Genomic DNA, 288,358 nt, shown 5'->3' with positions numbered 1-288,358 from the left:
TACATTAAGGAATCTACTCCTGAAATCATTGTTGCACTATATGCTGACTAATTTGGATGTAAATTTAAAAAATAAAAAACAAAAAGTTACAGTAGTAATGTCATTCTTTAAAGAAAAAAACTATTTGGCAATAAGTTTGACAAATCATAAAGAAATTATATGATCAATTAACCCCTTCTGGAACTCTATCCAAAGGAATCCACAACCTTCAACTTGATTAACTGTTAAAGTTAAAATCATGCTATACCTTAAGTGTGCCATAAATTTTAAATGGCTTGATGATGACTGGCCTCAGGCTATTTCTTAAGCATCATCTCTGACCATACCTTCCCTGCCTCCTGCTTTCTGCCCTGACAATAATGAATTGGTTACTTGGGTTTTTTCAATGCATTGTGCTGTTTCTTTACACTTACTGTGTTTGTTCAAGCTGTACCTTTTGACTGAATTCTACCCACTTCCCCCAGAAAACCTTCCTTGTAGGCCCTCTGCATATTTTTGGCACAATCACAATAACTCTTAAGTATTATCCAATTAAGTTGAAGTATTAAACTCTTAAGTATTATCCAATTTCTGTCCCTATTCTCCCCACATAAAACACAAACAATAACTGAAGCAAATACCACTGAGATAGTATCTCAAAGCTGTCTGCTGTCTCATTCTCTCACTTGGACATTGTTGATGGTCTCTCATCAAAGCTCTCTACTTGGCTTCTGACAATGCTGATCTTCTCCCACCTCCTCTCTTGGCTCCTCCTCCAATTCTCTAACTGGGTGCATTTCTTAAGGCTCAGTCCAATTGGTTATTTCTGTAGTGAATTAATATTACAGGTGAATCACCAAGAATAATTTGTAAGCTAGGATCCCAAATCCCCCAGGAGGTAAGATTGGTAGGAAAGGGGTCCTACAAAAGAAATGTAAAACTCGTCTAATCTTTATTTATTTTTGAGAGAGAGAGAAAGAGCGTGAACAGGGGAGGAACAGAGAGAGGAGACACAGAATCCAAAGCAGGCTCCAGGCTCTGAGCTGTCAGCACAGAGCCTGACGTGGGGCTCGAACCCACGAGCTGAGAGATCATGACCTGAGCCGAAGTTGAACGCTTAACCGACCGAGCCACCCAGGAGCCCCATGTTAGACAGTATTTTTAAAAGATTTTCTTTTCTCATTATCAAAGTAACATGCTCAGCATAAATTAGAAATATACATGTATAGGAGCATTCAAAAGAAAAACCTTCCATCATACCACCCAGAGAAAATCCCAGTTAAAATGGATTACTTTTGGGGCACCCGGGTGGCGCAGTCGGTTAAGCATCCGACTTCAGCCAGGTCACGATCTCGCGGTCCGTGAGTTCGAGCCCCGCGTCAGGCTCTGGGCTGATGGCTCAGAGCCTGGAGCCTGTTTCCGATTCTGTGTCTCCCTCTCTCTCTGCCCCTCCCCCGTTCATGCTCTGTCTCTCTCTGTCCCAAAAATAAATAAACGTTGAAAAAAAAATTTTTTTTAATAAATAAATAAATAAATAAAATGGATTACTTTTCCTTCAGGATTTCTTACATACCTCCTATGTCAGTTTTATCATCCATGCTGATTAAGAAGTAGTTAAGAACACAGACTCTGGAGCCAGACTGCCTGAGTTTGTGTCCTAACTCCATCACTTCCTAACTATGTGGCCTTGGGCAAACTCTTTAACCTCTGTTTCAGTTTCTTCATCTGTAAAATGGGGATAATAATAACTATATTCTTGTTTATAAAGAATTGAAAGTATTTATAACATACTTAAGAGAGTGCCTGGCACAAAATCAATATTATATAATTACTGGTATTATTTTGAAAGCTAACCATTTTTATATATTACTAATAAAATTACAGGTGAGTTACCTAAAAGCAATAAAATAATAGTTATGAATAATGCTCATGTATATTAAGAAAAAAAAAACTCCCTCTGATTTTGAAATTTAGGTGAGAGATTAGTAATCTAGAAACAGGAACATACAGACAGACCTTCTCACCCTCTAGAGGCTACTACCTAGAAATCAGTGTTCAATCTGAAGTTTTTTAAAAGTATGTTTTCACTTTTATTTTTTTAATATTTATTTTTGAGAAAGAGAGAGCACTAGTGGGGGAGACACAGAGAGAGGGGGAGAGAGAACCCCAAGCAGGCTCTGTGCTGTCAGCCCAGAGCCCCATAAAGGGCTCGATCCCACAAACCAGGAGATCATGACATGAGTTGGTTGAGTCAGACACTCAACCAACTAAGCCACCCAGGGGCTCCTAAAAGTATGTTTTTAAACTGGTTAAGGGCAGAAAGATCTAGAAAGACACATTCCACCTTTAATTAAACTAAGGAGACAATTACTTGAGCTACTTACCAAGAGTGTTAAGTAAACAGATTTTAGTTGATCTTTCCTGGAGTTTATAATGAATATATACTTTACATTGTATATTCTTAGTTCATCTTTTATGATGAATATTTGTTCTTTAATGGTAGTTACGTCATGGTTTTCACCATATGAGCTACAGGACATTTGGTGAAGCAGATTTAGAAACCAGAAATAAGTACATTCTAAGACATTCTTCCAGAAGGATACCAACTCCGTTGATTCTCGTTATGCATTCACATTGGGAACCAGTTTGTCGATTTTGTCATCCTGTTGTTCCTGTATGCTGTGCACCACATGAAGCAGGTCCCTGTCTGTTTCTGACAGGATAATATTAATCTTATTTTCCTAAGGGAGCACCCAGCGTATCTTGAAGATCAGAAAGAAAGCTTCACTCGATGTTGCTGTGTTGACACAGGAAGACATTTATTCCTTGGGGTGCAGCATACAGAGCATCACGACGGGACATCTCACTTGTGAGGGAAAGGTCGGCCACTGCCAACCTGCAGCACAGTGCTCCTAGAACCAGTGCACAGGGTCACAGCTTTGACTGGAGACACCAAGGTCCTTCTTACCTCAAGAGCAAGACCATGAGATAGTTTAAAGTGACTTTTGATTCACACAATCATGGCTGCCAAGGCAACAGACACATCCACCGTGCACAACTGTCCCATTCCAGCATGTGGGAGCCGAGGCTTCCCCAGTGACAAAATTTCAGTCTTCTGATAAAATGTCTGCTCTTAGAAAGAACAGCCACCACCTGCATCAAATCCCCCTGACTACAATTCAGACTAATCCACGTTTGTTCTTCATCACCAGTCCTAGTAGAAGAGGTGACAGAAACACGCACAATTCCTTTCACTGCAGAAATGACTTTGGCCGGTCCGTGGGTGCAGTTAACACTGAATTCTACCCTGTACATTCCCCTCGTGGGGTAGTTGGGAGCTTTGGAAGGATGTATGGGCCTGGAGGTGCAAACTCCAAGCCCTTAAGCCAACTGGCTGCTGACTTCTTGAGGCGCAGCATCCTGGGCTGTGTGAGAAGAATAAATATGGACGGTTTCCCAGAGCCAGGAGCACCAGGCACTCCCTCCAGGTTTTCCAGGTTATGTGCTTCAAGGGTCAGAAAATAGGCGGATGGTAGGAGAGAGTGAGACCTGCCTTCTTCTGCAGCGCCTCCTGCATCACTTCCGCAGTCAAGTTATTGGTAAGGAAGAGTGTGTTCACAGTGTGTTGTGGGATTCGTTCCACCATAATCCAACATTGTCCCAACTTTCAGCAAGTGAGAGGGATGCAAAGTTATTCAAGGAGGAAAGCAGAGCCTTCAAATCCATGAAGGAATGGGGATTTGCAGATCAGGGAACGGACAAGCCGGACTATTGTGGGAATGAGGTGTACACGAGATGATAACATACAGAGATCAGGGAACACGGAGTCCCTCTCATTTCAGCCCCACGTCAGACCTTTTCCAGGACAATGAAGAGACCAGGCATGGCCAGAAGCTCCTGAGTCAGGACCCCTGCCCTACTCATGCCCTATGCTCTTGTGGGACAAACCAGTTTTCTGCCCCATCTCCTCGTCTGCCTCCTTTCGCAGCAGCACCTCCCACAGCCACCACGACGTGAGTCCTAGTCCATTTACATTTAAAGTAATTATTAGGTAGGTACTTACTGCCATTCGGTTCATTGCTTCTTGGCTGCTTTCTAGTTCTTTGTTCCTTCTTCTCTTGCTCTCTTCCCTTATGGTTTGATGAGTTTGTTTTTTTGGTTTTTTTTTTAGATAAGGATTTTTTTTGGAAATAAGGTCTTTTATTTGTTTTTTTAAAAATCTTTTATTCAAGTTATTTAAACGAATACAGACAAAAACCAATATTTACCCATTTCTTCCACCTCCCCCTAGACTCTGCCTCTTGCAAACACCAATCTGTTCTCTGTGTCCATGAGTTTGGTGTTTTGTTTTGCTTTTGTTTGTTTTTAAGATTCCACCTATAAGAGGGATCATGTGGTATTTGTCTTTCTTTGACTTTTCCCTTGGCATAATGCCTTTGAGGTCCATATATGTTGTCACAAATGGTAAAAATTCCTTTTTTTATGGTTCTTTTTTAATGGTTCAGTAATATTCCATTGCGTGTATACACATACACACACACACACAAACATACACACACACACACAAACATACACACACACACACATATGTATATACCATTCATCCATTGATGGACACTTTGGTTGTTTCCATATCTTGACTATTATAAACAATGCTGCAATGAATGTGGGAATGCATATATAATTTTGAATTAGTGTTTCCCTTTTCTTCAGATAAATTCCCAGAACTGGAATTAGTAGACCACATGGTAGTTCTACTTTTAATTTTTTGAGGAAAGTCCATTCTGTTTTCCATAGTGGTTGAGGCACCAATTCCACTTCTACCCACAGTGTACAAGGTTCTCTTTTTGCCACCTCCTCACCAACAGTTGTTGTCTTTCTTTTTTATTTCTTGTCTTCTTGATAATAGCCATTCTAACAGAGGTGGGGTGGTATCTCATTGTGCTTTTGATTTGCATTTCCCTGATTGTCAGTGATGTTGAGCATCGTTTCAGTTACCTTTTGGCCATCTGCATGTCTTTGGAAAAATGTCTATTCAGATCTCCTATCCATTTTAATTAATTATTTAATTATTATTTTAATTCCAGTATAGTTTACATGCGGTTAATTATTTTATATGTATTAATTATTTATATTAATTAATTATATTACTTTCAGATATAATATAATGATTCAACAATTCTGTACATTACTCAGTGCTCATCATGATTGCCTATTTCACCCATCCTCCCACCAGCCTCCTCTCTGGCAACCACCAATTTAGTCCCCATATTTCAGAGTCTGGTTTTTTGTTTCTTCTTTTCTTTGTTCATTTGTTTTGTTTCTTAATTTCCACATATAAATGAACGCATATGGTATCTGTCTTTGTCTGACTTATTTCACTTAGCATTATACTCTGTAGATCCATCCATGTTGTTGCAAACGGCAAGATTTCATTCTTTATTATGGCTGAGTAATATTCAATTGTGTATGTATATGCTTCATCTTTTGTATCCATTCATCTGCTGATGGACACTTCGGTTGCTTCCATATCTTGGTTTTTACAACTAATGCTGCAGTAAACATAAGGGTGCATATATCTAGCCTGCCAAGAACCGTCTCTCCAATAGTTACAATCCTGTGGTGCCCAGAAATACCCCCCCCCCCCCCCCCCCCCCGCCACCAGAGCCAGGTGATTAAGGAGCATCCCCTATGCAGACTATGTGCTGGCTTTAGCAACGCAGTGGGAAAGTGCAGGACGGGATCGTGCCCACTTCCTTTCACGGGACTAAGAGCTTTGGGCTGGGGCATACCACTGGCTTTCATGATGTCTGACTTTTTTAATCAGAAAAGAAAAAAGCTAAGTTTTTCACGAGTTTTCAATTCAGAGTAACAGTAAATAAACGCAACCCTTGAAAACTTCGGTCTCTCTTTGTCTCTGTCCCTCCACAAAAGATAGTGTGATCATTCGTGTGGTCAGTTGCCTGCTTGCTGTCACTGCTCCCAGAACGGTATATTCCTTGATGAGATGAGCTTTGTTGACTAAAGAGAACTAGGAAATAACAGAATATTTTAACTCAGAATTAGAAATACAGAAAAGTATCTCTTAAGAGAGTGGCTGGCACTCAGAAGGTTCTTAGTTAATATATGATGAGAAAAAGTCACTTCAATCTCAATGAAGCACAGTATATTACCAAAAAAAGCAAAGAAAAAAATGCAATTACTTAATTATTTTCCAATGGTATCAAGGAAATCAGAATTTTGATTTGCTGAACATTAATTACCAGTTGATTGATTTAAGTTTCTTATGATGTTACTTCACGTGTAATCGTCAAAAGATCAGCAACAAATGTCTGGTTTTCCTTTACATGCTACCATTTCAGTATCAATACAAATTACATCTATGGACCTCAACTACTAAAATATGAAACATGTTTATATTTTGAATAGTCTTAGAGGACTCAGCACGGGACTGCGTTCCTATACCTACAAACACAGACTTCTAAAAGGTACACAGGAAACCAGATATAAAAGGAGAACCCAAAACACTAAGATTTTACTGGCCGGTCTATACAATATCCTCTCTCTAGGGTTAAGAGAACATTTTCAAGGCATAAGTGTTTATCCTATTGTTGGGATTGTTTCTGTGTTATATTAGAGACTGCAGAAATTCCATCTGTCTGCATTTCAGCAGCTGCAATGTTTCAGAAGAATTATTGCATTCTCCACCTTAGGGCTCCGATGATTCCTCCAGAAATGTAGCTGAAAGTTCACCCGTAAATAGCTCCTAACATCTAGATTTCATCGTTAAGACCCTAAATATTTTACTCCAGTAAAGCCATCTCTTGTGTATGGTTATATCAAATCTGGATCAAATTTAAAACATAGCATTGCTTGCATTGTTTTGATTATTGATATCCCCCTGTCTTGACTGATTCAGCAGACACTGACTTCTTTTGTGTGGTTCCACAGTGGGAGGTGTGATTGCCCTTGGTTTTACATTGTAAGTTGTTTGTTTATTCTTATTCTTTCTTTAGAAGTTCATAGTTTCATTAATCAATACTATTTTTGTAAACTCAGAATAACTTTTGTTTATTTTCTGTTTGATTTCTCCTTAACTTGTATTCAGCACTTCCACTTCTGGTGTGTAAAACTCTTCAACTAGCAAAGTACTTCAAACACATCTTCTTTGGAATTTCCAAGCAGCCGCATAAAGTAGACAGGCAGGCATTCTATTCACCTTCCTTAGGGGAAACGGTGATTTACAAATACAGAAATTGGAGTGTCATGTGGTTAAGACAACAATTGCCCAAAGTCATATAGCCAGGTAGACACAGAATCATGAGGTCTGAGCTTCAGGCTCAGTCCTCCATACCACACACGCGCCTGGTTTCTTGTCCAGAGCAGTTGTGTGGTCACCTTATTTGTGGTCAGTTCAAAGACATCAGTTCCAAGTAAAAGTTCAAGTTTGTCTTTATTTTTCTATCTAAACAAAAGATAAATGTCTGCCCTTCAGGTGATTGGGACCAGGTGAGATGACATTCCATCTCAGCTCTGGGTTTTTTAGAGAACACCCTGAGAGAGCTCGTAACAAATCTGTGTCGAAATTTTTCAACCATAAATTTCACTTTCTTATACCAATTATCTTCATTCAAATAACCTTTTGACTTAGCCCTTAAGGTGAAAAAGAAAGATCCCATGAGGAGAAGTCATGCTATACAATCTTGACATGCTATACAATCATCTGTGATTCTAAGAGGTGCATGTTGGACTTTAAATCAATGGCAAATTGATCAACAGAAGATTCGTTTGTTAATCAGTTACTGGATGTTTACTATGTGCTAGGCATTATTCTAGCATCTAGGGACACAGCAGTGAAGAAAACAAAAATAATCCCCTACCTTTGGTAGCATATATTCTACTGATGGTCACCTGATAAAGATAATTTTACCAAGTAAAGGTACTTCACCACCAAAGTTGATTTCCATTTAGACACGTGGCAACTGATTAATATTAATGCAATAATAGCAGCATACAAAGGAATATTGCCTAAGACACTAGTTTACATGTCCAGATGATGGGGATAATTATGAACCACCTGATTTCAGTATTCTCTGGATTCTGAAGAGTATATACCCATGAAGATGATCAACTTTTCAGTATTTTGGTCTCTGATAACAGCCTGCTGAAATAACATCCATATCCTGAAATGACCTTTATTTGGATTTTCTAGAGCCACTTCCAGGTCTCTCGGTTTGCTCTGCTAGTATATTATGGGAGGCATTTATATTGGCAAATGCTCTCAATACTTTGATTGTTAATTTTTGGAGTCCTTTTCGGAAACTACCTACCAATCACTGACTGTATAATGTCCTCATTCACTCAGTCTTTGAGCCTTTGTATAAAGTCTGAAGCTCAGGTTCAACTCAAGGTCTGAAAAGAAAGCTGACCTGGCAGAGACTCTTATCACCTGAGCCTGTACTGAGAGCCTGTTAGCCCTTCATACTACATGCTTCTTGAAATTAAGTTACTGTCAACCTCTATCGCTCTTACCTTTTACGAGAGTATTTGACTAGACGAAAAAGAACATGTCTAATCTTTTAGTAGCTGATACAAGAATTCCTCTTGTGGAGAGCACTGTATCTTTGGGTAGATAAAAGGATTGAGGTGAAAGATATAAGATGAGAAAGGAGAAAGAAAATCTAACGATATGCTCAAGTGAGTCAACTCGTTCTTACCCAGCTTTCCACGCCATACTCACTAGCACACCCTTCTTTTTGTTGAACATTAACATGGGTAGGTATGCATGGGTATCAGAGAGCTCTGTGTATGAACGAGTAAAGCATCCCCATGGGGAAAGAGAGGAGCCAGTGCTATGCCTCACTAAAAGTTGACATTTACGTAACAATTTCAAAGAGGTGAAGGAATTAACCAACTTTCAAGGGCAGATTTCAGCAGAAGGAGGTCTCAGTGCAAAGACTCTCAGGCAGGAGCATGTCTGGCGGGGGTGTGGGGTATGGGGAAAGCAAAGAAACCCGTGTGGCCACAGTAGAGCAAGTGGTGGAGAATGTAGCAAGACAGGAAGGAGAGTAGAGGGGAGGGGTCAAACACCTAGGGCTTTGCAAAGACTTAAAAGTAAAGGCATTACAAGGTTTCAGTAAAATGTGGTATGATCTGACCTATGTTTACAAGGATCTCTGCCTGTGGTGTTGCCCTACTCTAGAGGGGCAAAGAAACCAGTGGGAACTAGTGTTAGGAGCCTATCAGAGCTGTCCAGAAAGAGTGATGGCGGCCTCGTGGGGGCAGCAGTGAGGGTGCCGAGACCTGACTGGATGCTGGGTGTGTTTTCAAAGTAGAGCCAGGAGGGTTTTCTGGCCCACACAATGAGAATTGTGAGGGAAAGACAAGAGCCAATGAGGACTTCAAGTTTCCCGCCAGCCAGAAGACTGGAATTGCCATCTCCTGAGGTGGAGAAGCCTACTGGAGGAGCAAGACTGTGGGAAAAAAGATCAAGAGTTGCATTTTGGACTCGTTGCATCTGACATATACAGTGGGCACCCAAGTAGAGATATTAAGTAGACAACTGGATATGTAAGTTCAACGTCTGGGAAAGAGGATAGTAGTAAAATCCAAATAGAAACAATAGTAATATTAATGTGTGAGTTGTCAGCATACCGATTTGACACCATGTGCCCAGATGAGATTTTGGCAATGTGAGGTCAGTGGGGACTCTAATAAGAGCAGTTTCAATGGAGTTCGAAGGACAAATGTCTGTGTTTAAGAGAGAATAAAAGGAGAGGAAGTAGCTCAGAAAGGCAGGACAACTTTGCTGCTGCAGAAGCGAATAAATGGGTGGTAGATATCAAAGGAAGTGGGGTGTTTTTTTAAGGCATTTTTAAGTGATTTTGTATGAGTATGTTCTTTGTGGGGAGCAGAGTGGTACTCAGTTTTGCCTACCGGTTGGCATGAATCAAATAAACAATGATCACTCTTGAAGATAGAGGGGGCTGGGGATGAAGAGTCACCAACATCAGGGATATATTTACCATCCAAACATGAAGCCAGTCTTATTCTGTCTCTCTCTCTAATCCTATCACTAAAATGCAGCTTCCTCAGGAAAAGTATCTGTCTTCCAAGGTGAGAAATGGTCTCATTCTCTTCTTTACCTTCTGGCACATCTACTAGGCCTCTATTAAACATGGTGCACCATGCTAATCATTTCTAGCAGTGCTGATGCTCAAAACCATCAGAACTACAGCCTGCTTTAAAAAAGACTGTTTTATGATTCCCATAATTTATATTAGCAGAAGGTATTTGTTTGTTTATTGTCTCCCTCTCTCTCCCTTCTAGAATGTAAGCTCCGTGAGAGAAAGCACTGTATCAGTTTCTCTCACTCCTGAGTCTAGGATGGAATTAAATCGTTGTTAAATAATGAAGTAAAGACAGAGCGTAAGGTGCCTAGCAGAACTAAACGATCATTCCTTTGGGGCGGGGGGGGGGGGGGGGGGGGGGGGAGATGTTCAAAGGCAATACATATGTTACAACTTTCTTCTTTTAATTGGCAGGGAAATAAGGTGCTGATGAAATGTTAAAAATCCCTCTGTGTTAGTGTGGGATACTCACTCAGACCTGCTGGCAAGCCGGCCTTCTGAGGAGCATTTGCTTGTGTGGTACGACAGTGGGTATAAAGGACACTTTTACCTAAAATAATCTTCCCCACTGGCCTGTGGAGGTGTGTCTACCGCTCCCCCCAAACCTGCACCCACACTACTCATTCCTTAGGTTAAAATGAATGGTGGTTTTCCGATGAACTCTAGGAGACCAAGGGAAGGGGCCCTGGGGCCACATCGTGGGTTGCAGGGGTGTCTCCAGTCCCCTCTCCACTTTAGCCAGGGAGTGCCACAAATTTCGCTTTACAAATTGTCCGCTTTGCAAATTTCGGTCCATGGAAAATTTCCTTTGAAAATGGGGTTTTGCTGCCCAAACAAGTTTGACGACCCTTCACCCTGAAGATTTTTTTTTTTTTAATATTTTTTTTTTCAACGTTTTTTATTTATTTTTGGGACAGAGAGAGACAGAGCATGAACGGGGGAGGGGCAGAGAGAGAGGGAGACACAGAATCGGAAACAGGCTCCAGGCTCCGAGCCATCAGCCCAGAGCCCGACGCGGGGCTCGAACTCACGGACCGCGAGATCGTGACCTGGCTGAAGTCGGACGCTTAACCGACTGCGCCACCCAGGCGCCCCCACCCTGAAGATTTTAAGTGTTTACTTAAAGTCTCAGAGAGATTACACTTTAATTACACTTTTTTTTTTGGGCTATGAATACTTAGTTCTGAATTTAATTACAAGCTGCTGTGCTTCTCCTTATATCTAGACTTGGAAGAATGAGCTATTGGACGAGTAGCTTTCGAGGTGGGAGTAGGAGAGTCCAGGGAAGTTTCATGACTTGAGAAGTGACGATGAGAAGTAGACACGGAAGGAAGCGAATGAGCTCAGAAGTGGGTGTGGACCTAACTCTGGCACACTACAGTATGAGAAATGCCACACCGCTTTATTTTTCTAAATGAAATGAACGCATTCTTCCCCACTCAAAAAGGTGATAAGAAATCTTATTCAGACATGTGTTTCAGGGATTTCAGCCTTCCTAGGGCTCTGTGAGGATCCAAGGGGCTTACATGGTACCTGGAAGAACCGAGGAAGGGACTCTGGTTTTCAATTCCTCAGAGAATTGCTGAGGGACTTGTGGTTCTACGCCCTTAGGGTTTGTACTGAATAGACCACTCCACTATGTCTGACCCATCCCAAGGTGCAGTGTCATGGTCCCCAGAGTCAAGCTTTCTAGGCTGCCCCACACAGCCACTCTGTGGGATCCTGAGGATGTCTGAGATCCTGCCTCTTTCCCTGCTCCGTGAGGGACATGGCAAAACTCAGCCCCCTTCTGAGCCTTGGGTAATGTCTCCTACATCCCCTGCTCCACTTTTACACCTCCAAACATTCCCCCCGCCCTGTGCCACCCCACTCTGGGTGATGCCACACGATCTCTGCTCAGTCCTTCCCTCCCGAGAGCTGGTCTCTCTCTTCTGAAAATGCAGAGATGGTAACACGGATCCTGTTTGTTTTCTTTTTTTTTTTTTTTAATTTTTTTAATGTTTATTTTTGAGAGAGAGAGAGACAGAGCATGAGTTGGGGAGGGGCAGAGAGAGAGGAGGACACAGAATCTGAAACAGGCTCCAGGCTCTTGAGCACAGAGCCCGACGCGGGGCTCGAACCCACGGACCGTGGGATCATGACCTGAGCCAGAGCCAGACGCTCAACTGACTGAGCCACCCAGGCGCCCCCTGTTTGTTTTCTTAGTAGATTGCTCTATTACACAGATATTTTGTTCATGACCAAGGGAGCAAAGGACTCTGTTACCACCTTTTAACATACAGATCTTTGTTCCAAAGCAGAATATGGTAAGTGGTCAGTAAATGCCATTGAATAAATGCACTTGGGGACTTCTTAACTTAGATAGTCTAACAGCAGAAGTACCATGGTGACTTTCTCTTTTATTTTCTGTGGTGCTCCTACACCTGCTGCCCAGACCAGGTCCAACGAGTTCCCTTACACAGTGCAACTCGTTAGTTGCAAGTCCCTCAGTGACTGGTATATAACATGTTTCAATTAGTGAGAAACTATCATTGTCAAATACATGGCCAAAGAAAATCCAAAACAACTCCCAATTAAATGTCCTCAAGATTAAGTTACTTCTTGACTCATTTCTCTCTCTCTCTCTCTCTCTCTCTCTCTCTCTCTCTCTCTCTCTCTGAAATAAAGCTATGCTTTGATTCGATGGAAACTTTGCCATCTGGCCTTCAGCTTAAAATCCTGAAAATAAGAACTAAGTATATGTATCGCCTGACAGCATGATGGAGGGAGGATCTATCATTCTATAGAAAAATCAGTCATTGTGAAATTATCTAAAAATCATAAGCAGGAAGCAAAAATAGTTCTGTGACTGGTGGCACTCTGATAGAAGAGAGAATATAGAGTTTGGAGAGCAGTTCCATGTCAGCATTCAATGTCTCAAGTAAAATCGCAGTATAAAATAGAGCTAGACAAAATCCTGCTCAGATTTTAAATCTAATTAGACAGAGGAGAAAGTAGAGACAGAGCAGGAGAAAACGGAGGATGTTAGCTTTACGATCAGAGACTGACAGAAATAGACTGCCAAGCAGAAGTCTAAACAAAACTTAAAAAAAAAAAAAATGTATTCATTCAACATTGCAGAAGGAAGGAAGGGAGGGAGGAAAGAAGGGAAAACTTCCAAACAGGAATTGTCCAGTTAAAAGGATGTACTAATCTACTACCCCAAGCTTTAGTGTCTAAAAGTCCCAAATAGAACCCTAAAACAATTTTATCAAAAACCACTGGAAAATAAGATGCCTACAATGATTGTGTTATTTATCATTCCCTGCATGTAAGTGCAATAACGTAACTTCAGCTTTCTAGAGAACGCGGACAATTTAGAAACTATATGCCTAAACCAATCTACCCTCTTGACAAGGCAGGTAGAGATTCCTACTCAAACATTTAGGTTTTACGGAGGGGGGAGGGGTGCTACTTTCTGCGTTTGCTTTAAGAAATAAACAGTTTATTTTCCAAACAAGAATGATCATTTCATGGTGCTTTAGAACATTTTTGAGATTTTCTCCAAACTTAAGTCTGTCTCATAGGACATTTTGCAATAATTGATTATGAATCATGAAATGAAAATGATGGAACAATATATACATTACATTGACAAATTTCAAACAAATGTAGGGTGTTTTTTAGAAAAGAATTAGATGTCTGCATATAAATCTAGGAGAACTAAAAGAGATACATATTATTTGGAAAGAAAGTAACAGTCTCTTGCATTCACAGGGTAGTATCTGAAAAATTATACATACTAGCATTTTTCCTGACCTTTATTACATGTGAGAGTCGGTCACAACACCTATGGAAAGACTTATGAGAAAGATAAACAGACAAAAAAATAATAATAAGCTTGAAGAGCTATTCCATGTTATTTTTCTTACTTGTTAAGCTATACAAATTGGACTGATTTCATTTTATAAGTTAATAGTTCATGGGTTTAATTTTCAACTCACCCAGACTTATTTTTAATCCTGGTTTCTTTTACTTCAGCTCATTTTATGTGTTTTATATAATGACAATCTAAAAGCTGGAATAAATTGCTTATGATGCAATACTATTGTGGCCTGAGACCCAGACATAGAATAGACATATATATTTAGAATTTACTCTAAGAACTTAGAGGAAACGTCTTTCAAGAAGAGATAACAGTTCTGTCTTATTGTCTAAAAATTCACCTCAAATCCCATGAAGATGGCTTTGAATCATTTTCCCACCTACTCCCTATTGTTAATTATTATAATTTACAGTACCCCAAAGTACTCTCATCTTTAAAAAGTCCCTAATCTTCAGGAATACTGTAGGATCTCACTTATCTTCCTCATCAGATAGCCAGTACTGGGTGCTGAGATACTCAAGCCCTCAATTAGAGCTCTGCCCCAGACCTTCTCCAATCTCCTTCCTCTTAACAGATGGCAACAAACCCCACTCACTTGCCCTCTTGCCCTCGCACAGTAGCCCGTGGAGACAGCACACATTCCATTGCTTGGGTCAGGGCAGGGGTGGGAAAGCCTAGACACTTCCAGTTACCCGACCCTTCAAGCTTAAACCACCCCACAATGATCAGGAAACTTCAATCCTAAATGGTATCGTGATTAGAAGAAAATAAATTAATGGTTAGTTTAAAACACTCACTCTAATAACCATACTGATAGTGACTGGATCTAGAGGCCAGAAAGGTAACTATTCACGATAATGAACCTGATATGAAAATAAAAGTAATCGTGGAGAAAAAGTATGAACTTGGATTTAAATTAAGCGATTCATGCTAGTTTGGGTGACTTATGTAACCTTTCTGAGCTTCAGTTTCCTTATCTGAATCCTACCTGCTTTGGTATGGCCTTTAAGAATATAGATCAGTAATGGATAGAAAGCACCTGGAATGACCAGCATGCTCTGTTTACTAAGGTTGCGAAATGCGTAACTCACTTCCGAAAGATGGTCATCACCGAGTGTCGAAAAATGCCTTGCGCTTCAAGGGTTAACCTGTGAGTAACTAGAGGGTCCCCTTTCCCAACTTTAAAGGGATATAGCACTGCCTCCTTGGAGCTGGGAGGTGGAGGCACTGGATTCTTTGTAACAACCAAGATAACTGGAAAAGAGCCTGCTTCTGAAGAGATCGACACACACAGGAACCAATATAACAGCATCTAGGGATAGAATTCCTAACTTTTCTTTGGCTCAGAGACAGAAAAGGAAGTCAATTGCTCCAGGAAAGTTGACTTTGACAGTTAAAGCATTTGTGTTCTGCTAGATGATTTACATACTGGTGGAACACAGAGGTCCCTGAGTTCTCTCTCCCACTGCATGCCTTTCACAGCACAGCCACATAAAATTTCTCCTAGTATCCCTAGTTACCAGGATTGTATATCGCAAAGCCACACAGACTAAACCTAACACAGAAAAAAAAAAATCAACCTTGCCTAAAACTAAATATAAGCACCATTTAATTAACTTGCATTCCAGAGTCGTAGCTGCTAGTGCGCTGAGACTAGAAGATTGGGTACACAGCACCCAAGGGCTCAGAGGGATGGGGGGAAAATAAAACCTGCTAACTTTTTTTTTTCAACATTTTCATAGGAGTCACATGTTTCTTTGTACAGGTAAACAGGAAGAATGTCTCTGTGAACAAGATATAGTGATCCAATCGGAATGAGCCAAGGAAAGGAAGAGGTGAGAGGTTGGAATGAGGCCGCAGTTTCAGGAAAGCCATACAGGGACTAGAAATGGGTGGCAAATAATTTGTCATTAAGATCGGCCCTGAGTCAAATAGGAAGAGCTCTATGTTATCCCTGAGAGGAGGAAAGACCTTGGAGCAGATAGTGGAAAGTCACAAACTACGTGTCTATCACTATAGACTCTCGACACCGCAGTCTGAGCAGTAATGTAGTCTCATCTGGAAATATTCAACTGATCAATCTAATGTGCTTAAATTAATCCTGGGAAACTTTATGCCACAGGGATCAGCCAACGGTAGATGGGTTGGGGGACCGAGCTGAGCAAGGGGGTGAATACCGTTGGGAAAAGGTCCATTTGCTGCCACTTGCCAAAAGGGTAGGGAACGTGCGGTTTCCAAGCAGGCATACTCAGCACACAGGCTCTGGGCAGTGCTACAGGGAAGTCTGCCTGAGACCCCCACTATGCGAGAGGTTGTAAAGATGCACAGGGAATTCTAGCTGGGAGATGGCTCTTTTCCAATGGGCACCCTTGCTTGTGTCTTTAACCAGGTAAATGTGATATCATGAAATCCCACTTCTGCCAATTATTTTTTCTGTTGGTTTTCTTCCTTGTTGACTTATTGGAGCCCTTTTTGTTCCATTTTTTCTTTGTTTTTAAAAAGCTTTTAAATGTTCATTTATTTTGAGAGAGAGAGCGTGAGCAGGGGAGGGGCAGAAAAAGAGAGGGAGAGAAAAAGAATCCTAAGTAGGCTCCAGAGCCTGACGTGGGGCTCGAACTCCCAACTGTAAGATCATGACCTGAGCCGAAATCAAGAAGTGGACACTTAACTGACTGAACCACCCAGGAGCCCCTATTTGCCTTTTAAATTCATAGTCCCTTGAGCTGTACAAAAGTTTCACAGGTGAAGCCAAAAATCTTTATGAAATGTATATATTTGTAAACCATATCTATATGCATCACAGAACGGAAACTCTAGGAGGGCAGTAATTTCTGTCTGATTCCTGCTATGCCATGGGTCATGGAAAAGTGATGGACACACAGGTGGGCTGAATAAATGTGGTATTCAACTCAGAGCCTTTTCTAAAGCAAATGGAAAACATCCCGGCCAAATCAAGAGACGTTTTGGGGTCAAAATATGCCAAAAATAGGCCATAGAGATAGAAAATCCAGGTTAGCTTTCCTAATAGTCAAAACTGATTTTGACACGGTCATAGGGGGTAGGCTACAGGCTGACTAACTTCTGTTCAAATAAGAAAGCTTCCCATATTGTTGAAATGGTCAAAATACAAAATATGTAGCCTGGTCTGTATTTAACAGAATAGGAGAAAGGAACTCTTGAGTCGCTTTCCAGATTTAAGTGTCAGCCAAACGCCAAGGGGAATAAATGCGGTCACTGCTTTCAAGCCGGTACCTTCCTTAACACCAACCACCAGAGGGAGACCCCACCACCAAGCAAACTACAGAGCCTGCCCTATACTTGCGGAAAGTGGCCAGGTGTGTGAAAGTATTTGAAAACAACAGTCTTTTATGGGTTCTCAGCATTTCTATTAAACATCAAATCACAGTGTAATTTTGCATTTTAACTACAGATGCCAAAAATACGGAAGCCTCATAGACTTGTGCATATGGAACACTAACACGTACTTTGTGCATTTGTTTTGGAATTGACATTTTCCATTCTCATAACAACCAAGAACTTTAGAGATCCAGTTTTGACTCCGACGGTTTTCTTTCAAATGGCTTTGTATACATTTTTAGGATTGTAATCTATCCATAATACGATTTTTATGGAACTGAAACGGATTTTTTAGCAGGCGATCTCATTACAAGATAATCAATCTCATTACAAATGCCTGTTAGAACGTCTCACCGCGGCATCCAGATCGAAATGAAACTTCGCAGCTGTAGCAAAGTTCTTCTGAAATGTTAGCATCATCAGCTCCAACCCCTCTGCTCTAAGAACTCTGAAGAAAAACTGCCAATTTTACTCAGCAAATACCCTCCTAAGAAACTTTTGTGACAGCCATTCCAGAGCTGTTTACAAGTAGACAGAAAACGAGGCCAAATGTTTATGAAAGTTGGCTTGATTCGAAGGGCTCCTGGGAGGTCTCTCTCCCTAAAATATTTCCCAACTGAAATTCTTCAGTTTGGATTTCACTCATTTAACGTAAGCCAAAAGTCCTCAATTAAAAGGCAGTTCCTTGGGACTCCTCATTTATTCAACCACCAAGAATTCCACGAGGCTGTCGGCAGAAGGCATAGTGCAGGACATGGCAGAAATCATAAAGCCTTGCAGAGACCATAAAAGATGAAGGCAATATCAGTGACTAGTACCTCTGGAGATAGTAATTTATATATTTATCTTGTGTATTTATTTTTCTTTAAGAGATATTGGAAACTTAGCATGAAATATAGGAAACGGTGGAATCTAAAGATTGTGACTCCATCAAGGACATACCTGGGTAAGAGCCCTAGAGGACCAAGAGTCAAATGGGATCTTCAGGAGCCAAAGATGTCAGGGAGGGGAGTAGCAGTGAATGACACGGAATAGATGAGGAAGAAAGTCTTTTGCCTTACTGAAAACTCCGTCCAGGATCAGACCTCCATGACTTTGTTTAAACTAACACTTACCAAGAACTTTCTATTTACCAGGCAAGGTCTTAAAGGATTTACCTTCATTTTTCCTTAGAACACAGCCATGATGGTGATAACCTCATTTATCAGAGGATGAAACCAAGGCTTGGAAAAGTTAGGAAATTTCCCCCATAACACAGCTAATAAGTAGCACAGCTCCTCACCAAAACCCATGTAGTCTGACTCAGGAGCCTGTACCCTTAATATAAACACTCAAGGGTGCTGTGTTAGTTTCCTATTACAGTCATCAACAATGATCACAAACTGGGTGGCTTAAAACAATGGAAATGTATTCTCCCACTGGTCTGCAGGTCGAAGTCTGACATAGGTCTCATTGGGCTAGGATCAAAGTGCCAGCAGGCTGTCTTTCTTTTGGGAGGTTCTTAGGGGAGAATGATGCCTTCCTTTTCCATCTTCTGGTGGCTGCCCCCATTCCTTGGCTTGTGGCCCCTTCTTCCATAAGGAAAGCCAGCCACATAGCATCTCTTTGCTCTTGTGTGTGCTTCACATCTCTTGGTCTGACTCTTCTCTTCTGCCTCTCTCTTCAACTGTTAAGGACTCCTGTGATTACAATGGGGCCGCCCACATAATCCAGAAGAATCTCCCTGTTTTAAGGTCAGATGGGTAGAACCCTTACTTCCATTCTTCAACTTTAATTCCCCGTCGCCACGTAACCTAACATATTCACAGGTTCCAGGGATTAGGATATGGACCTCTTTGGAGAGCCATTATTCGGCCTACCACAGATGCCTTAACATCTTACTCTATTTGTGTGCCCCGTACGTACAAACAGCCACCTGCAAATGACTGGCTCAAACAGATGTGCCTTCTGTCCCACCTGCTGACTGCCCTCCTCTTCCTCCTTCCCGTTCCCTGTGTCAGAGATGCCATGGTCTGGAATCTCTAGTCTCAGTCCTTGACTCCAGCCTGATTCAGTCAATTCTAGTGTAAGAGGAGCCCAGGGTAGCAGGCATCTTGGCTGCACAAAATCACTAGGTGGATAATTGCTGTTTGATTCTATTCCTGTAATAAGAATGTTCAAAAGACTCAGGGATGATACTCTAAAATGTAAATGAATCTTCGATCGGGCTTTGGTGCAACCAAGAGCTATATCTGTGCTTTTGTAGCCATCAGTTACATGTGTTTCTTACTTTCTGAGTAGCCAAGCGCCAAGCAAAGAGACAGAAAAGGCCTGAGGAGGAGCTTGGCCTTGACTCACTGTCTCATTCATCATTAGTAACCAAAATCCTTTAAAACCTGCAAAAGAACTATATGTAGCAGGCATAGAAAAGGCAGAAAAGAAAGCTGAGTAGATAAACTCGTCCCCCAACCTGTACAAACTACATAATGTGCAGGGCCCAATGGAAACTGAAGACACAGAGGCCCTTGCAGGGGAAAAAAAGTGCTTCAAGGACACTAAAATACATATTTTCCTTTAAAAATACTTTATTACTTATAAAACATAATATCAATAATAGTGATATATGAGGAACAACATAAACTTACAAATAGCACAAAACATATTTTTGTGTCATAATTTAATATGATACAATAAATAACAAAACACTATTGGGGTGCCTGGGTGGCTCAGTCGGTTAAGCATCCGACTTCAGCTCAGGTCATGATCTCATGGTTTGTGGGTTCGAGCCCTGCATCGGACTCTGTACTGACAACTCAGAGCCTGGAGCCTGCTTTGGATTCTGGGTCTCCCTTGCTCTCTGCCCCTCCCCCCCCGCACTCTATCTCTCTCTCTCAAAAAAAATAAACAAACATTAAAAAAAATTTTTTTTAAATAGCAATACCCTATTAATGTGATTTTTCTGGCTCACTTTTCTGCAAATTCATGTATTAATTTAATGTTGAGCAATATTATTTTTAGTCTACATAAATGAAAATAGATTCAGTAAGTAGCTCAACAAAAAAGCAAGATTGCAAATGATTTTTGTTCGTTCTTAATTTTGACAAGAATCTTTGGTGCAAATTTTACTCTTTCTGTTTGCAGTATTTATAGGCTGTGACAACATTAGGATAGATGTCTGATAAACCGTTCGGAAATACAAATTTTAGCATATCTAGAGCTGGTGATTCTCTAGGAGCAATTTTAATAAAAAGATTTAACTCTTCATATGAATCAGTTTCATGGAAGTCTGAATTTTATTTTAAATGTAAATTTATACAATGATATTTTGATGATTCTTCTGATATTCCCTGTAAATTGTGGAGATCATAAAAGAAATCAAAAAGGGCTTTAAAATGTATATACAATTCAAAATGCCTGTTTATACATTCTATAGCCGTATTGCCAATTTTATGTAAAATTCTCATTTTCAGTTATCTTCCTTGTTAACAAATGGTTCATCCAAAGTTCGTATGAAAATAGTGTTCTTTTCCAATGACAATAGTTAAATGTGATTTCTATTTCTAAGCCTGTGGATATGCATTTTGCAATGTTTCCGCATTCAAAACCAAGGATTTTTAAATCCTTGAAGAATCCTAATAACTCTGATTAATGCCTTATTGCAATGTTCATGTGTACGCTTTTACTGTGTGATAATTTACTTACAAAGCCGGCTGCCCAAGCACCAGAAGTTTCCGTCTCAAGGTTCAGGCTGTAGAGTTAATACTTGTGCAGATGCCCCAGGGACAGGCTCCAGGGACAGTCAGCCAGGCTGACCTCCCACAGGTTCTTGGGGGGAGCCCCTCTTCTAGCCCAGGGCCAAGGCTACCACTACACCCTCAAAACCTGCTTTGTTGTGTTTCTGTTGTGGCTGCATCATGGCCACCAGTGGGGACCCAGGTCCTGACCCGGCCACCTCCAGATGATCCTCAGGCATATGCATGTGCTTTGAGGCACCAGGCCAATTGCTCAGCACCCACACCGTTCACTTCGCCATGCCTGTTGGCATAGGCCCACATGTGCACACACTACTACCTAGCATATCTCTGCCACTCACACACCTGCTCCATTGTCCCATCCAACCTCATCACAAAGCACAAGTATAAATATAAAGTTATTAGCAATTTCAAGACGGTGACAGCATAGCCTAAAACCAAGCCTGGAACCCTTCTGACCTTAGGGTCCTGTGCCACTCACTGCACAGATCACCAGCCATGAAACCAGCCCTGCCTTCAGCCTTCCAGAGGAAAAAGAAAGGCAGGAGGTGAAATGGAAATGCAAATCTGCAACAAGTTCTTCCAAGAAGTTACAATGGCAAGGGACCCAGCGTCCCACTCACCCCAAAACCTACCCTGTGTTACTTGCTGTATCCAACCTCTACCCACATCTCTTCTGCCACAGGCACCAAATTCAATCCCGCCAGAGTTCCTGTCTAGACGTGGGTACCACCACCGGGATATGGCAAAGACTGCTGGTTGTTCATCCTAAAACACCTCCACCTTTGTTGTAGTAATGGAGTTTGAGGTGCCCCTATGGCTGACCAGCTTAAGACTACATATCTTAGCTCATTTGTGGCTCAGTGTGGTCATGTTACTAAGTTCTCAGCAATATATTATAAGCAGATGATTCTTCTATTTTGCAGGCTTAAACGTGACTGGCTGCCATGTGCTTCCTCTCTTTGCCTTCCCATAAGATGGAGCACAGCTACATGGCTCAGCCAGCTTCAATCACTCAGATAAGGACCATAATCTAGGAACTGGAGAAGCAAAAAAAAAAAAAAGAAAAAAGGAAAAAAAAAAAAGAAAAATAATTGGATGGAACTCAAGTCTTTGGATGAGTTCATAGAGGAAGTTTGAGCTTACAAACTGGAAAATTCATCTTGGTTCTACTGCTTAACAGAGAAACAAAGTGTTGTTTCCTTTAAGCCACTGTATTTCAAGATCTCTTTTGTTACAGCAGGTTAGTTTTTCGATAACTGATATGAACGGTTTGAATCTGGGGGTGTTTCATTCCCACTGTCCATAAGGAAGATCTGAGAATAAAGCCAAGTCACTTGTAATAAATATAGGACCCAAGGAAGAAGGTGGGCCCACTGCATCCCAATGAGGACTCAGGGCGTACCTTCCCACACAGACATTCATTTACACATGTTGGCTATGAGTCCAATAGACTTCGTAATCCAGTTCAAGCCAGAGATGTACCCACAACAGAGCTTCTATGAGAAAATATCTTTCATGTTTGAAACAACTAATCTGTAAGTATATCTTTGAAATATAGCCCATTTATTGGCTGAAGACTGCCAGTAATTCTGTATCTGCCTTATAGTGAAGATTAATGGACATATTACATGCAAACCATTATGCATAGTATCTGCCTTCAAATGAGCTTTTAACATATTTAGTGGACTATTACTGACATTATTAAATCAATATCATAATATAGGCAGCAAGGAAAGGAGGAATTTACTCTAAGGAAGTATAGTGCCTCAGGCTTTTGGTATGACCCTCACTGTCAGAGGTATGAGGGATGAATGATTTAAATATTTCCAGATCTCTTAACTTCCACAATTCTAGCGCATTTTCCCCAAACTAAATAGCATAAAATATTACCTCAAAAAATGTTTGAGGTTTTAAAACATTTCCCAAAGTAGACAATTAGAAATGATGGGTTAGAAAATCAACATGGCTGGAAATGCCTACACGTCAGGAAGAAGAAACCAAGAACTGAATACAAGAGAGAAACATAAAAGGAAGGGCCACCATCCACTCCCCCCAACTCTGCAAGAGCCTGCCAGTGGAAGAAATGTTTACCTTCTGCAAATTCACTTTACAATCAATAATACTCAATGGATCAAAGCAAGATGGTTTTTAGAAACCAAAGTCTCTACTTTGGAAAAAATGAAAACAATAAAAGGAAAACAATAAGACCTTCTTTAGAGCCATAGGGAATAAAAAGAGGTAGTGGGAACATGTAAGACTGAATGAGGCGTGGAGAAAATCTGGTAATACACGAAACTGAAAAGTCAGACTTTTAATTACTTCTCTCTAGAGCCCTGTTTTCAGAGTGTGAACACTGACTAAGGCAATAACAAAGAGCAGAAAAGTGAGATGAAATCGGTGAAAATCTGGAGAAAGATTTCTCAAATACTCGGGACTCGGCAGTATTTTGTTTGCTGAGCACTTTGAAGGAAGGAAATATTCCACATAGTGAGAAATTCAAATAACTGAAGCGTTATCTATTTGAGATTCCTAATATCCTTCAACATTGTATTAAAGTTTCATGAAATAGAGCACTCTTTCTCCACCTTAAATCGAGTGTGCTAATTTTAAACATTTCCCTGCTGCTCCAGGGTCTTTGCGATGAGAAGCAAAAATTTTTCAGTGCCCCTGGGAGTTTCCTGCGGTAAATTTGTCCCTAGACTAAGCTGCCAAGGATTGCCACCTGCTTTAGGCTCTTGCCATTTAGGATTAATCCTTCTTGCATTATCCATAGTCTCCACCATCACCATCTCTACTAAAGATAACCCGCACCTGTGGTTTTACCCATCTCTGATTCCAATTGGTTTGCCATTAATTATAGAGGTTTGGGAAACAAACAAACAAAAAGCAAGTTTTTATATTTGTTCAAAAGTAAAAGTGAATAAGGGCGCCTGGGTGGCTCAGTTAAGCGTCCGACTTCGGCTCAGGTCATGATCCCATGGTTCATGACTTCAAGCCCTACATTGGGCTCTTTGCTGACAGCTCAGAGCCTGGAGCCTGCTTTGGATTCTCTGTCTCCCTCTCACTCTTGCCCCTCCCCCACTCACGCTGTCTCTCTCTCTCTCTCTCTCCCTCAAAATAAACATTATTATTATTTTTTTTTTTTAACATTTATTTATTTTTGAGACAGAGAGAGACAGAGCATGAACAGGGGAGGGGCAGAGAGAGAGGGAGACACAGAATCTGAAACAGGCTCCAGGCTCTGAGCTGTCAGCACAGAGCCCGACGCGGGGCTCGAACTCACGGACCGTGAGATCATGACCTGAGCCGAAGTCGGACGCTTAACCGACCGAGCCACCCAGGCGCCCCAACATTATTTTTTTTTAAAGTAAAAGTGAACAGGCTATAAAAGAGGACCTTGGGAAATACTTTTAGTGGTTAAAAGAGACCATCTTTTTGGTTAATCTAATCTTTTTGTTTTTTTACTTTTTAATTATTGATTGTGTTCTGAATAATTTAAGTGGCAACCCCTGGATAAATGAGATACTACCATTTATGCAAATGACAATAACAATAGAGGAGGCATATGAAAAGAGACCGTGGAAAGGGCAGGGAGCTTCACCATGAAAACTGAGTTCAAGTCCTGGCTCTGCCTCTGACAGCTGTGGGAACATTCACATCCACTCTAGACAGGCGTTTTAAAGATTAAAAGAGATAAAGTAAAATGCCCGCCTCCATACTTGGCACATATAGAGCTCATATAGGCAAGCTATATTATTATTTTGAAATCATTGAATATGTGTGGAAATTTGGATGTGTGTCTAATATGCTCAAGAGGGATTGTAACAAACCCAAAAATCTGTAAGAAAAAAATCAACTTCAAGTTACTTTAAGTAAAATAGTGTTAATCAGATTTCTGAAAATTTCAAGCTGAAAGACACTGGCGATCATACAGTTCTGCCTGTCCAATCTATGAATGAGGAAACATAGGCCGGGGAATCAACATCAGTGGACTAATGAGAATGTAGAGACAGGACTGGAATCCAGGTTTTTTCATGTCCTTTCCAACGCTCTTAAGCACATATGAATTAATCTAGAATAGAGGTTGGCAAACTTTTTCTACAAAGGGGCAGATAGCAAATTTTAAAAAAATTTTTTTAATGTTTATTTACTTTTGAGAGACAGAGGGAGGGAGGGAGGTGCGAGTTGGGGAGGGTCAGAGAGAGGGAGACACAGAATCTGAAACAGGATCCAGGTTCTGAGCTATCAGCACAGAGCCCCATGCGGGGCTCGAACTTACAGACTGTGAGATCATGACCTGAGCTGAAGCCAGACACTTAACCAACCGAGCTACCCAGGCGCCCCCAGATAGTAAATTTTTTACACTTTGCAGTGATATAGTCTCTGTTGTAAACTATATTCAACTATGCCATTGTGCAGCAAAAGCAGTCATAGGGAATGCATAAATGAATGGGCATGGCTGTGTTTCAGTAAAAGTTTATTTACAAAACAGGCTACAGGCTCTAGTTGGCTTCATGGGCTGTCGTTTGCTGACCCTGATCTTGAACAAGATGGCAGACTCTAGCTAAATGAAAATGATCAGTATAATTTCAAATCAACAAACCTATTGTCAATACAGTAAAAAACTGAATAACAGTAACAGAACTCAGGAGAGTGATTATATATATTTTAAATGTTGCCAGTGTGACATTTTTAAATGATGTTGGGTAAGGATTAATCCTGGCCTCAAGGCCATTATATTCTTTGGTAATATTGAGAAAATGCAAGAAAACAACTCTGAGAAAGCAGAGGATTCTTAAGAGAATTGGAATTCTAAATTATCTTGGCTAAATAAGAATGGCGAAGAGAACTAAAATATTAGTGTGCATTAAATGATACAACTTACTTAATTAAAATAACTAAAATGCAAGGCATCAGGGGTTTTGTGTAAGCAAAGTATTCTAACCTAAAGAAATAAGTAAAGAGTGCCATCAAAATCTACTAGTTACCGCAAACTGAAAACACATCACCCTCTCACCAAGGGAGCATCCTTCATATCAGAATCAATGAGTCTGATCACGGAACCATGAATAATCTCCCCGCAACAAAAACATGCCCAAAGTGCATTTGGCCTGTGGCAGGAGCCCTTGATGATACTGGTGCAATGATCATAATCTTCATGATATTCTCCAGACACACAAAGAGAGATTTCATGGAAGAAAGTGCCCAAATGCCTTTTCTTCTCCATGAAGGATTAATGCAGAAAAAAGGAGGAAGAGGAGGAGGAGGAGGAGGAAGAGGAGGAGGGGGAGGAAGAGGAGGAGAGGGAGGAAGAGGAGGAAAAGGAGGGGAAGGGGGAGGGGAAGGAGGAGGAAAAGAGGAAAAAGCCTCTTTTTCCTGCAATCTGAGGCAGGGACAAATTTCCTCTTCCTAACAAATATGACAGATTGGGATGAGTTTGCCAAGGAACACTTCAAATTTCCTCTAGGGAGCTTTTGAGAGAATTCGAAACTTTGCATCTGTTTGGCATGAGGTACCCTCCCTGAAGAGAAAGGAAAGAAGTACGAGACTTTTCAACATCTGAATTTTAAGAGAACTATACAAATTGTCATTTGACATACTCAATTGAACTAAATGTAGTACTCTATTTTCCCTAATGTTTATGTTGCTCCCTAGTAGTAAATTGGTTGTTTAAAAAGCACATCTACCCTTGGAGGCACTAAAAAGTAACCCAATGATATATGATGAGAATGAGGTTCATTACTTTGTGCCAACTTGCTCCCAACATCTGTTCAGTTTATACAATGACTCATTCAGCGTATTCAGGGCTTAGTGCAAACAACCATCATCTTCCAATATTTGATTTACCCTTGGGCTTTCACACACCTCAACTTTGGTTTCACTGCATGGCTTTGGAAGCAGAAAGGCACAAAATGAAGCTCTATCAATGAACGAGAGATCGGGTTATAAATGATTATAACTATGAAAGTTTTATGGATACAACTTCTGCAACTCAAAGGGCTATGAGTCAACATGATGATGTTATAGCCAAAAAGCATTTAGACACCTTTGCTCTCTGTCCGAAACACGATCAGAGCTGTTACTTGAGTACTGTAGTTCACTGTCATTTCCTATACCTTTTTCTTTAGATAGCAAAGAAAAATGTTAACTTAATAGATGAAGGATCACACTCCATCACAATGTGAAATCACACAGAACAAATAGTAGTTTTCATATATATACATAAAATACATAAAATACTCTCTACTCATATGTGTTCACTTGCAATGCAATTATAATTTATAGCCAAAAACCTCAGTTTTTCAATATAGATGATAGGCATTTTATTTTTGTGCATCAACTAAAAAAATTAAGACGGCTTCAACTAACACAAATGTTGACACTTTACAAATATTACTAAAAAGCGAATGAAAATTAAGCCCCTTTCACACTTGTTAAAAAAATACATGCGAACTGAAAGAATACTGTGTTGGAAAAAATGCAGAAGGAATATATTCATTATGGTGTAACGTATGGAGATGCTCATTAGTTGTAGCTGACATTATAAACAAAATTCCTACAGAAATAATACTCTGAAAATCGGAACTAAAGGGTATTTTTAAGAATTAAACTGTCAAGACCAAAAAGATGCCTGCCCCCTGGAACAAGAAAAGTTGCGTTTGATTTGCTTAACGGAAAAGTAATGTTTTGTGTAGCAACTCGGACATCTCAGAACTGTGGATTCTCCCCATTTATTTTCCATCGTAATGTCCTTCAGAGTTTTTCACAACAACAATGGATCTAACAGACGACTCAGGCATGCAAAACCAGTATATACTCAATTTTACCAGTTGGTAAAAAATGTTTTTTCTCACCCACAGCTTTGACCAGGTCACCCCTCCCAGCCAGTGGCCTCGCTATTGTTCTCCTTATCAAATGCAGACTCCTCATTCTTAGCTTCAAAGGCCCCCTCCAGTTTTCCCAGCCTTCATTTCCTCTCTAACCAGCCTGTATTCTTCCAGCCAAGAAATCCTTCATTCAGCTCTTTCATTCACTGACCCCAATCCTTCCCCCGTCCTCTCACACGTCCACGCTCTGCACCCTCAACTCACACCACTTTCAACAACCTGCCTCTCCCCCAAAATGTGATTAAGCCTAAACTTGATAGGTTAAATGACCTAAGCTTTTGTTTGCTTGTTTTTCTTTTTAAAATCTAACGACATTGGCCCTGTACACAAGAGATTCTTAAGTGGGACCGGGACACCAGTAACAAATTTCTGGTGTTTTAGTTATTCACGTTCAATCTGTTAGAGGCATGACACAGAATAAAAAATAAAGCAGCTGCATTACATTTAAATATAGGGAAAAAAGAGACACTCTATTACATGACTGCTGGATATAGGAACTTCAGCTGATACAGCTTCGGGGACCCTGCCAGGCCTGGAAGAAACTGGGAAGGTTAGCCACTAGCTGAGAGAGGAACAAAGGCATGGATAGCCTCATATCGCACCATGAAAGTGACAAGCTGAGAAGGAGGGACAGAGACAGGATACTGAAGGGGGAACTAGGCAGCACAAGAGCACAGCATCCCAAGTAGGAATGAAAATAGACCGCAATCCAGCCTGCCAGGCAGAACTGCCTTTGGGCATCTGATCGGGCCAAATGCCAACAGGGACACACATTAGTGACCTGAATCACTATCTCCTTAGCCTTAGTTTCTGAAAGTTCTTCCCTTTTCTGCAATAAACATGACTACGAGCTTGCTTCTTTTGTTGCTCCTAATACTCACCCCAATGAGATTCTCTAGTTGCAATGCAAACGGTTGGATTAATTTAGTACCCCTTAAATTAGTATTCTTTTTTTCATTGCTGAAAGCCCCTTCATTCGCTCTCTCATTCAAAAATGCACTGAGTATCAAGGTTATTCTGTCAGGAAATATCCTAAAATGATAAGCTTCCGTTTCCTCACTTGTAAAATAAGGATGATATTATGTACCCAGTACACTGTATAGAAAATTAAATGAAACAGAATGTAAAAAGCACTTAACACAAGTGGCACCCAGCACGCATGCAATCAAAGTAACTTATCATTACCGTTGTTGCTGTTATTGTTATTATTGCTCTGAGGACCTTGTTTTTAGCTGTCGCCTAACTTGAGCTAAAAACCAATAAAAACTCATTTTTAAGCAAAACAATGTTTATTTATATACATTTTTTATCTTCTCACAGAATACAATGAGTCACATCTTTTTCCAATTTTCCCGAGTTCCAGTGCCTCCATCCCAATCCTCCTGGGTCCAGCAGGGCACCAGCCTGTTTCATAATCAACTGGGGGAAACACACGAGAGAGGAAGGAGAAATACCGGAATAGAAGATTTAGTATTCCTTAGTCTGTGATACAGTCAAGAGATGAGTCGGTGAGCCATTTCCCACAACTCCGGTGGGTCTCAGAGGGAGACAGATATCAAAACTGCTTTTGCAAGCTGCCCTTTACATGTCCTGAACTTTCAAGCTCATTCCTCTTTGTCTCCTTTGCACTTCACCTTCACCCTCTATGAGCTCATCCACTTTGCTCTCAGCCCGGTATCTATACAAACAACTCCCAAGCTCTTGTTGCCCTGTTGAAACCTGTCTCCTGAGCTTCAGGTGCCTACACCCAACTGATATGATCTGGAAAGTCACAGCCCAAATGGTTCTTCCTCTTAATGTGTTCTCTTCCCTGTGGTTTCTACTGTGGCCAGTGGTACAACCACCACCCTCCATCTTCTCCCAACCAAACACCTTCTGTCTTTTCCTCTCCCACGAGAATCATCAAATTCTCCAATGTGTGAGTCCTTCAGAACAGGGACTTTGTTTTGTATGCTCCTGAATCCCCAGTGGCCAAAACAACCCCAGTGACAATAGGCACTCCATACACATTTGCTGTATGCATGAATGGCCCGTAGCTGCTTTTCCATACCTGCTGAAGGAAGGGGTGAATGCGTTTCTTTAAGCTGGGTTCTCAAAAAACAAGAACATAAAAATAATTCCCTTTTACTTAAATCTTTCTAATAATTTGTTCATTTAAACACGGCTGTTAAATCATATGAAACAATTTTGTTTTCTATCAGAACAAGATACTATTTGTTTTGTTATAATGTTCAAATGTTAATCCTCTGGCTGTTGAGTTTCCCAGATGAGCAAGACATTTTCTACTCTTCAGATTTTGTCTTATAAAAATCTGTAAAAATCCTCTATTCAAAAGTTATACTTAGCAGGGAGTCTTCTGAAATCCAAACAGAAAATTGGAAACAGCTTAACAACCCCAAGGAATAATATTTCATAAAATCCTATGGAGTAAAAAGCCAGATCCTGTGGGGCCACTGGCTGTGTGTATTGGGCAATCTCAGAAAGCATTAACTCTTTCGAGCCCTCTAGATGCTACTTAGTGGACAGAAGTAACTTGTCAAGTGTTCCCCAAGATTTTTGAGTGAAGATCTTTTCATATTTCATCTAAAACGTCATATCCATTTGAACTGATTTTAGTAGGACAAGGTTCTGAACGATACATGTTGCTTTATTGCTAGAAATATGTGGCCTTGCATTTTACTTTCTGTCAAGTGTCCAGTCAGATCAATTTGCATTGCCTGCTTCATAAAAATAGCAAAAATGTGCTACAAATAACAGAAATAAATAAAAGGTCAGTACATTCATGTCTGCATCTGCATTTGACTTGCAAAATAAGGAGACTTCATGAGATAAAAATATGTCAAGACTCTTATTTTTATCACTACTATTCTATACCGGGCAGATCTGAACATTACATGTTTTCTTCAATTATAAGACTGCCAGCAGGCAGACTTATTTTCAGTGCAAAGCCTTAGCCTAAATTAAGCCACGCATTTCTGACTTCTTGTCCGAAGAGATTGAAAGCAAAACTCCAAACTTCTTACCCAGTCAACATCAACAGTTCTAAGCTAAATGGCCACTTTTTTTGTCCCGTGTTGAGATTTATTTGAACTACAAACCATGAAAAAAAAAAAATAGGAACATTCTCATGAAGAAGAAAAGAAGCCAACTGGAGTATGTGCAGGTGACCACTGCTTGCTTATCGAATCACAAAATATAAGGCGAATGAACAGTACTTGCTGTTTATATATAAAATCATGTGCTACATACATATACATAGAAATTTCCTTATGCAACATGAACTTTTTGTATGGAATAAACCCCTCCCTTCCTTTGTGGGCCTAATGCCATAGTTCTAATCTTTAATCCATTCTAATTAAGTGCTTCCAATGAATGATTTTTAAATAAGTAGTCTTTGCACACAGAAATCACCATTTGGAGCTAATTTTGAAGGTCATTAAGTTAAATATACACAGAAATCTTCTTTCCTCCTTTTAAAATGTGTGTGTTTCGTTTACAACAGTGATATACTAAATCTGTGAGCTCTACCCGGCCCGGGTTCAAATGGGTTCAAATAACAGCTTGCGTCGTCCCAGCTCGATAACCTTGAGCAAGTGATAGAATGTAAGTATCTGTCCTCTCATCTACAAAAGGAGAAGTGTCTCAGTCAGTTTTGGCTGTAGCAACAATACCATAGACTGGGTGGTAACACAAAACATTCATTTCTCACAGTTCTGGAGGCTGGAAGTCTAAAGTCGGGGTGCTAGCATGGTCTAGTTCTTGGTGAGGGCTCTCTTCCTGGTTATGTCCTCACATGGCCTTCCTTGATATATACCACAGAGAGCAAGCTCCAGTCTCTTTTCTTATCCCATCATGGGACTCTACCATCATGGAAACCTAATTACCTCCCAAAGGCTCTATATCCTAATACCATTCCTTTGGGAGTTCAGGTTCCAACATATGAATTTTTGGGGAGACACAATATATAGCCCCAAATGGGAAGAATTGCTATGATACTCACAGTGCATCTGTGAGCAGTAAATAAGATAGTATCTCTAAACGCCTGGCATGGCATTTAGTATATAACAAATGTTCAGCAAGTGTTATTTATTATTATTATTATTATACTATTGTTGAAACTATTATTTGGATTAAAAAGTTCCTCTACTGTTTCTTCTGCATTTTTTTTTTCCAGTTCTGTAATTGCCTTACCCACATTCACCAGAGAAGAACTTAAACTAAAAGTCATTGATCTTCCCTTCTGCAAATCTCTAGCCAAAGTAACGCTCGCACGGACTAGCGCCACCAGCCTCTAACATGTAGCTATCCATCCTCACAGTTAGTCAGCATTTTTCTGTTCTTAATATTTATCCCATGTATTAATGTAATCACTTGTGTACGTGCCTATGAGTTTCTGTCACGTGTGATTCATTTTGACACCGTATGTGCCCGTTTTCAACTTTATCACTAAAGAAATAGAACTGGGATCAAAGCCAAGTCTGAAGGATTCCACAGTAGCCCTGGGCATAAGCAAAGATTTTCCAAGGCTACACACAGGTAGAAATAGTTTTAAAGGAATCAGTGTCCACATTCTTCAATGCCCTCTTTTTTATAACTGCCCTACTTAATTGTCCTACCTGTCCAAGGCTGGAGTTGTCAGTTTTCCCTTCCCCATCTCATGATGTCTCTTTTTTTTTAATTGACAAAATAAAGACATGTCTCTTATCCATTCCAAACCTGTTCCAGTGCCTCATCGTGAGGTGCAAAATATCTGAAATTCCAAACATGTAGACATTTCAAAATACCTTCAGTTTAGCTATCTTGCATCCTCATTCCCCAAATGTCAGATAATATATTGTTCCCAGGGAAACCCCTTGAAGGGCAAAGTCAAAAGAGCACTGACAAGAAACACAGAAGGACAGGGAACTCATTTCATTACAGCAACAAACTTGAGTCCAGCCATTGGGTTTTGTCTGACGGACTGTCCTCCTAAATATATGCACTAAAATTAAAAGTGCAAATGAGGTTAGAAGCTACCAGTTCCAGTTAAGATGGCATAAGAATATTCCATCTTATCTCCTCCTTTGGTTATAACTAAAAATCACAAACAAAACGCATAAAGCAACTATCTATGGGATCTGAAAAGTTAAGAATAGCAGGCAGCTTGGGAAGGGATATCAAGACATAAAAAAGAGTAATACAAATATCAAATCATTATATTGTACACCTGAAACTAACACAATGTTATGTCAATTGTACCTCATTCATTTAAAAAAAGAAAAAGACTAATTAGGAAGTGAGTTTTCTGGCATTTTCCTTTTTCACCCATATTTCCCAACATAGAGTCTGGGCAGCAAAATCATAGAACTGAGCTACAGGCATGGCCAGGAGAAACTCTCTCCCTGGTCAGAGGGATGGGAGGGAGGAATCCTGCAAAACAAAGAGTGGGGAGGCAATCCTCCAAGCTGTTTTCTCTCTTGACCCTCCTCTAGAGGGAGGTCTTAGTTCTGGAGCTGTACTCACACAACAATGGGAGCAGCTATGGGCTGGGTTGCCTGTTTGCCCTGGAGGAGGATATGACAGTGAAAGATGCTGAAACTACAGCTTTGTGGACACAAAGGACCAGGAAGAAGAGTCCCTGGGAGCCAGAGAGTTTGGAGAGATCACAGAGAGAAGAGAGATTGAGGAGAAAATCCCATAGAATTGTGTATTGAGTCCTGGATTTAGCCCCCGGAGATACATGCATGAAAATCACTTGAAACAGAATACCAAGTCTTTGAGAACTGAACTACAATGTATTCCATGGCCCAACAGTCACTGGGAGGCGAATATGTGTGGAGGATCCAAGTAACACCACAAAATGTTTGAAAAGTAAGCTGACACATTGGAACTAAAGACCACAGAAAGTATATTGGGACTTGTGACCTAAACCCAACTGGCTCAGTTGACTATAAAGAAAAACATACACAAAGATTAACATTATCCAGAGATTTTTAACAGGACCCAGAATTTCATAATATATTCAAAACACCCAGGATGTAATCCAAAATTAGTTGACACAAGAAGCAGGACACTTTCAGCAACCCCCAGGTGAAAAGATAATCAGTAGACACAATTCGTGAGAAGACCTAGATACTGGAATTATTTGACAGGCCTTTGCAGCAGCTATTACACCCATGCTCCATGAAGTAAGGGTCAACAAATTTGAAATGAATGGAAGGGTAGAAGTTCTCAGTAGAGAAACAGCAGTTATAAGAATCAAATGGAAATTTTAGAATTAAAAAATATAATTTTTTTAAAAGGCTACTGAATGGAAGAATGACGATGACAATGAAAAGAATCAATGAGCTTGAATATAGATTAATAGGCATTGCCCAACTTGAACAATAGAGAGAAAAAAGATTGAAAAGAATGAACATAACTTCAGGGACCTATTAGATACTTTAAAGGGTCTAATGCTGATGTCATTAAAATCCAAGAAAGAAAGAAGAATGAGATTTGTACAAAAAATTATTTAAAAATTAATGACTCAACTTCTGAAATCCAGAGAACACTATGAATTTAGACTTGAGCTCAGCACAACCCAAACAGGACTAACTCAAGGAAAATCATATATGTACACAAAATACTCAAACAAATAGGGCTTATTCTGGGAATGCAAGACTAGTTCTACATTGAAAAAGTAATAAATGTAAACTCCACATTGACAAACTAAAAAAAACCCCACATAATCTGCCAACATATGTGGGAAAACATTTGATAGAATTCTACATCTTTCATGACAACTCTTCAGGAAACCAGGAGGAGAGATTCAGTTTAAGGAATTATCTGATTATGTCAGCCCTGCCAAAAATATCCTACCTTTCTTGAAGTCAACTGTGGCATATAACATAACTAATCACAGGAGTGACCATCTCATTATACTCAGATTTCATACCACATTCAAAAATAGGGAGATTATTGGGGCGCCTGGGTGGCGCAGTCGGTTAAGCGTCCGACTTCAGCCAGGTCACCATCTCGCGGTCTGTGAGTTCGAGCCCCGCGTCAGGCTCTGGGCTGATGGCTCAGAGCCTGGAGCCTGTTTCCGATTCTGTGTCTCCCTCTCTCTGTGCCCCTCCCCCGTTCATGCTCTGTCTCTCTCTGTCCCAAAAATAAATAAACGTTGAAAAAAAAAAAAATAGGGAGATTATATACCAGAAGACTAGAATCTTGGAGACCATCTCAGAATTCTGTTTACCATAATAAGCAATGAACAGTATGAAGCCAATATTCTGAAAACAGTACCTTGCACAATAGCTCTAAAAACATCTAACAAAATATGTGCAAGATATATAAATGAAAATTATAAAATGCTGATAAAAGAACCATGGCAGACCTAATAAATGGAGAGATAAACAGAGTTCATTGTTTGAAAGATTCATTATGTTTAAGATATCATACTGGTATCTCCCTAAATTGATCCAGAGCTTTAACGTAACTCTAGTCAAAATCTTTGAAGGAGTTTTGACAAGCTGATTTTAAAACTTATATAGAAAGGCAAAGTACTAGAACAGAAAAATAAATTTGGAGCAAGAACACAGTTGAAAAACTCATACTACCATATGTTAAGACAACATAAAGATATCATAATCAAGACAGAGTGTTTTTGGGGGCGCCTGGGTGGCGCAGTCGGTTAAGCGTCCGACTTCAGCCAGGTCACGATCTCACGGTCTGTGAGTTCGAGCCCCGCGTCAGGCTCTGGGCTGATGGCTCGGAGCCTGGAGCCTGTTTCCGATTCTGTGTCTCCCTCTCTCTCTGCCCCTCCCCTGTTCATGCTCTGTCTCTCTCTGTCCCAAAAATAAATAAACGTTGAAAAAAAAAAAATTTATAAAAAAAAAATAAAAAAAAAAAAAAAGACAGAGTGTTTTTGGTTTGGGGATAGACACAAAGATCAATGGAACAAAATAGAGTCCAGAAATAGACTTACATGAATATGGTCAATTACTTTTTTAACAAGGTTGCAAAAGCAATTCAATCTTTTCAGCAAATGGTCCTAGAAAATAGGACATCCATGTGCAAAAAGAAAAAAATACTACTTGACCTATACTTCACACATTATGCAAAAATTAACTCACTATAAATCATAATAAAATGAAAACTAAAAAAGTCTTGGGAGACATTATAGAGAAAATCTGTGTGTGTGAATAAGGCAAAGAGTTCTTATAGGACACCAAAGTATGTTCCATGCAAGGCAAAATTAATAAATTAGATGTCATCAAAATTAAAACCATTTGCTCTGTGAAAGCCAATGTGAAGAAAATAATAAGACAAGTTACGGACTGGGAGAAACTATTTCCAAATCACATATTTCACAAAGGACTTGCACCAGAATACATAAAGGAGTCTCAAATAAGAAATCACACAGTGTAAGGGAAAAAATGGGCAAAAGATATGAACAGACACTTCACCAAAGTAGATATACTGACAGCAAACATGTTAAAAGATGCTTATCATTAGTCATTAGGCAAATGCAAATTAAAACTGCAATGAGATACCGCTACACCCTTATTGGAATGACTAACACAAAACAACAGCACAATTCACCCTGGCAATACCAAATACTGATGAGCTTGTGAAGCAACTTGAACTCATATATATTGTTGAAGGAGAAGCCAAATAACATAGCCATTCTGGAAAACAGTTTGGCAGTTTCTGAAAAAGCAACACATACATTTACCAATCTAGGTATTTATTCTAGAGAAATTTGCTTACAAATCCTATAATCAAATGTTTAGCAATAATTTTCATAACTACCAAAAACTGGAAACAAAAAATGACTTTCAACAAATGAATGAATAAGCAGATTGGGGTACATCCATAAAATGAAATACTATTAAAAAGTAAAATGAAAAAAATTGATCCATGTAACAACATGGATGACTCTTAAAGGTACTATGCTAAGTGAAAGAAGTCAGTCTCAAAAGATAATGAAGCATAGTATTCTATTGTGGGAAAAGCATGACTGTAGGTTTGGAGAGCAGATCATTGGTTTCCAGAGGTTTGAGGTGGGAATGTAGATTTGACTACAAAGAATAATATGAGGATATATTTGGGGGGATGGAACTGTTTTATCCTGATTGCGTTGGTGGTTATACAAATCTATGCCTGTGTTAAAACTCATAGAACTATACACAAGGGGGAAAAAGTGAATATTGTATAACTTAATAAGTAAAAGAAATAAATAACAGAAAGATTCTTATTATGGGAACACATATCGACACTAATATAAGCTGAAAAATAAAGTCAGCCTCTTTCTGTCAAAAAGTAACTCTAATTTGGCCAATTAACTTAACATTGGAAAGTGACTTTACCAGTAAGGTAAATTCTCTATAAGCTGAAGGAATCAAATCAATGGCTCCAAGGTTTTAAAACATATATTTAAAGCACACAATAATATGATAAGTTATTGATTGATTGATTGATTGATTTAAATTCAATTTAGTTAACATACAGTGTAGTACTGGTTTCAGGGGTACAATCCATTGATTCATTACTTACACATAACACCCAGTGCTCATCCCAACAAGTGCCCCCCTTAATGCCCATCACCATTTAGCCCATCCCCCACCCACCTCCCATCATATCAAAAATATTGTGTCATTGGGATGCCTAGGTGGCTTAGTGGGTTAAGCGTCCGACTTCAGCTCAGGTCATGATCTCGTGGTTTCTGAGTTGAAGCCCCACATGGGGCTTTGCACTGACAGTGTGAAGCCTGCCTGGGATTCTCTCTTTCCCACCCCCTCTCTCTGCCCCTCCCCTCCCCCCAAATAAATAAACTTAAAAAAATAATAATTAATTGAAATTAACAATACATCTGTTTTCCAAATTCTTTCTGAGTATACAGGATTAAATAAAGTGCCTCTAAGTGAAAAAGCCATACGTTGACCTTTGATAAAACCTGGTAAAGGTCTAAGAAATTAAGATCATGAAGACTCTACTGATGGAATAACAAATTCAGATGCAAGTACAGTTCTTTCCAACTCTGTGCTTTCAAAAATGGAAGGAGAATCTAATAAAGTTGTCATCTAATCATTAGAAATAATTTTTAATGATAGGTTATTATAATGTGGATTTTGACATTAAACTGGGAAGTTGTTCAAATAACTGAATGCCATTACTCTAATAAAATTCTTTCTATTCCCTGTACTTAATTATGTGAATAAGTTCTAAAGCACAATCATCTAGAAGAAAAAATACAGGAACGGAATATATCACAAACTCTGTTACACTGTACACAAACCAGTTTTAAAAATTTTTTTTTTCAACGTTTTTTTTAAATTTATTTTTGGGACAGAGAGAGACAGAGCATGAACGGGGGAGGGGCAGAGAGAGAGGGAGACACAGAATCGGAAACAGGCTCCAGGCTCTGAGCCATCAGCCCAGAGCCCGACGTGGGGCTCGAACTCCCGGACCGCGAGATCGTGACCTGGCTGAAGTCGGACGCTTAACCGACTGCGCCACCCAGGCGCCCCCACAAACCGGTTTTAAAAGAAAGCCAACCATTCCTCTAACACATCAAGAGAGGAATCTCCAGGGGCACCTGTGTGGCTCAGTCAGTTGAGCATCAGACTCTTGATTTTGGTCATGGTCATGGGATCCAGTCATGGGATCTCACAGTCATGGGATCAAGTCCCATGTCAGACTCCACACTAAGTGTGGAGACTGCTGAAGATTCTCTCTCTCTCCCTCTCTCTCTCTGCCTCTACCCCACTCGTGCTTTCTCTCTCTCAAAATACATAAATAAATAAACATTTTTTTAAAAAGAGATGAACCTCCAGCAAATGTCACATTTAGTAATTACAAAAGCTTGTAATAGATTTAAATCATAATTTTTATGATAAATTAATCAAAAAAGAAGTTGACACTCGGAATCCCATGACTGAGGGAAAATGTTTCAAAGTAATACAGGGTTTAGTTCTAGAGATGTATGGTAGTGTGACAGAAAATAATTCACAGCATCCAAAGAGATTACACTAGAATGAAATTCTGTAGAAGGAAAATAGAAATAAGAGTTCAGGGAGAAAGAGAATCAATGTAATGTCCATTGACTGTGAAAAGAAGAGCTTGTAATTTTTGAATGGTTGGTAAAACCCCCCTCACTATGGTATTTAAATTCCTTTGGACACATTTAAAAAAGTAATACAATGGTTTCATTGTAAAATGTCAATTATTGTGATATCTTTTAAATTATACTCTTTGCCAACTACATTCATGATTTAAAATTTTTAGACAGTAACTTCAAATTGTGCAAGGGGTGTATCGTTTTTCAAAATCCTTTCAGGGTTCCACAGGCAAAAATATTTAGAAGACCACAGCTTTAAAACACTGTCTTACACTGCCTCCTCAATTAAAATTTAGCTCATGGGGTGCCTGGTTGGCTCAGTCGGTTTAAACGTCCAACTTCGGCTCAGGTCAGATATCAGGGTTTGTGGGTTCGAGCCCCATGTCGGGCTCTGTGCTGACAGCTCAGAGCCTGGAGCCTGCTTGGGATTCTGTGTCTCCCTCTCTCTCTGCCCCTCCCCCATTCACACTTTGTCTCTGTCTCTCCCTCAAAAATAAATAAACATTAAGCATAAAAGAATTCAGCTCATTTTGTTTCAATGGGTGCAGGGCTTCAGACACAAAATAAACATACAGATTGAACAGATGAAAAGGGAGACTGCAATTACTTCCCAACTGCTGAGCTCAATGGAATTGAGGTTATGAAGATGGCAGTGCTATTTGGCATAATGAAATTGCAATTTCAAAAGAGATTCACAGATTTTGATGTGCCGATCCCGAATCACACATTAGTTTCAGCGGGTGGCCTAGAGTTCAGACACTTGGATGGCTGAGTTACTAGGCAATTACTACATCATTCTAGTTCAATTTCAAGGAGAACTGATTGAGCTTAAGAAACTATATCCACCAAAAAGACATTAACAGGTATCCCTTCTTGGGAATTTTTGAAGACAAATACAAAACTTAGAACTAAGCTAACATTTCAATCATGCGAAGGGAAAAAAAAAAATCCCAGCAATTTCTTTCAGCTACCTGGTTCTGTTATGATTAAATTGACCACCCTTGGGGGATATAAAGCTTAATTTAGAATTAAAATAAATGATGTTTTGAATGGTTCAGGGTGTGACAGAGGGGCATTCTTGTTGCAGTGATCAAAGTGATTACTGACCAGAAACGCTCAGAGGTATGTACTTATATATGTTGGAAACATCAGACCTTTCCTTTGTAGCTAAACATTTCTGTATTTGATCATAATCTGCAAGTCCACAGGTGGGGATTTCTGATTGTGAGGCACGATACTGAACAAAATGTGGATGCCCTTGGTCTTGAGCCACTGAACAAAATAATACAGGGCTCAGTCTGTGCTCTTGGGCTTCTGAGTCATCAACCTCTAAGCCGTGAGACCAACTTGTAGAGAGAGTAAGAAGAACGAAATGCAAGTGAGGGCAGGCACCTCCTTATTTCTGTTTGAGGAACCACTGTGCTGCCTCAAGCAAAGCAGTGTTTGGCAGAGAATAGAAACCTGATCTCAAATGATCTATAAACAAAAATTACTGAGCCCAAAGAGAACAGGTAGTATTTAGGCTTAATGAGAAATCTATTTTGTTTGGCACTGCTTCTTCTGGCTGGGTATGTGGCATAGAGAAATCAAAACAAGACTGTGGTTCTCACAGAAAAACAGTGGGAACCCACCAGATGAGCATTTCCTACAGTTCAATAGATAGAAAGAAGTTGTTAGGGACTTTAAATAATTTAAAACAAAAACAAAAACCTTCAAGGTTCAATTCATAGCAGAATGAAATTCAAGTTGATCATGAATTTTATTAAGAATTCTTCCATGTCCTTGAGTCTCTCACTACCCCAATAACAAGGATAATAATAGCTGTTACTGGTATAGCTTCTCTTTCGTACCTTGCCTTTGGCTACTCACCCTAACGGTCTTACAGACAAGTGCTTAAAAGAACGGAGAGGAGATATCTGGGGGAACAGCATGGCAGGCAGATAGAACAGAATAGCTAGAACCTAAGAAGCAAAAAAGGAAAGTATTAAGAGAGGCGTCAGGGGGGTAAGACAGCCAGATAATGTAGGGCCGGATGTATGTTGCTCTGAGAAGCACTAGTTATGTTGAATTCTGTGTGACTGGTGCTCCCCTGGAGTTGTGCAATGCAATACTGACGGGTGGCCCTGAAGGTTGTAAGGATGGTGGCTCTCAAAGTGAATGAGATGGGAAACCTTTAGAAACCTTGTAGAGTAGAGAGGTGAACGTTTAAGTAGCAAAAAAGAACATTTTGTTTCTGTGTGGAAAATAGCAAACAGGAGCAAAGGAAGGAAGCAAAGAACTAATAAGGAGTTGGAAGGATAGTCCAGGAACAAGTTGAAGTGGCTTGGGTCAAGTGGTGGTTATGGAGGTGGTGAGCACTGGCTGGATTATGTATATATTTTGACAACACAGCCAATGGAATTTGCTGATAGATCAGCTATGGTATGAGCGAGCGAGAGAGAATAGGGTCAAGGATGACCTAAAATTTTTGGCTGGAGCAACTGGAATAGAGAAATTGTTATTTATTAAGATGGGGGAAGCTGGGAGAGGAGCTGGTGTGGGGGCAACATCAGATCAGTTTTGTATGTGTTATGTTTAACATAACTTTCAGACACTCAAGTGGAAATAAATAGAAGGCAGTGTGTGTGTGTGTGTGTGTGTGTGTGTGTGTGTGTGTGTGTGTATGTGTATGAGAGAGAGAGAGAGAATGAGAGAGAGTCCTAAATATGCATGCAGTCCCAAAGTTCAGAGAAGATTCAGGCTTGAGACTCACATTGGTAGTTTGTGCATGAAGCCACAGCCTGAATCAGATCACTAAAACAGGAAAGATCCAAAGACTAAGCTGTAGGGCACTCCAATGTTTAGAGGTGATAGAAATGAGGAGACACATCAAAGGAGGCTGAAAATGAGTGGCTTCTCCCTGGAATCCAAGGGAAGAGAGATTATCAGGGAGGAGGGAGTAATTAAATGTGGCAAATGCTGCAGGAGGTCAAGTCAGAAGAGAACTGAGAACTTTCCATGGGATTTAGCAACATGGATGAAAATCCCTGGAGACCTGGAGAAAAGTAGCTTTGTTTGAGAAATGGAAGCGAGGACATTGGAATATGAGTATGAAGCTTGGGGACGTAGAATAAAATTTGGGGTGAAATATAGATTTAAGAGTCATCAGTACTTACATGGCCACAAGCAAGAGATTTCCTAGAGGAAACATACAGAATGTTAAGGAAAGAAGGTTGAGAGGAGAATCTGTTAAATGCCAAAACGTAAGGAGTCTGTAGAAGAAAAGGAAAGAGTTCAGAGAGTGGCCTGTGTGGTGGGAAGCAGATCAAACAGAGCATTGGTCTAGAAATCAAAGGCAAAGAGAGTGCTACAAATGGAGAAGTCAATGGGACAAAAGCCTTGCCAGGCTTTTTGCAGGGCACAGGCAAATTGTATACATCCTCCCCCACTATCCCTTGTCTCTGCCATTACAAGACATAATACTTATAGTAGATACTATCAGTTTCCAAAGCTAAAGCAAGTAAGTGCACACTCCAGCCACCTCACTCCTCTAGTGGGATAATTCTGAGCCATATGTTGTACACTATTGCCCAGATTTTCCCAAGAGATTAAGCTCTCCAGTTGCCCACTATGGTAGCTGGTTTAATAATTTACTTTTGTTGGCCATCTTCCCTTCCCTAAATCACATCTACCCTCCCTCACTGTCCCATGCCTCTCTCAAATACACCATTTATGCTCCAACTCTTGTCTCAGGCTCTGCTTCTGTGCTTAGATTCTTTCTCCACTGGTCTATAAGCTTTTTTAAAAATGTGCAGGTAATCTTTCCTTTTCCAGTTCCTGGCAAACTGCCTGGCATACAGAATATACTTCTATTTTAGTATATGTGCTGCCGAAGCGAGCACCAGAATATACTTCTAAATATCTGTTTAATTGAAGCATTCATATTTGCATAGGGTGTTATGGTTGGCAGAATTCTTTCAGATACATTCTTTCCTTTTGCCCATAAAACAGTTATACCACCCAGATGTATAATAATAAGTATTCCTATTAAAAAGGGAGGAGGGGCACCTGGGTGGCTCAGTCAGTTGAGCATCCAACTCCTGGTTTCAGCTCAGGTCATGATCTCAACATTTGTGAGTTCAAGCCCCATGTCGGGCTCTGTGCTGACAGTGCAGAGCCTGCTTGGGATTCTCTCTCTCTCTCTCTCTCTCTCTCTCTCTGCTCTTCCTATGCTCTTTCTCTCTCTCAAAATAAGTAAATAAACTTAAAAATCAATGGTGAGAAAAGAGGGGATAGATGAGTTTAAGAAACTTTCTCAAGCCCACACAATTCGTAAGTAGAATAGTCAGGGCTTGAACACCATTCTTCAGACCTAAGTTTGGTGCCTTTAAAAGAAACATCTACATATGAAAGAAAGAAAATGTTTCCTTAGTTTAAATTTGAATAATTTAAAACCGTAAATGTAGGAAAATTTGAAGTTCTAAGAAAACCCCATTTTATTTGACTATTCATTGTAACGAAAAGTTCCTGGCTAGCTCTTAGTAACTTCATGACGCTACCTATAATCAAACTTTTGCCAGTGTCTCTGGCAAAACACTGACACTGGGTACCTCAGAGAAACAGTATTGCATTATTTATCCCAGATGAATCCACATGGCAACAGGAGAAATCCAGAGTGTGAGTTTTACCAAGATCCCAAAACTACCCTTTTGCTGCTACTGGGCTGAAATGGTTGCTCTCAGGGACCAGAGCTAAAAAAAGGCAAATAAGAGAGGAGGAAAAGGAAAAGGACAAGGAAAAAAATAAATAGCTGAAGTTCTTTCATGGCCAGGGAGATTTCTCTAGACCTACAGAAATACCATTTAAAAAAGCCTTTTCATATGTGATCACAGAGAAGGTAAAGGATTAGTCAGAAAGCTCAGAATGATTGATGGGCCTTGACCTTTAGCCCCTGAGTTCTCACAACTCAACTACTGAAACGCACACAAGTGTTTATTTTGAAACCTCTGAAGAACACTTCCCACGGCGTTGTCATTTAGCACATGACTTACTTTACAGGATGTAGCATCGCTAAAAGACAGAAAGGACGAGACAACCGTGTATCCTTCTATATGACAACAAAGTATCTTCAGAGTGTTGACTGAAGGATGCTAAAATAAGAATGAAATTCACAGAGCTGTGCCTTGGGAAAAGCAGCTGTTACAAGTCATGGGTTTAGGTTCAATTCAGTCTGAAAAGACATTCAGAAAGCTCCTGTGAGTAGGGGGCTGTAACAGAGGGTAGTGCTCAAGGATTAATAATTGAATCTCGGGATAGTCCCATGATGGTGGACTACTGGGAAGATGATAGGGCCGGGACGGGGGGGGGGGGGGGGGGGGGGGGGGGGTTGGTTTAAAATAACCTTGAAACGATATCCCTGACCCTTTGTTTCCTAATTAATTAAATGAAGGTGATAATACCTCAGAGATCTACTCTGGAAGCAAGTGAGCTAACAGCTATGAAGGCATTCTGGAAAGGAGAATGGGGTCCATAACATAAGGGGGGGAAATTACTATTTTCTTGGGGCAAATTATTCACAAGTGGGAAAGAGAAGACTAAAATGGTAATTCACTTTTAATGACCCTTCATTTCATGGGTTGAATAGGAGCCTGATGCCCAACACATCCAGCCCTTTTGATATTTTGGGCCACATAGTTCTTTTGTTGTGATGAGCTGTTTGTGCATCGTAGGAGGTTACGTAGCATACCTGGTCGCTACTCACTAGATGCTGGTACCAACTTCTTTCTGTATGTAGAGTTGTAACAACCAAAATGTCTACAGAAATTGCCAAATGTTCCTCAGTGGGGCTACAAAGTGACTCTTGGTTGAGAACTCCTGCACTAAATGGATATAAACTAATATTATGATTATTGTGATTACTTTTATTTTTTCAGATTCCCTGGATGATGCTCAAAACAGAGCAGGTACTCAACTGGTATTTGTCAAATAAATGAAAAAATGAGAAAAGGACTTCATGAGTTGTATTTATAAGTGGCCTTATAGCATAAACCCTTATATGATTAAGACTATATTATATAACAAAGACTTTTCTAGTTGGCATTCATATTCTTAGTACGTGAACACATATTTAGTAACCGTGTGTGTATGCTAGAAATTATGTTCTTAAGCACACACAAAGATCATAGTTAGCAGTAGCTCTCTCCCTAGGACATGTATCATGAACATATCTAGAATTGCTACATCCTATTTATCCATTAAGCATGAGACAGAACAATTATTTTAAATTCTAGGAAAATATTGCATCAAACACTTTTTTATCAGGTTTATTTTCAGAGAATCAATTCTACGCAGAGAAAATATTACAACAAGAATTCTAAAAAGACTATGACAAGCAGAGGATCTCAGATCCTCGTAGGAAATTTCTGTCTCTTTAAGCATATGTTTTTGGATGTAAATGCTTCATCAAACTTCTAAGGTACATTTTGAGATTAGAAAATTTATATTTTCTGATATCTGGAGAACCTATCTATATTCAGTTGGCATTTCAGTCTGAGCTATTAATACTGATAATCTTACTTTGATTTTCAAGAAACGCTTTAACCATCAACGTTAAGGAACACTGATGATGTTTTGATTCTTAAATTTTCTCTATGGATTCTTAAATCCTGTACCAATGGGCTACATTTTCCAAATGACTTCTAATAAAGACAACTAATAAAGTGTTCTTATCAAAACAGGGGCAAATGTAGCTAAACAAGATAAGATGTGAGGGACTTCTCTTTCAGATACACTCACTTATCGTTCTTATGGTTTATTGCTATATACCGTCTTTTGGATGGAAACCCAGCTTAACATCAGACCTCTACTAAACATTGTGTTAAAAAAAAGTAAAATAAAACAAACTTCTACTCCTGGCTTCAGTGTAGTAACTTCCAGCAGGTCTATGCCCTCATCAAGTAAAGCTAGAAAAGCCAGATAAAACAGAAGAAACAGGGGCGCCTGGGTGGCGCAGTCGGTTAAGCGTCCGACTTCAGCCAGGTCACGATCTTGCGGTCCGTGAGTTCGAGCCCCGCGTCAGGCTCTGGGATGATGGCTCAGAGCCTGGAGCCTGTTTCCGATTCTGTGTCTCCCTCTCTCTCTGCCCCTCCCCCGTTCATGCTCTGTCTCTCTCTGTCCCAAAAATAAATAAATGTTGAAAAAAAAATTTAAAAAAAAAAAAAAAAAAAAAAACAGAAGAAACATCTGTATCAAGGCATCTTATAGCTCTCGAGACTGTTAGGACGTGAGTGGCCAAGATCCTGGAGAGAAAATAACTGTAGAACAAAGAGTGTGCATTCTGTGGATATGTTTTCCCCTTATGGAACTTTCCAGTTATTGGCATGGTGCTATAAACTGAGAATCTGGACATAGTACCTCTGCAAAGAGGCAGAGAAACCAGTAGAGATCTTGGCATTCCCACAGGTATAGAGAGACAAAAGTTAGAGTTTGGATACTGCCAAAGGGATGAGATATTAAGGGGCCATGTATGTAGTGAGAAAGGAGACAGAGGCAAGTAGGCCTATCACTTGGAAGGATTTTCCCCTTTCATTTTCCACAAAGAGCAAGAGGCTAAAGACGTCTGCAACATAAAATGGAAATTCCAGCAATCTTATTGTTCTGAGAAGGGAAAAATAGAATTTGGGATTGCCCAAGGAAGAACAGAACACAGTAAAAACCCAGTTTCTCATTTGGGACCACAGGCGAAGTGCACCCTCAGACTTAGGACAAACCAGAGGTAGGTAGATGGAGCCTTATTAAAACAGCAAAGTCAGTCAGTCTCTGTTGGATGCAGGTGATCTGTTCCACTATGTGTCTAGCCCTCAAGAAAGGTCTTGTTGCCCCAACTGTCAGCCAACAGTCTTTATCTCCTTCAGATTTTGCTCCAACCGCAGAGAGCTGCCTCACCCAAAGGTACACCCTACCCAGAAAGGACCACATCAATGACTGAGATGGGGATGTAAAGAACCAGCTATTTGGGCCTAATATGGAACACCTTTCTCCGATCACATATACTCCAGAGCTTCGCATGGATTTAGCAAGAGACTTTGAAGGGCCTGGATCAAATTTCAATTTCTTCTTCTGCTCAATCCTGTTTACTTTCCCTCCTTTACACAAGTGCTGATGCCTAATGAATATCCTGTACAACAAACTCCATCTCAATGACTGCTTCTGAAAAACTCGACTTGTTTGTGACAGTCTCAGGAGTGATCCAAGAGAGCATGTTGTAACATAGGGTTATTGATCTGGATTACTCACTGCTGTGAAAGTGTTGTCATTCCTGGTAGTTAGGGCAGACATTCCCCGACACAATCAGGGAGTCCAATTGTTAAAACCCTCATCAGAGGTGAATAGGAATAATGTACCTATGCAAAGGAATGCACTGAATGGGGTTTGAGAAGTGAAAAAAAAAAGTAACTATAAGGACAGTGAACTAGATGCCTTACTGCTAAGCATCAATGACCTAGAAAACAATAACTCAAAGCTACAGATAATTGTAACTCATGTGTGAAAGCCAAAAAGCCTCTGCAGTAGCTTAGAAAGAGGCTCTTACAACACCGTAGCTGGAGAGTCTAGAAAACTGAGGACCAAGCCCAAGAATTAATAGAGTGTTCAAGCTCTACTGAAGGATAAGCAGCTAATGAAAGCAGATCTTTTTGGCAATGTAAAGCCTGAATTAGGGAGTTTAGAAAGAAAGAAAGAAAGAAAGAAAGAAAGAAAGAAAGAAAGAAAGAAAGAAAACGAATGCTGACACTTGGAATAAGAACAGCTGGGAATATCCTTCTGATGTCTTACCTCTAGCTGACATTGAGGCTCTACATAAGTAGGAATTGAAGGCTAAGGCAGAGTTGTAAATTGCCAGAGTGTTTAAGTCCTACCACAGTATACACACAGAACCCATTGGAAAAAGGTGGGCGACTTATTGGTTCAAGGCATTTTAAAAAATATCTCTCCAATCAACAGCTCATCACTGAGCTGCTATCTGGGTAAAACTTTCAATGGCCAGACATGACAAAGAATACAAATGTTACAATACAAAGTTAGTTTAGGGAAATCACTAAACAAGTAACTAGTAACAACACCAACTAGTAACAACAACAAATCCTGGGGAGAGGGAAATTTTGATTTGAAGAGTTGTACATTATATTATTTAAAATATCCAATTTTCAACAACAGCAACAAAATATGACAAAGAGACAGGAAAGTGTGACTGATATGTAAGGAAAAAAAACAGTCAATAGAAACTGTCACCAAGGAGGCTCAGATATTGGACTTACAGACAAATAATTTATATCAGCTATGTTAAATATATTCAAAGAATTAGAGAAACCCATTTCAAAAGAACTAAAGTATAATAACAATGTTTCAACAAATAGAGCATTAACAAAGAGATATAAATTAGTTTTTTTCTTAAAAAAAATGAACCAAGTAGAAATTCAGTAGTTGAAAAGTACAACAATAAAATGAAAATTTCACCAGAGATGCTGAACAAGCAGGGTTGTAGGATCGAGCCCATGTTGGGCTTTGCACTGGACATGAAACCTGCTTAAGATTCTTTCTCTCTACCCTTCTCTCCAGCTCACTCTCTCTCTCTCTCTAAAAAAAAATAAATAAATAAAAGAAAAGAAAAAAGAAAAAAAGAAAACAAATAGCACAACAGAAGATGTAGATCCTCTCTTATTAGTAATTACATTAAATGTAAATGAATTGAACACTATAGTCAAAAGGCAAGGATTTGCCTAGTGCATAAAAAACACTATTCAACTCATATTCAGAGACACAAATAGGTTGAAAGTTAAAAAATTAAAAATTTGAGGGGAGACTAGATAGCTCAGTCAGTTAAGCCTCTGACTCTTGATTTGGCTCAGGTCATGATCTCACGGTTCATAAGTTTGAGTCCTGCATTGGGCTCTGCACTGATAGTGCAGAGTCTGCCAGCCTGCCTGGGATTCTCTCTCTCTCTCTCTCTCTCTCTCTCTCTCTCTCTCTGACCCTCTCCCACTCAGGCTCAGTCTTTCTCTCAAAAATTAATAAATAAAAACATTAAAAAAAAGAAAAATTTGAGATGCATACATGCTTACATATATTTTGCTGTTGTTAGATGTAATGTTCTACAGATGGCTAGTACATCAAGTTGGCTTATAATGTTTTTCAATTCTTCTTCCTTATAGATCTTCCACCTAGTTTTTCTATCCACTATTGAAAGGGGAGTATTAACTGTTATCTATTTTTCCCTTTAATTCTATAAGTTTTTGCTTCATATATTTCTGATCTCTGACATTAGGTTATGGCTTCTTGATGCATTGATTCTTGTATCATTTTTAAATGTCTTTCTTTGCTTCCAGTAATAATCTTACTGCAAAGCTATAATAATCAATACAGTGGATACTCACATAAGAATAGACATATCAATAAATGGAATAGAATTGAGATTTCATACATAAACCCATACATCTGTGGCCAATTGATTTTTGACAAGGATACCAAGTCCATTCAATGGGGAAAGAATTGTCTCTTCAATAGTTGGTCCTGAGATAACTGGATGAGGTTAGACCCCTACCTCATACCATATACGAAAATTAATTCAAAATGAATTGATGACCTACATATGAGAGCTAAAATCTTAAAACTCTTAGAAGGAAACAGGAGTAAATATTAGCACCCTTGGGTTAGACTACAACTTTCTAGACATGACATTAAAACCAGAAGTGACAAAAGATAGATAAGTTGAACTTCCTTCAAAGTTAAAAAAAAAACAACTTATGTGCTTCAAAGGACACAACCAAGAAAAGTCACTTGAGGGGTGCCTGGGTGGCTCAGTTAAGCATCCAACTCCTGACTTTGACTCAGGTCATGATCTCATGGTTGTGAAATCCAGCCCTGCATCAGGCTCCATGTTGACAGCGTGGAGCCTGCTTAGGATTCTCTCTCTCCCTCTCTCTCTGCCCCTCTCATGCTTGTGCTCTCTCTAGCTCTTTCTCAAAATAAATAAATAAACATTAAAAAAAAAAAAAGAAAAGTCACTTGAAAATCACTTGGAGAAAAAAAAGAAACAGGAAAATCATTTGAAAAGACACTCCACAGAACATACGAAAATATTTGCAAATAATATATCTGATAATGGGCTTGTATCCAGAGTGGATGAAGAATTCTTACAATTCAACAATTTATTTTATTTTTGTATTATTTTTTTAATGTTTATTCATTTTTGAGAGACAGAGAGAGAGACAGAGCATGAGTGGGGAAGGGGCAGAGAGAGAAGGAGACAGAGAATCCGAAGCAGGCTCCAGGCTCCGAGCTGTCAGCACAGAGCCTGACACAGGGCTCGAACTCACAAACCGGGAGATCATGACCTGAGCCGAAGTCAGGTGCTCAACCGACTGAGCCACCCAGGCACCCCTAATTCAACAATTTAAAGACAAATTACCTAGTTTTAAAATGGACCTCATATTTGAAAATATATTTCTAAAAAGACATACAAATGGCTAACAAGCTCATGAAATGTTGAATTAAGTCCATAATTAGTCATTAGCAACATGTAAAACAAAACCACAATGAAATATCACTTCCTACCCACCAGGATGGTTACAATCAAAAAGGATAAAAAGTGTTGGTGAGGATGCAGAGAAACTGGAACCCTTCTACACTGCTGGAGAGACTGGCATTTCCTCAAAATGTTAAACAGTCATTACTAGTCACAGCAATTCTACTCCAAGATACATACCCAAGGGAATTGAAAACATATACTCACATAAAACTTGCACATGAAAGTCCACTGTAGCATCATCATTCATAATAAACAAAAAGTAGAAACAACCTAAATGTTCCTCAATTAATGTTTGGGTTAAAAAAAAATAGTATAATCGGGTGCCTGGGTGGCTCAGACGGTTAAGCGCCGGACTTCGGTTCAGGTCATGATCTCACAGATTGTGGGTTCAAGCCCCGCGTCAGGCTCTGTGCTGACAGCTCAGAGCCTGGAACCTGCTTCGGTTTCTGTGTCTCCCTCTCTCTGCCCCTCGCCCACTTGCCCTCTGTCTCTCTCTGTCTCTCAAAAATAAATAAAAGCTAAAAAAAAAACGTTTAAATAGTATGTTCATAAAAAGTAATAGTAATTGACAATGAAAATGCATGAAGTACTGATACATACTGCAACATGGATAAACCTTGAAGACTGCCAAATGAAGGCAGCAAATCACCAGAGGTCCCATATCGTCTGACTCCATTTATGCAAAATGGCCAAAATAGGCAAATCCATAGAATCAGAAAGTAGATTAGTGGTTTCCAGGGAGTAGGAGAGGAGAAAATGGCACTACTGATAATGGGTATGGGGTTTCTTTTTTGGGTGATAAAAATATTTTGGAATTAGATGGCTGTGAGGGTTGCACAACTCTCCAAGTATACGAAAAAACAGTTAATTATACATGTTAGAGAGTGAATGTTATGGCATATGCATTATATAATCACTAAATATTATGTTTTTAACATAATATAGAGAAAGTCGTATCATCTCACAAGTGTAGAAAATGCATTTGATAAAATTCAAAAACTACTCATGATTTTCTTTTTTAAGTTTATTCATTTTTTTTTTTAATTTTTTTTTTCAACGTTTATTTATTTTTGGGACAGAGAGAGACAGAGCATGAACAGGGGAGGGGCAGAGAGAGAGGGAGACACAGAATCAGAAACAGGCTCCAGGCTCTGAGCCATCAGCCCAGAGCCCGGCGCGGGGCTCGAACTCCCAGACCGCGAGATCGTGACCTGGCTGAAGTCGGACGCTTAACCGACTGCGCCACCCAGGCGCCCCAAGTTTATTCATTTTTGACAGAGACAGAGTGCGAGCATGAGCTGGGGAGGGGCAGAGAGAGAGGGAGACACAGAATCCGAAGCAGGCTCCAGGCTCTAAGCTGTCAGCACAGAGCCCGACGCGGGGCTCGAATCCATGAACTGTGAGATCATGACCTGGGCCGAAGTTGGATGTTTAACCGACTGAGCTACCCAGGCTCCCCAACTATTCATGATTTAAAAAAAAAAAAAAACCTTAGCAAACCAGAAATAGAAAGGACTTACTTCCTTAATCTGACACAGATATCCATAAAGTCTTTCTGCAAACATTATAATTAAAGGTGAAATATTGAAACCTTTCTCTGACAGAGGAAAAACAGAAAGCACAATGATTAGAAAGGAGAAAATAAACTGCCATTTGTAGATGACATAATGTGTACTTAGAAAATCCAAATGAGAGTTATAAAAATCAATATGTGATTTATTTCTACACAAACAGAAAAAAAATTTTTTTGAGTTTCTATTTACAATGACATCAAAAATATCAAATACCCATGAATAAATCTAAGGGAAGATGTGTAATATCTTTCTGGTTGAAATTACCAAACATTTTTGACAAAATTTAAGGAGTAAGTCATTAAAATACTTAATTAAAGATTATCATAGTATATCATTTTGATGGTTTGGAGGCCTCAATGTTGTAAAGCAATTCTCCCCAGTTTGATTTATGGATTTAATACAATCCCAATTCAAAACAAAACAAAAGAAAACAAAAGGCATTTGTGGCAACTGCAAGGTGATTTGAAAATTTACATAAAATGGAAGGGCCAAGAATAGGCAAACCATCTTTAAGAAGAAAAAGGCTGAAAGACTTACACTATTAAATTTAAAGACTTATTATAAAATTACAGTGGTCCAGACAGAGTGGTATTGGCTTAATTCTATGTCAAATGGAGGGTCTAGATATATATGTACATATAATCAATCACTTGACTGATAACAAAGGTAACATTACAGTGCAGAGGGGAAAGACAGTACTCCAAATAAATAAAGGGCAGTGGGGTCAATTAAATATATGTGCAGGAAAAAAAAAAGTTAATCCATAGCTCACACCATACACAAAAATTAGTTCCAGAATATTTTAGGTATAAACGTTAATACTGAAACAATAAAGCTCCAAGAAGAAAACATGGGGGGTGGGGTGGGGGAAAGCTTCTATGTTTTGATGTAGGCAAAGATGTCTTATATAAGATATCAAAAATGAATCACAAAATAAAGGGTTGATAATATGGACCCATTAAAATTACAACCTTCTATTCCACAATAGACACTAATAAGAAAAGCAAGCCAACCAAGTGGGAGATAGTCACAATACATATTCCCAAGAGTTGACATATCCAGAATGCATAACGAAATGCAAATCAAGAACAAAAAGGGAGACTTCCCAATCAAAGATTGGACAAAATACTTGGACAGACACTTCACAAAAAGGAACATTCACACAACTAAAAGTTTCAGAAAAATCAATCTAACTCATCAGGAAAATGCAACTTAAAACCACAAAAGATCACAGCACCATGAGAATTGCTAAAATGAAAAAGACAGCAACAAGTGCTGGGGAGGATTTGGGGCAACTGCAACTTTTAAACATAGCTGGTAGGAGGATGAATGGGTACAACCACTTTAAAAAACTCTGCTGAATAAACATATGAGCATGTTCAAAGACATGTACAAGAATAGTCACGGCGTCACTATTCATAATAGTTAGAAACAACTCAAACATTTATCAACAACTGAATAGAAAAAATATATTGGGATATAACCATATATTAGAATACTATACAACAATGAGAATGAAGGAACCACAAAGGTGAAAACATAACGAATCTGTCAAACATAATGTTGAGCAAATGAAGCTAGATACAAAAGGAGTCCATCCTGCTCAATTCCAATGACATGAATCTCAAAAGTAGGCAAGCCTATCTAAGATGGCAGAAGTCACCTTAGATTGCTTCTCTTAGAAGAGAGGTTACTTTTGGGTTTCTTTCAGACGACTGAAAGGGGGCTTGAGAGATTTTCTGGGATGCTGGACCTTTTGTGATTTGCTTCTTCCACTTACCTAATATTTTCAAGGTTAATCCGTGTTGTAGCATGTATCAGTACTTCGTGCATTTTTACTGTCAATTACTATTCCACTGTATGAATATACTATTTTTTTAAAAATCCATACATTAGTTGAAAAACATTTGGGTTGTTTCCACTTTTTGGTTACCATAAACAATGCCACTTATGAACATTTATGTATAAGTTTGGTGTGATCTATTTCTTAATCTGGGTGCTGCTTATAAGGATCTGATCACTTTCATAAAATATATTGAAGTATATATTATTTGTATACGTGCTTGTATGAATAGTATTTTTCAATAAAATTTTGTTTAATGAAATGAAACACAGACACCTACATTGCTTTCCTTTCTCCTGTTGTGGTGAGAAGCAAATCCTGCTGACGTTGCTGCTTTCGTTTTGGACTCTAAACTGGGAGCATGTGAGGAAATCCGGCCAGGAGGCATTCACCATCCCTAGGACTGATTCACAGCCCTCTTTTGCAGCCTCACAGAAGGACCTACAGGGCAGGAGTCCATGACTAGAAGGAAAGAAAAGATGAAAATTAATGTTTTTATAGACTACTTCCTGAAATAACAATGAAATTAAAGAAAAGCTGGCCGCCAGTGCTGAGATATCATCTTAATCTATATTTAGTGTAGTCAACAATTTAAATTTCCACATTAAGTCCTAAAACAAGGATTTCAGCCACCCTATTATCATGATTCTAGGGACAAGAAGCTAGTTCCATAACATATCAGCTCACTATCTCTTGTAGAAGTATTTATCCCAAATGATTTTTTCCCCTCAATTTCGTGTGCTGAAGTAAAACTGTCAAAAAAAAAAAAAAAAAAGGAGCTCTAGTTAATCTCAAATGGAGTAAGTTAACATAGAAATGAAGGCCCCAAATTGGAAAAGCAGAAGTAGGTCACAAAATAGGTTAATCTCATTTCTTCATCTTCCCTTTGAGAAATTAAAAGTATCTTTGAGAGGCAGACAGAAAGCTGTGCCTTAACCTCCACAGCCTCCCCAGAAAAAAAGCAGAGACAAGTGAAAACTCAGTTATTTGTCTACAGTAAGAAACTATTTATCTTCGGTTTTGAAAGTTATTTATCTTCTCAGATTTCTCTTTTATCTTTGGCAAAACAGAAAAATGCAAACAACTGTCTGCTGTTGGTAAGGGTAATGATGCTCTGGGAGCCTGTCTCTACTCAACCGCCAGGCAATCGAACACTTCTGGATCAGAATGCTACAACACGAAGGCCAGGGACTTGTTCCCTTCCAGACACAGGTGGCATTTCCTACTTTGCAGCAATAAAATGTATCTATCTCTCACCCTGGCTGGTGATCAGGCTAAGCCATTTCAAGTGGTTTCAAGGAAACTGGGGAAAAAAATATACACGTCAGTCAAGGCAAAGCACACACTGTGACAACCTTAAACAATATCTGGTTCAAACCCTTATTGGAGATGGGCCTAAGAAGATTCTGGGACACGCTCAAGAGCACAATCTTCTTAATGGCAGAAGCGGGAAGAGAATCCAGGTGTTTGAAATTTCAGTTCATGCTCTATCTACTCTTCCATATTGTCTATTCTCACATAAGGATGGAATAATTCAGCTTTAAAAATCCTTTGATGAAACAAGAACATTAAAATTCCCCATTGATACTTCTATGGATTGCAGAAACATAATGGGATGTACCAGCCACTGACAGAGTGATAGAGTCTGATAGAATCTATAAAAGAATCTCGGGAGAGAGATCTTATTATATATAAAAATATGGGGGCACCTGGGTGGCTCAGTCAGTTGAGTGTCCAACTCTTGATTTTTGGCTCAGGTCATGATATCACGGTTGGTTCGTGAGTTCAAGACCCATTTTGGATTCTGTGCTAACAGCACGGAGCCTACTTGGAATTCTCCCTCACTCTCTGACCCTCCCTTGCTCAAACTCTGTCTCCCCCCAAATAAATAAACTTTAAAAAGAACAATAAAAGTATGGAAACAGGGTCCTCAACAATCACACTCAGATGCAAATGCTTTTGGCCTTCCTCTCAGGAATTTGTCTTAAAACTGAGTATCTTTTAGGGGCGCCTGGGTGGCTCAGTCAGTTAAGCCTCCGACTTCAGCTCAGGTCACGATCTCACGGTCCGTGAGTTCGAGCCCCGCGTCGGGCTCTGGGCTGATGGCTCAGAGCCTGGAGCCTGCTTCTGATTCTGTGTCTCCCTCTCTCTCTGCCCCTCCCCCATTCATGCTCTGTCTCTCTCTGTCTCAAAAATAAACGTTAAAAAAAAAAATAAAAAATAAAAAACTGAGTATCTTTTAGAATCCTGATCTCCATATAATTATCTACCTACATTAAAATGTAACTAAATTTATTAATGAAGATGCAGAAAGAGAGGTTTTGCATTTGAAAGATTAGGTTTCGGACATAAAATTATGAATCAGTTCAGGCAAGTTTCTTGGTATAAAGAAGACACTTGACTGCCATTGTGAAATACATTAGATGTTTATAGGACTTGAGAAAGCATCACTTAAATAGCATTTTAAAATCATATTCCAGAGAAGTTAGAGACTGTATTTTCTCAAATAAAACCAAAGGACATGGTTGAGGAAATCTGGAAAACACAGAATTCTTACGCGATTCCTTTGCGACACTTTGCTAGGTTCTAAGTGCTTCATGTGCATTAACTCATTCATTTCTCATTATGGCCCTAAATATACAAATAAAAAAGTTGAAGCACAGGAAAAATAAGAAGAGACTTGCCCAAGATCACTGAGGTAGTGAGTGTCAGAGCCAAGATTCAGACCCAGGCAGACTGATCCCAGGACACGCTCAGTTAAACTCTATTTATGTGAGTCTATACTTCAAGAACGCATGTTCCAAAAGCACCACTCAAGGTTAGTTCAAAACTTGATACAGGCTCCAGACCACCACAATAAAGTGAAGTCACAACAAAGCAAATCAAATGCATTTTTTGGTTTCCCATTGCATTTATAAAAGTTATGTTAACACTACACTATAGTCTATTCGGTGTGCAACAGCATCATGTCTAAAAAAGTGGTGTCCATACCTTAATTAAAAAAATACTTTATTGCTAAAAAATGCTATTCATCATCTGAGCTTTCAGCGAGTTATAATCTTTCTGCTGGGGTGCAGGGTCTTGCTGCTGACTCATCAGGACCCTGGGGTACAGGGTCCTGCTGCTGGGGTGCAGGTGGTGGTTGCTGAAGGTCGGGGTGGCTGTAGCAATTTCTTAATATAAGACAACAATGCAGTTTGCCTCATCCACGGATTCTTCCTTTCATGAACAATTCCTCTGTAGCACATGATGCTGTGTGATAGCACCTTACCCACAGTAGAACTTTCAAAATTGGAATCAATCTTCTCAAACCTTGCTGCTGCTTTATAAACTAAGCTTATGTAGTATTCTAAATTCTTGTTGTCATTTCAATAATTTTCGCAGCATCTTCCCAGGAGTAGATTCCAACTCCAGATACCACTTTCTTTGCTCATCCATAAGAAGCAGCCCGTCATCTGTTCATGTTTTGTCCTGAGATTGCAGCAATTCGGTCACATCGTCAAGCCCCACTTGTCGTTCTAGTTCTCTTACTATTTCCACCACATTTGCAGTGACTTCCTCCACTGAAGTCCTGAACCCCTCCCAGTTATCCATGAGGCTCGGAATCAACTTCTTCCAAGCTCCTCTTAATGTTAATATTTTGGCCACTTCCCACGAATCACAAATGTCTTTAAGGCATTTGAATGGTTAATCCGATCCAGAAGGTTTTGATTTACTCTTCCCAGATCCATCAAAGGAATCACTATCTATGGCAGCTATAGCCTTACAAAACACATTTCTTAAATAGTAAAGACTTCAAAATTAAAATTACTCCTTGACCCATGGGCTACAGAATGGATGCTGTGTTAACAGGCATGAAAACAACATTAACCTCATTGTTCATCTCCATCAGAGCTCTTGGGTGACTAGGTGCATTGTCAATGAGCAGCAATATTTTGAAAGATTTTTTTTTTTTCTGAGCAGTAGATCTAGTTTAAAATATTCAGTAAATCATAGTTGTAAACAGATGTGCTATTATCCAGGCTTTGCGTTCCATCTATAGAGCACAAGTAGAGTAGATTTGGCATAATTCATAAGGGCTCTAGAGATTTTGGAAGAGTGTAGAAACACTGGCTTCCATTCCAAGTCAACCACTGCCTTAGCCCCTAACAGAGTCAGCCTGTCCTTTAAAGTTTTGAAGCCAGGCCTTGACTTTTCCTCTCTAACTATGAAAGTCCTAGGTGGCATTTTCTTCCAATAGAACGCTGTTTCATTTATGCTGAAAATCTGTTGTTTAGTGCAGCCACCTTCATTAAGTACCTGACCTAGATCTCTGGGTAACTTGCTGCAGCTTCTACGTCAGCACTTGCTGCCTCCCCTTGCACCTTTATGTTCTAGAGATGGCTTCTTTTCTTAAACCTCATGAACCAACTTCTGCTAACCTCGCCCTTTTCTTTTGCAGCTTTTCCACTTCTCTCAGCCTTCACAGAATTGAAGAGAGTTAGGGCCTTGCTCTGGGTGAGGCTTTGGCTCACGGGAATGTTGTGGCTGGTTTGATCTTCTATCCAGACCTCTCAAACTTTCTCCCTATCAGCAACAAGGCTGTTTAGCTTTCTTATCATTCATGTGTTCACTGGAGTGGCACTTTTAATTTCCTTAGCACTTTTCCTTTGCATTCACAATTTGGGTGTTTCGCACAAGAGGCCTAGCTTTCGGCCTCTCTTAGCTTTTGCTACACCTTCCTCACTGAGCTTAATCATTTCTAGCTTTTGATTTCACGTGAGACACATGGCTCTTCCTTTCACTTGAACACTTACAGGTCATTGTAGGGTTATTCATGGGCCTGATTTTAATATTGTTGCATCTCATGGAAAAGGGAGAACTGAGGAGAGGGAGAGAGACAGGGGAATGGCCAGCTTGTGGAGCAGTCAGAACCCACACAACACTTACTAAGTCCGTTCTCTTATATGGGTGTGGCTCATGACCCTCGAAAACAAATACAATAGTACATCAAAGATCACTGATCACAGATCATCATAACAAATATAGTAACAATAAAAAAATGTGAAATACTTCAAGAATTACCAAATGTGACATAGAGACATGAAGTGAGCAAATGCTGTTGGAAAAATGGCGCTGATAGACTTGCTCAACACAGAGTTGCCACAAATCTCCAATTTGCAAAACATGAAACATCTGTGAAGCACAATAATGGAAAGTGCAATTAAACAAGGTATGCTTGTATACACTTTGAGTGGACCAGCCGTATACACGGGGTTGGGCTCTCCCTTCACTCCACAAACTCCTAGTTAACTTGCAATGAATCGGTATTTGCCCAAGGGGCTAAGGAACACAAAGGAAGGGTAAAGTGATTTCTCTTTCTTTTCCAGGTGTGAGACAGCCCACAGTCATGGTAGAAGCAAGCCAGGCTTGTCTTCAGCATTCTTTCTTTGCCTTCTAGTTCCTGACCTTCCCAGTTTCTGACATGATCCTGGCCACCCTCACTCCAGCGTCCCACTTAGATAACCGCCCCCCCCAGACCATTACTCACTCTTAAACATTTCCTTCCCTTCCTACAATCAAAACTACATTCCTCAAATGATCAGATCCCAATTAGGCTGCCAAAGAAGAAAAGAGATGAAAATAGCACAGAGTAATTCATAATAACCGAGGGACACTTAACCTTCCCAAGGTTTTTGCATCATTAGAAGATGGTTGGAGCAAAGGAATCGCTAGTTGATGGAATGCCAGGTGCCATTTACCAGGGAAACATTCATCCAATAGAGTGGGGTGGGGGAGATCCATGCAAAGCTGTCGAACACGCAGAGCCCAATTCTCTCGAGAGGTTCACGGACTTTTCCTCACTTCTGAGCCCACGTATTTTTGGATGACTCAACATCTATTCTCAGAATCTTGTAGAAGAGCATTAAAATTTCACGCAAGCACCTAGCAGATTGTTTTCATGTTCTAAAGCCGAGTCTTACCTCAGATAAGACCGTTACGGACTCTGATCAAGATCGTTTTCTGTAGGAAAGCATACGTCTACCACTCTAAAACTTCCACACAGCCACTCCTCACTGTCTGATCCTGGGCCAACAATTCACTCACACGAAGGTTCACACTTTCCTCATTCGAAAAGTGAGGGGTTTGGAAGGGCTGGTTTCTCATGGTCCTTTTCCTACTAACATTCTATAAATCAAAATTCATTCTTTAACACAATACTTCTCAGAGGAGCAGTGCTAAACCTACCAGCTTTGCTAAATTTCGAAAGGTAACAGACATTTTTTTTTTTTTCCTTAAGATTTGTTCTGGGAATATATAGAGACATTAAAATACCATTAGGCCTTCCGTTCTAAAAATAGGACTTAAGAAAAATGTCTAGAGTGTTTCCAAATAGCTCTCTTAAGAGGGGTAACCGACAGAGACCTGTTAGAGCAGGACATGTGAAATGGTGATGAGTATTTATAACAAGCAGCCCTTTTAAACCGGGAGCAAAACGAGGAGCCATTTGTTCTTGTTTTGCACGAAATCCAACTGCCTATGAGGGCTTGAAGTATTTGGCTTTTCATCACATGGAACAGTGTGGTGAGACAGGCCACACTATTTTGGATTAGGAGTGTCTATACCCAAGCAGTAAGCAGACTGACATCTGAAAACAGTGCACCGCACAGGCGAAGAGTCAGATTTGGCTATGAGAATACTATTTTAGCACGGGCGATTATTTTAAATTGATGTGGGAAGCACTTGTGTTGTGCCCAAGTCCCTAACACATTTCAACTAAAGTTCAAGCAGAAAACCTGTTGCATCACCTCTGTAACTATTTGTTGAAACACAGACATATAAAGAAATACATAAATAATTCCACTATATAATGATAGTGAAGCTTTTATTTTCACGAGCAGGGACATTCTAAAATAATTTACCTAAAAAATGGGAGATTTTACCAGTATAATTTTTAGTGAATTTATCTACCAAAATTGTTAGCTTTATTTACAGTTTTTTTAATTTTTTTTTACTGTGCCCTTTAACCAACATCTCATGTCTCCCCAAATCTATACAAGTTATTTGCAAAAAAAAAAAAAAAAGTTCTGATAAAGAGATAAATTTTAAAGTTCCTAAACTAGGTCACAAAGTAAGCTTATATAGCTATGGGTTTTAAATTTGACAAATCATTTATTTTTTCAATTTCTTTACTTTGGCCTACTTTTTGACTTACAGACAAGTTATAGGAATATTACAAAAAGTTTCCATATATCCTTCATCCAGGCTCCCCCAAGGCAAACATCTTATATAACTACAGTATAATCATCAGAACCAGAAAATTAATATTGGTACAATACCTTTAACGAAGAACTCTATTCCAATCTTCCCAAGACCTCCATTCGGGATCTCACATTGCATTTTGTTGCCACTTTTTATTTTTGGCAAAGAAACCAACCTTTCAATATATTAGAAGAGCTTAGGATTTAAAACTCTTTTACCATTAAAAAAAAAAAAAAGTCTCCGTGACAGGCAGACTCTGAGATGGTCCCTAATGATCCTCACCTCCTGTTATTCATGCCTGTGTAAGCCCCTCCCTCCCCTTGAGACTCTTCTTGCAACCAATACAAGGTATTGGGATGTCATCCCATCATTACGGTACATAAGATTATGACTTCTCTATTGCTAGCACACTCTTCCTTATTGGATTTGGTGAAGCAAGTTGCCATATTGGGGGGCTCACATGACAAGAACTTAAGAGTGACCTCTGGGGGTGCCTGGGTGGCTCAGCCGGTTGAGCATCCGACTTCAGCTCAGGTTGTGATCTCATGGTTCGTGGGTTCGAGCCCCACGTTGGACCCTGTGCTGACAGTTCAGGACCTGGAGCCTGCTTCTGATTCTGTCTCCCTCTCTCTCTGCTCCTCCCCCACTCATGCTCTGTCTCTCTCTCTCAAAAATAAATAAACATTAAAAAAAAAAATTTAAGAGTGACCTCTGGTCAACAGCCAGCTAGAAATAGGTCATCAGTCCAATAACTCTTGAGGAACTGAAATTCTTCCAATTGTATGATTCAAATAAGACCCCAGCCCTGGCCAATACCTTGATTGTACCCATATGACAGACCCTAAAGCAGAGGATCCAGGTAAGTCATTCCCAGGTTACAGACACCAGAAACTGTGAGATAATAGATGTGTAATGTTTTCTTTCTCTTTCTTTTTTCTTTCTTTCTTTCTTTCTTTCTTTCTTTCTTTCTTTCTGCTGTATTATTAATAAAGTATAAAGATTTCTTTTTTCCAGTAGATTTTATTTTATTTTTTAAATTTATATCCAAATTAGTTAGCATATAGTGCAACAATGATTTCAGGAGTAGATTCCTTAATGCCCCTTACCCATTTAGCCCATTCCCCCTCCCACAACCCCTTCAGTAACCCTCTGTTTGTTCTCCATATTTAAGAGTCTCTTATGTTTGTCCCCTTCCTTGTTTTTATATTATATTTGCTTCCCTTCCCTTCCCTTATGTTCATCAGTTCTGTCTTAGAGTCTTCATATGGTTGAAGTCCTATGATATTTGTCTTTCTCTGACTAATTTCACTTAGCATAATACCCTCCAGTTCCATCCACGTAGTCGCAAATGGCAAGATTTCATTCTTTTTGATTGCTGAGTAATACTCCATTGTGTATATATATATATATACATACATATATACACGTATATATGTGTATCTATACACGTGTATATATATGCATATATATACACGTGTATGTATACGCATATATACATACACGTGTATATATACGCATGTATATATACACGTGTATATATACACGTGTATATACACGTATATATATATGTGTGTATATATATATACACACACACACACATATACACACACACACACACACACATATATATATATATATATATATATATATATATATACACACATACCACATCTTCTTTATCCATTCATCTATCAATGGACATTTGGGCTCTTTCCATTCTTTGGTTATTGTCGATAGTGCTGCTATAAACATGGGGGTGCATGTGTCCTTCAAAACAGCACACCTGTATCCCTTGGATAAATACCTAGTAGTGCAATTGCTGGGTCATAGGGTAGTTCTATTTTTAATTTTTTGAGGAACATCCATACTGTTTTCCAGAGTGGTTGCACCAGCTTGCATTCCCACCAGCAGTGCAAAAGAGATCCTCTTTCTCTGCATCCTTGCCAACATCTGTTTTTGCCTGAGTTGTTAATGTGAGCCATTCTGACAGGTGTAAGGTGGTATCTCATTGTGGTTTTGATTTGTATTTCCCTGATGATGAGTGATGTTGAGCACTTTTTCATGTGTCGGTTGGCCATCTGGATGTCTTCTCTGGAGAAGTGTCTATTCATGTCTTTTGTCCATTTCTTCACTGGATTATTTGTTTTTGGGTGTTGAGTTTGATAAGTTCTTTATAGATTTTGGATACTAACCCTTCATCTGATATGTCATTTGCAAATATCTTCTCCAATTCTGTCAGTTGCCTTTTAGTTTTACTGATTGTTTCCTTTGCCGTGCAGAAGCTTTGTATTATGATGAGGTCCTAATAGTTCATTTTTTGCTTTTGCTTCCCTTGCCTCCGGAGACGTGTTGAGTAAGAAGTTGCTGTGGCCAAGATCAAAGAGGTTTGTGCCTGCTGTATCCTCGAGGATTTTGATGGCTTCCTGTCTTACATTGAGGTCTTTCAACCATTTTGAGTTTGTTATTGTGTATGGTGTAAGAAAGTGGTCCGGGTTCATTCTTCTGCATGTCGCTGTCCAGTTTTCCCAGCACCACTTGCTGAAGAGACTGTTTTTATTCCATTGGCTATTCTTTCCTGCTTGTCAAACATTAGTTGGACATAGGTTTGTGGGTCCATTTCTGGGTTCTCTATTCTGTTCCATTGATCCGAGTGTCTATTTTTGTGCCATAAAGTATAAATATTTCTAATTACATCACCTAGAGACAATTTTATCCAGTACTCTGTTTGGCTGCCAGTCTCTTGTCTCTCTCTTCAACAATGATGAGGTGGATGTACTCTCCACAGGGAAGAGAAATCCATGGTTTATTGTCTTTGCTAATAACAAAAATGTCGGACACAGCCGTGTGGCAAAGCTGTTGCCATTGGCAAATCAGGGTGTTTCTCTCTGTTGGTGATCACACCAACTCTTCCCAGGTTAGCACCCTCTGGTCACCATACATAGATTACCAGTGTCAAACTTTCCAGTCTTTCCAGTCTCCAGTTTCTGAATGGTCATTCACCTTGAGGAGGGGATTAGGATAGCAGATCATGCAAGCATCATGGGTCATCGGATGAGGGATTCCTTTTGTCCCCACAAAACATGCTTCTCACTTTGCATAACCTACATGTGGCTTCCTCAGGTATAATCCAATGAACAGCAAAGCGACTCTTGGTGGCACCCTTGTCTCACATCAGAAGAGAAATAATGGGGAATGTCAGGGTATTTTTTGGTCACATTGGTCTGAAGGTCTTTAAAACCAAGGAAAATTTAGACAGAAATTCTCCCCAGCCTTGTCAATGCTGATGACATCCATAAAAACATCAGGGGAGGTTATATCAGTTCAGACCTTGCCATCAATCTTCATAAAACACTACGTACAGATCTTCTTTTTTTTTTTTTTTTTTTTTTTAATTTTTTTTTTTTCAACATTTATTTATTTTTGGGACAGAGAGAGACAGAGCATGAATGGGGGAGGGGCAGAGAGAGAGGGAGACACAGAATCGGAAACAGGCTCCAGGCTCCGAGCCATCTGGGGCTCGAACTCACGGACCGCGAGATCGTGACCTGGCTGAAGTTGGACGCTTAACCGACTGCACCACCCAGGCGCCCCATCGTACAGATCTTCTTTACTCATCTCCTGTTAGGGCATACTTAAGTCTGTTCCTTAGGAAAATAATAAGAGGGAGACATTCTCTCATTTTATGGGGACCAGTAGATGGGCGAGGGGCAAACATACCGGTCAGTTTATCCAGCATCCAAAGCTTTGGAGCTGCTACACGCTTTCAATGCTTCTTGGGACCATGAGCCATGGCTGTGCTAGGCATGAAAAGAGTTCGGTGTGCGTTGTTTTAAGCTGCTAGATTTGTGGTAATTTGTTATGCAGTAGTATGTAAATAATACACTTTTCTTTGATATATCGCTTGGTCAGAAACTGCTACTGAGTTAGATGTGCCACTCATTGATGAGACTCATACAGTCATTTTTGAAAACCATATTCCTAAATTTTCTGTTAGGGTGAGCTATTCCGTCAACAATGCTCACAGAGTCCTCGTCACAGGCAGCTCCCAGAGCTGCAGACCTTAGCATGAAAAGAATGTTAATGCTGGAAATGTCTTACAAGATAATTGGCTCCTATTTCCCCCTTTTACATTGTGAGGAACATGAAAACTAAAAAAAAAAGAGTTCTCATAGTCAGATAGTATGACTCCAGCCAGGGCTCCAAAATGCATCACCTAGCTGGTCTCTTCTCACAGACGTGAGCCACAGGTAAGTAACATAGGAGTAAACCTACAAATGACACAGGAGCATGATTTCATCACCACTGCTGGAAAACACAAAAACAACAGATGGCTTGTTCTCTCTTTGATGAACCAACCACATCAGCTTCCTATGCCAGCACATTCTGTTGGCCTCAAGAGACCTCATAAGAGGTATGGCTTAGATGGGGTATGACAGAGGTAGGAAAGAGGTTTCCTTGGTTCCCAGCTCCACTAGCTATGGAGATGGAAAAGTGCACAAGAGAATGTTTTATGTCATTGTCCCACATCAGAGGAGAAATAATGGGAAATGTCAGGATGTTTTTTGGTCACATTGGTCTGAAGCTCTTTAAAAACAAAGACCATGTCTGTCTTATTTTTCCTTTGAAATAGCCACGGTTCCAGAGGGAAAGCAAGTAGGATCACTGCAGAGCGTTTAGTGAAAGAGCCACTTAACAAAGGCGCTGGCAGGGTTTAGAAAAATCAACAAGGGTAGTACAGTATGCTGGGACAGGTTACTGTTAGCATCCCAGTCTTAAGGAACAAGGGAAGGAGCAGTCATTGGAACTTAGGGAAAGCCATATGGAGAAGGCTTCCTGTACCAGCCACAGATTCTTGTGGTGGAATGCAAGCCAACCATGCAATCTGGCAAAGAAAGAAGTACGGGATTACTACACACCCTGACTCTTCCCATATGCTGATGTCCTGTTGGTGGCTCCCGCTGGCTAAGCCCCACAGCAAGGGAGAAAGTAGCATGATTGAAAGCCCCCTGGGGACAAGAGTGAAGTGGAGGATGGTGGCAAGTGGACATCGAGAAGCAAATGAGAGGGGAGCGCCAGGGTGGCTCAGTCTGTTAAGTGTCCAACTCTTGATTTTGGCTCAGGTCATAATCTCAAGGTTCATGAGATTGAGTCCTGCTTCAGGCTCTGTGCTGACAGCACGGAGCCTGCTTGGGACTTTCTCTCCTACACGTGCTCTCTCTGCAAATAAATAAGTAAACTTAAAAAAAAAAAAAAAGAAGTGGTAAATGAGAAATAGCCAGCATGCTGCTGTGTGCCCTGTATCTAGTGGGAGCTCAGCAAACACTTGTCAAGGGATAAAACACAATGTGGGGTGTGATTAGATTGTTAAACTATTATTAGCTTGAAATCTGGGAGCATTTATACCACAGAAATCAGCCAGTGCCACGAATGATTGTTTTGTTTCGTTTTTTGGTTCAGGGAGCCAGTTTACTAGCAAACCACTAGATGAAAATATCAATCATGTCATCTCTTACAGAAGAGAAAATGCTCTTATCTCCTCTGAAAGGAAAAGTACTATCATGCACTTCTCGAACCAGGTAAAGACATTACGCCAATATTAACTCACTATCCACTAACCGCCCCCCCCCCCACCACCACCACAGCCACGACTTCTCCCTTGATATACATGGTTTTCTTGGTGGTAATACCGTCCACCTAAGTCTGCAAGCCCAAAAGCCTTTGCCTCACCCTCAACCTCACCATTCATATGCAACTAATCACTACGTGCTATTAATTCTACTTCTTAAAATTCCCTAAAATATGTTTGTTCTCTCCCCACTTTATATCCTAGCAAAATTGAACTAGTTGTAGTTCCCCTAATATATCCTAGATCTAGACAGTTGCTCTACCTGAAACGTCTTCTTTTTCTACCTTGTCCACATGGCGAACTTCTATTTATCCTGCAAAACCAATTCAGCCGTTGCTTCCTCCCTGGGAGAAGCCTTCTCTAACAATGCAGGATGGAAAGAGGGCTTCCTTTGTCTGTCTGTAACCCCCACACTTTGTGAACTGATCGCATTGTACAATTTGATTGTTTTCATGTCTGGTCCCCTATTATGCTGAGTTCCTTGAAGGCAGAACTGTATTTTATTCATTTCCACATCCCCAACATCAAACTATGCACCTGGCACATTGTAGGTGCCAACAAATGCTTGCTAAAGGCATAAATAAATTGGAAACACCAACAGATGTCCAGGTCTCCCTCATCTCCTAGATTCTCATATCCTCACAGATCTCAGTGAAGTTCTCCTAAACAAGGCTCTGCTTAAAATTACACATCTTGCCACCAAAGCCCATTCTCCCAAAGCTCTCCAATTCCTTGCTGGATTTTTTTTCCATCGCACTTTTCACTATGTGATATACTACTATCTATTTATTTATTTATTTTAAATTTTTTTATTATCTATTTATTTGCTTATTGCTTATTTCCCTTCACTGTAATAAAAGTCCTGCGAGGTCAAGGATCTATTTTGTTTGCGGCTATATACCCAGTATGTACAGTCAGCAAATATTTTTTGAAAAAACAAATGAGTCACATGCAGGGGATAATTTAGTGTCCTGCTTGGAATAAAGCTGTCAGTACCAAAGTTGGGAGCAAACCATAACTACCTAACTCCCAAGTACAGATTATACAAGAACTCATGCCGGTCTTGCTCATATGATTTCCTCCCCATTAGGTCAGCAAATTTTACACGTGCTGTTCAATCTCGAAATAATTCTCGTGTAAGAGGAAAACGCTCTTAAAATGTTAATAAAATTGCTAAGGATGAAAACTCTACAGATTAAGTGTCTTGTTAATATGCCAGCAGTAGGGGGTCGCCCTTAAAATAGAAGAACAAGGAAATACTAACAGATAAACACAGCTTGAATTAAGATAAGTGTGAATAATGTAAAACCACACAACCACCCCTGAAAGGGAATATAAAATTCCACTCAACTTCTAACTGACAGGATCCTGATTCTCATTAATACTTGGCATATTTACCAGGGCCCATGGAATAGAGGATTAACGAATCACACAAGAAACTTGCAATTGTTAAATTATTTTTGCAGCTGTTTTGATTTTTGTACATCATGAAATGACGCTTTACATATGGATCTTCAAATGAATTGAATCAAAAAGATTAAATCTAAATTCTAGTCACAGCCACGTAATACCAATGAGCTTTTGAGGAGAAAAGTAAACAAATGATTCCACTGAGCTTCATAAAATATGTGTGCTTGAGACACCATCAGTGATGTGACAGGACAGAATCACAAAGAGCTGAGCTATCATGGCCGGATTGTCTAGCTTTATGTCTTTGTAAAATAAAAATAATATGAGTTATTCGACTACATCTCACCCACATTTGGGGCCATTTTGGATCATAAAATGGAAGCTTACTTACCATTTAATCTTTTATGTCTAATGCTGAAAAGCAGACAACATCAACTGTGTTGCCTGAAGTTGAAAAGCAAACAGACACAATTGACCATCTGAACAGCCATGTAGTCAACACTGGTATGGCTGAAAAGACTGCTGCTTCCAAGTTAGTTGGTACAATCAGGGAAGCAAGTGGCAAATGGCTTTCAGGATATTTACTTGGTAATAGCAACAAAGTTTATTTATTTGACTACTGACCTATATAAAATTTTAAAATTATAATTATTAAAAAATGTTAATCTGTAATATTTCCATTTATTCCCAAATGTGACATAATAGAGTTCTTGGGACATAGAAAAAATCTTTAATAAAATAAATTAGCAGTATGTAATTACTTTCCACTTAGAAAAAATTAATACAATAAGCTTATGCTAACTTATATAATTTACAAATACTTCAAAAAAAATGTTAAGTCTATTTATTTGTTTTGAGAGACAGAGAGAGAGAGTGGGGAAGTGGCAGAGAGAGGAGGGGGGAGAGATAATCCCAAGCAGGCTCCGCACTGTCAGCACAGAACCTGATCTGGAGCTTGATCTCACAACCCTAGGTCTATGACCTGAGCCAAAACCAAGAGTCAGATGCTCAACTGACTGAACCACCCAGGAGCCCCCCAAAAATGGTTTTAAAACAAATTATATTTTCTAATAGCTTTCAAGATGACTTCAGGGTTGCATTTACACAGGAGATTGGCCCATGCTGTCTTATAAAATAACACATTTAAGAATACAGTAAGCTCCCCAAAATTACATTAGAAGCAGACAAATTTTAATTTCTTATTAAAACATTATCAGTAAAATCTAACTCAGAAATGGTGTAGCAATATAATGATGTGCAGTAGTAGGAATTGTGAGTATAAATTTGGTGATGAGGGAGAGGCTTTATAATTCTAGTATAGCAAATAGTTTTTTAATCATTCCAGTAATCAACATACTTCAACATAATAAAGGGCATATATAAAAAACCCACAGCCAACAACCTATTCAATGATTAAAAAAAAACTGAGAGTTTTTCCTACAAGATCAGGAACAAGACAAAGATATCCACCCTCACTACTATTATTGAACGTAATACTGGAAATCCTAGCCACAGCAATCAGAAAAGAAAAAGAAATAAGAAGCATCCATATTGGCAAGGTAGAAGTTAAACTGTTGCTATCTGCAGATGACCTGGTACTATATACAGAAAATCCTAAAGAGTCCACCAAAAAACTATTACAAGTAATAAGTCAAGTCAGAAAAGTTGAAGGATACAAAATTAGCCCTCATAAATCAGCCGTATTGCTATACATTAATAACAAAATAGCAGAAAGAGAAATTAAGAAAACAATTCCATTTATAATTGCACCGAAAACAATAAAATACCTAGGAATAAATTTAACCAAGGAGGTGAAAGACTTGTACTCTGAAAACTATAAAACATTGATGAAAGAACTGAAGACAACACCAGCAAATGGAACAATGTTTCACACCGATAGGTGGAAGAATTAATATTGTTAAAATGTCCATACCCCTCAAAGCGATCTATAGATTCAATACAGTCTCTATCAAAATACCAAGATATTTTTCACAGAGCCAGAACAAATGATACTAAAATTTACATGGACCCACAGAAGACCTCAAATAGCCAAAGAAATCTTGAGAAATGAGAACAAAGCAGAGGTACCACAATCCCAGACCTCACGATATATTACAAAGCTTCAGTAACCAAAACAGTACAGCAGCAGCACAAAGAATAGACACAGAGAGTCTAGAAATAAACCCACAATTTTATGGTCAATTAATTTACGACAAAGGAGGCAAGAATATATAATGGAGAAAAGTCTCTTCAACAAATACTGTTGGGAATACAGGACAGATAAATGCAAAAGAATGAAACTAGACCACTTTCTTACACTATACACAAAAATAAACCCAAAATGGATTAAAGACCTAAATGTGAGACCTGAAACCGTAAAATTCCTAGAAGCAAACATAGTAATTTCTCCAATATCAGCCATATAAACATTTTCCTTGATATGTCTCCTGAGGCAAGGGAAATGAATGCAAAATTAAACTATTGGGACCACACCAAAATAAAAAGCTTTTGCACAGTGACAGAAACCATCAACAAAACAAAAAGGAAACTTACTGAATGGGAGAAGGTATTTGCGAATAATACATCAGATAAGGGGTCAATATCCAAAATACATAAAGAACTTACACAACTGAACACCAAAAAAAAAAAAAAAAAATCCAATTAAAAAATGGGCAGAGGACCTGATGGATATTTTCCCAAAGAAGACATATAGATGTCCAACAGACACATTAAATGATGCTCAATATCACTAATCAGGTTTAGAAGGTGAGAAGAATGAGAAAAAAAAAAATTGCAACTCTTGCATCTCTAAAGGAGGTGATGAAGTTTATATACTCCCAGAAAGTCACATATCATCTTGGACTACCATATCAATAATACTAAGTTATTATATATGGAGAAGTTACTGCGCACCAGGTAGGGGAAACCATGTATGGGCACTTTGCATAAATCATTCTGTCGAATACACACAAACACAGCCTATAAAGGGGGTATAATCACCCTCATCATAGAAATGAGTAAACCATGGGCTCACAAGACTAACTAATATGTCCAAGGCCCTTTAACTGGCAATTGACAGAGCTACAGATTGAGTCAGTGTTCATCTGCCCCCAAACTATAAGTGCTTTCTCTGTAGTTACCAGATTAAATTTTCTAACTTCCAGCAAACATAGTTATTTGGGAAAAAGCACAATAGTTCTTTTCAGGAAGCTCATTCAAGGAAATTCATTTGATCCTTACCACAATCCTACAGGGACTGAGTACACTACAGAAAACTGTCCTGTAGTCCTAGGTCTGAGATATAATCTTTAATCTCAACTAATCCAGCTAGATAAAGATTATTTCATCTCCACAGATATTAAGAATTTCTGCAAAGGACCTAGTGACAAATTAATACTCCAGAGGGGGAAAAGAATCAATAGCAAGCATGTCCAGTTTTTAATGTTAAGGACTCATTCCATGAGCACAGAGTTTCTCTACAAAGTATTAGAAGATGTGAGTGGAGTGACCATCACCCCACATCAGCAGGTCTCCTGGGTGTCTTCTACAAGCAAAACTGGACCTTCCAAGGCAAACTGACTTCCCTACAGCTTTGATAATGTTATAGGCCGATTATTTAAACAAGGTTGGAATGAGAGATAGTTACACATAGAAAGCATGTGGATGGTTTCTTTTCCAGACACCTTAATTGTATCTTGTGTATCAAAAAGCCATCCAGAAGCAACTGTTATTCTCCTGGCCCAGAAATTGTGAATTCCTCTCTAGTTACTTGCTGATATTTTTAAGCTAGTCCTTCTAACTCATATTTTTATGACTACCCAAATGACTTATCAGCAAAATCTCTATAGTTTGAGATATATGTCACTGAATCCATAGAAATTATACACAACTTCAATTAGCCTGTGTTATAGTATATGATACACATATTTATTCATAGCAATCCTAGTGTAAATAGAAATTATTAAAGTTCATTGTTATATATGTAGTTAATGAGCATCTGAGGGGGCAGGTTAAAAACTATACTATTTATATATCCCACTAGATCTTTTTAAACTAAATTTTAAATATTACCAAACAGCTATTTTGTCCATAATAGAATATAAGCAATGCTCCATTATTTGAACAGTAGAAAAAATTAGTATAATGGATGATGTTATGTGAAAAAGAAGAAAAATGTTTGAACTATTTTCTAAAATACATTTTACCTTTATTAACTTGTTTTGCTTATTAAATCTAGCTAGTTGGGTCTATGCACACACTAAATGACAGCAGGAAGCACTGGTCTGAAAGTGTAATTATAAAGTTAAGTATAATAATAAATGTAATAATAAAAAATAGGATAAGTCTCCAAAGTATACCTGAAAAGTGACTATAAATTATTATCCATTATAACAGAAAATGGAAAACACTTATATTAGAGCATTTCTCAGGATGAACCGGGTCAGAAGAGAAACAAATTTTACCTAAAAGTGCCCGGAAGGCTATGAGTAGCATCACTAAAATTTTACAGTTGATTGAAGTGAGAGTGGAGGTTGAGTTACAATAAGGATGACCAAAGGGAATTCAGAGTCTCCAGGAAGCTGAATGCACTCTCTTTCATTGTTTTATCTACGTACAAGATAAGGCTGAGACGTGTGGCTTTGTGCCCTGCTTCCTCACTGGCTGCAGTGTGTTGAATGGATGGTCCCAAAATGATGTGTCCACGTCCTAACTTCTGGAACCTGTGAACGTTGCCTTATTTGGATAAAAGGTCTTTGTGGGTGTAATTAGAACCTTGAGATGATGAGACCCTCTTGGGCTACCTAAACCAATGGCAAGTGTCCTCATAAGAGAAGAGAGACACACAGAGAAGGCTATGTGAAAATGGAGGCAGAGAGTAGAGTGATGTGGCCACAGGTCAAGGAAAGCCTGAAACTACCAGAAGCTGACAAAGGGAGACAATGTCCCCTGCCCCCCTCAGAATCTCCAGAGGGAGCATGGCCCTGTCAGATTTTAGACTTCTCGTTTCTAGAACTGTGAGAGAATAAATGTGTAAGCCACTCAGCTTGTAGTAATTTATTATGGCAGCTCTAGAAAACTAATCCAACCATCATGTCACGCTCCCACTGCTTCACTCTTATCACCATGAAAGCCTGCTCTGCATAGGGTTCTTTCGAGTGAAATGTTTTCCTGAACACAGTATCTGATCATAGCTCTTTACTTATTTCTACAATAATCTACTGTTTCTGTTTTACCCAGATTTTATTCTGTGGCCATTCAGGCATTTTCCAGTTAAAACAATAAACGCCTGTGTCCTGTTCCAAACACATTTTATACACTAATTAAATTAGTACATATAGGGGTGCCTGGGTGGCTCAGTGTTAAGCATCTGACGTCAGTTCAGGTCATGATCTCGCAGTCTGTGAGCTCAAGCCCTGCATGGGGCTCTGTGCTGACAGCCCAGAGCCTGCAGCCTGCCTCAGATTCTGTGTCTCCCTCTCTCTCTGCCCCTCCCCCACTCACACTCTGTCTCCCTCCCTCTCTCTCTCTCCCTCTCTCTCTCTCTCTCTCAAAAATAAACATTAAAAAAAAATACTGCAAATAATATGGAATCTATTTACACTTGAAAATGCATCTCATTCTAACATTACTATTCCAAAGATACCTTAACATTTTAATTCAGAAAACAACTGATGTTCCATGTAATTTTGTATTTAGTACATGCTTTGAAAAATTTTTAAAGATGTATACTTAATAAATTTAAAATATTCCATAACACACTTTTAATTGATTTACTCTTATTGAAAATTATTTCAATATAATAATGTAATATTGAAGTTATGCTATTTCAGTAAGGTGAAGGTGGTCAAATTAATGTACAAATTTCCAGTTATAAACTAAATAATTTATGGAGATGTAATGTACAGCATAGTGACTATAGTTAATAATACTCTATTGTACATTTAAAAGTTGCTAAGAGAGTTGATTTTAAAATTTCTCATTCTAGGGGCACCTGGGTAGCTCCGTCAGTTAAACGTCCAACTTCAGCTCAGGTCATGATCTTGTGGTCTGTAAGTTCGAGCCCCACATCGGGGTCTGTGCTGACAGCTCAGATCCTGGAACTTGCTTCAGATTCTGTCTCCCTCTCTCTCTGCCCCTCCCCTATTCACGCTTTGTCTCTCTGTCTCTCTATCTCCGAAAAATGAATAAACCTTAAAAAAATAAGCAAAATAAACTTCTCATTCTAAGAAAAAGAAAATTTGCCATTGTGTGGTGGTGAGTGCTAACTAGACTTACTGAGGTGGTCATTTGGCAATATATGCAAATGTTGAACCATTATGTGGTATGCCTGAAACCAATATAATGTTTGTATCAATTTTATATCTCAAAAAAAAAAAAAGAAATGAGCTTACAAGACACGTACACAAGCATGCTCACTCACAAATGCTTCCTCACACCTAAAATAAGAAAATTCTTTCCAATCTTATTTGATAGAGCACTAGACAGTCTCTGTTTGCCCTTCTGCATCTACCCCACACCCTCCTCACCTGCTGTGGGTTCCAGTGTTGACCATAAGAACCACCTAGTGTCTCACCTTTACCTGATTTAGAGGATGAGATTTGGCACTTAGGACCTGATGATATTTAGACGAGATTTGGGATCTCATCCATTGTGCTCACATCAATAACACACCCTTGCCCAATAGCTGTGGGTGAGTTGATCTGGTGGGAGGTCCTGGCAGGGGAGAGGGCAGGAGAGTGAGGTTGGGGTATTTATTTCTTCTTCTCTGTCCTGCAGGGCTGGCAGTGGCTGTGCTCCTCTGTCTCGGGTCACAGCACTTGGCTTGTTGGAAGACCTCTTACCCGCAGCTATAATTCTCTCCAGGTGCTATCCGCCCTTCTCCCCTTCCAAGTCCTGGGTGGTGGAACTGCATCCCCCTATCATGAGACCCTGGTGCCTCTCATAATTTATTTGTTCTCTTAACCTGTCCACACCTCCATAAATCTTCTCTTCAATAAACTCTTTCAGTCACCCCTTTGAGTGTGCTGTCTTCTGCCAGACCCTCACTGAAACACCTACTCAGTATCCCAGCTGATCGCCTCAACCTAACATCCTGACTAATTTCTTCCCAGAAATAAAACTACTCTAGGTTTTCAAAAAAAAATCTAGTTTAAAAGAATTACAACTGGCTATGACTGGCATGAGATATTTTCTCCTTTAACAAAAATATACGGTGGTAGCTTGGGATGATCTCATTCCCCCTCAGTCACTTCTGCTACAACTGACTCATCATTGAATGATTTTGGTTCCAAAATACCTGTCATCGCCATCACCGACGCACTCAGGGAAGGCGAGGCTACAGCCAAAAAGCATGATATGTTGATAGCAACTGAGGCGATGGAGGTACATGAAGAACTTGAGGAACTTCTCCATTTCCATGTTTTTGACAAATGAGAAGACAGGTGTTAGCGTGGTGTAGTAGGGCAGCATCTGACACTGGCTGTGGGTGATGTTCATACAGGCACCTGGGAAGTCAAGATATTTATATTTAGGAGCAGGCACGACAGAATCATATGTTTGCAAACTCATTTGACACGATAGACTGACAATGTTCATAATATAAAATACATTCTGCAAATAAGAATGACTCTAGATTCTAGATTCTAGACACCCACATACATACAGAAAATTGTGTGTGTGTGTGTGTGTGTGTGTGCACGCTTGTGCACGCGCCTGCATGCATATGATAATGAAATCAAGCTACTAATATTCACAAAGGGGTAGCATCTGTGTCCTGGGCAAATGCATAGAAAAATACACTCTCACAGCCAGCTGATTGCCATATAAGTTGGCAAATACTGTTTTGGATTACAGCTAGGCAGGACAATATGTATCCAAAAAAAAAAAAGTTTTAAATGCATACCCTTTGACACTGTGATATTTCTAATACTTTTATCCTAAGGAAATAATCATGGTTGTGAACATGGATTTATCTACATGGATCTTCATCTCTGCATAGTTTATAATTTTTTTTTAACATTTTTAAAGTTTATTTATTTACTTTGTGAGAGAGAGGAAAAGCTGGATAGAGGCAGAGAGAGAGAGGAAAGAGAGGATCCCAAGCAGGCTCTCCACCGTCAGCACATCGGGCTCAAACCCATGAACTGCGAGATCATGACCTGAGCCAGAGGCAGACGCTTAATTGACTGAGCCCCACTGGTGCCCCCTATAATAAAAAGATAGCAATCACCTAAACATTCACCAATGGGAGTTGCTTAAAAATACTATGAAACAAACAACAGAATACTTAACTATATGAAAGATGCTTTAGAAGACTATTTAATCACATAGAATGGTGCTTGTAGTAAATAAAAATAGCAAGTCACAAAACAATTTGCATACCATGATCCTATTTTTAAAAATACATGGTTACTCAAAGGTTTCCAATCTTGTCCATGCTAACAGTTCAGGGTCAGCTCAGAGCCTCCGATTTCATTTTCCTCCAAAATTGGCTCACTACCACCTCCATAGCCTCTCTTTCTCCTTCATTCCCTAAATTTGCATGGTTGGTGTCATATAAATAAAAATATTAATATGAATCCAGGTGATGGGATATTAGGAGACTATTCTATTTTGCTCTTTGAATTCTGTATTCTCTTATTGGTTTATATAAAGATTTATTACTTTTCATTTAAGAAGGTGATAATTAAAATTTTGGTTATTATTTAAGCAAGCTGCTACTTGAACCCAGAGTCTTCAGGTTTCGGAAACACAGTGGAAGAATTAATTCTAATTATGTTGAGGAGGATAAAGGCAAGGGAACAGAGCTCAACAAGAAAGGAAACATCTCTTCTGATATATAACTCCCAGTCAAAGAAATAAAGGGAAAAACCTCTCCAAACCTAAGGCCAATTTCATTTTAATAAAAACAATGTTTAACAATAATTCTGCATCTCTGACAAAATGGCCGAACAAACCCTTTGATCTGTAATACAGAGCAAATACAGCCTATCACAGAAGGATTCCAGACCTCCTCTTCTGCTTGTTTCCTTCACATAGGTCACCTCAGAGACTTCACTTCTTATCGTCTCACTGCCCTTCCTAGTCTCCTAAGTACTAGGACTCTAATGTCACGTCTCTTTCAAACCTCTCTGAAAACTGCCCAAACCGTGTAAGAAGTCTTTCCCCCAAATGACCAGATTGTAGCCATTAGCTCAGAGTCTCATTCTTCATGAAAACACACACTTAACCACTGTTTTTATTATCTAACCCAAAATGCGCTGAGCTTAGTGGGGCAGGATCAAAACATGATTTTCCTTTTCAAAGCCAATCAATGACATGTGGAATTTCTCTCATCCTAGAACATAGAGGAGACACGGCCAAAAACTTAAGGGCACAACACTTTTTTCGACCTCCTCAAACTCAAAATACAAAATGGGAAAGACAGGAGTCAGAGAAGAAGAAAATCCAAGTCAAAATAATACTCAGACAAAACACAAACAGACACATAAACACATAAATTCAGCCTCACGTGAGTGCTAAGGTCAGGGGTTCCGGGCACGTTGCATGAATATGACCGTCATGTCATTTGGTGCGGGAGGTTAAAACACATTTCAGTGTAGGAGATAAGCACAGGCAGAGTGATCATACAGACAGTAAACTTCAAAATGACACAACTGTATGTATTGTGCTACAAGCAGAGATGCTTACTTAAAAGAGCTGAGAGTAAGAGTTTGACTCCACCAAAAAAGGTGAAAAAAATCGGTGGAAAATTCAGTCTCAGGAAGACATGTATTGAAAACCAGCAGGTGCCAAGCACCAAACCAGGTACTCAGAGGCCCTCGTTCACAATGATCTCATTTTCACAACCTGCTAAAGTGGTATCACATCTATAGTATACATGAGAAAACTCAATTGCAGAAAGGCTAAGACATCTGCCTGGCTATGCAGAGCCATTCTGTGAAAATTCCAGATCTTCAAACTTAGGTCTTCTGAATAACTTCTGTTTGGAACCACCCCAGGCTAACACCAAAGGGGTTATTATGTTAAAAACATATCTTAAAGAATATAATTCCTAATGGCCCATGAAAGGAAAAGACTAAAAAGCATGTAATGGCATGTCATCGATCTGAATTTATATTCATAGATAATGCACCCATGTACACTGACCAGTATCATTCATTTTATATTACATTATTTTCTGTAGGGCTCACAGCTTTGGGGTTTATACACTTGATGATAAACTAAATTTGAAGTGAGGAGATGATCAAAAGGCTAATTCATCCTCACCTTGCCAAAGAATATTGAGAATCAATATTGAGAATACTGAGAAATGAATTTTAAGAAATCATTTGAAAAGTACAAAATAGTAAGGTAACTCACATTTGGTGTGCTACTATGTTATGACATTGTGAGCTGCACACACACACATGCACAAAAGGTATTTCCTTCTCAGAGGACAGCAAGAGCTCCCATAAGCATATCATCCAAAGTGCTCCTATATCCCTCAATAACATCATCCTATTTTATTTTCATTATAGTATTAGGACTACCTCATACAATCTTGTCTGTCTATCTATCTATTTACTCCCAGCGTTCTTCCACAATGATCGAAACCACTGGGATACCAAAGAGTAGACAATAGTTATTCACTGCATGAATGCAAAGATTCAATGGAACAGATTGTCCCCACTAAAAGATTTCTTCCTGAAAAAGATAGTAGATGTGAATGAGCCAGTATATCTCAGACCCAAAGGCACCAATGTTGATGGCTAATACTGCAACTATTGTTTTTAATTATCTGTTCCCTAGAACTTACCATGACCCAGGGAGTCATCCCATCCTGTTTCTTTCACTAGATTAATTTTTATCTTGGACTCCCCTCTGGACTATATAGTGCAGCAGTTGGAAGTAAGAGAAAGGGCTGCCCTCCCTTTCCAGTAAAAGGTATACCTTCTGTTACCCTTAAGCATGCTCAATTGCTTGTAGCATGAGACCTCACCATAGCAGAGAAAACAGAAATCATCATACTGCTGATGTTCAACTATCATTTCAACAGTGTTGGTACCTTCAGCAAGAAAAACATACAATTCAGAGAGGATAGGCTGAGATAGGTTTACAGTAAAAGCCTAAATAAATTATTAGTATCTATTCAAGTTGTCTCTTGTTATTAAATATACTTAAAATTTCCCTTCCACTTATTGTTTTGTATTAAGTAAAACAACTTAAAGGTAAGAAAATAGACAAAAGATCCTTGAGTACATTCTAGGCTGGATTTATGATTCTAGGTACGTTATATACATTATATACGTTATATACAATATATACGTTATATATATTCTAGGTACGTTACAATCTTATGAGAAAGATTTTTTATTCCTATTTTATATATGATGAGATAGATTCAGTGAGGGTAAGAAAGTGCTCAAAAGTACACAGATGTTAACTTGTAGAATCGAAACCAGGTTTTTCTGATCCCATAACCTATTCTTTTCCTCCGTACAATTCTGCCAAAGATACTATTCCATTTTAAACATGGTAAATTCACTTCATTCATTGTAGAATATTTTGATGACTCTCCTTGGATTTAGCAACAGAGCTGCTTCTCTACGATTGGCAAAAATTAAACGTTCTCAAAGGAAACAGTGAATTTGCTATTAAAAGTAGTTCACCTGGGGGCGCCTGGGTGGCGCAGTCGGTTAAGCGTCCGACTTCAGCCAGGTCACGATCTCGCGGTCCGTGAGTTCGAGCCCCGCGTCAGGCTCTGGGCTGATGGCTCAGAGCCTGGAGCCTGTTTCCGATTCTGTGTCTCCCTCTCTCTCTGACCCTCCCCCGTTCATGCTCTGTCTCTCTCTGTCCGAAAAATAAATAAACGTTGAAAAAAAAAAAAAAAAAGTAGTTCACCTGTCCTTACTGAGAGTCCATTTGGATTGGGAACGCTTAGTATCTATTCCTGGCTGTACTACAAAGTCAACACAGGTCAGGACTACATCACCAGAATGGAATAATGAAAGCCATTCTCTATTCTAGATAACTGATGGGGACAGTTACATCTTGTCAGAATAATTGCTGGCACAAGCCAATATGAAAGGACTTCGTGTACTTAGGAAGATCCGTAAAAGGGTTACAGTAAGATAAGAAGGAACAGAGAGTTAAAGACAGGTCCTTCTGTGAAGATCCTGGCCTCCTAAGCAACTCTGTAAACATCTTTGAATCCAAATATGGTAACTATTTTATTTCTCATAAAAGAAAATCAATGAGACAAAGTAAAACACATGAGTCAACTGTGGCATTTGTAAAAAGTCTTTACAGACATAGTCAAGGGCATTGGTAACTCAATGTCTTGCCAATTTTTGCACATGCAAAAAATGTAAGTGCCTGGCTGGTACAACACTAATTATCAGAGTTACGTATGAGCTACCAAATTTTGCCAGGAGAAGCATGAGGATTGGGATTTAACATTTTCTATATAATTATATCTATTGGTCTGCTTCAAATCCTGCTTTTATTATTCCATATTTATGTGGCTTTTCACAAGTTACTGAACTTTTCTATTTATGTTTCTTCATCTGCAAATTACTATATTTGGGGTTATTATAAGGATTAAGTGATGTTACATAATGCCTTTCATTAGCACATATGGTAAGTTATAAAACTTTTCACTATTATGATTAACTCATTTGTGACTCACAAAAACTCTGTAGACTAGAAAGAAGAAATACTTGTATCCATGGTGTATGGGTAGAAAAACCGAGGCTGAAACATTAAGCTTTCATCAGCCATTTTCTTCTAAATTCTGTGATTATATTCCATTACACACACACACACACACACACACACACACACACACACACACATATGGTCAAAATTCAAAGTTTCATTAATTAGTTTGCTTACTTGAAAAAGAAACAAATGTTGGGTGTTATATTTTAAAAAACATTAGTTATTCATTGAGAAAATATGTATTCTCTATTAAATATAGGCATTAGTCTTGGTGCTAGAGAATTTAAAAATAAGAATTTGAAATTAGACCACATTTTATTTATTTACCCAAAATGTACTTTAACACACATGAAAACTGTTTCGTTTTTAATGCCACTAATGGCAAAAATAAGTTCTAAAATGACGAGAGTATAAGAAACTACTGGGGCGCCTGCGTGGCGCAGTCGGTTAAGCGTCCGACTTCAGCCAGGTCACGATCTCGCCGTCCGTGAGTTCGAGCCCCGCGTCGGGCTCTGGGCTGATGGCTCAGAGCCTGGAGCCTGTTTCCGATTCTGTGTCTCCCTCTCTCTCTGCTCCTCCCCCGTTCATGCTCTGTCTCTCTCTGTCCCAAAAATAAAAAAAATAAACGTTGAAAAAAAAAAAAAAAACTACTTAGTGACACATCATGTTCATAGAGGGTAGGGTTTATTATAAAATCAGTGCCTCACTTGAGGTTAGTTTTAAACTTCACTGTTCACGAAGGCAATGAGATCTAAGCGGACTTTCCAGCATGTGTAGTTTTATTGGGAACCCCATTTCACAGTCAACATTGAAATACTGGAAGAATATGTGAGAGGGCAGATCTGTAATACCAAGGTCTGCATTATACCAGCTAAGTACTGTGGTTCTTAATGTATTTGTACAACACCCATTCAGATAACCATCTCTCACTCAGAATTCTCTAACTTTAAATTTTTTTTTAACCTTTATTTTTGAGACAGAGAGAGACAGAGCATGAATGGGGGAGGGGCAGAGAGAGGGAGACACAGAATCTGAAACAGGCTCCAGGCTCTGAGCTGTCAGCACAGAGCCCGACGCGGGGCTCAAACTCAAGGACCGTGAGATCACGACCTGAGCTGAAGTCGGAGGCTTAACTGACTGAGCTTAACCGACTGAGGCACCCCCAGAATTCTCTAACTTTAAAATCAGTAACAAGTCAGTCTCAAGCTGAGCTGATATTTACCTTTTCACTCTCTGAATTTACAAAGGAAGACTTTACAGAGAATACAATTGTAAAGGAAGTAAGATTGTAAAGGGAATCTCAAAAGGGAATATTGAAAATTTTAGTTTTGGGGATGCATATGATATACTTTTTCTTTTTAACAAATATACCTTTTATCTTATTACAAGGCGGTGTAAGATTAGAAAGTAAAAGTAAAACATAAGCAACCACTCAACAACAAGGAGGAAGAATGGACTAGTTCTTATTGGTTGTATCCTCAGTATCAACTTCCTCATCTCTAATTGGAATATCAGCCATGAAGTTTAGAAGACCTCTCCCTATCCCTGGCTCCAGGCAGCGGTCCTGACTGGCCAATGACTGTTAACTCATGACATTGCTTGGCACTGTCCTTAATTCAAGGGCAAATAAGAGACTGAAGTTGGTCCAATCACAGTAAAACCCAGGGACAGAATGGGCTACCTAACTTAGGGCACTCAGGGTAAATCGCGAATATAGGGCCCCTTGTTCAAAAATTATTTTATATTATTTATATTATATTATTTGTAATATTTATATTATCGTTAATAATTTCAACAAAGCGACAGCAGAGCATTAAACAATGGGTGGAGCCCTGTGCTCAGAGTTCTGTGCAACCATACAGGTCAGCGTGTTTATGAAGCTGGTCAATGATTAGAAAAGGAGTCCTCCCTCCACAAAACTCCGTCACTCTCCACGTAGGGATATTTGAGCAGCAGTCCCAGGATTTCTCTATGACATTAGGTAAGAACTAAAGGTGACAGTTTAAGAGCTGTAGGGGCCTCCAACTTAGTCAGAGGACTTCTATCTTTTTCTAAGATTTTAAGGTGTCAGAGGCAGAGATATCCAAACACACAGCATCCCTGGCTTTGTCCACCCATTCAAACATCGCATGAAAGTAGTGTCTCCTCTTGGGAAACTGGATGTATGTGCAAACTACATTTCAACTCCAGCTTGAGAGAGTCATACATCTCTCCAGGGAAGCTGCCTACACAGGACTGGTAAGGAGCCCATTCCCTGCCATTGTTAAGTGGCCTCTTTTCTCTCACGTTTAGCCAGGAGAGAAAAGGTGGTCTAATTCTGCTGATCCAATGTTCCAAACGTTGTGCTGAAATATTTGCGGCTTTATACCTGCTTCTAAATTATAGTGCACATAGTAAAGCCCACCCATCACGAGTCAGTCATTTTGAGCCCTTGACTCACAGGGAATTTCTCAAGAAAATATTAATGGCTATACTGTATCCCTACTATGGACACATTAGATGAATTTGGCCAAACTGTAACTGAAGAGATTTGTAGAACATTAAGAAGTGTTTCTTCTTTATCAAGAAGATATTAACAGGAAACTGGGAGTACTTTTCTCCTACTTGTCACCAACAATAGTAGGTAATGTCAATTCACTTGTCAGATGACAAAAAACAGGACTCTGTAAAATGTGACCTTAGAAAAAATGTAAATTCTGAAACTTCTCTACTCTCTGCCTTTTCACATTAGGGTGAAGATGGAAGTAACTGGAGTAGAGGGCCCTGGGATAATAAAGCCAAAAAAGAGAAACACAGGAAGGTTAAACATGTACACGAATGAATGAAGTTGAAATAGCAAAGAAACGGAGTCAAAAATCAGTGAGATTGGGGGCACCTGGGTGGCTCAGTCGGTTGAGCGTCTGACTTCGGCTCAGGTCATGATCTCACAGTTTGCGAGTTTGAGCCCCATGTCGGGCTCCATGCTGACAGCTCAGAGCCTGGAGCCTGTTTTGGATTCTGTCTCCTTCTCTCTCTGACCCTCCCCACTTGTGCTCTCTCTGTCTCTCAAAAATAAATAAATGAAAAAAAATTTTTTTTTTAAATTAGTGAGATTGGCCCAAATTCAAATGGGGTAGAATACAAACAAAGAGAGGCAGAGATCTGAATGGTGCAGTGAAAGCCCTGGAGTACCCAACACAAAAACTCCAAGGGGGAATATCAATTCAATTTTGTGTCTGTGTAGGGACATTGTAATTTTCCTATAATTGGAAAATGTTGGAATGTGAATTTTAATAACGATGAATTAAGTATTTAATATTAGGTTTAACATACTGCTATATAAAGCCTTTGCTTTCTCTAGGTGATTTCTTAAAACTATGAAACATAGTATTATAATTAAAAACTAGTTAATGCCAAAATTCCTCTGTGTAATTACAGGAGAAAGTTTAACTCTGCTACAAAAGTCACTAGGAAAAAATGCTTTAAGAAAGATCCTGACAAGGGCGCCTGGGTGGCTCAGTCAGTTGAGATTCTGACTTCAGCTCAGGTCGTGATCTCACGGTCTGTGGGTTCGAGCCCCGCGTCGGGCTCTGTGCTGACATCTCAGAGCCTGGAGCCTGTTTCGGATTCTATGTCTCCCTCTCTCTCTGACCCTCCCCTGTTCATGCTCTGTCTCTCTCTGTCTCAAAAATAAATAAACATTAAAAAAATTTAAAAAAAAAGAAAGATCCTGACAAAACTGATACAATATTGGTAAGCTGGGAGACAGCATATTGAGATTCATTGTACTATTCTCTCTATTTTTGTGTGTGACTAAAAATTTTTGCGTAAATTGATTTTTTTAAAGAATGAATTCTGAAATATTAGAAAATAATCTAAAAGCCCACCCATGATAAACATTGAGAAATATTTTGTAAACTAAAACAAATTTCTTTCATGTGAACAGTTGAACTCTCCATCAAGAAAAGGAAATCTCAGGATTCCAGAAAGACAGTAGGAAACTGACAACAAAAGCAGTGTGAGTACATGAGATGACATCACATGAATGAATATCACATGAGCCAATATTACAATGGCCTTGTCTTGAAGGAAGCTATCATTTTCAATAAAGAAATGAAACCTTGCAGGGGTGCCTGGGTGGTTCAGTTGGTTAAGCATCCGACTCTTCGTTTCAGCTCAGGTCATGATCTCACAGTTTCACGAGTTTGAGTCCCACGTTGGGCTCTGCACTGATGGTACGGAGCCTGCTTGGGATTCTCTCTCTTCCTCTTTCTCTGCCCCTGCTCTGTTCACACTGTCTCTGTCTCTCTCAAAATAAATAAATAAACTTAATTTAAAAAGTTAAAAAAAAAAAAAATGAAATGAAGTCTTGTATCCATAAGAAGCACAAAGAAGAACAAAAATCCCCCCAACAAAAAACAAGGACTCAGTTAGCTCAGGCATATTATGAGGATGCCATTCTGACTCTGCCTAGATTCTGGCTGGAAACAAAGCATTTATTTGTGCACTTTTTACCACAGTTCTAGCCTTCCCAAGGGTTTGAAATTACAACTATGCATGTGATCTAAGAACCACAAAAATGAAATATTAACATAAAAATTGGCCCCAGGACAGTATTACCTTGGGATGCCTGGTCAAACTGAACACAAAATTGTCCTAGAGTGACATGACCTGAATCCAAGGAAGTTTATAACCTAAAGTCATAAACCCATAAACCCATAAACCCAATCCATTAAGAGAAAGAATAATGAATCATTAACCATAACCAGCAGCAGTATTAAAAGTCTGAGAACTTCAGACAATTGAACAATCAATGGAGGCTATTGAACAAGTGTGAATGGGGGCACCTGGGTGGCTCAGTCAGTTAAGCATCTGACTGCAGCTCAGGTCATGATCTCACAGTTCATGAGTTCGAGCCCCAAGTCAGGCTCAGTGCTGACAGCATGGAGCCTGGAGCCTACTTCAGATTCTGTGTCTCCCTCTTTCTATGCCCCTCCCCCACTCAGGCTGTGTCTCTCTCTCTCTCAAAAATAAATAAACATTAAAAATTAAAAAAAAACAAGTATGAATGAAACAACTAAAGACAAAAATGTAGTCATTTGAATGACACACTATAAATTTAAAAAAACTGGACAATCTGAAAAGAAACCAAACAGAACCTCTAGAAATGAAAAATACATATAAACAATAAAATTTAAAAGTCAGTGAATAGAGTAAAATAGAAGATTAGATACTGCTGAAGAGAGAACTAAAGAACTAGAAGACAAACCTGAGAAATATACCAGAATTTAGCACAAAGATTAATAAAGGATGGATGAGAATGTCCAACCTAAGTGTAATTAGAGTTCCAGAAAGACAGAATAGAAACATCAGGAGGGAGGTTATATTCATAGCATTAAAAGCTGAGAACTCTCCCAAACTGAAAAAATATCTGAATATTTTTTCCCAAATTCAAGAAGTGCATCTTCCAGACAAGATATATAAAAAGAAATACAGGGGCACCTGGGTGGCTCAGATGATTGAGCATATCGCTCTTGATTTCAGCTCAAGTCATGATCCTAGGGTCATGGGATCAAGCCCCGCATCAGGCTCCGTGCTAAGTGTGGAGCCTGCTTAAGATTCTCTCTCTCTCTCTCTCTCTCTCTCTCTCTCTCTCTCTCTCTCTCTTTCCTTCTGCCCCCTCCCCTGTGCACATTCTCTCTCTCTAAAATAGATAGATAGATGATAGATAGATAGATAGATAGATGATAAATAGAAAGAAAGATACCCACATTCTATCCATTGTAATATAACCAGTTTATTTTTTTTTTTCAACATTTATTTATTTTTGGGACAGAGAGAGACAGAGCATGAACGGGGGAGGGGCAGAGAGAGGGAGACACAGAATCGGAAACAGGCTCCAGGCTCCGAGCCATCAGGCCAGAGCCTGACGCGGGGCTTGAACTCACGGACCGTGAGATCATGACCTGGCTGAAGTCGGACACTTAACTGACTGCGCCACCCAGGCGCCCCTAACCAGTTTATTTTAAAAACACACACACAAAACTTCAAACATCCAAAGACAATATTCCAATTGCCTACAAGGAAACAAAATTTAAGTTGGCACTAAAGTTTCTGATAGCATTGAAGAATCCAGATAAATGTGAAATAAAATTCTTAGATTGATGAGAGGAAAAAAATTGCCAACCTAGCTAAACAGTCATGCCATTTTGAGGGGGAAATAAAGACATTTGAAGATAAACCAAAACTGAAATAGTTCCCACTGGTCAAACCTCCAAGGAGTATTTTCAATTAAGAAGAGAATTTAACACAGAAGGAAGAAGCAGGAAGCAAGAAGCAATGGTGATTATTAAATTATGTATACTTGAAATCCCTCATCACATTGAAAAAGAGTGCAAGAGGCTTCTTTGTAAAGACTTCTTTAAATTGCCTAAAAATTTGCGAGGTTGAGTAGCACTGGCTATGGTACTTATTTATTACCATAAAAATCAGAAACCTGGGGCTTATTGCTTTGCTTGCTCACAACATAGAGGAAAATAAGAGTATTTCTCATATTTTAAAGTTTGAAAAAAAAATGAAAGTCTGTACCTTGGATGCAGAAAGGAACTAAGAAAGAAAATGATGTATTTTAAGTTAAATCAGATTATTGAATTATTTTGATTTTGGAACGTTACACTATATATCTGTTGCCTGTATTTCCATATCCTATGTAAACTTTAATTCAATCCCTACTATTAGAAGATGTGGAAAACAACCTATGTAACTAGCAATGAAATGAGGCAAGCATAAGTAGAAATCTATTTTAAATTATTATTGTATTTGCTGATATAGTCAATAAATATTAATAGTGCCTACGTAATAGAGCTTTCATGTAATCAAGTATATAGCATAATACTGAGCACACAATAAATTTGACATTATTTTGCTAGTCTTTTTTTCTTTCAAAAGATATATTGTATATTACTTAACATAATATGAATATATATAATGTTGCAATGCATCACAATGCTCTGTATATATGCAAAGTATATTATTTAGTCTACTTATTCGCTCACTAACCTATCTTGAACATTTCCACATATCAGTATGTATTCTTCCACAACATTGTTTTTAATGGTTGTACATTTATTCATACACCGAATCAAAAGGAAGGGATGGGGAGAAGAACAAAAGACTGATTAAAAACCCATTAAAAAATATAACCCAGAAACAAACAAACAAACCCAAAATCTTTATAAATGCTATGTATTATAAGAAAACACTAAGGAAAGAGTTTAATAAAACAACAGCTCAAATGATCCAATTAAAAAATGGGCAGAAGATGTGAACAGACATTTCTCCCCCCCCCCAAAAAAAAGACATGCAGATGACCAACAGATACATGAAAAGATGCTCATCATCACTTACCATCAGGGAAATGCTAATCAAAACTACAGTGAGATATCACCTCACACGTGCAGAATGGCTAAAATCAACAACACAAGACACAACAGGTGCTGATGAAGATGTGGATAAAAAGGAACCCTTGTTCACTGTTGTTGGGGAAGACAAACTGGTGTGGCCACTATGGAAAACAGTATGGAGCCTCCTCAAAAAGTTAAAAATAGAACCACCCTATGATCCAGCAATAATGCTACTGGGTATTTACCCAAAGAATACAAAAACACTAATTCAAAAGCACACATACGCCGTTGTGTTTTATAGCAGCATTATTTATAGTAGCCAACATATGGAACTAGCCCAAGTGTCTATCAACTGATGAATGGATAAATAAAATGAGTTACACACACACACACATACACACACACACACACACACACACACACACACACACTTGAATACTACTCATGCATTAAAAAGAATAAAATCTCGCCATTTGCAAGGACATGGATGGAGCTACTGAGTATAAGGCTAAACAAAAAACATCAGTGAGAGAAAGACAAATACCATATGATTTCACTTATGTGTGGAATTTAAGAAACAAAACAAATGAGCAAAGGGAAAAAAGAGAGAGATAGAGAGACAAACCAAAACCAAAACAAAACAAACAAAAAAAGGCTCTTAATTATGAGTACAAACTGATGGTTACCAGAGGGGTGTGCTAGGTTAATTAGGTGATGGGGATTAAGGAGGGCACTTGTCATGATGATCACAGAGTGATGTATGGAATTGTTGCATTACTATATTGTATGCTGGAAACTAACATAACACAATATGTAAACTAACTGGAATTAAAATAAATATATATATATATTTATTTTAAAATATATATATACATATATATATATACATGCATAAAATATATGTTTACAAAAAAAAAAAATACAGCTCAAAGACAAAAGAAAAAATTGTAATAAAAGAAAACTAAGAAAATTGCGGCTATAAGACTAATAATAGTAATTTAACACTGAAAATGTTTACAAGTAATAAATCAAAATTGACGAGTCTTAGGATAATCACTATAAGCACATTTAAGAAGATGCACATATAAGGAAAATAGCAACTCAACAAAAAATATCCTTCTAAATCCAAGAACCCAGAAGTGGAAGAGAAAAGTCCTGAAAATTTTAGTAAGAAAAATTTTTCCTGAGGCCCCTGGATGGCCCAGTCAAGCATCTGACCTTGGCTCAGGTCATGATCTCACAGTTTGTGAGTCCGGCCCCGTGTCAGGCTCCGTGCTGACAGATCAGAGTCTGGAGCCTGCTTTGGATTCTCTGTCTCCTTCTCTCTCTGCCCTGCCCCTTCTTGTGCTCTGTATCTCTTTCTCTCAAAAATAAACATCTTTAAAAAATATAACAAATAAAAGAAAAAATTTTCCTGAAATGAAGGAATAAATGAATCTGCATATGAGAAAGGCAACCATATTTCATTATGACATCAGAATGATGGACATCAAGATACAAACAGTTTAAGTTAATAAACTTAATAGAAGAATTCTTCAAGAACTTTGTCAGGAAGTAAGGACCAAATTTGTTCATTGTCCTTGAGTTGTCACTTCTTTCGCTTTATGTTGAACAGAGACAACTATTACGTATTTAAAAAAAAATTTTTTTTTACATTTACTTATTTTCGAAAGACAGAGAGAGACAGAGCACTAGTCGGGGAGGGATAGAGAGAGAGGGAGACACAGAATCTGAAGCAGGCTCCAGTCTCTGAGCTGTCAGCACAGACCCCGACGCAGAGCTTGAACTCACAAATCGTGAGATTATGACCTGAGCCGAAGTCATAGGCTCAACTGACTGAGCCACCCAGGTGCCCCAACTATTATGTATTTTCAAAGAAGGAAAAAATATTTTCCTTTTCAATTCAAAATTAAGATTACAGTGTTTTACTTATTTTTGTATCCGTATCTCTTTTCTCTTATGTTGAAAATGTTGGTTCCTGACAACATGAATGTAAATACTTACTCGCTTTCTCCTGTAATGTGCAAACAACACTTTCAAAATAACAACCCCAATATAACAATAAGACTGCCTAATGGAAACTTGAAATGAATTAAAGATTTAAATATAACACCTAAAACCATAAAATTCCTAAAAGAAAACAGGAGAGGGGGGAGCTTCCTAACATTGATCTTAGCAATGGTTTTTTTGATAAGATACCAAAAGTACAGGCAACAAAAGCTAAGTAAATAAGTGGAACCACATAAAACTAAAAAACTTGAAAACACAACCTCTGAAATGAAAAAACATTTGTAAATCATATATCCAATCAGTGGTTAATAGTCAAAATATATAAGGAACTCACACAACTCGGTAGCAAAAAAACAAATAATCCTAATTTTAAAATGGGCAAAGGACCTGAATAGATAGTTTCCCAAAAAAGACATACAAACTGCCAAAAATAATATGAAAAGATGCTCAACATCTCTAATCATCAAGAAATGCCAATCAAAACCACAATGAAATATCACTTCACACCTGTTAGGATAGCTATTATCAAAAAGACAAGAGATAACAAGTGTTGATGAGGATGTAGAGAAAGGAGAACCCTTGAACAGTGTTGATGGGAATGTAAATTGGTGCAGCCACTATGAAAAACAGTGTGGAGATTCCACACAAAAATAAAAATAGAACTACCATATGACCCAGCCATGCCACTGCTGGGAAAGCACAATTTTTTTTATCTGCAAAAAAAATGAGAACACCAATTCACAAAGATACATGCACCCCGTATTCACTGCAGCATGATTTACAACAGCCAAGACATGAACAACATCAACGCCCATTGATGGATGAATGGATAAAGAAAATGTAATGGAATATCATTTGGTCATAAGAAGAAATCCTGTCAATTGCAACAACATGGATAAACCCAGAGAAAGACAAATACTGCATGGTATCATTTATATGTGGAATCTTAAAAAAAAAAAAAAAAAAAAAAGGGATTTCACTGAAACAGAGAACAGACTTGTGATTGCTAGGGGCTAAGGGGAAATAGACAGATGTAGATCAAATGGTACAAATTTTCAGTCATAAGATCAATAAGCTCTGAGGATCTAATGTACAACAGGGTGACTATAGTTAATGACACTGTGTGATAGACTTGAATTTGCTGAGAGTAGAAGTGTTCTCAGCACACACACACAAAGAGTTAACTACATGAAATCATGGATGCATCAATTACCTTGATCTCGGCAAACATGTCAAAATGTATATGTATATCAAATCATCACATTTGACACTGAAAATATATGCAATTATATTGGTCAATTTTTCCTCAGTAAAGTTGGGAGGAAAACAATACTACTTGTTGAAGTTTAAGCTTTCTTTGCAATTCTTTAGGTGCTTAGAGTACATCCACTAGGGATGAACAATCAAAATATTCTAAGTTCAGTGGAGATAATTCGTTTATTTTAGATGGTCAAGTCACTAACTTGATATACAGTTAGATAACTTGTTGCTTTGTTTTCAATTTTTAATGAATTTCTTCTTTTGGTATAATTGTTCATTAAGTAAGTCGTTTACCTGATTCTAAATCAAAGCTACATGAATGGTACATATGAACATGTCTTATTTGCATCTCTGTCACTTCCTTCCTGCCTCTCTTCACCAGTAAGAAACATTTTTATTAGTTTCTGGTGTATCCTCTGTTTATTTTTTAATGTAAATAAATAATTTCCCCTTTCCATTTATCACACAAAAGGTGACATTTTATACACTGTTTTGCACCTTGATTTACTGATTCACTATTTAGTCCAGAAATCATTATGTATATAATATATTATACATTATATATACATTATATATATATATATATATATATATATATATATATATATATGTGTGTGTGTGTGTGTGTAGCAATCTACCTCATTATCTTCCCAGATGTATCTTACACTATTACTTGGCTAAACCATGTTTTGTTTTGTTTTTAACAGTTCCCTCCTAATGGACATTTAGAGTATTTCCATTCTTTTGTAATTGCAAATAATGTCAAAGCATCCAGGTTTTTGAGGGATATTCTTTTTAGAATTAAAGAAATTTTCTTTCTTTTTTACTGTCAAATTTTAACAAATGTGTTTGCTTCAGCAATTGAGATGATCAATAAAAGAAATCTACTGTATTAATTAAATGAGGAGACATACAAATAAAGTGTCTAATATTAAGCCATCCTTGCATTTTTATATTTGGTTGCTGATATTCTATTTAATAGCTTCGCATTTTATAAGTGAGATTTGCATTAGTCTACCCAGGCTGTTATAACAGAATACCATAGACTGGGTGGCTTAAAGAACAGAAATTTATTTTTCTCACAGTTCTGGAACTGGAATTCTAAGATCAAGGTGACAGCATGGTGTGTTTCCAATGAAACCTCTCCCCTTGGGTTACAGAGGATGTCTTCTGGCTGTGTGTGGTCACATGACCTCTTTTTGGGGTGAAAACGGAGAGAGGGAGAGCAAGTTTTCCTCTGTCTCTTCTTATAAGGGCACTAATCCCATCATGATGGTCCCCCCTCATGACCTGCTTTAGCCCTAATTACCTCCCAAAGTCCCCATCTCCAAGTGCCATCACACTGGGTGTCAGAGCTTCAACATACGAATTTTAGAGGGATACAAACATTCAGTCCATAACATTCCACCTTTGCCCCTCCCAAATTCATGTCCTTCTTAACGCAAAATATATTTATTCTATCCCCAAAGCCCTAAAAGTCTTAAGTCAATCCAGCATCAACTCCAAAGTCTAAAGTCCAAAGTCTTATCTAAATACTATCCACATCAGATATGGGTGGGACTCAAGGTACAGTTCATCCTGAGGCAAAATTCCTCTCCAGCTGTGAAACTGAAAACGGACTTGTTATGTGCTTCCAAAATGCAATGGTGGGACAGGCATAAGATAGACATCTCCATTCCCAAAGGGAGAAACAGGAAATAAGGAAGGGGTGGCCGGTCCTCACCTGAACACTGACAGAACTTGATGTGTCCCCACACATTACTTGCTTCACTGCATCTCATGATTGGCTATCACATGGCCACGTGGCCAATCCCTGAACTCTAAAACTAGCAGAGACTTTTGATTTAAAGTGTCCATTTCTTTTTCATGGCAGCACTCTTGTATTATGTTTAAACTTTTCTGTTGACTTTAAAGGATACATAATATGGTAACATACTGTGGCTTAATAGCCATTGAGTTAACATAAATCAGTTTCTTAATGTATATCCATTGTCAGAACACATTTCTAAACATACAACCAAAGCAGAAACAAACTCTCTGAGCTGATTACTTAATAAACAATGAAATTTGAAAAGAAATTTCAAGAAGGGAATTGTATAATTATAGACCTCCCACTTCCTGAGGTGATCAAATTCTCAGTAGTACCTATAAAAGCAAGGTTGGCCTTCCCATAAAATTGAAAACTATTGTTCAATTTATCTAAGATAATTATATGATAAATAAGTTTTTAAATTTAAGAATGAAACAGTATAATCTCACCAAAAATTAAAATTCCAGGTCAAACCTTTAAACTAAAATTTACCTTTATAATTAGAAATAAAACTTTATTGTTTGGGGAAATGTTGTATTTCTTACAGCATATAAATGGTATGAATTAAAAACCTTATCTTTTAAAGAAATAAGAAGAATTGAAATAGACCATGTTTTCCTCTGTCATTGAAACTCCTATAGAATTTCTCAGGTTGTAAATATGTTCATTATCTTAAGGCAGTGACCAGACAGCAGCTACGACTTGGGGACAGGATTTCTATCTGACTCACCCTTATAGTCTGCACAGCCAAACCCCAGAGCATGGCACCCAATAAACAGTTGCTGATGAATAAATGGTGCTTCCCAGAATATCCTAAACTCTCAGAAATTGAGACACCTCATAAAGCCTGGAAGAGTACGTACACATCAGAGTGAATTCACACCAACTAACATAATTATAAACAAGTACAAGTTTTATCAATTCAAACACCACATACAAATATTAGATTAATGATGCAGTGGAGAAAAATATAAGCATAAAATATGTTAACAATAAAAGACAAGGAGTGGTTTATATCAAATGTAAATTGGTACAAAGCTTTTGGCTTACAAAACTCATTATCATATTCATTTCAACTACAAGTAAGTGAAAAGACATATTCTCCAAAGGCATAAATAACAGCAAACAGATTCCCACTGACGGTTTTTTTTTTTTTTTGCTTTCAACACAGAATTGTACAAAGACCAAAAACCTAAGACAGTCAGCAAATTGAATGATTCAGTCAAAAGAATATACACAATGCCAATTTTCTTTCAGAACCAGAGAGTAGAATAATTTACACAGTTGTTTTTGTTTGTTTGTTTGTTTGTTTAGTTTTATCTGAGAATTTGTCTTTTAAAAGATGATTTGTAAAAAAAAAAAAAGATGATTTGTAACCTTGAATTGTTATTGGGACTGTGATTGTAATGCAGTATTACCTTGTTATTATTATTATTTTTTTTCTTTATACAGATCAAAGATATTGGGCTGTTCTTTCAGAAAAGGAAATTGATAATAAATCTGGAGAGGAAAATTTTGAGCCATAGGCCTTTGACATAACTACCTAAACTCTGACTCGCTTGCTTTAGTAATGTGTTACAGGAACATGCTTTTGGGGGAATATGTCACCTGTGGAATGTGGCAGGATTCATTTTGGAAAGAAGGTCAGAAAGTCTCACCCAGAGATCTTTGAGAAGGGAAGACTAGGACTGTAGTCAAAGGAGAGTGAGCCAGTCACCAATCCATTACCCCTTTCAAAAGCCTACCTCTACAAGTTTGCTCTCTCTGGGAGAGACCCAATACTTCCCAGTCATCCAAAGGAGGATGAAATGAGGAGAAAAAAGAAAGAGTGGGGGGAAAAAAAGAGAGTCCAGTGTTACATTCAAATTTCCTTTCTCTCTCTTCCAAGAAGTGTGCCGGTCTTCACTAGAATGCTACCATGCGAACTGGAAGAACATGAAGCAATTATTCAAATGCTTTGCTGGCTCTTGCTTAGATGTTGATGCTAGCCAGAAGCCCATGTCTGAATCTCATAAGTATTCTTTAAGCCTGAAGAATATGATTAATATACAGTGGAGGGCAACCAACTGGACGTGAACATTGGTGTGGAACACTGGGGGTTAGCAGAGTACATAAGCGATGGTGTCCAGGATCAGGACTGTGTTACGGAAACTGGTCTGGATCACCCAGTAGAAGAACCAAGTGGCACTCAGAGATCTTGGAAGGCAGGAGGTTTATTTTACACCGGGGGGCTCAGAGGAGATCATTCTCCAGAGGACTGAGCCCAGGGCAGAGATCGTTCTCCAGAGGTCTGAGTGCAGGGCATCAACAGAGTGGACAATTTATAGTCTGTTACTTCCGCATTCTTCATTAGTAGTAATTTGGTGCTCACGGCAAGCAGGGTGGGAAGAAGAACCCGGAAACGGAAGTCTTTAGGCAGGGACTGAAATTCCCCTATCAGTCCTGTCGGCCATTTTATAACAAATTTTTCCCTATCAACTACAGTAAATTTTGTAGTAGCAAATTCCTAATGAAGCAGCTTAAACAGGCCTTCAACTCTCTTAGCTACCAAAAAATACTTTTTTCATCTGGAATATGTGTCCTTACTCATAATTCAAAGACCCCAAAAGTGCCTATACATAGAATTTTTACTGTCTATGAAGAATCTGATTTGGAGAAAAATAGCATTTCTATTTCCATTAATCTCCTACTGAAATTGAGCATACTTAAATTATCAATGCAGGTAACAAATGTAGGAGAACAAATTAAAAGTTATATCTGGTATTTTCATATCAACCTGGAATTATTATAGCCATTTCAAATTATTATTTATGCTCATCCCTGTTATAAAATTATAGTTATTGGCCTATAGCTAGATACCATTGTTTAATGCATTAATAGACACGTGAATTACTGTACCATGAATTTGTATTTCTAATATTTTGGTAACTGAATTGTAATAAAATTGCCTTCCTTTGTGATTCTGTGTAATTTTTTTTTTATTTTTAAATTTTTTTTTTTTTTCAACGTTTATTTATTTTTGGGACAGAGAGAGACAGAGCATGAACGGGGGAGGGGCAGAGAGAGAGGGAGACACAGAATCGGAAACAGGCTCCAGGCTCTGAGCCATCAGCCCAGAGCCCGACGCGGGGCTCGAACTCACGGGCCGCAAGATCGTGACCTGGCTGAAGTCGGACGCTTAACCGACTGCGCCACCCAGGCGCCCCTGTGTAATTTTTTTTAAGCACCAAAACAATACTCTGAGAAGGTACCCAGAGGCCTCATCAGATTTCAGAAGGAGCCCTGGGCACAAAAAATTTAAGAAGCTCTGCCATAGGGTTAGGGTGGGGGTGCGGTCAAAAAAGAAGAAGAAGAAGAAGCAGCTTTGCCCTAGAGCATCGCTGCTTTTCCTGGGGATGTGACACAAACAGCTAGCATTCTGTCACCCTAAAGCAGTATTTTGCAAGCTGAAAATTGTATAGGCATTTTTACGGGAAGAAAGTTATGCAAGTATATATACAATTAGATATAAAACACTTTATGCCTATAGATCTAACACAACTACAAAATTAGTATGTATAAATTAAATTGAAACAAAACTACAAAACTAATGAAATTTAAGTTAATTACATTAATGAATAATATTAACATTATTCTCTGAAAAGCATTGTGCTGAGGCACAAGTTTCTTCTGTCTTTACGACACTTATACTACAATGTATTCCAGCTGAGTAAGTGGGTCACCATTTTTCTCCATCTGAGTTGCCCTGAAGGTGCCCTTTGCACAAGAAGCTGGTATGTACTTTAGTTCTGCAATTGAGAAGAATATCAAGTCTGCCTCTGTTCCTTTCTTGATGCGTGGCAAATGTCTAAGCAATGCAGCTTAGCAGCAACATAAATCATAAATAGAAGCTCAAATACAGGCATCAAAAGTCCATGTAACTACTTGTTATAAGATGGTTATCCAGGTTATCGAGATCAGGCTTACATTAGCTATTTTATATTGTCATTGAAATGAAAGCATATACTTAAGAAATTGTTACAGAGAATTCTTGGATCCCCAGAATACATCTGAGGTCTCTCAGACCCCAGATGGAGAAGTACTATCCAACAACAACAGAGGAATGCTAAGGATACAATTCTCAGATGCATTTAATCCATTCACTCATCTACATTTACACATGTAAGAACAGATAAGCACAGATTCCTACTCCAAACGGCACAATAATCCACAGTCAGCAATTTACAGAGGTGTGTATCTTACTCTGAGGACAGCAGAACTGAGTTTTGAAAAATATAATAAAGACATCTAGGGTTCTATTGTTAATAGTATTAGAAAACGTCAGGATAAAAGAAAGATTTCTGATGTCTAATTAGACTCCCTCTCCCAAGTACTCCCTTGGATAGTTGCCTGATGAATAGTACTCGTGGCAAAACTTCAAAAGATGCTCTCTGATCCTCTCAGCCTCATATTCTTGCAGAACTCATTTTCAAGCTAATAGAAATACTATGTAACAAACAGAAAACCAGGAAGAAAGAATAACCTTAGGGTTTTTGATTGGTATATAAGCTTTCTACATTCAGCAAACTTTGAGCATGTGGTTAGGGCACTTTTGGTACAAAGTTATCAGTGCTAATAAATCTCTGCTTTTTAGACAGCTTCACTGTTCTGATCCAAGTCATTTTATATTCAGAAGAAAGACTCTATATAGTTCCTTGAAGAAAAAAAAAAAAAGTAAACATAAGGTGAATGTCCACTGTTAGGAGAATCGTTGAAATAAAGTATGGCCTAATGACAATATGGACTGCTATTCAGTCATTGTAATAATGAATTAAAGCTAAATTGTTGTCTTGGAGACATTTACTCAAAGTATTCTTGAATGAAGAAAACATTTTATGTAATAAATGTGATCCCATTTTTTGAAAAACAATGACAAGAAAACCTGTACGTATGTTCTTCTATTACAGGTATGTGCATATATGTTTGTGTATGATTATATGAGCATGGGGAAAACTATAAAATCATATACACTAAGTAGTCAACATGGGTTAACCATGGGCAGACTGGGGGTAATATAATGCAAAAGGAAGGAGAGGGAATGAAGAGATTTATGCAAAAAAAAAAAAAAAAAGAAAAAGAAAAAAAGAAAAATACTTCCATTTAAGCATAATATGTATAACATGAACATAGTTGTGCATTATAAAAAAGAAGAAAATAATCTCCCAATGTAGGAGGATATGAAAAACAAGCACTAGAGTAGATAAGGAAGATAAAAATGATTGAGGGGTAGGAAGCAATTCCCGAACAGCACAGTAAGATCCTCCAGAAATATGCTCCTATGTAAAAGCAGTGAAAACACTGGGGAAAAAAAATTATCAAAATCAAATTTCTCAAAACTTTGGAATTTAACCAAAGGCTTGCATCAATTAGAGGAACATTTATTCAAGAAAAATGACTGAACCATAGTGAGAGCTCTGAGCTTCGTAGCATTTCATCTTGCCCTATTTCCATCACCATCTCCTCAGTTCTGCGGTAACCTTGAAAACCAATGGCTTTGCATTTATTGCAAAAACCTGCAACTGAGGGGGAAGGCAATGGAGAAGAAAGAATGGGTTTGAAGCTATCCAAAAAGCCGTCCCCAGAAAACTGTTATTATTCAACCTGTCTGGAAGATCCCTGGAAAGAATCCATTCTCAGAGCTTCTCCTTACTTGACCTGACTCAGAACTTTTTGTTGTTGTTGTTTCTGACTCAGAACTGTCTATATGCAAACAGCCCTATCCCCAGGGCACTTGTCAAAAACAATGTGTGGCGATTGCTAAACTTCACAGCTACCTAAGGCAAAGATGCCCTTGGAAATAAGAGGCTGACCCAAAACACTTAAAAAGGAAAAACTGGAGAATAAGATAGCCAAAGCGGCCTTAGAATGGCTCTGATATATTCTCCGGGACCTAGAAGGCCAGACTGTGCACATATTCAAGAAAGCTATGAGGAGCCAGTCCCAAAGCCACATAATTATTATATAATGCTGTTTATATGAAGTGTTCAGAATAGGCAAATCCATAAAGACAGAAAGTGTAGGAGTTTTGGACACAGGATGGGTGAATGGGGAAATGAGGAACAGTGGATACAACATTTCTTTTTTCTTTTCTTTTTTTTTTTTAAATGTTCATCCATTTTTGAGAGAGAGAGAGTGCGCACATGCACATGAGTGGGGGAGGGGCAGAAAGAGAGACACACAATCTGAAGCAGGCTCCAGGCTCTGAACTGTCAGCACAGAGCCTGAGGCAGGGCTCGAACTCACAGACTGTGAGATCTGAGCCGAAGTCAGATGGCCAAGAGAGCCACCCAGGTGCCCCCAACACTTTTTGCAGGGAGGAAAATGTTCTAAAATTAGATAGTTGTGGTGGTTGCACAACTCTGTGAATGCATTCTTAAAATCTTGTATTTTACGTATTAGAGGGTGAATTTTATAGTAGGTGGATAATAACTCAAAAAGTGTTCTTTTGATTAAAGTGAATGATAGATATGATGCATTCTCATCTGATGCAGAGATTTCGGATCTGGTTATCAAACAACATGATGAGAAAAAGGATCATCTTAAGCTTTTAGCACATTACCCCACTCTTTTGTCACTTCAATTCCTGATCAGTTTCCAGGTTATTCCATTGGCCACCATATTATTTTTAACCCAAATGTTTTTGGTTGGTCAAAGAGTTTTTTTTTTCTTTCCTTAAAATTCAGTTTATGCTTCAATACATATACAAGGAGAAAAGGTGAAAATACAAAAGGCAAATGCCTTGCTAAAATATAACATGCGAGCTATCAACCTTTTCCCTTTCCGTATCACAGCTGGGTTTCAAAATGTAGCTCATGGAAGTCCAGCAGTAACAGATGTCACATAAAACCTACTTTATACATTTACAAAGCTCTGTCACACAGTGTCATACAGGGAGGATTCTGATTAAGACTTTACAAACTAAGGTATTCTATGCTTTGGCTTGATATTAAGGATGCCCAGGGGCAAATGTGTTAAGGAGAGGCTACTTCCTGGTACCTTTTGCCAGAAGGTTAGTCCTCGGTTTCCTACCCAGGATATTTGGATGGAACAGAATGTCTGGCCACTGTATTTTTGGACTGAAGTGGACTTAAATAGCTTTTACATATGCCAGGAATTTAAAATGACATTTTAATTAGAGAGCAATTTTTTCAGAGGGACAAAAGCAAATTCTCTCCTAGGTGTTAGTAGTGATACAAGGCACTACATGATGCTTTAAATAAAACTGGTTAAGTAACTACTAAGTGCAGAAGTGTGATCAGACATTATTAATGAGAAGTGATGAAGCAGATATTAAAAATTGGAAATGTCTGCAGTTTGTTTACTTATTCATTCAATAAATATTTTCTTGTGCACTGGCTATACAGCGGCAAACAAAACAGACAACTCTCCTGGAGCTTAAAATTTGCTCGGCTCCTGCAATGAAAGCAATAAAACTAAATGAAGAAACATGCAAAACTTGAAAGAGCACTGGTCCACAAGTCCCAGGATCTGAATTCCAATTTCATGCCTATCACGTACTAGACAAGCAATTTGGGATATGTCAGCTAAGCCTCAGTTCCATAACTTGAAATGGTATGTGTCGCCTGTCCTGCATACGTCATCAGTTAATTATATATAAGGAGAAAAGAATTTAAATATGCCCTAAAAATGACCAAAAGCTCTACAATCACAGGCTAGCAATATTACTGAAATGTATGAAAAACTATCGAATCCCTTGCAAAGAACAATTTTAGTTAAGATAGTGTATCGAAGGTCTATGTGGTTAGCAGTAAAGCTCAATGCTGTCAAGTACATGAACAACACGGAATGACATATATTCAAAGGTGTTGACCTTTCTCCATTTAACCGTGCTAATTTCACCTGGATTTCCTTTACATGTCAAATTACATTCCTAGTCTCACGCAATGTTCCAGTCATAGGAAGAGAAAACAAGTCGAACAGACCTCCATCAAGCTTCCAAACTGAGTAACAAATACCATATGTTTCTTTACTCTTCACAGTACGTGTTTGCCACTTCTACTTGAATCTTAACAAATGACAAAACTTTCAAAAGAGAGAAAAATCCACTTAGCAAAAGAAAATAACAACCGCTATAATTGCAAACACATTAATGGGACTGAGCTTTTGCTTAAATTACCTCTGCACTTCTGATGAAAAACACTGTCCTTAAGAAAAATGAAGGGCTTAAAACATGACGAAAACATTAAAAACTTCAAAGTAAAACTCATGAGGAAAGCAAATTTTACTTGTCATACTTTGGGTTTGCAGTTATTACTGTCAGGTAATAAACACAAATCCGTATTAATCACTGGTAAACACCAAGCATCAGAAACAGTTAATATGTAGGTGCTGTGTGAAACAATGGAATCCAAACAGTCTGTCTCTTTGGGTCTAGAGCAATAGAATAACCCTGCTTTTCTTCAGACACTGTCAAATATATACCATGATCGCTAAAATTTAGCTTCCTCCTTCCCTTCCTGACTCAGAATGAAAATCAATACTCTGTCCTACACCTAGGATGTGATTCCCTTTGTGGGTTTTCATGAAAGAGGGAGGAACAAACAAGGAAATGACCCCAGATGGATGAGTTTTGTATAATTTTCAATCACATGACCTTGTTTGGGGAAGCAGAAAATAAGAATAAAGACAACTACAGAGAAAGTTCTTACAGTGACTGCGCTCTGATTATGTTTGCCAGAGCTGACTGGATCAGAGCTGAGGCTCTCAGGCGCTTGCCCCCAACTCTAATCCCACCAGCAATCTGGAAGCTTAGTGACCTTACTAAAAACTTGAGGGATGTTGAGGAATAAAATCATGTTCCACAGCATACCGTCTGCCACTATCTACCTGGTCGCATCTCCACAATTTCTGTCCTCTCTCTCTCCCAGCTCTTGTTCTGGAATAGCTGGCATTGGTCCTCAAGCAGGGTTTCATACACACCACTTTCCTTAAGGTGTGAGTGTCAGTCATCAACACATAAAATAAATTGCACAGCCAATAAAGGGGGAGAAGAGGGAAGTAAGGAAAGAAGAATGCGTGAGCACCTCAAAAGTAAATGGGAGGGGGGATAGTTCCCATTAAATCATTGACATTCTATTATAGAACCGAGATCCTTCCCACAAGGCACCAATAACAAAATAAGTAACTTCACTTACATATTCATTTATCTATCTCAAAACAAGTAACTTCAAAACTTCAAAACAGAAGCACAAACTTTCAGAGATGAACCACCATAAAAATCACTACCATTCTATCGGGGCAAGCAGTGTGCCTCAGAAATGTTGAATGACATTCATACGTTTTCCTTTCCCACCCTTATCCCTCCCTATCTGGATGGCCGAGCTGATGGCATTTCATGCTTAGGAACAGAACCCTCAGTTAGGGTTGCTGGGTGAGTGCAACGTGGCCTCTGTGGCCAGTTCGTGGTCACACTTGGTTGCCACACTTAAAATCCACCTGTAGGTTCTACAAACATTAAAGGGCATGGGTATTCAGTACCTTCAGACTTACTTGTGTTCCTGTGATTCTGGTTCCCTGGGAGAGAAGCATCCGTGGTCCAGGCTGGAACGTGCTGGTTGGGATGCGTGGCAGACGTCACAGTGCTCTTGTTACAAATCGTATTTGTAAGAACAACATCAGACACTGGGACTTCACCATCGGTGACCAAAGGTTCAGTTCCATTTGATTTAAAATAGGCTTTTTTTAATGTTCCTGAAAGACAAAAAAAAAAAAAAAAATTCTGATACATAACTAGAAGTGTTTATTTTTAAAAACATATTGAGAAAATTCTCGAACTACTTTCCCAAGTCTCATTCTATCCTGGCTAATCCAAAGAGAAAGATGATGGCTCACAAAACTACCCACTTCATTGGAACAACCAAGAGAGTTTCTTTTCTACCACAAATAACCTAATCCTGTGAAGAAACCACTGCTTTCTCAAAAGCTTCAGGCATAGAAACTGAGCCTCCCATCTAGGGTTCCCGGTGCCCAAAGAATGCAGGGCAATTCCATTTCGCCTGAGACTCACAACAAATAAATGAAATGTGGTGAATCTTGGTGTTTCCTTCTGGCTTTCTCAGTTTCTCAATTTCATCCACCATTTTATGCTACTTAGTACCCAGGACACACGCTCTTCATATCTCTATATCTGCCACCAAAGGACAACAGTGCCTGCTTAGGTTCAGCCTTTATTTCTCCGCATTTTCCACTAAGTTCAGTGACCTGCACATAACAAATAAATAAAAATAATAGGGCTCATATATTTACCAAGCCTAGATCGGAAAACCCGCCAAAAAGCAAACTCTAATTCTAGAAAAACTAAGAGAAGGAACTAAATTACCTTCATCTTTGACCAGAACTATAAATATGACTATAAGATACAGGCATTAAAACTAGGATTATCAACTGGTCACTTTCTCAAGGTATTCATTCAACGACAAAATAGTCAAACCTAAGATTACTGGAAATCACCTCACTTTGGCTTTAGGCCGAAACTCCTGAAAACCTTGAAAGAGATCATGTATTTTTAACTTAGTAAAAATAGACAACAGATTGTTTCCAGAATATAGCACTGCAATTGAGTATGTCACTAAAATAAACAAATGTGATATTGATTCATTATAGAAATACCCAGGGGAGATTTTTTTTCTAGAAGAATTTACAGCAAATGCTCTAATTGGCTCTCACTTTTCCAAACAGTCCACGGACCATTAAAAATAAAAGAAATATAAATAAAATGTTTAATATCAGTCTATGGAAAAAATTTCCCTACATGTGCTTGACACTTGGAAAACATTAACTACAAATCAAAATAGAAAAGCAGCTGTTTTCTAGCTAACTAAGGTCAACAGTTTCATCTGCTAAAGGATTCTAAATAAAACGTCGGAGCATAAAAACTCAATCGTGACCATGTGGTGCAGGTAACATACTCTCCAAACTGTCTGTATGATTATGAGTAAGTATTAAATGCAGTAAGTAAAATGAAAGACTTTATGTAATTGTTTTTTTATTTTCAAAATGATTGAGATCAAAATAAATGTATTTGATAGGCTTGATGACTATGTAATACAGATTTCATTCATACAGGAAAATTTACCAATCAATTAGATATAATTTTATTTTCATCCATTTATTAGTTGCTCTCACCATTCCTTACTTTGGCATAAATAGACTTTTCACAATAACATGTTAATTCCATTAACGTGGCCATGATGAACTTTTAAAGTCCATAAAGTTGACTTACTTAGCAGGCTAACCCTCTGAGTCAGCATCCAGCTCTGTCAACACACATTTAGCAAATGCAAACTCCTCACAGTTACATCCCTGAGTAATCCATTCAAAAGGAGTTGCTTTCCATATGAAATATTTCAACAGTTGTTCTCAACATTTTGCTTGTAATAATTAACCATATTACTAATCTTTCCTTTATCTTTTTCATCAAACCACAGGGGTGAAAGTGTTAATAACCTCTGCTTAGGGAGGCAAACGGGAAGAGACGCTTAAATACAGAGAACAAACTGAGGGTTGATGGTGGGACAGGGGGAGGGGAAAATGGGTGAGGGGCACTGAGGAGGACACTTGTTGGGATGAGCGCTGGGTGTTTTATGTAAGCGATGAACCACAGGAATCTACCCCCAAAACCAAAAGCATACTTTACATACTGCATGTTAGCCAGTTTGACGATAAATTATATTAAAAAAATTAGCTAAATGAATTACCAGAAGAAGAAGAAGAAGAAGAGGAAGAAGAAGGGGGTCATCTTCTGAAACACTGACTGGAAACACTGAGATAATAACTTTCTAAACAATTCGGCTTCCTTGCTCTTAAATTCTACATATGAAGACAAGCTGGCAGAATAGATAGAAAGGGACAGGTAATATATGATACATGGTAGTTGCTGTAGTTAATGTCCCTAAAGTATATTTTTAAGAGACAGACAGATGGACCAACCGACAAAGAAGGAGAGAGAATAAACCTAAGGACCTGTCTTTAAAAGCCTGAACTCACTAGACAATCTCTTTTCAAGCAGCTCTGGAAACCGACCAACTCTCACCTCATAGTTGGTCATTTTTTAAAACGTACAAACATTAGAACTCGATAAGACTAAATACCCTCAAGCTACACCACGGTGAGCTATAAAAATGCTGAGAATGATTAGCCCACAATCGAGGGTTCACTCTTCCAATTTCGCCCCAGAATTTTCTACACTCTTATTTTCACAGTGCTGTGGTTAAAAGTACAGGTTCTATAGCCTGACCACGTGGGTTTAAATCCCATCTCTGGTGCTCACTAGCCCCGAAACTGGGCAAAGTCTCAACTGCCATTAAATAAGGAAAATAAAAGTCCCTCTCCTCATGGGACTGGCTGTTAAGATCAAATTAGTTAATATATATATAAACATTTGGAACAGTTCCTGGCACATAGTAAGTTCTCAATAACTGTTAGTCATTAGTACATAATGATAGTAATGAAAGTAAAACTGTCTTCCTTAGGGCTATTTAGGTACTTTTAAATAACTATCAATTTCCATTTACTCTAAGTGCATCCCACATAACAAAATGGCTAAGGAAAATTTCCAAAGTGAATCACCTAACCTATACTTTTGGAATAAAAGAAGTGTGGCTCTTTCATGCCCAGTTAATAATACAAGGCCCCACCAATCAAGGTTGTTTGGCTCAAAAGTGTATCAGCTCTGGAACACAGCTCTGTTTAATTAACAATGTTTAAGGAGGGGCACTTGGGTGGCTCAGTTGGTTAAGCGTCCGACTTCGGCTCAGGTCATGATCTCATGGTTCGTGGGTTCGAGCCCCACGTCAGGCTCTGTGCTGATAGCTCAGAGCCTGGAGCCTGCTTCGGATTCTGTGTCACCCTCTCTCTCTCTCTGCCCCTTCCCACCCACCCCCCCGCCTCTGTCTCTCAAAAATAAATAAAACATTAAAAATAAAAAAAAAATGTTTAAGGAAAAGTCTATAATTCCAATGATAATATCTGAACTTCACTGGTCACTTATAATGAACGTATCGAGCACTGTGGTAGGCAAAATTAACGTTCCTCCAGAGACATCCACCTCCTAAGTCCCAGAACCTGTGAATATGCTACCCTACATACCTTAAATGGCAAAAGAGATGTTGCCAATGTGAATTAGTTAAGGAATTTGAGATGGGGAAATTACCCTGGATTATTCACGTGAGCCCAAGATGGTCACAGGGTTTTTACAAACAGAAGAGGGAGGTGAGAGGTTTTGTGTATCAGAGCCACACAGTGTGAGAAGGTCTTAATGGACCATTGCTCATTTTAAAGATGGAAAGAGGCCACAAGCCAAGGAACACATGAAGCCTCCAAAAGCTGGGAAAGACAGGAAACAGACCATCCCCTAGAGTCTCCAGAAGGAATACAGCACTGCCAACACCTTAATTTAGCTCATTGAGACCTATTTCGACTTCTGCCCTCTACAACTCCACGGTAAGGTATTTGCATTGTACCGAGTAATCAATTTGTTACAGCAGCAATAGGAAACAAACACAAGCACCTTGCTAAGGATCTTCACTATAAGCATCTACTGAGTTAGTCTTCCAACAATCTTTTGAAACAGATGCTATAATTAACTCTCATTTACAGAGTTTCAGGGAGGAGGAAACTGAAGCTTTCAAGAGTTATTTAATGCACCCAGGAATGGAGTCAGGACATGACACACACACACACACACATATACACCCATATACACTTCTCACTTTGGACAAAGTCTGCAGGTTTTAAAAAATCAACCATCATACGCATGTAAAAAAATTATCTTCCTATGATGGGAGCTTAAAAGTAATTCCTCATCTTTACATCTCTAGCCATGAGGTAATACATTCACTGGGCATTTTCTATGTGCCAGGAATGCTGTATTTACTCTCTGCTGAAAACACGACATTTTGTAAAAGCTCCTTATCATCAAGACGTTTACAGATTAGCTGAGGGAAATAGGCATGCAGTCTAAAAATACAAACCATGATACAAGTGCTTTGAGAATGGTAAGCATAAGACAATCTGATGACAGAAAGCAGAGAGGTAGCTGTCATTCCATTTGAGAAAGCCAGGAAAGGTTTCCTAGGAGGAGATCATACTCAATATAAATCTTAAAGGATAATTAAGGATTGTCGAAGTTTGAGCAAAGCATCTGTGGGGAAGAAGAAGGAGGTATAGTAATAGGGAATGGAGAACTTTCTAGTTGGAGCAAAGGGAGAAAGATACTGAAAACCTAGTGGCAAGTAACTAAACATGGCTAGCTCATGGGGGCCTGGCAAGAGGAAAGGCTAAAGAGAGAGAAGAAGCCAGACTATGACGAGGAGTTCCTGTTAAAGGCTTGGAGTTGTTCTTGTGATGAAGAACTTTTGAAGGATCTTAAAAAGGGTGGCACATTAGAATGATCACTGTGGCAGCAACATGGTGATGGAAAGGGGTCAAGTCCAAGTGAGAAAAGAGGAAGGTCTGATCCAACACAAAAGCAGTGAGGACTCAGGTAACATTTGGAAGAGGCAAAAATTATGGGCTCATCAGGAAAAGAGTCAGAGGTCACTTCAAGGTTTCTGGTTTGAATTACTGTGTGTATGAAGGGACCTTCCACTGAGATAAGGGTGATAGTCATTAAGGCTGTTCATCAAATATTTTCAAGTCTCTCGCATTCACTAAGACATATGCTTGGGTCACATTCTCTGTCTCTGGACATTTCTGATGTGCTCAAAGGGCACAAGCTTCCAGTTATAAGTTGAATAAGCTCTGGGGATCTAATGTACAGCATGGCGATTATAGTTAATAATACTGTATCATACCCCTTTGAGGAAAAGAAAAGAATCTCCAGTGCTCTTTTTCTTTCTCGTTGGCACAATAACTACACAGGTGCAAGATGATGGCTGGGTGATCAGTTTAGTCCCTGAATGAGCATAGCCCCCATGTCATTCGCAAAGGACATGCAGCATGAGTGAGAAATTGACCTTTGCTGTTTTTAAGCCACTATTATTTTAGGGTTATTTTTGTTACACAGTATTGCATAGCCTATCCTGACTAATACAGAGAATGAAAAATAGAATTTGTAGGAGCTGGCTTTCATTATTGTTATAATTCACTGAGTATAAAATCTAGAGCAATCTAAGCATTTCCTCCAGAATGCCTTGTCAGACCCCCACAAATCTGATCTTTGTGGTCCCAGCGCACACACTGTTTGTATCACACATATACTCAAGAGCAATTGTCTGTTTTCTTGTCTGCCTTCTTGAAGGTAGGAAGGTGTTCTATGCATGTCTGCATCTCAAGTGCCCAGCAGAATGCTTGGCACCAGTGTAGGCCTTAAAGAATATTTGTTGCATGTGTGAATGATGAAGCAACTCATGGATGGGCATGGATGACACTTCCAAGAGAGTCATGGGTGTAAGGTGAGAAGAGAGAGAGCCTAGGACAGAAACCCCAACCATTTAATGGCTAGGTAAAGAAAGATAAGCTCCAGGAGACGGAGAAAGAATAGTCAGAAATAGAAGAAAAATCAGAAATGATAATATGCAGGCCAAACAGAAGAGCATTTTGGGAAGAGAGTCAAAACTGGGCAAGATTATATCTGGTCACGTGACCCTACTTGAATGAAAGACAGTATTGCTGGCACCAACTAACAATGAACATGCTCTTTGTGAGCTGGTGTAAACAAACACAGAGAGAAAGCATGCGTTCTTCATTTCAGAGTCTTGTTCAAACACACATCAGTTTCAAATGCTGCGCATTGGATAAAAAGTCACCACCTCAGAGAGGCCACCATACAATGCACTCAGTGCCTCAGTAAGAATATTTAGTAGTAGGACAAGAAGAGAAAGAGGGAAAGACCAGATTGCAGTGGGTTGAGGACTGGATCAAGCACAGAAATCACCTGGGGATCTTGCTGGAAGGCAAAGGCAGGAGGTGGGCGTGGAATCTGCATTTCACACAAACTCTCAAGTGATGTTGATGTTTCCAGCCCATGGACCACACTTCGAGTGTAAGGCTTTAGACTCCCATTTCAAAAAGCTTTAGACGTTACATATAACCTCAGACCTGAGCGGTTAAAGAAAACTATTCTCAAGTTTGGAAGCTTTATGTCCCTGAATCTGTACCAGAAGGCCAGGGTTATTAAAGGAATTTGGGGGCTCAACTAAGTAAAATGCGGAGTCAGGTCATAAAGGATCGTAGAGGATCTTAAATTTTTTGGTGTAAGGAAATAAGGATCTGGGAGGTTTTTCCAGGTTAAAGTGATAGTCAAAATGCAACATTATAAATTAGGAAGTTAAAATTCTTATAATTCCAAATTCTCGTAAAAGCCACAAGCTGCAAAGATATTTGCTAAGAGAAAAACTCTAAGTTTAATCAATGATCTTTAGCTGATCTAGCATTTTTGTAAGGAATATTTCTCTTGAGTTCAAGAAAAATGGCCTATTTACCATACTTGCGACAATCTTCACCACTATCATTTTTCTTTCTTCTTCATCGCATGACAAAAAACAAACAAACAAACAAACAAACAAACAAACCACATAGTCCTTTCATAGTATTAGGAAAATTAGGAATGTTACCTTATACCACTCATAATAAGCTTATGCCTAAAACAAAATGTATTTTTGATGTGGATGTATGGAACAGCCTTTGAAACCAAGGCTTCAACAGCCTGGGAAAGAAGATAGGGAGCATCCTAATGAGATTTTTTTGGACCATAACTTTGATGAAATTAAATTAAGATGAACAATGGTTTGCAAAACTCAGCGCAAACCAAAACCCAAAGCACCACACTTGTAGGAATGTTGCAATACCCCCCCTCATTTTTTCTCCCTGACACATACTCTACCCACTTCAACCTTCTCTCCCTATACCTGCCAAAGGCACCTTTGAAAAGCCTCTACCAGATCAAACATGTCACTCCCTTACTCCAACACCCTTATTGTCCCCATTGTGGAGTTCAAGATTAAAGTGCCACTCCATCAGAAAAGTCTGCTCTCAACTCAAACTAGCTTTGGGCCCCTGTCATAAGCTCTCCTAGCAACTGTTTCTTCCCACATCAGTTACCTCTGTTGGCATTAATTAATTGAGTGATCATTTTTTTTTTAATTTTTTTTTTCAACGTTTATTTATTTTTGGGACAGAGAGAGACAGAGCATGAACGGGGGAGGGGCAGAGAGAGAAGGAGACACAGAATCGGAAACAGGCTCCAGGCTCTGAGCCATCAGCCCAGAGCCTGACGCGGGGCTCGAACTCACGGACCGCGAGATCGTGACCTGGCTGAAGTCGGACGCTTAACCGACTGCGCCACCCAGGCGCCCTGAGTGATCATTTTTTAATGCCTTCCTCTCTCATTGAACTGTGGGGTCCAGTACCCAGGAGGGTATGTTTATTCAATGCCAAGTTTATTCAATGCCAAGTTTATTCAAGGAAGATTGCCTTGCACTCAATAAATGTTTGTTAAAGGACTGAATAATTCAGTATCAAATATAACCACAATTCTATCTCTTTCAAATGCTTCCCAACATAGCAAAATAAATATTGCATATATATGTTTAGATATTATTTATACATTTACATATAATTTCAAGCAGATATCAGCTCAATCTCTAATAAAGTACTCCAGGGCATAAACTCACTCTTCTAAGGATGTGATGGCAATATAACCTGCCCCCAGTTTAGTTCTGATAAGAAATGAATAACCTCTGAAATTAACACTCGGGTCTAAGCATAAAGGTTTCATGTGAAACCTGCCATCACATTGCAAATCCAACAACAAGTCAATTTTATTCCTTCCTAGCAACTATACTCGTAACTGAAATACACTGTGGCAATGGCTGGGTAATAGGGTTATGGGGTTATGGATTATGGGATTACTATGACACTGGATCATTGCACAAAGATTCTAGGTCTTATGGATAGAGTTTAAAAAAGATAAGCCCTCGAGGCGCCTGGGTGGCGCAGTCGGTTAAGCGTCCGACTTCAGCCAGGTCACGATCTCGCGGTCCGTGAGTTCGAGCCCCGCGTCAGGCTCTGGGCTGATGGCTCAGAGCCTGGAGCCTGTTTCCGATTCTGTGTCTCCCTCTCTCTCTGCCCCTCCCCCGTTCATGCTCTGTCTCTCTCTGTCACAAAAATAAATAAACGTTGAAAAAAAAAATTAAAAAAAAAAAAAGATAAACCCATTTTTAGTCAATTTTTGAGTATAGTAAAAACTAATTCTTAACTTTAATAATGAATTTTGTCATTTATAAAAACACTTTCACAAATTTTTTCATTTGACTTTTGTAACAATGCTGCGAAATGAATAAAAATTATATTCCTCCGCTGACAGAGAAGTTAAAGCATCTGACCAAAACTCACACGTCTAGTAAATGGAAGAGGAAGACATTAAACCCCAGCTTCCCAGTGACATTATAAATTACATTTCTATGTCACATGGCCCTTCATTATTAGGTTATAACTAAAGAAATAAAAATCTAGGGAGAATATTGTAACTTTCCGACTCTTCAATTTTCCTTTCAATGTCTTTCAAAAACCTAAATCTTTAAAAAAAAATGTTTAGTGTAATTGACATACAGTGTCACATTAGTTTCAGCTGTGCAACGTAGTGCAACTTCTCTCTGTTATGCTGTGCTCACCACAAATGTAGCTACCATCTGTCACCATACAATGCTACTACAGTATCATTGACTATATTCCCTATGCTGTGCCTTTTATTCCTGTGACTTAGTAACAGGAAGCCTCCCAATCCCATTCACCCATTTTGCCCATCCTCCCACCCACTTCCCTCTGGCAACCATCAGTCTGTCCTCTGTATTTAGAGTCTCATTCCACTTTCAGTTTGCTTGTTTGTTGATTCACTTTTTTGTGTGTTTTAGATTCCACTTACAAGTAAAATCATATGGTATTTATCTTTCCTAGTCTGACTTATCTCACTTAGCATAACAGACTCTAGGTCTATCCATGCCATCACAAATGGCAAGATCTCATCCTTTTTTATGGCTGCATAATATCCCGTTGTGTACATATATCACACCATCTTATCCAATTGTCTATTGATGGACAATTGGGTTGTTTCCATATCTGGACTATTGCAAATAATGCTGCAATAAACATAGGGGTACATACACCTTTTTAAATTAGTGTTTTCATTTTCTTTGAGTAAATACCCATAGTGAAACTGCTGGATGATATGGTAATTCTATTTTTTTTTCATTTTTTGAGGAATATCCACATTGCTTTCCACAGGGGCTGCACTAGTTTGCATTCCCACCAACAGTGTATGAACGTTCCTTTTTCTCCACATCTTCACCAACACTTACTGTTTCTTGTGTTCTTGATTTTAGCCATTCTGACAGCTGTAAAGTGATGTATCATTGGGTTATAATTTGCATTTCCTTGATGATTGGTGATGTTGAGCATCTTTTCATGTGTCTGTATGTCTTCTTTGGAAAAATATAATTCAGGTCCTCTGCCCTTTTTTGTTTGTTTGTTTGTTTTGTTTTTTTTTGCTTACAGTTTTTTTTTAAATTGTTTTATTTATTTTTTTTTAATTTACATCCAAATTAGTTAGTATACAGTGCAACAATGATTTCAGGAGTAGATTCCTTAATGCCCCTTACCCATTTAGCCCATCCCCCCTCCCACAACCCCTCCAGTAACCCTCTGTTCTCCATATTTAAGAGTCTTTTATGTTTTGTCCCCCTCCCTGTTTTTATATTATTTTTGCTTCCCTTCCCCAATGTTCATCTGTTTTGTCTTTTAGAGTCCTCATATGAGTGAAGCCATATGATATTTGTCTTTCTCTGACTGACTAATTTCACTTAGCATAATACCCTCCAGTTCCATTCATGTAGTTGCAAATGGCAAGATTTCATTCTTTTTGATTGCCGAGCAATACTCCATTGAATATATATGCCACATCTTCTTTATCCATTCCATCGATGGACATTGGGGTCCTTTTCATACTCTGGCTATTGTTGTTAGTGCTGCTATATACATAGGGGTGCATGTGTCCCTTCGAAACAGCACACCTGTATCCCTTGGATAAATGCCTAGTAGTGCAATTGCTGGGTCGTAGGGTAGTTCTATTTTTAGTTTTTTGAGGAAACTCCATACTGTTTTCCAGAGTGGCTGTACCAGCTTGCTTTCCCATTCTGCCCATTTTTTAATTGGATTTCTGTGGGGTTTTGGTGTTAAGTTGTATAAATTCTTTATGTATTTTGGATATTAACCCCTTATCAGGTATATCATTTGTGTATATCCCCTCCCATTCAGTAAGTTATCTTTTTGTTTTGTTAATGGTTTCCTTCACTGTGCAGAAGCTTTTTATTTTGGTGTAGCCCAACAGTTTAATTTTGTTTGTGTTTCCCTTGCTTCAGGAGACACACAAGGAAAATATGTCTATGGCTGATCTCAAAGAAATCACTACCTATGTTTTCTTCTAGGAATTTTATGGTATCAGTGCCACATTTAGATCTTTAATCCATTTCGAGTTTATTTTTGCATATCCTGTAAGTAAGTGGTCCACTTTCACGCTTTTGCATGCAGCTGTCATTTTCCCAGCACCAGTTGTGGAAGAGACTTTTTCCCATTATATATTCTGGACTTCTTTGTCATAGATAAATTGACTATATAAGTATGGGTTTATTTCTGAACTCCATTCTGTTTCATTGATCTATGTGTCAATTTTTGTGCTAGCACTATACTGTTTTTATTACTATAGCTTTGTTGTATATCTTGAAATCTGGGATTGTGGTACCTCCAGCTTTGTTCTGATTTCTCAAGTTGGCTATGGCTACTTGGGGTCTTATGGGTTCTATACAAATTTTAGTATTATTTCTTCTAGTTCTAGGTGAAATGCTCTTAGTATTCTCATAGTAATTGCATTGAATCTGTAGATTGCTTTGGATAATATGGACATTTTAACAATATTAATTCTTCCCATTCATGAGTATGGAATATCTTTCCATTTGTTTGTGTCATCTTCAATTCTTTCATCAATGTTTTCCAGTTTTCAGAGTAAAGGTCTTCCACTGCCTTGGTTAAGTTTATTCCTAGGTATTTTATTCTTTTCGGTGCAATTCTAAATGGATTGTTTTGTTAATTTCTCTATTGATGCTACTTCATTAGTGTATAGAAATACTATTGATTTCTGGGGGTTAATTTTGTATCCTGCAGATTTACCAGTTATTTATTTCCTCTAATAGCTTTTTGGTGGAGGATTTAAGATTTTCTATGTATAGTATCATGCCATCAGCAAATAGTGACAGCTTAACTTCTTCCTTACCAATATGGGTTCCTTTTATTTCTTTTCTTTTCTGATTACCATGAATAGGACTTCCAGTACAATGCTGAATAAAGGTTGTGAGAGTTCCTAATCTTATAGGAAACACTCTCAGTTTTTCACCATTGAGTATGATGTCAGCTGTGACTTTTTTACATGTGGCATTTATTATGCCGAGGTATGTTCCCTCTAAACCCACTTTGTTGGGAGTGTTTATCATGAACAGATGTCGAATTTTGTCAAATGGTTTTTTGCATCTATTAAGATGATCACATGATTTTTATTCTTCATTTTGTTGATGTGGTTGATCATATTGATTGATTTGCAAATATTGAACCATCCTTGCAACCTCAGAATAAATTCCACTTGATTCTGGTGAATGATCCTTTTAATGTATTATTGAATAGTTTGCTATTCTGTTAAGAGTTTTTGCATCTGTGTTCATCAGGGATACTGGCTTATCATTTTCTTTTTTTGTGTGGTGTCTTTGTCTGGTTTTGGTATCAGAGTAATGCTGGCCTCATAGAAAGTCTTTGTAAGCTCTTCTTCCTCTTCTGTTGTTTGGAATAGTTTGAAGAGAATACATATTAACTCTTCTTTATTTTTTTTTATTATTTTTTAATGTTTATTTATTATTAGAGACAGAGAGAGAGAGAGAGAGCAGGGAAGGGGCAGAGAGAGAGGGAGACACAGAATCTGAAACAGGCTCCAGGCTCTGAGCTGTCAGCACAGAGGCCAACGCGGGGCTCAAACTCACGGACTGTGAGATCATGACCTGAGCCAAAGTCGGAAGCTTAACTGACTGAGCCATCCAAGTGCCCCAGTTCTTCTTTAAATGTTTGGTAAAATCCACCTTGAAATCCATCTGATCCTGGACTTTCACCTTTAAAAACCTAAATCTTTATTTTAGAGTCCAAATTTTTGGAACCATATGGACAGCTCAGACTATCCAATAATTTTAGAAATACTCAACTGGGGCACCTGGTTGGCTTAGTCAGTTAAGAATCCGACTCTTGATTTCAGCTCATGATCTCACAGTTTCATGAGTTCAAGCCCTGCTTTAGGCTCTGTGTACTGATCACACACAGCCCAACTGGGATTCTCCCTCTCTCCATCTTTCTTCCCCTTCTCAACTCATATTCTCTCTCTGTCTCTCTCAAAATAAACAAACTTCCAAAAAAAAAAAAAAAAGAAGAAGAAGAAGAAAGAAAGAAAAAAAGAAATACTAAACTAAACTAAACCTTTGTAGCTCCAGCTTCAGGTTTGTGGGCTGAGGAGAGAAATAATTTGCTACTGCTCTCCTCTATATCCTGCTCCTGAAATAATTATTTAGAAAGTCCAACTCCCTTATCTTCCAGAATCTCTTTACTAACTTGACTTTTTGCATGAGAGAAGCCCAAAGGGACAAAACACTACTACACAGAGTGCATCTGTATTAGCATAAGGCTTTTATTATCTTTTCCTAATTCATAATCCTATTACAAAGCTATTATTGTTGTCTTTTGAAGCTACAACTCCTGTTATTTATACAAAATTGGCATCCCAGCATCCCACAGCAACACTTATGGACCCATAAATAAATAAATAACTTTGAAAGAGCATGCAGTTAAAAACTCAAACCAAACAGAACATTTTTTAAAGTAAGAATAATTTAATAAGGTTATTTTTTTAAAATTTTTTTTTCAACGTTTATTTATTTTTGGGACAGAGAGAGACAGAGCATGAACGGGGGAGGGTCAGAGAGAGAGGGAGACACAGAATCGGAAACAGGCTCCAGGCTCTGAGCCATCAGCCCAGAGCCCGATGCGGGGCTCGAACTCACGGACCGCGAGATCGTGACCTGGCTGAAGTCGGACGCTTAACCGACTGCGCCACCCAGGCGCCCCAATAAGGTTATTTTTAAAAACAAAAATATAAAACTGTTTTATTGCTTATTACAAAAACAAACATGTCAGTTATAAAATAGAAAATATTTATTTGAGCAGATACTACTTAACATATCCATATCAAATCATCTGGGGCAGAATCTATGAAAAGAATGTTTTTGAAGAAACTGTCCAAGAAACTCTCACTTTCTAAAGGTTACTTAAATATAAGCCAAAATCGTACTCAAAAGTGGTTATAAATGGTACATTTCCTAATCCCATATATAGTGATAAAAAAAATTGTACTCGTAGGTATAACCCAAGAGTAATGGAAACAGGTTCACACAAAAACTTGTACATGAATATTCAGAGAAACATTATTCATAATAACCAAAAGACGGAAACAACTAAAATGTCCATCAACTGGCAAATGGATTTTAAAAATGTGGTAAATCAATACAATAGAACATTATTTGGCCATAAGAAAGAGTGGGGTACTGATACATACTACAACATGGATGAATCTTGAAAATATTATCCCAAGTAAAAAATGCCAGTTACAAAACCACATATGCTCATACAAAATGTCCAGACTAGGGACATCTATAGAGACAGAACATAGATTAGTGGCTGCAAGAGGAGGATGGAAATATAGAGGACTAACAGTAAAAAGTATAGAGTGCCTTCTTAAAGTGATAAAAATGTTCCACAATTGATTGTAGGGATGGTGACACTTACCTGTGACTATACTAAAAATTGTCCAATATCCACTTTAAATAGGTATGTGAATTATATTCCAATAAAGCTGTACAAAAATTAGAATCTAATAAATAAAGAAGCAAACAAACAAATTTAACCCGATTAAAGCACTGCTTTAATAGCATCTCACCTCCGTGCAGAGGCCTCTAAGCCCTGAGGTACTTATTTTTTTTTTCAATATATGAAGTTTATTGTCAAATTGGTTTCCATACAACACCCAGTGCTCATCCCAAAAGGTGCCCTCCTCAATACCCATCACCCACCCTCCCCCCCCTCCCACCCCCCCATCAACCCCTGAGGTACTTAAAAATGTGTTTAAAACTTACATTTAGCATTCTACCCTGAGAATGAAAGGAAATACTCTTCAGTGTGTGTGAGCCTCTGAACCTCTTAGAATTAGACCTTTAAAAATGACAGTGGTCTGACTGAGGGAGCTCCTATCAGACAGACCCTCGCAAAGATAACAACTATAAATCTGGACAAAGCACACCAAAAAAGTACCCGAAAGCCCAGGAAAGGAAACAGAAGCTGGCCAATTCTGGAGAAGAGTTGAGTCTTGGAAGAAAAGAGTGGCAGAGAAGAGTTTCAGAGTTTTGTCCTGTCTCTGGCCTGAGAGCAGACCACAGTTGGTACCATGTGGGGGCAGGGTGACTAAAACTCCAGTAGATAACCTGAAGTCTTCCTGGGCTGAGCCACTTCCTGTTTCCTCTTCTAACTTGTCACTTTGTAACCTCTGCAGTGTCTCTCCTCTCTTGGGTATGAAACCCAGCACTTCGGGTTCTTTTCCTTCTTCTCTGACCATTCTTCCTGTATCTCTTGATTCCTTGTTTTTCTTTATCTTCCCCTTAAATACTCCAGGGCTTTTGCCCTCAGCTTTTGATCAGTACACTTCCTGTTTATGGTTCATCTATTTCTATTGCTTCAACTGCCAGTGAGACTCACACCTTCATAACTGGTCAGACTCGGCTTCCCTTCTGGATCCTTCTAGCTTCAAACCAGTAACAGTGGGGTGAGAGTTAAGTTCTTTTTTTGTTTGTTTATTTACTTATTGGGGGGGGGGGCACGGTGCTGAGAGAGAGGGAGAGAGAGAATCCCAAGCAGCCTCCAAGCCTAGCACAGGCCCAACTTGGGGCTTGATCTCATGACCATGGGATCATGAGTTGAACTGAAATTAAGAGTCAGCACTCAACCGAGACACTCAGGCACCCTAAGTTCTAAAGTGAACACGAAAGCCAAAAATCATGTGTAGTCACAATTTCCTTTGAAATTTCCTTAGGAAAGCAACATGTTCTTCTATACCTACATTCATTTCTTTTTTTTTTTTTTAATTTTTTTTAATGTTTATTTATTTTTGAGAGAAACAGAGAGAAACAAAGAGAGAGAGACACAGCATGAGCAGGGGAGGCGTTAGAGAGAGAGGGAGACACAGAATCTGAAGCAGGCTCCAGGCTCTGAGCTGTCAGCACAGAGCCCGACGCGGGGCTTGAACTCACAAACTGTGAGATCATGACCTGAGCGGAAGTCAGTAGCCTAGCCGACTGAGCCACCCAGGCACCCCTACACCTACATTCATTTCTTAGTCTTGCCTACACTGTTGAATTTGATCAAGATAAATGCACTTAAACTATGATGCCAATATATTTTGTTTTCCCACAAGTATCTCTAAGTTAACATGTCCAAACTAAACTTCCAACCTGCCTTCCATCTACCTACATCACACTCTTCCACTTTTATTTCCTCCTTGAACAAATGGTACCAAAATCACCCTGGTTGCCTAAGCCAAAAATTCAGAGGTCAACATTGATACCTCTTTTCCTTCGCAGCAAAATCCAATCAGTCCTGATTTCTGATTTTAATCCACCAAATGCCTTAATTCAAGCCCTTATCATTTTTTTACTTAGACCACAGCCAGAGCCTCAAAAAGGCCTCCTGACTTTCTGCCTCCAATCCTCTGTGGTTTATCTAGACCTACTGTCTTTTGCAGATGCAAATATGATCACATTTATCCCTGCTTGGAAAGATCCTCTAATGGTAAACTACCACTCATAGCAGCGGCTCTCAAGCATTTTTCTAGAAAATAAATACTATTTTCAAATTAATACTATATAAGTTCCTAATATCTACAAACAGAAGCTGTATTTTATTAGGATTAATTTACTGTATAAGTTATAAGTGTATAACTTATTAAAAACCAATTAAAAAATAATAGGTAGTTTTGATGAAATATAAAAATCCAAAATTGTTGGTAAGCAATTTGATCAAAATCACCTTGCTATTTATTTCTCTATTTCATTTGAATGCACATGATCAAAAAAATCCTGATTCATAGCAATAGGTAACTACCAAAAGTAGTATTTTGGGGTTTCTCCCCACTAACAGTTCACCTTTTAAGTTTAGCATTTGATTCATTTACAGAGATAGCAAGATCCAAATACAAATGAATTAATCTGTCAGCACAAATTACTTGGTTGTTGGTCTCCACTCGGTTAAAAATTGGTGTGTAATATTTAGTTTGAGTATGTGTTTAAGATTTCTTTTATAAATTGAAAGCCAAAACAAACATTTGCAGGGAGGCTGGGTGGCTCAGTTGGTTGAGGTTCTGACTCTTGATTTCAGCTCAGGGCATGATCCCAGGCTAGTGGGATTGAGCCCCATGTCAAGCTCCACACTGAGTGTAGAGCCAACTTAAGATTCTCTCTCTCTCTCTCTCTCTCTCTCTCTCTCTCTCTCTCTTTCTCCTGGGGCATCTGGGTGGCTCAGGGGTTAAGCATCCGACTTCATCTCATGTCATGATCTCGTGGTTCATGAGTTCGAGCCCCAAATTGGGCTTTGAGCCTGCTTCAGATCCTCTGTCCCCTTCTCTCTGCCTCTCTCCCTCTCTCTGGCCCTTCCCCCCGCCTCAAAAATAAATAAACATTTTTAAAAAATTCTCTCTTTATCCCTTTGCCCCTCTTTCCAGCTCTCCCCCCTCTCTCTCTAAAATTAAAAAAAAAGGGGGCACCTGGGTGACATAGTTGGTTAAGCACATTCCTCTTGAGCTTGGCTCAGGTTATGATCTCAAGGTTTGTGAGTCTGGGCCCACACTGGGTTCTGCGCTAACCGCATGGAGCCTGCATGGGATTCTGTCTCTCCTCTCTGCCCCTCCCCTGCTTGTGTGTGCTCTCTCTCTCTCTCACACACAAAAATAAATAATAAACTTAAAACATTTTTTTTAAAAAGAAAGAAAAAAGAAAACATTTGTGTAATCCTTGGAATTCTTCCTCAGAACCTTGGTTTCATGGAATAGAGTTTGAAAACCAATTACCTAGGAGCTTAAGCCCAATTCCCTTAGGACAACATGCAAGGGCCTGTGTCATTTGGACTTTTATCTATCAATCTAACTGCATTTACGCCCACTGCCAAAATTCTACCCAATCTCCTAAGTCTACCTCCATCTAGCACAAGGTTATACTTTTGCACTTGCTACTATCTCTGCCAAACCCTGTACTTGTACTATGGCCTTCTTACCTGAATTGCTATGAACTCTCCCAAAGTTAAAATGTTAATGCCTCATGAACCCTTCTTCGATTTCCCCCAAAGTACCTAGGGTAAACCTCCATCAACTTGTGTTGCCTTGTGTAGTAATCATCTCTTCCTCTCCCCCATGAGTTCCTAAGAAAGGACTTTAAGTTAACCATCCCTAGGTTCTCAGGGACTTTCAAAGTGCCTGGTACCTGGTAATCACACCTTAAGTGCTTTTAATTAATTACTTCATTAATTTATATTGATAATAATCACTAGCAGAGTGATTACACTGGCAGAAACTTCAGATTTGCATTAGATAGTCAACAGGTAACGCTTTCATCAAGTTGACACTTCAGGTTAAATAAGTACTAAGTAGAAATGACGGTTATGCTTATTTTCATTTTGACCGCATTTTTCTTTAATAGTGGCATCACTCACCAACAAAGGAGAGCAGGATCACGAGCAGGACAATGAGGGCACAGATACATGGAATCAAGACCAGCAACAGGAAGCGGAGAATATTCGCAGTTGCCAGCTTCTGAGAGCAGCCATCACCCATGTTATTGTCAACAGCTCCCAAGACCTAATGTAAAAGAGGAATATGAAACATGGTTTTAATATTACAAGGCAATGCAATACACGGTATGAAATTATAGAGTACAGCTGTCCATTCAGAGAAGCAGCATTCCTGAGAGATTCTAGTGCGTGTGCTTTAGGGCATGAAAATGAACTTAGGCATTAAATCACACTATTAAGTGAACAAATAACTATACAACCACATTCAAGGCAGATAAAATCATCTGTTTCTGAAGTGTTTTTCAGGAGTACATGAACTTTTAATGATATCCCATCTTGAATTTTTTAACATATTTGCCAATTTGGTATTATTTCAAAGGGCTCTGAGTTTCCATGGCAAGGACTTATCTTGGTCCAGAGCTACAAGCAAAGACTACCTAGTACAGTGATAAAATATTGGTGAGTAGGTGTAGACAGGACATTATCTAGATTTCACTGTTGTTCGTCCCCTCAGTCCTAAGCCCAATCTGCATGAATCTGGATAAAATTAATTTTCAGCCATTTATAATTCAGCAAGATTAAACAAGCTGAACAATGAAAAAGAGAGCCTGTCCTGTTGACCAGTTAAACACTGACAACCCCTGAGGATACCTTCCACTGTCCAGGCTGCCCCTGCAGTCTATCTATTTGTGAAAGCATTATGAGATGGTTCCGACAACATTCTTATCTTAAAGTACTTGAAATTTTGCTAATTTAAACTAAAATTAAATACCTTAATTTTTAGTTTGGTCCCTTGCCAGAAATGATGTCTGGAAGTTCATTTCTTGCAAATGGCTAGTTTAGGGCACTGACATTTTCAACAGGAGTCTGAGATGAAATTAAAAGTGATTTGAGTCCCTCACTATGAGCGATTCTTCCAATCCCATGTGAAGGTGTTTCTCACGGCTTCCTCTTAGACTTTTGACTCTCCTAGCATTTTCTTCTGTGACAGTTTCAGAGCTTGAATGATAACCTCTGCATGAGTGACTCCTGAACCTTTCTCGAGTCTCCAACTTCCTTCCAAGTTGTATCATATATTTCCAATGCCCGGTGCTCAGCGGCATCTCTTCTCAACAAGTCCAAAACCAAATTAATCTCTTTCTCTGTCTCTACCTTAAAGCTAGTTCTTCTCTTGATTTCCATATTTTTGCTAACAGACATTCCACTACTCCAGTACCCCAAGACTCCTCACTTCTCCATCATCCCCCCATGCCATGCATTATCAGGTTTTGTTGGTTCTTCCCTTATAACAATGTCTAATTTTGAAAAATGAATGGCCTTTGAGATAGACCTTTATCCTAATCAAGAAGTTCCTAATAGAATGGTCCTGTACTTGATCGTTTACAGTATATAACAAGTACTTGAAAATTTCTCATGGATAAAAAAGCAACTTGGATACGTTCTTCTGGATTGCAAGGCATATGTGATATTCCATTTCTGCTTTATTCCCCCTAAATCAGAATCAATTCTTATTCGCTAACACATATTGCAGGCAGTGTTCACTACATGTACTGTGATGTAATGACACCCTCTGTAATTTTAAGCATACCCCATGAGACATATTATTTGAAAGAACCTATGATGTTAGTTTGAGAATGGCTTGATCTGCTAGGTTAATGTCTTTACTGACCCATTCCCTCTGCACCTGGTTTAATCCATCAGCCAAAGTGAGATCAGAGTGAATTTACAATTTGATCTGCACGAAGACATGGCACTGTGTTAGAGGAGACCATAAAAAGAATGTGACCACCCATCGACCCGTGAGCGGGACCCAGGCAATCAGAGGCTCCTCACCCCCTCCCCCGTCCTTGAAATGTACCACTGTTTCCACAGCCAGAGCCATTTTCAAGAATGCAGCCTTGAGAGAGCAATGTGTTGTTGAGACCATCTGGACAATACACATGACTAAACCTAGTTAAGGCCTCTATATAAACTTTTATGATTCAGGCAGGCAGGTGTGGAAATTCACTCATCTTGTCTGCCTAAGGCAAGCCTCATAGTAAGTTACCTTGCTTCTACCATCTACCAATCTGAAGTGGTCCGTCTTTTCTTCAGTATCTCCTTGCACTCTGTGTGTAAAAGCCAGTTTCGAATTTTACCCAGGAAGCTCCTAAGTTTGCAAACCAACACACTGACACAATTTAATATAAGATCTGCAATAGCACAATAATTACAACACCAGCATTGGACAGGTGGTGTCCTTTCAGGCATGGAAATAAGCAAGTGTGGGACTACAGCCCAACAGAGACAGTAGGAGAATCTACTGACTTACTTCATTTACTCAGCAATTAGTTATTGAAAACCTAAGATTATCATCAGCATGGTGATGGATGTAACTATGATTTCAGACTAACTGTCCCTCAAAAGCTCACAGTCTTATAGGAAAGATAAGTCCATAAACGATATATCTACATGTCAAGGTAGCAAATGTTAAGCACCATGACACTTACAGCTAAAGTGCCGTAAGAAATCAAAAGATAGGAATACAATTTCTTGCTGCAGGATCAGGTAAAGCATTACAGAGAACCAGCACTTGAGGCAAACGTAATTCCGAGAAAAGTACCCCTGAAAAGTCCTACTATAGTTTTAAAGAGTGGTAAGATACAATCAGAGAGGTAAGGAAGTTATGAACTTTCTTTGGCTTCTGTAACAGTAGAAAAGGTTTCTTTGTTAAGATGGTCACGGGAGGTTACAGAGATCATCTTCTTAGGTAGCAAATTCACAATGGCCTCAGCACTGTCTGGAATCTTGTAGACAAGCACATCCTATTTAGTATTGATCCATGAAGAGTCAGTGGAGAAAGTACTAGAAGCTCATTCTGATATCTCCCATGGATATAGGAGTCAACAAGTCAACAAGTACTTGACCTCCAGAAACCATATTCATGATTTGTGCAAATATGTTCTCCAGTGTCTAGGAAATTGTTTGCTCTTATCAAGGGGAGAAGAGAAAGAAATACTTAGAAGAAAGCCAGCACTATTGTCAATTTCATAACTGTCCTCCTGTACTCATGACCACTTAGGACTATAGCTATAAGTGCTGCATTACTCAGAGGCCAGAGGAGTTTCCTCTGGGCATAACATAACTCTTAGACTCTCTTGTTGAGTTAATAACACCAGATGAGATAACCTGCTGGGGAAATTCCTAAGCTTTGTTTCAGTGGACTACAACCCTCTCTCCAGAGGGCACCCTCTTCCAGAAACTACCTCCACGGGCTTGAAACTGTAAGACAAGCACAAGCACAGCATTCCATGGGACAGGCGGGCAAGACTGCATCTGATTGACCTGCACATACTTCAAATATGTCCTTCTTGTGTTTTGTTAATCCTGCTGGTAAAAACTCATTTCTTATATCTTAAGAGCTACATTTCTTTTAAAAGCTGCCATGTTGGTTTATACCACATGTACGGATACAATCTATCTAACTAGGATATTTTCTTGAGTCAACTTGATTCCATGTGGGAGACCTTCTCATCCCTCTCCTTTCATATTTTTAACTCTCTCATGCTCACCCCTGAACTTGCTGACTCAACCATTTCCAGGACAGCCATCCTCTGACTCTTTGGAGACCGGCTGTCCATGGATGCCTCTATCTTGTTCCAGTCTATCAGCTCTCTCCTTTTTTCATTTCCCTACATATCTTCTTTAAAATCTTTGTGCCATTAATGCAACAATACTCTTGCTAATGCCCTGAACCTGCTCACCCCTCTAAATTTTCTTCTCATCCATCATGTAAAAGTCAATACCAGATGAATCCAACAATCTTATCTCTCTGTATCTACACCTGGACAGTTGAGTGTAGCTGTAAAAAGTCACTCAACAGGACTACTCAATTGCTGACTTAAAGCCTTCTCCATTCTCCTCAAACTACCTTCTCCCATTCCGCCCTCACCCTAAAAAATGACCCATCTCAATTCCCATCTTACACAGAGAACAAAAACTGTCAAATGAGAATTGCCTCACTTACTTAAATCTAAACCTACACATCTGATCATTTATAGACCCTTCCTTCCTGTTCAAACAGAGAAGCTATTTAAGGCTCCTCATATTTAAGACTAATCCTGGGGTGCCTGGGTGTTTCAATCAGTTAAACATCTGACTCTTGATTTTGGCTCAGGTCATGATCTCACAATTCATGAGTTCAAACCCCCTTTCAGGCTCTGCACTGTGTCAGCACAGAGCCTGCTTGGAAGTCTCTCTTGCTCTCTCTCTCTGTCCCGACCCCACGTGCTCGCTCTCGCTCTCTCTCTCTCTCTCTCTCAAAATAAATAAACCTTAAAAAAAAATTTTTTTTTAAAGGCTAATCCTCCCACACTCCATCTCCTTTTCCCTGCTCAGGAATCTTACATCTTAATTCTCCATTAAATCATACATCCAAATCCAAATTCTTTCTCTCTCTCTTATTCTCTCTCTCTCCTTCTCTCCCTCATTCCCCACCCCTCTCTCACTGCCATCAGCTTTTTATCATGTTTAGATTTCTCCAGTTATTTTTTTAACTGTCCTCAAGCCTAATTGCAACAGCCACTGTCCTATTTCTCTCCTTCTTTTGCATCCCAAACACCCTAAGAGTTGTTAATATTTATTGTCCAAATTTCTTCACTTACTGTTTACTCTTGTGGCCACTACAATTTGGGACCCACTTCTGTCACCACACCAAAAGACTTTTTGGTATGGTCACCAACAATGTCCATATTGCCATATCCAAATGACATTTTTCAGTCATCATTGTAATGACATCTCAATATCATTTGAATGATCAAATTCTCAGCCACTCCCATCTGCTTCAAGCACTTTCTTCCCTTGACTTCTCTTTCTCCTGTCTCTATGGTCATTCCTTCTCTTTCTGTAGGCTCTTTTCTCACATTCTCACTCTCCAGGCAATGTCACCTACACAAATAGCATCAATTGCCAACCCTGTACATGTGACTTACATCTTTAAATACTGAGCATAATTCTTTCCCCTGAGCTCCAGACTTTTGTATCCAACAGGCCATTTGACATCTTCTCAATGGATGTTACAAAAAATACCTCAAACTTGACATGTCTGAAACAAAACAAATAATCTTTATCCTCCTATCTGGTATTTTTCTAGAGTTTCCTATCTCAGGAAAAAGTAATTGAGCACCTGTTGTGTGTCAGGTGATGTTTGGGCACTTGGGATATATCATTGTGCAGGCAAAAATCTCCAGCTTCATAGATCTTATATTCTAGTAAAAATTTACCATCATGTTTACCTATATCCATTATTTCTCTCCCTAATTTGTTCTCTACATTCTAGCCAGAATGATGAAGAGGATGTATATCACTGGATACGAGAAAAGGCAACATGAAAAATGATTCCCAAACTTAACTAATTCAGAAAATTCAGAGCCTAGAACCAAGATACGATCATGAGAAGCATGTACCCAGTGTATTGGTAGAGATTTGGAGAGGGCTTTGGACTTCCAAAGGGGTGTGTGGGATTTCAAGTCCATTTTGTTAAGATTTCAAAGGTCAGGGACATCTGGGTGGCCCAGTTAAGCATCCGACTCTTGATTTTGGCTCAGGTCATGATCTCATGGTTCTTGAGTTCAAGCCCGCGTCAGGCTCTATGCTGACATCATGGAACCTGCTTGGGATTCTCTCTCTCCTTCTCTCTGTGCCCCTCTCCTGCTCACACATGCTCTCTCACTCGTGTTCTCTCTCTCTCTCTCTCTCTCTCTCTCAAAATAAATAATAAACTTAAAAAAGATTTCAAAGGTCAAAGAGACCATAGTTGACATTTCAGGTACATTAGCCTATCTTGTTCTGCCTTCCTAGAACATCTGACTTTATTAGCACATAGTGCAGTCTTGGGAATACTTCCACAGCTGCAAATGGCAGAAGCTGCTTTAGAACAAGGAGATACCTGCTTCTGTAATCATAGCATAAATAGTACTAACTCAGTTGTGACTCTCTCTTTATATGCAAATCGTTCCCTTTTCTCATCAGTGTACCAGCATCTACAGTAGCACCTGAGCACAATCAGGAGTGGACCAATACCAATTGAATAAATAAATGAATTAAATCACCTAAACAGAAATTGCTCTGTGCATCATTAATGGAAATTAGTACTTCTTTTTTTAAATTATATACGCCTTACAAAGTCTATTCCAAAATCATGGAGTAGAAAATGTGTTTGGTAAAAAAAGTAAAAATATTTCCCGTTCAGGGAAAATATACTGAAATTAATAAAATTGGCTTTTACTAGGAGTATTGGTACAATTCCATACTCACATTTCCTATTATGAGCTTTGAAGTCAGTTAGAAACTTTTGTGATTCAAGGAGTAAATTTTAGTGGGTTTTTTTATAGGCAAAATTTTTTAAATACTATCTTTGTTAAGAACATGAAAAGAAGTGGTTTTGTAACACCATTAACCCTCTAAATCAGAGATTCCCAGACATTCTTGGCTCAGGGAATTATTGGCTTCCAGGTAATTTTTTTTCAGTGGCCTAAACCAAAAGAAATGCCTAACAATTCCATTTTTTTTTTAATTTTTTTTTCAACGTTTTTTATTTATTTTTGGGACAGAGAGAGACAGAGCATGAACGGGGGAGGGGCAGAGAGAGAGGGAGACACAGAATTGGAAACAGGCTCCAAGCTCCGAGCTGTCAGCCCAGAGCCTGATGCGGGGCTCGAACTCACGGACCGAGAGATCGTGACCTGGCTGAAGTCGGACGCTCAACCGACTGCGCCACCCAGGCGCCCCACAATTCCATTTTTTTTAAGTCTCTTGGTACCACTATTTTATACGTTTTTGCATCCTAAGCACTTAGTAGCCATTTGAAAAAATACAACACATAAATTGAAATAAGCAAAATTTTCATGTGATTCTTAAGTAATGACAAATACTTACACACAACACCTCAAACCTTGGAATCAGATTGGAAATCACCACCATTCATCGCGTGTGATTTTTTCCGTGCTACAACTTTTTACACAGTAACCATCAAGAACCCAGCCTTATGAAGACAGGATGATATCAAGAGGAATACAGTACAATGTGGAAACTGTAAACTATCTCAAGCTAGTATTTCTTTTGATAACCAACAAATGTTGAGTATCACTGGATTCCTTTCAAAAACTGAAAATAACTAGCAGAGCCTCTGTGAGTCACTGCAGTGTTTGGGGGACCTCAGCCCACAGTTTGGAAATCATGGTTCCACACTATTTCTCCAACATCTACCTGCCTAAGTCCGAATCCTCGGAGAAGTCATTCATATTTAACCTCATTCAGAAAGTTTCCCTTGATACCCTAGCTATAAATAATCTCCGTCTGCCTTATCTGAATTTCTGGTAGGTGGCAGAGACTAACTGACTGCTAGCATCTATTCTTTCCTTTAATCTTAGAAACAGAATCTTAAATTTTGTTTGGGTCAATATTTAATGGCCACTAAGAATAGAGACAACATTTCCCAGCCTCGCTTGCAGCTATGTAAGGCCATGTGGCTGAGTTCTTGCTCATGAAATGAAACTAGAAGTAGTAAATGTGACTTACAGGAAGGGTCCTCAAAGAGAGGGGTATTGTCTTTCCTCTTTCCTGCTGGTGGGAATATGAATGTAATAGCTGGAGCTCAAGCAACCATTTTAGACTCTGAAGTAAAAACTATATGCAGAAGGCAGCCGAGTAGCAAGAAAGAAGGAAATTGAATCCCTGATGGATTTGTGAAGCTGATCTATCAGTCCGGAACTGCTTATTTTCCAGACTACATTCACATGAGAAAAGAATAAATTCTTGATAAATCACTGTCAGTCTGAATATTCCATCACTTGCAGTTGAAGCAATTTTAACTGACCTATGCACTTATCACTTTCTACTTTGGATCATGGTCATGTATGTACAAACTAAAATTATCAATCTACAATCTCAGTACTAGGTAGGAGTACTAGTACATAGTACATAGTAGGATCAATTAAATATATGTTTTCTCAATTGAATAAATGACTCACAATTAAAGCTCAAAACATGTCCCAAGAAATGTTTGGGGTTTTTAATTTACTTACTGTGTATGGGAGGGAGATAAAAACCATAAGAGACTTTTTGATAAATAATATAACTGTCAGGTGTGTTTGCCTTTGACCAGAATCACAGAAACTCAGTGTGACCACAGTAGATTATCTCCTGCTACTCAGGAGCTAGGCGCCTTTTATATGTCTTCAACAAGGATAAATTCAGAAGAAAAAATTTACAACATAGTAAAATATAGCTTATCAATTTTCAATTAAAAATTTCTGGGGCACCTGGGTAGTTCAGTCAGTTACGCGTCCAACTCTTGATTTTGGCTCAGGTCGTGATCTCATAATTCCTGAGATCAAGCCCCAAGTAGGGCTGTGTGCTGACAGTGAGAAGCCTGCTTGGGATTCCCTCTTCCTCTCTCTCTGCACTCCCCTGTTTGCACTCTCTTTCTCTCTCTCAAAATAAATAAACTTCTAAAAAATTTCTAAAGGGGCACCTGGGTGGCTCAGACAGTTGAGCGTCCAACTTCAGCTCGGGTCATGATCTCAAGGTCCATGAGTTTGAGCCCCACATCAGGCTCGCTGCTGTCATCCTATCAGTACAGAGCCCACTTCAGATCCCCTGTCCCCCTCTCTCCACCTCTCCCCCACTTACACTCTCCCAAAAATAAATATACATTTTTTTTTAATTTCTAAATACAGTGTAGTAACGAAAATGTTTCATCAGGAGTTAATAGGGAGCAAGCAATAAAACGTGAGGTTGGTTAAAATGCAGGCAATTAGTGGACTAGGTCATCTCGCAATCCCATTGGAAACCCCACATTCTCTCCCAACTTCAGCAATCTCCTACCTGGTTTCCCCCTATCCTCACCTGTCCCCTTCCAACCTCACATTGTAGCCCTGCTTAAAACCCTCCAGAAACAAAGGCAAACTTCTTTCACATGGCGTAGAGGACAGTGTTTGTCAGACTTCGATGTACATGTGAAACATGTGGGAGGAGTCTGAGCCAGCAGGTCTGGGGTGGAGCCTGAGACTGTGCATTCCTCCCCAGCTCCCAGGTAAAGCTGATGCTAGTGGTCTGAGAACCACACTTTGCAGTAGCAGGATCTAGGGACCCTTCTGGGTCTGCACCACCAATGCTAGCCTCTTTGGACACCTCTCATGGCCTCCTTCTCTACCTTCTGCCACCTGGCTCTTCCGGATGCTCAGAAGAACTCTCTGCCTAGAACGGCCTCCCTCCATCTCCCAACCAGCCTGTGTCCCTCAAGACTCACCCTTCCTACATCCACTCATGAGCATGATTAGTTCTCATCTTTCTGCTCTTTATCCCAGTTGCAATTTACATATATGTTTGTGCTCATTAGATTCTGTTGGTTATTCCTGCCACACTGTAGGCGCCATAAAGTCAGGGACCATGTTGGCTTTTGCTCGCCAGTGTAGCCCTATACGTGAAAAGGGCCTTGACTGTAGTAGGCACTTCATAAAAGTATTAAAATGATGAATCAATAAATTCATCTAAATCTGCCCTTCCACTGTCAGAAGAGTCCTGGAAACACAAGGAGTAAAATGCTGTTCCATGTTGGAATAATTACTACCGTCATAATAATAACAACAATACAGCAAAAAATCAATTGGGCATTTCCTGTGAGCCAGGCACTGCTCTCAGTGTTTTGCATATAAAAATGCTCTTAATCCTCAAAAAACTCTACTAGGTGGTTGCTATTACCATACCCATTTATAGATGAGTGTGAGGCTCTTTGTGAATAACTTATAAAAATAATTCAAAGCAACTGACAAAAAGGCAGAATCCAAAGCAATATTCAGTCATTCAGTTCCTTTTTCTAAAGCTCAGTAGAAAGACCAGAGATCTCATGATTTTTTAATTTGATCGAATTCTATGGTTTTCGGAACTTTTTAGAACACACTGTCCACACTCCAGCTCTGTCCCTGCGAAGATAGACTAAGCTTTTACCCTGAGTCATGCAGAGCTGGATCCAGATGTCCTATGAAGGACAAGATCTCATGGCCCTCATCCTAAAAGACTCAGACTCAAAACCACCCATTCCTGAGTACAGCTCGTCCTTTGGAGGTAGGAAATAGACCTTTTCCTGAGTCTCCATGTTTCTGCCCCTCCTCCCAGGTCAGATATGGCATAATGGAGGTTACCACAGCCAGCCATTAAGAGATACATTTTAGAAGTGGCCTGTCTGTGGTATTTTTCAATTTCTTTCTAGAGCTCACATTTCAAAATTACCTTTATAACCTTGATCTAATTATCTAGTAAAACCTTAATTACCTGGAATCTTGAAGTGCATAAGTTTTCTATTCTCTATCTTTTAGATATGAGAGATGGAAAAATCATAAGAAAATAAGTAAACTGTCAAGAATTAAATTTATAAAATATTGCCAGAGAATGACTTGAAATTCTGGAATCTTCTACAGTTTCTTTCTTTCTTTTTTTTTTTTTAACGTTTATTTATTTTTGGGACTGAGAGAGACAGAGCATGAACGGGGGAGGGGCAGAGAGAGAGGGAGATACAGAATCAGAAACAGGCTCCAGGCTCCGAGCCATCAGCCCAGAGCCTGACGCGGGGCTCGAACTCACGGACCGCGAGATCGTGACCTGGCTGAAGTCGGACGCTTAACCGACTGCACCACCCAGGCGCCCCTGGAATCTTCTACAGTTTCTATAGTGTAGAATATTTTGCCCTGAGAATGCAGGGCATTGGCCCTAATGATCAGTTTTCAAAGATAGGGATATTGTTCTGCCTAGCACAGTGTAAGTAACATCATTTCAACAGTAAAAAGTCAGAATAGAAAGGAGGTTCAGGTTCATATGTAATACGTGAAAAACCTAATTAACAATAACAAAAACCCTATTTCCTGACCATTCCAAGGTTTTGCCAAACATATGCTCTCCTTGGCCTACAATAGCTCCAAAAGTGGCATGCACACCCAAAGACACTGTTTATAAAAGACTAGTATCAACTTTCTACTTCTTAAGGTACAATATCATATGTAGAGATATGTTGATTATTTTTATTTCAAATAGGATTTGCTTAAATTACAACCAAAGATTAGACAAATTTGAGGTAGTATATAAACTGTTCCAGTTTAACAGAGTATTTTGAAATGTGGAGGTTAATTCTACCTTTATAACATGATACTATACTATGGATTTTCTTAAAAATCAAAATGACTATTTTTTAATGTGTATTTTTTATTTTTGAGAGAGAGACAGAGAGACAGAGAGACAGAGCATGAGCAGGGGAAGGGCAGAGACAGAGACACAGAATCGGAAGCAGGCTCCAGGCTCTGAACTGTCAGCACAGAGCTGGACATGGGGCTCGAACCCACAAACCATGAGATCACAACCTGAGCCGAAGTCAAGTGCTTAACCAACTGAGCCACCCAGGTGCCCCAAAATGATTATATTCTTAAATACAATTATGAAATTATGTAGACTTAGTTAAGATGGGCTGGTTAGTCAATAGCCTGTTAATTTTAGCCACGTACAAATATTCCTACCTACTACCCACAAGTTATCTTAACTCATAGATCTAGTAAAATTCTATGTATCGCTTTGCGGTTTATGATACGAGCAAGTCAAATATCAAAAACATCCCTAAGCCAAAATGACAGCACACATTTTGGTGGATGGGATTTTATGCAAAACTATGGCAGAATTCAATACCCATCTGTCCTACCAAACAAGATTTGCTTACAATGTTAGAAAAAATTCACAAGAACAATTTCATCCCACCGCCAAACTATGTGTTGGCTCCAGACCAACCTAGCACCTTAGTCTGCTGGGCACAAAGCTGATAAACTGTCAATATATTCTGTACTCTGCTGCTTCCGTGATGCAGGGAGCAGCCTGCAAGAAGGACAAGGTCACTCTGCCTGCTGTGGCCTGAACAGGACATAGAAGCTCCCTTAAACGCTGTGCGAATATTATGCTATCACGTGTTAATGTAATTACAGTCCCGAAAACATGCAGACACCCAAGACTCCACTTGCTGCTCGATATTCAGCTTGGAACATGGTCCTGTACGACCATCACTCCAAAATGTGATTTGAAACGTGCTTTCAGTACCCAAGAAAGAGCTTCTCCAATCCCCTTCCACTGTCTATCCACTGACAAAAAACAAGCCAACTGTTACCCCATATTTGAGAAGAAAACCTGCCAGCGCTAGATGCTTTCTCCGCTCTGGTCTCAATGAGCTGTGGAAGCGTTCCCTATATGAATTAAAAGTAGATTTACTGAATAAGAGATTAGTGATTTAGATACACTCAGACCAGACATCTGTTAATTCTTCAAATATTAGCTCCCACTCTACCACTAAGCAAAATGCCTCCAAAATCATCCATCAGTGAATTATGCCAAACCCAAATGTCTTTTGTTGTGATGTTTGTTTTTAATATTCCAAGAGGCATGAAAAACAAGCATCTGGTTTTCAGTAAGTCTTTTCATCCCATTTTCTGGTATTTAATTGAAGCATAAAAAGTTCAAAGAACTCATGAGCTCTCTCAAAATGAAATTACTCAGTTCACACCAGAACACATGGTTCTGCAAGGCAACCAGGCTCACATTTTGTCCTTTGAAAATTAACTTAACAGCAGCACCAGATAGTACCCCCAACGCAAGTTCCATATCCCCACATCCCAGAAGGGATGCTCAATACAGACACTAAATACCGACAAATATTTTTCCTGCCGAGGAGACTAATAATAATAATCCAGTACCCAGGCAGCATATCACTTCATTGTTTCTGTTTTGAGGGTAGCATTGTTTAGCCGAAGTCTGAAATATGAGAGGGAAGATTGGAATGTTTCAGAGACAACTTGTACAATATTGTCTCCACCACTGACAATCTAGGTGACCTTATAAAGCCATCACCGTGTCCTAACCATATTTCCATATGTGTAAGTAAGGGTTGAAAAATAAATGTCTGGTGCCAACCACAAATATTCCAAAAATAAAATGAAATTGGTAAAGCAAAAGAAAAGAAGAATAACAATGTCTCTTTCAAGTTCAAAAAGCTCTAAGAGCCTTGATTTCTCTCCAACACATTGTGTTGAGTTTGTTCAATTCAGTCTCTGGGGGAAAGTTATAATAATCTTTATTCAAGTGAGGCAATGTCTTCAGGGGCAACAGGAAAATCTTTTAAGGTAAACCTCATTTTCTTCAGAGCAAGGTGGGAGGGTCATATTTCTGTTACGGTTACAGAAGATGATCTCAGAACGAAACAGCAGGCAACTCCCCATCTAGACAAGATAGATAAATGGGGCCCTGCGTCCTTGTTGTGAGATGACTTTGCCCCCAATCTCAAACATGTTGATGTTACCATTTTATGACAGCCACAAATCGTAAAGTAATAAAAGATTCCTTTTAAAGTAGATACAATATCAGAAGTCTTTCTGCATGTATTACAGAGTCTTAAAGCCTTTTCAGTATGTTTCTTTGGAAACAATGGAGGCTGGGGAGGGGGGGAGCGGGAAAGGGGGAAGAGGGTTGGGTTATCTGTCTCTCAGGAAATTAAATATTTGACATCCATTCATTAAAATGTTTTAAATTTCACATCCTGACTATAAGTTACTATATTTCTAAGGATGCTACAGCAAAATCCAGAGGAGCCTAACATATTGTCAAATGAAGCCAAACCTATTTTTCATGGAGCACTAAGGAAGCTGTTGACTTCGTGCAAATTTGAGACCTAATTGACTCGCTGATCCTATAACAATGGAAATGTTGTGACTTTAAAAAATTCAAACAGATTGGGAAAGTGAGTACAGAACTAAAATATTGACTCCCTACAGCTGAAAATAATCAGGGAATGCATACAAGACAAAATGGATTTTATGCTCTACAACAATCCATTTCAGGCATTTCAATGCAAAGTAAAACATAAACAGATGTCGAAAACAGTTAACCTACTGAACCTACCTGAAAGGGATCTTGCAGCAAAAAAAGAAAAAAAAAAAGTACAAGTTAGGATTTTATGTGTTAGATGAAGCAGCAATTTCTTTCTGAATACCTGTAGCAAAGGGGTGTATTCCAAACTTAACAGTCATCATTTGTTTTGCTATATTTCATGAGTATTCTAGTTGGAAAATTCAGAGAAGTCCTGTCTTGTGTTCCAATACAAAACATGTCTATGCTACATGCTAAAACATTAATTTGGCTTGTTCCACTCATGCTTATTTAGCACCTATTCTCCGTGCAGCTGAGCTCTAAGGATACAAAGGTGAGAAAGACATAGCCCCTGCCCTCCGGGAGTTGACAGTCTACCTCCCAGGAGATGCACACCTTAATGAGTAACTTCAATAGCCCATGATCCGGCAGTAAAACTATGCAGAAAGGACAGTAAGTCAACCATAAAGGCGAAGTGAACTAGGGCACAGTCAGTCCACACTGCTATGTTTTTAAAAATATGTAAGTTTTCACTTTTGCCCCAAGATTAAACAACAGTATTTCTCCAGCCTTCATTTTGATGGGGCTAGGAGCATGTGTGTGTTGCTTGAGGGAGGAGGGAAGCCAAGGGAAATCAACATAATTGATATTTTTGCAGGGCAATTTTTCACTGATGGGACTCTCACACATATTTCAGGACATTTGGCATCCCTGGCCACCACCTAATAAATGCCAGCAGTAATTCTCCTCACCCTGCCCAGGCATTGTGACCAACAGCACATCCTCCATTGTTTCTAAGTGTCCTCCAGGGTACTATGTTTTCTGGTTAAGAAACATTTGGGCTGTTCAGCCGGCATCTATTGAACACATATTGCACGGTAAGCTCTATGCTCTGGATGCAAGGCAAAGTCCTAGGTTAGCAAATTTCTCCCACATCCTATAGGCATTAACTAGCACTGAGAGCTAATGCCTTCAGGTAAATGATGAGCGTTTATACCTTTTTGTCCACAGAGAGATAGTACACTTTTCGAGATCAAACATTTTATCATTTCATTGTGACCATCACCGTACTTGGCATATAAAACACACACACACACACACACACACACACACACACACACACACACAGACTCTTAATGTGAACATTAATTAATTAAAGAAGAGAGACATAATTTATTAGGTCCTTCGAAACCTAACATCTACTACATTAAACTAGGAATACTGAGTAAGAGTGAGTTGTACTGGGGGGGAAATATACATGGAGTGATTATTTCTTGGGTAGACAGGGCATGAGGTTTTAAGCTCTGGTGGATCCATACCAAGTATGAGCCATGAAGGATTTTAGACTTTGGACCATCTTTGCAGGCTCTGCCCCCAGGCTACCCAGGTGTAGCTTGGTCCAGTGTTTCAAATGAGGAAGAGGTAGGACCAAGCCTTTGTAGTCCTAGAGGTGAGCAGATCCAAATGTGCTTCTGAGAAACTACGAAGCAACTGAGATCATTTGGCTTTCCAGGAGTAGATGTGAACTTTTAGTTTTGACTATTTGTGTCAGTCTTAGAACAGATATGGAAGGAAGGCTTCCCCAGATTCCATTTCTCATGATGTTGTTTTAAATTATAGTCAGACCCATGGAAATAAACCAACAAGTGGAGGTACCCAAATGCATGGGGCTTGTTCGCAAGTTTTAGCCATCCCCCATCACATGGTCCTAATTCACTCTGGATTTGTTAATTAAATAACCTCTAGCCCTGGCTTTAGATTTTAGAGACTAATTCATGGATTCTGTCAGGGAAAGGTGGCAGATTTTGTTTCGAAATGAAGAGGAATAGACAGCTTTATCATTTTGTATTTCATCTTCCTGAGGTGAACTAGGAGCACAACTCAATAAAATTTTTGTAAATGCAATCCTAAAAAGACATTTTTTTTTTTTTATTTTTTTTTTTCAACGTTTATTTATTTTTGGACAGAGAGAGACAGAGCATGAACGGGGGAGGGGCAGAGAGAGAGGGAGACACAGAATCGGAAACAGGCTCCAGGCTCCGAGCCATCAGCCCAGAGCCTGACGCGGGGCTCGAACTCCCGGACCGCGAGATCGTGACCTGGCTGAAGTCGGACGCTGAACCGACTGCGCCACCCAGGCGCCCCATAAAAAGACATTTTAAAAGGCCTGTGCATTGAACAATCTGTCTTGACAAAATCAACTTAACTCAGAGAGTCAAAGGAGATGTGGAATGGTTTAAAAAACACACTTCAGTCTTACTTCCCTAACAACAAACTAATGAAGCTAGAGGAAGAAAGAGATTTCCTTAAGAGAAAGGCTGAGCCTTGAGCCAACAGGCTGAGCAGACAGGAAGAAGAAAACATGACTCTGAAGGTCTAGATAGAGAATGGCAAAGTTTCACCCAGGTCTACCACTCTTAGGGAGGCTATTAGAAGAGGGAAGATAGTTTTGGCAGTTATTAGACAATAATACATGGCTAGAACCCAAAGAAGTCAAACAGAGAAGGAGGGGCAAGGCAAAATCTCAAAGAACAAATAAATTGATTGCCCCCAAGGAGGAAAGAATTGGAGAAATTACTGAAAACTGGCTTCTTAAAGCTGCCGGTAGACAGTTCACTGCAAGAACAATTTGGAAACCATGCTTTCAAGATTGCACATCTATGTCAAGTGGCTACTGAAAATGATATTCATGAAACACACAATCTGTCAGAGGAGAAAGAGAGTATATAGTTATTCAAATATTCATTTAATTATAATTGCATTAAGTGCTATACAGAGTAACTACTGGGTAAATAATATGTGGTAATGTGAAAAAGGAACATACAAAACTAATTACCACTTTTTCATTAAAACTTAACATGTTGTTTTAACTACAACAGGGAATAGTCTAATATTGAAAATACTTCAGTGACAAGGACTTCTAATGAATACTTGCTTATGAGCACTCAAAACTGAATTACTAGAATTATTTCATCCATAATTAAATAATTTAGCTTCCCAATTTCTTTCCAATGAGGGTTTCAAATGTTTTTAATATGTTAATCACATTTATTTTTTAAATTTTTTTTAATGTTTATTTATCTCTGAGAGACAGAGAGAGACAGAGCACAAGGAGGGAGGGGCAGAGAGAGAGGGAGACACAGAATCTGAAGAGGCTCACGGCTCTAAGCTGTCAGTCCAGAGCCCAACACAGGGCTTGAACCCATGAACTATGAGATCATGACCTGAGCCAAAGTTCGACGCCCAACTGACTGAGCCACCGAATAGCCCCTATGTTAATCATATTTACAACATAAACTGTGCTGTTTAATATTTATGATCAGAGTCCAAAGTATTAAGAATTGTATGACATTTCTTAAACTTATAAGAGGCTGATTATTAAAAGAAGACTTTTCAGACTATAAGCCTCATCAGCCCATCCGTCATATTTTTTTTTAATTTTTTTAAAATGTTTTTATTCATTTTTGAGACAGAGAGAGACAGGGCATGAGCATGGGAGGGGCAGAGAGAGAGGGGGACACAGAATCTGAAGCAGGGTCCAGCTCTGAGCTATCAGCACAGAGCCCGGTGCAGGGCTCAAACTCACCAACCACGAGATCATGACCTGAACTGAAGTCAGATGCTTAACCGACTGAGCCACCCAGGCATCCCCCCATCCATCATATTTTTTTTTTTTAATTTTTTTTTTCAACGTTTATTTATTTTTGGGACAGAGAGAGACAGAGCATGAACGGGGGAGGGGCAGAGAGAGAGGGAGACACAGAGTCGGAAACAGGCTCCAGGCTCTGAGCCATCAGCCCAGAGCCCGATGCGGGGCTCGAACTCACGGACCGCGAGATCGTGACCTGGCTGAAGTCGGACGCTTAACCGACTGCGCCACCCAGGCGCCCCCATCCATCATATTTTTAAATACCGTTTTAATGTCTTTACAGTTAGTATTCCCAAGGAATAGACCATTTTAAAAATCAGTTTAGGGGCACCTGGATGGCTTAGTCGGTTAAGCGTCTGACTTCAGCTCAGGTCATGATCTCACGTTCCGTGAGTTCAAGCCCCGTGTCGGGCTCTATGTTGACAGCTCAGAGCCTGGAGCCTGTTCAGATTCTGTGTCTCCCTCTTTCTCTCTCCTGCCCCGCTCTGTCTCTCTCTTCTCAAAAATAAATAAACGTTAAAAAAATTTTTTAATAAATAAATAAATAAATAAATAAAAATCAGTTTATGATTATACCAAAAATAAATAAATAAAATACCTAGGAATAAATTTAGCCAAGTAAGTAAAAGACATATATTCTGAAAACAGTAACACATTGATGAAATAAATTAAAGATGACACAAACAAATGTAAAGATATACCATTCTCATGGATTGGAAGAATTAGTATTGCTAACATGTCCGTACTACCCAAAGCAATTTACAGATTCAGTGCAATCCCTATCAAAAAACCAAGTGCATTTTCACAGAGCTAAAATAATCCTAAAATTTGTAGGGAACCACAAAAGACCTGGAATAGCCACAGCAATCTTGAGAAAGAAGAACAAGGCTGGAGGTATCCCAATCCCAGATTTCAAGATATACTACAAACCTATAGTAATCAAAACAGTATTGTTCTGGCACAAAGACAGATACATAGATCAATGGAACAAATTGGAGAGCCCAGAAATAAGCCCACATTGATATCGTCAATTAATCTATGGCAAAACAGGCAAGAATATACATTAAGAAAAAGTCTTCTCAATAAATGGTGTTGGGAAAATCAGATAGCTACATGCAAAAGAATGAAAGCCACATTCTTAAACCACCTTCTTATACCATACACAGAAGTGAACTAAAAATGAATGAAAGACCTAAATGTGACACCTTAAACCATAAAACTCCTAAAAGAAAACATAGGCAATAATCTCTTTGACATCAGCTTTAACAACATTTTTAAAAATATGTCTCAAAAGCAAAAGCAAAATTAAACTGTTGGGACTACACCAAAATAAAAATGTTTTGCACAGCAAAGGAAACTATCAACAAACCAAAGAGGCAGCCTACAGAAGAGAGAAGATATTTGCAAATGATATATCCAATAAGGGACTAATATCCAAAATATATAAAGAAGTTATACAACTGAATGCCAACCCCCCCCCGCAATAATCCAATTAAAACATGGGCAGAGGACCCGAATACACATTTTTCCAAAGAAGACATACAGATATCCAACAGACACATGAAAAGATGATTGACATCACTAATCATTAGGGAAACGCAAATCAAAACTGCAATAAGATATATCTTATACCTGTAAGAATGGCTAGTATAAAATGACAAGAAATAACAAGTGTTGGTGAGGATGTGGAGAAAAAGGAATCTTTGTGCACTCTTGGTGGGAATATAAATTCATGCAACCCCAGTAGAAAGCAGTATGGAAAAATTAAAAATAGAAATACCATATTATCCAGTAATTCCACTTTGGGGCAATTTCCTAAAGAAAATGAAAACACTAATTTGAAAAGAAAAATGAACCTCTATGTTTATTGCAGCATTATTTATAACAGCCAAAATATGGAAGCAACTCAAGTGTCTGTCAATAGATGAGTGGATAAAAAAGATGTGGTGCATATAAAAAAGAATAAAGATCTTGCTATCTGTGACAACATGGATGGATCTAGAGGCTATTATGCTAAGTGAAATAAGTCAGACAGAGAAGACCGATGCCATATGATTTCACTTATATGTGGAATCTAAAAAACAAAACAAATGAACAAACGGACTTAAATACAGAGCACAAACTGGTGGTTACCAGAAGGGAGGTGGATGGGGGTGGATGGGCAAATAGGTGAAAGGGAAATTTTTAAAAATGATAATATAGTATTTTGCAAAGAATAACATCTGTTAACTCTCCTGAGGTTTTTTTTTTTTTTTTTTTTTTTTGCCAGTGCCAAAGTTTTCTACACCTTGAGACAAAACCAAATGTATAAATGATAAGTGTTTTAAAATGCATAGTATGTATCTACTGGATGTATCTAATTTGCTTATGAGAAGGCAAGCTCCTGAATCCAAATTAAGAGACTAAACTAATATGAAAAAGATATCTTTCAATGTTTAATAATTGCATAAACTTGGTGCATTGACTCTTATCTTCTACAAAAAAAATTAAAAATATGATTGTGAACTAAGTGATTATAAATAATCCTGTTTTCATATGAAGAAGTTAGAAGAAATTCTCCTTTTGGAAATATAAGATTAAATTGCGTATTAACAGTATACTTTTTGTTTACTGCTTTCCAAAAAAAATAAATAAATAGGTTGCCATGATTATAAATAAACTTAGTGTAGAGACAAACATAAAAAGTTTTAAAATCTCTTAAAATTATCAAATGAAACTCATTTACCTTTTTCTCCTTTTTTAAAAATTCAAAACAACCACCTATTTATAGAAAAGGTAGAAGTACAAAACAACGATTTTTCTGAACCATTTCATAGGTTGCTAACCAGATGCCCTATCACTCTGGAACACGTTAGTGGGTATTTCTTACAAACAAGGACATTCTCCTACATAACCACAGTACAACCATCAAAACTAGAACATTGCTACCATCTAGTTCTCAGAATTTGCTCGTTTTGCCAATAGTCTCAATAATACCCCTTACACCCAAAAAGTCTAATTTAGAATCAGATATTACACTTAGCTTTTGTTTTGTTTTGTTTTTGAGAGAGAACAATCAGGAGAGGGACAAACAGAGAGAAAATCTGACTGACTGAACCACCCAGGTGCCCCAGTTTTTTCATGTTTCTTTGGTCTCCTTCAGTCTTCCTTTGACTTCCATGACTTTGACACTTTGGGGAATTACAGACCAGTTATTCTGTGGGATGTTTAGCTGTGGTTTAGGATTAAATTTAGATATCTGTAGCAGAAATATCACAAGTGGGGTGCCTGGGTGGCTCAGTCGGTTAAGCATCAGACTCTTGATTTCCGCTCAGGTCAAGATCTCACAGTTTGCAGGATGGAGCCTGTGTCAGGCTCTGTGCTGACAGCATGGAGCCTGCTTGGGATTCTCTCTCTCCCTCTCGCTCTGCTCCTCTCCTGCTCCCTCCCTCTCTTTCTCTCTCTCTCAAAATAAATAAAAATAAACTTAAAAAAAAAAAAGAAATATCACAAAAGTGATACTATATTCTTCTCATGGGAATCCCATCAATGTATTTCTCTACTGGTACAATTACATCAATCACATGGTGTGTGCCACGCCTCCCTGCTAGAATATTACCCCCCTCCTCCCCATCTCATTTGTGTAATCAAGAAGCATTTTGTGGTGAGGTATTGAAATTATGAAACTATCTCATCCCTTCATATTTTCAGTTTATTCTTTTATTGACATGTGCATGAACTCTTGGTTTCCTATTTTATTGAATGGTTTAGAATCTGTTACCACCATTATTTATTTCATGCTAAATTGCCCCCCCATTTGGTCAGTGGGAGCCACGTCAGTCTGCTTTCAGTGTCCTTTTAACATGCACCCATCATTCTTTGAGCCCTTCCTTGCTTTCTGGAACAAGATGTTTTAGCCTCTTTTCTTGCTTCACCCTTGGAATCAATCATTTCTCCAAGAACCTTGGTTCCTTTTGGTAACAAATGGTATTTTAAACCTAGCTCTGGCTGTCCCTTGGAACTCACAGGGTGTGCTCATCACTCTTAGGTTGTTGCTGTGCCCAGTCTCTTTCAGCAGACAGAGCTAGAGGGGAAAATGTATTTATACGGCATGTGCACTCGTGTATCCACATATCCACACACATTACTTCTATATTTATCTAATTTTATATGTTGAAACATACATTTACACAAGTATCTCCAATTCCAATCCCATATCACAGGGTTCTAGATTTAGCTTTCTGCCTCTCTCTGTCTTTAACTCCTTTTTCCAATAGCAAGAATGTGTCTTATTCTTAATATGTGTAATTATTTGATCAGTCCTGCAGTCTACAAGGAGTGTCCCGGCCCCATGTCGTATGGATGCCATGCTCACATTGTCCAAGCTCTGATGCCCTGCCTCGGCTGCCCCAACGCTTGGACCTTCATCCCACTCGAGCTCTGACCCTCAACCCACGCCAACCCCACACAGGCCCTCCTTTCCCCTACACCCCACAGGGCACCCCTCCACAGCCAGGTCTTGGGCACTGCACTGCCCCTCCTGGGACCAGAGAGCTTGCTTTTCTCTACCCATAAAACAGATTCAGGACTTGATCACTAAGGGGCAAGAAAAGGGAGATCCAAACAAAGGTCTGAAATCTACAGGGGGCAATCAGGTTCTTCCTCTGTTCACTGGCTTCTCACTGAAACATACACAAAAGAGGAATAAAAGGACAAGATCTAGATCCTCCAACCTTCTCCCCTACCTGTCAGTCAGGAGGTCGTGAGTGTATGCATTGTGTGTGTCCCGTTTTATGCTCCAGCAGCCAGACCACCACCGAAGCTCTGTGTTCACTGCTTCCTACCCGACCTGACCAATTTCCCAGCCACAGGGCAGAACATCCAACACTCCATAAAGGAGGGAAAGGCCAAATTGGATAATTTATTACATTTTTCCTTTGTCTTTGAGAAATGTGAGTGGAGAAACAACAAACTTTTTAAAAAGAAAAGCCTGGTTTTAAAAATTAAAAAAGCAATAAACAATTTAAAGAAATTTTGTTTTAATTACAAATTTGTTCTAATAAAAATTATAGTAGCTATCCCATGAGTTTTGCTTACTTCCATTAGGGGGAATAAATAATTTTTCTGGAACGAAGATATTTTTTCACCTGTTGGGAAAACTCTCTTCAAGGAAGAAAGGGAGAGAGTTGCCTGCTTTTAGGAGTTTCTGACACAAAATGATTGGAGAATATTATTAGTTAGGAATATTTATCCCTTATCTAGGGAGAATTTTTGTTTCTCTTACTGACATTGAGCTGATAGAGGTAAAGTCAAAACAATCTAGATGAAAGGGTCAGTGCGATCAGGAGGGAGCCGAGCAGGCAAGCTGAGGTGGTCACAGGATGATGCAGTCTGCTGACCTTGACACATAAATCAGCTCTCACAGGTCCTTCCAAGGGTCCACTTGACTTTCTCACCAAGGACACCTTCGGAAAGGCTCACCTCTATTTTAATTTCAGAGTGGGAAGCTCAGCTTTATTCTTTTTTTTTTTTTTTAATGTTTATTTATTTTGAGAGAGACAAAGTGTCAGCGGGGGGGAGGGGCAGAGAGAGAGGGAGACACAGAATTTGAAGCAGGCTCCAGGCTCTGAGCTGTCAGCACAGAGCCTGATGTGGGGCTCAAACTCATGAACCGTGAGATCATGACTTGAGTGGAAGGCGGCGCTTAACCAACTGAGCCACCCAGGTGCCCCTCAGCTTTATTCTTATGCAGAAGAAGGCAGCATAAAAATCACCACAAGCCAGGTTGAGGACCATAGTTACCAAGTCTAGAATTTACATTAAACACACACACACACACACACACACACACACACACACACACACATATCAGAAGAGAGGGAGCTAGTCTCTAAAATTTGCCCTAACTCTTCTACACAATGACACTGGGCTTCAGTCATTCTTGGCTTAATTCTTCTACCTGCCCCCTTGCCCAGAACTAGTCACCTGGAGGGAGCAGCTGGGTGAGAGCTTTGTGGGGCCTCCCCAGGGCTATTTTTAACCTCGTATTTTCTGCTTATAGCCTTTCCACTGGGGCAGCCCCAGGGCTGGGCGATTCACTCCAGCTGGGAAATCTGAGAAGTTAGCTCAGGCCTGTGTGGCAAAGGAGGTATTTTTGGCTGAGACTTGGGGATGTCAGGATTGTCATCTACTTTTTACCTCAGGGAGGGAGACACAAAAGAGCCACGCAAGACGAGGGATTCCGACTCTGAGGTTCCTTAGCAACAGCCGCCACGGAGCTTATTGTTGGAAGAAGATTCCGTGTCTACTCTGGTGGGGGTTGGGCAGGCCGGCCTGGGGGCCTTCCCAGCAATAGTGCTGCACCCTCCCCTGGAAGCCAGGCCTGGGACGTCCTCCTGCAGGCAGAGTATTCCCAGGGGCTCTCCCAGAGCCCATCTACTCACCTCTGCAGCCCACCTGCCGTATCTGCATCACCTGGAACTTGTTGGCATTGCAAATCCCGGGGCCCCACCCCAGATCTACTACATTGGAAATTGTGGCAGTGGGACCCAGCGACCCAGGTTATATCAGGCCCTCTGGGTGATTCCCATGCTGTTGAGAAGCAGTGGTCCAATCACATTCATTAACATTCAGAGATAAAAGGTCATAAGAGTAAACCTTCAGGGGCGCCTGGGTGCTCAGTCGGTTAAGCGCCACCTTCCACTCAGGTCATGATCTCGCGGTCCGTGAGTTCGAGGCCCGCATCAGGCTCTGTGCTGACAGCTCGGAGCCTGGAGCCTGTTTTAGATTCTGTGTCTCCCTCTCTCTGACCCTCCCCCAGGCATGCTCTGTCTCTCTCTGTCTCAAAAATAAATAAACGTTAAAAAAATAAAAATAAAAAAAGAGTAAACCTTTACCCATACCAAATCCACATGGCAGTACATTTTTGCAAACTAAGAGACATTAATTCTTTGTACATTTTTAGATGTAGGAAAACATTGAGCGAATGGTAGAGAGAGCTAGTAACTTTTTTTGAACACCTTTTTTCCTCCTGTGTACTGTATACCCTAATGTGAAAAACCTCTCTCCGCTGTTCATTCTCAAGGACAATGACAAGACATCAACTGAGTTTTGCCATCAAGGGCTGCAACCGAGTCAGAGTCAGAAACAGACCCCACTGCTCGGGGAGAATGGCCATGACGCATGCCAACCCTAAGAATGAATGACTGTGCATAGGTACCCTAGACTGGGCCGCGATGAAGCCAATAATTCTAATTGTGTAAGGTGATGTAGCCATTCTCAAAGTGGTCTTAGAAATGATGTTACTGTTAGGCTACTAGTAAGGAATTCGTTTCCTATGGCTGCTGTAACAAACTACCACAGTGGCTTACAACAACACAAACTTATTTCCCTATAAATCTGGAGGTCGGAAGTCTGCAATCAGTTTCACTGGGCCAAAGTCAAGGTGTTATCAGAGCCACTTGCTATGGAAGGCTCTCGGGGGAGAATCTGTTTCCTTGCCTTTTTCAGCTTTTAGTGGCTCCCTGTCTGTAGGGCATGGCTGGTAGGCCTTCCTGCATCTTTAAAGCACCTCTCTCCAATCTCCACATCCACCATCTCATTGCTTCCTCTTCTGATGGACCCTCCTGTCCAAGAACTTGTTGATTACAGCAGGTCCTCCCAGATAATCCAGGATAATCTCCCCATCTCAGAATCTTAATGAATCACATCTGCAAAGTCCCTGGTGCCATATAAGGTGATATTCACAGATCCCAGGGATTAAGACGTGGATGGGGGGGGGCACTATTCAACCTATCATACTCCATATGGTTCTATACTATCCAAACACTAGCCCCTAGCCACATGTGGTTATTGAGCATTTGAAATGTGACCCATCTGAATTGGGATGTGCTGTAAGAGTATTGAAATTTGAAGGCTTGTTATAAACAAAAAGTAATATAGGGGCGCCTGGTTGGCTCAGTCAGTTGAGCATCTGACTCTTGGTGTGGGCTCAGGTCATGATCCCAGAGGTGTGGGATCAAGCCTGGCATCAGGTGCTGCACAGAACTTGGAGCATGCTTAAGATTCTCTCTCTCTCTCTCTCTCTCTCTCTCTTTCCCTGCCCCACTCAAAAAAAAAAAAAAAAAGGAATAGATTTCATTAATAATTTTTATATTGATTCCATGTTAAAATTATAAAATTCCAGATACAGTGAGTTAAATAAAATACATTATTAAAATTAATCTGTTTCTTTTTGCTTTTTCAAATGTAGCTACTAGGGGTGCCTGGGTGGCGCAGTCGGTTAAACGTCCGACTTCAGCCAGGTCACGATCTCGCGGTCCGTGAGTTCGAGCCCCGCGTCGGGCTCTGGGCTGATGGCTCAGAGCCTGGAGCCTGTTTCCGATTCTGTGTCTCCCTCTCTCTCTGCCCCTCCCCCATTCACGCTCTGTCTCTCTCTGTCCCAAAAATAAATAAACGTTGAAAAAAAAAAATTTAAAAAAAAAAATGTAGCTACTAGACAGTTTTAAATTACACATGTGGCCGACATTGTATTTCTAAGGGACAGTGCTGCTATAGACCGCAAAGGAAGGAAGGTAGTGGTAAATTGCAATTGCTTTATTTTTGTCATACTCATACTTAGAAGGGAGCCCAGATGTAGAGAGCAACATTTCTTCTTTCAACCTTCTCTAGGAAGAGCAACTGAACACAGAATTGAGATTTCAAATCAAGACGGATATCATCTAGGGACATGCACAACAGTAACTAAAAAACAGTAACTGAAAAAAATATATATATCTATATATTTAGGTATGTGTAGAGACATATATATCTCTAGCAACTTGTGTTCTTACAAAGCACCTCCACAAAGCATTATTTCACTGAATCCTCCATCATAATCCTGTGAGAGGGACCTTGTTCCCATTTTTCAGAGAAAGAAACTGAGCCTAAGGAAAACGTACTTGCTGGAGGCACAACCAGCTCCTAAGTGACGAGCAAGAGTCTGACCCAGGTCTGCAAGCATGAGCACCCAGGGCTGCCCTGAGCCTATTTCCAGGCTTGGGTTGAACAGTTTAATCAGGTTCACTCTACTTCCTGAGTTATTTTACAACCAAGCTTCCTAACTTTCAGGGATCCAACAATTCTTCCTTTTTTCAAAAAAAAAAAAAATTATTCCTTTTTGCTACTCTGAACACTTTATTATTATTATTATTATTATTATTATTATTATTATTATTTCTTAACTGAATACAGAGGGGTGCATGTCCTACCTAGCCATTTAAGGAAGATGATTTTTCTCCTGTGTCAAACTGCTCCTCAGCTACACCCAGAGGCACACCTGGCTCCCAACTTGGTCCCGGGTTGTCTGTTGGAAGACCCCAACACCCAAGACTGTCTCGCCCCACTTTCCACCACCCGCAAGCCACATGCATTGGTGAAATGCTCAGCTCTGACTTCTGGCCAGAAAAGATATCCCAGACAGATTGGAACTCTGGTGATCGGATTTCCCTGATCAGTCTTCCTTGGGGTTGAACAGGCAATTCTGCACTTTGGCAGATGGTCACCATAAGAAGAATCAGCAAAAAGAGCCACAAAGAGGGAAGCAGACGTTAAGATCTGCTAGGATGCTTCTTCCCCAGACAGCACTTCTCAAAGGTTGGAAAGAGAGGAAGGAAAGAAAAAAAAAATGGTACAATGTGCTGCTCATTTTCTCTGCCACATTAACACTTCAGCTTTTAGACAGAGAAAGCTTGGAGAGCATCTAGTCCAACTACCTCATTTTACACATGAGGACGCCAGGATCAGATTAAGTGACTTCTGTAAAGTCTCAGAGCAACTTAGTATCAGATGAAGACTAGAATGCCCATTTGCGATTTCCTGTTTTTGTTCAACTTGGACCAAAATTGTTCTGAATGATCACAGAGAAATACATGAAGTAAACTCAGGGAGCATCTTGCTTTCAGGATGAGGCTCTGAAATGGGCACACAAAGGTGAAAATCGTGGGCAGTCAAAATAATCCTTGAAAGTCCTTAGGAGAAGTGCCACACTGGAGACCAATATAACTTCCGTAAACAAATTCCACGTGCTCAGCTTTTCCAGAGATGGAGCAAGCTCGTCAGTTTAGCACCAGATTAATGAACTGGCTTGAGGTCAGAGGACAAGAAGGCACAGAATCACATGTAGACCTGCAACACGAACACATAGAAAGGCACCAGTGTTCCGACACTAACAGTAGACCCCCTTCTCGTATCTCGGGTTCTCATTCCAGGGCACTAGGTAGAATGACCAGCAATGTGATTCATACTACTTAAACAGCTAGCTCTCTTCCTTGCACTCTTGATAAAGTGCCATTGCTTGGTTGAAAACTAAAGCTCCCGAGGCGCATGAATCTTTGTGTTCTGTTCACTGGTGTATCCCAATGCCTAGTACTGTGCCTGGCATACAAGTGTTTGTTGAGCAAATGGATGGATCTACTCCTCCTTCTGTCCACGCTGTGTGGCTGGATTCTCATAAGCTGAAGCAATTTGGGTCTAGCACAAGACTCTTAACCTCTCAGGGTATTATAGCCAGAAAAATTCACATGGAACTGTTCATAGAGATTTTTCACCCCCCCCCGTGGGGTTCAGGGACCCCCCAATCAAGATTTCCTGGTGCTACTGTGACACTTTAGCAGAATGACCTTCATGGCTTTGGAGGTGCACTTTCATAGCTGCACAAAGACCTTTCTTTAAAAGTCTCCCAACTGCTGGAAATAAAAGGTGCCCTTCAGCCAAAAGGCTCCCAGAGGTGCCAGGCTAAGCACAGCTAGTGGCACCAAAACGTTCTTCACCACCCACCCCAATATTTTCTGCCCACTCCTAAGCCAGACCTTTGGCTGCCTGGCCTTTCTCCACAGATGTCCTCCTGAGCTGCTGACAGAGTTTCAACATCGATATTGAATGGCAAGATGGATCACCTACAGGACCACCCTGGATCCCCATTGAGCACTGAAATGTCGCTTGTCACCACCAGCTCTGATGGCTTGGATGTGTAGAAATGTACTGCAGGAGAATATTCAAACAGCTGCTGTAAGGTGAGCTAATGGAGGCAACTGCCAGCAGGCTGAGAGGAAAACATAATTTATGGGCACCCTTCAGCAGAGCTCAGAGCTGAGCAAACACCCCTGCAGAAAGGCTCATGGATGAGGCGGGCAGACAAGCTAGTGCTCTCGGACCACAGTGGCTCCACCTGAGCCAAGAGATATTAGAGGCCAGGGACAGGGCTGGGAACAGTGACAGGCTCAGGAAGGGGCTGTGGACAGCACACATAACCTCCCAACCCGTGTGGTGATTCTTTGTAAGAATAACAAACGCTGTGGACTGTATTTGGAACAAAGCAGATCCAGCAAAGTCCAGAAACAAAATCAACCTCTAGGGAGTTGGGAATCCAGGCAGGGAAAAGATTGTCTATCTATGCTTCTGTGCTGGCTAGAATAGTGTCCCCCAAAACTCACGTCCACTGGAAACTCAGAATGTGAGCTTACTTAGAAATAGGGTCTTTACACCATAGGTTAGCTAACTTGGATTTAAATAATTAAAAAGAATACGAGGAAAGAAAGAAAGAAAGAAAGAAAGAAAGAAAGAAAGAAAGAAAGAAAGAAAGAAAGAAAGGAAGGAAGGAAGGAAGGAAGGAAGGAAGGAAGGAAGAAAGAAAGAAAGAAAGAAAGAAAGAAAGAAAGAAAGAAAGAAAGAAAGAGGGGCGCCTGGGTGGCGCAGTCGGTTAAGCGTCCGACTTCAACCAGGTCACGATCTCACGGTCCGTGAGTTCGAGCCCCGCGTCGGGCTCTGGGCTGATGGCTCAGAGCCTGGAGCCTGTTTCCGATTCTGTGTCTCCCTCTCTCTCTGCCCCTCGCCCGTTCATGCTCTGTCTCTCTCTGTCCCAAAAATAAATAAACGTTGAAAAAAAAAATTTAAAAAAAAAGAAAGAAAGAAAGAAAGAAAGAAAGAAAGAAAGAAAGAAAGAAAGAAAGAAAGAAAGTCCATCTTTGTAATTAGTTAGGGTGAGGTCATACTGGATTAGGGTTAGCCCTTAATCAAATATAACCAGTGTTTTTATAATAAGAGAAAAGATGGCACAAGAACAGACTCTCAGGTCAATGGAACAGAATAGAGAACCCAGAAATGGACCCACAAACATATGGCCAACTAATCTTTGACAAAGCAGGAAAGAACATCCAATGGAATAAAGACAGTCTCTTCAGCAAGTGGTGCTGGGAAAACTGGACAGCGACATGCAGAAGAATGAACCTGGACCACTTTCTTACACCATACACAATAACAAACTCAAAATGGATGAAAGACCTCAATGTAAGACAGGAAGCCATCAAAATCCTCGAGGATACAGCAGGCACAAACCTCTTTGATCTTGGCCGCAGCAACTTCTTACTCAACACGTCTCCGGAGGCAAGGAAAACAAAAGCAAAAATGAACTATTAGGACTTCATCATAATAAAAAGCTTCTGCACAGCAAAGGAAACAATCAGCAAAACTAAAAGGCAACTGAAAGAATTGGAGAAGATATTTGCAAATGACATATCAGATGAAGGGTTAGTATCCAAAATCTATAAAGAACTTATCAAACTCAACACCCAAAAAACAAATAATCCAGTGAAGAAATGGACAAAAGACATGAATAGACACTTCTCCAGAGAAGATATCCAGATGGCCAACCGCCGCATGAAAAAGTGTTCAACATCACTCATCATCAGGGAAATACAAATCAAAACCACAATGAGATACCACCTCACACCTGTCAGAATGGCTAACATTAACAACTCAGGCAACAACAGATGTTGGCGAGGACGCGGAGAAAGAGGATCTCTTTTGCATTATTGGTGGGAATGCAAGCTGGTGCAGCCACTCTGGAAAACCATATGGAGGTTCCTCAAAAAACTAAAAATAGAACTACCCTATGACCCAGCAATTGCACTACTAGGCATTTATCCAAGGGATACAGGTGTGCTGTTTCAAAGGGACACATGCACCCCCATGTTTATAGCAGCACTATCAACAATAGCCAAAGTATGGAAAGAGCCCAAATGTCCATTGATGGATGAATGGATAAAGAAGATGTGGTATATACACACACACACACACACACACACACACAATGGAGTATTACTCGGCAATCAAAAAGAATGAAATCTTGCCATTTGCAACTACGTGGATGGAACTGGAGGGTATTATGCTAAGCAAAATTAGTCAGTCAGAGAAAGACAAAAAGCATTTGACTTCTCTCATATGAGGACTTTAAGAGACAAAACAGATGAACATAAGGGAAGGGAAACAAAAATAATATAAAAACAGGGAGGGGGCCAAAACATAAGAGACTCTTAAATATGGAGAACAAACAGAGGGTTACTAGAGGGGTTGTGGGAGGGGGGATGGGCTAAATGGGTAAGGGGCATTAAGGAATCTACTCCTGAAATCACTGTTGCACTATATGCTAACTAACTTGTATGTAAATTAAAAAAAAAAAAAAAGAGGAAAGAACATGGAGACACAGGGAAGAAGGACTATGGAGGTGGAGCCTGGGGTGATACAGCTATGAGCCAAGGATTGCCAACAGCCACCAGAAGCTAGGATGAGGGGAGGAAGGATTCTTCTCTAGAACTTTCAAGGGACATGGCCCTGCTGACATCTTGATTTTGGAACAGTGAGCGAATACATTTCTATTGTGTTAAGCCACCCAGTTTGTGGTTATTTGTTACAGAGCCCTTGGAAACCAACTCAGCATCTATCTGTCCTGGCTAGTTCCAAATACACCTCTGTACAGTCGTTCATTCACAAATAATTAATAAGTACCCACTATGTACCAGGCGCTCTTCTAGCAATGAATGCAAACACAGAAAAATCTCTGCCTTCTCAGCGTAGGAGGACACAGAAAATAATCAGAATAAAGAAGTAAAATATGGTCTGTCAAAGGGTAGTGAGTTCAGGAAGGGGTCCTACAGAATAAGGCAGAGGTATTAGTTTCAAATCTAAATAAATCGAACACTCCCAGTAAATTTCGATGCAAACATTGAACCTAGTATTCTAGAACTGTCATTCGTGTAAAAAAATGGTACAACATGGGAGGGCATAAGGGAGAGAGAAGAGCGTTCCTCTATTATGTCAGAGTTTCTGCTCTAAAACTAGGAAAACCATCAGCCATAAGGCTCATTGTGAAGGGAAAAGAATACATTAGCAAAAACCATCAAGGCTGAGAGGGGATGCCCAAGGACTTTGTGGCTAATTCACACTTGTTGGTTGATTTATAAAGGAGTCTAGCCATTTACCATTCAACAAGTGCCCCGTGTCAAAGACCTCAACAAAACAGAAGTGATTTAGCTATACAAAACCACTCTTTGGGAAGAAAAGAAGCAAAAGGAGGCAACTGAACAGAAAAACTGTATCATCCAAGAGCCTCATTAAATTATCACTCAAGTAAAAGAAAGCTCAAGAGAACATTCCACATTGAAGATGTTCTATCAACATAATACGGTAGCCACTAGTCACGTGGGATTAGTGAACACTTGAAAAATGTCTGGTGAGACTGAAGAATGGAATTTTTCATTTGATTTAATTTTGATGAATTTAAATAATGACACTAATTAAATAACAATGTGTGACCAGCAGCTACTCTATTGGAGAGCACGGCTTTAGAATCACAGAAGCCTGGCTGTGCAGAAAAGCCTGGCAGACTCATTGGATCTGAGATGGGACCAGCTCTGTAAGTAAAAACAGGTTAGGGAGACTTCATAGAATGTACAACTATCATGGATAGTCTTTCCGGGACATATTTATTTCCTTAATCCTCACAGCATTCTTATAAATGGCCAACAGTATCATCTCCATTTGCTGGATCCAGGTCGAACATCAAGGTTCAACAGGAGTATCTGACTTGCCCAGGGCTTTGTAACTTTCAAGGGGTAGAGCCAGAGATTTGAACTTAGACACCAAAACCCATACTCTACTCTCCAAGGCACCCCAGCTAACAGCACCTTTCACCCTTGTGGTTTTTTTTCCATCCCTACCCTCGATAAACAGTCTCAAACACAAAAGCATGTATGTGTGTGCACTTTGCATGTCCGGGTAGATTTTGTGGAACAGGTTAAGTCTGGAGGTTGCTTGAGCGCTTCCTGCGGATCGAGTGTTCTGTACTGGTCAGTATTCCTTTAGCCAAGAAGCCCCATTTTCCGCTTGGCCAGGCAAAGTGGAATGCCTAAAACAGTGATGGGGCAAACGGGATGCATGGGTGCAATTCTCCTCATGCTCTCCGGGTCATGCCAAAAAATTAACGTTTTGCAGCATCTTTAATTTCAACACCGCCAGCTAAAGTGTGTGTTCTTGGATAATGATCCCGCCTTCGTCAGTACATCCTGAACTTGGCTCCCTTTCTGGTAGCAGTCGGGCATTCCTTCGCAGAGTTCTGTTTCCACCAGCAAACCACTCTACAAAGACAAAAACCTAAAAACTACAAATGTGTACCCAGAAGCCGTCGGAGGCTTAGCCAAGAATTGATCTTTGTCGCGCATTGTTCTCAGAGGTTCCCCGCGGGAGGAAAGCTCCACTTTCTGAACTGCGAGGACAGCTTCCCTGGGAATGCCCAGCCCGGCCGCTTTCCTGTCGGGCTCGCAGCTCCGAGCGCCAGGGGCTCGGTCTGGGATTGACCGGCAGTGCTAAAAGCGCCTACACCGCCATCCACCGGCCCCAAGCTGGTGGCACCGGGGGTGGGGCGCCCGCCACGGGAGCTGGGGCAGAGTCCCCACAGGATCCGACACGACACCACCCTCCTCCCGCCCGCCTAGCCCTCTGTCCCCGCTCGCACAGAGCGGTCACTGGTCCCCGACTCCGTGCAGCCGGCACCGCCTGGCAGTGAGCGGATTCTGCGACCCTCCTGACCCCGAAAAAGAAGGGCGGTCGCAAATCAGACCCTGTTCCTGGGGGCGCAGGCCAGTGCGAGCCGTCTGTGACGCCCTTCCCTCCCTTCCGTCTCCCGAAGTAGGGGCGGCGCGGTCCCTTCCCAAGACAGGATCGGAGCCCGCCAAACCCAGAGCAGCTCCGAGCCTGAGCCCCCCGGAGGCCGGCGCCCGTTGTGTCCAGGCGGACTTGCGCCAGAGACAGTCGGCGCGCAGGGGACGCGGGAGCTCGCGGCACGCTGCAAGCGGGGCCGGTTCTGGGATAAGCCAACGCTCAGAATGGGCCGGCTGTCCGCGGGGGGAGCGAGCGCGAGCCCCGGCTCTGCGAGGGACGGAGACCGAGGGGCGCGCAGTCGGAAAGCAGGCTTACGTCTGGGGCCGCCCGGGCTGCTGCGCAGTGCTTCCGGGGCCGGGGCGTCCCGGGCGTCCGCGGCGCTGGCGCAGAGGGGAAGCCGGGGATCCCCGAGGGGCTCGTGCCGACGGCTCCTGCTGCCGCCTCCCCCGGCGGCCATGCGCCGCCCAGTCCACTTGCCGCGTGCAGGGCGCCCGGCCGAGGAGGGACTCTGCGGGAGACGTGCCGACGCCCCTGCCGAGGAGAGCGGGGTCTCCGGACCGACCCGACTCGGACGTTGAAGGAAAGTCTGCTCATGACCTTGCGAGGGTCGCGGACTCTGGGCGACCCGTGGAGGATCGTGCGCCCCGAGGACTGGTTGCTGGGAGCTCAACGCCGCCGGGCAAGCCGGAGCTCACCGACGGCGGGGGAGGAAGGTGGCACCGAGGGGAGGAGGACGCAGGGGAAGGAGGGGTCGACCCCGAATTCATCTGCACTGAGAGGTCATCCGACCTGTTTGCGGGCAAGCGCAGTTCGTGGATCTTACCTGCTCCGGGGCTCCGGCTGGGCGGTAGCGCTCTTCCCGAGCCAGGGCTGGGGACTGTTTCCTGGAGCACATGACTCGCTTTTTCCTGTGCCCACTCTTAACCTGGTCGCTTTTCTTTCCCCGTTGTGCCCTTTGGGGGTGGGGGGGTGGGGGAGCGTACTACGGACGACTTGCTCCTCACTCAGGAAGAGACAAGTTGAACTTCAAGGGACAGGGGCCCCACATTTTGTCTGCTCCACAGATCCCACCCGCGGACCACTCCCTCCCTTCACTGCCGTCTCTGGGTCCCACCCATACGAGCCCTTAAGGACAGATCCTCCGCAACCCCACCTCTTTCGCATTCAAAGAAGTTACTCTTCAGGGGCAGAGGGGGAGGCCAAGCAGACTGCTGGCTCCCCACCCCCCAGACTTACACCCCGCGAGGACGGCAAGAAAAGAAGACCTGAAATTTTGGGCCCTGGGAGACAGAACAGTTGGGAGCAAGAGTTACTTCTCGGCGCCCCAAAATCTCCTTACCACATCCTACACCATTTTCTTTTAGCCAGAGCTTAGGCAAGTAAAAATCGAAATAACTGCGGGCACTGTCAATAAAAGGCCAACTTTGTTTTCTCAAAAAAAGATGTAACGTTTTGAAGGCGAGCATTATTTGCATTAGACAAATAGAAACTTGCCTCCTGTTACATATTTGGTGAAGAAACTGCTTTTGCAAAACTGCCTGAGACTTTGCTGAGCTTTGCAGGCATGTGGGGGAACCTCAGGCTGCTTCCCTAATAAGCCCAGGTGGCAATTTCTTAGGGAGGGATCCACAGGCTGCCCCCGAGGGGTCCGGCAACCCTGCTTTTCTGTCATTTGCTATCATCCGCTCTTCTGCAGACAGCAAGGGGGGCACTGCCGGTATTTACAAGGGTAAAGATTCCTTTCTCGTGTGAAGGCCAAGACAGTTGTCATCTGTCCGGGGGTGTGGGGGGCAGGGAGACTACATTGCATTTTTTTCTGAAAAATGAGTTTTTATCCGACTTCGGTCAAGATCTTAATGGAAATTTCAAAAATGATTCATGAGGTCATGGAATACACCCATCTCCATTTTTCTGGTGGAGGTCATGCATAGTCAACAAAGTATGCACCAGGCACCTGTTCCTTGAATAACATTGCTGAGGGAAACTGTCTACCTTTGTACAACTGGGGGGAAATCTGTATTTTGTTTCTGAAATGAAATGAAACAGTAAAAAATATATATAGTAAAATAGTTGAAACGCTGATTTCATCAGTGTTCCAAACATCAGATTTGAAATCCAGTATCTGACAAGTTTACCATCATTCAAAAAATTAAGCTCTTAGTATCTGAGGCAAGCTTTGTGCTAAGCACTGTACACAGATTCTCTCTTTTGGGTCTATCAACCCCTTTATGAAGTAGGTACTCTTACTGTTTATTTTAGAGATGAGGAAGATTTCGGGAGTTGAAGTGGCCGGTCCGAGGTTACACGGCTAGACAAGTGCTGAGCTGGGATGCCCCGGAAGCCTTGTAACTTGAGGACTGTGTTCTTATTGAAATACTGCCTCATCAGAAGTTATTACTGCAGGGACACCAGTCTGAAAACGAAGAGCCTAGGGGATTCTTCAGCCGGCTCTACCTTGAGCAAATCACGTGGCCTTCCTGAGCCACAGTTAACTCCCTTTGCAAAAGGAGGGTTGGATTCAGTCCTCAAGGGCTCTACAGGCATTCCGAAGGCTGGTATGGATTTGTGTCCCCTCCTTTCTCTTCCACTTTCTGCCCTCTGGTGGAGGTGCTGCAGGAACTGTGAAAGCAAAGTAGATAAAGCAGTGGATTGGAGATAGCTGGTGTGGACGGGTGTCCCTCTCTCTTCCACACCAGCTGTGTTCTGAGAACTAACACTGCTTGCATTGCTGGTGTCAGATAAGAATTCCTTACACTTCTTTCCAGAAAAAAAAAACCCAAAACCCAACCAGTTCTGGTTACCAATGGTACCAGAGTGAATACTTGAGGTATTGGTGGCATGACAGGAAACATCTATTTTTATATACTTTGTACGAAGGGTTTATAATGTAAGAAATCACAAAAACGTGAGAAGTCTCATAACATCTGAAGTACTTCGGATGTGCAGAGGGCCCACGGTAATCTTCAATGCCCTGAGTTATTCCTTTTTAAAAATTTGCCACATTTGCTTTTCAACTTAAAATAACAACCGCCGGCTAGTCTCTTAAAATGCTTTAATTTTACAAGAGAAACATTTGTAGCCTTTTGAAATTTTTATTGTCTAGCACTTCCGGTGTATGTTCAACTAGTTAGATCATTTAAAAGAAATAAGACAAACCTTAAAGAGGTTGATGGGAAAGATCAACTTCTTAAACATACTGAATGTATCTCTACAAAGGATAATTTTACAGATGAAACTTTGGTCACATATATGACAGACCTCCTTAGTGCTTAGTACTACAAATGAAGGCAGTTTGAGAACAAGAGAAAGATATTTTAAAGCTGCAGCCAGCCTCCGAGGACGGTAATAGGCAAGCAGTGGCTAAGATAGATACGCTACCCCCACGACCTATCTATTTAGCTATTCATTCAACTAATACTCATTTAGGATTTGCTAGCCACCAGGTGAACAAAATAAGGGCTCCTGCCCTCAGAGAACTGTCAGTCTAGTAGAAGAGATGCATTAAACATACACAAAGAATAAGCTATGTAAAAATACTTGAAAATAACGTGAGGCTGTCTTTAGGGGATTTAGAACGTGGCAGTTTTAGCTGAGATCTAAAGAGGCAAAGATTTTTTTACACTGTTAAAGAGCAAGAAATAGGTGGACTGGAAATTTAACTGTTGCAGGGGGGAGTTTAATTAAAAAGACAAAATCAACATACCCTTATCAGCACACTGAAATATTGTGCATATGTTAAGAGTAGCATGGGTAGACCTTCTGCTTTGCTGTACCTATTATTACTAGTGTATCAGTCCCCTCCTCTACTATACCAGAGCAGTCATTTGGGGAAAAGGAATAAGAATTGGTCCAGAAAAATTTCCAAAGGAATTTTTATTTTTAGTGCCCTTGCCCACCTAGTGCTGTTTCCTCACCAACAGGGCCCCTTCCTGCAATTTGTCCAAACGCCCCTACCTTTGGCCAGCATTCTGCCTGGTCTTCAGAGGGATAGTGCCCACCTCATTGACAGTGACCACATGAGCAAAAGCTGAGGTGCCTCAGTTCACGACAGATTTTTCCCCCTCTGATTTGTGAATCCATTTGTAACAGAGGTCTTGAAGTTATGAGATTAAGTCACACTTACCTATATTATTATAGCTAAGATTTTTTTTCAAGTTTTTTTTTAATGTTTACTTATTTTTGAGAGAGAGCGTGAGCCGGAGAGGAACAGAGAGAGAGGGAGACACAGAACCCAAAGCAGGCTCCAGGCTCTGAGCTGTGAGCACAGCGCCCAATGCAGGGCTCGAACCCATGAGCTGTGAGATCATGACCTGAGCTGAAGTTGGACGCTTAACCGACTGAGCCACCCAGGTGAGTGGCTAAGATTTTCTAACCACTATGTGACCAAGTACTTCACAAAGTGACATATCTATTTTGTTTTTGATCCTTGAAACAAACCTACTTTCCTTTGCTGTAAAAGGAGAATGCATAGGCTGTCATGGCAATTTTTAAATCATAAACTGCTTTAAAATAGTTGCAGACATATAATAATAGCTAATGCTTGTCACTATTTTACAAAAGGAAATTGAGGCTTACAGAAGTTAAACAATAAGTGTTGCAGTGTGAATAGCATCCCTCCCAAAACCAATGTCCATTTGGAGCCTGAGAATGTCACCTTCCACATTTGGAAATAGGGTCCTTTGAGATGTAATTAATTAAAATGAGATTATACCGGCTGAGTGGACCTTAAATATACAGAGGAGACAGAAAAGGACACAGACCCAGAGAAGAAGGTCATGCGAAGACGGAGATGAGACTGGAGTAATTATGTCCACAAGCCAAGGACTGATGCCCACAACCAGAAGCTGAGAGAGGGGCATGGAGTAGTTTTCGGTCTCCAGAAGCAGCCAGTCAATCCCACTGTCACTTTGATTTTGGACTTCTGGACTCCTGAACTGTGAGAGAATAAATTTCTGTCATTTCAAGCTACTCCGTTTGTGGCCATTTGCTATGGCAGCCCCAGAAAACTAATGCCAGCATCTACTCTGTGGCGAGGCGTGCCCCCTCTGAGGTTACAGCGGCAAACAAAACTGCACTCCTGCCCTCATGGAACTTATGTTCTAGTGAAGCAGGTGAGACAACAAACAAATCCATGATACAATGACAGGTACTGTTTGGTGCTAGGAGGAAAAAATATTGTAAGGTAGAGGATGGCCAGATGATGATGAAAAGGGAATGTCTCTCTGAAAGTGTTTTAACTCAAATGAATCTGGACTGTGGAATTTCAGGCTGTATGTGGGTAACTCTTCACAGTTCTACATAAGTACATGTTGCACGTTAACTGAAATCGAAGCTTAGAAATAAGAGAAGCGCAGCAAATAAGAGCCCTAAGCTTACCCCAATAGACCAAGATTCTGCAATACCTGGAAATGGTTTTCCAGGTGGATGCCTGGTCTCTCTTGTCCGCGGACGCGTTCGAAGCTCCCCCTCCCAAATTTGCATCTCTTCTAGGGGGTGCTTCTTCCCTCTACGAAGCTCACCGACTTATAAGTAGACTCTAAGCCCCAAGGATTAGGTGGTCTAATCACTGCCACTCAATACAGAGGACAACTTCCAAAGACCAGAGAGGAGACATAGCTGCCCTACATCAATTCTGACTCCAGAGCTTAAACATCTGCCTCACTAACACCCAAGGATGGGCAAAGGTAACACCTGGAGGAGTCACCTGGGTCATGTGAAATAACATGAAGAGCAAAAAAGCTTTAGGTCATCTTGAAACACTACCACAGATACTTACCTGCGTTTAAAATTTTTAACAAAAATCGCGGCACCTGGGGGGGTTCAGTCAGTTAGGCCTCCATCTCTTGATGTCAGCTCAGTTCGTGAGATCAACTCTGGGTCGGGCCCCATATTGGGCTCTGTACTGACAGCGCTTGGGATTCTGTCTGTCTGTCTCTCTCTGCCCCTTCCCTGCTCATGGGCTTTCATACTTTCTCAAAATAAATAAATAAACATTTAAAAAATAAGTAAGTAGGGGCACCTGGGTGTTGGTTAAGCGTCCCCTATCTTGGTTTTGTCTCAGGTCAGGTCATGATCTTGACGTGAGTTTGAGCCCAGCATCGGGCTCTGCACTGGCAGTATGGAGCCTGCTTCTCCTCTCTCTCTGTCCCCCTCCCACTCACTCTCTCTCTCAAAAATAAACACTTAATTAATAAGTAAATAAATAAAATCTTTAACATTAATAGCCATGAAGTTCAAGCATCAGACTTCTTTGCGAAAAGCAAATGTTTTCAATGTTTTGCTTCAACCAAGTTCCTCTGGCAATTTCAGCAAAGATTATACCAATTTATTTGAAATTTGAATTTAATTTGGACTTGACTAAAGTAATTGAAATACAAACACTAGGTTCTGAACACTCCCTAAAAGTTTAAGCCAAAAAATTAAAATTTCCACAAATTTCAAATAGTCAGCTACTAAACTTTTACAATGACACAGAGTGAATAGGAAAGTAAGGCCATGACATTCACAATTTTATCTGTGTCCTTTCTAGTGGCTATTTGATAACTCTTCCATTCCTTCTCTGGTTCAGACTGAAGCAAAAAAAGGTCCATATGTACTGCTTTATTTCCCTCCAAACCAGTAGTTAGGCCAAACTGAACTTCACGTTGACCTTAAAGAACTATCCTATCTCATTCATTCCCCTTCCACTCATCATGCAGCGGTTTCAGCAACTTCCTCGTGCTCGCCACTCTTTCAAAGGCAATGGGGAACTGGGGTGAGGCATCACCAGCACCTCCAGCCTAGGCTGCCTCCCAGCCCATCCCCCTCCCTTGCTCCCTTCTAGTCTTTTCTCCACCAGCAGCCAGCAGCCAGCAGCCAGCCAGTCACCTTAACAACAGTAACTATTCCCCACTTACAGCCTTCCAACACTGCCCTTTGCGAATGGACTAAACCCCAATTCCTCACCATGGTCTATGGGGCTCAGAGACTTAGTACTTGCTACTTTTCCTCCCTCATGGATTTTTCCCTCATGTCTTCAAGTGAAGGTCATTCAGGGCACAGCTCAGATGTCTCCATCTCAGAGGGACTTTCCCAGAATAGAACAGCTAGTCCCCACTTACCCACATTTTCACGACTTTTCATTTTTTAATACCACCTATCACACATGAAAGGACGTTCATTTTATTGTGTATCTATTTCCTTCCTGTCCCCTTCCACTCCTTAGTCACTCCCTAAGAGGAAGGATCACTCTCATCTCCAGTACCTACAAAGTACCTGTAACACAGGAAACACATCTGTTGATTGAATAAATAAATAATTATGTGACTTTGGGTAAATTAACAAAGCTCTGAACTACTAGCCAAGCAATTATAAAATAATAAACAGCTTAATTATTATTATTCTAATCAGTCTCATTTCTCAGCTCACTAAATTCTTCCCCACAAATGCGAAAGAAAACTAGCAAGAACAGAAGCCCAACAAACAGATAGGAAATAGGCTTTAGGCTCATTTATTAGGCCAAGATTCTGAGATACATGAAAAATAGCTCCTCAGGTAGACACCTAGTTGCTCACAGTCTTTAATATTCACCTTTTTTTTTTTTTTTTTTTCAACGTTTATTTATTTTTGGGACAGAGAGAGACAGAGCATGAACAGGGGAGGGGCAGAGAAAGAGGGAGACACAGAATCGGAAACAGGCTCCAGGCTCTGAGCCATCAGCCCAGAGCCCGACGCGGGGCTCGAACTCACGGACCGCGAGATTGTGACCTGGCTGAAGTCGGACGCTTAACTGACTGCGCCACCCAGGCGCCCCTAATATTCACCTTTTAGAGTCAGGAAATGACATAAGTGTAGCAGCTCTAACTTAGAGCTCCTGAAAACACTAACCCAGTTACTCTAACATGGAGAAAGGCAAAAAAGAAAAAAGTCTAAAATCAAAACACAAATACCATAATGAAAAGAATGACTGCCCTTTCATTTTAGACACTAGCTAATACTAGACGAATGCATATAACATTAAAAAATTTTGAATTCAGGTCAGCAAAGTGTAAAAATCCTTCTTTGTATTTCTGTTTAAACATACTTCTGCATTTTTCAGTATCTACCAATTAACTATGTTTTGCATCAAGTATTAGAGCTTTTATACATTGATACTAATACCTAACCTAAAATTACTGGCTCCTGAATCTTCTAGATAATAGTAAATATTCTAGGTTACAAATTTGGTATGAAAAAGTTTAATGAAAACATTAATCATACAAAAATTAAATAGGAAAACCATTTAAAATGACAATTCAAACAGATTTGGCTTACTGATAGTTCTCTATCAGAGTGTTTTTTTCATAAGAACTGATGATTTCCAGCTGAAATCTGCTTACAGGATCATGGTAAAAAGAAATGAGAGTTAAGTATAGAAAGCTCATAAGCCCTGTGCTCAAGCATTTATTGCTCATAAATATCAGTTTTTCTTTTATTGTTACTTTGAGAAGTACAAGTTTTACAAAACATGCCAAACTTCAGTTAAGTGCTTCTTACACAAGAAATAGCCACATGTGAGAAATCTAGCCTGACATTTTTAAAAACAATTATATTTTCCTCTGAGAAACCCACCACATAAAAACTTATTTCAATAACTGATAAAAATTCCTCACTAATAAGCCAATTTCTGGAATCTAATTACATCTAATTATAGCTTCATGTTACAATTTAAGAGGTCTTTTAGAGAATAGTTTTTTTTTTAAAGTACAAAGTTACATGATCAAGAAAAGTACCTTTTAATAAGTAACCAAAACATTGTGAAATATTCCTTTTACTGCACATATGGCTCAGTTTCATCTTAATTTTGCAAAAGAAAGAAAAAAAGAAAGAAAGAAAGAAAGAAAGAAAGAAAGAAAGAAAGAAAGAAAGAAAGGAAAAAGAAAAGAGAAAAGAAAAGAAAGTTGGTTTGAAATAGTCAATGAAACAACTGTGTTAACACAAGGAAGCGCACTGAACAACTGATGTGCTACCCTGCCACTGGCTATGACTTATGAAAGATTTCACAATTTCGGTCATGCTTTTACTAGTGAACAATGTTACCCTACCACTTCCGGTATGCTCATCAGGAGAAAGCTTAGCATTCCGTCCTTCTAACAACAGCCGGAAGAGAACACAGAGACGAATGTGAATATATATGTTCTACAGTATACACTTCCTAACGTTCCAGACTTGACTTCTCTAAATCCAGTCTGAGGTATGTGAACAGATCACAACTTCTATGCCACGTCACGGGCTATGTACCAGGCAAACACTAAAACCACCAGCGCACATGCGGGAAGGAGAGAATATTTGTATTTCTGCCATAGCGTCAGCTCCACTGCCACTTCATCTCTTTTCCTGCTCTTCTTCCGACGACCTTTCAGTCTGTTTTCAAAAGCCTCCAGTTCAGCCTAAGTCAAAAACAAAACAGTATCATTTTTATTAGATTCGATACGTACGCTGATTTGAAATTCTCCACTTGGATGAAAATCAATTTGTGAAATGTTTTAATAGTAATGGTATAAAATAAATATATTGATTTGATTTTTTTAAAAAAACTCTCTCCACTACAGATTGCATTCAACACATTCAGAGTTTAGGTAAGCAGAAAGGGAAATGGGGAGTCACAGATTATTTCAGACCATGGGCCTAACTTTGACACAAAATACAGAAATATCTGATTAAAAAACGGTGCCCTAAATATAGACATTAGTTTTATACTTCAACACCATTAACCTACTGGGTTTTGACAACAATTTCTGGCAAGCGATAAGAGATGCCCAGTGAGAATAAAAATACCTGTAATTCTAGCTTTTTACAATGCTAGTAATAAACATAAATGGCTTTATGAAGGAAATTCAAGTGAGTAGAGAAAAAAACTGCCAGAAATTGAGTCTTCTCTTTATCAAGTACATTTAAAAACAGAGTAGAAATTCTTCAGGGGAAAAATGCTTCATGCTTTAAGTCAAAATAACTATTTTAGAAAGTAGAATATAAAAACTGGTTCTAAAAAAAGGATAACTGGATGATACTCATGAAATGCGTATTTTTATTCTACTGTTAAGAACTTAACTTTATACATGATAACGTAACATGATACACTACAGTGCATTGTAACTAAACCACGATAGTCATTAACTAAAATATGTATGTAATCGCCATGCAAGATTCTGTACTTGTTTATTTATCTAAAGGAAATACAAGTTAACCCTTAAACAATGCAGAAGTCAGGGGTGCTGACCCCACAGTCAAAAATCCACATACAACTTTTGACTCCCCCAAAACTTAACTGCTAATAAACAGCCTTCTGTTGACTGGAACCCTTACCGAACAGTTGATGAACACATATTTTGTATGTTGTATTATATACTGTATTCTTACAATAAAATAAGCTAGAGAAAAGAAAATGTTCCTAAGAAAATCATAAGTAAGAGAAAATACATTTACAGTACTGTGCTGTAGCTATCAAAAAGAAGCCTCATTTAAGTGGACCCCTGCAGCTTAAACCTGTGTTGTTCGAGAGTCAACTGTACAAACTTCAGTTAACACATCCGTTACTTCACCCGTAAACCACATGTGAAGATGAGCTACTCCTGGACTTAATTTAACACAAAGTAGCATTCTTCAAGGAATCAAAATGTCAGAATATTTTTCGTGGTGGTTGAAATAGAGAACAAGATCAATATACATGAAAAGGAGCCAAACTTGGGAACTGACACAGTAAAATAATTGATGCTTTAATGATGACCCACATTCATCATGCAGAATTTAAACAATGTTCTATATACTCTGTTGAAAAGGTCAGTAAATAGTGAATATATTAAAAATTTCCATCCACAATGGTTTATAAAAAGGGAAAGAAGATTCACCCTCAACTATTCCTAATAAATTAACCTCCCAGGATTCTAGTCAATCCACGTTTTACTGTAAGAGCTTTGATAACTTATTTCGGAATATTAGGCAAACCAACTTTTAGAACCATTTAACATCAGAGGTCATTTTAGCCCACTTTTATTTGCTACCTGAATTGTTTCCAATGCCCTCCCCTCAAGTCATATAAATTTCAATCTCCTCATTCAAAAGGCAGCAGTTTGCATATAATATACCCTTTTTGCTAAGTATGGAGCATCTCAAAATGCAAACTGATAAACAATCATGTCACTATTAGAAACTTAAGCCACTCTTTGGAGTATACAATCAAGATAGTATTTGAGCAAATGTACAGAAATGTAGTTGTTATCTGCTATAGAACAAAGAGCAGATAATAATCCTGCATTTATGAAAATAAAGGAGAAATAAGGGAATGTATTATTAAAATAAGTGCATTGGTTAGTAAACAACACTGACTTTTACAGACAATTTACAACCCAGTAAAATAGAACTCAAATAATTTTAGGTAAGTGAAGACAAGTGCTCCAAGAGGTACTTTAAAATGGATGCTGCCAGGGGCCTGGGTGGCTCAGTCATTTCAGTGTCTGACTTTGGCTCAGGTTATGATCTCATTTGTGGGTTAGAGCCCCACAGTTCATGAGTTCAAGCCCTGCATCGGGCTTGCTGCTGTCAGCGCAGAGCCTGCTTAGGATTCTTTGTCCCCTTCTCTCATTGCTTCTACCCGGCTCAAGCATGTTCTCTCTCGTTCTCGCTCAAGAAAAAAAAAAAAAAAAAAAACATTTAAAAAAATTATTATTTTTGAGAGAGAGAAGGGAGACAGAGTGTGAGCAGGGGAGGGGCAGAGAGAGAAAGACACAAAATCCGGAGCAGGCTCCAGCTCCAAGCTGTCAGCACAGAGCCCGACATGGGGCTCATGAACTGTGAGATTATGACCTGAGCCAAATTCGGACACTTAACTCACTGAGCCATCCAGGCACCCGTAAAAAAATTTTTAATAAAAAAAAATGGATGCTGCCACACCCCACCAACACCCACCAACCTAAAGAGGAGTTAAAATTCTTATCACTAGAGAATGGATGAGTCTGGCAAGGAAGTAAATTTGGGAATATACAAAATATCTGGGAATATACAAGATTTCATGCTTCTTGAGAGGTTCAGGATAGCTGGACTGAAGTGAGGGAATGGCTAATTTCTGTTTTGTAGGAAATGTATTATTTTCAGTCCAGAAAACAGTAGACCAGTCCCTAGTTTGTATGTGGAATATACCTTGTGTTTCTCTAAAAACTAACAACGACACAAAAAGACATAAATCTAGGTATTTTGTTTAGTTACCTGTTGTCTTCGTTTTTCCTCTTCAAGAGCAGCTTTGGCTTCTGCTTCTTTTATCTGTTTTATAGACATTTAAAAGTATATTACCATCATAACCATCAAATTTTATTCAGAATTTTAACATCTTCCCACCCAGGATCCACTAACCCAGAATGACTTCTAGGAACTTTATATTGGAAGTTACTTAACAACATGTAAAGGTTATACTGAGAAGTGTTACCAAGGTTCTGTCTAACCGACTGGAAGGGGAGGGGAGGGATAGTGTTACACAGTATATAAACATTTCAGTTTAACAATTATAATAGATATTAGACCACAATTCAAAGAGTCACAAAACTGCAAAATGAAATATTTTTAAAGCTGATTTTTTTCTCTTGAGTTATCATACTAAGTCTATAATAAATTATTCAATACCACTCTTTTTCTAGAGTTGAAATTGACCATTTTCTGCAAATGTTCTATCTGGAAGGGAATCCTTAGTATCAAACAAAATCAAGAGTTTATTCATTGAATGCATTAATGGAGGCAAATGATGACACTAGAGGTAACCCAAACAGCAAAGAATTCCAAAACCTTATTTTGTATTATTTTAACCTAGCTTTCAGGAGGCTTAGACTAACATTAAAATGAAAAACTATGTCCCATTCCAGAGCATTATACACTAACTGGTATGGAAAAATCTAGTACACACTGAAGAATACACCTGGGGATCGAAAATAGGCCTACAAAACTAGGCTTATTACAAAAGCAAAAAGAGAGGAGATTTGCTTGTAATAAGCACATAAAGTAATCCACAAAATATGAAAAGGCTATTAATTAGCAAATTAGAATTGACATTTAATGCAACATTACCTCAGATGCTTTCCGTTTCATTTCCTTGCATGTTGTGTCGCATTCTATTGAAATCTGATTTTCACGTACTTTGTTACACTGTAGTTCCTACAAATAATATTTTTAAAAATTTGATTTTAAAAGCTTTTTTCCTCAAAGTCCTAACTGTATGCCACAAAAAAGCAAAATTTCTCTAACAGCTTAAGGTTATGCATATTAAGAGTCACTTCATGAATATTTAATGATGATATGGTTACAAGCATTAAATGTCTTAATTCAAAGAGGGATCATTCTTTTATTGTCTCATAATTGAAAAAAAGCAAATAACATAAAATTCAAAGCATCCATTTAATAATTATTTACTAGAGCCACTATGAACTTAGCTTTAATTTCATTTTTATTCTTTATTTTTATTGTTTGTTATATTTCTAAGGCTTCCAGGGAATAAAATGTTCTAGAGTAGTGGCATCCAACACAGCTTTCTGAGATCATGAAAACGTTCTAAATCTGCACTACCCAACAGAGTAACACTAACTACATATGGCTACTGAAACTCAAAATGTGTCTAGTGAAACTGAAGAACTGAAGGTTTACTATTATTTAATGTTAATTCGTTAAAATTCAAATTTTAAATACCCATATGTGCCAACAGGTATACGCAAATGGGCTCAATATCATTAATCACCAGGAAAATGCAAATCTAAACCACAATGATATAATCAACTCACAACTGTTAGAATAACTATAATTAATACGCCAATAAATAACAAGTCATGGCAAGAATACAGAAAAGAAAAAGAAAGAAACCTTGCGCTGTGTTGGCAGGAATGTAAATTGGTATAGCCAGTATGAAAAACAGTGTGGAAGCTTCTTTAAAAACTTAAAAGAGATGTAGTATAGGTTTTAGCAGTCTTACTTCTGGCTATACAGGGAATGAAAATAGTATCTAAGAGATATCTGTGCTCCAATATTCACTGCCATCATTATTCACAATAGCCAAAATATGGTAACAAGACATGTGTCCATCAATGGATAAGTGAATGAAAAAAAATGTGATCTGCCTACCTACCTATAATGCAGTATTATTCAGCCATAAAAAAGAAGGAAATCCTGTTATTTAGAGAACATGGATGAACATGGAGACAATCATGCTAAGTAAAATAAGTCAGATACAGACAAATATTATATGATCTTACTTACATGTGGAATCTAAAAAATTAAAGCTGAGAAGAACTTAGAAAAGCTGAGAAGAGAATGGAAATTTCTAGGAGCTATGGACTAGGTAGAATATGAAGAAATTGGTCACTGGCTACAAATTTTCAGTGATAAGTTGAATAAGTTCTAAGGAACCTAATACACCACATGCTGGCTATAGTTACTGATACTGTATTATATATTTTAAATATGCTCTGTAAATATTCTCGCCACAAAGAAACAGTAACTGTGAGGTAAATGTTAATTAGCTTCATTGCTGTAATCATTTCACAGTGTATATGTGTGGACAATCATCATGTGTGCACTTTAAATACGTATAATTTTTGTCAACTGTGCATCAGTAAAGCTAAAAAATATTCAAATAAATAAACAGCCATATGTGGCCAATGGCTACCAACTCATTCAATTCTAGAGAATTTTCTGGAGAGCTACAAATTTCCCTCTCAACCACTTAATCTTTTTTAAAAAAGTTTTAAAATTTTGGTGAGGCGCTTGGGTGGCTCACTTGGTTAAGTGTCCGACTCTTGGTTTCGGCTCAGGTCATGAGCTCACAGTTTTGTGAGTTCAAGCCCCATGTCTGGCTCTGCACTGGCAGCACAGAGCCTGCTTGGGATTCTCTCTTTCCCTCTCTCTGCCCCTCCCCTGTGTGTGCTCTCTCATGTTCTCTCTCTCTCTCTCTCTCTCTCTCTCTCTCTCAAAATAAATAAAAGTTAAAAGAAAAAAAAAGGTACTTACAGAGTACCTATTACATGCCAAGCACTGTATGAGGGACAGGGACACAATAAGGAAAAGAATGGAATAATATGACAAGTGGTTAACTAATAATAACAGCAGCTATTTATTAAACATAGCAATCACTGTACTAAATGCTACATAAGCATTACCTCTTTTATTCTTTTCAATAAATCTAAGTATAAATTCTCTTTTATGGATGAGAAAACAAGGTTGCAGACGTCCCTAGGATCATCAAGCTCTTAGTCATGAACCTAGGATAAAGGAAACCAAGGGAAAACAGCATCTAAGTCTTCCTAAGGGAGTCAGGACAAGGAAGAGCTTCCCAAACAAGGAAATGCTTGCATTGAATACTAGAGGCAGGATTCTAGTGGACGGAATGGTAAAGGGAAAAAACTTTGCATTTTACACAAAAGGAAGAATGTATACATCGCCACAGATTAAAGCGTAAGGTAGCATATATGTTAGGACACCTAAGTAACAGATTCACAGAGATGGCTGCTAGAGGATGAGACTGGAGATAAGCAGGCAAACATTCACCATCACAGATTCACTTGAATGCCAAGTCAGTATGTACATAGATGTTTCTTCTAAATGTATATTCTTTTCCCATAGTGATGAAGAACCACTGAAGAACTTAGATTAAGGAAGTACTAGACTTGGAGGCAGGGAAATCTGCTATGAAGCTGTTATCAGAGTCCAAGAATGAGCTGTTGCCAAAGTTCTTCTAGTGGGTGGCGAACTGTATTTGGACAGTAACAGGACATGAGAGAGACATCGCAGATGAAAAGTAACTTGACTAAGCATTGATTTTCACATAAAGCGGTCCAATTTAAATATCTAAAACTTAGGGATTCAACTTCAGAAGAGGTCAGGCTTCTAAATTTAAATTCAGAAGCTACCTATCCCAGGAAGTGATGGTAGGAACTGTGAAAAAAAGTAAAAAGCAAATATCCTCAATAAAAGCAGAAGATTCTCAATAAATATTTGTTGAATGAATTTAAAGAAAAGAAAAAGACTAACTTTAGGGGATGACCATAAGAATATGAAGGAAAAAAGGAGTTACAACTGTAACCGAGATAGCAAAAATCAGAGGTCAACAGCGTGAATAGGCAAGTCAAGGAAAAGGAGGCTGAAAACAAGACCACCCAGCTGCTGACACTGGAGAACAGTGAGACTCTTCTGTGTAAGCTTAGTTTAGCTGAATGGTGTATAGTTTGCTTCCACTGAGCTTTCCAGTTCTTAGTTTTGCCCTTTCAGGGGCTCCTGGGTGGCTCAGTGGGTTAAGCGTCCGACTTCGGCTCAGATTATGATCTTGTGGTCTGTGAATCTGAGCCCCACATTGGGCTCTGTGCTGATAGCTCAGAGCCTGGAGCCCGCTTTGGATTCTGTGTCTCCCTCTCTCTCTGCCCCTCCCCGCTCAGACTCTGTCTCTCTCGCGCTCTTTCAAAAATAAACAAACATTACAAAAAAAAAAAAAAGTTTTGCCCTTTTACTCCTCCATTACCACTATTTTATCTTAAAATGAATTCTCTCCCAGTTTGTTATAAGGCTGTGCATGTGAAGTCTTTTTAAGGCTGTGTTTTCACAACATGATACTGATGGCAAAAACTATTTCATAATTAAGAGCAACAAAGGTTAAATTCCAGACCATTTCTTAAACCATGAAACTCACTCTATTACTCATTCCATGTTCCTTGTACAAAGACCTCAAATCTAGAGCATATTAAATTTTTTTTAATCTTTATTTTTGAGAGAGAGAGAGACAAAGACAGAGACAGAACATGAGTGGGGGAGGGGCAGAGAGCGAGGGAGACACAGAATCTGAAGCAGGCTCCAGGCTCTGAGCTGTCAGCACAGAGCCCAACGCAGGGCTTGAACTCACAAACTGCAAGATTATGACCTGAGCTGAAGTCGGACGCTTAACCAACTGAGCCACCCAGGTACCCCTCAAATCTAGAGCATATTGATTCTACCCAAAAAGAGGGCACTGAACTTAGTTCCAACATAAAACAAAGTTCTTTTATGAGTAAATTACAGAAAACTAAATTGCCAAACAAAGCTGATTTTAAAAATAAGTACCTACAGAAATAGGCTAACAATAAAGATTCTAAAAGATAAGACCTTAAAATTAAAAGGCAAAAAGTAAAGCCACAAACTACCAAAACAGAGACAAAAAAAATTTTTTTTACACAGAAAAGTATATTCAATAACTTAAAATACTTACCTTTTTTATTCTTTTACAAGGGCATCTAAGTTTTACCTTCTGGTTGCAATTAAAGGGACATTCACCAGGATGACACATTTCTTTGCATCTGTGACCACAAGGAAGCTAAAATAAAACAAAAATAAAGCAATTGCATATTTATAGTCTAGTCATACTCTACAAACTCCCCTTCCTCCAACAGCTATTTTAAGAGAGTCTATCACAGCAGGGTCGGTCAATCAACCCTGGATAATGATCTAATTTTCCAACTTTTTCTTTTAGATATAAATTACTTTACACATAAATGTTAAATATTCTCCCCAGTTCCACTCCAAGAGTGTATCTTACATCAGGGTTGCGGCTAGTTATAGCCATGTGACTATGTTCAGGTCAATGAAATGTAAGCAAAAGTGCTTTTGTGCCTTCAAGCTTTTCAGGAGCATACACCCATGTTCTTCCCTTCCCAATGTGCTGTAAATGATGACATTTAGAGCACGAATGGAAACCATGTGTCAAGATGAAGCAGAGCTGCCTGACTTATTTGGGTTCCTGGATGAATACATGGAGCACAGTGATAACACATCTACCTTCCCTATATGGTTATATAAGAAAGAAAGAAAACTTTGTCCTTAAGGCTCTGTGTTGTAATACAACTGCTTAGCCTTTTACTCTAAATCATTTCTCTTTGCCACTATGTATTAAAACATATTATATAGGTAGCCAAACCAACTAAGCAATTGCCATGATGTCTACATGGCTCCTTGTCTTTAGTTATTTACTATCTTCTTATCACAGTCAAGCTTTCAGATGAAACATTGTGATCTTCTTTGTATTCAAATCTTATCCAGACTTCAATAAATGGCTTAGATCACCATAGTAACATGATAGAAATTTGCCTATATTTGAACAAATAATAGTAATTATGTAAGAAATCTACTTTTAAACTATTGTGACACTGTTTGTGTGGTCTTCAAAAAAATTACGGGCGCCTGGGTAGCTCAGTCTGTTGAGCATCTGACTTCAGCTCAGGTCATGATCTCATGGTTCATGGGTTCAAGTCCCATGATGGGCTCTGTGCTGACAGCTCAGAGCCTAGAGCCTGCTTCAAAGTCTGTGTCTCCCTCTCTATCTGCCCCTCCCCCGCTTGTGCTCTGTCTCTCTCAAAAATGAATAAAAACATTAAAAATTTTAAAAAATTTAGACACTTCATAGATTCCTGTCTCTCCAACCAGACTGTGAATAAAAGACACCTTTGGTTAGTGGTTAAATTCCAAAGTCAAGCTGCCTGGAACTGAATTTCAGCTTCCCTATTTACCAACTGTGAAATCTTGGGCAAACCTCCTGACTTTTCTGTGCCTCACATATAAAACTGGGAAGGGAAACAGAACTTTGTAAGGCTGTCGTGAGGATTAAATGTTCTCGATATATTTAGCTATTATAATAATAGGTATTATAATGAGGGCAATGGTCTTCTATTTCTTTGTGTCTCTTATATTCATTAACAAATACACCTTAACAAACATTGAATTCTCCAACTTCTGATCTTTATATTTCACCAGATTGATTCTTCAAACTATTATCTCTACTGACTTTAAAACATTCAGAAGTCTTTTCCATTGCCTTCAGTCTCTCTCTGGTGTGCAACTAAATTTCTTGTTTTTTCATTTTTAGCTGAGACGTTCGCACCAAAACTAAATGTGGATCACTCAGACTACATTTTCATCGGTCCCACCATAGGGCTGCGCTGCTGGAATGAGTTCCACACCAACATTCCTGGACCACTTGGGTTTTGTTTTTCTTTCTACCTAACTACAGGCCTTGAACACTGCTTACTGAGCTCAAAAGTTCATAGTTTTGAACTATCAAATATCTGCCTCACAGGGTGGTTTAAAGTCTTTGTCCTCCTCAACTTCTTCCTCACTTCCATTCCTGCCAGTGCCTCTAGCCTGACTTCATGAAGAAGACAAACATTTGGCATCAACTTACCACCCATCCTCTCTTCTTCTCCAAACAGGTCTCTGTAGCCTCTTGCTCTTTCCTTCATCGAGGTAATGATATCGGTCATTCTCTCTAAAAGTAACTAACCACTCTACTTCAACTTTAAATCAATTAACTCTAATGGGGAAAGTGAATAGGGAAGCTTTTCAGAATCAATATAGACTTTCTGAAGTTACTCAGAATTGTGACTATAGTATTCTATATTTTCAACGTGTTGGGGTTTGATGAAAAGCTAAAAACCGGATGTCGTATCTTTCTGGATGTCCTATCTTTCTGCCTTAGTCCTAAAAGACCCCATGGTCACTCTCCACAATTTCACTACCATCTTAAAAGTCTCTTTTCTCTGGCTGGGTCTTCTACCTTTAAAATGTACCTCTTTTCTCTAAATACTGTATTGATCCTGTTACCCCCATCTCACAATTCTTCCATGAATCTCCCTGCCTTTCACCTTCTCTGCTGGTAGAGGAAACAGAAGACATAAATTGGGATGGCTGCCTGGTTTCCCACAGTTCTCCCAGGAGCCATGGCCATGACTGCACCACCCATTCCAGTTCCCTGTCTGTTGCTGCCTGTGCCAAGGGAGCCCCCGTACCTAAGGGGACCAATCAGATTTTCTCTCCTGATAACTGAAAACTAAAAAGAAAGCGATGGTGGTTTGAATAGTCATCTCACTACAGAGCCCTCAAGCCCCTGCTGGCAAGCCCCTGGGGGCTGCCCAGGTCCTGCCCTTCCCAAAGTTTGCTGTAACAGCATTTCCTTCAAAATCTATGAACTGGCCTCCAATATCCTCCAAATATGTCTTTTTTTGTGTGTGATAAGTTAACCAAACTGATTTCTATAGCTTGCAAGGAGAACTGAAACTCATCCAGAAGTCTGCTGTGCTGGTATCCAACATATGCCCCACAGACAAAAGTAATGTCATTAATCCTGAAAAAGTATTAAAAACCACTAGTAATCAGGAAAATGTAATTTAAAATCACCAGATGCCATAGAATTGGCAAAACTTAAAAATTATGACAATACCAAGTGTGGTGGTAACTGGAAATTAAAATACTGGAACTTTAAAATACTGGTAGTAAACAGGAAAATTTACTGATAGTAAATTGTACAACTATTTTGGAAATCAATATGACTTTAAGTTGAAATTATACATCCCCTATGAATAAGCAATGGCACATAGAGAAACCTATATCCACATATATTAGAATGTACAAACAAGAATGTTCATAGCAGTATTTTTAGCAACTCAAATATCAACCCACAGTAAAGAAAACACAGTGAACTATAGTCTACTCATATAATGGAATAAAGACTGTGGCAACATGTAATAAACGTGACAAACATAACATAAAGCACAGTAAGTAGGTCACATAAGTTCATACTTTTGAACTTTTAATATAAAATTAGGCAAGCAATATTGTTTCCAGATGAAAGCTATAAACAAAAGCAAGTAAATTACTATAAAAGGGAGATGGAGATAACATATAGGATAGAAAGAGGAAACCACAGTCAGACAGGGACTTTGGTAGACTTCTGAGATGCAGTCTAATTTTTAACCTGGGTGGAGTTACACGGTCTTGACTTTTTAACCATTTGTTAAACTGTCCATATGTATTACGTATTTCTGACTAGGTAATAATTTCATTGTTTAAAAAAATCAGATGTACAAGTATGTGTTATCTTAAAAGTCAGCTTATATTCTAAAAGAGCTGAAAAGCAGTTTCAAAGGAAGTTGATTAAAATGCATAATATATAAAGACTGTATCTTCATTACAGACTTCACACCAAAATACTGAGGTTTTTCTAAAACATCTAACCTTCACATTCATTTAAAGCAGAGATAGCCTACTCTACTCAATGTGGAATGGTTTTCTTCTACTCAGTCCCTAACATCATTCTGCTAACATTTGCATGTCATATCCAACACCTCATCAATAACCAATACTGTCTACTTCAAAATGTTCCATTTTAATCACAACAATTAAAAAAGCTCTTTAAAAATAATTAAGGAAAGCTTGCAAAACAATGTTTGTGGATAAATACCCACATATATCATCATCACTACAGCAAGCACATATAAAGCACTTACTATATACTATGACATTTACATGTTATTAACTCATTAATACTCAGCGCTCAGAAGTGAGTATTATTTCTCCCATTGTATACATGAACAATTTGAGTTACAGAGACATTAAATAATTTTCCCAAGCAAAAAGTAAAAAAGCTTGCATGGGGATGATAAAACCGAATTCAGAAATATGTTTTAAAAGCAGAATTGTGTATGTGGGGCAGTTTAAAGGTGTAGTTAGTTCTTCATGGTATCTTTATATCTTCTTTTAGTTAAATTCAAACCAGTCCAGAAGACATAGAGTGTGTATATCTAGAAGGATATGCCTATATCACTCCCACGGTTCAGTTTAATTCACATTCAACAAACATTTACCAACTGCCTAATACATACAAACAGGGAACAAAGGACTGGATGCAAGGACAAATATGACATAGTCCCTGCCCCCAAGAAATCCATAGTATGGGGAGGGGAAGAGAAAGTGAACAGGAATCTATCAGTACATCAGAATTTACCATCATCTTATACCTTAACTCTGAGTACAGGATATCTGCTGCAGATGCAAAGTGACACAGTTCTTGGTTGATCCCAAGTATGACTTGATTCTATGGCTTAGTGAGTCTCAAAACTGTGGTGCCAGACCAACAATATCACTATTATATATAAGCTTATTAGAAATGCAAATTCTTGGACCCCCAAAACCAGAAACTCTGGGGCAGGGCCCATTAATCCATTTCAAGAAGCTCTTAAACTGACTGTTTGAGAAGTATTGCTGTAGCCTTACCAATGTTGAGAGGCCATAAACTAGAGTAAGTTCTATTAGACACCTGTCCGCTCCTAGACTGTTTCAAACTATAACAGCCACCTGGATTGTTCCCAAACTAAGGCTATATTTTTCAAGAGAGCCCAAGGAGACTCTGGAAATACTCGGGGCTCCAGAATGATCTAGAATCCAAATAATCATGAGCATGGAAAACAAATTTTTAAACAGTGACCATCCATCTAGCCCCACCAAATGTCATAACAGTATCACAAACGAATCACAGCCAAGGAAATGTTAAACTGCAAATTAGCAATCCCTAAATTTAATTTTGTTATTTCTAACTACAATCTCATACCAAGTTACTGAGTCAGATTAAAAATAAAACATTCTCAACCACTTATTACCTGGAATCTGAATTTGGGCAGAAGAAAATTTATTTTAAAAAGGAAAAACTCAGGATTTGAAGAATTCAGAAAATTAAATTTGAAGTATCCCAATGCCCCCCTTAGTTTTGCGTGTATGACAAAGACAGGTTATTAAAATAATCATTTATTGCTTGAAATGTCTGTTTATAATCTCACATAACTTTTAAAATACACAGGTTCAACTTCCAATAGTTCTTAAACAGAAATCCATAAAAAGCATCCAGTTTTAGTTAAAAGAAAATATTGCTAACAAAAAGGCATATCAGGCATTAATTTCTTTTTATTTAATTAAAGAGAATGACTTCTATACTTGTCATTAAGGCTTTGTCGTCATCTCTCCCTGACTATAAAGAGGACGAGAAACAGGTAAATACATAAAGACAGAATTAAAATAAAAGTGGTACAATGAGTATATCTGTAAGTCAAAGGAACTCCTTTATAAATGTCCAACCAAATCAAGTAACTATTACTGCCCTACCTCCAACAACAAAAAAGGGAATACTCTGACTTTTAAGTTAACCAACTATAGACAGACCACTTTGGTTTCTCAAATTATCACCAAGAAAAATCACTGGTGACTTTTAACCTTTACACTCTGAATAATTTTTCTGAACTATTTTTAATACTTTCAGTTTGGGTACAATGCACATACAAGAATCAGAATATTTAAAAATAAAACTTTAACAGAAGTACTTTGTATGAATTAATTCAAAATAATAATGAACTTTAAAGTTCATACATACGCGCGTGCACACGCGCGCACACACACACACACAAATCTGCTTCTTAAATAACCTACTATGGATTTACTGTCTCACAGCCTATGACTCACACAGTTCTTCACTTATTTAATATTTTAAGGAGGGGCAAAGCATTAGGTCAATACTCTATCGTATAAAGTATATAAGCTGTCTTTAAAACTGCTCTTAGAAAAAAATCTTCGAAGGGTCAGTCTTAGTCCTAATAGCCCCAAAATTTCATAAAGAGATGTGCATCCACAGTTAGTAGGTATTACATTTTTACAGACCTCAATCACATCTTCCTTTCTGGACCCACATGTCTAGCAGGTTCAGAAAAGACCTGAAATAAGACCAAACGAGAAAAGAGAAAATCCAAGAGAAACAAGGCCATAGAAATACAACCTAAAAGTTTCTATTAAAGCTTACCTCTTTAGGACACTGATTTTTGCAACAACTAAGGAGATTCTTTTCATCTATATCAGCAGTGGTTATTTTTCTAAAAATAAAAGAGGAAATTTTGATGCCATTCAAACCAAAGTCCATTTTATAACATAATTTCTCTAAAAGTAATTCACAATTTCAAACATATCCATAAAATTACCCTACTTCATTTTTTTCTTGAAAACTATTTTGTGTACCATCTGTAATAATTATCTCAAATTACTTACCTGATCTGATAACTGAAAACTTCCAGCGCTTTATCTATTACCAATAAATCAAATGCCAAAAAGTCAATCACTACAAAAAGGGAGTATAAAACACATACAAAGTATGATCTCTTTAATAGTTCCTGCTATTATCTTTCCCTGTTGATAGATCAACCATTATATTATCATATAATTATCATTTTCCTAATACTTCTATGAACAGTTAAAAACTGATGGCTCAATATATTACTTTAAAATTGATCCTGAGAAAATGTTCACCCAGATTTCTTTTTTTTAAGTTTTTATTTAAATTCCAATTAGTTAACATAAATTGTAATTTAGTTTCAAGTTTCAATACAGTAATTCAATACCTCCATACAATACCCAGAGCTCTCATCACAACAAGTGCACCCCTTAACCCCCATCACCTATTTAACCCATTCCCCCATCCACGTCCCCTCTAGCAACCATCAGTTTGTTCTCTGTAGTTGAGTCTGTTTCTTGATTTGCCTCCCTTTCTCTCTTTTCCCCCCCACTTTACTTGTTTTTTCTTAAAGAGAAAAAAAAAAAAAAACCTACTTCAAATTGAAGAATTTAGTAAGCTTGTTTTAGGAAATCTTTTTAAGTTGTTTTGGTAACTTATTTATTAATATTAGAAATTGATTCATTTTAGATTCAATCATTTTAGAGCAGTCTCTGTGCTTTTATGTTTGACTTGGTGGGTAATTCAGGAAAAGTCATAAGCACCAGGGAATAAAACTACTTTCTAATCTAGTTGAATACAACCACAACAGACATCGCATGAGTCAGTTAACTAGTGACACTCTTAAAATCCCTACCATATGAATCTTATTTTCTCTTCCCATTACCTTTCTTCTTCTTTTTATTGTTTCTTTCTTTTCCTTCTTTTCCTATTTCCTTTTAGTATACATAATTGCCAAAATATACCATAAATTTAGCCTAATGTCAAAACTATTATCTTAAATATGTGTTATCAAATTAGTATAAATGTAGTCTAAGGTAACATATGCAATTTTCTTAGCAAAAATTCACTTAATAATATCACTTAATATATTATTTCTGGCTCTCCCAGAAGTTGTATGTTTTCATTCTTACAAGTATGGTGCTCACCTCTGAACTTAAGAATTAATATCATTTTGTTCCTGTCATTTTACAATTAGTAATAAATTTTTCATCTCTCTCTCAAAAATAAATACACATTTAAAAAAAAAATTTTTTAAAGCTGCTTCGGATTCTGTGTCTCCCTCTCTCTGTCCACTTGCACTATCTCACTCTCTCAAAAATAAATAAACATTAAAAAAAAAAAAAAACAGAGGGTGGGCGCCGGGGTGGCGCAGTCGGTTAAGCGTCCGACTTCAGCCAGGTCACGATCTCGCGGTCCGTGAGTTCGAGCCGCGTGTCAGGCTCTGGGCTGATGGCTCAGAGCCTGGAGCCTGTTTCCGATTCTGTGTCTCCCTCTCTCTCTGCCCTCCCCCGTTCATGCTCTGTCTCTCTCTGTCCCAAAAATAAATAAACGTTGAAAAAATTAAAAAAAAAAAAAAAAACAAAAACAAAAAAAACAAAAAAAAACAGAGGGAGGTGCCTGGGTGGCTCAGTTGGTTAAGTGGCTGACTTCGGCTCAGGTCATGATCTCACATCTCTTGGGTTCAAACCCTGCATAGGGCTCCGTGTTGACAGCTCAGAGCCTGAAGCCTGCTTTGGATTCTGTGTCTCCCTCTCTCCATCCCTCCCCCACTCGCACTGTCTCTCTTTCTCTCTCTCAAAAATAAACAAACATTAAAAAAATTTATAATTAGTAATAAACTAATTTTTCAACACCTGTCAATCTTTTATCTTTTGAATTCTAACAGGTATGTAGTTGTATCTCATTGTGATTTTAAGTTTTTATTTAAATTCCAATTGGTGTAAGGAAATGCAACAGATTTCTGTACATTGATTTTTGTATCCTATAACTTTACTGAATTTGTGTATCAGTTCTAGCAGTTTTTTTTTGGTGGACTCTTTCAGGTTTTCTATATATAGGTATCATGCCATAGTGAAAGTTTTACTTCTTCCTTGCTGGTTTGAATGACTTTTATTTCTTTTTCTTGTCTGATTGTGTGGCTAGGACTTCCATTACTATGTTAAATAACAGTGGTGAGAGTGGACATCCCTGTCTTGTTCCTGACCATAAAGGAAAAGCTCTCTTTTCCCCCTTGAGGATGATATTAGCTATGGGGTTGTTATATATAGCCTTTGTCATTTTGAGGTGTGTTCCCTCTAAATCTGCTTTGTTGGGGTTTTTATCATAAACAGATATTATACTTTGTAAAATGCTTTTTCTGTATCTATTGAAAGGATCATATGGTTCATATCCTTTCTTTTATTAATGTGGTGTATCACGTTGATTGATTTGTGAATACTGAACCACACCTGCAACTCAGGAATAAATCCCACTTGATGGTGGTGAATAACTTTTTTAATACATTGTTGGATTTCATTTGCTAGTATTTTATTGAGAATTTCTGCATCTATGTTCATCAGGGATATTGGCCTGTAGTTCTTTCTTAGTGGTAGCTTGTTTTGGTACCAAGGTAATGCTAGCCCCATAGAATGAAATTGGAAGTTTTCCTTCCTTTTCTATTTTTTTTTTTAATTATTTGAGAACAGTTATTAACTCTTCTCTAAATGTTTGGTAGAATCTGGTCATGGACTTTTGTTTGTTGGGAGTTGGACTACTGATTCAATTTCTTTGCTGGTTACCAGTGTGTTCAAGTTTTTTATTTCTTCCTGTTTCAGTTTTGGTCATTTACATGTTTCTAGGAATTTACCCATTTCTTCTAGGTTGTCAAATTTGTTGGCATACAGGGGCACCTGGATGGCTCAGTTGGTTAAGCATCTGGCTCTTGGTTTTAGCTCAGGTCATGATCTCACAGTTCATGAGTTTGAGCCCTGCACTGGGCTTCACAATGACAGTGTGGAGCCTGCTTGGAGTTTTCTCTCCATCTCTCTCTGCCCCTTCCCCTCCCCCCACTTCAAAATAAATAAACTTTAAAAAATTTGTTGGCATACAATTTTTCATAACTTTCTCTTATAATTTTTTGTATTCCTGTGGTGTTGGTTGCTATTTATCTTCTCATTTGTGATTTTATTTATTGGAGTCCTTTGTCTTTTCTTTTTGATAAGTCTGGCTTGAGGTTTATCACATTTTATTAATTTTTTTTTCAAAGGATCAGTTCCTGGTTTCACTGATCTGTTCTATTTTTCTAGTTTCTATAACATTTATTTCTGCTCTAATTTTTATTACTTCCTTCCTTCTGCTGGCTTTGGGTTTTGTTTGATATTCATTTTCTAGCTCCTTTAATATAAGATTAGGTTGTTTGATATTTTTCTTGCTTCCTGAGGTAGGCCTATGTTGCTATATACTTCTTACAACCGCTTTTGCTGCATCCCAAAGGTTTTGGACCACTGTGTTCTCATTTTCATTTATTTCCATGTAATTTTTTATTTCTTCTCTGATTTCCTGGTTGATCTGTTCAATGTTTAGTAGCATGTTGTTTAACCTCCATATATTTGTGGTCTTTCCAATTTTTTTCTTGTAGTTGGACTTCTAGTTTCATAGTGTTGTAGTCAGAAAAAGTACATGGTGAGGCTTTAATCTTTTGGCATTTGTTGAGGCCTCTTTTGTGAACTACTGTGTGATCTATTCTGGAGAATGTTCCATGTACACTTGAAAAGACTGTATATTCTGCTGAAAATCATACACTTTAAATATACATTCAAGGAAAGGGAAAAGGAACTCCAGATAACTGTAGTAATTAATGGAAGCCAACTCAATCCAAATATATCTATCTACATATCCTCCCCCCCAAATCATTCAGCTCATTAATAATAAAATCACTCAAATCCCATGACCTGCATATAACCAGAAGATACAAATTTCTACAAATTTCAAATTACAGGCAAGTAGAAAAATAAATACCAATTCATAGCGAAGCTATTTCTCAAGCTCCCACAGCAAATCATTTCAGAGAACTAGTAGGGTTCTGGAAAAACTGAGCAGAAAAGAGAAGAGGGCAACTGAGCTAACATCACACCAGAAAGAGAAAGTCCACCCTAAATTTGACAAAGTACTGGTAGATACGAACACTAACTAAAAGGAAGAAACTTTAAAAAGTGCACAAGAATCAAGGAGTCAATCTTGGAAAGGCAACCACTCTGGACAAGAAGGTAAAAAGACAAAGTCACACTTTGGAGACTACATGACAAAGGGAAAAAGAAGCAAGAAAAGGAAATTTATACCCTATAAGACCAAAGAAAATCTCCTTTCTTTAGTATCACTAATTACTAAAGCAAAATTGCCCTCTTCACTCTACAAACAAAACTCTAAAGCTAAAAATTATAATAGTTCATTCTTTTTTTTAACGTTTATTTATTTTTGGGACAGAGAGAGACAGAGCATGAACGGGGGAGGGGCAGAGAGAGAGGGAGACACAGAATCGGAAACAGGCTCCAGGCTCTGAGCCATCAGCGCAGAGCCTGACGCGGGGCTCGAACTCACGGACCGCGAGATCGTGACCTGGCTGAAGTCGGACGCTTAACCGACTGCGCCACCCAGGCGCCCCTATAATAGTTCATTCTTAAAAGTTCAACAAAATAATTTTAATATATAAAAAGAATAAGATTTAACTTTTCCAATTTAAAAAAACAGTAGTCTATAGTATAAATGACAAAAGCAAATTTAAGATACTACTAACAGGCATTTTTCAAAAAGTATTTATGTTAAAAAAATGAGAAACAAAGTCATATCCCAAACTTTAACTTGAGTCAAATACACTTACACACAGCCCACTTTACAAACTTGGGTGAAACGGAGCTGAACAAGTTAGATAAATTATGTTTCATTGTGATTAAATAGGAAAAAAATGGTAATTTTTCCCCTCCACATAATTGATAAGCAAAAATATACATATTATTAAGTGTGCATTTTTTTAAGTAAAGGAAATATAGAAGTCATAGCCTAGTTTGGCATATGCCATAACAGCTACACTTGTAATAAACAAAAGTCTAGAATTTAAATTTTTTTTTTTAATGTTTATTTATTTTTGAGACAGAGAGAGACAGAGCATGAACAGGGGAGGGTCAGAGAGAGAGGGAGACACAGAATCTGAAACAGGCTCCGGGCTCCGAGCTGTCAGCACAGAGCCCGATGCGGGGCTCGAACCCACGGACCACGAGATCATGACCTGGGCTGAAGTCGTACGCTCAACCGACTGAGCCACCCAGGCGCCCCATAGAATTTAAAAATTATGCCTTAGTAACTATGTGCACATCAAGTTTTGATCCAACAGAATTCTAGTTTGACACAGTTGCTTGACAATCCGCTATAGGAATATTTCTATTTTTTTTTAAGCAGTGATTGATGAAACTTTTTCCCTTAAAAACTCTTACACAGAATTTCCAAATGGAAAAAGCAGAATTGCCCTTGAAACCAGGACTAAGATCTAGAAGGTGAGGGATTCTACATGTCCTTCTTTAGGTCGCTACTGGAAAGTCTAGGCTTCTAGTGTCTATGTGCAACAGTGAATAATGTTTCCTAAAGAATACTGTATAGGGTTCTGAATTACAAAGAGATACTGGTTAAAATAATTATAGTAAATACTTTTTCAGTCCACTTACCTACATTCCACATAAAGGCTTGTGATCTTGCAGTGACATTTTATTCTAAGCATCTGAACACAAGGAGGACATTCTCCAGGGTGACATGGCAAAACACATGGATGGGGACAACCCAGAGGCCGTGATTTAGAGCACCCTTCTTCACACTGAAGGCATTCTGGGCCAGCCTGATGGGTAGTAAGGAAATAAATCATCTAAGTACAGAAGTTGAACACTTCTATATATTAAAACTACAAAATTCACATATCCCATTAAAAAAAAAGCACTTTTGCAGCTCTTGAGAATATAGTTAATAAAACGGTGCATGCTTTCACTCTTTAAAATTATTCAAAATGAAAAAATATATATTAAAAATGAAGAATCACCACTATTCACAAACTGGTATGTCTACAAACTTCATTAAATCAAATTGCGTCATCTGAAATTGTACTTGATTACATGAAGTATTCCTACTAAAAATTTAAATTACTTCCTAAAGAATAGTTTGTAGCAGAAAAAAAATAAAGAGTAAAACATTATCAATTCATTTCCACCCAACAAGCACGATCACCATCAAACTAAAGAAATCAACACCCTGTTAATACATAAATAACAATTCCCAAAGCATTCAGTGTTCTGAAGATACTGATCTCATCTAGCCAAAGAGAAACATGCATAGAGGGGAAAAAGAATGACCAGAAGTTTATGTTTTAATGCACTTCAGTGAACCAAGATTACATTACATTTACAAGTAAATGTACTTCAGAGCATCTGGGTGGCTCAGCTGGTTAAGCTTAAGGGTAGAATTCTTGGTTTCTCCTCAGGTAATGATCTTACAGTTCTGAGGTCAAGCTACCCATCAGGCTCTGTGCTGACGGTATGAAGCGTGCTTGGTGTTCTCTCTCCCTCTCTCTCTGCACCTCCCCAACTCACACATACACACACGTGTGATCTCCCTCTCTCTCAAAATAAATAAACTTGAAAAAAAATATGAAAAAAATAAATGTACTTGAATGTAACTCAAGAAGGCACCTCTCTCCTCTAGTAATTTTTTATATCTACAAAAGAAGGTTAAAAATTGTTATTACAAGATAGTATTTATTTTCATACGTCATACATGAAATAAAATAAGAGAGCTATAGACATGGGTAGTGTCTTAAAGTTTAAAAACGTTTTATCATTCCTAAGTAAAGCTATGATTACAAATGAGTTATTATGTCAATAAAAACCCAAGCTACTTTTAACATACATGATTAAAAAGTATCTCGTGGGAGGCGGGAGGGGCTAAGTGGGTAAGGGGCATTAAGGAATCTACCCCTTAAATCATTGTTGCACTATATGCTAACTAACTTGGATGTAAATTAAAAAAAAAGAAAAGAAAAAGTGTCTCAATTATGAAACATTCTTCTATAAATAATTTCTATTTTTTAATTTAAAAATTATATTAATTTATTCACACTTATTCAGCGTTATGTGCCAGGAATCATTCACACACTGGGAATATGCAAAATGGGAGAGATCCCTGACCTAAGAAACTTAAATTTAAATGGGGGAGATAAAGAACATAACAGAATGTCTTCATAAATATTCTGAAAAAAGATAAAGCAGGATAAGAGAGGGTAATAGGAGCAACATGAAGAAATTCCTGTTCATATTTGAACAGGAATTAAGTTAAATAAGGGAGAAAGCCACAAGAATATAGAGTTCCAGAGGGGAAAAAAAACTAAGTTCAAAAGCTCTGACAGAAGAACAAATGTGGAATATTCAAATAGCAAGAACAAAAGTAGAAGGGAACAAGTGAGTGACGAATGAAAAGGTAGGAAATGTCATCAGAAGTTACATCAGTATAAAGTCTTATTGGGCTATCATAAGGCCATCTGCATTTTATCCTGGGAGTAACTGAAAGCTACTGATGGGTTTTGAGCAGGGAGATGACACATGACTTATTTTGTTTTCTTACATTTTTAAAAGATGAATTTGGCTAATGCAGTAAGACAAACGTGGGAGTGGACAGCCTGGCTAGTTAAATACTGCAGAAATCTAGGGAAGAGGTGATGGTGGCTTGAATGAGAAGGTTAGTGTCAGAGGTTATAAGAAATAGATTCAGGGAACTACTTTGAAGATAATAAACCTAACAAGATTTGTTGTGAGACAAGGAAAGGAAAATAAGAAAGAAATCAAGCAATGTTCCTGTCTTTGATCTGCAGAATGGTGTAAAACTGATAAAACAACTTTCTGAAATGGGAAAGACTGGAAAAAGAGAAGCAGTGAATCTCAAAATATGCAAACATAACCAAAGATGACACACATAGTCTATCTCATTTGTTTCTTCCTGGCTATGTGGTACATCTGTAATAATCTTTCATTTAAATAAATAGAAGACCATACTGGGCTGGAAGTTAATATCAGGTAGTATCAGGGATACTACCTTCTTATAACTACTCTCTTGGTTATATTAACATGAACAAGTCACTTGAAAACCTTCAGTTTCCCTATCTGCAAAAGAAGAATTATACAGATGGTATGGGGCTCCTTTGTTCCAGTTATGAAAAAAAAAAAAAAAAATCACTGAATCTATAACTTGCTATCTTCCTGGATCACTTCCAATATCAAGTTCTATCTTCCAGAAGAATCTACCTTAATTCAGAAATACAGCAAGACTGGCTGTCAAATATCTTACACAGTTCTTATTTTAAAAAGGGGTGGGGGCGCCTGGGTGGCGCAGTCAGTTAAGCGTCCGACTTCAGCCAGGTCACGATCTCGCGGTCCGGGAGTTCGAGCCCCGCGTCAGGCTCTGGGCTGATGGCTCAGAGCCTGGAGCCTGTTTGCGATTCTGTGTCTCCCTCTCTCTCTGCCCCTCCCCCGTTCATGCTCTGTCTCCCTCTGTCCGAAAAATAAATAAATGTTGAAAAAAAAATTAAAAAAAAAAAAAAAGGGGAGACACTGGGCGCTTGGGTGGTTCAGTCGGTTACGCATCCGAATTTGGCTCAGGTCATGATCTCATGGTTCACAGGTTCATGCACCGCGTCAAGCTCTGTACTGACAGCTCAGAGCCTGGAGCCTGCTTCAGATTCCGTGTCTCCCTCTCTCTCTGCCCCTCTCCTGCTCATGCTCTGTCTCTGTCTCAAAAATAAACATTAAAAAAAAATTTTTTTTTTAAAGGGAGACAGGAATTTTAACCAAGGGAGCAATATTGGGATAATCTACAATAATTCCCCAATTAGTCATAACATCTTTTTTAAATGAGTTTTTCCTGATTCATCTGATGTCTAGAAATCCCAAAAGGATAGCAATCCCAATTATAAGCAAGGAGATGATGAGAAGGCAGAATAAACATGTGCGTTATTATTACAAATTGGAAAATGAATCTTGATGAGTAAAATTTTTCTTTCCCGTTTTATTATAATATATTTGACATTTCATAAATTTAAGGTGTTCCACATTTATATACTATGATTATCATCATAGCAAAAATTAGAACCTTTATCACATTACAGAATTATCCTTTGTTTTTAATGGCTGAAATAATTAAGTTCCAATCTCTTACAAAGTCTGATGATTATAACAAAATTCTTTTTTTTAAATCAATGAAACATGACACATCATACACACTTGCTTGTAGCAGTGATTTTCAAACACTTTTGTGCATGATCAATCACTTGGCAATTGTTAAATGCTGAGGTACGACCTGAGATTCTGTTTCCAACAAGATTACAGGTGATGCCAATGCTGCGTGGCAAGGGTCTACCATATACATAAGCGTATAGGAAATGTATGTGTCTATGTGTGATTACGTACCGATATATTTTTTTCTTTTTCATTTATTTTTGGTACAGATTTTCCCCAAAGATTATCCTCATTATTTCTTCCTCTTCTTTTTTTTTTTTTTTTGTATTTTTGAGGTTTTATTTATTTTTTTTTTTAAAACTAACCATCCAGATTTTTTTTTTTTTTAATTTTTTTCAACGTTTATTTATTTTTGGGACAGAGAGAGACAGAGCATGAACGGGGGAGGGGCAGAGAGAGAGGGAGACACAGAATCGGAAACAGGCTCCAGGCTCTGAGCCATCAGCCCAGAGCCCGACGCGGGGCTCGAACTCACGGACCGTGAGATCGTGACCTGGCTGAAGTCGGACGCTCAACCGACTGCGCCACCCAGGCGCCCCGAGGTTTTATTTTTTATGTTAATACATCAAAATCACTATGGAAAGTATTCTTAGAGAGTATGTTCTCTTCAAGTAGAAGAAACGGAAATACTTATTATTTCGTCTTTCAGTCACTCTAAAAATTATTTGTGCCCAGGTTTGCTTGGGAAATACACTCACTTCAATTGCCATCAATCTCACACCTTTCCCCAATTAACCACAGTTCCACTCACTGCAGCCAGTGAATTAGACAATAGAGATATATCTGTTGCTAATTGTAGCAATCAGAGCCATAGCCTATAAGAACAGCTTTGACTGGACTGAGAGATCTACAGAGATAAGAAACAAAAGACTTTTGATTCCAGTCAATAAACGCTTTTTAAATACCCGATATTTAATATTTATTAATTTAATATTTTTAGTATGTTGTAAGCTCTGTGCTACAACTCAAGGTAGAAGCTGAATTAACAATTCCTGAGCCATTTGGGTCAAGACAGACATACAAGGAGATCATCTCCAGTGGGTCTCAATTGAGATGTTACAGTAAGGAATTTTAAAGAGTTCATGATATATTTCATGTTTAATATATAAATTAGAATGATTGCAAAGTTATCCCCTAAATAATGTAATTTTCATTCACTTGCACTGTAGTAGCCTTCCTTGAGTGGGAGACAAAGGTGGACTTGTAGCTAAATTGAGATGAATTGCATGTAAGTTATAACCCAAACTTTACCACAGCCATTGCCCATGGAGCAATGCTGGGATAATCCAAGATAATTCCCCAATTGGTGTCTTATCAGCTCTTAAAATGAGTTTTTCCAATTCATTTGATGTTCTGGAAATCTAGAGAAGATATAGCAGCTGTACTCTGACTAAAGTGATTTTGAAATATTTATGTGAGTATGATTTTATAATTCCACTCTCTTTTTCATTTTATCATGAGAACATTTTTATTAAGGATCAAAGCACGGATCAGTGAAGAAATTATAGGCAATATATCTACATATATGTCTGCACATGAGCAAGAATGATGCTATGGACATTTATATTATCAGGCTTTACAACTACTGAATCAAAGACAAAAAAAAAGTAACAATGCAAGTGAATTTTTCAATAGCATACAATTCATATTAATAATTTAAACATTTGAAAATTTAATGTTATTTAATAAAATGAATCTTAAAATCTTTGGCTTACTTCTCATGACACACAGTTGCTAATAATATTATGATTCCCTATAGAATGGAAGTCTTTGAAAAAACATTAAATATTTTAAAAATATATAATTTTTTATATAACAAAGTTTATTTTTTATTCACACATCATGTCAAATGTAGGCTGGCAGGGGACTCCGGCAAATCAATGATTCTGGGATACAGGATGATGAGGAGTTTGCTAGCTTTTAACTGTATCACAAGAGACATACAACCTCCTCCATCATGGAAACTGAGAAAGAATGGTTAATGATAAATTTAAGATTTCTCTAACTATTCCTGAAGTTGAATAACATTTCTGCCTATGTTTTATTGGCCAGAACCTTGCATATGGCCTAGGAAATTCAGAGCAGGAGACTGACTATCTGTATTCTGTTTCAACAGGAATCTGGTATATTTTATTGCTATTGTAAATGATTTTGCTGGGTTTTGTTAGTTTTATTTGTTGATGAATTTAAACATTTAAAAATAAAATTTAATAGGGGCGTATGAGTGGCTCAATCAGTTGAGTGTCCTACTCTTGATTTTAGCTTAGATCATGATCCCAGGGTCGTGGCATGAAGGCCTGCATCAGGCTTCATGCTGAGCATGGAGCCTGCTTAAGATTCTCTCTCTCTCCCTCTGTCCTTCTCCCTGGCTCATACTCCCCCACTCTAAATATATATACTTATATATATATTTATGTTTTATGTTATTTATATATTATATACAAAAAATTTAGTATCATTTAAAATTTTATTGGCTATATTTATTTTTCCTTGTAAAATGGCAATTTTTAGCGATCTCTCGATGGTTGACTTATATGATTTGTAAAATGCTTTTAGTGAATTTCACACACACATACCCTACATCTGTGATGCTACTTACTTTATTCCCAACAAAAGATTAGAAATTTATTAAAATTGTGGACATTGTCTATCATACATGTTAGGTTTAAAAAACAGCTAAGAAAAAATGTTCCAGAATTAAACTCAGAGATATAAACGGACAGAAGTGGAAGTGATATTGCTATCTACTATCTAAATAGATACGTAATTTCTGTACTTTTATCATAAAACGAAAGCCTATGTATTAACACAGGTACAGTATGTAAAGAGTACATTAAAAGGCATATCATGAGCTAGCACAAAGATACAGAGGAATGTACACCAAGCTGTTAAAGCTGCTTGTATTAAGAAAGGCAAGGAAGGAGAAGAGATGAGGGCAAGAAAAAGGAAAATAGTTATAACAAAATGGAAAAATATTTATGGCATAATTATCCAAAAGAATGTTTCAAGCATACTATAAGCACATATATATTCAACCTAAGGATATTACCTTGTTTTTGCCAATGAAGGCATCAATTTCAGTTACTTTGTGGCATTCTTTCATACATGTATGATTCTGACAATCTAAGGTTCGTCCACAGACTCTCTTACAAGAGTAGGGTCCTACAGTATGGCATGGTAGTGGACTCACCTTAAAAAAAAGGAAAAGAAAAGAAAAGAAAACATTAGCAACACACACACAAAACCTTCTGACCCATATGTCTGAAATGACTCTGTTATCATTTAAGAACAAGTTTCATAAAGGTCTAATACGTTTTCATTAATAATAGTTATTATCAAAATCAAAGTAACCTGTCAAAAAATCCAAAAAAACGAATGCCAATAAGCAAAACATTCTATTCCTAAAAAGGGAAATTCAATATAATGATGCTATGGTGACCACATAGACATAGGCTAATTCTCAAAACCACTGTATATTTTAAAAATCAGCAAATAAACTCTTGTACTTTTTAGAGCACTAAAAAAAAACACAAAAAACAATACTTTGACTTTGTCATTTCTAACAATCCCTATACAGTAGCATAGATTATAAGCTTTACTTAAAACTTGTACCTATAACTCACCTCATGCTTCCCAAGACATTCTCTGCAAGAAAAAAAATAAAATGAAAACATTATAAATTCTTCAAAAAGATTACCTAAAGCAAAGGTGCTAACGCCACTAGTTTTACTACATAAAAAAGCACATATGCAATAAGTGATTATAAAAAGATTGCAGGATACAAAATTAACATACAAAAGCCAACTGCTTCCCCCATATACCAGAAATAAACAATTCGAATTTGAAATTAAAAACACACCACCATTTATATTAGCACAAAAAAATGAAATAGATACAAATCTAACAAAATATATACGTGATCTATATGAGCAAAACTACAAAATGCTAATGAAAGAAATCAAAGACAATATAAAGATATTTCATGTTCATTGATAGAAGGACACAATATTGTTAAAATGTTGATTCTTTCCCAACTTGATCTAGATTCAATATAATTCCCATCAAAATCCCAGCAAGTTATTAATAGTGGACACCAACAAACTGATTTTAAGGTCTATATAGAAAAACAAAAAAACCCAGGATAGTCAACACAGTATTGAAGAACAACACAGTGCTAACACTACCCAACTTAAAGACATCCTATAAAGCTACCGTGATCAAGACAGTATGGTACTGGTAACAGTAAACAGACAAATAGATCAGTGGAACAGAATACTGAGCCCAGAAACAGACCTACACAAATATATACTCAATTGGTTTCTGATGAAGGAAAAATGCAACTGAATAGAGAAGGGATAGTCTTTTCAACAAATGGTTGGTACTGGAATAAAGACATCTACATGGGAAAAAAAAAAAAAAATCCAAACAGGCATTATACCTTTCACAACAGACAACTCAAAAAGGATCACAGACCTAAATGTGAAATGTGAAATTATCAACATAGGAGAAAATCTAGGTGACCTTGTGTGTGGGGATGACTTTTAAGGTACGACACCAAAGGCGTGATCTCCGAGAGAAAAATGGTTAAGCTATACTTTATTAAACTAAAACATCTGCCCTGTGAAAAACACTTAAAAGAAAAGCCACAGACTTTGGGAAAAAACGTATCTGGTAAAGGGTTTGTATCCAAACTGTAAGACAAATTCTTAAAACTTAATAATAATAAAGCAAACAATCCAATTAAGAAAAATGATCAAGATGTGAACAGAGAACAGACACCTCACCCTCTAAAGAAAGCATACAGGTGGCAAACAAACCTATGAAAAGATGCTGAACATCATGTCATTACAAAACTGCCAATTAAAATGAGATGCCACTGCATACCTGTTAGAATGACTAAAACCCAAAACACTGACAAGCAGATGCTGGCAAGAATACAGGGCACCAGGAACTCTTGTTGCCGATAAGAATGCAAAATTGGTACACTTTGTCAGAGAGTTCGGCAGTGTCTTACAAAGCTAAGCTAGACTTACCATATGATCCAGCAAAACCTACACGTGAATGTTTAAGCAGCTTTCTTCGTAACTGCCAAAATTTGGAAACAACCAAAATGTCCTTCAATAGGAAAATGGATAAACAAACTGTGGTACATTCATACAATGGAATATTATTCAGCAATAAAAAGAAATGAACTACCAAGACATAAAAAGACATAGAGAAAACTTAAATGCATAGAGAAGACTGTAAACCATCTAATTCCAACTATATAACATTCTGATAGGCAAAATGATAGAGACATTAAAAAGATCAGTGGTCACCAGGGACTTGAGGAAGAAGGTGAGGGATAAACAAGAATAGTACACGATGTTTTTAGGGCAGTGGCTATAGAATATGATATTGTAATTAGCGGATACACGAGATCAGGCATTTATCAAAACTCATAAAACCATCCAACACAAAATATAAATCCTAGTATAAACTATGAACTTTAGTTTATAATATTATCATTATTCAATATCAGTTCCTCAAATGTAAAAAAATATATATATATATGCCACACTAAATGTTAACAAAAGAAACTGTGTTGCAGGACCATATGGGAATTCTTTACTTTCTGTGTAATTTTTCTGTAAACCTGAAAATCATCTAAAAAAAGATAAAGTCTATTTTAAAAAAACTAAAAAATAACATTTCATTTCCCTTTCCAGGGACAGTTTCTAAACTGTCTTGTGATCCTACTCTGGCCAATGAAATGTGAAAGGAGTTTTGCTATGGGGCTTCTGGAAAAGGCTTCTCACTCTTTAAAAATAGAGGATGTTGGGGTGCCTGGGTGGCCCAGTCGGTTAAGCGGCCGACTTCGGCTCAGGTCATGATCTCGCGGTCCGTGAGTTCGAGACCCGCGTAGGGCTCTGTGCTGACAGCTCGGAGCCTGGAGCCTGTTTCAGATTCCGTGTCTCCCTCTCTCTCTCTCTGACCCTCCCCCATTCATGTTCTGTCTCTCTCTGTCTCAAAAATAAATAAACGTTAAAAAAAAAATTTTTTTTAATAGAGGATGATGGTAGAAGACATAAACAGTTTGTTTCTCTCTTTGGAAAGCTTCCTGTCTGGATGGGAAGTTTAACAGAAAGCCAAGTAGCCTGAGAGCAAAGATGCCACACTGAGGATAAAACAGAAAGACAGAATCTGGACCCCTGATGATGCAGAACTACATTAATCAGCTTAACCAACCACAGAGCTGCTCTACCTCCAGTCTAACTGCACAAGGCAAAACCGTTGTTATTATGTCACTTTTTATGTAGGTTCTTTGTAACTTGAAGCCAAAGGCACCATAATGATACAGCACGTATTTTATGTTCAGAATTCTTTTACCACACAGCCAAATTATTAAAAGTCAGGTTATGTTTAAAAATGGTAGGCAAGGGGCGCCTGGGTGGCGTAGTCGGTTAAGCGTCCGACTTCAGCCAGGTCACGGTCTCGCGGTCTGTGAGTTCGAGCCCTGCGTCAGGCTCTGGGCTGATGGCTCGGAACCTGGGGCCTGTTTCCGATTCTGTGTCTCCCTCTCTCTCTGCCCCTCCCCCATTCATGCTCTGTCTCTCTCTGTCCCAAAAATAAATAAAAAACGTTGAAAAAAAAAAAAAATTAAAAATGGTAGGCAAGGGACAAGAAGACATGAACATTCTACTCTAAGAAAAAATTATACTACCTCGGCGTTCATGTGACAAGTAATATTTTTAACATATACTTTATACTAATTTTATTACACCTGCCACGGAAAAATCATTATATCAGAATTACAAAGACCTTTACATGTTTGTCTCCTCTTTAAAACTGAGATAAGATTTATACTTTTAAAAAAGTACAATTAAGGGGCTCCTGGGTGGCTCAGTCGGTTAAGCCTCTGACTTGGGCTCAGGTCATGATTTCACAGCTCGTGGAATCGAGTCCCGCATCTGGCTCTGTGTTGACAGCTCAGAGCCTGGGGCCTGCTTCATATTCTGCGTCTCTGTCTCTCTCTCTGCCCTTCCCCCGCTCATGCTCTCTCTCAAAAATAAACATTAAAAAAAATTTTTTTAAAGCACAATTCAGTGGTTTTTAGTATATTCACGAGGTTGTGTAACCATCACCAGTATCAAGCATATTTTCACTACCAACAGAGAAACCCTGTAACTCTAAGAAATCACTCCACAGCCCCTGGCAACCACTAATCTACTTTCTGGTGCTATGCATATGCCTATTCTGGACATTTCACATAAATGGAATCAAACATTATGTGGCCTTTTATGTCTGGCCTCTTCCACTTAGCACACTGTTTTCAAGGTTCGTCCATGTTACAGCACGTAGCAGTTAATTCATGTATTTTTATAGCTGAATGATATTCCATTGCATAGTTATACCACATTTTATCCACTCATCAGTTGACAGACGTTTGAGTTGTTTCCACTTTTTGGCTATTAATAATAATGCTATTATTGTCACACTCATGTACAAGTTTTTTATGAACACATATTTTCAATTCTCTTAGGTATATACCTAAAATTGGTAACTCCAAGTTTAGTTTCCTGAGAAACTACCAAACTGCTTTGCAAAGTAGTGGCACCACTTTACATCCCCATCAGCAATGTAAGAGGATTCCAACTATTCCATAGTTTCACCAACACTTATGTCTTTATTTTAGTCATTCTAGTGGGTATAAATTGACATCTTAATGTGGTTTTGACTTGAATTTCCCTAATAATTACTTGAGCATCTTTTCACGTTTACTGGCCATATGTAGATCTTCTCTAGAGAAATGTCTGTTCAAAGATTTTGCCCATTTTTTAAAACAGACTGCCTTTTTGCTTCTCAGTTTAAGAATTCTTTACATATTCTGGGACACCTGGGTGGCTCAGTTGCTTAAGCATCTGACTCTTGGTTTCAGCTCAGGTCATGATCTCATGGTTCGTGAGTTCAAGCGCTGCTTGAAGGTTCTGCACAGAGCCTGCTTGGGATTCTTTCTCTCTGCCCCCTCCCCTGCTGGTGCTCTCTTTCTCAGAATAAGTAAATAAACTTGAAAAAAAAAAAAAAAAAGAAATCTTTATATATTCTGGATAATACTCTTATAGAATATATGATCTACGAACATCTTCCCCCACCCATTCTGTGGGTGACGTTTTCAATTTTTTTATTGTGTCCTTGAAGCACAATTTCTTAATAATGTCCTGACTTTATTTTTTCTTTTGTTGCTTATGCTTTAGGTGGCAGCAATATGTAACAAGCCACTGCCTAACCCAAGGACACAAGGAGTTACACCTGTTTTCTTCTAAGAGTTTAAAACCTCACTTTTAGACCTTTGACCCATTTTAAGATTTATATATGTTGTGCAGTAGAGTTCCAATTTCATTTTTTTTCTGTGTGAATATCTAGTTCTCTCAGCACCCACTATATTTTTTTGACACTCTTGTGAAAAATCAACTGACCATAAACATATGGGTTTCTTTCTGGACTCTCAATTCTATTCCATTGATCAATATGTCCGTCATTACAATACCACAGATTCTTGATTGTTGAAGTTTTGTAATTTATTTTTTTTTAATTTTTTTTAACGTTTATTCATTTTTGAGACAGAGAGAGACAGAGCATGAATGGGGGAAGGTCATAGAGAGGGAGACACAGAATCTGAAACAGGCTGCAGGCTCTGAGCTGTCAGCACATAGCCCGACGCGGGGCTCGAACTCACGGACCGCGAGATCATGACCTGAGCCGAAGTCGGACGCCCAACCAACTGAACCACCCAGGCGCCCCTAAAGTTTTGTAATTTAAAATAAGGAAGTATGAGTTCTCTAAATCTGTTCTTCACTTTCAAGACTGTTCTGGCTATTCTGTGTCCTTACATTTCCATATGAATTTTGGAAAAAAGCCAGCTATGATTTTGACAAGGAGTATGTTAAATTTGTAGATTACTTTGGGTAGTAGTGTCTTTAACAATATTGTCTTCCCACCCATAAAAGTGGGATATCTTGCCACTTACTAAATAATTATCTTAGTACCCTTGTCAAAAACTGGCCATTAAGTGTATGAATTTATTTCTAGACTCTCAATTCTATTCCCTTGATCTATATGTATGTATGCCAGTACCAGAGCCTTTGGTCTTCTTTAATTTCTTTCAACAATGTTTTGCAGTTTTCAGTGCATAAAACCTTAGATTTCTTTCATTAAATTTGTTGAATAACAAGTTGGTTTTCTAATTTTTTAGAGAGTGGGGGAGAGGGGCAGAGGGAGAGAGGCAGATAATCTTAAACAGGCTCCACACTCAGCATGAAGTCTGATGTGAGGCTCAATCTCACGACCCTGGGATCATGACCTGAACTGAAATCAAGAGTCGGACATTCAACCGACTGAAACGCCCAAGTTGCTTTTTTAGGGCTACTGGAGGTAGAAATGTTTTCTTAATTTCATTTCAGATGGTTCATTGCTAGTGTATAGAATCGACTTTTGTATATCAATGTTGCTTATATGGCGTTACTAAACTCATTCAATATCTCTAATAACTTATGTAAAGATTCCTTAGGATTTTTCATATACAAGATCACATCATCTAACAATACAAATAGTATGAATACATCTTTTATTTCTTTTTCTAGTCTAATAGGTCTGGCTAGCACCTCTAATACAATGTAAACATAAATAGGAGCAAGAGCAGACATCCTAGTCTTGTTCCTGTTCTTAACAGGAAAGCTTTCAGTCTTTCACTACTAAGTATGATTAAGGGCTTTTCATACATGCCCTTTATCAGGTTGAGGGAGGTTGTTTATTCCAAGTTTGTTGAGTTTTTTTTATCAAGAAAGTGTGTAGAATTTTGTCAAATGTTTTTCTGAATCTATCAATTGTCCTTTATTCTAGTGATAAAATATTACTTTGATATTTTGATTTTCATATGTTGAATCTACCTCATATTTCTGGGATACATCCACTTGGTCATATGCATAATCCTTTTTACATGTTGCTAGATTCAGTTTGTTAGTATTTTGTTGAGAATTTTTGTTATCTATATACAAAAGGGATATTGGTCTATAGTTTTCTTATGAGGTCCTTCTCTGCTTTTAGTATCAGGGAAATACCAGCTTCATTGAATGAATCAGGAAATGTCTCCCCACAGTGAAATATTGGTGTTAATTCTTTAAATGTTTGGTAGAATTTACCAGTAAAGTCACCCATCCTCAGCTTCTCCTTATGGTAAGCTTTTGGTTACTACTTTAATCTCTTTACTAGGTATAGTTTTATTCAGATTTTCTACTTCTGAGTCAGCTTCAGTTGTTTTTGTGTTTCTAAGAATCTGTCTATCCCTCCATGTAAACTGTAACCAAAGGAGGGTATAAGTAGCTATACTAATATCAGAAAAAATAGACTTTAGAAAAAAATTGTTATTAGAGACAATGAATAGATTTTGATAAGGACCTCCAAAAATTTTCTCTTCCACACTGACATTTTTGTAGATATCTTGAATTTCCTTATTTTACAAACAGAGAAGGGATATGACTTACTCATAGTAGTAGTTAGCGGGAAGCACAACACTGGGCTCAAAAGTTCTTACTCTAAAACACAATTTTAATATACATATCCAAAAAACTTCCAGCAGCACATTCAAGTGCAAAGGAAAGACTTTTAAATCAATTTCTTAAACCTCTAGTAAACATGACTTAGTAATTCCAGGCAGTTTTTCTATTGTCATAAAATATTTAATCCAACCTAAGATTTCAAGCAAATTAATTGAATGAATGAAGATAGGCATATCTGTTAAATAATCCTCCTGTAAGATAAACTAAGGAATTCAAAGATAACTGACTACAATTATACAATTTTAGTGTTTATGAATCTTTCACTAATATCCAGACTAAAATCACTCTGTAGATATAGCTCCCAGCAACACTTTGCCTCCGAACCTGACTCCATAACCAATATACAAAAATATACATGCTACTTAAACAGAAAAGAAAGATGTGGAGGGACAAAATGAGAGTGAGAGCTTTTAAAAATAAACCAGAAGGCCCTCTGGAAAAGGTTGATATATAAGACGTACCAATATTCAATTTGGAACCCTAATGGTGATTTTCTGTTGCTTCCCAGAACTCTATGCTTCCTCTTCTTCTACATTCCATAACCTCTACTGAAAGTATGAACCATTCCAAGATTCTATTATTACCTTAGGTTTGGCTCCTTACAACTCAGTCCAGGTCATTTTCTGGTCCCTCCAGAAAACTACCTACTTTCATTTTCAATGTTTCCTTCAATTACGCCTTACCTAAAACCTAGCTTTCCTCCATCCTAAAGGAACTCAAAGACTAGCACGGGAATCAGTCAGAAAAACTAACAGAGGATGATCTCTTGGATGAATTATTGTAATGATAAGAAGAGTTGCTATGGAAACTAATAAGGATATTAAACTCCAGCTGGGGGAAAAGCTGAAAAAATATATACATAGGAGAGGTTTTCAAGCAGTATGTAAAATATATTTAGAAAGGAATAAGGCTGAAAAAGAGAGACTGGTTTATGGACTAGGCCTGAAAGAATGATAAACTCAACAAAGAAAAAGGGGAGTAGGTGGCCTAAGACACACTTCAAATTAAAGTGTCAAAAGATTTTATTTAAAAAAATTTTTTCTTTATGTTTGTTTATTTATTTTTTTCAACGTTTATTTATTTTGGGGACAGAGAGAGACAGAGCATGAACGGGGGAGGGGCAGAGAGAGAGGGAGACACAGAATCGGAAACAGGCTCCAGGCTCTGAGCCATCAGCCCAGAGCCCGACACGGGGCTCGAACTCACGGAGCGCGAGATCGTGACCTGGCTGAAGTCGGACGCTTAACCGACTGCGCCACCCAGGCGCCCCTATGTTTGTTTATTTTTGAGAGACTATGAGCAGAAGAAGAGCAGAGAGAGAGGGAGACACAGAATCCGAAGCAGGCTCCAAGCTCTGAGCTGTCAGTGCAGAGCCCGACACAGGGTTCGAACTCCCGGACCATGAGATCATAACCTGAGCCGAAGTCGGACGCTTGACCAATTGAGCCACCCAGGTGCCCCAGAAAGATTTTTTTTTTTTAAGTTAAAATTCTAAAATATTGGAGTGCCTGGGTGGCTCAGTCAGTTAAGTGTCTGACTCATGTCTTGATCTCATGTCACGATCTCATGGTCAGTGGGTTCGAGCCCTGCGTCAGATGCTATGCTAACAGCTCAGAGCCTGAAGCCTGCTTTGGATTCTGTGTCTCCCTCTCTCTCTGCCTCTCCCCTCCATGTTCTCGCTCTCTCTCTCAAAAATAAATAAATAAACATTTTAAAACTGTAAAATACTTACGTAGGAATAGGAACTTGACATGGAGGACAAGGTAATGCAGTCTGAATAAATGCTGGTTCAGAAGGCTGTTCCCAAGGGCCTGTAGGCTGGTGCTACAAGTAAAATACATTAACAATTTTAAGGCAGAGGAATTAAATCATAGGGCCATTGTAAGACTCGAATAGTTCCACATATCCTCTGCTCAAGCAGATTGAAATTTTTTCAAGTCATCAACAAATTGTGCTTAGTGAAATATTTTATTCCATCAGATTGTCATTATCAGATTGTTCCCCTCTACACACATTTGACAATAAAAATTGAGGCAGACCCCAGTTTTTAAATGGCAGAACAAAGGCAACGTAGCCTCCTTCACTTCTCGTTAGCCAAAAGAAGAATGACAAACAGAACTGTAAAATCCAACTTCCACCAGTAGAATGTAATCTCCATTATTTTGTTCACTGTTGTCTCCCCAGCACCTCGAAGAACGCTTATCACACAGTACGGACTTAACAAATATTCACTGAGTAAGTGAATGAATCTTTGAGGAAACCAAAAGATATCTTTAACCCTGAACCACAATATATGAAGGAAGACTGCCAAACTCTTGTGTATCACGATTACAACATGACTATCACACAGTATTAGCGAACATTTGTTTACTGGTTTCTCGCTTTTTCTATACTGTGAGCTTAAGACAAAAGATCAAGTCTTATTTACCTTGTACCCCAACTCCTATCACAGTGCTTAACACCCAGTAGGTACTTAATCATTGCTTGTTGAATGACTAAGTAAAATTAAGAAAATATGACCCACAGCAATGCACTACCTCTTAATAATATATTCCCTTACCCTGCCAGTTTGCTTTATTAATGCTTGATCATGACATGGAGCAGGACACAAGTGACCACATTTCTCCAAAACTTTTTGGCAAGGTTGATGACATGGAGGACAAGAGCCAAAGTGACAGCGATGTTTTTCTTGACTTGTATGATGGCAAGTTGGTGGTCGACTAAATCATAAAGTACAATTTTTTAAATTACTTTTGATCATTAAACAATTACATCTAAAGTGCAATTATCTATTTATCTTCTGACTCCATACAGAACAAGAATATTGTGAATATCAGTATTTTAGAACATTAAAGAAAAATTAAAGATACTAACAATATTAAAAGTCAGTATGAATTTAAATTCGTAAGAAAGCAGATGTAAGTTTGTGCAGAACTTCATACTAACCTGCACTGCTCTTTGCACTTGGGTGGTCTTGTGGTACGTTCCCGGCCACAGGGCACTGTCACCTTTGTACTACCACAATTGCACTTCACATCTACAGTTTCCGGGCAGGGATAACAACTACCTGAAAAAAAAGTCTGAAACTTAAAAAGGACTATGACTACTCAAATGCCCCTCAACAGTAGAATCAATGAGGTTAGCATTCACACAACTGGATGTTCTACAATGAGAATAAAGGAACTACATGAATGAACCTCACACACATAACATTGAGCAAAAGAGTCAGACACAAAGAGTATGTAGTATATGATTCCATTTACACAAAACAAACACAAAAAACTAATCTATACTGTTTGCAATCAGGATGATGGTTACAAAGGATACAAGGAGGGTTTTGGAAATATTGGTAATGTTCTGTTTAATCATCTTGAGTTCTGGTTACCTGGTTATGATCAGTTTGTAAAGGTTCATCAAGCTATACACTTAAGATTTGTATACTTTTTATATCTACACTGGTAATTCCATTAAAAAGTTTTAGGATTTTCTTTAAAAATTCCTAAAAGCTCTACTCTAAATAACAAATTTAACACTCTACTAATTTAATTGCCGCTGCACAAGCAAAATGGATCTAAGTCTTGGAAAATCTAAAGTTGCCAATAGTCTTTCTGGCTTATTTTCACACATACTGCTTATTCAAGTGTATTATTTTTAGATAAATTCCCCAGCAAGAGATAAATTTAGATAAACTTACTTAAATTTATTCAAGTATATTATTTTTAGATAAATTCCCCAATAAGAATAACATCTCTCTTCAGGTTATTAACAAGAATAGTCAACTTTCTATTACTCGTGCTTTGTGAAGGACTCATTCTCAACCGTTATTTTAGGTTATACCCTTATAACCCTTCTAATTCCAAATATTTCTTTTCTAAACATTTCAAAAAGAACGGTTATTTGGGTTTCAGCTTTCTACCTTCTTTTGTTGTATGTTGGTAAGGATACATAAAAACAAAATCAAAGAAACTCTTTTAAACAGGCTATAACATTCCCCCCACGGTTCCAACATCATCTTCTTCCCACTCGAGTGTTCTCAGTAACTAAGGCTCCTCACTAGAACTGAAATAGCAAGAAGGGAATAAGAGTCTTCAACTAAGGAGTGTGGATCATAAGAGACTGCCGCCTTTGTGTCAAGACCAAGCAAAATACTGAATAGCAGTTAACCTGATAACAGATAAATGATGAAAAGCATCCTGGATAAAGCCTCTTAAAACAGCTCTTAGAAGGAACAGAAGTTAAGAATTCTGGTTGAAATAATGAACACAGAATAAGGAAATGAGAGTAAAAAGTACAATAGGGAAAAATATAAATATATATGGATTTTACAAATTACCAAATTTATATTTCAGTGTTTTGATAAGTGTAATCCATGAAGTATTTCCCTGATGGTAACACAAGCCAAGTTATCCTGATCCACATGATCAATTTTAATCTTTCCAAAAGAATGACTAGATGTCAAATGTTCTAAATGTTAATAATGACCTTTAACTCTTCTCATGCAGCATATTATATCATTTTCTCCCTAACAATGATAATTTTCAATCACTTTCAGCAATTCAAAGAGAAAACTTATCAAACATAACACCTTTTTTGCCACGCTAACCTACAGCATCACTTTTCCTTTTATGAAAATTAAATCTTGAGAAAAATAAGCAGTAATTTCTGTGAATGGTCTTCCTACTGATCAACAGAATTTGTTACAGATACCTGTACAACATGACAAATTAAAATAGCTTCAGAGAGATTTTTAAAATGAAAAAGCAGCATACAGAAGGTAACTACAGTGACCAGTGGGTCAACGGCCAAAATGGGTACTCATGCAGAATGTTCAGGAACCATAAACACAGATAACCTTGAACTTAAAGAAGTATAAGTCGAATTTTCCTATGTTCACAGTGCAAACATCCAGTTAGCATCCTCTTCCTAAGAGTCACAGTATAACCCTGATTATGAAGGTATCTAGAATGATGAAAAAGGGTATGGAATAATGGTTCTATATGTCTTCTATAACTGTAGATGGTGAAAGTTACACAATAGTATCTTCCACATACTTTCCATTAAAGTAATTTTTGTTAGGGTCTAATAAGCTTCTTTTTTAAATAAAAATAAATGCTCTGCCAAAAAAAAAAAAAAAAAAAGAAGAAGAAGAAGAACCTGGATCTGATCAAACCTCTACATCCCACTAATAATGTAATAATTTATAGGAAATACAGAAGAAAATGTCAAACAATACCACAGAGATGCAATCTGTAATATGTAGACTTTGTGACTAAATAAAGCAGCCTAGTTTCTTAAATAAGTGACAAGGGGTTAAAAAAAAAAAAAAAAGGAGATGGAGGAGGGATTTAGAGACATCAACCAATTGCAATATGTCAATCTTATCAGATTGTTGATTCTTACAAACTAAAGTAAAAAATGAAGACATTTATGAGACAAGATATCTAAACAGCTGATATTTGCTGATGTTACATATATTAACTATTTTCAGGTTAAGAATCCACATTTTAGAAATGAATACTGAAGGATTTATGGGATTTGCGTCAAAATAAACAAGAGTGGGATATGTTTTCAACACTCCTCTACTAAATATGATGCTTGCTCTACATTTTTTTTTTTTTTACAGATACTCTGTATCAGGCTAAGGATGTTCCCTTCTATTTCCAGTTAAGTTTCCATCAAATATGGATATTGAATTTCATCAACTGTTTTTTAGACATTTACTTAGTTTCATTTTTCCTTTAAACTACTAATGTGGTAAATCACATTATTAGATTTACTAAAGTTTAACCAATCGTATACATTATTGGAATAAACCCAACTTGGTTATGAAAGATTAAGGTTTTAGACAGCTAATACTTAATACTGGATAGCTGGATTTGACTGGCTCAGTTGGTTAAGCATCCAACTTCATTCAGCTCAAGTCATGGTCTTGCAGTCCATGAGTTTGAGCCCCATGTCAAGCTCTAACCTAACAGCTCAGAACATGGAACCCGCTTTGTATTCTGTGTCTCCCTCTCTCTCTGCCCCTCCCCTGCTCATGCTCTGTCTCTCTCTCAAAATAATAAACATTAAAAAGATTTTTCTTGAAGTTAATGAAATCTAATGAATCAATGATGTCATATGACTATATAAAAATAAAATTCTTTCAGTAATGGTGAAAACTGAAAAACTAGTCCTAAACTTCACAATTTGAAGACACTAACACTATGAGTAGTCCCATGAGAGAACACTCATAGGAAAATGTCTATGAGATTAATAGAATCTGCCACTTTTCCTAACAGGGAGCCAATGTGATATAATGTAAAGATCATTAAAGTTTGAGTTCCCATCTGACCTGCCTGCAACTAGTTCTATGACCTTGGGCCAATAGTTTTTTTGCCTATTTCCTTACTGTACAAAATAACAGCAGCGCAACATATTTTTTGAGGTTTTTGAGGACTAAGAGATTAAGGAAGGTATCAAGCATCCACCTAATCCCACAGTATAGTTTGTCCCAGGTCATAACATTACTAAGTGGCAAAGTCCAGACTTGAAACCAGGACCTCTTACCCTAAAGTCCATCCCTTCCTACTACCCTATACAATCAGTGTTTCTTTTTTATATCATCCTACTCCAAATGGGTAAAGTTAACGCAGTTTTTCTTTTTTAAGTTTATTTATTTGAGAGAGACAAAGACAGCATGAGTGGGGGAGGGGCAGAGAAAGGGAGAGAGAATCCCAAGCAAGCTCTGCCCTGCCAGCACAGAGCCCGACTTGGGGCTCGAACTCACAAAACCGTGAGATCCTGACCAGAACTGAAACCAAGAGTCAGATGCTTAACTGACTGAGCCACCCAGGCAGTTTTCATTGTCTGATAACTTCAGCAACCCTAAGACCTGTTCAGGAGGTCTGCAAGGTCCCACGTGCTTAGAGTAGTTTTCCAGGTGCTATGGGTCAAGCGGTATAACAGACTGAATGCAGAAGCACACATGTGAATGTAGCCTATCTTCTATCAAGCTGAACAGTAAAGACATTTACAGAAATGTAAAATACCATTCTTCTCACTACATTTGTTTCAGAAAACAGTCATTTTTCACCAAAAAAATGTTACTGTATTAAGATGTGATGGGTTTATTACTGCTATTTTTAAATAAAATAATAAATATTATTACATTGTATTTTAACTTCAAATACAATAAATATCAATAGATGAAACTAACATTAACAAAAGGTCTTTGGGTACAAAAAGAATGTAAAAGGATCTTGGGACCAAAAAGGCTGAGAACACTGGCTTAGGATACATCCAATCCCTTACTAGATGTCTATTCCATATAAATGTCTAATATTCAAAATAATGCTGAAAAACCTAAGAACATAATAACTAATTTAAAAACTGTGGGGGAGATGCTGGGAAGAAGTAAGGAAACAACATGGTATTATGGAAAGAACTTTTATATGTAGGAAGCCTGTGTTCAAATCTTAGCCATACTTCTTTACTAGGTATTTCCCTGAGTAAGTCATTGAAGTATCTTTGGCTTCAATCTCCTTGTCCATAAAATAGGGATACTGGTGCTGCCCTACATTCTCAAGGTTGTTAAGAGTAAGATAATGAATATAAAACTCTATCAACTATAAAGCACTGTATAAATACAAACAAAAAATTACAGCTATTATTAAATTTTACCTCTATGGCAGACAGATGGACATTTATGGTTCCTACATCCTAAAGTCCGTCCACAGTTTTGATCACAAGGTGGACAGTTTCCAGGACAACACTGAAGGGAAAGCAATATACAGAGAACAGGTCACTTGAAAACCACACATAATATGAATGTCATTATTCTCATAACTTATGAAAAGCAAAAGAACTTTTCACCATAAGAATAAAAGTATTCAAGAGTATCCACATTCTTCTAAGTAGACAGACTGTATTAAGAACTTATAAATGTAAATAGACAATGACCTAATTTAATGAAATTAAGCTAAGGTTTCTTGCCCTTCAGTTAATTATTCTGTGACTAACAACAGTCCCATTAGATAATTTCATTTCTACTTATCTATGCAGAGATTGCCAGCATTAACCAAAGGAACGGATCTGGTCAACTCCTATAGTCAATTTAGGCAATTAGTCTATTTTTTAAATTTAATGAAAATAAGTCAATGTATAGTTCAATGTATAGATTAGTTTGGCAGTTATTTTCTTAAAGTTTATTTATTTATCTTTAGAGAGAGAGAGAGAGAGAGAGAGAGAGAGAGAGAGTAGGGGAAGGGCAGAGAGGGAGAGAGAATCCCAAGCAGGCTGCTCACCGGCAGCACAGAGCCTGATGTGGGGCTCAAACTGACGAACCATAAGACCATGACCTGAGTTGGACGCTTAACCAACTGAGCCACCCAGACACCCCAGCAGTTATTTTCAAATCATGGAATCAAAGACTAAAGGAGAGAAAAAGAGAAAGGCTAATTGTTTCTAACTTTGTTTTGTCACCTCTCTGTTTTCCAATCCATTCATGCAAACTTCTCCCAATTTTCATTCATGAACACAAAGCAACTAACTACTTAAAGCCCATCTTGCCATGCTAACTCCTTCCTTGGCCTCTCATATATCCAAACTTTGGAGAAAAAAATGCTACAACTGTCTTAAAGAAACTTAGGGTTGTAACTGACTTAAGAGCAAGTTTCAGTATATACAAATAACTCAGAACACGCAGTATTGAAAAACAATTAAAAGTCAAAATAGTTCATTCAATTAGACAAATATTTACCAAGTAAAACTATGTGCCTATCATTCTGCCAGTTAACAGTGGGAGAAAAGAAAGTTATGTGGTCCGTGACTTAATAAGACTTTTGACATTTGTGTTTTTGACCATGGAGGAATAACAATCAGATTTACTCTCTTAAACAACTAGAGTATCATACAAAATATATGAAACAACAGACTATGGACATTAGACAATTAGACAGCATAAGACAGCAACCCTAAAAGAAGAGAAACAAACAATGTGAGTCTTATGATAGCACTTGCTCAGACCTGGAGGCTACAGGACAAGGAAGAAGATCACAAGCAGAGTCTGGTGGTCTCACCAAGCTGAGAAGACAAAATTCATAGTTCAGAGAGGTCAGTGTGGCTTGAATTTGTGGAGAAGTGGTAGCAGTACAGAGAAAGCTCTGTCGAACTTACAAAAGGACCTCTCAAGTCTTTGGCTAAGTCCTGGTCTTTACATGTGTGAAGCAGAAACTATTCAAAATCTGAGAAAGAACCAGTGGAAGAAGGTACAACTGTTTCCAGAGATTATTCAAGACTAGAAATAGGTTGTGCTCCCTATGGCCAGAATGGAAGAACTTCCTAACACACAGGCATCACCTAGAGTACTTACAAGAATTATTGCCTCAGTAGCAACACCAAATTAGTCCTAACTACAAGGGTGGCCTCAAAACACCTAATAAAATTAAATCTCAAAAGAACCAAATGATTTCTAAATAACTTAACTTCAAAACAGAAAAAAGCTTAAAAATATTTAAAGACATACAAAACAAACCCCCAGCATCCAAAAATGTAAAGTTCACAGTGTCTGAAAACTAATCAAAAATTACCAATCAGAAAAATATAATGCAAAAGAAGAAAAGTCAATCAATAGAAATAGGCCCAAACATGATAGATGACAGAATTAGAAGGCAAAGACATTAAAATGGGCATTGTAAGTATAGCCCATCCATATATTCAAGAAGATACAGGAAAGCATGAGCATGGTAAGGAAAGACATGGGAGATATAAAAAAGACCCAACTCCAACTCCCAGAGATGAAAAAATACTATATCTGAGATGAAAAAACACAGGCAGATATAAACATCAAATTAGATAATGTAGAAGAAAATAAATGAACTTGAAGACAAAGTTACATAAACTAAAATAAAACACATAAATTACAAGGACTAAATAATAAATGGAGCATCAGTGAGCTGTAGGACTTCAAGCTGCATAACATACATGTCTTTGGAGTCTCAGAAGGCAGTGCACGTGGGAAAAATATTTGAAGAAACAAAGACTGAAAATTTCACAACTTGATAAAAACTATAAACAGATCCAAAGAAGCTCAACAAAAACTAAGCTAAAGAAACACAAAGAAAGCCATATGAAGGAACGCTGCAAATAAACTGCTGAAAACCAACAGTATAAAGAAAAATATCTAAAAATACCCAAAGGAAAGAAGAGGCATTACATGCAGAGGAAGAAAGATAACAATCACAGCACACTCTTTGTCGGGGGGAAAAAAAAGGCAAGCTAAATGATAATGGAGCAACATCTTTAAAGTATGGGAGAAAAGTTATCAAACTAGAATTTTACCATAGAACTATGTTTCACAAAGGCTAAAGGTAGTTTATAAAAGTTGAAAGACGTCATGACCAACATTACAAAAAACGTTAGAAGAAGTCCGCTGACAGAAAAAAAATGAAAACAGAAACCCCAATCTATGTAAAAGGATGAAAAGCACCAGAAGTAGAGTTTGATGACAAATATAAAAGACTACTTTTCTTATTTTTTCAAACTCTTTAAAAGATATCTATTTAAAGCAAAGGTAAAATTAATGTATTTGGAGTTTATAAAATACATGTATATAAAATGTGTGAGAATCCAATAAAAGAGTTAAAATGTAATCATGGAAAAACAATACTCACTTAAACAGAAAACAAAAAGATGGTAAAAGAAAAAACAACAGATGGACAAATAGAAAATAAATAGCAAATGACAGATTTAAATACTACCATACTAAAGATCACATTAAAAGTGTATTTTGGGCAGGGGGAGGGGCATCTGGGTGGCTCAGTCGGATGAGCATCCGACTTCACCTCAGGTCATAATCTTGCAGTTCATGAGTTCGAGACCCACATTGGGCTTGCTGCTGTCAGCAAAAATAAATAAACTTAAAAAAACTTTTTTTGAAGTTTGTTTTTGAGAGTGAGGAAGAGACAGAGTGTGAGCATGAGCGACAGAGGGACAGAAAGAGAGGGAGAGAATCCCAAGCAGACTCTGCGCTGTCAGCTCGGGGGTGGGCTCAATCTCATGAACCGTGAGATCATGACGTGAGCTGAAATCAAGAGTCAGGCACTTAACCAACTGACCTACCCACGTGCCCCAAAGATCATATTAAATGTCAATGATTTACAGCCAAATTAAATGACAAAGACTGTCAATGTTTAAAGTCGAAGGTATTATAAAATAAAATCTATATGTGATTTATAAGAAATCCACTTTATTTTGAGAGAGAGAGAGTACATGCGCATGTGAGCAGGGGAGGGGGGAGAGAAAGAGGGGGAGTGAGAGAATCTTAAGCAGGCTCCACACACAGTGCAGAGCCCTATTCCCCTATTTGGGGCTTGATCTCATGACTCTGAGATCCTGACCTGAGGTGAAATCAAGAGTTGGTTGCTTAAATGACTGAGCCACCCAGGCACCCCAGGAAATCTACTTTAAAGATAAGATATGAATAAGTTAAAAGTAAAAGAATGGGAAAAGATACTCATGTTAACGTTAAACAAAACAAAGTTGGTATCACTATATCTAAATGGCTTTAGGCACAAGAAAACCTTACCAGAAGGGTAAGGGATAATTCACAATGATAAACAGGACTCAAAAAAACCCACAAATCTACAGACTCAATAAAATACTCCGGTCAACCTTACATAGAACCAAGTGTTTATAAATAAGATTTGAACACTAAAAGTTAAGCCTCTACCACCAAATGAACTATCACGCTAACACTGCTATGATGATTTAAAATCCAGGGAACAGGGGCGCCTGGGTGGCTCAGTCGGTTAAGCGTCCGACTTTGGCTCAGGTCATGATCTCGCGGTTCGTGAGTTCAAGCCCCGCGTCGGGCTCTGTGCTGACAGCTCAGAGCCTGGAGCCTGTTTCGGATTCTGTGTCTCCCTCTCTCTCACAGACCCTCCCCCATTCATGCTCTGTCTCTGTCTCAAAAATAAATAAACGTTAAAAAAAAAAAAAAAAGACTTAAAATCCAGGGAACAGAAACAGCCCAGGAACCAAGTTGAAAGGCTTATGTCCAGGACCACAAAGACCCATCATTTAAACAACTTGATAAGATTTCCCACTGATATAAACAATTAAGATTAATCTAAGACAGAGCTGCCTGAGTGGCTCAGTTGGCTGAGCATCCAACTCCTGATTTTGGCTCAGGTCATAATCCCAGGGTTGTGGGATCAAGCCCTGCAGTCAGGCTCCACAGTGAGCGTGGGGTGGGCTTAAGATTCTTTCTCTCTCCCCCTCTGCCTCTCTCCCCCCTGCTCTCTCTCTCTCTCTCTCTCTCTCTCTCTCAAATAAAAAAAATTAATCTAGAACATTTATTAGTATTTCATATGGAAAGCAAAGAATATGCTTGAAAATCTGAAGAACAAATCATGGTAACACTTATCACAGGCACAAAAAGGACAAATTCAAGACGGTTTTTCAAACAGTTTCCCAAGCTTCCTACACATACCTTTCTCCTACACTGATGCTTCTGACAGTCCCGCATCTTAACACACTTAGTTTCACACAGATAAGGTTTATGACATGGCATTCGTTTTGTATGCTTTCCACAGCGACACTGCTTTTCCACTTCCTGGAAATATCGAATAAACGCTATTAAAACCAACTTTTGTTGACTTTTTTTCCACATTGCAATCTCTATAATCAGTAAAAAATGAAGAAAAGTTTTATAAAAATTTCATACAAAGGCTTTACCAAAAATAAAGCTAAATTTCCTTAAAATATTGTTTGTATCTTACTTTGCTCCAACAAAGACTTCATAGAATTTCATTATAGTAAAAATTGGATATTAAATAGTAAAACAATACCACACATTAAAATCGCATCTAGTTACACCATACCATCTGCACATCTTGTCTCAGTATAATAAAAGAAATTAGATTATCTAGTAATATGGTCAAAACCAAAATGACATATATAACTTTAACATCTCACTTCTAGGCATTTGTTTCTTTCATTATCATTAGATCAACTTTATCAGTGCCTTGAGTGTCTTCTGAAAACAACCAACCCCGAGCTGGATTATGAAAATAACAACATACAAACTTTTACCAAACACAATCAAACAAAAGGTAATTTTTAGATTTGATTGTTGGCATACTCTCTTGCTTCTCCATCATAAGTATTAGGTCACTAAACTCATACAGATCATGACATAGATATTTATATAAATAATGGAAAACAATTACAGAATAATCTCACTTGACATATTATGCTAGGTGGTTCTTAAAATTAATTACTACAGGAGATGACTAACTTGTCTACATGTTTCACAAGGACCTCGGTGACAACGCTGTGAACATCTATGGATTCCACATTCAAGTACTTTGTCACAACTGTCTCCACAAGTTGGCACATCTTCTGTACAAGGCAAAGAAAACTCTAAGAGCAGACAAAAAGTCAAAGTTAATAAGATACATTACTATAAAGCACTAATAACATGCCATATTCTTTTGACTTCCTAAAGAATGGCAACCCTTTTAGACTATGAATTTGTGTACGTACATAATTTTTAGAAACCGTTAAAAATTTTTTATTACTTTTTTGAGAGGAAAGAGAGACAGAGAGAGTGAGCAGAGGAGGGGAAGAGAGAGAGGGAGACACAGACTCTGAAGCAGGCCCCAGGCTCCGAGCTGTCAGCACAGAGCCCGACAATGGGGCTCGAACCCACAGACCATGAGATCATGACCTGAGCCAAAGCTGGAGGCTTAACCAACTGAGCCACACAGGTGCCCAGCAACAGTTACATTTAATAAAAATAATCCCTAGTAAAAAAGTTTGTTTTTTAAAAAGAATGTGACACATGACAAGTTACCATCCTCAAAAAGCATGTGTTTATATGAGCTAACTATTTCAGAAATACTTATCTCAATAAAAGAGTAAGACCATGTACACCTCTATGAAGAATTAGACAATCTATAGAATTATAAAAGGAAAATTTGCTCTTAACCTCACAGGATTAGAAAAAAAAGGAAAGATGTAGACTTGAAAACATCATGAAACTAATCTTTAACATAAACATAGTAAGACAAATATTGCCAATAATCTTATAAACACGTGTGCTGGTACAGCTGGTACAGAGTCAAAGACTCAAACTACAACCTTCTGTGCCTTATCTCAAAGCAGCCAAAAGTTAAATTCACCTGTATCCTAATACATAATAATGACAAGTCTCTGATCATGAGGTTTCCTTTATTGCCAGGCACTACATCAAATACTTTATGTGCATTTTATCATTTCATTCTCTTTATTTTATAGGAAGGTACTATTACTGTCCCCATTTAACTTTAGAAAACTATCATTTAATGAACGTGGGTTTTGAACCAGGACATGCCTGACTCCAAAGTCTGAGTTCTTAACCCACCAAATTATATTGTCCTTTCACCAAACGTAAAGAAATCTAGTATCATATTTGTATTATTACCAAAACTACATTATGAACTCCCAGAGAAGTCTAATTTAATTAGGAAAGTACTCTAATGCACATGATAATCATATTCCGTTAAAGGTTTAAAAAAAAGCCTTACTTGACTTCTGACATGGACAGAACCTTTTCCCAGATCGAGGACATTGTCCACAAGCACCAACATGGCAAACTTGCTCACATGTATGATGACCACATGGCAGTGTTTTTCCACATACCTAAAATAAAATGCAACAAGCAATAGTGAAGGACTTAAAAGTTACAAAGTCTTTGTGCACATAACTCATTTTTTTTTTTTTTAACGTTTATTCATTTTTTTGGGACAGAGAGAGACAGAGCATGAACGGGGGAGGGGCAGAGAGAGAGGGAGACACAGAATCGGAAACAGGCTCCAGGCTCTGAGCCATCAGCCCAGAGCCCGACGCGGGGCTCGAACTCACGGACCGCGAGATCGTGACCTGGCTGAAGTCGGACGCTTAACCGACTGCGCCACCCAGGCGCCCCCACATAACTCATTTTTTGATCATTAGCAACTTATGTTCTTCCTATTATGCTTTGTATCTTACACGTGTCATATACATGTAAACATATACACATACATACATAAACACACACACATACATACACACACGTTTCCTATGTACCAAACACACACACATACATACTCACACGTTTCCTATGTACCAAACACACACACATACATACACACACGTTTCCTATGTACCAAACACACACACATACATACACACACGTTTCCTATGTACCAAACACACACACATACATACACACACGTTTCCTATGTACCAAAGGGTATATTCTAAAAATAAAAGGAAAAAAGTACATATAGCTTCACATGGCCATCTACCAAAGAATTCCAAATGGTACGAAAACCATGTCAATTCTTGGACAATCTATAAAATCAATCCTACTTCCTCAACTGGATGAAGTTAAGAAGAGAGTGGTGTCAGTTCAAGAGAAGGGAAAGACAAGGAAGGTGGGAGAGACAGCGAGAAGCAGAGCACGTATGTACTAAATCCAAAATTCAACAAATAGCTATTAATTTGAAAAAGAAAATTTCTCCCAGTAATTAAAATTGTATTAAATTGGAAAACAGTTTCCTGAAACATGAAAGTAATTCCTTTGAGTCACCGTTCTTCTCCTTTTATCCAACTAAACCTAATTAGCACCTCTAACTGCTTATGCTCTCTGCAGTCTTTACTTCCCAGCCCTCCAAATGCACATGCACTTACTTGATCACAGTGCCACAGTGGACTGGCGCAGCTTCTTTCAGCGGCTTGTTTCCCACAGACACACTTTTGTCTACTGACTCGTGGACAGGGAGGACAATTTCCTAAAGTCACAATGATAAATTAGCATAGAAACGTTATAAAAACAATAAACACTGCTTTGATTTAAAAAAATTTTTTAATGTTTATTTATTTTTGAAAGAGAGACAGAGAGCACAAGCAGGGGAGGGGCAGAGAGAGAGGGAGACACAGAATCTGAAGCAGACTCCAGGCTCTGAGCTGTCAGCACGGCGCCTGATGCAGGGCTCGACTCACAGACCGCGAGCTCATGACCTGAGCCAAAGTCGGACACGTTAATCAACTGAGCCACCCAGATGCCCCAACGCTGCTTTGATTTTTACCTAAAAAGTCAAAACACCTTAGAGGTATGAACTTTTACCTGCATGACAAGGACTTTCACATTTATGTTGTCCACAAAGCAACTTGCGCCCACACGGAAGCTGACAGGACCATTCTTTGGCACTGCACCTACGAGGGATCGGTTTTGCCTTCTTACAGTAACAAGTAGTTGTGACCATCTTTGGACAAGGAGGGCAGGGACCTAGAATCCAATGAAAGGAAAAACAAAATCGTAAGTCAAAATTTAAAACTTTCAACTCCTACACCTACCAGTAATTTGTAAAGCTGTCTTTAGTGATACCTTAAAAACCACTCCCTTCTGATACCTTCTTACGTACACGTAAGCTCGGAATTAAACCTTCACAATTTTTTTTTTTTTTTTGCCTCAACATAGGAAATAACCACCCACGAATAATCAGAAATGTAATATATAGCTCACCTGGATGACAGAGGAGCAAACACTTATGGCCACAAGGAGGTTTAAATTCTCTCTCACATACGTGGCCACATGAATGAGGCACAAGCCATGGATCCAAAGGTGGATCTTCTACTTTTCCACAGTAGCAGTAGTACCTACTAGGTGTGTCAGATCGCTTGTATTCAAATCTACATTTTGGACTACAAAAAAATAATAATAATAAAATTATGAAATGAATTTCATTTTTTAAAAGTGACAAGAGGGAAAGGAATATAAATACACTGAGTACAATATACTCAATTTTATGTTAATGTACCACCCACTCCATCTTTATGTTAGTATGAAATAAGATTTTACAAAAGCCGTTTTCAACAATCTAGAACAGCTCTGTCCAATATGATTTCTTGAGATGATGGAACTGTTCTACTACCTGCCATGTCCAGGACAGTAGACATTAGCCACATACGACCAATGAGCACTTAAAATGTGGCTGATACATACAATTAAGGAAGAAACAGAAATTTTCATAATTTTTCAAAATTTAAATAACCACATGTGACTAGTTGGTGGTATATGAAACATAGTTAGAATGAAGCTACAAAAAGAAAGGCACATTAGCTTTCTACTAAGCAGATGAACTTTATTCCTGAGGTATTCACTCTAATTTTTATAAAGCTCAATGTTTTAAAAGTTTGGTTGGGTGATGTGCAAATAAGTAAAATATACTGGCAACTGTGGACAGAAGAGAGAAACCAGATTATAGGCAGGCAATGCAGCAGCAAGAAACCTGCCTAAAATCCACAATTAAAGGGGAAAATCCTTTAAAGAAAGAATGTTTCTACATCTAATACAAAGTAGATATATTCCAAATGTGCTTCAAAGAAAGTTCAAATATTGTCTCATATCCTCTGTTAAAGCAGATTCTTACCTAGTAAGATTTTTAAAAAGCACTGTTAACCTTAAGCTCTATCAAATTCACTTGTAGATCATAGATCACTTCATTCAAAAAAGATGCTCTAACCCTTACTATCCTGCAGACAAATGAGTACAGTTAGTACACTATACTGGAAAAAGTCACGTCATCACTTTCTCTTGTATCATATATATTCTCGTTGTCCTGAGACAACGTTGTTCTGTTTCCAAAATAATATTTTTTCACAAAAATATTCAGAATGACAGATATTTGTTCTTGTAATCAAAAGTCAAAGATAAAATACCATGTCTCATCTAAACATTCATTTAGACGCTCCTCTAGAATTTTGCTGGAAGAGTTATAATTTTCCTTTACTAAAGGACAAATGGCTACATTCCTCTAAGCTAGTGTGGAGGGGGATGTGTACTTTAAATAAGGCTAGATATGGATGACTAAAACGCAACTCACAAAACCCTAATACTGCCTGCCCAACAGTGAGGCTGAATTGCTCCAAGAGACTGGGAGAGATAAGGACATTATGTGCAAATGCATGTGTTATTTAAAATAATGGCATGCAATAATGAAATGTAATTAGGCCATATCTTATTTATAAACAAGCAATATCTTAGTAGAAACATATATTTTAAATGTTTGAATTCCACAAAAACAACCAATTTAAAACCATTAATATTTTTATCAAGTTCTAGCTCCATCTTGATAAGGATTAAACAAAATCCAGACTAGTCATTGATTTTCCTTCTTAAGAAAGGTGAAGTACAGAATGCAAGATTACTACTACACGGTTGATTCAATTTTTTGTTCCTTTTAGATTTAAGTGAAGAGTAGCAGTTCATTCATCTCTTAACTGGTTACTTCCTAGCACTGTGGCAAAATGACCTCTTAAAAAAGAAGTGAGAAGAGCAAGGGTGATAAAAAGTATACACAAAATTTAGATCTCTAAAACTAAGCCAGAGTATCTAGTTCAATTCTGTACCTATTGAACACTGAAATTCTCCCACAAATAAATAAGATGGAGTAGCAAAACAAATATAGACCGAAATTTTAAAATGTTTCAGAGAAGCTAATATTCATTGAAGAGAAAACAAATAATATCTCTAAAAGTAGTACTACAAGCAAGAACTCAGTAGAATAGAGAAAGCACTGAATTTAGAAGTCAGAAATCCTAGGTTTCAAATGCTGGCTTCACCATTTAAGAGTAAGAGAAGGCTGAACATATCAATTTGCTTTATCAACTTCAATATCCCCATTATTAACATGGGAATATAAACCCTCACAGAATGCTGAGAATTATTTTTAAAGTAACTAGCGTGTCTAAATGTTTTTTAAAAACTACACTACCACAATTTTACAAATGTATCAGTATTTGTAGTAAAAAGGGGAGGTCCAATATGGATCCAGATTTTCTGAGGTCTGAATCTTACACAATTTGGGCGCCTCTGTTAAGAAAAAGAACATAAAATTACAAATATAAGTTACAAAAGTGAATATTTATATGAACACAGAATCCCTAAAGTTTATGCTTCATTACCCTGACAGTAAATCTACCCTCTGAGCTGCCAGTATGGATTAATTTCTTATTATCTTTATTTAGCAGAGATATAAATTCTCCATACCCCAATTCTTTCTGGAAATGTAACAGAAGTTCACAAATACTCATCAACAATAAGCATACTAATAAATAAATGTGGAGAAACTGGTAAGGCTGGATAACATACACCTGCAGTTTGAGAGATTTCAGAGATAAACCCGGGAAGGCTATGATCAAAATACATTAGATGATAGTCTTCTACAAGGTGATACTAATTAATGTATACTAACAGTAACTCCAGAAAAGAAGTACCAGAATTATGAAGGATTCTAGTCCTATAGAATTTTAAAGAAATGAAAGTTCTTTAAAAAGGATAATTAAGGAGTCGTCTTGTAGAAGAAAAAGTCTGAACACTTTATTAGTTTTTGAAAGGAACAAGTAGTTACACAAATTAAAAAAAAAAAAAAAAGAAAGAAAGAAAAAGCCATTACCAAAGTTCCTTAACTTCACAAACCAAATGACTAATTGAAAACCCAACATGGATCCTGAAACTGCCAATAAAGCAACTTTTGAGCTACAATTTTCATTTATTTTACAACTTACTGTTCCAACTAAATTAGCAAAAAGTTACCATGGCCAAGGATAATCTCTTTTTCCAAAATCGTCATCTGTCAAAGGAGAAGATACTAGAAACTGGCTATCTTTAGCCCACTTCTGGATACAGGGCATGTGAAATATACAGAAACATCCTGAACAGCTCCAAACCTAAGAAAAAGGTATCAGAAATTAACACGCATGCCATGATTTTCTTTGATAATTCCGCAATACTTTAAAATGAGCATCCCATTAAATTATTTTGAAGGGTTACCGAAGTATAAAGGAAAAAAATTTTTCCTTCCATTCTAATAGAAGAAATGTTCTTCATAACTATTTATTTAAGCGTAAAACACTTTGAATAAAAAGTGTTTTTACCCCGATTCATTACCCCGATTCATTTAGCTAGAAATAACTACTACTAACATTCTGAATGATCTCCAATGTTTTTGGTATATATTACAAACTTTTCTAAAAATAAGGTTATGCTGTACTGATATGTATAAGCATTTACTGTTATTAAATATGTTCATACATGATATTTACAGCTATACAGTGTATCATGTAGATTTATATATTGCCATTTATTTAACCGATTTCTTTTTAGACATTTAGGTATTTCCAATCATAAATAATGCCACCAAGGAATCCTGAAATATAATATGTACATATATTCTCTACATAGCCCCTTTGTTATGTAAAATCTCGTAACCTAGCATTTAATGTTAAATTCCAAAAATTAAAAAAGTGTGTATATATATATATATATATATATATACACACACACATACTAAAACTTGAAGAATAATAGTAAAGCAGTTTAATTTTTAAAACCTGCCAACATTTCAATGACAAAAATCAATTCTGCTTTCATTTTAACATTTGGCAACTATTCAATACAATCAGACAAGTAGCATAATGCATAAACTGTAATAGAATTAAAAAAATAAGGCAATTTCTTAGTTTCAGTTAGCACTAAAGCAGTGACTGAATAAAGAACTGGTATGCAGCAAAGAGGGGACAAGGTGGGAAAGAGGAAATGTTAATAAATAGTAAATTGTTGAGCTGATTAGCACTAAGGGCCAAAGTTCAGTCCTGTTAGGGACCCTGTGGAGAACCATGTAAAACATATCTCAATTACCCAGGCCCCAACCCCTAGCAGAGAGGATGTTGGGACATTCATCCACCAATTAATTCCATGTGGAAGAATGTTGCCCCAAGGGGCATTAACTCCCCTGTGCTTGTGCACAATGCCTGTGTACTACCTGAGTCAGTTCCCAAGAAGAAAGGACTAAGGTTAAAAAAAAAAAAATCGACATACACAGCAAGTGTTTAAGGTGGGACTATAACCATATGCGGAAAAACTATTCACCCACCGCACTTGAGATCAGAGTAAGTCACCAGATGTGACACCAAAGGCACATGCCATCTATATCTATCCTATCCAATGCATGTCAAATTTCTGATTCACTCTACACAACCAACTCAATTGATCTGGCCTGATTTTCTGTGTCTAGGCAATGCTGCTGTAACAGCAGATTAACCTGAATCTAAACACTGAGTCTACCATATTCAGTCATTACTTCCCCTTAACTGCTTCTTTAATGCCCTTTTAATTTATGCCCTTATTTATTTATGGATAACTTCATCATTAGACCATAGCAGCACCTCCAAGTCCATGAGTTTTATCTGAATCCATCTCTCCCCAGTGACCCTAGCCATTTTCTACAGTGTCTTCAACACAAGAGAAGCTCACTCCAGGCTCTACTTCCTTGAAGGCAGGGACCATATCTACCTTTTTTTTTTTTAACCCTGCTGAAAGTAGTGAAACACAGTGCATTTTAACATTTTAGTATTTGTGGGAATCTCTAAAGTACAGATGCTATGCTTTATCAAACTGAGATGTACATTAAAACTGAAGATACTTGCTTCACTTATTAAGAGTGCTAAAAATACTGGATGCTCATTTAGAGGTAATTTTTTCAAATTTAGATTCACAAAGTGAAAATCAATTCATAAACAAAAATCACAAATGAAGCATTTTTTAACAAAAATAAGCAAAAGAATAATAATAAATAAAATAAAATAATAAATAACTATAAATGCAAAATAAGATATTTTGGGAAGATACATTAATATAGGTAAAGAGAAAAACTTACTGCTTGGTTTCTCTTCACTGAAGCAATACAAATTAAGCAAGTCATGGCCCCTGCTTGGAAAGCTTCATGTACGTACTGTTTGGTTCTCTCTAATTCACGCATATCTCCATCTTGAAATTTAAAAATTGAAAATTTCATGTTAAGCAACATCTGAAAATAACACAAACTCACTAATAGCATCACATTGAGGACTGAAGCCATATCAATTGCTTGAAATACAGTTGAAAAATGAGAAGTTAAAAAAAAAAAAGCAACCAATGAGCTGCCAAAAGGTCACAAAGTACATGCATTAAATCTTATGTACTTGATTTAAAAACAGTACATCCGCCCTCTCAGAACATACTTGCTTTTACTGCTATTACCATCCTTAGCAAATTTGGTGGGGGCAGAGCCATAGGCAAGAGCTCCAAGATGTCCAGTAACTAAGGAAAAGCACACCTAAAAGCAAAGTGAAAGAAGCTGGAAAGTCAAAGCTCAGCAGAGCCATTTAGCCTAAATATAAGTGTGTGTGCTGAGACACAATATATTCTTAATAAAACGTGTTAAATGAAGTGATCCCCAGGTCGTTACACTATGATAACCTTGTTTCATTAAATTATGTTCACAACTTTACTTAAAAGGGGAACGTGAACTTCTTAGAAAATACTACCAAACTGTATTTTCTGTAAGCAATTATTGAGCATTTATTTGATAGGCACTATACTATTTGTATTTGAGTGGGATTAAATAAGCTATTTTTATCTTCATTTTACAGATGAGAAAACTGATGTGAGAACAATTAAGTAACTTCAGTCTGACTAAATGTGAGCCTTACTTGACCACTGTGCTATGCTGCCTCTAAATGTTACTACAAGAGATCCAAGAAGTAACAGGCTGAAAAACTACCTCAAAGCATACGATCTCTAATAATCTGAGTCACTTTAGTGTAAGAGAAATAAAACTACATGCCCTTGGTACAATAAAGATTCCTCAATAGAGGTTAACTGAATCTCGAAGAAAAGTAGACAAATGGCATAAACTATCATGGCAATACAATGGTCTAAACCAAAACTTAAGTCACCAAAGAGAAAAGTCAAATAAAAAGGACACGTGGCTAATTCTTTACTTTCTGAAATCACCCAAGTAAACACAGCACTTTACAAAAACTTGCTCTACCTTGCTAACTTGCTCTTCAAACAAATATAATTTAGAATATTAAACAAAATATACATAAATTCACTCCCATAACTATAAATTATAAAATTATTAAAGACAATTGCTTTATTTTAAATAAACATTGAAGTTTAAAGAGTATCCTTAAAGGCAGACTTAATGATCATATTCTGTGAGCTTCAATTGCTTTTCAACATAGTTGGCTTTAACAAATGGACAGCTGACCCCTGAACAACCATGCAGTCAAAAATCTGGGTATATAGCTTGTGACTCCCTAGAACTTAACTACTAGTAGCCAACTGCTGACCAGAAGCCTTACTGATAACATAATTAACACATATTTCATATGTTGTGTATGTATTACATGCTGTATTCTCAAGTTAGAAAACAGGAAATGTTATTAACAAAATCACAAGGAAGAGAAAATGCATTTACAATACTGTACATAAATTTATTTAAAAAAAAAACACATATAAGTGGACCCACAGCTCAAGCCCATGTTATTCAAGGGTCAACTGTAAAACATTTTATTATTTTTTTTAATGTTTGTTTATTTTTGAGAGAGCGAGCGAGCACGCGCGCACAAGTGAAGAGGGGCAGAGAGAGAGGGAGACACAGAATCCAAAGCAGACTTCAGGCTCTGAGCTATCAGCGCAGAGCCCGATGCGGGGCTTGAACCCACAAACCGCGAGATCATGACCTGAGCTGAAGTCAGACGCTCAACCGACTGAGCCACCCAGGCGCCCCAACTGTAAAACATTCTAAATTTCACCTAATTTAACAGCTCACATGTAAAACAGAATTTGAGAACATGATGGAACAGGTTTTAACAAAATAAAGTCCAATCTTATATTTATAAAATTTATTTAAGATTTCTTTGAAAAGTGTATTGAAATTTGGCTGTGGGATTAGGTATACTGTCCAAGATGTCATAGTGGATAGCCTGGCATTTGAAGTCATGCATTTTAAAAAGATCACTCTGGCAACAGAAGAAAGAGGAGTCTAAGGAGGCCAAGACCAGAAGCCTCAAGTACCAGTTAAGAGGCAGTTGCAGCAGATAAAGCAAAAAATGACTTTCAACAACTTACCTGTTTCTGTCTGTTTTCTCATCTTTAAAACAGTAATGATAGCAATAGTAGTATCTATCTCATAGAGTTATACAGATTTAATCCACATATTAAACAGCTGTAGGGGACTGAATTAGGCAATTACGGCATGTGGGGAGAAAAAGGGTGGAGTTGAGAAATATAGGAAGTAAAACTCAGCAGGGCTTGGTGACAATTAGATTGTGCTGCTTTTAAACGCCAACATTCATGCCAACATTCAAAGGAAAGGGTGCTGTGTTTGATGAGATGTCTGACATGGGCAGAGGGGAGGAATGGTACTGGATGAGACACACTCATGTTATGTCTATGCCATCACTGTGCCCAGATTTCTGGCTTGGGTGAAAAAATTCTGGTGCTGAAGTAAACAAAATAAGAGAAGAAATAAGTTATCTTTCAACAGATGTTCAGTATGTCCATGGGTCAACAAGATAGAGACATCCATCGGGAAGGTGACCATGCAACTCTGAAATTTGAGAGAAGCGTCATGAAAATACAAAGGCGGGACTCAGACAAAAAGAATGAACTTCTTTGGCAAAGTTCTGCCATTTAATTCACTAAAGTGAGATGGGAAACACCTCATTACTCTAACATTTATTGTTCTTAAATCAAGTAGTAAGATTTCCCTCCTTTGATATAGGTAGAGAACACAAAGGAACAAGAATCAAAATATTTATGGATTTGACAAAAAACAATGTAAGAAAAATTGCCTTAACACTTTAAGACGAAAGCCAGACCAAAAATTAGTAACTTATACATAAAAAATGTTTTTTCAACACTACAAAGAAATACTGAGTTAAAGTACTGAATTTTCTATTTAAAATAAAACTTCTCTCTATCTAGACTATTTTAAGTAAGGTCTTCTTAAGGCAGGAAACTTCTTAAGGTTGCTTCCTATAATGTCCTCCGGAAGAAAGAAACTTACTAAACTCAAATTACCTCTTCATCAACTAACCTGGCTGAGCCAGTTGATAAAGGTCACACTTTATCAACCTACAGTGGCTGAGCCAGACTTTAAAGAAGCTTCCTGATCTCAATTCTTTAGCAGATAGGGTAAAATCTACCTGACAATATGTGCCCTCATGATGCCATCAGAACACTCAGGCGACTAACTAATGTTGACAACACATGCAAGCATCTTTCCAATAATGTCTTTAAGTATAAAATGTTAAAACACTTAAATTTAAAATAATCTGTTTTTATGCTTAGTACCAAATCCTTCACAGCAGCACACACAGCACACACAGGCCCTCTTCTCTCATAAACAAATGTGGTATTAAGAGTAACCCAGGAGGTGCCTGGGCAGCTCAGTTGGTTAAACTTCTGACTCTTTTTTTTTTTTTTAATGTTTTTATTTATTTTTGAGAGACAGAGAGAGAGAGAGCGAGCACGTGAGCAGGGGAGGGGCAGAGAGAGAGGGAAACAGAGGATCGAAACGGGCTCTGTGCTGACAGCAGAGAGCCCGATGCAGGACTTGAACTTAAGCTTCCGAATCTTGATTTTGGCTCAGGTCATCTCACAATTCATGGGACTGAGCCCTGAGACGGGCTCGGCACTGACAGCACAGAGTCTGCTGGGGATTCTCAATCTCTCTCTCTCTCTCTCTCTCTCTGTCCCTCCTCCATTTGTGGTCCCTCTCAAACTAAACATTTTTTTTTTAAAGAGGGTAAACCAGATACATACAACATTTAATGTGACTGTACACATCAAATATGAGAAGACTTAGCTCTCAAAAAAGTATAAAATTAATTTTTTAAGATATAAAGGAATAAAGTAAAGAAATGAAATTGACTTCGAAACACATTTAACACAATGAAAAACAGAAAAATGAAGAATAGATTTAAGGGAATAAAGTACTCCAGCCCAACCAAATCATAACTGGGGACAACTTGATCCCATGCATTTCAGAGAACTTTGACATCCCCCTCCAGAATCTAATGAACTGCCAATTACACATACAGGAGAACTTCTAAGCCTATAAGGGACACTGCCATTCTATTTGCTCTATGGAAAAATTAGTGTTCTAGAACATGTAACTCAAATAATAAAATGCACAAAACGATACAAAATGCTCATTCTTAAAATGCAACAACTGGGGTGCCCGGGTGGCTCAGTCGGTTGAGCGGCCAACTTCGGCTCAGGTCATGATCGCTCCGTCTGTGGGTTCGAGCCCCGCGTCGGGCTCTGTGCTGACAGCTCAGAGCCTGGAGCCTGTTTCAGATTCTGTGTCTCCCTCTCTCTGACCCTCCCCGCTCTGTCTCTCCCTGTCTCAAAAATAAAGAAAACGTTAAAAAAAAAAAAAAAAATTTAAAATGCAACAACTATTCCATATAGACTAGTTTTTTGAAAGTCAGAAATATAGAGTGCTTGGATGGCTCAGTGTTGAGCCTCTGACTTCAGCTCAGGTCATGATCTCACAGCGCCTGAATTCGAGCCCCGCATAGGGCTCTGTGCTGACAGCTCATAGCCTAGAGCCTGCTTTGGATTCTGCGTCTCCCCCTCTGCCTGCCCCTCCTGAACTCCTATTCTGTGTGTCTCTCTCTAAAATAAAAATTAAAAACATTTTTTTTAACGTATAGACATCAGAAATATATATTCATTGATGTCAAAAAAGTCAATTTAGGGTGAACTAAGACAGCGACAGAGTACCCTAGGCTTGTCTCTTCCCTCAAACGTGACTAGATACTATCAAATCTTCTAAATACCCCAGAAATCAACCTGAAGACTGACAAAACAAATTCCATAATTAAAGGGAAAGAAGAAGCCACACTAAAGAATAGGCAGTGCTGGGGCGCCTGGGTGGCGCAGTCGGTTAAGCGTCCGACTTCAGCCAGGTCACGATCTCGCGGTCCGTGAGTTCGAGCCCCGCGTCGGGCTCTGGGCTGATGGCTCAGAGCCTGGAGCCTGTTTCTGATTCTGTGTCTCCCTCTCTCTCTGCCCCTCCCCCGTTCATGCTCTGTCTCTCTCTGTCCCAAAAATAAAATAAACGTTGAAAAAAAAAAAAATTAAAAAAAAAAAAAAAAAAGAATAGGCAGTGCGGAGACATGGTTTAGGGGAGAAACGGATCACAAGTACTGAGGAGGGGAGGGAGCCCTGGTCCCAGAGAAAGTCAAGGGAGAGGAGCACATAGCAGAATGCACTAGAACTGTCCCCAAAACCACTGGCTGGGAAAACGAGAAGGGCTGATCTTCATGAGTTCTTGTAACCAGTAGGGATTAAACCCTAGAGTTTTAAAGGTCATAGGGCTTGGCTGGCACAGAGCCCTGACAGCACTGCATGCACTGTTCTCGGAGAGAAGGCAGGCAAACGGCTTGGGGTCAGGCAGCATGGAAACAGTGATCTGAAAAACACCTGGGGCACACAAGGAGGAGATTATTCACTCCTCCTGGAGTGTATTCCTGAGAGGCAGTGTTCAGAGATGTCTCCCTAGGGACAAAGGAGCCAGCTTGTGCCATTTCCCTCCCCGACCCCCCAGTATAAACACAGAGCCACCTGTGGTAAAGCAGCACAGCACCAACACTGACTGCCTAACCTGCTTATACAACGTCCCACACCCTTGTGCTCTGGCGGGACTGCCACTCTCAGGCAAGCTTGCTTCAGTCCTAGCACAGCAGGCTCCTTCCCCAGAAGACCAGAAGAAACCCCGCCCATACCACATCTCCTAACCAGAGTTCTCAGAGCTTCAGTCTAGTGGAAGTAGTATCAGATCTCACTTAACAAGCAGACCAGAGCACACCTAGTTAAAACTTGCCACATTCTGGCTAAGGTCCAAACACTGTCCACTGCAGGCAAGGACAGCCTCTGTAGATGACTGGCCTGAAAAATAGAGCAACCAAAACACAATAGCAGGGTGCAGGCAGCACACACCAGAGACACTCCCTGAGGTACCAGGCCCTGGACACTTACATGACCTCTTCTTCATAAAGCCATTACTCTCAGAAGCAGGAAACACACAGCCTTTTCTAACACAAAGAAGAAGGCAGAGACTTAGAATGCCGAGATGTTGGAATTCATCCCAAATGAAAGAACAAGATAAAGTCACAGCCAGAGATCTAAGCGAAACAGATATGTGTAACACGCCTGATGGAGAATTTAAAGCAACAATCATAAGGATAATCACTGGGCTTGAGAAAAGAATGGGAGACATCAGGGAGACCCTTACTGCAGGGATGAAAGAGTTAAAAAAAGAATCAGTCAGAAATTAAAAATATAATAACTGAGATTGGTAACAGGCTTAATACGATGAACACAAGGCTGGAAGAAGCAGAGCAATGAATAAATGACATAGAAGACAATATAATGGAAATAATGAAGCTGAACAAAGAGAAAAAGAAGAATTATGGATCACGAGATAAGACTGAGGGAACTCAGTGACTCCATCAGATGTAATAACATTCATATTAAAGGAGTCCCAGAAGAAGAAGAGAGAGAACAGGGGGCAGAAAATTTGAGGAAATCATAGCTGAAACCTTTCCTAATCTGGAGAAAAAAACACCCATCCAGATCCCGGAGGCAGAAAGAACTCCCATCAAAGTCATCAAAAGCAGGCCAAATTTGCAAAATACAGTGATAAAGAAAGAAATCTTAAAAGCAGGAAAAGAAGTCCTTAACTTACAAGGGAAGACCTATACGGCTAGCTGCAGATTTCTCAACTGAAAGTTGGCAAGCCAGAAGGGAGTCGCATGATATACTCAAAGTGCTAAATGGCAAAAATCTGCAGCCATGAATACTCTATCCAGCAAGGCTATCAGAATAGAAGGAAAAGATAAAGAGTTTCCCAGACAAACAAAAACTAAAGGAGTTCTTGACCATAAAACCAGCCCTGCAGAAATATTAAAGAGGACTCTGAGTGAAAAGGAAAGACCAAAAGTGACAAAGACAAGAAAGGATCAGAGAAAATCTCCAGAAACAATGACAAAACAAATAATAAAATGGGACTAAATACATATCAATAATTACTCTGAATATAAATGGACTCAATGTGCCAATCAAAAGATACAGAGTATCAAAATGGATTAAAAAAACAAGACCCGGGGCGCCTGGGTGGCGCAGTCGGTTAAGCGTCCGACTTCAGCCAGGTCACGATCTCGCTGTCCGTGAGTTCGAGCCCCGCGTCGGGCTCTGGGCTGACAGCTCAGAGCCTGGAGCCTGTTTCGGATTCTGTGTCTCCCTCTCTCTCTGCCCCTCCCCCGTTCATGCTCTGTCTCTCTCTGTCCCAAAAATAAATAAATGTTGGAAAAAAAAAAAATTAAAAAAAAAAAAAAAAAAAAAAACAAGACCCATCTATATGCTGCCTACAAGAAACTCATTTTAGACCTAAAGACACCTGCAGATTGAAAGCGAGGGGTGGAGAAACATCTATCATGCAAACAGAAATCAAAAGAAAGTCACAGTAGCAATACTTACATTGGAAAAACTACACTTTAAACCAAAGACTATAACAAGACATGAAAATGGCACTGTTTCATAATAAAAAGGACAATTCAACAAGATCTACCAATTGTAAATATTTATGCACCCAACATGTGGAAGCACCCAAATATATAAAATGGTAGCAAATATAAAGGAACCCATTGATAATAATACAGTAATATTAGGGGACTTTAACATCCCACATACATCAATGAACAGATCATCTAACAGAAAATCAACAAGAAAACAATGGCTTTGAATGACACACGGACCAAATGGACTTAACAGATATATTCAGAACATTCTACCCTAAAGCAGCAGAATACACATTCTTTTCAAGTGCGCTTCGGACATTCTCCAGAACAGATCATATACTAGGTCACAAATCAAGCCTTAACAAGCACAAAAAGGCTGAGATCATGCCATGCATATTTTCTGACCACAACGATAAGAAACTTGAAATCAACCGCAAGAAAAAAATCTGGAAAGACCACAGATATATGGAGGTTAAAGAACATCCTACTAAAGAATGAATGAGTCAACCAGGAAATTAAAGAAGAAATAAAGAATATATGTGGAAACAAAGGAAAATGAAAACACATTGGTCCAAAACCTTTGGGATGCAGCAAAAGTAGTGCTAAGAGGGAAGTATATAGCAATACAAGCCCACCATAAGGAAAATCTCAAATAAACAACCTAACTTTACATCTAAAGGAGCTAGAAAAAGAACAAAGCCAAAAGCCAGCAAAAGACAGGAAATAAGAGAGGTTGGAGCAGAAATAAGTGATAAAAACTAAAAAAGTAATATAACAGATCAATGAAAGAAGGAGCTGGTTCCTTGAAAAAAAAATAAAATAAAATTGATAAACCTCAAGCCAGACATATCAAAAAGAGAAAGGACCCAAATAAATAAAATCATAAATGAGGAGGAGAGATCTCAGCCAAAACCACAGAAATGCAAAAATTATAGCAGAATATTATGAAAAACTATATGCCAACAAATTGGACAATCTGGAAGAAATGGATAAATTCCTAGAAACATATAAACTACCAAAACTGAAACAGGAATAGAAAACTTGGACAGATAACCAGCAAAGAAATTCAACAGTAATAAAAAAATCTCCCAACAAACAAAAGTCCAGGGACAGGTGGCTTCACAGGCAAATTTTATCAGTATCTAATGAAGAGTTAATACCTATTCTTCTCAAACTATTTCAAAAATAGAAAAGGAAGGAAAACTTCCAAATTCATACTCTGAGGTCAGCATTACTCTGATACCAAAACCAGATAAAGACTCCACTAAAAAAAAGAACTACAGGCCAGTTATCCCTGATAAACATGGATGCAAAAATTCTCAATAAAATACTAGCAAACCAAACCCAACATTACATTAGAATCATTCACCATGACCAAGAAGAATGTATTCCTAGGCTGCAAAGGTGGTTCCATATTGCAAATCAATCTATATGATAACACCACATTAATAAAAGAAAGGATATGAACCATATGATCCTTTCAATAGATGCAGAAAAAGCATTTGACAAAACACAACACACAACACAAAATACGATAAAAATCCTCAACAAAGTAGGTTTAGAGGGAATATACCTCAGCATAAAGGCCATATACGAAAAACTCACAGCTAAGATCATCCTCCATGGGGAAAAACTGAGAGCTTTTCCTCTATGGTCAGGAACGAAACAATCTCACCACCACCATGTTATTTAACATAGTAATGGAAGTCCTAGCCACAGCAATCAGACAACAAAAAGGAATAAAAGGCATCCAAACTGGCAAGGAAGAAGTAAAACTTTCACTCTTCACAGATAAAATGATACTATATATAAAAACCTGAGAGACTCCACCAAAAAACTGCTAGAACTGATACATGAATTCATTAAAGTAACAGGATACAAAACCAACATACAGAAATCTGCTGCATTTTTATAACCAATAATGAAGCATCAAAAAGAAGTCAAGGAATCAATCTCATTTACAATTGCACCAAAAACCATAATATAACTAGGAATAAACCTAACCAAAGAGGTGAAAGATCTGTACTCTGACAATTATAAAATGCTGAGGAAAGAAGTTGAAGATGACACAAAGAATGGAAAGACATTCCATGCTCATGGATTGGAAGAACAAAAATTGTTAAAATGCCTATATTACCCAAAGCAATCTGTGCATTTAAAGCAATCCCTATCAAAATACCACCAGCATTTTTTGCAGACATTTCTGTTTTCACAAACAATCCTAAAATTTGTACGGAACCCCAATAGCTGAAGCAACCTTGAAAAAGCAAAGCAAAGATGGAGGCATCACAATTCTGGACTTCAAGTTATATTACAAAGCTGTAGTGATCAAAACAGTATGGTCCTGGCACAAAAATAGACACATAGATCAACAGAACAGAATAGAAAATCCAGAAATGAACCCACAACTATATGGTCAACTAATCTTCAACAAAGCAGGAAAGAATATCCAATGGGAAAAAGACAGTCTCTTCACCAAATAGTGTTGGGAAAACTGGACAGCAACACCCAAAAGAATGAAACTGGACCACTTTCTCACACTATACACAAAAATGAATTCAAAATGGATTAAAGACCTAAATGTGAGACAGGAAACCATAAAAATCCTAGAGGATAAAGCAGGCAGTAACTTCTTTGACATCAGCCATAGTAACTTCCTACTAGGTATGTCTCCTGAGGCCAGGGAAACAAAAACAAAAAATGAACTATTTGGACTCCGTCAAAATAAAAAGCTTCAGCACAGCAAAGGAAACAATCGAAAAAACTAAAAGGCAATGTAGAGAATGGGAGAAGATATCTGCAAATGACATATCTGATAAAGGCCTAGTATCTAAAATAAAAAGATCTTATAAAACTCAACACCCAGAAAAAAAAAAAAAATCCAATTAAAAAACAGGCAGAAGGGGCGCCTGGGTGGCTCAGTCAGTTGAGCGGCCGACTTCGGCTCAGGTCATGATCTCGCGGTCCGTGAGTTCGAGCCCCGTGTCGGGCTCTGTGCTGACAGCTCAGAACCTGGAGCCTGTTTCGGATTCTGTGTCTCCCTGTCTCTGACCCTCCCCTGTTCATGCTCTCTCTATATCCTCTATCTCAAAAATGAATAAACGTTAAAAAAAAAAAAAAAATTAAAAAAAAAAACAAAACAGGCAGAAGACGGGGCGCCTGGGTAGCTCAGTCGGTTGAGCGTCCGACTTCAGCTCAGGTCATAATCTCGCAGTCCGTGAGTTCGAGTCCCACATTGAACTCTGTACTGACAGCGCAGAGCCTGGAGCCCGCTTCAGATTCTGTGTTTCCTTCTCTCTGCCCCTCCCCCGCTTGCGCTCGCTCTCGTTCTCAAAAATAAACATTAAAAATAAATAAATAAAAATAAATAAATAAAAAACAGGCAGAAGACATGAACAGACATTTCTCCAAAGACATTCAGATGGCCAACAGACACATAAAAAGATGTTCAGCATCACCTACCATCAGAGAAACACAAATCAAAACTACAATGAGATATTACCTCACACCTGTCAGAATGGCTAAAATCAACAACACAAGAAACAGGTGTTGGCGAGGATGTGGAGAAAGGGAACCCCTCTTACACTGTTGGTGGGGATACAAACTGGTGCAGCCACTCTGGAAAATAGTATGGAGGTTCCACAAAAAGTTAAAAATATAACTACCCTACGATCCAACAACTGCACTACTAGGCATTTTCCTAAAAAACACAAAAATACTAACTCGAAGACATACATCCACCCCAGTATTTGCAGCAGAACTATCTACAATAGCCAAATTACTCAAAGAGCCCAAATGTCCATGACTGATGAATGGATAAAGAAGTTGTGGTTTATATATACAATGGGATATTACTGGGCCATAAAAATGAATGAAACCTTGCCATTTGCAATGACATGAATAGAGCTAGAGAGTATTATGCTAAGCGAAGTCAGTCAGAGGAAGACAAATACTGTATGATTTCACTCATATGTGGAATATTCTACAAAACAAATGATCATAGGGGAATAAAAGCGAGAGGCAAACCAAGAAACAGACTCTTAACTACAGAGAACAAGTTGATGGTTACTAGGAGATGGATGGGGTGGACGGGCTAAAAAGGTGACGGGAGTGCATGTGCTGTGATGAGTCCCGGGTTTTATATATAAGTGCTGAATCACTGAATTGTACACATAAAACTAGTATTACACTGTATGTTAACTGGAATTTCAATAAAAACTATAAAAAATCAAAATTTAAAAGACCATACAGCACCTGTCTGAGTAGTGTAAGTTGTAAATGTATTAGCAACTATTTTTCCCTGTTTTCCTTCAAAATCTTCATCTCCTTCTTCTTCAGAGGAAGAGCTAAAGTGTTCTTCAACAAGTTTTTTGGCTGCAGCTTGATTGGCCTTCTTGATTTCCTCAAATTTCCTTTGAGACATTAGCTCTGTTTAAAAGAAAAAAATTAGTTTCATTTCTTCAAAACAATCTCTAAAAGCACAGATTTAAAAGTCACCCTTGGAGCATTCTGTTTTGCTTTATGCACAAAAAAAGTATTTTCAAGTTTCTTGTCATATAACTAAAGAGAATACCACCACTGGGGCATTTGGGTGGCTGAGTCAGTTGAGCAAGCCACTCTTGATTTCGGCCTAGGTCATGATCCCAGAGTCATGGGATCTAGCCCTGCATCAGGCTCCTCACTGAGCATGGACCCTGCTTAAGATTCTCTCTCCCTCTGCCCCTCTCCCACCAATTCACACTCATGCACTCTCTCTCTCAAATAAAAAATAAAATATTAAAAAAAAGAGAATACTACAATGAAAACTTTCACTTTTGTTAAATATCCTAAATGCAGCAAATTGTTCTAGAAACAGAGTGACTAACAAATCGATTAAAAAATTATAAAGATATAATAAAAGCATCAAAAAACTGTAATCAATCCCAAAATAAGGACACTAAAAAATTAAAAATGGGATGTTTAAAAACAAATCATACACAGTGATTTTTAAGAGGTGGGAATCATGCCAACTGGGAACACATCAGAATCAGTTAAAATGGATGCTTTCTCAAACAATCCTCTTCCACACTACAGCCCAGCCTTAACCTAGCCCACTGAAGATTTTGCACAAACAATATTCACTGCATACCTGTTATTTTATCATCTGTTCTTAGAAAGCTCAAGGACATTTTGCCCTTATTAAAATGTGGTCACAAAATATATATATTTAACATTAATCCACCCGAATGTTGCCAATACAGAAAATGTGGTTCTTACAACAGCTTCATTCCAAAAAGAAATGTTAAATAAATTGATCAGTTCTTCCACTATTCTATCACTGACTATACTTCTCATTTTGTTACTTGGTTAAATAATAACACAAAAAGAATCAGATTACTTCATAGTGTATTCCCAACTAAAGGGCAAGGACCAGGGGAAATTTCTTTAAGCACTAAGTAACTATTAATAAAGTCTTATGGACAACAACCACAGTTTTAGGAAATAAGTCCCAAACATACCGAATTGATATGAACTTATTAATGCCCATATTGAGAGGATTTTAATTTTACTTATTTAAAATTATAAATCACTAATTTAAAATTAAACTTTATGCTTGAAACTGATGAGCCCCTACCAGGATAAACTTTCTTAATCTGGGTTGTGTATGTGTACTTAATGGTGTTTTATCTTTTGTTCCCTCATGAAATCAAAATTTACATTTTAAAGCCAGTTTAGGTGGGGATTATTTCAGTATTTCAAATAAAACTGAAAGAAATGTATACAGTGCCTTTATAAGAATCTTTGTGTATTAGGAAAAAAGTAATGGCTATGAGCTATATGACCCAAAACTTGATGTGCAATAAGAGAGATGATAAATGTCATTAATTTTGGGAAAAGACCACTTAAGGATCCTTTTTTAATTTATTTTTTTAATAAGTTTATTTATTATTTTGAGAGAGACAGAGATAGCACACATAGGGAAGGGGCAGAGAGAGGGAGGGAGAGAGAGAATCCCAAGCAGACTGCCTGTTCAGAGCCCAGTGCGGGGTCGAACTCATGAAACCACAAGATCATGACCTGAGCTGAAACCAAGAGTCAGTCGCTTAACCGACTGAGCCACCCAGGCACCCCAAGGATACATTTTTTAAGGCTGAATTAGAAGATATAATAAAAACGTCCATAACCCGATCAAGGTATCCCCATAAGATCCTCTCAAGGAAAGGTGACAAAACAAACTTCCTATATATATTATTTCTTACAGTCAAATCTCATATATACAGGTGAAGAATGCTTGCTTTTCTACTATCCACAAAGTCCAAGAAACATTACCAAAACTGTTCTTGGTCTCCAACTTACACATTTCACCACCACCACTATCATAAACTCCTAAGGACTACCAGAGGGGAGGGGATAGGGGAATGGGTGAAAGAGATAACAGGGATTAAGGAGGGCACTTGTGATGAGCACCGGGTGTTGTATGGAACTGAATCACTGTATTGTACACCTGAAACTAACATAACATTGTATGTTAACTATTAACTATACTGGAATTAAAATAAACTCAGTAACTGAAAGCTATGAGAATAAAAGTAGCTAAGGAAAGGGGCACCTGGGTGGCTCAGTCAGTTAAGCAACTGACTTCAGCTCAGATCATGATCTCACCGTTCACAAGTTCGAGCCAGGCGTCAGGGTCTGTGCAGACAGCTCAGAGCCTGGAGCCTGCATGGGATTCTGTGTCTCCCTCTCTCTCTGCCCCTCCCCTGCTCGCGGGTGCGTGCATGCTCTCTCTCTCTCTCTCTCAAAAATAAATATATTTTTTTAATTTTTTTAAAAAGTAGCTTAGGAAAAAAAGCACTCAAGCTTAACTTGCTCCTCCCCTCAAAAAATATATTCTGAAAAATAAATTCCAAACATAAAAGTGAAATGATTTGGGGGATTATTTCTTTAGCTTCATGCAATCCTCCATTAGCATGGACAATTCAGTTGCCTGTGTGTTCTCAGGCTCCACTCAAACAGCCTTGGATGAAGGATACTGACATTCCAGGTGCGGCCACATCAGACATCCGGAAAAGGACATGAAATTTGTGAATAGCAACCAAAGTTGAGGAAAACACCTCAAGCTCAAGTGCTTACGGGGCATAGACCATTTAAGTTACTAAACTAAGGCAATCTTGCAAAGGTGGAAAATGACAACTGCCCCCAAGGTAGGAGAGACCACGTGAAATGGAGTGCCTAAACGGAATTTCTGCAAGTTGACTGTTACCATGAACAAAGGTAATGAAGCCACACGACCCTATTTTACAAGAAAAGTTATTAACCAGATTTTTATGAGATTTTTAAAAAGAAAAACAAAAAACCTGCTGGCAACCAATTCAGATTTAAAGGACTGTTAACCAAACCAAACTATAGGCTAAATCAGAACCCCGGACCACAGTTTGCAACTTTTGGTCCAGGGATTCAGTAGGCAAAAACGAATAAAGAAAAGAACACCGGACAAAGAGGAGACGCTGATTAATGTCAATTAAAATTAAAGGTATGCTGGGAATCTGCCTAGAATGCCGAAATGAGTAGCTTCCTTGCAGAGTTTGAGATGTAGGGGCAATAATAAACTCGAAGGAGAAGAAAATCAGTGAACGAGAGCAAGGGCAGGGAGGCAGTTCTGGGCAGTAAGTGCCTTAATAGGTATCCAGGTGAAACCGAGGACGGAGTCTTTCTCACCACAGGCTACGGAGGTCTGCAGTGCCTCAGATCCCGCGGGGCTGCGCCCGGCCGAACTACCTGCAGCCGCAGGGGTCGCGGCTCCTCTGGGGCTGGGGCCAGGACCCACAGCGCCCACTGACCCCTTCTCTCGCCCCCCTCCGGCGCCGCGAAGATGGAGTCCATTTCCTGAAGAGGGGGCCGCAGTGGCCCGTCCTCGGGCTCGGCCTCGGCCACCGGCCACCTGGCGCCAGGAAGCTTCCATCCCTGCAGAGGAAGGGGGAAAAAAAATAAGTGGAAGGAGAGTGAGCGCAGCGGGTGCGGAGGCGGGGAAAGGGGCAGTGGGGGAAGCCAGTGCGAGGAGCAGAATGAGGAGGGTCCCCGCGGGGTGAGGACCTGGTGTGAGAAGGTCGCGGCCCTGTCACTAGGAGGGCCAGTCCCCGCTAAGCCCAGGTTTAGGAGATGGACCAGGGAGAGAGAGGACTAGACAGAGAAATGGACCTCAGGGCAAGGAGCATCCAGTACCGCAGAGGGAGAGCCCGGGAGAAGGGAAGCGCCTCCTCAGCCTCAGAGGGAGCGTAGTGCGGATAAAAGTACAGACTGACCCCTCGGCTCCCGCGGGAGACCAACTGTAGTAGCGGACCCCAAGGAAAGCTACGTCTCCTTACCGACGGCGCCCGCCCCGGGCGACTACAACTCCCAGAAGCCCAGATCGACTGCCCGCAGAACGCGTGGCATCACTGGCCACTTCCTTATCCGGGAGCGTTTCTGGGAGGGAGAGTTGCTCAAAGCGCGTGCGCTGACTTGCACCGAGCTTTCGGAAACTACAATTCCCGGCGTGCTCTGGGGTTTGGGTGGGATCGTCGCCCAGAGAGGGCGGAAGATTGGGAGCTGGGCGGGCCCTAAATGCTCTCAACTCCAGAGGATACTAAGGCTTCCCCAACGGTACCTTAAACCCAGTTGGGTATCAGGGTTCTGTCAGAGTGGCTGTAAATGACTATTCTCCAGCCTTAGCCTTGACTCCGCGCTTTCAGGTGGCAGGAGAATTCTCACTGACGGAAATAAACAATGAAAACACTTGGGCGTAGAGGAAGGAAGGAAAGCTGGGAGTATTGAGAGAAAGTGGATGGAATACAGACAAGCGCCCTTCTGAATTGCTATAGCGATATAAAGGATAAGTCTCATAGTTTTTTATAGTTTATAGTTTACAGTAAGGTCCTGAAGGAGGCTGATTTTTACCTTCATGACAGCTCCCTAAAGTAGATTTTATTAAGGAAAGTAATTGAAAGCCATGACATGACTTTGCTGACTTTTCCAGTAAGATATACTGCCCTGAGCGCTGAACAGGGAGCCTGCTTGGGATTCTCTTTTTCCCTCTTTCTCTGCGCCTCTCCCCACTCTCAAAATAAATAAACATCAAAAAAAGATAAACGTCAAAAAATTGGGGGTCTGACTGGGACTGAGGAATATGTTGATTGCTGTTTGGAACTACTGTCTTTATACAACTCTTCAACCTCAATTCTCTACATTAATAATAAATACCTAACGTTTAAATGGCATTTGTTAAGTGCCAGACACTATTCAAAGTGTCTTAATATATATGTATTAATGAATTCTTCACAATAACCCTATTTATTCCCAGTTTACAGCTGAGAACACCGAGGCACAGAGAGGTTAAGTAATCTGCCTTTGCTGATAGAACTAGGTATTGTTATCATGGATACCGTTTTTTAAATTAGGAAACAAACACAAAATTTTCTTATTCAAAATCCTAGCAGAATCAAAATCGCAACAGAGTAGCGTGATTCCTGACCTATATTCTTAAACACCATGCCATATGATTACTGTATAAATGTATTTAATGTTTACATAGAAATTCCAGTTACTTTTAGAGGGCCTAATCAAGTGAAAAAATCCTCACATAACGAGAATTTTTCCCCTGCCATATGACAAAATAAAAATTTATAATCATAATTATTTTGGAATCGGAATCATATGTGTTATCTGTGTTAGGAAACTATTACAGAATGATAGTAAAGTTTTGCAGTGAAGAATTGTATACCATGTGGAAGCATATGTCAGTTGAGAACCTGTTTACAAAGTGACCATTGCTGTTATTTTTACTTTGGAATTTCAGATAATATTTGGGAGAAACAAGATTTTTTTGTGTGTTTATGGGAAATATAATTAAAAATTATAAATATAATTAAAATTATATTATTTAGTATATATCCTATGTATTAAATTAATAATTTATTATCATATTATGTTATTATATAGTATATATTAAATTATTATATAATAGGGGCGCCTGGGTGGCTCAGTCGGTTGAGCGTCCGACTTCGGCTCAGGTCATGATCTCACAGTTTGTGAGTTCGAGCCCCGCGTGGGGCTCTCTGCTAACAGCTCAGAGCCTGGAGCCTGCTTCGGATTCTGTGCCTCCCTCTCTCTCTGCCCCTTCCCTGCTCATACTCTGTCTCTCAAAAATGAATAAACGTTAAAAAAATTTTTAAATTATTATATAATAAATATAATTAAATATAAGTAAACACAATTAAAATTATAAAATATAATTAAAATTATAAAGATCGATAACTATAATTGTGCAGGTCCAATTAATTTTAATTATTGGAAATAATACACAGAAGAATAGCTAAAAAGAGGCTGACAATACAAAGTGTTGGCAACAATGTGGAGTAACTGGAACTCTAATACTCACTGGTGGAAGTGGAAATTGGTTGAAACCCTTTCAAAAAATGTTTGGCAATATCTACTAAAATATGACTTAGTACTATAACACCATAACCAAACAATTCCACTTCTGTATATACCCCTAAAAGATATGAGTGCATATGTCCAGAAAACTCACATTTAGAGCAGCTTTATTCATAGCAACCAAAAGCTAGAAACAACCCTAATGTCCAGAATAGAAAAATAAATGTGGTGTAGTCATATAATGGACACACACACAAATGTGTGTGTGTGTATGTGTATATATATATGTGTGTGTGTATATACATATATACACATACACGCACACATATATGAATATAACATGAATATATATGAATATATATACACACACATATATATGAATATAACATGAATATATATGAATACACACACACACACACACACACACACATATATATGAATATAACATGATGGGTGATCTCAAAGATATCATATTAAGCAAAAGAAGCCAGACACAGGAGAGTACTTACGTGTGGTTCCAATTTCATAAAGTTTCTGAACTAGAAATAGAAGCCAAATTAGTGATTACCTCTGATGGGGGTAGGAGGATTTTAACTGAGAAGAGGAGTGAGGTAGCCACCTAAGTGGTGGAAAACTTCTATCTTGATCTGGGTGGTAGTTTCATGTGTGTGTATACATATAAAAACAAAAAATATATACATTTATGATTTGTGCAATTTATGATATGTGTGGTACCCCTCAATTCTGAAAAGAATTATAAAATATAGGGGCGCCTGGGTGGCGCAGTCGGTTAAGCATCCGACTTCAGCCAGGTCACGATCTCGCAGTCCGTGAGTTCAAGCCCCGCATCAGGCTCTGGGCTGATGGCTCAGAGCCTGGAGCCTGTTTCGGATTCTGTGTCTCCCTCTCTCTCTGACCCTCCCCCGTTCATGCTCTGTCTCTCTCTGTCCCAAAAATAAATAAACGTTGAAAAAAAAAAATTAAAAAAAAAAATATATAGAAAAAATAAGATATCTGAATACGTCTATTGTCCAGCCCCTTGAAAAATGTGATTTAATTATATTTATTTGTCCATTACTGGTACATTATCCTGATGTGGATTCTTTTTGCCAGAGTACCCATACAGAACCCCCCAAATACATTTATCCTTGACATATACATATATCTTTACGTAAACACTATGCCAGTTATCAATTTATTGCCTCTCAACTCCAATTCACCCTTCAATATATGCTCTATAATAATGGACAGCACTCTTTTAAGCACCTCGTCTGAGAGCACCACCTTAAGTTTTCTCAGCAGAGGGCGCTGGAGAGACATCGTAGGAAAGAACTTTTCCGGTGTTTCCTGCTACCGCAAGTTGGGTCAGCAACCTTGCAGTCTCTGCCTGGCCTGCAGTTAACCTTCAAAACAGACTCAACATGGAAACTGGCCTAGGGCCCCCTGCTCACTCTCTCTTAAATTAAAAAAAAAAATTTTTTTTAAGGAAATTAAGGATACGACATAAAGTGCAAAATATACCAGCCAAAATAAGGAAAAAAGATTTTCTGCTATACATAGGGCAGAGGAAAACTAGAATATTAATAATCAGGTTGTTTCCATAGTCACATTAAAATAACTTTCAAAATATAACTTTAGGGGACTTACTCTTTTTTTCCTTTAGTTAGTAATCTTCAGAATTGAATGATAAAAATAGCACTGTATAATGTAAATTTTATGAAAATGAAACTAAAATTTTTTTTGACTTTATCATTTTACTTTGTCTAGGAAAACCACAAGAGAAACAAAATCAAACAAACGTTTATTCATATTTAATGTAAACTGTTTTCAAATATTCAGCTTAATAATCCATCCATCAATCAATAATGGAGTCTAGCAGATATCTAATATTATCAGGCACTGGACATAATGTACTCAGAGATGAGAGAGATTCATGATAGGTAAAGTACCAGGATTAGGATGAAGAGACTCATGAAGACGCCAGGGGCAGGGTTAGATTTGGATAGAATGGAAAGATGCAATCTGAGTGGTAAGCCAAGGTTTAGAAGAGAAAATAAACATGGCACATGTTTGAACCAGAAAAGGGAAAATTCTATTGAATCCCAAGGCAAAGGTCATAAAGAAAGTTGGAGAGCATCTTGAAAACAGAAGTAGAAAAATTCGTTCTCAATGATGGCACTAAGTAATCACTATGAGGTTCAAGAAAGGGGAAACAATATCATAAAAGGAAGCGTTAGGTTTTTGTTTTATTTTTTATCTGATTTTGCTTCTGAAAGATCACAGTGGCAACTCCATGGAAATGGACTGTTGAGGTAAGAAGAGTAAAAGTGGAATTAGATACTGGGTAACAGGCTACTGTAGGAATCTAGGTGAAAGACGGTAGTTTAGATGAGCAATGGATGTGACAGATTACCCTCACACTCGGGGTATATCTTGAAGGTTGAGGTCACAACATTCACTGACAGCTTAGATAACAGGTATGAGATTAAGAGTCAAGAAAATAAGACTCAAACTTTTTCACCAGAGGAACTGGGTCAATGGTAGTGTCATTTTCTGACATAGGGAGGACAGGGAAAGAAACAGGCTTGAGAAAAAAGTCATGAGTTCTGCCTAGGACACATCAAATTCTCACTATAAACAAACAAACAAACAAGATCACCAGCTTGCACAACAATGCTTCTGGCACTAGATGTATAGCTTCTTCCAAACAAAACAATTCAATTTGCAGAATTGACATTTAACTCAGTTCTGACACTTAACTCAGTTCTGACACTAACTGCCTGGAGAGTACAGACCCCATAGGTTAAGGGCTCAGTCCCCCGAAACTGCCCTCACACACATTTCATATGCCCAGTCACAAGTCTCATGTTGTCACATGTGCTACTAGCCAACTAGTTATAAATCATGTCCCCCTCCTATTGTTCTATAATTTTCTAGAATGGCTCACAGGAGCCAGAAACAGAGTTTACTTTTTCTTACTGATTTATCATAAATGATACAACTCAGGACCAGGCACATGGAAGATATTCATAGGACAAGGAATGTGGGAAGGGGTAAGGAGCTTCCATAACTCTGAGGGCACTACCCTCCCAGTACCTCAATGTGTTTAGCAAGCCAGAAGCCCTCCCAAACCCCCTGGGTTAAGGATTTTTTATTGGAGCCTCATTACATAAGCCTAATGGATTAGATCATTGGGTGTTAGTGATTGACTCAACCAGCAGTCCCTCTCCCCTTCCCAAGGTCAGGGGGTAGGGCTGAAAGTTCCAATTATCTAATCCCATGGTTTATTCCCCTGGCAACCAGCCCCCATCCTTAGGGGCTTTCCAAAAGTTACCTCATCAACAGAAACTCAGATGTGGTTGAAAGAGGCATGTTATGAAAAACAAAAAAATGCTTTTTAAAAATTTTTTCACTCTGGAGCTGGCTTCAGGAGTCAGTGACAAAAACCAAATCTTAAAAAAGATATTCCTATAGCTCTTATCACTTAGGGAACTACAACGGTTTTAGGAGCTTGGGCCAGGAACCAGAAACAAAGACCAAAATTTATATTTCTTATTAAAGTACATTTAGCAAAGAAAATACCATGTGCCCAGTTCGATATACAAGTCTGGAGTTCGGAGGAGAGGCTGCAGATACAAATTTGGGAGTTTTCAGCACATAGATGTTGTAAAATGCTACGGCATATATGAGCTCACTTAGGGAGTGATTATGGTGGCCATGGGACACTTTGGCCTTTAAAGATTCAATGAGGAGGGGAACCAAGGGAGATGGAAATCCAGTCAGAGAAGTGACTGGAAGCCAAGTATCTCGAAAGGCAAGTGAAGAAAAGCATTTCCAGAAAGGAAGTGATCATTTCTTTTTTTTTTTTTTTTAATTTTTTTTTCAACGTTTTTATTTATTTTTGGGACAGAGAGAGACAGAGCATGAATGGGGGAGGGGCAGAGAGAGAGGGAGACACAGAATCGGAAACAGGCTCCAGGCTCTGAGCCATCAGCCCAGAGCCCGACGCGGGGCTCGAACTCCCGGACCGCGAGATCGTGATCTGGCTGAAGTCGGACGCCTAACCGACTGCGCCACCCAGGCGCCCCGGAAGTGATCATTTCTACCTAACACCACTGAGAGATCTGGTGAGTTTTGGACTCAGGACTGACCACGAGATTTGGCAAAGCAGGGGTCATTGATATTGGTCACCTTGACAAGAGATTTCAGTGGAGTGATAGCAGCAAAACTTCATCGTGTCAGGTTCAAGGAAGAACAGAGAGAGAGGAACTCTCTCCATTGGCAAAGACAAATTCTACAGAAGTTTTACAGTCAAGGAGAGCAGAATGCGGTGTTGGCTGGAAGCAGATACAGGGCCAAGCAGCAGGTAGATGTTCTTTTAAGATTTGAGCCATTGCACATTGAAAGGGACAATCCATAGGGGGTGAGAAGATGGTAAAGCATGATGGGGGGGGGCAAGGCAAGGGGGAGATGATTGTAACAACAAAGTCCTTGAGTACAAGAGAGGGTCTAGAAACCTGTGCACAAGTAGAAGATACAGTTTCTCAGACAGGAACTTAGGGTGCTTGTCCATTGTAAGAGACTTGTCTCAGACATTCTTCAGGCTTGCTCCCATGCCCGATGCTGTGGTGGCAAGACCCTAACGTGTGCGGTCTCAGTGCACTACTTGGGGCATGAGACTCTTTTAGAGGCTAGGGACTCCAGGTCTAGGATCCAGCCTTCCCCATGTTCAACTTGGTTGTTTCCTTTGAGGGCCTACTATAGCCTTGGGGAGCACCCAAGGAACCAACAGGTTTTTTTTTTTTCCTTCCCCCAGCTCAGAGTTAAAGTCTAGCAGAAATCCTACTTCTGAGTTAACGCAACACACTTTGTAAAATGTTCATGCCGTTCATCTGTGAGCTAGTAAAAGATTCACTATTTCTCTGAATATGTTGAAAGGAAATTCTCTAAAACTAGAAGAGAAAGCCCTGGAAGTAGGGTTGACATTCAGATATCACCTTAAAAAAAAAAAAAAAAAAAGATAGGCTGGGAGCAGGATAACTCATGAGTACATAATGGTCTCAAGAAACAACAGATTTATTTGGGCAGATATTCCAAATATGAGATATACATAAATTCAGGGGTTCCATTGCTAAAAGAAGAAGACAGGTATTTCTGCTAGACTTTAATATTATATATAATGTATATTATACACTATCATATGTTATTTATATTTATATTATTATGTATTGTATATGATATGTTATATTATTATTTTATATATATTTTATACGGAATATATCATGTATGTAATATTATATATTAATATAAAGACTATGCCGTGTCGGCCTCTCTTGCTTTTAGGTGTAACCGCACAACTAAGTTTTTGCCAGTGAGATGTGAGTGGAAACGGAAAGTGTCCTAAAGGAAAGAAATGCCCTCCCCCTTTCTCATTCCAGATGCCTAATGTGTAAATAGGATGGCGGAAGCTGAATTAGCCATCTCAGACCATGAGGCGATCTTGGGAGAGGAGACCTACGGGATGAAAGGCAGATCTGTTGAAACATCCAGATAGGAGCTAGTATCCCGGGGAACTTCTCTGAGAAATGTCATGGCAGGCCTGTCCTGCTTCTATCTGGACTTCAGCATGAAAAGTAAATATAGATCAATCATGTTTAAATAACAGTTCCTGAATTCTTCTAAGCCGTTACTATCCTCTGCTTGCATCTGAACCCACAATACACAAATAATCCAGTTTTGTGAGGGAAAGCTGATAATTCGATTTCAATAAATTTTCTACAGACCTTTAATCAAAAGTCATTACAAGAATTTGAAAAACATTCCAACAGAAATGAGATGGCTGTCAGAGAATACAATCATCAGCTTAAAAGAGGTGATAAATTTTTAATTCCTTGAGGCTTTTGAAAGTGCTTAGATATTGTTCCGTTAGATATTACTCAGATGAGCTCAGCAATAGTTAACTTGACATCTGAAGATCCTTTCCAGGCTTGATATTGGAATATTCTGTTGTGTTTATTTTTCCAGGGTTGGCATCAAGACTATGATACTAGAGGGGCACCTCAGTGGCGCAGTCGGTGAAGCGTCCGACTTCGACTCAGGTCACAATCTCACCACTCATGAGTTCGAGCCCCGCGTCGGGCTCTGTGCTGACAGCTCGGAGCCTAGAGCCCGTTTCAGATTCTGTGTCTCTGTCCCTCCCCTGCTCTCATCTGTCTGTCTCTCTAAAATAAATAAAACATAAAAAAAAAAAACTATGATACTAGAAACATGTTACTTCCTAATATGGCGTGACAGTGTGCCAAACAGTGCCTAATGCTTCTAAAGTTAGTAGGAGCCTTCATTTCCACAATTACTGCCTTCTCTTGAAGAGAAAAATAAAATCTGAGAAACCCTAGTTCTGAGGAGATTCAAGGCACCTTACAAAACATTACAAACATTCTTGCCACTTCTAGGTGATCTAGAAAAAGACTCACTATTTCTCTGAATGTGCTGAAAGAAAATCTTCTAAACACTAGAAGCAACTCTTGCAAATGAGGTTGACATTCATATATCACTTTTTAAAAATGATGGAACTAGGGGCGCCTGGGTGGCACAGTCGGTTGAGCGTCCGACTTCAGCCAGGTCACGATCTCGCGGTCCGTGAGTTCGAGCCCCGCGTCAGGCTGTGGGCTGATGGCTCAGAGCCTGGAGCCTGTTTCCGATTCTGTGTCTCCCTCTCTCTCTGCCCCTCCCCTGTTCATGCTCTGTCTCTCTCTGTCCCAAAAATAAATAAATGTTGAAAAAAAAATTAAAAAAAAAAAAAAATGATGGAACCATCTGGCAACAAGGTGATTCATTATCACAGTTTGCTCTCAAGAAATAACAGGCAACCACTCCAAATAAGCTATTTTTCATTCCTAGTGACAGCACTGTGAGGAGTTACACTCTTAATGTTTTGTATGAAGAGACTTCCAGAACCTCCACCATTACACATTTTTCCCTCCCCTTCCCCATTACGTGATTTTCCTCATCTCTGCCTAGTTTAAAGTGAGTTCGTTCCTCTTCCAAGCAATCCTACTTATTCTCTGAAAGAGAGCTTATTTTTTTCCAAATTGCCAGTGGTGGTCCATTAATTAATCACGATATCAATTTAGTAATTTGCAACAAGCATTTTTTCAAAAGAACTAAAATAGAATAGATAAAAGAGAAAGTCCTTGAGTACATTGCACGTTATAAGGGGAAGTATTCTTTTCTGAAAGGTTTGTTACAGCTATGTGTTTTCTAGATCGCAATCAAAATGCATGTTATATGGGTCATTTATTATGGGTCATAATCAAGGAAGTTTGAACAGACTGCCCTGGAAACAGTTGCCCTCATTATCGCACCTGACCTTTCTCAGCTCAGAAATACTTTTTCTTTGCCTCAACATTCTGCTTAAATTACACTTCTAAGAATCATTTGTTCCCCAATGAGAATAGTCTTCCTTTGGTACCATGTTGTCATGTGTCTTACAAGTGCAGCACTCAGGGAAGTCCAATCAGTGAAGCAAAATCCGAAGCTGCTGGATCTCTCTGTTTTTCTTACATTTGGCTTTAGGAGTAGATGATGAGCTTTGAGGCCTCTTTCCACAGTAAGACTAGATATTCCTTTTCTCTTAGTCCTCAGAGACAAGTATGGGAATAATCAGCTTCTGAAGGAACTTTATAGATGAATTAGTCAATGTTAAGTCTTTCCATTCTCTTAATAATCATCTAGGTATCTTTACTGTTGCTGTTGCTGTTTTTTTAAGTGCATTTCTCCCAGCCTTTGTCTTTCTGTACTGGAGTCCTGTGTTCTCTCCCGCACCACCATTAATCCATGTGTCACCTTTCCACTCATTCTCCAGACCCCACCCAGCTCTAATAAAATATATTCAGGGTTCATTAAACAGAAGAGCACACGATTTCCTAAGTTTGGATGCTCATGATTTTCTACAAAGGCAGGAAAATTTCTTCTTAAAACTTCCTAATGAAACCCAAACTTTTCGTGATTTTTTTTTTTTGTAAGCACTCCCTGGAACATTACAGGCTACAAAACTCCTTATCTAGGCCTTTACTGTATTCTTTACTGTATTTGATTGCTTAAAGCCAATTACTTAAAAATTATAATTTGAATTATTTTACTTGGGGTACTCCAGTGGAACTTATCTATACTGAAGCTCATCCATTGATTTTAAGATCATATTTAATTAAACATGTTAGGTGTAACTGGTCCCATCAGGATCAGTAAGCCAAGAATCTATTTAACCTTACCACTTGTATGATCTTACTCTAAATGTCATATGTAATTGAAACAATAGTAAGCATCCCTATGATAAATTTTTGGAAGTTCAAATAAGTGATATTTACTTATTTCCTTTGTCCACAAACCTATTTACAGCTCAACTAGGTGATTTAGTTATGGCTTCCTGTTCTCAACGACCATTTAATTTGAAGAGCGTGATCTTAACCGGACTCAGAGAGCAAACTCTCAATGCGCATGGTCAATACCTTTGGCATACTATATTTGATGGCAGATAAGTGTTTGAAATATGGTTAAGCTATATTATGTATTTTTAGATCCTTTGTGATTTATTTTTGACCATCCTTTCTGAGCTGCAAAGAAGCAAAGTCTTTCTGGTTTGGCATGGAGGCCAGAAGGGCAGTCTCCTTCTCCAGGTAAGAGATAGAAATGAAACTAGGTCACCGGTGTTAAACCAAGAGGTCTATGTTAAGAGATTTAGTACCAAAATGTGAAAAAAGAATTTCTAAAAAGGGAGGAAATAGCCATTATTGCAGTTCAGTAAAAAACAACTCTCAGTTTTCTGTCACCAAAGAGTCTTGCCTCTCTTTAATCAAAAAGTTTCAAATGCCCAATTATTTTAGATATAAAAATAAAAGAAATATAATTGAAGTAAATTTCATATTACGTTATTGTGGTATGCTTCCGTAGTAATTTTATATATTTTGCGCTCTTTGGGCATTTTGAAACTATTTCTAAATGGAACAATGGGAATATCTGTAATATAAATCTATTGATTATCAGTATTTTTGGCAAATGAAGGAACTAGGGACGGTGACTTATTACATTCAAAAATGAATGGAAAAAAATTACATCTGTGTTCTAGAGACTCCTGATAATGGTAGGCAAATGTTCATCCCTTGTGCCCTGAGTGGCTGGCTCATTGGTCCCCCTTTCTGCAGAGAGAAAGCAATGAGACCACTGAAGGAAAGCATGGAACATCATGGATTTTGGTGCCATAACGGTACTGTGCTCCTGGGCATCATCAATCTTTGTGACAAACCCAGGAAACAGGCTCCATGATCTCTAAAGAACTAACTCAAGTAGCTTTTTGGACCACATCCAACTGGCTAAAGCTCAACCCAGATAAAACAAAAATGAATCTAACTAAAAAGAGAAATTGGCAATCTGACAAGAAATCCAATATCAACTCTTTTTAAGGGCCAACATTGTCAGGCTGATGAGTAATTTTGTGGTAAATTGCTATTTTCAGAACCCCAAAGGAATGCATTGGTGAAAAATGCATTCTTTCACCTCTAACTCATCAGGAAACCAAGAGCCAGACATGAAATGTAATTCTAGAAGGTATTGTCTCGAATTTACTCAATATGCAGTCTGACTAGCTTAAAGTGGAAACATACAGGTAACAGACATGTTATCACCAAGTAGAACCCCATAAAGCACTCAACTTGGTCTGTGTAGAGAGCAATCAAGGGCAACCTCACAGTGAAGTAAACACTGAACCAAGGGTCAAAAGTCCAGGCTTTGTCACTAAACTAGCTGTGTGAATTCATACTTACCTCTTCTACTCCTCTTTTCTCTTCCATTTGAAATAGTTCACATATACCAAAAATTATAGACAGAATACATGTATTTGTACCTAGGTTCATCAGATCTTAACATTTGAACTTATGTCTTTCAGATTGTTTTTAAAAATATAAAACATCATGGACTGTTGAAGTCCTCTGAATTTTTCACTGTCCCCCCACCCCCGTCTCATTCTCTCCAGCCCCACAAGTGTGAATGCTGTTCCGATTTCTGCTATTGAATATTCCCATGCCTGTTATTAAACTGTGACATCAGAGGTGCAGATCCATACACACTACTGAGTATTGTGTTGTGTGTTTGTAAATTTTGTATAGGTGATATTTTGTGCACATGAAAGTCGGCTCATGAAGGCAAGGGTGAAGAGCAGGAGCCCTGAAGCCTCACTGTCCGGGTTCAAAGAGCAGTTATACCACTTCCTTCCTGTGGGCCTTGGGCAAATTACTTACACTCTCTGTGCCTCCTTTTCCTCATCTTTTAAACAGAACACATAGTGGAACCTAATTTACAAGCTATCGCGAAGATTAAATGCACTGAAATCTAGAAAGTACTTGAACAGTGCCAGCACAAACTAATCACTAGGTTAAGTGTTGGTATCTGTTACTATTCAAGCATGTTGTATGGTATTCCATTATGGGGCTATATTCCAATTCATGTATCTGGCTTCCTTTTGATGGACGTTTAGGTTGTTTCCAACCTTTAACTATTATAAGCATTCTTTGACATGTCTTATGGTGCATATGTGGCCAATTTTCTGTAGTGACTATACCTAACGATGAAATTGCTGGCTTTTAGATCAGCCTGACCCTGGCTTTAGCAGATATTAGCACATGGCTCTCCAACATATGGTAAAAATTCCCACTGCTACTCCAAGTTCCTGACACTCTACATCCTCACCAACTGTAGTGTTGCCTCATCATCATTTCTGTACTTGTAAAACGAGGAGGGGTGAATTAGACGATCTCTGGAATCTTTTTGCATTTTCTATGTGCTCCAATTTCCTTTCCGTGAATTTCCTGCTTTCTTCCTTCACCTAGAGATAAACTAGTCCAGGGAATAGCAACCTTTTCTTTTGAGTCTATAGGCCTGTTGTTTGGTATTTTATATTCTGAACGGTCTATAAACAAAGGCATCCAATAATACAATTCCTGTAGTCATAAGGTAGACTATTAACCACATTGACAGTGTTTTAGCCAGGCACACTTCCAACACTGTTAAAACATATCAACAGTTTCCAAACTTTTTAAAGCAATGGATATTTTTTAATAAAAATATAAAGTGAATTTCAAATAGATGCTGCTTGCTCCTTTTTCGTGTGTGCTTACCTCTAATACATAGCTCACAGACTGGTAAAAAGCTTCTTGTAATGTAATTGTCATTATTGCATTGGTGAGCTTTCCGAAATTAAGAAATACTAAAATGCTTCAATTTATCTTGTTGCTGTATCCATTAAATTTGCATATTAAATTTTATTTGATCATGCTTTAATTTTAGACTGGTATATAGTTTGCTATGCTAAAATCTTCTGGAAATATTCATGTTAGGGAAAAAAAATGCCCATTATTGCCAAAGAGCTCTGATTTTACTACCTATAATTTCTGTGAAGAAAAAAGTAGTTTCATTCAGGCTTTGGAGGTTGTGATTGTAGACCAACATTGCCACCTAATGGTAAGAAGTTTAACTATATCATATTTCAAGTTGGAAAAGTTGGGGTTTTTTAAAGATATATGCAAAACTCTGAAGTAATCTATTCCTATGGAAACATTACATTATACTAGAGTGGGGCAGGAAATGCAGAGTAAACACTCATCAGACACACTGGCAAGACTAGCTGATTGGGCTTCTGCTCCCTCCTTGATCTGCCATCTATGAGTTCTAGAATTCTCTCTCATTTGCTCTCAGATTAGTTACTAAACAACTTCAAATTTCAACCACTTCTCCCTTGTCCTTATCTAGACCCTGTCCTAGTCTTAATATGTTAAGATAGGCAAGTGGAGTCTGGAATCAATCTAGAATAAGGGTGGTTTCTTGCATTAGCAAAAGGTGAGTTCCTGCTTTGGCATCTATCTGTACCCAGGTCAGCATCCTTACCATGAGTCTCCCAAAGCCACATATTTCCTGTCTTTTTAAAAGATTTCTGTATGAAGCCAGAATCCAGTTGTGAACCTCTGCATTGCACTCCAGGTGTCTAAAGTGGAACTTTGCCACTACCTGTCAGAGCCTCCACCTGGAAGAGTCATGGAAAAGGAATTGGCTTAGCCCTCCTGACTGAAGTCTTTGTACTAAGAATCCTCCACCTGTCCAATAGAAGCATCAGAAAGACTTACAGAGCTTTGGGTCCGAGGTCATCAAATCAGAATGGGTGTCTCTAGCCCAGATCAGACTCGATGTACCCACCCTCCTGGATGCTGTGACTGGAGCTGCTTCTCCTTGGGAACCAGACCCTGAGCCATATTTTTTTTATTTTTATTTTTTAATCTTTATTTTTGAGAGAGCGAGAGAGAGACAGAGTGCGAGTGGTGGGGGAACAGAGAAAGGGAGACACAGAATCCGAAGCAGGCTCCAGGCTCTGAGCTGTCCGCACAGAGCCCGATGCAGGGCTCAAACTCACAAACCGTGAGATCATGACCTGAGCTGAAGTCGGATGCTTAACCGACTGAGCCTCCCAGGCGCCCCGGCCCTGAGCCATCTTATCTTACTAAATCAAGTCTCTTTGCAATGTCTTAGAGGTTTTTATAACAGGCAACAAGGAGCATAAAGAATAAAATGTGTGTGAAGGAGAAGGAGTATTAAAAATAAGGAAAAAGAGGGGCGCCTGGGTGGCGCAGTCGGTTAAGCGTCCGACTTCAGCCAGGTCACGATCTCGCGGTCCGTGAGTTCGAGCCCCGCGTCGGGCTCTGGGCTGATGGCTCAGAGCCTGGAGCCTGTTTCCGATTCTGTGTCTCCCTCTCTCTCTGCCCCTCCCCCGTTCATGCTCTGTCTCTCTCTGTCCCAAAAAGAAATAAACGTTGAAAAAAAAAAAATTAAAAAAAAAAAAAAATAAAAAATAAGGAAAAAGAGAGAGTAAAAAGAGTACTTGTCTGAGTCAGAAACCATATTACATTTTAATTACAACCCACCCACTCCAGAACCAGCCACTTCCTCTGTAGTGAAGAAAGACTTGGTGGGTGATATTGAACAAATAACATGTAAAATGGCAACATAAGACTGCAAATACCATGCATAGTTCAATGAATACCCTTTTTGGTAGAACAGAATAAACTCTACCATAGACATACACTGATCAAGGTCCATATAAGTATTTGAAATGTCAAATTAACAAGATGTCATGTCAAGCCATATTATTATAGGCAGGGATAGAAATTTTATATCAATTCCAGAGATCTGTGTTAAGAAGAACTTTTGAACCGCATGGGTTAAGCAATAGAGAGCTGTATGACTGATTAGCAATGTCTTCCACAACCACACACTTCTCATACAGTTCCCTTTCTGAAATTTCTAAAACAATCCCATTAACTCCTTCCTGGTTGTCTAATTAGGTGCTTCTCAAGCTTTAATGTAGGTATGAATCACCCAAGGGTCTTGCTAAAAAGTAGATTCTAATCCAGTAGGTCTAGGGTAGGGCCTGAGATTCTGAATTTCTAAGAAGCTGCCATTGAACTTTCAGATCTCCTTTTCTAACATTACAACAATTTCCTTTGTTAATCACCCAGCAATAGAATTATTTTTATCCCTTTTTTATTGCTGGCCAGTCAGATAAGGAAGATAGTAGTCATTGCTGTCAGGCCTTAAGAATCAGAGAAATTTTGGGGCACCTGGGTGGCTCAGTCGGTTGAGCGTCCGATTTCGGCTCAGGTCATGCTCTCATGGCTCTGAGTTCGAGCCCTGTGTCGGGCTAAGAGCCTGGAGCCTGCTTCGGATTCTGTGTCTCCCTCTCTCTCTGCCCCTCCCCCATTCATGCTCTGTCTCTCTCTCTCTCTCTCAAAAATAAACATTCAAAAAAATTTTTTTAATTAAAGAATCAGAGAAATTTTAAAAAATTTATTATAAAAGATTCCTACATTTTATGATTTTTAATGTTACATATTTATATATTAGCATATATATGTGAAGTCTAATTTGTCATGTTTTTATCATAAGAAGTTTCTCTTAACCATGCTTCCCAAGTCCAAAAGTACAATGATTACTACCCTTAAAATGACTCTGAAGCTCTGTAAGATCCTAAACTCCCTACTAAATGATCCTTAAAATGACTCTGATGCTCTATAAGATCCTAAACTCCCTACTAAATGATCAGATAAAGAGTATTCATTTTAGGATTTATTTTACTTTACTGCCTTGTAAGTCTTTTCAAAATGGTACCCTGAACATGATGTACATGGTAATTCCCAGCTGCTCCTCAGTGATCCAAAAATGCCTGAAAGTGAGGGATACTTATTCACTTTTATAAAGCATATTACACAAAAGGAACATACATGAAAAAGATCAGAAGATATAGAGACTGACAATCATTCTATATCTTTGCACACTATCCATTCTGAAAAATCCTAAGTACGATGATTTTTTAATCACAGTACCTCACAAGTGAGTATGTGGGCCTTGTGCCCTGCACCAAAGCACATTTTCCTTATGGAAAAATCCCCCAGCTGAATCTTCCTCTTCTTCCAAATTAGAGTGGCCTAATAACATCACCAAAAGGATCATGAGGCATGTCCTTGTTAACAACCAGCTTTTCAGTCCTGGGTGGAGTCCATGGGCCCACTTTCAACTCCAGATCCTTCAAGAGCTGAAAATTCTGTGTCAATAAGTGGTTTCAGAAATCGCTCGACCTTAGTGAGTCTTTGCTTCAGTTTCTGCTGCATTGACTCATACTCCGCCAGGATCCGAGCAAACCTCGTTTGCAAGAGGTCTACGGACCCCTCCATTCGGGTGACCTTCTCCTCAAGATCTTTGGGATCACTTCCAGCATTTGCGACATTTATATCCAGCAGGCCATCTTTCATCAGGATTTGCCTTCCTTTCTCTTCTAACATAGTTTTGGCATCTGGGTACTCAGTCAGAGCTTCCATGAGGTCATCTTTTGAGAGACAGAAGAGATCTGAGTAGCCAATGCTTTTAATATTGGCTGTTCTTCGATTGCCGGCTTTGCTACCTTTAATGTTAAGGATGCTGATCTCACCAAAGTAGCTACCATCACTCAATACCACAAACTGAGTGATTCCATCATCTGCCACCACAGCCAGTTTCCCCTCCTTGATGATGTACATCTCTCGCCCGATATCCCCTTTCTTGCAAATGTAATCTCCAGGACTGTAGACTTGGGGCTGTAATTTCAAGACCAACTCCACCAATAGACCAGCTTCACAGTCCGCAAAAATACGCACTTTTTTTAATGTGTCTAAGTGAACGTTGATGGCGATCTCTGCTCTCAGCTTATCAGGTAGATACTTCAAGACTTCTCTCTCATCAACCGTTTTTTGGTTGGTCCACAGATAGTCAAACCATTTAATAACTCTCTTTTCCATATCTTTGCTTACATTTCGAAAATGCATATATTGCTTGATTGCATCAATTCTTGCTTGAAATTCTGCTCTGGCAGCATTCATGTTGGAAATCATAGAACCTATGTTACCAACGATGGTAGCAAAAATTAACACTCCGATTAAGAAATCAACCACCACAAAGACAAACTCAGAATCCCTCACAGGAGGTGGTGTTTCACCAATTGTGGTCAAAGTCAGTGTAGACCAGTAAAGGCTGTACACATATTTTCTAGCCAAACGGCCAAATTCAGGATCATTAACATCAGGATACACCCATGTGTCATTTCCAAATCCAATAGCTTTGGAAATAGAGAAGTACACACATGCATTCCAGTGGATAATGATGACAATATACATAACAAGATTAGAAATCCTGAAGATGTTTGGGTAGTTTGTTCTCGTTTCTGTTCTCTGGAAGAATTCAAACATCCGAGAGATCCTTAACAGTCTGTTCAATCTAATTTCTGGATAGTTCCACCCTAGCTTAAAATACAGCAGATCAGTTGGTATCAGTGATATAAAATCAAGTTTAAATTGCAAGTTTGATTTATATTTCTCTATGAGTTTAACCTCTTCCTTTACCAGCAGTCCTTGTTCCAAGTAACCTAAAATAGAAAAAAAAATTTTTTTAATGCTTTTCACTTTTATGCCATTAGGATTTTTTTCTAAAATAACCCTCAGTGAACTTCACTGAGTGCAAAACAAGACTTCATTTCCAGTAAAAATGCTTTTAGCAATGCAATCAGATATGAGTACCAATCAACATATGGCTACGGAAAATATTATTTTGCAGAAATAAAAAATAAAACTTTGTAAGTGCAAAGTGAGAGATTCCATACAATGTATATCTGCAATTCTCTCTAGATCCAGCCTGTCTATGCACGTAAAGCCAAGAACAGCGTTCTTGGGAAGTTTTCTAAAACACCCCAGCTCTTGTGCCTAAAGCCATACACCACTCTCTTCCCAGAATCCTAGCCCCACCCTTGAAATTTGGGTACCTGCCTTACTGTGTATTATGTGTATTCTTGCTTGTCCCACCAATGTGAAGAATAAATGTCTTTCAAAGATTCATTTTCTCTAGCCCTCTTATCCCTCAGGCTTCCTTAGACATCTGGGATCTTCCCTTCTCCGATGGTAACACAGTAGGCCGTGACTTTTAGCATTCTGATACATTTTATCAAGGAAAGAATTTGTTCCCCTTTCTATACTGGCCACGAGAGCTGTGACTAGGACAGAATAACAGGAACATTGCTCCAGCACACTGGGATTTACAACACGTCCCTATTTTACATAATGATTCTTAAATGCTATTCTCTGTACAGTGGTTACCTTTGAATGTAGACAGCAGTGTAGAAACAGTAAGCTTATACCTACTTAAAAAGCATATTTAAGTGGGAAGCTATCAGATCCTGCTCCCTGGTCAGTAATGCCTCACCATGACCACAAAGTTGAGTTAAGGATGTGTGTACTGTTAGAAAGAGAAATCAAGAAACTGATCCCATTCAGAATTGCACCAAGAACCATAAAATACCTAGGAATAAACCTAACCAAAGATGTAAAAGATCTGTATGCTGAAAACTATAGAAAGCTTATGAAGGGAATTGAAGAAGACACAAAGAAATGGGAAAGCATTCCATGCTCATGGTATTAAAAGACAAAGATGAGCCTTCCAAGGAACCAGATGCTAGCCAAGTTTGTAAGAATTCTGTCTCTGTAGGAGCACAAAAGAGTCTTTGAGTTGCTAGAATTTCACTGCTGCTTACCTTCATTGCTTCGGGAGAAGCAAAACTCAACAAATTCACTTAAAACCCCGAATCAAGAATAACTCCCCTACACAAACTTTCAGTAAAGAGTTCATCAAGACAAAACTCATCTCCTGCAATGATGAAAATTAGAAAATAAACCAGTACAAGGAATTCTTCTACAAAGATCCTCTAAGGAAAAAAAAAGTGAAAGAAGGCACCCAACTCTGTGCTGTGTTGTTAAAATGTGAATACTACCCAAAGCTATCTACACATTCAATGCAATCCCAATCAAAATTGCACAAGCATTCTTCTCGAAGCTAGAACAAGCAATTCTAAAATTTGTATGGAACCACAAAAGACCCCAAATAGCCAAAGTAATGTTGAAAAAGAAAACCAAAGTGGGAGGCATCACAATCCCAGACTTTAGCCTCTACTACAAAGCTGTAATCATCAAGATAGTACGGTATTGATACAAAAACAGACCAATGGAATAGAATAGAGAACCCGGAGTTGGACCCACAAACATATGGCCAAATAAGCTTTGACAAAGAGGAAAGAGTATCCAATGGAAAAAAAGTCTCTTTAGCAAATGGTGCTGTGAGAACTGGACAGCAACATGCAGAAGAATGAAACTAGACCACTTTCTTACACCACACACACAAATAAACTGAAAATGGATGAAAGACCTAAATGTGAGACAGGAAACCATCAAAACCCTAGATGAGAAAGCAGGAAAAAACCTCTTTGACCTCAGCCGCAGCAATTTCTTGCTCGACACATCTCCAAAGGCAAGGGAATTAAAAGCAAAAATGAACTATTGGGACCTCATCAAGATAAAAGCTTCTTCACTGCACAGGAAACAATCAACAAAACTAAAAGGCAACCAATGGAATGGGAAAAGATATTTGCAAATGACATATCAGATAAAGGGTTAGTATCCAAAATCAATAAAGAACTTACCAAACTCAACACCTGAAAAACAAATAATCCAGTGAAGAAACGGGCAAAAGACATGAATAGACACTTTTCCAAAGAAGACATCCAGATGGCCAAGAGACACATGAAAAGATGCTCAACATCATTCATCATCAGGGAAATACAAATCAAAACCACACTGATACCACCTCACCACAGAGTGGCTAACATGAACAAATCAGGAAACTATAGATGCTGGTGAGGATGTGGAGAAATGGGAACCCTCTTGCATTGCTGGTGGGAATGCAAACTGGTGCAGCCACTCTGGAAAACAGTGTGGAGTTTCCTCAAAAAATTAAAAATAGAACTACCCAATGACCCAGCAATAGCACTACTAGGAATTTACCCAATGGGAATTTACCCATACAGGAGTGCTGATGCATAGAGGCACTTGTACCCCAATGTTTATAGCAGCACTTTCAACAATAGCCAAATTATGGATAAAACCTAAATGTCCATCAACTGATGAATGGATAAAGAAGATGTGGTTTATATATACAATGGAATACTACTTGGCAATGAGAAAGAATGAAATCATGCCATTTGTAGCAACATGGATGGAATTGGAAGGTGTTATGCTGAGTGAAATAAGTCACTCAGACAAAGACAGATATCATATGTTTTCACTCCTATGTGGATCTTGAGAAACTTAACAGAAGACCATGGGGGAAGGGGAGGGGGAAAAATTAGTTACAAACAGAGAGGGAGGGAAGCAAAGCATAAGAGACTATTAAATACAGAGAACAAACTGAGGGTTGATGGGGGGGAGAGGGGAAAATGGGTAATGAGGAGGTCACTTGTTGGGATGACCGGTGGGTATTGTATATAAGCAATGAACCATGGGACTCTACCCCAAAAACCAAGAGCACACTTTACACACTGCATGGTAGCCAATTTGACAATAAATTATATTTTTTTAAAAAAGGATGGGGGGAAAGATGGCAGCGTAGGAGGACGCTGGGCTCACCATGTCCTGCTGATCACTCAGATTCCACCTACACCTGCCTAAATAACCCAGAAAACCTCCAGAAGACTAGCAGAACGGAATCTCCGGAGCCAAGTGCAGACGAGAGGCCCACAAAAGAGGGTAGGAAGGGCGGAGAGGTGGTGCGCGCTACAAGGACTGGCGGGAGGGAGCCTGGGCAGAGGGGCAGAGGGGCGGCCCGCTGGCCAAGCAGAGGTCCCGAGTCTAGCTTGCAAAAGCAGAGGGGCCGGACAGAGTGTGTTCGGACAGTAAGTGGGACTTAACAGCTGGAAGATTATAAGTTAACAGCTTTGCTCGGAGAGCGGGAGGGCTGGAGGACAACGGGAGGGAGAGTTGTTGAGCCCCTGATGACAGAACGCAGCTTGGCGGGGAACAAAGGCACTTGCCAGTGCCATCTCCCTCGCCCATCACCCAGCCAAAATCCCAAAGGGAACTGGTTCCTGCCAGGGAACTTGCTTGCACCGCGCAAACACCCAACGCGGTGCTTCTGCGGATCCATCCCTCCAGCGGGTCTGACTCCCTATCGGTGCCACAGGGCCCCTCGCAAAGCGGATCTCCAAAGGAAGAGCGAGCTAAGGCTGCCCCTCCTGCCCCCGTGCACCTTGCCTACCCACCCCAGCCAATACGCCAGATCCCCAGCACCATAAGCCTGGCAGTGTACAAGTAGCCCAGACGGGCCACGCCACGCCACAGTGAATCCTGCCCCTAGGAGAGGGGAAGAGAAGGCACACACCAGTCTGACTGTGTGTCATCAGGTCTGACTGCGGCCCCGCCCACCAACACAAGTTATCCAAGACAACACAGGGGAAGTGCCCCGCAGTCCCGCACCACTCCAGGGACGATCCAAAATGATGAAATGGAAGAATTCCCCTCAAAAAAACCTCCAGGAAATAACGACAGCTAACGAATTGATCAAAAACGATTTAAACTATATAACAGAAACTGAATTTAGAATAATAGTCATAAAATTAATCGCTGGGTTTGAAAACAGTAGAAAGGACAGCAGAGAATCTCTTGCTACAGAGATCAAGGGTCTAAGGAACAGCCAGGAGGAGCTAAAAACTGCTATTAATGAACTGCAAAATAAAATGGAGACAACCACGGCTCGGATTGAAAAGACAGAGGAGAGAATAGGTGAACTAGAAGATAAAATTATAGAAAAAGAAGAAGCTGAGAAAAAGAGAGATAAAAAAATCCAGGAGTATAAGGGGAAAATTAGAGAACTAAGTGATGCACTAAAGAGAAATAATCTATGTATCATTGGTATTCCAGAGGAGGAAGAGAGAGGGAGAGGTGCTGAAGGTGTACTTGAAGAAATAATAGCTGAGAACTTCCCTGAAGTGGGGAAGGAAAAAGGCACTGAAATCCAAGAGGCACAGAGAACTCCCTTCAGACGTAACTTGAATTGATCTTCTGCACGACATATCATAGTGAAACTGGCAAAATTCAAGGATAAAGAGAAAATTCTGAAAGCAGCTAGAGATAAACGTGCTCTAACATATAAAGGGAGACCTATAAGACTCGTGACTGATCTCTCTACTGAAACCTGGCAGGCCAGAAAGGAATGGCAGGAAATCTTCAATGTGAGGAACAGAAAAAATATGCAGCCGAGAATCCTTTACCCAGCAAGTCTGTCATTTAGAATAGAAGGTGAGATAAAGGTCTTCCCAAACAAACAAAAACTGAAGGAATACAAGAGATCCTAAGGGGGATCCTGTGAGACAAAATATCAGAGACATCACTACAAGCATGAAACCTACGGACATCACAATGACTCTAAACCCATATCTTTCTATAATAATACTGAATGTAAATGGACTAAATGCACCAACCAAAAGACACAGGGTATCAGAATGGATAAAAAAACAAGACCCATCTATTTGCTGTCTACAAGAGACTCATTTTAGACCTGAGGACACCTTCAGATTGAGAGTGAGGGGATGGAGAACTATTTATCATGCCACTGGAAGTCAGAAGAAAGCTGGAATAGCCATACTTATATCAGACAAACTAGACTTTAAATTAAAGGCTGTAACAAGAGATGAAGGGCATTATATAATAATCACAGGGTCTATCCATCAGGAAGAGCTAACAATTATAAATGTCTATGTGCTGAATACAGGAGCCCCCAAATATATAAAACAATTACTCACAAACATAAGCAACCTTATTGATAAGAATGTGGTAATTGCAGGGACTTTAACACTCCACTTACAGAAATGGATAGATCATCTAGACACATGGTCAATAAAGAAACAAGGGCCCTGAATGATACATTGGATCAGATGGACTTGACAGATATATTTAGAACTCTGCATCCCAAAGCAACAGAATATACTTTCTTCTTGAGTGCTCATGGAACATTCTCCAAGATAGATCACACACTGGGTCACAAGACAGCCCTTCATAAGTATACAAGAATTGAAATCATACCATGCATAATTTCAGACCACAATGCTATGAAGCTTGAAATCAACCACAGGAAAAAGTCTGGAAAACCTCCAAAAGCATGAAGGTTAAAGAACACCCTACTAAAGAATGAGTGGGTCAACCAGGCAATTAGAAAAGAAATTAAAAAATATATGGAAACAAATGAAAATGAAAATGCAACAATCCAAACGCTTTGGGATGCAGCGAAGTCAGTCCTGAGAGGAAAATACATTGCAATCCAGGCCTATCTCAAGAAACAAGAAAAATCCCAAATACAAAATCTAACAGCACACCTAAAGGAAATAGAAGCAGAACAGCAAAGACAGCCTAAACCCAGCAGAAGAAGAGAAATAATAAAGATCAGAGCAGAAATAAACAATATAGAATCTAAAAAAACTGTAGAGCAGATCAACGAAACCAAGAGTTGGTGTTTTGAAAAAATAAACAAAATTGACAAACCTCTAGCCAGGCTTCTCAAAAAGAAAAGGGAGATGACCCAAATAGATAAGATCATGAATGAAAATGGAATTATTAAAACCAATCCCTCAGAGAAACAAGCAATTATCAGGGAATACTATGAAAAATTATATGCCAACAAACTGGACAACCTGGAAGAAATGGACAAATTCCTAAACACCCACACACTTCCAAAGCTCAATCAGGAGGAAATAGAAAGCTTGCACAGACCCATAACCAGCGAAGAAATTGAATTGGTTATCAAAAATCTCCCAACAAATAAGAGTCCAGGACCAGATGGCTTCCCAGGGGAGTTTTACCAGACGTTTAAAGCAGAGATAATACCTATCCTTCTCAAGCTATTCCAAGAAATAGAAAGGGAAGGAAAACTTCCAGACTCATTCTATGATGCCAGTATTACTTTGATTCCTAAACCAGACAGAGACCCAGTAGAAAAAAAGAACTACAGGCCAATATCCCTGATGAATATGGATGCAAAAATTCTCAATAAGATACTAGCAAATCGAATTCAAGAGCATATAAAAAGAATTATTCACCATGATCAAGTGGGATTCATTCCTGGGATGTAAGTCTGGTTCAACATTCACAAATCAATCAACGTGATACATCACATTAATAAAAGAAAAGATAAAAACCATATGATCCTGTCAATCGATGCAGAAAAGGCATTTGACAAAATTCAGCAACCTTTCTTAGTAAAAACCCTCGAGAAAGTCGGGATAGAAGGAACATACTTAAAGATCATAAAAGCCATTTATGAAAAGCCCACAGCTAATATCATACTCAATGGGGAAAAACTGAGAGCTTTTTCCTTGAGATCAGGAACACACAGGGATGTCCACTCTCACCACTGTTGTTTAACATAGTGTTGGAAGTTCTAGCATCAGCAATCAGACAACAAAAGGAAATCAAAAGCATCAAAATTGGCAAAGATGAAGTTAAGCTTTCACTTTTGCAGATGACATGATATTATACGTGGAAAACCTGATAGACTCCACCAAAAGTCTGCTAGAACTGGTACATGAATTCAGCAAAGTTGCAGGATACAAAATCAATGTACAGAAATCAGTTGCATTCTTATACTCTAATAATGAAGCAACAGAAAGATAAATAAAGAAACTGATCCCATTCACAATTGCACCAAGAAGCATAAAATACCTAGGAATGAATCTAACCAAAGATGTAAAAGATCTGTATGCTGAAAACTATAGAAAGCTTATGAAGGAAATTGAAGAAGATATAAAGAAATGGAAAAACATTCCATGCTCATGGATTGGAAGAATAAATATTGTTAAAATGTCAATACTACCCAAAGCTATCTACACATTCAATGCAATCCCAATCAAAATTGCACCAGCATTCTTCTCGAAACTAGAACAAGCAATCCTAAAATTCATATGGAACCACAAAAGGCCCCGAATAGCCAAAGTAACTTTGAAGAAGACCAAAGCAGGAGGCATCACAATCCCAGACTTTAGCCTCTACTACAAAGCTGTCATCATCAAGACAGCATGGTATTGGCACAAAAACAGATACACAGACCAATGGAATAGAATAGAAACCCCAGAACTAGACCCACAAACGTATGGCCAACCAATCTTTGACAAAGCAGGAAAGAACATCCAATGGAAAAAAGACAGTCTCTTTAACAAATGGTGCTGGGAGAACTGGACAGCTACATGCAGAAGGTTGAAACTAGACCACTTTCTCACACCATTCACAAAAAATAAACTCAAAATGGATAAAGGACCTGAATGTGAGACAGGAAACCATCAAAACCCTAGAGAAGAAAGCAGGAAAAGACCTCTCTGACCTCAGCTGCAGCAATTTCTTACTTGACACATCCCCAAAGGCAAAGGGATTAAAAGCAAAAATGAACTACTGGGACCTCATGAAGATAAAAAGCTTCTGCACAGCAAAGGAAACAACCAACAAAACTAAAAGGCAACCAACGGAATGGGAAAAGATATTTGCAAATGACATATCAGACAAAGGGCTAGTATCCAAAATCTATAAAGAGCTCACCAAACTCCACACCCGAAAAACAAATAACCCAGTGAAGAAATGGGCAGAAAACATGAATAGACACTTCTCTAAAGAAGACATCCGGATGGCCAACAGGCACATGAAAAGATGCTCAACGTCACTCCTCATCAGGGAAATACAAATCAAAACCACACTCAGATATCACCTCACGCCAGTCAGAGTGTCCAAAATGAACAAATCAGGAGACTATAGACGCTGGAGAGGATGTGGAGAAACGGGAACCCTCTTGCACTGTTGGTGGGAATGCAAACTGGTGCAGCCACTCTGGAAAACAGTGTGGAGGTTCCTCAAAAAATTGAAAATAGACCTACCCTATGACCCAGCGATAGCACTGCTAGGAATTTACCCAAGGGATACAGGAGTGCTGATGCATAGGGGCACTTGTACCCCAATGTTTATAGCAGCACTTTCAACAATAGCCAAATTATGGAAAGAGCCTAAATGTCCATCAACTGATGAATGGATAAAGAAATTGTGGTTTATATACATAATGGAGTACTACGTGGCAATGAGAAAGAATGAAATATAGCCCTTTGTAGCAACGTGGATGGATCTGGAGAGTGATGCTAAGTGAAATAAGTCATACAGAGAAAGACAGATACCATATGGTTTCACTCTTAGGTGTATCCTGAGAAACTTAACAGAAACCCATGGGGGAGGGGAAGAAAAAAAAAGGAGGTTAGAGTGGGAGAGAGCCAAAGCATAAGAGACTCTTAAAAACTGAGAACAAACTGAGGGTTGATGGGGGGTGGGAGGGAAGGGAGGGTGGGTGATAGGTATTGAGGAGGGCACCTTTTGCGATGAGCACTGGGTGTTGTATGGAAACCAATTTGACAATAAATTTCATATATTGAAAAATAAAATAAAATAAAATAAAATTAAATTAAATTAAATTAAATTAAATTAAAAATGGATGTGTGTACTGTTATAAAATGTCTAGTACAGCTATGCCGGATACACTGATTTCTCCCCATGCCTCTTCATGGAATCTCTCTGTGAGGTAGCAATTACCTTTTCACCATAGAGCTGGCACAATATTTCTGTTCTCTCTATTCCTCCCACTGGCATAAAACCAATGAAAAAGATAATGGAGGAAAGCCACCAATCCACATTCAAAATGTTGCCAAGTAACCTGAATCCGTTGGAGTAGCCTAAGCTTGTGGGTGAATATATGGTATTCTTGTTTCCAACAGTGCTTTTTCTTCTAAAGTAGATCTGTGAGCTTATTTTGAAGAAGACTTGAATTAAAAAATTTCAAATTATACTCTAGAGATAAAAGCACAACATTGCAAAATATCCAAAGCTGAACGTATTTACCTGTCCTTGTTCGTACAAACATATCAAGAAGATAGACTATGTCTGATAGGTAATCAAAAATGAGCCAATATTCTAAGTAATCAGACTGAAGTTCATCAAAACATGCTCTGTAAAAGAAAAACATGTAAATAAAATGAACTGGGAGCCAGTTTAAGTAAAAGTCTTCTCTGTATACTTTTTATCATGGTAAGAGGTATAATGCACTAAGGCTGAGAGGGTCCTTAGAGTCCATTTAATCAACCACAGCTTTTCCGAATCTGAATGGTTTGATTTATTTTTCTCATGCGTCTGAATTCCAACATTCTTTCGATTACACTAGTTCGCTTTGTGGAAACATCAAATAAGAATAAATGGCCTCAAGCTAATGTCAAAATATATTGGCTTATACACATTGATAACCAGGTTCTTATTGACTATCTGTACCCAAAATGCTTCCAGGAATTGTGCTTGGTCCTGGGTTGCTGAGATGTTTACTATCTAAAAGACAGAGAACCGTAGACATACCTGAGAAACATATCTTGCTCTAAAACAACCTAAATTTTTTATCTTTTTCCACTCCTGGCAATGTTTTTTTCTTAGGCCACAAAAATAAAGTTTCTCCCAAAATTCTAATAAAACGACTCAGCAATCAAAAGTTTAAAACTATCCCCCCACACTTCATTCCAGTACTGGATTTCCAAGTATACTGGGAACCAATACATCTTCTCCTGATGTCAGGAAAACACATTGAGAATAACATAACCTCTCTTTACAACCTAAGGTGGAGAAAGGATGTACATCCTGAAGAGCTCTGGACCAAACCATTAAGTCAGTTAACTCAGAAACTAGAAGCAAATTGAGACCCACAAAAATATATAGATACCTTGCAATAATCATAGTCCAGTTGTACATGACAGGTAAGGTGATGCAAAACAGCCAGTTGTAGTATGTGTTTCCTGAGGGATCAATAACCGTGACTTCTTTCTTCTCCCTAGCAGCAATTTGAAATGAAGTAGAAGGTTACCAAAAAACAAGAACATTTTTATTTCACATATTAAATATGGTTATGTCCATTATCCACAATTAATGAAACAGAACTAAGCTGGAGAAGCTCACCCTCCAGGGAGAAGATTAGCTTGGCATGAGTGTATTAGACATCAGCAATTGCCTAGTGAGGGCTGGATAGATGGTTAAATTATTAGTCTTACATTAAACCTTACATTAGACTTTTATTAAAGCCCTGTTTTACTGCGATGCTGCAGATACTTCTATCAATTCAGCCACTGAAAAGGAATAATGGCACAGATCATGCCAGATTCTGAATATTCCGTAGACTTCTTTGGTAGGTTGTAGGTGGTGAGAGAATGGTGGTGTTACCACTTTTCCTACTAGGTAACAAAATAATCAGGAACTACACTGTGAGAGGGAGCTCTCATCTGTGTGGAAAGAAGACTGTAACACAATCTAATAAAAGGTACTTGTTCATAAGCATCTATGAAGGATGAAGAGGCAATAGGAGGTGGAAGGAAGAAGGAAGAAGGAAGGAAGGAAGGAAGGAAGGAAGGAAGGAAGGAAGGAAGGAAGGAAGGAAATATATCGTCAAATGGAAAAATTTTTTTAATTGCCTAGTATCAAGCCTCTATTGGGTTTGGGGAGAGGGGTTGGGTTTTTTTTGTTTTTAAAGATATTATTTTTAAATAATCTCTACACCCAAGTTCAAGCTCCAGTGTGGAGCTTGAACTTAACAACCCGAGAGGAAGAGTCGCCCCCTCTACTGACTGAGCCAGCCAGGCACCCCAAGCCTATATTGCAAAGGACTTTTTCCTTTGTAAGAACTTCAATGCCTTTCTAGCAGGCACAAATAAGTGAATATTATCTGGTAAAGAAAAAGAGTTTTCTTTAAGCTTAGAAAACAATTTCCCCTTTAATAAAAAGTAAAAAGATAGTTTTGAAAATATCATTCGGCCTCACCTTTATGAAATTCTAACCCTCAAATGTTTGCTTACAAAAGATCTTGCAAATGGTTGGAGTTTTAATAAGCATTTGTACTGAACTCAGATTTTTTTTTTTTAATGTTTCCTTATTTTTGAGAGAGAGAGAGAGAGACAGAGAGAGAAAGAAACACAGAATCAGAAGCAGGGTCCAGGCTCTGAGCTGTCAGCACAGAACCCAATGCGGGGCTGGAACTCAAAGTCTGCGAGATCATGACCCAAGTGCAAGTCAGACCCTTAACTGACTGAGCCACCCAGGCGCCCTGTCCTGCTCTCAGAATTAAGCATGGCTTTTGCAAGGAGACTAGCTTACTTTGGAGTATTTGCCATACAGTATTTATTACTCAAAAATGTTAGTAAAATTATTAAATTTTTATTTCAATTTAAAAAAATTAATGGTAAGACCGTAGAAACCTAATTCTCTTGAAATCCAAATATCTCCGAATGGTAAATTTATCTTCACCAGGACTTGAGGAAGTCAGTTAACCATAACATTGAAAAGTCTTAATGAGAAAAGTAAGAATAAAACTACCATTGGTCACTTTAAGGAAATAAGAAAAAAAAATTAATTCCCATTAGATAACAATCTATTTAGTCTTTTACACAAGGTTTCATAATTATAAACTTTTAGGAAATTATCCTTGCATCCAAAATCCATTACAAATTCATTCCTAATTTCAATGCCAGTAAAAACACTTACTCTTCTTTCTTATCTTTGCCTTTATCCTCTTTCTTTTTCTTCTCTTTTTCCTTTTCTTTCTTCTTTTTCTTCTCTGAGTCCTTTTTATTTACATTTTTATCATCTGACTTGCTGAAAAGTGAGAGATGTAGTCAGTAATAAAATATGAAAATGTTATGGGCCGAAAAATCTGGGATCATTCATGCCAAAGCCTAACTTACCTCTTCTTTTCTTTCTTCTTTTTCTTTTTTTCTTTTGGTTCTCTAAAGAAGAAATAATATCTAAGTCACACAATCAAATTACATCCTGACTTCCATTCTTATTTACTTCCCTCTCTATTGAGCAAGAAATCTGAACCTTGTCTTCAGAGACCTGCTCACGTGCTAAGAACTAGAAATCTGGTCTTCTAATGGAGAGTTATACAAAAATAGACCTACACCTAGATAATAAAACAAACAAACAAACAAACAAACAAACAAACATTCCTGGGTTAGTACACATGGAAAATTGAAGACAAGGGAGGCGGATAAAGGCATAAACCCAACAAGGGAAATTTAGAAAACAACAACCCCCAAGAGTGCACTTTCAAAAAGCCTCCATGTGTACAAAAAAAAATTATTTAAAATGTAAGCTTCTTGATATCACTTATATTTATTATTGAGTAAGAGCGTGGAGAATTTCAAGAAAATGCCATCAATTTTCTTTAGAAGGGTAATCCTGACTGAAGCAATTTTTTATGAGTAGTCAAAAAACTCCACACAGTGGAATCCCAATTCTTAGAATCATTCAGTGAATTTGAGATCACCTTTTCTCTATATACAATTTCTTCTGCAGTGGAGATTATGCAATTTGAGGCTCCTTCCTACAGTTGGTTCTATTAGCTGAAGAATGGATTCTGGAGCCAGGCAGACCTATGGTCAAAACAGGCTGCCATTGTTGGCTCAGATGTCTTGGGAAGGTTTATTATTCAGACATGAATGAACAGGCATTGCACTACCACTAGGGTAGTCAGAGAGGATGTTAAAGGGAGATAGGGCTAGGCCTCAAAGCATGGGTAAGAGTTGGAGTGGTTGAGAAGAGTGAGGACACTAAAAGGAAGAAAATTTTCAGGAGCAAATGTACAAGTGAATTTAGTCTGCATATCAATAGCCCAGGAAAAGTAGAATGCTGCTATTGAGGAGAAATATGAAATAAATTAGATAAAGATGTGGGGCTTGGCACCTAAGACTGTCACGTACAAAGGGGAACAGAACATAAAACTGGACAAGGGAGAATTTATTGCCATGACAGCATATTCTTGTGTTATAGGCTTCAACACCCTAGCCCAGATCCATGGAAATGGTGCCAACACACTGCTGGGATGGCTCTCAGAAGCTCAGAAAAAATGATGATTTGTGTAATGATGATAAAAATGATGATAAGTGTAATAGAAATTACAAAGTGCCATGACAGACGGTGGAGGAAGGTATCAGGGAGACTGAGAGAAGTGATGTGCTGAAGTGGACATACCAAGTAAGGAAGATTACCCACCAACTGACTATGGTCCCTAAGAGGGCTCAGAGGACACAAAAATGATAAGGAATATGCTGGTGAGAGGTGCACCAGCATCATTAAGAAACTCAGTGGTATTGTCCTCTATAAGCCAGAGCTGGTAGTGGGAGATACTGAACTGGATGCAAAACTGGGTTCCCTGAGAGCAACTGAGATGACAGAACCTGGGAATAAGAGATCGGTGGCAGTGCTTACACATCAGAGGAGAGATGGGTCCAATAACTATAATTACCATGAAGGTGAGCATGGTAGCCAGAGGGCTTAACTCATAGACAGCTATAGAAGAAGTTAATTGTATACTGGATTCCTAGATATATGGGCATCCTTTTGGTTTGTTGGGGTACTGTTTAATGTATACAATGAAAACATATCAGGTATGGGTGATTAAGAGGTTGAAGGCAACTTAACCAGATAAAAAGTCACAACCTTATGAGTAGTTTCTAAACCTGAGCCAGTTCTCAGAAATGAAACCACTGACTGAAGAGGGAGCCAAGCCCCCATAAAGAAAGACTCTGCAAACACCATGACCAGTATACTCAGTAATGATTTCCCCAGTCTTTCCCCAGAGAAAACCCATGGTCACTTACATAGGTGACTATGCGCTGGGAGAAGAGGGAGTACCTAGATACATTAAAGACTGTTTGGCAAAAGACCCAAGCTGTTATTGAGACCCAGGGATTGAAGTGTCATCATGCCTCCCATTAAAGTGGGGGGCAGCATATGGTGACCTACTAATAACAGAATCCTGTATGATTTACAACTTAAGGGGTTTCCACTGGATCTAAGGACCCCTATTGTGGTCATTTCTCCAGTTCCTCAATGTTAACTGGAATGTAAGTGGATGCATATATTTGGTCATTGGCAGAACCCTTATCCCTACTAGTTCCTTAACTTGTAGAGTAAGAGCTATCATAAGGGGGAGGGCCAAGTGGAAGCTCTCAAGCTGCCTCCTACCTGCTGGCCGAAAACAATATTGCATCCTAAACAGGAGGGAAAGAAAATGAGACCCTTAAAGACCTAATGCATGCAGGGGTGGTAGTCCTCCCACATTTAATTCAAAGTCTTGTCCCTACAAAATTCACATGGATACTCATGAATGGCAGTAGACTACTGAAAATCAAGCACATAGCAGCCCCAATTGTGGCTCCTGTGGCAAATGTGAAAAACAATGCATTTATGCTATCTAAACCATATACCTAAAGTTCTGGGCCAGTCACAGTGACTGTGTTATTTTTTTTTTTTTTATCACTATCAGGGAAGAGGATCTGAAATAGTTATGGGGTGGAAAATGGCACATTTATAGTCTCTTCCAGGGCTATGTTATCTGTCCTGCTTAATGTCATGACACAGCCTAGAGGGACCTGGACTATCTGGACATTCCTTGGAGCGTCACATTGGTCCACTATATCAATGGCATCATGTTAACAGGGCCTTTAAAGAGGACTGACTAACCATGGAACAGAAGATGACTGTTGACCATGAGTTGGATTCTGTCAGAACTAACAAGTCATGAGGTTGTACAGCAATCTATCACATGATGAAGTGGTATATCTGGGATTGAGCAGGTGCTCACTACCCTTCCATCATGTCATCTACCACCATTGCATCAGCTCCTACTCTTCAACTCTCCACCAGGGCCATATGTGTGGGTCTTACAGGACAGGTCATCATCACTGATCTGGTCGATGAATGGGTCAGCTTGACATCAGGATACAAGCCAAAATGGGCTATGTCTATACCATAGCCCTCCTTAGAAGTGACCTTGAAAGACAATGGTAAAGTTAATCTTTCTAATGTCACAGCTCCAAGCAGTGCCCAGTCATCCCTTTTGTGTGGAAAAGGAAATGGCCATGCATGGGTCTGGGAACCAAGGAGTTGAAGTAGGAGTGATTCACATAGGAAATGTGTGCTTCTCATCCCCACAACTTTCTGCTCTGTGGATCTAAAGGCTTCCAGATAGGTCACGTGTCTTCCAGGGAACACGGTAGGTGTCCCATTAAACATTAAGCTATGACTGCTCCCCAGTCACTTTAGGCCCCTCATGCAAAGCATGAAGCAAGTTCTTTAATCCGAACTAGATAGTGTTGCTGTGTTAGAGTGGGTGAGGGGGATGTATTTGGCACATAGATGATCCACTCTGGTGCCTTTGGTGTTCTCCAGCCCAGTTTTAGTGGTAAATGGACAAATATGGCAGCTATAACTCAAGAAAGGCACAGTGACAAGGGGCTGAAATCCATCAGGAATAAGGGTGACTATGACTACAGTGTGCATGAGGGTAAAGGCCCGGTCCTACTGCCTAACTATGACACAACTCTGAAGGGCCATCCCTGCTCTAGAGTTTCCCATGGGATCGTATGGCATATCAACTCTATTCTCTGAAGTTCAACTTCTCCCTCTGCCCCGTTCTGCTCCCCTAACTCCCTTCTCAGAGATCGTCTCCTGAGGAATTGACCTAAGGCACACTGGCTCAGAATGGAAAGGATTACTGATATTTCATTTATTTTTGTCCACCAGGTGGGGCAACTGCATTTACACAGGAGACATGGTTTTCTATATGTATTTAAACACACATACATACATAAATACATGCTGCTTTTAATATGGGTAGCCACATTTTTCAGAAGAAAATAACCACATGACAAAATAATAGAATACCATTGCCATTGCATTAAATAGAGTTTTCCTAATAAAGTTCTCCTCTATAGCAGATTCAGATATATTCCTACATTTTACTGGTGTTCTTCAAGAGCAAAGCTTTGGTTTTCTATTATAAATGTACTTACTGCTCCTTATTGCTGCTGTTGTTAACGTTGAAAAGTGCAATGGTACCAGGCAGGTAGTGCTCCCTGGAAAATGAAAAAGTACAGTAAAATCATAACAGTTACCATCTGCATAATGCCATTAAAGAACAGTATTTTTTAAAAAATTGTTTTTTTAATGTTTATTTATTTTAAGAGAGAGAGAGAGCATGAGCAGGGGAGGGACAGAGATAGAGGGAGAGAGAGAGAATCCCATGCAGGCTCCATGCCTTCAGTGCAGAGCCTGACGTAGGGCTTGAACTCACAAACCATGAGATCATGACCTGAGCCAAAATCAAGAGTCAGATGCTGACTGAGCCACCCAGGTGCCCCAAGAAGTCTTAAAGAACAAATTATCAGGGCATCTGGGTGGCTCAGTCAGTGTAGCAGCCGACTTTGGCTCAGGTCATGATCTCTCTGTTCACGATCTTGCAGTTCATGACCTTGCGGTTGGTGGATTCGAGCCCTGTGTTGGGCTCTGTGCACACAGCCCAGAGCCTGGAGCCTGCTTGGGATTCTGCATCTCCCTCTCTCTATGCCCCTCCCCCATTCGTGCTCTGTCTCTCTCTCAAAAATAAATAAATAAACATTACAAAAATTTTTTTCAAGAACAAATTATCTTCAGTTACTATTGTCTAGACAAATTTTGAAAATATAGAGCCTCCATGAAGCTTGAATTGCTAAATATCAATGCGATGAACCAAAGTGATTAGTAAACACCTATCTATCAATGCTAGCACCAAAAATTAGCATCCTCCATGGCCTCAAGTGAGGCAACTTGGATGCCAGCAAGACATCTAAGACTTAGATTGTCAGAGAAGATTGGAAGAGAAGAAAAGACAAATAAAAAACACTGGGGAAACTGAAGGTTGTTGGTGGAAGCAGAAATAAGAGAGAGGAAAAAAGGAGGGAGAAAAAGCAAAGAAAAAGTAAATGTGTCCCACAATATGGGAACTCCTGATCCACACCAAAATCACATTCGTGCCCACACCCTTAGAGGCATGTGTGTGAAGTTCTCATGAGTGCTTCATTTCCTACTAAGGACTTTTAGCTTTTCTGTTCTAGCTACTCACTCCTGTGCTCAACTTCCCTGAAAGTAGGGGCAAATGGGATACAGCATTTCAGAGGAAGACAGCCAACCCTTCCCACATACCATTGCCTCAGGGCCCTGAAAGAAGGATCAGAAAGGCGGAAGAAGTCAGAGAGGACTGAGGCATCAGGTTCTAAAGGGGCAGAGACCAGTCTCAGGGGAAATGATCAGCAAGAGTGTTTGTGACTCAAAGCCCCGTGGGCATCGATAATCATCAGCCTGTGCTTTCCACGAGAGGAAAAGAATAAGTAGCAAGTTACTCCTGAGATCCTGCACAGTGGCTGGGTAGCAGGAGCATTGCCAAGCCCACTAAATGGAGGAGTAGAATACCTTTCTTTCCTCTAAATAATAGTTTAGAAAGAGATACGGAGGGATAGATTATACTGCTCACCTCTGTGTTGGTCCCCTTCTGCGTGAGTTATTTCTAAAGGAATCCCCTGCATGGGGGGTTTCATTCTCTGACTCTTCAAACATGGAGGCACTGTCGTCATCATCATCGTCATCAGAAAAGGAGCTACGGTCCAATAGGAGGCAGAGGTGAATTAGATCAATGTTTTAAATTATTATGAAGGAATAATGTTTCTCATTAGGAGGACCACTGCCTCATCTTTTCTCCTTCCCTCTCAAACTAACATATGACGCTTTTTCTTTTTTTTTAAGTGGGCCTCACACCCAGCACAGAGCCCAATGTGGGGCTGTATCCCATGACCCTGAAATCAAGACCTGAGCCAAAATCAAGAGTCAGATGCTCAACCAAATGAGTCACCCGAGTGCCCCTACCCCCATTTTAATTAGAGGGAAATGAGAACTTCTAGAATACATGGAATTAGATAAAATATATGCATAATTCAGTGCATACTACTGAATTGTAGTTCAGAAACCACTTCCTAGGTCTTCCATATTTCTATTACTTGACGCATTGATTAACGTTAATATTTATCAAATAGAAAGTATGATATCTATGTTTTTAGGTCACATTATACATTTGTATGGACTAACCTGTAATAACATCTCTTTCCACGAAAAATAAATGCAATATATGTGTATAAATGTCTATGCATTCATGGGGTAGCCACTTTAAATTATACTTCTAAAACATTCAGCATATCACACTATTATTTTCACATTCATCTATGGCAATGCCACCGCTTTAGATTTGAAATGTCCCATGAGAAAAGGCCTGGCCTAAGTGCTTCTAAATAATCACCACAATAATATCTCTGTTCACTTGTGAGACAAGTTATGCTGTTCCAAAGTATAAACACATTCACAAAATTAAATAAATTACAAAGGGTAAAGTCACAAATTAAAAGTTAAACTGAAATCAAGCCTAGTTAAATTTATTAGCGGTGGCTGGTATTAACAATGCATGGATTTACCTGCATGCTCCATTTTCCATCCTCCTTATTTCCTTTTCAATATCTGGAACAATCACATTGGGAACGTTTATAAAAGAGAACCGTGTATTGATAATATTTTTCTTCATGGTTAGTTTAATATCTGGGGAGAAAAAAGTCTTCTTAGTAGAAAGACTATATATTTACATATACAATCAAAAGTTTCACTCTACCATTCATCTAAGGCTCTCATCATAATTTTATTTCCAGTTATATATAGGACTTATTCTCTAATAGAATATAGATGTGGCCTAAGCCCTTCATTACCACTAGCCAGTTTTTTTGTGTATTTTTTTTAATTCAAGAATATATCAGAGGTGTAAACTTTTTTTTCTTAATTTTGGATTTAGCACAGCTTTTCCTTTTAATGTTTATTTTTATTTTTGAGAGAGAGACAGAGCACAAGCAGGGGAGGGGCAGAGAGAGAGAGAGAGAGAGAGAGAGAGACAGAATCCGAAGCAGGCCCCAGGCTCTGAGCTGTCAGCACAGAGCCCCCCACACGTGGCTCGAACTCACCACCTGTGAGATCATGACTTGGCTTAACCCACTGAGCCACCCAGGTGCCCCTGAATTTACCCCAGCTTTAAAATATTCAGGCAATGTCGTCAGAGAACAAAACTATAGGGACCTCACATACAGATCAAACAAGTAATAAAAAGCAGTAAAATAAAATACCAAAATGACTGTAATCAGCTATGAATTTCTACAAGCATTCCAAAAAAACAGAGCGGGGGCGGGCGGGGGGGGGGGGGGTTGGTTCTTGGGCGGTATTTAAACTTCGGAGGAAAAGCTGGATGTGACACACTTAGCAAGGCCCCTAAATGATTACATATAGTGCTCGGCTGCTCGTGCAACCATCTCAGGCATCAGGAGAATGCCCAGAACGAAGGGATTCTGAATTCCCCCAGGTACGTTCTACCCCGCGGCAGTTGGCAGTTCGAGACCAACCTCTGGCTCTTGGACAGACGCTGAATGGAGCGCAGGCGCGCTGCGCATCACCTTCCAGGCGAGGCTCTGCAGTCACCCAGAGACCACGCCACTGCCCTTAGCGACCTCTCACGGTCGTCCGCTGGCCTCCGGTGTGCTGCAACCACGTCGCCTGGAACCTCGGAGAAGTTCCTGGTGGGCACGAACGGTGTGCCTGTGGGGAGATACAGCCGCTGCTTTGCAACCATTGACTTGGAAGCCCAGCCGGGCCACAGGGCCCAGCTGGCGCCTCCCCTCCACCCTGCTTGCTTGGCAGTTACCGCGCTGCCCTCTGGGCTTTTCATCCACGATGGTGTTTCCTCCAAATCTGCCTGGAGGAAAATCCCTCGAGATGGGTGCTGGGTGTCCATCCCAGCCTCCCCTCTCCCAGACCAAGTTTCCTCACTCTAAAAGCTCCCAGTGTCGGCAGGACAAAAAAAAAAAAAAATCAATATCTGGTCACTCCAAAAAAAGTGCCACTGTTGACCGGCTCTTGTATTGAAGGTGTGTGCCGTGGTCTGGGGATGAAAACCCAAAAAAGGTCAAGGCGGTGAGAGGAGGACTGTGGGGTGCTAGACAACTTCAATACCTCCCATACCTCTACCTTCCCAAGATGGCGGGTCATCTATCCATCCCCTACACCACAACGCACACCTAGCCTGCACTCCCAAGTTTTTATTGTATGACTTGGGGAGATTTCCTTTGTTATTTTTCTACCACTGAGTTCTAGGTTTGGGCAAACAAATTTGCCTTTGTTATTAATAACATAGAAAAGCAAAAATAAAAAGAGAGAGAGAGAGAGAGAGAAGGAATCATTTGATATGGAAAAAACGTATAAAACACTTCATTCTTTATAGTAAAATATGTTAAGGAATGATTTGCTTTTTGGGGCACCTGGGTGGCTCAGCTGGTGAAGCATCGGACTTGATTTCGACCCAGGTCATGATCGTAGGGTTCATGAATTCAAGCCCCACATTAGGGGCTTAATTTATTTTGAGAGACACAGAAACAGCATGAGGGGCAAGGGGCAGAGAGACAGGGGGAGAGAGAGAGGTGCAGAGCTGGACATGGGACTCAAACTCACCAAACTATGAGATCATAACCTGAGCCAAAACCAAGAAACAGCTGCTTAACTGACTGAGCCACCCAGGTGGCTAATTATCTTGACTAAAAAGTTCCAGAACATAATATGTATCTTGATATCAACATTGTCTTAACAGATACCTAAGTGTGGTTTGGGCTTTATACAAATATTTTTAGCATTGGGGCGCCTGGGTGGCTCAGTGGGTTGAGCGACCAACTTCGGCTCAGGTCATGATCTCACGGTTTGTGGGTTCGAGCTCTGCATTGGGCTCTGTGCTGACAGCTCAGAGCCTGGAGCCTGCTTCTGATTCTGTGTCTCCCTCTCTCTCTGCCCCTCCCCCACTCATGCTCTGTCTCTCTCTGTCTCAGAAATAAATAAACATTAAAAAAAATTAAAAAAACAACACAAATATTTTCAGCATTTTACCCTCAAGCATGGTGACAACCCTTGGTTTGAGAGAAATGTTTGATTCGTGTTAAGGAAGTCTCCATTTATTCTTATTTTATCAATTTTTTTAAAATTAGAAACAGGAATGAATATTGATTTTCATTAAAGAATCTCTTACTTTTATAGAAATAGTATTTTTCCTTTTAATTTTTTTCTATTAACATGAACTGTATTAATGAATTATTTTAATAGTTATGAAATAAACTCTTCTTGATTATGGTAAATTCCTCTTTTCGTATGCTTATTGGAACCTAGCTGCTAATACTGTATTTTATTTTGCATTTTTACATTAAAATGTTTTGCATTGTATTAAAACACAAAATTAGTCTGTTGCTTGGGAAAGGGTTTTTGACAGTAAATGTTGACATTTTTCATATACTTTTCAACTCTTTTTGGTATCATAGGATTGTTAAGAAGGCATCTGAAAAGAACGAAAAGATTCTTCTTTTAGAGAATTCATTGCTTTGCTGGTTTTCCCGAATATGAATTTTAAATCAAAATTTGTGAATCAAAGAGAAACAGCTGCTTTTAAAAATAAGTTTCAGGGGTGTCTGGGTGGCTCAGTTGGTTGAGCATCCGACTTCAACTCAGGTCCTGATCTCACAATTCCTGAACCCGAGCCCTGTGTCGGGCTCTGTGCTTTGGATTCTGTGTTTTCTTGTCTCTCTTCCCCTCCCCGAGCCATACTCTGTCTTTCTCCCTTTCAAAAATAAATAAACTTTTTTTTTAACTTTTCAAAAAATAAAGTAAGGTTCAGTTTTCATGTTTAACTGAATCACAAAAATTTCTCACTTAAATGAGGATGTAAAAACCCGAACAAAGATAAAGCAAAGCAAATGACAGGGAAAATCTTATGGAGAGTTCAGGAAAAATTAATTTGGAATATAAACTATGAATTCCCAGGAAGTCATCTATTCTATTGATTGACATCAGGCTCTAACTTGGGTTCAAATCCTGACTCCCTCACTAGCTGAATGAACTCAAGTGAGTTTTTTTTAACCTTACTGAACCTCAATTTTATCATCTATAAAATCAGAATAATAAAATCTCTTTTATATCCAATAAAGATGTTGTGAACCCCCAATCTCAAATCCACACATCCAAACATAATTTAGTATGCAGCATTCTCTAAATTTAGTAGGAAGGATACCTGTGAAACTTGTTTAAAATGCAGATATCACGGCCCTGCTCTCAGGGTACGAATGAAGTATGAATTCGTGTAGACACGAATCTACAATTTCATCAAGCACCATAAGTAATTCTGTTTCAAGGGGTTCCTGAGTCACACTTAAAGGAACATTACTCTATGCTATTGATCTTGGCGCACTACCCCAGTCGTATCTGTATTTCTGATTATGGTAGCGAGAGACATGAATTAACTATCAGGAAAGGCTTCAACATCGCTGTTACTTCTCTGACATTTCAGATCTACAAATCTGAAAACTTTAGAATCAATTCCTGAAGACAAATTTCACAAACAACTATTGTAACGAGAAGTCAATTTCATAACAGAATGTAAAAAATATAGACTTTGATTTGAAAAATGGTCTGTAAAATTCACTATGTTAATAGAAGAAAGATGAGAAAAGTCATATGATAATTTCAACAGATGAAGAAAAGGCATTGACAAAATTCAACACCTATTCATAATACAAAATCTCAGCAAATTCAGAATAGAAAGGAACTTCCTCAACCCAATAAAGAACATGTACAAAAAACCTATAATTAATAACATACTTAATGATAAAAGACTGAACACGTTCTCCCTAAAGTCAAGAACAAGGCAAGGATATTTTAGAGGTGTTCAACATTGTGCTGTCTCTTGCAACAAGCCCCCCAAAATATTTAAATATATAAAAAAAAGATATCCATACAGTGAAGAAATTAAACTATCTTTATTTGCAGATGACATAATAGTGTATTCGACAACCCTAAAGAATCTACAAAAAAGGAAATTGAACAAATTAGTAAACTTGGCAAGGTCTCAGGATAAAAATCAATGTAAAAGTTTCATTTTCTTTCTGTATGTTAGCAATGAATAAGTAGAAAATGAAATGAAATTGAATATATACATAACAAGCAAGTAATGTCTACATCCAATTCAATAAATAAGTACTGTATACAAAGTTCTCTGCCAGATGCTGTAAAAAAGAAGCCCAAAGAGGGGCACCTGGGTGGCTCAGTCAGTTAAGCGCCCAACTTCAGCTCAGGTCATGATCTCGCTGCTCGTGTGTTCGAGCCCCATATCAGGCTGTGTGCTGACAGTTCAGAGCCTGGAGCCTGCTTCAGATTCTGTGTCTCCCTCTGTCTCTGCCTCTCCCCTGCTCATGCTCTCTCTCTCTCTCTCTCTCAAAAATAAATAAACATTAAAAATAGTTTTTTAATAAGAAGACACTTCTATATGAACAGGTATTGAAAGTCCTCAAAGATATAATATAGTACCATGTGCAGGGAAAAAGGATATATAATTTCCTGTGTGTGTGTGTGTGTGTGTGTGTGTGCACATGCGTGCGCGCACATGTGTAGACAGAGGGAGAGATGCCACAAGAAATTGGTACCAGTGATTACCTTCCTCTAAGAAGGGGAACTATGGATGGGACTAGATGATAGGAGAGGAAGAGGGAATATTTTGTACTTTTTAAATTTTGTATCATATAAATTAAGTACTTAGTGGATACACGTAGTGACCCTTATTTCAAAATGCAAAACAGTACAAAAATGATATCATCCATAGTTCTACCACCGAGAATTATTGTTACCTTTTGCCTTTTGTCAAATTTGCATCCACACCTTTTATGGTAAGTGAAAAACAAAACTTTATGCCTAAAGTTACAGCCCTTTAAGAAATTGCCACCTCCCAGTGCTGTTCTTACTGTCCCGTTCCCTACCTCCCAGAAGCAACCACTACTGTAAATTTGGGGTGTGTTCTTCCAGACCATTCTGCTTCCTACCGCATGCCTACATATGCATCCTTCAGTGTATAGTTTTGGACATGTTGTTTAAGCATGTAAAGCTTCACCTGTGTATAATTTTGCAACTTGCTTTTTTTCACTCAAAATTATGTTTTGAAAAGTATGCTAATATACAGAGCTATTTCCTTTTATAATATTGTTTGTAAATATTGCAGTCTACGTGTATCGTATTGTGTTCCTTTTCTCTATGTGTATTTCTTCTCTCTAATAACGAAAGATTGGTTCTTTCTAGTGTTTTGCAATTGTGAGCAGCGCTGTAGCAAAATTAAAATTCCTCTGCATGTCTCCTTAGACACATGTGCGAGAGTGGTTCTTATGTACATATCCAAATATGGAATGGCTAGTTCTAGTTTTAGGTTATTAGAGCCAGCCAGATCACTGCCCGAAGTGGAATATCATTTTATGTATCCTGCCAACCCTATACAAATGTGCTATATCCCCAACATCCTCACCAACCCTTCCTGCCGCCAAATTTTAAGGTTTTCCCCAATTTGATGAGTAAAACTTTTTTGATTTGCATTTACTAGTAAAGTGGCAAAAGTCGCATGTGTCCATTGGTCATTTGGATTTCTTCTTTGTGAATTAGATGTTCATATTCTTGGCTAATTTTTCTTCAGTTGGATTCTTTCACCCATTCAACATGTAACATGTGTTTAATAAATGCCTGCTAGGCATCAGACATTATTACTATCCCCTACGTGAATATGCACCCCGATTCTCTATTAATTGTACTTTACTTTGCTAAAATAAACATAAAATTCTGCCATCAACTGTCATTTGTGTACTTTACTAATCTGTAAGTCCCTTCAATTACATAGCAATACATGTTTACCGGTATATGGCTTACAAAGCAATCTGACTCCTCTAATCTCAGTTAACTATTATCTCTACTATGTCATGATCCATAATGGGCTGTATTATGTCACCCAAGCACTTTTATACCACTTCTGGATAAAATTGAAAACTGACCTGAGAAATTCATTTTGCAAGGCCAGCATAGTACGCAGACTTTGAAGCATCATCTTTACTTTTCTTTTTTTGAGAGAAAGGAAGAGAGAGCATGTGGGCACACAGGGGCAGAGCAGAGGGAGAGGCAGAGAGAATCTTAAGCAGGCTCCATGATCAGTGTGGAGCCCAACGAGGGGCTTGATCCCATGACCCTGGAATCATGCCCTGAGTCAAAATCAAGAGTCAGATGCTCAACTGACTAAGCCCCCCCCACCCCCGCCGCACCCAAAAACATTATCTTTAAAAGAGGATAGTTACATATTAAGCAGGTCAGAGCACCCACACCACCTAATTATTTGAAGAGGGCCAAGGATGATTCAGCTTGTATAAGGATTGCTGTGTGCTGGTGCTTTCTGGAGTAGATTTCTTTGTGAATGTTCCAAATGATTATTATAAATGATGTGTTTGTTTTTCGGCCATTGTTATATTGGCTCTAATAAGTAAAATATGTACCTTCTAAAATAAATGATGTGCCCTCCTCCAACAGGGCAAAGCTTTTCTAAAGAAGGCACTCATCTGCTGAGGCGACCAGTAAAATTCAGCCTCATAGAAGAGTGCAGAACTATATGCACTACACTGTAAACAACAGTTTTGGAGCACTCTCTATTGTTCTCTGTATTATTCAAGTTTTATACAATGGGCATGTATTAACTTAATAATAAAAGGATAAATTTTGATATTTTTTTCTCTAAAGAGCGTAACTTAACAACTTGTAGAAATGTTCACGCTACTGTGTCAAGCAGGAAAAAACCGATTGTTCAGCAATATTTATAATATCATCCCATTTTATTAAAAATTGTGTATATGGGGCGCCTGGGTGGCGCAGTCGGTTAAGTGTCCGACTTCAGCCAGGTCACGATCTCGCGGTCCGTGAGTTCGAGCCCCGCGTCAGGCTCTGGGCTGATGGCTCAGAGCCTGGAGCCTGTTTCCGATTCTGTGTCTCCCTCTCTCTCTGCCCCTCCCCCGTTCATGCTCTGTCTCTCTCTGTCCCAAAAAAATAAATAAACGTTGAAAAAAAAAATTGTGTATATGTGCATACAAAGGGTAAGCACTTAAATGGTAAACATGTTAAGTTTTCAGTGGTGAGATCATTAGTGTTTTCACTTTCTTCTTTGCGCGCTTCTGCATTTTCTCCTAATTTATTTTTTTAATGGGAAAAAAGGTAGTATTCTTAAATGGAATTTTGTTTCATAACAAGAATACTTAGTGTCAGCACTTTTTCTTTAAAATAATGTTTCCCAGTCCTTGCCCAATCTCAGTATTCAGTTGCAGAGTTAAGGTTGTTGCTTAATATTTAATAATCCTCCCAGAGTTGTGTAACCATCCAGAACAGGCTTTGCTGGCTGTACCAGAGACAGGCAGCCAGTGCCTGGAAACAGCCACCACCTGCTTGGCAAAGATGTTGGTTCTGGCCCCAGCTCTTCCCCAAATTGCCGGTGAGATCTTGGCAGAGATCTCTCTGAGCTTCAGTCGACTCTGCTGTAAAGTGGAGATGATAATACCTGCCCTGTCCAAGGTGATGATTGATTCTCTATGGGGGGCTAATGAAAAAACTCACATAAATACCTCGAAAGCAATATTGAAGGGCTATATAAATGCAAATTGATGATATTGTTATGTAATCCCCAAGCTCAGAGAAGCGACCATCAACTTTCTCACGGAGACAAAGAGAGTTAAATGATTAAAATAATCTTTCTTTAAACCCTTCCCCCTTGAACTATCACTTTAAGAGGTCAAACTGGTCAGAGCAACTATTTAATAATTATCTTTATAGGATTATAAACAACCTGTAATTCCCGTGAAAACGAAAACAGAGCTGGCCCAACACTGTTGCTCTATCTGCCTTTAACAAACATTGGGACCCGACAGGCTTGCTAAGTCACTTGTTACCAACTTATGAAGAAAACACGATTCTTTCTCAGGAAGAAACAATTTCACCAAGAAGGCCGTAATTATTATAATCATTACCATCCCCTTCAAAATCCACAGAAAATTTATAGAGTGACCATCATAGAATAAAATCTTGATTGATCAAAAGCCAATGAACAAAACCAGCAAGTAACCAAATAAATACATCTTCCAATATTCCCTTTTTTTTGGCTAAAACATTTTACAAGAAAACACAGTGATAGAGAGTGGTTTAAATGTCAGAAAATGTAAGTGCATTAGAGCAAAAAATTGTGTTTTGTTCACTCCTACATTCCCACTGACTAGAGATCTTTTTCAAATAAATTTAAAGAATTGATTTTAACTACAAAGTCATATATATTATGACATTGGGGTATTGCAAAACCTTATATCATTGAAGAAAGTTTTCTTTAAAATCAATACATTCTACTGATCAAGGGTAAGAACAAGGGATTTTTTGCAATGGTCAGAGGCTTTAATGTGTTATCTTTCTACTTTCTCCTTTAAATCAGAAAGCAGTCAGAATTCTAAAAACTGACCCCCCCAAAATTAATAAATATATTAATAAATTATGAATTATATATATTATACATAAAGAGGGAGAGAGAGAGATGAAGAGAGAGAGAGAGGGAGAGACAGAGAGAGACTATATATTAAATCATTTCTTTAGCCCTAAGCATTTACTTCTTGGTACGTACATCTATGGTTGCATGTGAATGTCCCACTTTTCCAATATTCTCTAAGCTACTTAAGGACAGAGAACTTCCTTTTTCTCTGTATATGCCCTGGGACAACACAAATACAAACTTTATGGAAATAACAAAAGTGAGGAAACATATAAAAGTCAAAAAATACTTAGAACTCAGCACTTGAGGTCCCCTGGACTCTAATTATATGGAGATTTTGTCAGTCACAATGAGTATTTGAAATTTAGGATAATTTTTTTCCTGTTTTTCTTACAAATTTATACCTGTACCCAAAAGAAACACCTTAAGACTACTGATATTTTTACCTGCAAACCCTTTGCAGAGAACGTAATCCAATCTGCACTCAATATTTTTGCTTCCCAACATTCGGTGAGCACAGGCCATGTAAACAGCAGCACCGCGTAACCCGCTGAGTTGCCAAGGCGAGAAACAAAAGAGGATGGTTGTTGATGAAGACAGGCTTCCGGGCCAAGAAAAGTTAGTAAGAGAACCAGGTGCGTAATAAAAATCCAGTGGGACAATTTTGTGTGTGTGCAACACCGTACAGCAGGGAGATTCACAAAAAGCTTTCCAAAGCAGGGGATATACACCTGGATTTTGAAGAATGAGTAGTTTGCCAGACAGGAGAGGAAATGAGCATTCTTGGCAGAGCAAACAGCATGTGAAAAAGGTAAAGAAAGAAGAAAAGAGCAAATATTTCCAATGGCTGGAAGAAGATGCCTGGGTGTGTGTGGTTCCCCTGAACACTCAGATAATGGGGAGCACTTATTATCAGAGCGTGGATCTTTTATGATGGTCCCTTTATAGCGGTGTCTTTCCCACCAGCCTTGAGAGCAGGTACCAGTGAGCTCTGATTTTTATGTCTGCAGCACTTTACATAATATCTGGCTCATAATAAACAACCAAAAAAAATTGTTTTACTTTCGTTACTTATTGTATTGCACAAACACCACATCTACACTACATGTAGAGGTAATAAACATCTACACCCCATCATCGTGTTAAAGACTGCACTTAAGTAACTATTTCTACGTCACTACAACGTGTACATTTATTATTCCCAGTTGCCTTTAGAATAATGTTCCCTGGAACACAATATGTTTTAAAAAGATATTTCATTAAACGTATGAACGAATTTTGGGAGAATCAACATGCTTAATATATTAAAACTTTTAAAATTACATGACAAGGGGGGCACTTGGGTGGCTCAGTCAGTTAAAGGGCCAACTTCGGCTCAGGTCACGATCTTGAGGTTTGTGAGTTCAAGCCCTGCATCAGGCTCTGTGCTGACAGCTCAGAGCCTGGAGCCTATTTCGGATTCTGTGTCTCCCTCTCTCTCTCTGCCCCTCCCCTGCTTGCTCTCTGTCTCTCTGTCTCTCTCTCACTCATAAACATTAAAAAAAGAATAAGAAAATAAAATCACATGACAAGGGACATCTCATTTATCGATGGCTTTAAAAATCTACTTTGTAAGTCTTTATAATTTTCTTTCTTTTTTTTAAATTTTATTTTTAAGTAATCTCTACATCCAACATGGGGCTCGAACTCACAACCCCGAGATCAAGAGTAGCATGCTTTTCCAACTGAGCTAGCCAAGCGCCCCAAGTCTTTATTATTTCCTTTAAATAAGCATGTACATTTCCTATTAAATGCATTATACATAGTTAAATTTTTATTTGTAAATAAGATCTATTTTTATTGTATTGACTGGGAACTATTAATTTACATATATATTTTTTTTTTAACGTTTATTTATTTTTTTGGGACAGAGAGAGACAGAGCATGAACGGGGGAGGGGCAGAGAGAGAGGGAGACACAGAATCAGAAACAGGCTCCAGGCTCTGAGCCATCAGCCCAGAGCCTGACGCGGGGCTCGAACTCACGGACCGCGAGATCGTGACCTGGCTGAAGTCGGCCGCTTAACCGACTGCGCCACCCAGGCGCCCCTATTAATTTACATATTTATTTTGTAGCCTATTATCTTATTGACATTTTTATTAGTTTTAATAGTCTTAAATTGATCCTTTGGAGTACTCTGAGTAGACAATTATATCATCCATAGGTAATGATAATTTTATCTCTGAAAACTGTATTTATTTATTTTTCTTGTCTTACTGTGTTGAATACAAGTCACTGAACAATGTTAAATAATAGATACCCCGGCACTCCATGTTTTATTTCAGACTTTGGAGCTTCTCCTATTTTTGCCCCGTTGATTTCGGATAAATTATTTATTATGTTAAAGAGTTTTATTTTATTATTAATTTGCTATCATATCAAAAATAGATGTTGAATTTTATCAGTTACCTTTTTATCAACTAAAACTATATGAATTAAAGCTAAATTTGTGTACCATGGAACGTTTGTTCATGTGAGAACAATTAGGCATAAATATAACTATTTGTCCCCCATGTAGAGTGGACAGAGAATGTAGCCTGTATACTTTTTTTTGCCTATATTAGCATAGTTCATAGCATAGTTCAAAATCTTCGCACAACAGTTGTCTGCTGAAGGGAAGGTACGTTATATTTCTCCTTTAAGGGGATGTAGCTGTGGGAAGTTTGGTTAGTGCCATAGCCAAAACCTAAAATATGCTATCCAAATTCTCGTGTACTTTTACCCAAGGTGAAAGGTTCTGGCATTATGTGGATTTATTCCTTAGACCTATTGATGAGGACACAGTAAGAAACAAACCAAAGTTTCTGGCTAAGACAATGCCTTTCACATAATAGGTACTAATTAAACATTTGTTGAATAAATTATTGAGTAAAAAATTTTAAGTTACAAGTGGCTTTTTTTTGGAAGAAGTTCTTGGACTCTTCTCACTTTTGCCCATAATTTTTCATCAATTGAATTTTTACTTCCTAAATTCAATGTACATTGAATTTGTTTTTTTTACGTTTGTTTTTATAGAAAATAATCTATTTTATCCAGATCTTTTACACATATTAACATCACAGCCTAAAAAATTACCTCCATGAAAAGGAAAATCTATAATTGCTGTTTTTCTATCTTCAATTAAAGAAGTTTTTGATGATTCTTCCCCCCACCCCCAAGTTTACCCTCAGTATTTTTTTTTTATTCCTAAGGGTAGGGTCTTTAATATAAACTTTACTTATTAATTTCTAACTTTGACTGTTGGCAGAGATTATAGCCTGTATGCTTTTTTGCCTTACCGAGATCATTTTGTGACCAATTTATAAACATTCCAAGTGTAGAGAAAAGAGGGTGTACCCTCTATGATATATAAAGTGTAGGGGCGCCTGGGTGGCGCAGTCGGTTAAGCGTCCGACTTCAGCCAGGTCACGATCTCGAGGTCCGTGAGTTCGAGCCCCGCGTCGGGCTCTGGGCTGATGGCTCAGAGCCTGGAGCCTGTTTCCGATTCTGTGTCTCCCTCTCTCTCTGCCCCTCCCCCGTTCATGCTCTGTCTCTCTCTGTCCCAAAAATAAATAAATGTTGAAAAAAATTAAAAAAAAAAAAATAAAGTGTGATCAATAACTATTAGGGCTTTTATTTACAGTTTCTCTCTGATGCTCCCCCCCCCCCCCACACACACACCATCCTGTTTCATTTGCCTGCTTGATCTAACAAAGACATGAGTGAAAGATGTTTATGGAAAGAATGTTAAGCAAAAAAATGAATGTAATTAAACGAATCAATTAAGGGTTATATAAATGAAAAAAACCAAAATGTCAGAAGCCGTGTGTTTATTAATAAGAACATTTTAAAAGCTTAGTTTAACAACACTTCGCTTTGTAATACATAATGAAATGACAAGTATTTATAATTTTGTATTCTTGACACAATAAAAGTGATAAAGAGTAGTTTTTAAATTTATAAAAATAAAACATGACAGTAAATAATAATAGTTTTTAAAAGTCTAATTAAAATATACTGACTACCATGGAGAATTAAAAGAAGGCAAGGTGATTTCAGTTCTGTCTCCATCACACGACAATAATATTTTACCTTGAGGAACCCTCTTAATCTCCTTAGAACACTTATTTATCTCTAAAAGGAAGTGTGCAGGTTGCTATAATAATGCTTAGAAGTATCTAACACTTAAGAAGCTCTCAATGAGTTGAAGCTCATGTTTTCAGGAATTAATTTTTTATTAAGATATATACGAATTTAATGGTGTTCAATCTTCAAACATTTTAAAGAGAAAGAAAACCCGGCATAAGACACTTCCTTTGAAAAAAGACACATCTGCCAAAGTTATTGTTTCTGACTTCTAAAAATGAACTTGAAATTTGCAAAAAGCAGGTAGTATTTACTGTTGTGATATTCCGATTAACAGAATCATATTACCAGGTATTTATTTATTATTACTTTTAACTAAAAATGTATTTTAGTGTAATATTCATTTATCTGACAAAACTACAGAGAAGTCAATAAAGATACAAGCAATCATTGCTGTAAATAGAAAGCACGTAACAGAAAACAAAGCAAATGCTGATACTTTAATAAATCAAAACAGAGGTGTAAACATATGTGAAAATACAACAGTAATTACTACTGGGTTCTTACCTTTGGTTGCTTAAGCAATGTATCTGTGTCTTCTAGAAACAGAAGTCAGTAGTATATCCAAAACAAACAGGGAGATAGTGCAAATCTTGACATTGTCAAAAGCCAGGTCCTAATTGTTTTAAATAATAAATATACAGATCTTTTTCCTTTCTTTAAACATGTGAAAACGGCTAGTTTTCTTAATCATTCCCAAAGAAAGAAACAATTCTGTGGCATTGCCAAAGGAGGATTTCATGAGTCGGTATTGGATTTGCGGATTTATATACGGATGAAAATAACAGCAACCAAATCACCATTATCCTTAGCTGGAGCTGGAGCTCATTAATATGTATAAGAGTGAGGGATAAAAGGAGGTTTCGCAGAACTACATGCACCTCTTAACAAATCTGAAAGTAAAGTTAGCCAAAGGTAATACTGCCTAATGGATTTTATTAAAATGACACTATCAATTCATCCAGGGTGAATTCTTGAAAGAATTGTTTAGGTTTTTACAAAGTATGATTACATTTCTAAACAGTGCCATCATATTAAAAACTATTAAACTGTAAATAGGGTGCATTTATTTATTCATTGCTCTGTTTATTGTGTATTTTGTGAAATAATTGCATGTGTGAAATATACCCGGGCAAGAGATAAAAATAGGATAAGTCTGAACTTGCCTGAAAGAGTAATTCATACTTCAGCTATGAAAAAACATTAAGATATGCCAGTTAGCATCTAAATGTTATTCTAATGACCCCAAAATAAATTTCCTTAAGAATTTTTAGTGCAACATTTGACAGTTTACACAGTTACAAAACTTTGGCTTTTGACTGAAAATAGAACAGCATGAAATAAATACTGTCTCTATTTAGCAAAACTGCTTTCATTTCAAACGATCAGCTCCAAAAATACATCAGTCTTTTTCCAGTACTTGAACTATTTGTCCTGCTGACTAATTAGCCATCGAACAACCCGGTAATGTTTATTGTTTCAGTTAAATGGCCTCAGCACCCAACGGACTGCAAGGCTCCCAAAAGGGGAAATACCCCACGATGCTGAGCAGAGAAAATGAGGCCAGTACTGAGCACTCTTTTCTTTTGGAAAGTTGACTTTTGAGTTTCAGGATTTTTTAAATAATATTTAATTTCTAATCATAAAATAACATGTTTCATAAGATTTGGATATTATAGAAAGGAAGAAAAAATACTGAAATATATTCTTACCCTACTCCTATTGTTATCATAATCAATATTAACATTTTTGTTTAGACATTCATATAGATAGTTTTTATATAAAATCATTCTGGTTTTCTTTAATATTATATTGTTGTCATTTTTATATTACTAAGTATGTCCTACAGCATCCTTTAGAAGACTGCATAATATTTTATCTTCCATTATTCCATAATTTATTGACTGA

At 38.8% G+C, this 288,358-nt stretch overlaps 3 protein-coding genes and 1 pseudogene across 12 annotated transcripts in view; all 4 read right to left on the bottom strand.

Annotated features, from left to right (window-relative positions):
• CORIN (corin, serine peptidase) overlaps positions 1-156,047 on the bottom strand; it is a 256,107-nt gene extending 100,060 nt beyond the window's left edge. Inside the window, exons 1-5 of one of the 5 annotated variants that reach the window (XM_086705122.1) lie at positions 155,770-156,047; positions 121,340-121,484; positions 103,004-103,204; positions 75,588-75,795; positions 54,293-54,474 (exon numbers count right to left, since the gene is read on the bottom strand). In XM_086705122.1, the coding sequence (XP_086561248.1) occupies positions 54,293-54,474; positions 75,588-75,795; positions 103,004-103,204; positions 121,340-121,484; positions 155,770-155,841 (808 nt within the window). In that variant the 5' untranslated portion in view covers positions 155,842-156,047. Of the gene's footprint in view, positions 1-54,292; positions 54,475-75,587; positions 75,796-103,003; positions 103,205-121,339; positions 121,485-155,261; positions 155,736-155,769 lie in introns of those variants that run through there. The other 4 variants (XM_086705120.1, XM_086705119.1, XM_086705121.1 and 1 more) reach the window with 4 other exon arrangements.
• LOC112858389 (NIF3-like protein 1) lies at positions 1,521-4,495 on the bottom strand (annotated as a pseudogene).
• A 6,372-nt stretch (positions 156,048-162,419) lies between the features above and the next one.
• Positions 162,420-236,539, bottom strand: NFXL1 (nuclear transcription factor, X-box binding like 1). 5 transcript variants are annotated; one of them, XM_086705123.1, is made up of 23 exons: positions 236,443-236,539; positions 235,796-236,041; positions 232,352-232,525; positions 220,396-220,505; positions 218,274-218,407; positions 215,202-215,380; positions 214,803-214,964; positions 214,367-214,467; positions 213,220-213,334; positions 211,950-212,074; positions 211,143-211,265; positions 206,333-206,423; positions 201,617-201,737; positions 201,231-201,390; positions 200,403-200,494; positions 191,699-191,720; positions 191,125-191,265; positions 184,470-184,636; positions 178,570-178,639; positions 172,168-172,272; positions 168,015-168,101; positions 167,166-167,219; positions 162,420-164,353 (listed from the first exon to the last, which is right to left on the bottom strand). In XM_086705123.1, exons 2-23 carry the CDS (start codon positions 236,037-236,039, stop codon positions 164,180-164,182), a joined length of 2,751 nt encoding a protein of 916 aa, XP_086561249.1. In that variant the 5' UTR covers positions 236,040-236,041; positions 236,443-236,539; the 3' UTR covers positions 162,420-164,179. The 5 variants fall into 5 exon arrangements, with proteins under 5 accessions (XP_086561249.1, XP_025777591.1, XP_086561252.1 ...); XM_025921806.2 differs by having other exon boundaries at positions 236,380-236,456; XM_086705126.1 differs by having other exon boundaries at positions 235,856-236,041; positions 236,380-236,456.
• A 14,877-nt stretch (positions 236,540-251,416) lies between these two features.
• Positions 251,417-287,233, bottom strand: CNGA1 (cyclic nucleotide gated channel subunit alpha 1). Of its 2 annotated transcripts, XM_086705117.1 has the most exons (10): positions 286,958-287,233; positions 274,284-274,476; positions 273,318-273,438; positions 272,330-272,452; positions 270,834-270,896; positions 266,721-266,762; positions 266,521-266,631; positions 264,713-264,820; positions 263,851-263,957; positions 251,417-254,480 (listed from the first exon to the last, which is right to left on the bottom strand). In XM_086705117.1, exons 3-10 carry the CDS (start codon positions 273,422-273,424, stop codon positions 253,066-253,068), a joined length of 2,076 nt encoding a protein of 691 aa, XP_086561243.1. In that variant the 5' UTR covers positions 273,425-273,438; positions 274,284-274,476; positions 286,958-287,233; the 3' UTR covers positions 251,417-253,065. The 2 variants fall into 2 exon arrangements, with proteins under 2 accessions (XP_086561243.1, XP_025777570.1); XM_025921785.2 differs by lacking the exon at positions 274,284-274,476 and having other exon boundaries at positions 286,958-287,232.
• Positions 287,234-288,358: the final 1,125 nt, after the last annotated feature.

Source organism: Puma concolor, chromosome B1 (assembly GCF_028749965.1).
Source record: "Puma concolor isolate L17-30 chromosome B1, mPumCon1.1.hap2, whole genome shotgun sequence".
NCBI classification, from domain to species: Eukaryota; Metazoa; Chordata; class Mammalia; order Carnivora; family Felidae; genus Puma; species Puma concolor.
This window is presented reverse-complemented; position numbering and strand designations above follow the sequence as displayed.

Excerpts from the sequence above, each read along its gene's own strand:
- NFXL1 (XM_086705123.1), bottom strand. The coding sequence starts at position 236,039 with ATGGAAGCTTCCTGGCGCCAGGTGGCCGGTGGCCGAGGCCGAGCCCGA. Across the intron at positions 215,381-218,273 it reads AGAGATTATCCTTGGCCATG|TCCAAAATGTAGATTTGAAT; the intron begins GTAACTTTTTGC and ends ATTTTTTTGTAG. Across the intron at positions 212,075-213,219 it reads CTGTCCATGTCAGAAGTCAA|AGTTTTCTTTGCCTTGTACA; the intron begins GTAAGGCTTTTT and ends GTCTGCTCTTAG.
- CNGA1 (XM_086705117.1), bottom strand. The coding sequence starts at position 273,424 with ATGAAGAAAAATATTATCAATACACGGTTCTCTTTTATAAACGTTCCC. Across the intron at positions 272,453-273,317 it reads ATGGAAAATGGAGCATGCAG|CTCCTTTTCTGATGACGATG; the intron begins GTAAATCCATGC and ends ATTGGACCGTAG. Across the intron at positions 254,481-263,850 it reads GTTTGTACGAACAAGGACAG|GTTACTTGGAACAAGGACTG; the intron begins GTAAATACGTTC and ends TTTCTATTTTAG.